At 43.3% G+C, this 223676-nt stretch overlaps 3 protein-coding genes and 1 long non-coding RNA gene across 5 annotated transcripts; all 4 read right to left on the bottom strand.

The window, feature by feature from the left end:
• Nucleotides 1-1345: 1345 nt before the first annotated feature.
• LOC121439851 (cancer/testis antigen 47A-like) lies at nt 1346-3242 on the bottom strand. The gene is made up of 2 exons (XM_041640463.1): nt 2447-3242; nt 1346-1503 (listed from the first exon to the last, which is right to left on the bottom strand). Exons 1-2 carry the CDS (start codon nt 3240-3242, stop codon nt 1346-1348), a joined length of 954 nt encoding a protein of 317 aa, XP_041496397.1.
• Nucleotides 3243-37057: 33815 nt separating this feature from the next.
• On the bottom strand, nt 37058-178800 carry LOC121439850 (LON peptidase N-terminal domain and RING finger protein 3-like). The gene is made up of 12 exons (XM_041640462.1): nt 178306-178800; nt 70010-71012; nt 67248-67366; nt 64106-64228; nt 57533-57779; nt 56746-56836; nt 49440-49554; nt 46114-46235; nt 43792-43950; nt 41274-41436; nt 40241-40390; nt 37058-37213 (listed from the first exon to the last, which is right to left on the bottom strand). Exons 1-12 carry the CDS (start codon nt 178798-178800, stop codon nt 37058-37060), a joined length of 2943 nt encoding a protein of 980 aa, XP_041496396.1.
• Nucleotides 178801-193518: 14718 nt separating this feature from the next.
• Nucleotides 193519-194919, bottom strand: LOC121439849 (zinc finger CCHC domain-containing protein 12-like). Its single transcript, XM_041640461.1, has one exon. It carries the CDS (start codon nt 194917-194919, stop codon nt 193519-193521), a length of 1401 nt encoding a protein of 466 aa, XP_041496395.1.
• Nucleotides 194920-195427: 508 nt separating this feature from the next.
• LOC121439788 lies at nt 195428-196402 on the bottom strand. 2 transcript variants are annotated; one of them, XR_005973294.1, is made up of 4 exons: nt 196334-196402; nt 196178-196249; nt 195763-195823; nt 195428-195565 (listed from the first exon to the last, which is right to left on the bottom strand). It is a non-coding gene; the product is annotated as an uncharacterized LOC121439788 (long non-coding RNA). The 2 variants fall into 2 exon arrangements; XR_005973293.1 differs by having other exon boundaries at nt 195763-195820.
• Nucleotides 196403-223676: the final 27274 nt, after the last annotated feature.

Genomic DNA, 223676 nt, shown 5'->3' with positions numbered 1-223676 from the left:
GCTGCCTCCAAATCATGCCTATGCTTTATTTTATCCCATGACACGGTTTTGTTTGGAACTTGAGTGAACGATGTTAAACTCCTAAGGAGAAATATCACTACAAGATACTGAACCTAGAAAGATGTCAGTAATGAAACCTTGTTGTACATCTAGAAGTGGGAAACCTAAATTTACTCGCGTTTAAGAATGTTTCGTTCTTCATCCTTTTCTTCCTATTCTTCTTAACTACAGATAAAAATGAGAGAGAATGACAAATTATACAAGATTAATCTGCTTCCTATATTTAAGAAAGTGAGCAGCCATTGGTGCATGTCTGACATATTTGTGTTTTATCTCAGCAGTTACAGAAAATCATCATGCTTTTCTCTTATAAATTAAACCCAGAACCATTAGGGTGCTTATGCAACAAATCAAGTGATTACACCAACATTTTGACTACTGGTGTGTGTGTGTGTGTGTGTGTGTGTGTGTGTGTGTGTGTCTGTGTTTGTGTGTGTGTGTGTGCTCCTCTCTGAATTGAACTACTGCCCTGCACATTCCAACCCCATGAGCCACAACCCCAGTCTTGTGTGAGGTGTTTATTCTTCTAGAAAATTTTTGCTGTCATGGAAAGAAAGCTGTCGAGCTAGAAAAGCCAGTGCCATTTGCACAGGTGATGCTTCCTTACCCTCCTGGGCCCTTGGCTTCTGCATGCTTTATGGAGCACTCAGCTGTGAAAGTACAGGGAAAAAAGGAAAGAAAGAAGGACAGAGAAAGGAAAGAGAAGAAAAATGCTAATCACTTAAAGATACTGAAAGAAAAAATTTCTTGAATATTAATTGTAGGTTCGGTGTTGAATTGTCCTATTAGGACTACATTTCTTTGGACTGGTATAAAATATGAAAATCTATAGCTAAATGAATATTTAGTTGTTAACCATTAAACATGATTCTAATTGAAGTACCAGCTGTTTACTATTTGTCTGTAGGAGGTGACTGCATAACTGTGGCCGAGCACTGAGGATGCAGCTAGTGCCCAACCCAGCCACCACCACCGTTATTCTGACAGTTGTTCTCTGTACAGATATTGGTCTGGATTTGATACGGGTGTTAAGTCTAATAGCTTTACTACTTGCTATTAGTCTTACACTGATGGACAAAACATTTCAGAATAACCCAGGAATCGCCACCAAGTACACACTACAATTCAGATTAGCAAGTATATGGCGATTTTGTCTCAGTCCAAAATAGCTAAATTGAATTTTGTTTGGAATCAAAGTAAAGTTTCCTCAATTAATTAATTAGAATTGAAAACAAGATGGCACAACTGACAAGTAACTGCAGGGATGGTGATGGATACTCAAAAATCAGCACAGGAACCTGGATTTTCCGGTGCTGCGGTCTGCTGGATCTGGGCTGACTTCACCATGTTCTTCTTGGTTCTTTTGTTCTTCTTCTTTTTCTTCCTCCTCCTCCCCCTCAAAGATGCCGGATTTGTCATTCCGGGTATCACAATGGGATTCGCCTGTTTATTTAGTAAAGATCATTAAAAACCCGACAGAAAAAAATAGCCTCATTCCCACCCAATAATGCCACCCACCTCTACTCTCGGGATAAAGAGGGGCAAATGAGTAACTACAAAACCAGTAATCACCTCCCTTCTCTCTGTTCATGCTACCCCTTCCCTAATCTTCACACCTCTGCCACCTGCTCATCCCCACGGTGACAATTCTTTCCCTTTTCCAGCAGATATCCCAAACAGTGATGTTCACTTCCTCTCCTTTGAGGAAGACATCAGAAGCATTGGTCCCCATTGCATGCATTACACCTCGGCAGTACCTGGGCAGGGAGATGCATGTTTGCCTCAAGTACGAATTCCATGGTTAATTTTTCTCAAGCCATGAATACTAACACTCCCTTCCCAGCACGGGCTCCAAACTAGTTCACCCATGCAGAGCATCAAGCTCCTAAGAGCCTCGACACCTTTGAAAGCCATAAACAGAATGAGCAACACCATTTGCTCGTTCTTTTATTGTCAGATTTCCGTTCTATTAGCTCCCAAGCTCTCTTTTGGACATCTGGGCTACATACTGAGCTCAAGGCCAATCTAGGCTACATGAGACTGTCTCAAATCAAAAACTAGTAAAAATTGCTATAGGCCTGACCTCCATCACAGAGATCCCCCCGCCTCTGCCTCCAGAGTGCTGGGAGTCAAGGCTTTGCCCACCACTGCCTGGCATGAACCAATTTTTTAACCAGATCCATTTGACCTCAGAGGCATTTCCCGCCCAGCCATGACTTTGCCCACTAGAGGCCAGCACTGAGCAGAGTCATTTGTTGCACCCAGAGAAGCCCTGATCTCATCCTCCCTCTCCCTCTCAGTGACAATCTTTGTCCTTATTCCCTTCCTCCCAACCGATGCCCAGCACTAAACCCCTCATCCAGGTCCCTAGAGCTTGTTTCCTTACCCTCTGAGGTCATGGCGTGCTCGGTGACTTCCTTTTTTGGTTCTTCTTCCGCTGTCGCCTGTACTGCCATCTCTTCTCCTGCTTGTTCCTGGGCTGCTGCCCTAACTGCTGGCTCCCGCGTGTAAAGACGTGGCTCTGGCAGGTAATGATCTGCTGCTTCCTCGAAGTCTAGAGGCTCCTCCAGCTCCGGAAATGTAGAGATAATCTCTGGCAAGCTTCGGGCCAGGCCTAGAGAGTATGAGGCCCGGGCCTCATACTCTGTGGCCCTCACTGTGGATGGAATGGGCCCGGATGGAACTTGGACCTGACTCGAGCGGCCAGAAGCTGAAGGACCAGGTGTTTCCACCATTCTGTGGTTTGCACGGGGGCGCCTAATCGTGGCTTGGTCGTTGTGATAGACACGGTTGAGAAGGGCACGGATCACATCCATAAACATAAATAGGAAGCCAGCCATTGGGAATCGTTGGTCAGCCATCATTTCTTGATCTCTTATGTTTTCCATCTCCTCCCCTGCCCCCTCCTCCTCAGCAGGTTCAATATCTGAGTCTTCCTCAGCACCTGAGCTCTCTCTCCTATCACCCGCTTCTTGCTGGTTTCTCTCAGGCCCAACATTGTCCACCCCCCTAGGATGAAAGGCCAGTATTTCTTCAATGGCAGGTGTGGCAGAGGCCCCATCGAGGCCGGACTCATGGCCCATCTCGCTGCCCCCTGCAGCTTCTTGTACCCACTCTCCCTCAAGGGCTACTGGGTTGTCTGGGGACTCTCTGGTTGGATCTTGATCCCCTGGGGCAGACATGACACTATAGATCCCTCACCAAGGCCTTGAGTGAGTTGTGTTAAGGACGACAATGGCTACTCGGACCGTAATGGCCAGGACGATGTTAGATGACTAAGGACCACGATGACAGGACAAACAGGAAGTTGCTGGCCCCAAAAGACAGTCGACAGGGGCGTTAGAGGAGAGGGGGCTTTGGAAGAGACAGTTGGTGAAAGGACAAAAGTCTATGATGGTACCTGAGGTGGTCCCATGGAATTAGTCGGGACACGAGAGGAGAGGAGGCCAAACAGGGTGGATGGAGGCCATCCCGCGAGGCTCTTCTAACATCCGGGGACTAGACAGGAAGTACTCATGTCACAGCTTGTAGGGGCGGGGCTTAGGAAACTTAATAAATGCCTTTGTCACCACATAGCTTTAAGATGATTTGTTGAAAAGAGAAGATTGCCATGGCCACCAGCCAGTGATGGATTGAAAATCTACCTTTTCTAGAAAACACCCTCCTTTGTTTGTTTGTGTCTTTAGAAAAAACAGGGCTCTCTTTATGTTATAGTCGGTTCTGTCCCTTCTCTCCCCTCTTCTTTGAAAGCTATCTGTGCTTTTGTATGTTAGGTGAGTGCTGGAATCTAATGGGATCAAAAGAGGACATAGCATTCCTGCTACAATAGTGTTAACCTCATTTATGAGCAGGGAAGTCAGTGCTGGGAACAGAACCAGGGACCTCTGGAAGAGAAGCAACTGTTCTTAGCTACTGAGCTATCTCTCTCCTGGCCAAACCCTATCCTCTTGATTCTATGGTTATCAGCTAAAATATCGTTGCCCAATATGAAGGATCCTAAGTCAGGGAAGCTTCTTCTCTAGTCTAGAGAGTATTTTAGGCTTTCAAGTTCCCAGAGAAAGCTAAAATTAGCAGTATGCATTTCCACAAAAGGAAAGAAAACAAATTTCCACAAATACTTTATATTCAAACACAATAAATGCATTTACTTAAAAAGGAATAAGGCCAATGGAAGGCAAGCACTGAAAACTTGGTAGGCCAATATTGCCTAAATGGACTTCAATTTTCAGTGTTCTCTTTCATCAAAATTGATTGTAAATGTTCATCTGTTGATTTGTATATATATGTGTGTGTGTGTTTCTGTGTGTGTGTGTGTGTGTGTGTGTTGTGCATACTGGAGGGAGCTATAGTGGGCTACGTGGAAGCCATTATCACTGCTGGGTAAGGCTTTCAGGTATGGCCAGATGGAGGAGACATGCCTACAACCCTGTATGTAACTCCTCATCCAGGCTCTGTGAGGAAGTTTAATAAACTCATTCGTTCCCTTGAATGAACTTTGGCTGAATTGTGACTCTGTCTTTTTCTTGGGATCCCAGGAGCAGGGGTAGACATTTCTTCATGTCTACCTCAGAGAAGGGCGATTTAGCAACACTTGGCATTGTCCATAAGATACGACATACATAAGTATAAACTGTGAAGTGAAATCACGAGTTACATTGTCTCTCCTGTGGAGAATGAGCCAAGTGCCCAAATGAAGCTGTGTGAGGGATGAACGTTTGCAGAGGGAATTTCGATGCAGTGGTCTGTCCCTAATGGCTCTGTAGGTGCAGTGCTCAGGGCATGGAAAGTGCAGAAGCACTGAGGCACCTTAGTAAGGTGACACCCACTGAGGCAGGAACTGTGGGGGGTGAGCGGTGTGGGGTGGAAAATCAAGGATGCTATCTTCTAGGTATTATGGAATGTCATACTGATTGACAGGTGGCTATGATGATGTTTTGAGAACATGTCCAGGGTCTACCGCAGACATTTAAGTCCGGGTGGGGGGCGCTTTGGATGGAGGTGTCAGCAAGCTGCTGCAAGGGCATCCTGACTGCTAATATGAGTAACGAGGGATCTAGCCTCTATCCAAGGTGGAAGGCATCCTCGAGGGAGACTGCATTGTGAAATCAGAATTGAGTGAGAAAGGGATATGAAGTTGGGGGCTTTAGCATTGGCTTCTTAATTAGTGGGTAAATTGGATCAAAGTGATGGAGAAATGGAGGTATTGGCCTGCCATTTTTTTATGCCTAGTTGTCGAAAATACGAAAGAGGCCCATATTAAGCCAGTAATATAAAGCCCCCTCCCAAACCCCAAACCTATATTCTATGGCGGGGGGCAAGATAGCAAAGAGGGACTTACCTCCAAGCAATAAAAGTTATCCCTCAAGTCTGACCTTTGATACAGAGAAAGGGAAAATCCATGACCCAGGAGGCAGGCAGGGGTCGTAACAATGGTCCTGTGGCAGGAAACATAGTCATCAAAGAACATTCAACACTAATCGCTGGAATTAGAGGAAATCTTTAAACAAACAAGAATCTGTCACAGCCTGCTTATAGAACTATGGGATGTTGAGCAGACTCAATTCGAGTGTGTGTGCCACGAAAGCAGAGAAACTGAGCAATATAACCATACATCCCTCCTTGAGAAACAAGCTGCATAGCCTGATGGTGTAGGAGGTCCTTCTATGTGTTGCTTATATTGGTTAATTAATAAAGAAAACTGCTTTGGGCCCTTGATAGGGCAGAACTTAGGTAGGTAAGTGGAGAAGACAGAACTGAATTCTGGGAGGAAGAAAGTAGAGTTAGGGTGACACCATGGATCCTCTGCCTGAGACAGACACCGGTTAAGAATCGTTTCTGGGAAGCCACTGCCATGTGATGATATACAAATTAATAGAAATGGGTTAAATTAAGATGCAAGAATTAGTTAATAAGAAACTAGAGATAATGGGCCAAGCAGTGTTTTAATGAATACAGTTTCTGTGTGGTTATTTCAGGGCTAAGCTAGCTGGGCGGCCAGGAAGAACAAGCAGGCCCTCTCCCTACAACAGCCTGAGGCAGTACAAAGGGAGCCAGACTCTGATGGACTAGCTCATACAAGCCATCAGAGATGGATTCCAAGAGAACCTAGACAAAGAGCTTTAGCAGCTTTGATGAGCCCTCTGGTGAAGCAGGATCTTTATGAAGTAGGAACAGCTTTAGAGGATATAAATGACTCCCACCAGCAAGCAAAAGGTGTCCTTAACCTGGGAGAGCAGCCTAGAGTAACAAAAATTCAAACTTGAAAAAGAGGTCTGTCTGGGTTACGGAAAGGCAAATGTGGCTAGATTTGTGGTAGGTCCAAATTCCTAAGGAGGGGAAGATGATGGAAAGCCAAATTTGGTGCTAAAGAACTTCTGGAAGGCCTTAAAGCCCAAGAAGCAATTCTCAGAAGGCTTTCGTGATTAAAAAGAAGAAAAAACTTACAATATAAATGCAGACGATGAAGTTTGTATAGGGGTTGGCAATTATCCCTCCAGACTAAGCAGAAGAGCTTAGTCTCCTGCATACTGCTGGAGTGTATTCTAGGAGGGGAGATGGTTTGCCCAGCATGGGCCTCTCCCCGGAGCCAGGTGTGGTGGGTGGAGCGACCGAAGCTGCAGCTACAGCCACAGCATCAGTCTAAAGCCTCTCTGACCTAGGAAGCCAGATGGAGCCACACAGGTAGCAGGGGGAGAATAGGACCCCACTTATCATTAGCCCTGAGCAGGCCTGAGCCACATGAACTAGCCCCACCAAGCTCATCAGGGCTGGGGAAATGCAGGGAGGTCCCATGGAAGGTCTCCAGGGGATGGAAATAGAATGACTCAGAATGACTGATGGTTGTGAAAAGCTCACTCAGTGCCTCCTGTTCCAGCTGCTGGATGCAACACGGATCCGTGGAGGAAACACTTAATACTAATGGCTAGTCTCTTCTCTTGTTGTGTTAGACTGTAGTATCTCCTTAGTTGTGGCATTCTGTGACTATGGCCTCTCAAAGTGCTTCCCCAGGGTTATCTCCACAGCCCTACCATTCGTTATAAGATGGCTCAGGGCTTCGCGTCATTGATCTGTCCGTTCTCTTCATAAAGGCTTTGTTACATATGGATATCATAACCCTAACCCTAAGTTTTCTGCAGATTTAGAGACTCTTTTAAGATATGTGAGAGTGTACGTAAAGACGCAAGCGCAGGGAAATATTTCACAAAGGGTACAAAGGCCAGGGGTTGTCCCGGAATTTTTGTAAGTGTTACGGTTGGGTAAGACTGAAGTGATAACAGACCACAAAATGATTGGGGGAAAGTTTACAATAAGCCTAGGCTCTGTAAATGCTGAATTGTGTCTAAAATGTATGACAAATACTCCTAGTAGCTATAAGGTGGTTAATTGGAAATCCCAGTATTGGAAGTAAGTTACTTCTTTTGCAACTGTTGGCCCCAGAGGCACCAATAACAATAAAGGCTATTGCCACAGTTATTTGTTGGGGTCCAGAACTGAACAGTAAGACCCTATTGCTGAAAAGGCTGCGTGCTTTGGCTGCTGTACACTTGAAGAAATAAAGTTAGAACTGGGCTCCAAGTGTCTTCTTCCTGGGAGCCAGCTCCTGTAGTTCCAGAAGTTGCTACTAAGGATGCTGAGGAGAATTGGGCCTCAAAAACCCACTAACTAATCTTGAATTCACAGAGATTTCCCCTGGTTCTGCTTCCTGGGTGCTGGGATTAAAAGTACACACCACTACACCCAACACACTGCATGATTTGTGATAGCACAGGCAAAAGGCACCAACTAGTGTAAAAATAGTGACTCCAACTGCTGTGTCCTGGAGACAGAGGAATGAATAGAAAGGAATGGAGACGCAGTCCCATTTGGAGCACAAAAAATACAGTTGCACAACACATATAGCCACACGTTCCCTCCATGGCTCAGGGAACCTTGGAAAAGAGGGCAATGTAAGAGCTGGAAGAAGAGGTAGACTGTGCTGTGAGTGGCTGTCCTCTGAGCCAGCAACTGCTTTCCTGGAATATTCAGCTATGCCCCTCTTGCAAAAGATTATCCCTACTAGGCTTGCTGACAGTTTACATCACCCCCGGGGTATTCAACTGCTCTTTGCCAACTGGCAACTCAGGACATGGCCTGGGGGAGGAGCCAGGTTTATACATATATATGCATATATATTTATATTTGTATATTTATTCCTGCAGGGTTAGGCTTTAGAGGTGAAGCTGGATAGAGGAGATATGACCGTGCCCCTGTAAGTAACCCCTTAACTATACTCTGTAAGGAAGCCCAATAAACTCATTAGTTCTCCAGAGTAAACTTTGGTGGAGCCACACCTCAGGTTATGGTCGAGAACTTAGGAGAATGTATAAACCTTGCTTACATCTCCCTTTGGGCAGGAATTTTAGCAACACTATACGATAGAAACTATGCATCTGTCTTTCTGAGGCTGACTTAATTCACTTAATATGACAATCTCCAGTAGCATCCATTTTCCTGCAAATGACGCTACTTATCTTCTTTACGGATGAAAAACATCTCTCTGTGGTGTATACATACCACATTTTCTTTCATATTTCCTCTGTCATGGAGCACCCAGATCGATCCTACATCTTAACTATTGTTAATGGTGCTGAAATAAACATTGGTGTGTATCTCTCTGATATGCTTACTCAGAGTCCTGTGGGTAAACACCCAGGAATGGTATAGTTGGGTCACATAATAGATCTGTATTGCTTTTAGAAACTTTGATATGGATTTCCATAGTTGCTGGACCAATTTACATCCTCAAAACAGTGTACATGGATTCCCTTTCGTCCTCATCCTTACCAACACTTGCTGTTATTTGTTTTCTCAACGACTGCTACTTTGACGGGAGTGGCATGGGACCTCAAAGTAGTTTTAAATTACATTTTCTTGAAGGATAAGAGCATTGATCAGTTTTGTAAAAAAATAATGGTCATGTGTATTTCTTTATCTCATTGTTATTTTACTTTTTATTTTTGAAATTCAGATATTATTATATCATTCTTGCCTTCCCTTTCCTTCCTCCAATCCCTCCATGCATTCCCTAGAGGGCTCTCTTCAATTCACTGCATCTTTTTTTTAATTGCTGTTTTACACACACCAGCACACTCAAGCTGCTCAGTCAACATAAGATTATTCATTTGTATATGACTTCAGAGCTGGCCACTTGGTATTATATTCGCTCTCTGTTTTGATTGAGTCATTGTTTCTTTGTTGATCACTGTTTTTGAGCTCGCTGGGTATTCTAGATGTCAATCCTTTGCCAGATGTATAGATGACGAAGATTTCCGCCCATTCTGCTGGCTGTCTCTTTGCTTGGCGAACAACTTCCTTTGCTTGGGCTGAAGCCTTTAAATTTCCTGAGGCCCCATGTATCAACGGTAGGCTTCATTTCTTCACGTTAGTGTTAGGAGTCCTCTTCCCAAACCCCATGTTGACGCCTTTATCTTGAACAATTTTCTTTTTCCTCTAGCAGTTTCAAAGTTTCAGGTGTTTTATACCAAAGTCTGCGGTGCATTTGAATTTCAGTTTTTTTAAATTATTTACATATTATTTATACAGTGTTGTGTTTGCAGGCCAGAAGAGGGCACCAGATCAAATTACAGATGGTTGTGAGCCACCATATGGTTGCCGGGAATTGAACTCAGGTCCTCTGGAAGAGCAGCCAGTGCTCTTAACCTCTGAGCCATCTCTCCAGCCCCCTGGATTTCCGTTTTTTACAGAGCAAGGGTAATAGATCCAATCTCGCTCTTGTTCCTGTATATCTCCAGATTTCACAGCGCTGCTTGTTTAAAAGGCCTTTTCCCCCTCCCGTATATACTTCTTACACCTTTTCCAAAAAGCAAATGGCTAGAGTTGTATGGGATTACGTCTGCGCCCTCTGCTTTGTCCCATTATCTGATCTTGTCTCAGTATCACGTTGTCTTGTTACTATGGCTCTGTAGTATAACTTGAAATCAAGTATGGTGCTACCTGAAGTGATATTCTTTTTTTGCTTATGATTGATTTGGGGTAATTGTGTTTCCATATAAATTTTGAGGTTTCTTTAATATTTTCACAAAGGATGACATTGACTATTCTTTATTTCTCACAGGAAGCTCCATTAGAACAGGAACCTTGCTCATATTTTGCGACACTGTGTCTCAAGCACCTACTATAATGTAAAGTGATCACTGAGACAAAGAATAGCTCTCCTGAGCAAAGAATGCAATTGTAGGGTGGGTTGGAATTCCTGAATTGTCCAGGGCACTCTGAAGTAGTGACTGGCATCACAAAGGCTCAATGTCATAAGTACAATACAAGATTATCCAGAATTTTTTGTTTTGTTTTATTTTTCATTCTTTTTACTGTTTTAATTGAGCTATATATTTTTCTCTGCTTCCCTCCCTTCCTCCTCAATTTTTTTTTATGTGATAGCACGTCAGGACTTCACTGTCCCTTGAAAATATAACATAATGCTGCTCTCTTTCAAGCTTCCCGTTCAGCAGAGGCTATGGCACACTCTTAGTGCATTTTCCAAAGATTGCCACTAGATGGAGCATTGTGACCAATATCAGAATAGATGCCAGGCTTTGCAGCAACTGTTAAGAAACATAAAAGGTGTGTGTGTGTGTGTGTGTGTGTGTGTGTGTGTGTGTGTGCGCGCGCGCGTGCGCGCCGCAACAGTAAAGATACATGAAAGAAGTGTGTGTGTGTGTGTGTGTTTCTGTGTCTGTGTGTTTCTGTGTCTGTGTGTGTCTGTGTGTCTCTCTGTGTGTTGTTTTTCTTGACTGTTCTGACCAGGTCCTCCCATTTCAAGACAGGGTCCTGGGCAACTCCTTCAGGAAAGTCTTGGTTTGTTTTTCTTATTCCATGTTCATAACAAAAGCACATCTGTTTTAAAGTTTCCCCCATCTCCTAACCTACGACCACCAAGCTCCCCCAGGTCCTCTTCCTTCCCGCTCAGCATTGCTCTGACCTTTTCCCTCTTTTCTTTTACCTCTCTATCCTTTCTTCCTCTGCTTTTTTTTTTCTGGCAACCATACTTTCTCAGTTTTCTCACATGTAAAACGAGGACGAGGGTAGCACCATCGGGAGGGAATGGAAAAAAAATTAAACGGCATATATTATTGATCTGATTTGGTATGGAGTGTCTTCTTATAGTCTCACAACATACTACTCTAAGCCACACTGAGATGGAGGCTGCTTCCTTCGAGCAAACATCGTCACAGGAATACCTATTTTCAGAAACGTGTTATATAAAGGGAACTATGCTCAAATAACGTTGGGAGGGAAGATGGGCGTGCACAGATGCGCTGCCTTATGCTGTGCCTCACGCACAAGCCTCTGAGTGGAGCAGAGGGGAAGGCATAAAAGAAGTAGTACAAAGAACTAGGAGAAGGAGTTTGCCAGGGCCTCCATCAGTTTGCGGTGTTTGTGTACCAACCAGCCTGCTAATTCTTCAGAAACTCTCATTGCACTGGTGCCTCTCAGGTCCACGCAGGACAAAGAACCAGGCAGGGAAAGAAGGGAAAAGAGCAGGGCAGGGCTATAGCTCAGCCATCCCAGCTTGCAGAAATAAGAAAAAAAAATCAGGTCAGATAGGCAGACAGGTAGGCAGACACACACACACACACACACACACACACACACACAGAGAGAGAGAGAGAGATATATATATATATAGAGAGAGAGAGAGAGAGAGAGAGCAATCAGATTTTCCTTCTCTGTCTCCAATGATTAGCAGAAGGGGATGTCTTTATTTTATCTTAATAGTTTATTTTTATTTGAATACTTATTTTCATTTTGAGACAGGATACAGACCAGGATGGCCTTAAACTCACAGAGATCTGCGTGCTTCTGCTTCCTGGGTGCCAGTATGCTAAGCTTGTGCCACCACACCTTAGCTTTTTTAGTGTTTAAAGGCTCATTATCTAACTCAGACTTCCCTCAAACTCACCATCTTTCTGCCTTAGTGTCCCCAATACCAGGAGAGCAGGCATGCATCCCCATGACTGACCAGGAGGGGTTCCTGATTCTCTTGAGTGGATCATTGAAAGAGTCATCGAAGAGACATTGCAAATGACTCGAGCTCAAGTAAATGACCGTGAGGTCTAGCTCAGAACCCTCTATGATAGCAATCAAACAACCCCCTTTGTAGTGCAGCCAACTGGCCCCTGCACTGGGCTAATTCACCTTCAAAAGGTCATTTGGAACTACTTAGCAAAATACTGCCTCATGACACCACTGACCTGCAAACCCTTCTGGGAGTCAAACGAGGGTGCATGTACATCGTTATAAGACAGGCAGCTGAACACGAATTTGGGAGCAAGTTAGTAAGCAGTGTTCCTCCACGGTCTCTGCTTCAGTTCCTGCCCCCGTGTTCCCACCTTCATCTTCCTCTCAAGCTTCCCTCGATGACCGGCTGTGATCTGCAAATGAACCCTTTCCCCAAGTGATTTTGGTCAGGGTGTCTGTCACAGAAACAGGAACATGAACTGGGATAGGGTGTTAGCTCCGAAATATTCCAGAGGCCAGGTAGATGGCGATACATCAGTTTGGTCAGGACAAGAAAATAAAGGGTTGGAGGTTGACATGTCTAGGTGGCGAGAGCAACAAGGAGTCCACTCAGATGGCACACTTGAGAAAGTCCCCTGCAAATGGCCTTCAGGGAAATGCTGATCTGAGAAAGAGAGAAGCATTTTTTTTTCCATTCAGGAGTGGAAGCAGAGCTATCAGCTAGGCCATGGTGTTGCTAGGAGCTGCTCTGGCAATGGCTGCAACACTAAAGTAGGTCTTGGTGTTCTGTTGAACATAATGCCACAGGATGCCAGCCCCAGACAAGGCAGCTCTGTGACTGTGATGGATCCAGACAAAGGCAGGACCACTCTGTAATGTCTGGATTCAGACAGACCGTGAACACGGCCCAAACCACAGCAGTGACCGAAAGAATCCCACTCCCAGCTACCATGAGTTCCTGTTGCTTTTTGTCCACTCTAGTCTCCCCTCCTGCTGGATAGGGCTTTATCAAGATTCTCCATTGCAGAGTGGTTGTGCCTCCTGACATGCCCAACCTAGAGGAAACCACAGCCCCTTCCTCCAAACCACCCAACCAAAGTCCAAATCCCACAACATCCTGGGGCGGAGCTGCTTCATGGTTCGTGTTGTTTGTTCTCCCTCCCTGCAGTAAGCAAGAAACTTATTTTGATGGAATACATGTGTGTGGTGCCAGTGTCAACAAGTGGCTGAGGGCTCCAGAGACAATCCTCTTACACAGGGTCATCTGAACTGTTCCCCGAAGCAACAGCTCCTAAAATGATAGAGGCAATCATAGGATAGTGTAGGAACACAAGAACTTCTTTGCACACGTTTTTTGTTTTTAAACAGTTATTGTCTGTTAGGAACTGGGGATGAAACAAAGACAGACAGGCACAGAGACAGAGTGCCTGCGCTCCTCCCGAGAGGTTGTCTAGCCTGGGAGTTGAGAGCACAGCTTGTAGAGCCAGCTGCTGGGGTTCTTATTCCAGCTCTGCCACTCACCAGCTGCCAACAGCTCACAGTCCCACCATCCACTGTGCATAGTAATTTCCTATTTTCCTGGTCACCCTCCAGTGAGGGGGATGACTCAGCTATCCGACACTGCTGTTCCCACACCAACACTTGGGATGCATCTTTCCGCCTCCCAGCAGACATTCATCCAAGGCTGGGATTTCTCTGTGATGATGGCAAAGAGCCCAGGGAAAAAGGTCCAGATTGGAGTCTAGTTAAATATGGAGCTCAGTGTAATTTACTTACGGTCTTAGCGCCTGCAGGAAAGCCACAGCTGACGTGCGTGGAAGGAACTCCCTTCTGGCTGCTTCGTTATTTCCTTTTTCTTCTTTTCTGCTTAACGCTTATTTATTTGTGTAAATGTATGTGGGCACATGCCACACTGTCTGTGTGGAGGTCAGTGGACAATCTGCACAGTTGGTTCTCTCTTTCCACTGGTTGAGTGCCAGGGATCAAGCTCTGGTCCTCAGTCTTGGCAGCAATCACCCGTGCCCACTTAGCTGTTTTGCCACCCCTTACTTCTGGTCGTTTCTTAAATGCTTAATAAAGACGTGGATTTGATGACATCTTCCCTCAGCTGTATTTTGGAACACGCATTTGAGCGCAGAAAACCTTATTGTCGAGACGTGAATGGCCTGATGGAGAGACAGCAGAACACTGACCAACCCAGAAGAACCCAAACCCAGAAGAACGCACTAAAGTCCAAGGTCCCTCGAAAGGCCACCTGCACTCCTAAACTCAGGGGCTGTTCTCACAGGAAGAGTTCCCCATTCATCAGGCGAGACCAGGAAAGCCTTGTGATTCAGAAAGAAGGGTAGAACTAAATAAAATTTAGGTCCAAGATGTTTCCTCTGTCCTAAGGGCATTTCGGAGTGTAGCTTTTCTTTCCTTAGAAATGGATTAGGAGTGGTAGATAATTTTGAGACCACTAGAGCTCCACAAGGGTGATTTCCCCAGAACAGTGCTTGAAACTGTCACATTTGACTGCAGGCTCAGCGCCCCCGACAAGAACATTGTCAAACAGCCAAATGCAGTGACTTCAGATATGCATTTTCCTCTGCCGAAAAACACATAGACCCAACCACAAGTGTATGAAGAGCTGCTAACTCTCATCTGAAGAGTACGTGGAGCATGATTCCTATGCCTCTCGCATCCTCAAACTCCCATTCTGCCCTGAACTTCTCTGAGACCAGAGGTTTTTAATCTATTACTAATTTAGTCTCCAGTCCCTACGAAACCACTCTTTATTCTGACCTATACACATTCATTACCGCGCCTAAACATAGGGGCAAATATCGATGAGAGCATTCAGAAACTGGAGGAGTCTCCCAGAAATAGATGTGTAAGTGCTAATGCAATTATCTTGTCGGGACAAAAATAAACAAATGTACATCCTGACGTTCTGCTTTGTGCACTCCGCTGTATATAAATACCCCCCTTAGTCTAAACAGTCTTCTTCTTGGATCGAATTAGTTAGATCAGTTAAATCTGGATGAGTTCTGTGGCTCAGTGGACGACCTTGCTTCATTTACTTGACCTCTCCGAGCTTCCATCTCTTTGTGTCTAAGCAGAGAAAATAAAATCTACTCCCACTTTATCCTTGTCTTGTGGATCAGGGGTGGTAATGTGTTTAGTTGCTCAAGTAGAGAGGAAGTGATCACGAAGTATATTAGCTGTCATTATTTAAGATACCCCCCAAACAATTTTGTAAATCCCTTATTGCAGAAAAGTCCACTTTTAAGGCGAGAAAACAAATGTGTTCATGGGATTTCACAATTTCAATAACTTAGGTGACAGAACACGCAGACTTCTTAACTGCAAGGCAGCCCAGTCTGGCCCACACCTGTCATCTGTGATTGGCATGTAGCCCAGCAGAAGTTCTGCAAAAAGCTGGGGGGAAAGGTAGCACAGACCTGAGTATGTCACCAGTGAGCTCCATGAGACGCACTGAAGCCACACCCTATGCTAGATGACGTTTGCCTGCATCCACGTGATCGTCCTTTGACCACTGTGTCGGGAACAATTAAGCCATTTTTCACTAATCTTGCATTTGGCTTCATGCATACAAACCACTACCAACGCTTTGATTCTAGCTGTGGGTGTTTGTGTGTGCGTGCACATGCATGTGTGCGCGTGTGTGCATGCACGCGGAGGCACATGCTCTGGAGCCTGGCAGCCTTCCCATTTCCTACAACTACAATCTGGAAAGGAACGACTATGTGGCACAGTGGCCCTTATCAGCTCCCAGAGATACTGAAAGCACACTCTGTGCTGAACGCAGTTCTCTGAATCTATTGTGGGAAACTTTGGAACACGATATAGAGGCCTACTGCAGACTTTGCATTCTTGGGAAGAAAAAGAAAAAAAATAAACATAAAGCAAAAGAGAAAATCTTGATGGATGTGCTGTTTCTAGAGAAAAAGAAGATAGCAAATTAGTCTTTATTTTGAAAGCTACAGGATCAAGTATGTCAGGCACCAGGGAGACACTCAGTGTCCGAAGGTCAGGTTCTACTGGTAGTGACAAGCAACTTCATCTTTTTACCTTGGTCAAACAAGTCATTCCATCAGCAGTAATAGGGGAATCCCAAGATACTTCCAACCCCTCGAGGAAGGCCAACAGGCTAAAATGTCCATGCATTCGTCATCTAGGGTATACCCACCAGCAGAAGGGATCTTGAGAAACCTATGCTGTCTCGTGCAGAGCCTGTATCATTCATGTGCTTCCACAGGGGCTGAGACCTTGGCCTTTACCTTGGAAAACTCAGAAGGTAGTTCAAGGCCTACCTCTTCCTGTAGGGTGATGAGATACGGGAATAAACCTTCTCATTAACCAAATTCCTGGTAAATGAAATTTTTAAGACCTAAAGTCTAAGTTGGTAATTTATAATGAAGGATAATCTTCCACTGATTCCTATCCAGCAATTATGTCCAGATGTTGAGATTCCACCAAGCAATCAAAGCTCTGGAATACTTTATTAATGATTCATATTCTTTGAGCCTTTACTATATGATAACAAGTAAGATATTCTTTTCTTTGCACTTGTATGTGAACTACATAGGCATGTTCATGTGTGTGGGCACACATGGGTATGTGTAAAAGTGTGTGTGTGTGCCAAAGGTTGATGTTGCAGGTCTTTCTCAATTGTTTTCCACTTTATGTATTGAGATACGGCTTCTCACTTGGCCCCAGAGCCCACTGAATTGGATGGTCTGTCTAGGAATCTTGTCCCAGGGATGCCTAGTCTCTGCCTACCAAACATTTATTTACAGGTGAGACATCACATCAACCTGGCATTGGCACAGGTAATGGAGATCTGAAGTCAGACCCTCAAGCTTACACAAGCAAGTGCTTGCCCACTGAACCATCCTGTGAAAAATTCTCGTATGACTTATTCCATCCAAATGCCCCAGTATTCTTGTGATATGCTATGAAGTACTATTTTATCTCACTTGTAGATGAGGAAATTAAGCCTCAGACAGAAGCAATCTACATATGGTAAGTGGCAAACCCATGACTCTAAATCCATTGAAGGCAATAATAATAGTGATAATGATGATGATAATAATAATAGAAATCTCGTTCCTTCCTCAATCAGCTAGGAAGAATATGGAAAGGAGTCCCCTGAGCAGAAAGCTGCCTCGTCTACTGCTTGTGACTCAGCTGAAGCTGTGACTCACGGAGCACTGAAGGTCACCCAGCAAGCTAGATTACCCTGAACTTTAGTATTAGAGCCTGTGAGTGAACACTGCAGCTTGGTGGCTGTCCCCAACTGACCCCTTTCCTCACTAGTCTCCTAAGGCTGTGCATTCTTCAGTCCTTTGCTCCTACCGCCCTTTCTCACATGTGATCAAAAGGGGCAAATAAGGTCCTTCAGTGTGCTGCTTGGAGAATGTGAAGGAAAGAGATGGGTTCGAAGACACCAAGGAGTTTACAGAATACGTCCTTTCCAGCATTCAAGAATTGAGCATCATCCTAGATGTGTCTCGTAGCATTTGCATCATTTATGAGGGTAGGGACTCTGGTCCCTGTGATAGAGCTGATGTTAAGCAGAAGACAGATGTTCCTCCCATGAGAAGATGAGAAAATAGAACACATCTCTGTCTCTCCTCTACTGTCTGAGCCAGCCTGGAAACCAAGACTCCTAAGTCAGAGCTTGTCTCCGCAGAAGGTACAAAATAAAATAGTTGTTTTATATCATGCTCTGAAATCCCCATAGTGGGGTTAAAGGGGCTGATTAATCTATTTCCATTTGGTTTGCAGAGGTGTTGTTGAAGTAAAGTTGCCAATTCTCTTGTAATGAGAATCTCTCGTTGCTCAGTGGGTTATGGGATGGGAAGAATGAGGACCCGAAGGAATGGAGTCCCTAAACTCTATTCTTCCCTTTCTCATCACTGAAGCAGAATAGCCAAGACAAACTTAAGCTTCGGAGGATTTCTTTTGGACCATAGAGTTTGGGTCCATCAAGGCCAGGAAACAGCTGGGGTGGCTCCATGGAAACAGGATTTGATTTTGTTTCAGCTTTTTTTTGAGGTCTCACTATGTAGCCTTGTCTGGTCTAGAACTCATTCTGAGGCCAGATTGTCCTCAAACTCACAGAGATATGCCTCCCAAGTGCTGGGATTGTTTTTAAGATGTGAGCCACCGCATCTAGCACAACGGGAGCTTTTGACCCATCTTGGTAGACCAAGAATCAGAGAACCCTGTACAGCAGTGGGGTGGGACCAGGCTATAACCGTCAAAGACCTATCTATGGTGATCCAACTCCACCCTCCATAACCTCTGCCTCGGGGGTTCCACAGCCTCCTAAACAGCACTACCAGCTAGAGCCCAGATGGTCAAATACATGAGCCCATCGGGACATTCTACATTGTAACACAAGCATGAGATGTTGGCTCAGGTACCATGCCTCACATGGTTTACCTGCATTTTTTTTAAAACTCATACATCACTTACTCCCAAAGTTTAGTTGGCTTTGAAGGCATAAGAATGGACATCCCCCGTTCCCCAACAAAGGGGCCTATGTCCTCTTGCCAAGGTAGCAGATCAGCAGAGGATCACGAAGTCTGGGTAGATCACAGTTTTCTAGCTTCAATATTCCTTTCTGTGTTCTCTTGTTTGGTCCTTTGACTTCTTGAGGCATCCACTGGCCCTCATCCTGGGAACACTGAGGTGAAGGTCCTCTTGACAGTAGGACACCGTGATGCGGCCGTGGACCTTTGTCAGTCCTACTTCTGTCTTCCTGGAGGGGTGGGCTGTGTATCCTTCTTTTGCCTTGATTATGTAACCATTGGTCAGCCACTTCCCATCATGCTCTTCTCTGTCCTAGTTGTACCTCTCAACTTAATGATTTCATAGGTTACAAGAGGTGTGGCTGCTAGGTTGCTACGGAAACCTTTGCTCTATTGACTCTTTTCTCCCTCTAATGAAAAGTAAAAAAAAAAAAAAACTTAAAGCAGCTATTCAACTAAGACTTGAGTACATTTTAAGTGTAATGTTCTTTTTCACTCTGGGGAGTGTTTGAAAGCCTGTACTTCCAATTCAATTTGTTTTCTTGAGCTTTTTGCTGTGTTTTATGTCTTTATACTTCCACCCAAATATTTTTTTATTGATTTTTGAGCTTTACATTTTTCTCTGCTCCCCTCCCTGCCTCTCCCCTCCCCCCTTCACACATCCCCCAAGGTCCCCATGCTCCCAATTTACTCAGGAGATCTTGTCTTTTTCTACTACCCATGTAGATTAGATCCATGTATGTTTTTCTTAGTGTCCTCATTGTTGTCTAGGTTATCTGGGGTTGTGATTTGTAGACTGGTTTTCTTTGCTTTGTGTCTAAAAGCCACTTATGAGTGAGTACAAATAATGATTGTCTTTCTGTGTCTGGGTTACCTCACTCAAAATGATGTTTTCTAGCTCCATCCATTTGCCTGCAAAATTCAAGAGGTCATTATTTATTTTCTGCTGTGTACTACTCCATTGTGTAAATGTACTACATCTTCTTTGTCTATTCTTCAGTCGAGGGGCATTTAGGGTTTTTTCCAGGTTCTGGCTATGACAAACAATTCTGTTATGAACATAATTGAGCACATGTCCTTGTGGCACAATTGAGCATCAATGCCCAAAAGTGGTATTGCTGAATCTTGAGGTAGGTTGTTTGCTAATTTTCTGAGAAATTGCCAGACTGATATCCAAAGGGGCTGTACCAGTTTGCACTCCTATCAGCAATGCAGGAATGTTCCCTTTTCTCTGCATCCTCTCTAGCCTAAACTGTCATCAGTGTTTTTGATCTTGGCCATTCTTACAGGTATAAGATGAAATCTCAGAGTTGTTTTAATTTGCATTTCTCTGATGACTAAGGATTTGAGCATTTCCATAAGTGTCTTTTAGCCATTTTAGATTCCTCTGTTGGGGGTTCTCTGTTTAGGTCTGTACTCTATTTTTTAATGGATTATTTGTTATTTTGATGGCCAATTTCTTGAGATTTTTGTATATTTTGGAGATCAGACCTCTGTCTGATGTACAGCCAAATGTTTTAATTGAGTTCTCCAAAAGGAAAAATAAAAACTTGGCATTCTCTTGTGTTAGTATGTGGCATTACCAAACAACTTTCTTCATTGTTGTGCCTACATTTTCTAGCCGACAGAAGACACCAGAAACATTTGACAGTGCATGCAGAGGAGAGTTGGAAGTTGACAGGTCTGAAGTCACATGCTAACAAGAATAGCCACTGGAAATGGTGCATGCCTGTAACCTCAGCCCTCTAGAGCTTGAGAGGCCATGCCATCACAAGTCCAATGTCTGCCTGTGCTAAAAGGGAAGACCTTAGCTGAACAAAGACAAAGAAAGAAACAAAACCAAAATGCAAACACACACGCATACGTACATGCATCCAAACAAATCAGCTAAGAGCTAGAGTCCAGGCCCAGGAGAGGAGGAATCAAAAATCCTGCACAATAAGGTTGCTAGGCAATGAAATGTAAGACCCCAAGTAAGTAACAAAGGAACAGCATAAATCTCTTCTGAGATAAGATTGGGCAGCAACCCCAGGTGTGGTAATATTGAGGAGTTGTTTGGGGAATATATAGATATTATTATTTCCCTAAGTCTTTGAACATAATCTGTAAATGAAGATAATAAACTTGTCTTGCCAGGTTTAATGGCACAGAAGTATAATGTCAGCAGTTCTGGAAGTTAAGATAAGATCACGAGTTCAAGGCTTGCCTAAGCTACAAAGTCAGTTCAAAGCTCCTCTGGACTACATAATGAGTCCCTGTCTCAAAGCAACAAAAAGAAGTCAAAAGAGGGCTAGGCACATAATTTGTGGTAGAAATGCTTCTTTAGCATGCTGGAGGCCCTAGGTTCAGTCTCCAGCCCCCGCTGACACATACCACTGTGTGTAGCACAGACTTCTACTTCTGTTCCTTTATTAAATACCATCTAAATAGAAATCGTGTATTCTTTGTGTAAACTCAGCCTCAAGATATTCCCCTGAGCACACCAGTGCCTGTTTCCTCTTCAACACTCTGTTCTTCTCACTGGTAACCATGCGCCCTTTTGCTCCTCTCAACATTCTCCCCATATACTCTAGCGCTTCCACTGTGTCCAGAGCTTTCATTTCAAGTAATAGAGAATCATAGTTTACAAAGAAATAAAGGGGACTTATTATTTTCTTCTAGTCTTTATGGCTAAATGTGAGACTAAGGGGACTAAGATGGGTCAAGAGGGACCCATTTTAAGCAGTTTTCGTTCCCAATAGAGCTCACTCCGAGCACAATCATAGCTCTAAGTTCTAAGGGCCCCATGTAAAGCCAAATATGTCACCTTTGCCTTAGATAAAATGTTAGCCAAGGAGGAGGAAAGAAAGAGAACAAAAGGAATGTGGGAAGTAAACATTTTAAAAAGTATGAGCCTTCTTCGCCGGTCACCATTACCAGCATCTCTGATGTGTGCAGCACTGCTCAAAGTAACCTAAGTCATAGGAACCCTGAGGTCATCACTCATCCTGCTCTAGATGCCTTGACTTATATTTTTAATGTGCTCACTGCTATGATGTGGATGTCGACCTGCAGCAAAGCAGTTGGGGCTGGACCCTAGCACTAAGGGATTTAGGGAGAAAACGAATCCATTGAAAGTTTCTCAGTTGCTCAAGAGTCCCTAGGAGAACTTGAAACCAATATCAAGTTCATGCAAGAAAAAGGACCAACCCACTACAAAAGCTGCCCGTGTTCACTGTTTCCACTGTCAGCTTGTCTCGATTTCGAATCACCTGGGAGGCAGAGGAACCGCTCTGTGTGTTAAGGTTTCCATCAAGGATTAAGTGAGGGGGTTTAGTGCACTGTGAATATTGGTGGTGGCACTATGCTATGGACTGGGGGGGGGGTGGATGGCATAAAGGCCTAAAAGGGGAAAGACATTCCTATTTATTTGCCTTTAGACTCAGCATGATACAAATCGAAATGCTTGGCTATGCCTTCCCCAGTCTGATAGACTGAGAACTCTGAAACCGTGAGACAGAATAAGCCCTTCCTCCAGTAAGGCCTTTTGCTGGAAAGGTGAAATCCTAACTGAATCCTAGTCCATTCGTGACACTACTGCAGTATCCACCACTGGGCACTACCCACGAGAGCCCACCTCGTCATTACTCTCAGGGTTGAACCACAAGCTTCGTCTTGACACATCTGGGCAGCTGCTGCTGCTGCTGCTGCTGCTGCTAGGGAGGCTCTGCCTTCCACAATTATGCATCTGTGGAAACTTCCCCAAATTTTGAAAGAGGCTTCAAATTCAGGGAAGAATATTTTGCTAGCCTTGTCATAACAAAATGCAACAGACTGAGTGGGTTTAAAAACAAAAATTTATGTTCTCACAGTTCTGAAAGAAGTACAAGATCATGACGCCAGAAGATTTGGGTTCTCATTGGGGTCTCTCTCTCTCTCTCTCTCCTTTGCTGTGTACTTACACTGTCCCTTGTCTTCATGGAGGGACATTAGTTGGATTGAATTGAATTAAGACACACCCGAATAGTTTTATTTTAACTTAATATATTCTGAATTTATCTTCAAACTGTCACATTCTAACATACTAGGGGTTAATGACTTCAACATTGAATCTGAGGATGGTGATGCAATTCAACATGGATGACTGTTTAGTTCCTTGAGATTGCTGCCCTGCCTTGGGCACTGCTGGTTTGAAATGGCTTCACTACTTCATTCTCTCCCAGTCTGCAAAAGGCAAACTAAGCTATCCACTCTCCTACATCTTAGCCACCACTAGTCACATTTACCCAGAATATATTGTGCCTGCATTTAACAAGATTAAAACATGTAGAATTCTTAAACATCTAGATATGATAGCTTTTTAGATGATCTTCTGGACTTCAAATTGACCCATCAAATGGTGGTTCTTTCCTGTGTAAGTGTCAACTCAAGACCCAAGGACCAAGTGACTATCTTGCTCCTTAAAACAAGTTTTGGATGCAATGATCCAAAATGTGCTCCCACACTCCACTGCCTTTGAAAAGTTCACTGTGTATATTCATCACTTTTGATCTAGGAAGGCCAAGCTGTATATAGGTGCCATGTTTTAAAGACCAGAAATGCATTTTTCAATATCCTTCTAGGTTACTAAGGAATGTTAACTCAACAGCCCCTATTTTGCAAAATTCTTAATTTTTTTTGGGTTAACTGATATTAATTTTTCCCAATGGATGGGCATTGGTAGAAGTGGCCCTTCTAACAATATATAAAGATGGTTTTGTTTATGTGCCCCCCACACATATGTATATGTATATATTTACATATTCATTCTGTCCTTAGCCAACTAGAATATTCTCCCCTTTAGCCCTGCAGCTAAGAGACTGGAGAGTAGGGAAGAGATGTAGTGCTACCCCTGAAGAAAGGGAGCCACTGGAAGACAGAGGCATCAACTGGATTTGTAACACATGTATTAACGTGAGTTCCTGAGTTGTGGGAGTGTTTTTTAGAGTATCTTATATTTGGAGTGGTTTTACAGAGCAGAAATCTTTGAGGATCATGTCGGTAATGCAAATGTACATTGTGAGATCATAGAAAACTTTCAGATTAGAAGTCAAAGCCCGTTCAAGGGCGATGTGGGGAGCCCCAAGCAACAACAGTCAGAAAGTAAGTGGATGTGTAACATTCAGAAATTGTCTGTGGGAGAAGGGGCAGAGAACAGAGGCAAAGTGTGATGCTGAAGAAGGAGGAGGGACTAAAGAAGTAGTCTATGACTGTGCACCCAAACAGGTGAGTCCAATCATGGAAAGGCAAGGATAGCAAATTCCAGAGAGAGAGAGAGAGAGAGAGAGAGAGAGAGAGAGAGAGAGAGAGAGAGATCACTTTATTCCAGGCTCTAGAGAAGAAGAGAAAGACTTCCCCAAGGGGCACAGATCAGAAGCCAGAGAGCAAATATAGCAGGTTGCTGAGTGAGTGTATGGCAGGGGAAGGAAGAACACTCTGCTGTATCTGCTCATTTATATGGCTTTGTTTCGCAAAGGCAGAACAATCTCTAATCAATGTTTTTATACAAAATGGCCCCAGAAAGATTTAGTGAATATTTTATAATTTGATCATTGCTAAGATTCTATGATGTCACCATATAGCCAGCATGCTTAGTAGACTAATCCAGAAAGGGGGGAGGGTCAGTCTCAAACTTGTCTGACTGGAATAGGTGATCATCTAAAGACAAATCCAGATTTAGCATAAAATCTTGATATGAAAGACCCCCCAAAAGATTTCTGAAATATTATGGCAATCTCAGGTTAATACAAGCTGAACTGACTCAAACAATTATGCCTTAGAGACTTCCTATTATGTGTGCAGAAAGACTTAAATGGAATATATGAATTGGATCATTGATTGAAAGTTCTGTAAACTTCAGGTAAGATATACACAGAGTCGTGTGTGTGTGTGTGTGTGTGTGTGTGTGTGTGTGTGTGTGTGTCTTTTAAGAGAAAAGATACGGGCGGGGAAGAGACAGAAATCTTTAATAAATAAATAAATTAAAAAATAAAAAAAGAGAAAAGATATGGCCAGATAGTGGTGGCAAACACCTTTAATCCCAGCACTCAGGAGGCAGAGGTCTCTGTGAGTTCGAGGCCACCCTGGGCTACGAGAGCTAGTTCCAGGACAGGCTCCAAAGATACAGAGAAATTCTGTCTCAGGGGAAAAAAAAACCAAAAAGAGAAAGAACAGATACATGTGTTCCACAAATATGTGGTGCTATCTGCTTAGATACCAATAGGTCAGGATGATGGAAGAAAGTTTAATCATATACTGAGATGACAAAAAAGCACTTAAGCGGAGACTTCTATCTCCTGGAAGGATTTTGGATTGGTGGGTCTTGTTTGTTATATTTTGTTTCGCTTTGCAGAGTAGAAATGGGACCCAGGATTTTGCACATGCTAGGTGAGTGCTCTACCTCTGAGATTCAACTTTAACTAGCCCAGGTAGTTTCACTCTTAGTCGGCTCCATTTAGACAAGGCTGGGACCATCATGACTTATGCAGCAGAAAAAAGGTCAGGAAAGGTTAATATGAGCTAATATGAAGTTATTGTCCATTGAGTAATGGTGAGTTAGTACATACCCAGGCAAGCTTCTTAGGAGAGACAGATGGCCATGCCTAATTGGCTTAAATAATAGCTATATTGATTTTTGGTTTGGGCTTCAGAAGGTACATTGGTCAAAGGATGCAATTATAATCAGACTAAAAGCTTAAAAATTAGGCAAAGTTTTGAAATTAAGTGAAATTTTTTAGTCCATTTATATCTTCCATAAAAATGTCCTTTTGTAGATGAAATCCCGAGTTGGTTTATTAGGTGCAATTGCATTATTAAGATTTATGGAGGCTAGAGAAGTGCTGTTCACCTCAAAACTCAAAGGTCACATGTGTTTTGCTTTGGCAGGGCTTGCTCAGTGTTTTGATTCTCTTGCTTGTGATATGGCCCAGAAAAAGGAGTGTCATGTCTGCAAGCCATCTCTACAGCAGTGTTAATTCTGTCAGTTGTGTTGAAACACCTAAGAAACACAACTTAGATGCTACAGGGGAGGGACTTTGTCTTCTCAAGCCTCCTTATTTTTTTCTGTTTTCCATTTTCAACTGACTTTTGCAGGTAACACTTTAATAGTGGACTTCATTAATATATCTTTGTATAGATACTGTTGTGCCTTGCTCATGTTGACTCACTACCAGCTCTAGCCTTTCTGCCACATCAACCAGTACCCTTTGCTCCAACCACAGTCTCCTTTTGTGTTAGAGATTGATTCCACATTTCAGGAAAATGTGATACTTATTTCTTCCTTCCTGTCTCAGCGAGACAGTTGCTGTGGGACCCCTGCTGTGATGAGACACCATGACCAAAAGCAACCTGAGGAGAACCGGGTTGCTTTCACTCCCAGTTTCATATGACTGTTCATCATCATATCCCCGAGGGTCGGAGCTCAAGCAGGGCAGGAACCTGGAGGCAGGAACTGATGCAGAGGCCAAGAAGGGCTGCTGTTTACTGACCTGCTTTTTCTTATCTAACCCACAATAGGCTGGAGCCCTCTACATCAATCATTAACTAAGAAAATACCCTACAGGTCTGCCTACAGCCTGCTCTTATGTAGGTGTTTTCTCAACTGAGGCTCCTTCCTCTGATGACTCTAGCTTGTGTCAAGTTGACATGAAACTAACTAGCCAGTACACCTACCATTACACTCTCTTGTTCACTGCCCCTTTTTATACCTCTTCTTCCCTCCTCATAGTTTTCTTATTCTAGTGTCATATAAGTATATCTCTATACATGCATAAATATTAAATATTAAATCTAGATCATTTTCTCTGTCTGTCCTGTCTTGCATGCTTCAACGTGTCCGTAGACATCCCAGTGGCCCAAAAGGACAGTGACCTTGCCTCTTCCTGTGATTATTACTTAGAACTATACTAAACCTCTAGTGATGGAGGAAGGTCATTGGTTAATTATAATAAAGAAACTGCCTTGGCCCATTTCATAGGTTAGAACATAGGTGGGTGGAGTAAACAGAACAGAACGCTGGGAGGAAGAGGAAGTGAGCTCAGACTCCACAGCGCTCCTCTCGGGAGCAGACGCCTGAGAGAGACGCCATGCTCCTGGCTCCTGGGCAGACGCATGCTATGAAGCTCCGACCCAGGATGGACATAGGCTAGAATCTTCCCAGTAAGCGCACCTAGGGGCACAACACAGATGATTAGAAATGGGCTAAATTAATATGTGAGAATTAGCCTAGAAGAGGCTAGATAGAAATGGGCCAAGCAGTGATTAAATGAATACAGTTTGTGTGTTGTTATTTCGGGGCATAAGCTAGCCATGTGGGCAGCCAGGGTGCTGGGGACACAGCCCCGCCGCCCTTATTACTACAGATTGGCGCCCAACGTGATGGACTAAACCCACTTAAAAAACCCGAGAAAGCTTAAAAGTAAGGGAGAGAGAGTTTAACACAGATTTTTGCTGTTTGTTGGTGGCGTGCTGTAGAGAGATTTCCTGATTCGGCAACAGTAGCAGAAAAAACGCTGTGTCATTTTAAAGCGTGACTTCCTGGGGCTGTGCCGCCATTGCGATCTCTGTCTGGCTCCTGCAGGAGACAGAGCTTTTGAATAGAGCATTTGGAGTAAAGTGCTACGATTTGTTTGATGGCAACTAGACTCGCTGTGTTCTCGGGTCTGCTCTGCTTGGTAGAGGCAAGCAAGCGCCTCATCTAAGAGAGGCTTCCTGACTCAGCTTTAGCTGCAAAACCCTGCAGCTCTTAAGAGGTCCTGCCACGAAACACTTAAACAGTGTTGACGAAAAGCTGAACACATGCTTTTCGGTTTTCAGCCGTAGCAGGAAAAAAGCTGTGCCGTTTAAAAATGCCACCTTTCTGGGCTGTCCTGCCAGGGCAAGCTCTGACTTTTACGCAGGCGGTTCGTGCAGTTTGCAAGCACAGGCTGCTGAAGCTCGCTTGCTGCCAGGGACCTTGAAATGCCATAGAGTTGTGGCAGTAAACATGGCTACAGCTAGTACCTCAGCCATGAGGCTGGAAAGCTAAGGAATGGGCTGGATCCAGCCGGCAAAGCCACGGCTTTAATCCTACTGAGATTGCTTGGTAAATTAAAGACTCATGTGGTCAGAAAAACAGAGAGAGATACAGTAAAGAGAGATTCAAAGACAAAGAAAAATTTTAAATGATTTACAGCGTGTTAAAAATATATGCAGACTAAAAGTTGAAGTTCTTAAAGTAAAGAACAAAACAAAACAAAAAAAAGCAAGAGAGTTGTGTGTGGTAGTACACACCTTTAATCCCAACACTTGGAAGGCAGAGGGAGATTGACCTCTGTGACTTCAAGGTGTGGTAGCACACGCCTTTAATCCCAGTGCCTAGAAGGCAGAGACAAACAGTTCTCTGTGAGTTCAAGGTGTCCTAGTGTACACCTTTAATCCCGAATGCCTGGGAGGCAGAGACAGGCAGATCTCTGAGAGTTCAAAGACAGCCTGGTCGATAGAGTTACTTCAGGTTAAAGATACAGAGAACCTGTCTCAAAAAGTAAAGAGTTAAAAGTAAAAATAAACAAAATAGAGGTTAAAACAAAGCTGCACAAAGATGGAAAATACACAGAGAATTTTGATACTGTATGCTATTATGCTCTCTTTAAATTATTTAAATGCCGAGGAAGGAGCAACAGATGCTAAAAGATATTTATTTATAAATGCTGCTGAACTAATCCAACATAGATATTTTGATGCCTTGTCTTTGAAATTTGGATCTAAGGACATGATGCCTTGGAAAGGAGTTTCATATTTTGTTTTCACAGAGGATGAGACACTGTTCATTTCTTCTATTCTGATTTGGTATGATGGACCACGCCCTCCTGAAGGGTTGCAGTGAACATCTTCAGAAAATTGCTTTGCTCAACTGCCAACTGAGATGAAACTAGCACACAGGTTATACCATGAAAGGCCTAATTAACGACGCCCCATTCAGCAGGAAGCAGTTTGGAGAGAAATAACTGCGCCCATATTCCCAAAAAATGTTTATAAACGTTCTTTTACATTTAAAGGGGGATATGATATAGATATGAATTATTTGCATTAGTATAGATTTTGCTTTATTGATAGAGATTTAAGGTCAATTTTGTTATATGTATATGTATTTCTGATATTGATTAAGGTATTGTGATTGTGTAGTTCATTTAAAAATGTAATGTATATAGGTAGTTAATAGATAATCATAATAGTCAAGTTTGTAGTCATGTTAGTTAAGATTTTCTAGTTGTGCATAGACATATTTTAGATAGGCATTCTTCATATTTTTCAAAGATTATAGAATATGGCATTTTAAATGTTTTAATAACTGAGGACTTTTCATGACAATGAGACACTCTGCTCCTGGCAGCACCAATCTACTTCAAGAGGAAGATGGGCATCGAAGAGGCACCTTATGGAGTTTGATAGCCATTTGGGCAAGAAACTGCTCTTGCCTGGACTATTACATACACTGGACACAGAGAACCCACAGAGAGAGGACTACTGAACTTGCCTAAGGTGAGATGATCTTTTGGGGTTCCTGATTCATGAAAGAGTCTGTGAGACATTCTGCAGGACACAACAGATAGTGACTGAACTGACTTTGAATTTTCCTGCTTTATGGAAATGTCTGCTGGATACCATGGGCCTGAAGGCTGAAGATGGATGCCCCAACGGTACAGAGGAACTTTGGGTGACTGTCCAGGCAGCGAGATGTCTCTGTCATTTCTAGAGTTTTAAAAGTTGCTTTTTTCTTGTTTGCTTAGGTAGTATTGTATCTTTCTGGAATCTTTGATGTAGTTAAGAATAGTTAGTTATAGTTATAGTTTTCCTTAGTTATGATAAAGATTATTGTTACTTTTACTTGATAACTGTTTTGTTATATGTAATTTTGCTATGTTAAAGTTAAAGCCTTTTTTTTTTTTTGTTTAAACCGAAAAAGGGGAAATGATGGAGGAAGGTCATTGGTTAATTATAATAAAGAAACTGCCTTGGTTAATTATAATAAAGAAACTGCGCATTTCATAGGTTAGAACATAGGTGGGTGGAGTAAACAGAACAGAACGCTGGGAGGAAGAGGAAGTGAGCTCAGACTCCACAGCGCTCCTCTCGGGAGCAGACGCCTGAGAGAGACGCCATGCTCCTGGCTTCTGGGCAGACGCACGCTATGAAGCTCCGACCCAGGATGGACATAGGCTAAAATCTTCCCAGTAAGCACACCTAGGGGCACAACACAGATGATTAGAAATGGGCTAAATTAATATGTGAGAATTAGCCTAGAAGAGGCTAGATAGAAATGGGCCAAGCAGTGATTAAATGAATACAGTTTGTGTGTTGTTATCTCGGGGCATAAGCTAGCCATGTGGGCAGCCAGGGTGCTGGGGATGCAGCCCCACCACCCTTATTACTACACTCTAGCATCCAAAAGAAGCCAGGTATTTATAGAATCATTGGATTTAGAGCAAATGAGCTATTTTGAGGACTTAATTTTGCTGAACTTTAAGCATTCGGACATTGTTGATACTTACTTCTAAGAAGCAATATTTGCAATGAGGTACAATTTGGGGGGGGGGCACCGCACTTCAATAGATGTAAGAATTTTTTTTCCAGTGCTCTTCAATGCACCAGTGTCATGTGCTAGGACATACATGTGTATACGTGGAAGGGAAACGAAGGTGGTCAATTGGTGTGACTATAGGTCGGAATGGGACAATTGGTAAGCAAAACTCTGGAGAGTGGTAGAAGGAAGTGTGGAGATGGCAAGGCTTCTCAACTACTATACACATCCACTTTGAGATGACCATGGTCAAGTCTCTCCTCCGAGCCTCCCTCAATCTTTCCTGGGTATGAAGAAATCAAAATGTAAGAAGGTGGTGTCATGGATTTGGGGAACCCATGAGTTTAAAAGGCACATTTCTCCATTTCCTAGACCTTCATTTTGTCACTGGGAGAACTTTCTAGGGAACCACACTTGGCCCTGGAAAACTCAAAGGAGCCAGAATGGATCCCAGAGGGGAAGAAGCAGAAACTCACAGCTGTGGGTTTACTCGAGACTCTGGAGCAACTCCAGATAGGGACTAGCTTTCTTTAAAGATAGCCCAGTCCAGTTCTCTAGAGAGCAAGCTATGCAGCCAGGCTGAGGGCAAGAACTGACTTGGAAAGGGAACTTGTGCCTTTGGCTTAAGTGTAGTGTGTTTCCTGTGAATAGAGACTGTCAGATTGGACACAGAATAGCAGCACAGTTCAACACAGACAACCATTCCTTCTGGGCCTTAACTGGCCAAGAATTCTGATTTTTCTCGATTACTCCATGGGTCTTGTTAGAACAAACAAGCTTGGACTGAAGTAGATAGAGTTTTCCCATCATTTTATTTTATCATTTCTGAGAGTGGATCTATGTTGCCCTGGCTAGCCTTGAACCCAAGATCCTCATATTTCAGGCTCCTGAGTAAGTGATATTATAGGTGTGTGCCAACATGCTTGTCTTTTTATTTTATGCCATTTGATGGAGGTGGGTCTTGTATCTTATCTGTTGCTTTCTTTGGTTAACTAATAAAGAAAACTGCTTGGCCTGATAGGACAGAAAATTAGGTAGGCGGAGTAGACAGAACAGATTGCTGGGCGAAAAAAGCCAAGTCAGGCAGTCGCCATGATTCTTCCACTCCAGACTGTAGGGGTAGCCCCAGCCAATCACCTTGCTTGTAGGGCGGTGTGGCCTGAGGATATTTTTTACTAATAAATATTGCTGGTGTGCTCTCCCCCGCCCCTTCTGCTTTCCTGTTCTCTGCTGGAACCTCTGGTTCTGTAAGTCTCTTTTTCAATTAAAGCTGTATATATTATTACAATTTCTGTCTGCCTTCATTTAAGCCGCTACACCAGACAGACGCAGGTCAAGATCTTTCCTGGTAAGCCACCTCTTGTGCTACACAGATTATTAGAAATGAGTTAGATCAATATGTAAGAGCTAACCAATAAGAGGCTGGAACTAATGGGCCAGGCAGTGTTTAAAAGAATACAGTTTCCATGTAATTATTTCCAGGGCTAAGCTAGCCGTGTGGGATCCAGGTAGGAACGTAGCCCGCTGCTCCTTCAACAGTGGTGCCCAACGTTTTAAATCCACTTAAAAACCTGAGAGAGCTTAATTTTAAACACACAAAAAACAGAGTTTAACGCAGCTTTTTGCTGTTTGTGGGTGGTGTGCCACAGAGAAAATTTCCTAACTCAGCATCCACAACATAAAAGGCTGCGGTTTTAAACTGCCACTTCCTGGACTGTGCCGCCATTGCAATCTCTGTCTGGCTCCTGCGGGAGACAGAGTCTTTTTTTATTTTATTTTTTTATTATTTATTTATTAAAGATTTCTGTCTCTTCCCCGCCACCGCCTCCCACATCCCTCCCCCTCCCCCAAACAACTCCCCCTCTCTCATCAGCCCTAAGAGCAGAACCGGTTCCCTGCCCTGTGGGGAGTCCAAGGACCTCCCACCTCCTTCCAGGTCTAGTAAGGTGAACATCCAAACAGCCTAGGCTCCCACAAAGCCAGTACGTGCAGTAGGATCAAAAACCCATTGCCATTGTTCTTGAGTTCTTGACTCTTGAAAGGAGCATTTGGAGTAAAGTGCTATGATTTGTTTGATGGCAACTAGACTCACTGTGTGCCTAAAAGGAAGTAATTGCATGCTGTAGCTCAGAGGCACAAGCAGCTCCACCACGCTACTAGTGTAATGTGCAAGGATCAGAGGCACAAGCAGCTCCGCTATGTTGGACCGGGCGGGGCAAGCAGGCAGTACCTGTTTTTGACCTAGGAATGTCACAACTTAGATTCTTAAGCGCTTAACGATTTAAAAGTGCAAAACAAAGTGCTCCTAGATAGTAAAAAAATTACAGATTCACAATAAAACAGATTTCAGACATAAAAGACCTATAAATGGATCACAATGTTGGATAAATATACATAGGCTTGAGAGAGAGAAGAAAAAAATATATAGAGAGAGAATAAAGTTAATGGTTTAAAAAAAGGTAAAGTCTTTAAAGAGACAGAGTACAGATAGTTATAGATTAAGAGAAATAAAGAAAAATAAGCCACGTAAAAATGAAAAATTCACAGAGAGTCTGGATTCTTTGTATTATTGTGTTTTCTTTAAAATTTTTGACTGTAAAGGAGCTAAGTACAGAGAGATATTTCATTATATGGGCTGCCAAGTGGAACCAGAACAGATATCATGAGGGTATAACTTCAGAATTTGGGTCTAAGGATATGATGCTTTGGAGAGGGTCTTCTTTTGTTTTCACAGAGGATGAGACCCTGTGGATTGCTTCTATCCCAATATGGTATGATAGACCACGCCCTCCTGAAAGGTTGCTGTGAACACCCTCAAAAAATTACTTTGCTCAATTGCCGACTAAAATGAACCTAACAGACAGGGTGTCCCATAAAAGACCCAAATTACAGCGCCCCCATTTAGCAGAAAGCAGTTTGGAGAAAAAAAACTGTGCCCATGCTCCCAAATATTGTTTATAAATGTTCTTTTACATTTAAAGGGGGATATGATATAGATATAAATAATTTGCATTGGTGTGGATTTTAAGGTCAATTTTGTTATATGTATATGTATTTCTGATCTTGATTAAGGTATTGTGATTGTATAGTTCATTTTTATAATGTAACATATAATTAGGAAATAAAGGTTGTTGATGGATAATCATTGATAATAGTCAAGCTTGTAGTCATGTTAGATTTTCTAGATATATAGATATATATTTCAGTTAGATGGGCATTCTTCATATCTTTCAAAGACTACAGAATATGGCATTTAATGTTTTAATAACTTAGGACTTTTCATGACAATGAGACACATCTGCTCCTGGCAGCACCAATGTACTTCAAGAGAAGGATGGACTTCAAAGAGGCTCCTTATGGAGTTTGATAGCCATTTGGGCAAGAAACTGCTCTTTCCTGGACTGTTGCATAAACTGGACACAAAGAACCTGCAGAAAGAGAACTGCTGAACTTGCCTAATGGTGAGATGGTCTTTCGGGGTTCCTGATTCATGAAAGTCTGTGAGACATTCTACAGGACACAGCAGAAGTGACTAAATTGTCTTTAAAATTTCCTGCTTCATAAAAATGTCTTCTGGATACTATGGGCCTGAAGGCCAAAGATGGATGCCCCAACGGTACAGAGGAACTTTGGGTGACTGTCCAGGCAGCGAGATGCCTCTGTCATTTCTAGAGTTTTGGATTTCTTGTTTGCTTAGGTAATATTATATCCTTCTGGAGTCTTTGATGGAGTTGAAAAATAGATAGTTATAGTTTTCCTTAGTTATAATAAAAGATAAAGTATATAAAATATTGCAACTGTAATTCTTACTTGATAACTGTTTTTTATATATAATTTTACTATGTTAAAGTTAAAGCCTTTCTTTTTTTGTTTAAACAGAAAAAGGGAAAATTATGGAGGTGGGTCTTGTATCTTATCTGTTGCTTCCATTGGTTAACTAATAAAGAAAACTGCTTGGCCTGATAGGACAGAAAATTAGGTAGGCAGATTACACAGAACAGAATGCTGGGAGAAAAAAGCCGAGTCAGGCAGTCGCCATGATTCTCCCACTCCAGACAGACGCAGGTTAAAATCTTTCCTGGTAAGCCACCTTGTGGGCTACACAGATTATTAGAAATGGGTTAGATCAATATGTAAGAGCTAGCCAATAAGAGGCTGGAACTAATTGTCCAGGCAGTGTTTAAAAGATTAGTTTCTGTGTAATTATTTTGGGTAAAGCTAGCCGTTCGGGCGGCCGGGTGCCAGGAACGTAGCCTGCAGCTCCTACAACAGCCATTCTCTACTTCATATTTATTGTTTTAAGAGAAGGGTTTTCATACTTTTCAAAGTGGCCTTGAACTCAAAATCATCCTTTTTGGGCCTTTCTAGTGGGCATTACAGGGGTGTGACAGTGAACCTGGATTATTAATAATTTTTTTTCTTTACTGGTAACTGTAATTGAGCCCATGGCCCTGTACATACTAAACAAACAACCTGTCACTAAACTATATCCCAGTCTTTCAGTTCAGTTTTTCAGTCTTTCCTTCCTTCCTTCCTTCCTTCCCTCCCTCCCTCCCTCCCTCCTTTCCTCACACTCTCTCTCTCTCTGTTTATTTGTTTTTAAAGTCTTGAGAATCCCAGGCTTGTCTTGAAATAGTTACGTAAGGGAAATGACCTTAAACTTCTATTCCTCCTGCTACCAGCTCCCAGGCACGCCATGCTGAAGTTACGTAGTTCTTCAGGTTAGGCAAGCACTCTACCAACTGAACCACATCCCTGGCTTCTGTCCGTTTTTAAACTGTTTCATTCTTGTGTCCTTTTTCCAATGGTAAAATAGAAGTTTCATAAATTCTGTTCTTGCACAACACACAAATCAGCACCACAGAGAAGATGGGATGCATTGCTGGAGCTCTCTTGCTGGGGCCAGTTTGGTTAATATCACACAATGGCCCAGAGAGTTTTATCAGTTTTCCTATCATTCAGTTGGTGCTGGGCTGAGGCTGGAGCTCAGTGGCACAGCACTCGTTTGGGGCTTGTGGGGCTCAGGTTCTATCCTCGGTGCTATAAAACTGCTTCATGATTTGGCTTCGCCTTTAAACTATTCTCCCCCTCCCTGAGACAGGATTTCTCTGTGTAACAACCCTGGCTGTCCTGGAACTTGCTCTGTAGACCAGATTGGCCTCAAACTCACAGAGATCTGCCTGACTCTGCCTTGTGAGTGCTGGGATTAAAGGTGGATGCTACTACCGCCAGGTTTAAGCTATTCTTTTTTGCATTGTTTTATTACTTCAAAAAATATCAATCTAAATTCCCACTCCCCTCCTCCCACTCCCTCTACACACCCTCCCATCCTTCCCTAAGCTATTATTTTTTTAAAAAAAATCATTTTTATCCCATGCTTTTTCAGACCCAGGCCAGCTGGCCTTGGTGAGTTCCCGATAGAACATCCCCATTGTCTTAGTGTGTGGGTGCACCCCTTGTGGTCCTGAGTTCCTTGCTCGTGCTCCGTCTCCTTCTGCTCCTGATTTGGACCTTGAGATTTCTGTCCGGTGCTCCAATGTGGATCTCTGTCTCTGTCTCCTTTTATCGCCTGATGAAGGTTAATATTCAGGAGACTGCCTATATGTTTTTCTTTGGGTTCTCCTTCTTATTTAGCTTCTCTAGGATCACTAATTATAGGCTCAATGTCCTTTTAGCTAGTGCATGCATGTGTGCGTGCATGCATGTGTACTTGTGTGAGTGTGTGTGTGTGTTTTCCATGTACATTCCAGGGACTGAACTCAGTTTATCAGACTTGGCAACAAAGTGCCTTTACCCCCTCAGCCATCTCCTCAGCTCCTTTTAAGCTCTTCTTGGTAAACCACTTAATGAAAATTTAAAAAGCTTAAACGTAAAAAAATTTAAAAAGATAAAAAAAAATTCATCAAACATATTAGCCATTGGATGATAAGGTAACAAAAAGTCTTGCCTTCTTCCATGACAGCGCTAGTGATGAAACAGTGGGTAGGTGATCTGCTTGACTCAACCATGATACAGGAATGTTTTATTTACAAGGAAGCTGGACAGATAATTGGAAAATACTTAAACCCTTAGCTGAGGGGCTACTGACTATAGAGGAGAAAGACGCCTTTTTCTTTGGACGTGTGGTCCCTGGTATGTTCTCCATGCCCCAGGGGATGGCCCCACACCTCTATACATCCAGGCAGCACTCAGAATCCTTCTAAAATTCTTTGAAACTTAGTCCACTAGAATAGACAAGAACTATATAAAAATAGTCTAAGAACTACGGTTACTTCAGCAAAATGTAAAGAAAGAACCTCACACATGTTTAGTACTGTTAATCCCCTACATACAGTCAACCACTTCAATAAATAAAGCAATGGACTTCTCAGTAAGGTAAACTTAAATAGTTACAAACGTACATGTAGAAAAAGGATACAGTAGTGCAAAAAATAAATTATTAAAACAGAAAGAAGTATGAACATTATTTTACACAATGCTCTATAAAACCTGAACCATTTGAAATGAGACCTCAAGTCAGTGAAAGAATACAGTGACGCCTGCATCCGCTTCCCATTCTAACCACACAGTCACTCAGCTACGACAAACAAACTTTTAGAAAAACTGACGCTAAACAGCGACTTTTACTGGCCTCTTCCACACCTCTGGCTGTTAGTGTCAAAAAGCATCTGAAGACAGAAAGTCAAACATGTCACATCCTTTCTGTCTTCCTACTCAACTTATGTGTGGTCAAAACGCATAGCAACATCTCTCAAAAATACTCTCTTCTGTTAACGTGTTATTACAACTAGATATCTGATACAAGAACATCACCCCAGGGCAGTGGATAGGGTGGAAATGCCTCCTTCCCAGTCTGCTCCCCCTAATTTTGGTTTCTGGCTATAAAGGCCAGGATTCGCCGAATACCATTCAGTCTATCCTTTAGGGACTTCATTGCTAGGAAGGGGAGCTGAGCTCTGGTTTCCAGGGGAAGAACGGCTAATGTCCACCAGCACCAGGCTGGACCGTTCGGATTAACCTGCAACAGAGAAACACAGTTCATCGATCCTGCTACCGTGCAGTCCACACACACAAGTCCCCACGCATAAAGTAAACACCCCACATGGGCCCACTTAGGTGTGTGGCCGAGACTGCTGAGAGCTTTCATCACTTCATTTGCTCTTCGTTCATTTCAGCTGAGCCCACAGCAACATGGTGGCAGCTGCTACGGGACACTATTGTTTCCTGGTCTCCCTGGTGGCTAGGTGAGGCCATAGACAAAACTGTGGCTAAGGAGAAGTGGTAAGTTCTGGGTCGTGCTCTGGGAAAAGAGCATGCGGCCTCTGACTACCTTTGTCTCCATATTTCTTTCCTTTTCTTTTCATTTTCTTTTTTTAAACTTTTGTTATTTTATGTGTATGGGGTTTTGTCTGCATGTCTGTCTGTGCACCACAGAGGCTGGAAGAAGGCACCTGATTCCCTTGGGCTGGTGGCTGTGAGCCCCTGTGTGGGTACTAGGAATTAAACCTGGGTCATCAAGAAGAACAGCCCGTGCTCTTAACCTCTGAGGCATCTCTACATCCTCTCCCCTTTCTCTAGCAAGACTGAAGACATGGTGATGACCAGTCTTCTTTAGTCAGGAAAAAAGAACTTTCTAGAGATGGCACAGCCCTGTGATAAAAGAGCCTGGGTCCTGGATGCTCTCTTGAAATAGAACTGTCTTAGTCCTCCAGGACTGGGGCCTTCTCCCTCATTGGAGCTGCAGTCTCTTTTAGTACTTGTTAAACCAAGCAAACCAGCATCTTACCACATACTCTGTGCTTCCTAAGCAGCGTGGTTTTACAAGCTCTGGAGTACCAACTATTTTCTCTCTTTCACTCCGAAGACCCTTTGGACTTATCCATTTAAAATTCAGGCCTTTAATCCTAGGGCTCTTTGGGCTTGGCATGATGGTTTCACACCCATTATTTTCTTACTTTGGTGGACGGCTGTAGTCTAAATATACCATGTCCCAAACAGAACCATAGCTACCTTCTCCCCTGAAACCAAGAGCTATGATTTCCAGTTTCAAAGAATAGCAAGCAAACATTTCAATTAGGAAATACATTCCTGTTAACCTTCGGGGTTTTCTCCAATAAAGACATGTCTCATCCCTTACCAATCCTTCACCGACATGTTCTTTGTTATCAGCTTCCTGAGCACACATCTTAGACATTTATTACTAAGCCTCAAATGAGTTTTCTTCCCACAACTTTCAGAACGAGTCAGCTTTCGGCTCGTAGAGAAGCGCTTGCTGGTCTCGCTCCCTCCATATGAAGTTATTTTACTCCAAAATGCTGTGTGGGTTTCTCCCTGAATGTCCCTGAAAGCATTGGGACACCCCCATCTCCTCTGTCTCTGTCTTTGTGTGTGTGTGTGTGTGTGTGTGTACCTCACTGTAGTGTGCAATCTATTTTCTTACAATCACTTTTGGATACCAGATTGCTATTCTGAGCTTTCTTTCCCAGGATCACCAGGCAGAGACTTAAGTTGATGTTAATACCATTGCTGTTTCTAAGAAACCTCCCACCGAGGCGCAAAATTCTTATTCGTGGAATTGCTTGGGGTTGCAGGATTAGATACAGCAAACTGGATGCGTTTTTGCTGTCGCCGCCACCACCAAGGCAACATGATAACAAAACTAATAAGAAAGGAAATGATTCGGACTTGCCATGTCATTATGGCCTTATGAATCACACCGAGGCACCTGTGCTTTCTCCTGTGGAAGATGTGCTTAGCACTGTTATTCTGTATCTTTTGCCTGACTGGCAGAGAATGTTCCTCAGCAGGTGAAGAGGAACATTAAGCTCGAACATGACCTTGTTCCAAGTTACGCTGACTTCTTAAATCACCATAGCCAAGAGCTGGGTCACCAGAAAGCACTTGCTGCCCTTGCTCTCTTTAGAACATGCGAGGGATGCCATTATACGGAGGGAGAAGAGCCACTCTGTGGGCTGCAGGAAGCAAGCCAGTTCAGCCCATTAGGGAGCAGATATGTGTTTTGAGGTCTCAGAATGAAGGAAGAGGAGGAACTTCAGACTCTTAATGATCCCCTCTGATTTTAGAGAAAAGTTGAGAAAGGGGAAAGATATTTACCCAAAGCCACACTGTCAGAAAAGTCAGAGTATGTATGTATATATATATATATATATATATATATATATATATATATATATATATAATCAGATTTTTCTATGGTAATAGAATCAGGGAGCATACGTTAGAAAAGAAATCAGAGAGGTTCCAGCAGTGTGGGGGCAGCCAGCTTAGCATATAGGGAAAGGCAGCATTAAGAGAATAGTACAGCTTAGTCCGTCTCTTCTCCAAACTGGAAGTCCCCACAAACACTGCCTGATTGAAAAACAAGGCAGGCAAATTGTGGGAAAACCGAATTCTCCCCACATTCCTAGTGTACTCTGGATCTGCAGCCTGAGCTTGTAGAGACCCAGGCCTCAAGGAAGAAGAGCAATCCAGTAGAACCTAATGAACTATGTCCTGGGGACCACCTTTCTCAGGACCTGCTCAACCTAGGAACAATGGCAAGAGTCTAGACTCGCAGGGTTACACATTGATGGGCCGGCTATGAAGGATTCTGCAGCTGGACTCTTGTAGCATAGGTGATCCTACCTCCTAGCTCTTGCAGAACTGGAAAAGGGGACATCAAGCCAGCTAGAGGTGCAACCTTAGTTTTCATCTCTCTTACTCCCTGGCTGTTACATTTGTCCCTGTCACCTAATATTACCATGGCTGTGGGTCTGGACTCCCATCGAAGGCTCTCCTGTCGGTAGTGTCGCTGCTCCCTTCCTCTCACCTCACCTATGTCTCAATATTTGTCTTAGTTCCAAGTTCCTACTACTTACCTTTATAAAGCCAATTCTGACTGGGGATCCTTTTGGTCCTACCTGTGATGCTCACTACTTAGCCACACAAGACTATATTGGATGCCAACCCCACACCCATCTAGTTACAAAGCCTGGAATGTCCCACCTGGTGGGGCAACCTGTTCTGAACAGATATACTTTTATACCTGGGGATCTTCATCTTTCTCTGGCATTGGACCAAAGTGATTTAGTATCCGATTCTTGAGCGATGTTTTGAGCGAATGAAACCACGAGGAGGCTTGCTCATACACACAGTTATGCAGCCCCATGAGTTCAGCACGGTCTTCTCCCTCAACCTGCAAATATCAAAATGCAAGTGAAGCAGTCTCTGCCTTCTCCACCCACCTCAGAGTTGTTTTCGGACACCCGACTCTCTTTTGAGATTCTGACCTGCCTTTCCTTTCCCCTTCTGGCTCTCTCCTCGGTCAAATGTGGAACACCCAGCAGCCAGGTGCTGGACTGGGTACGAATATGGCATAGAAAGCAGGAAGACGAAAGGTTTAACCGAGAAAAATGCCCGAAACAACAGGCAGAGAAACAACAGCGGGAAGCTTGAGCTAGCCCAGGTGATGGCATATGAGTAAAGTTCACTGGGCTGCTTTATGCCTCTGCCCCTTCCATCTTTATGTCCTTTTCTTCCCTACTCACTGGGAAGGGAGATACGGCTGTATCTGTGCCTCAGCACATCCTCAAGGCCAAATGAATTTATCCATTCACCATGCATCAATCTACAACCTAATTTATACAAATGAGCATAGGATTACTGACCTCTTCCTCTACCCCTTAGCTCAGGGTATATGACATTTTGCTTTTACTTTTGGGGACGCTGAATGACTCTGAGGTAGGAACACAGTTCTTAGGCAGGTTGGACATTTTAAAAATGAATTTCTATTGCAATCTACAATAATCTCAAAAAATGCACTGGAAAATATAAATCAAGCCGTAGTTAAAATGCTTATGTGTACCCCATTCTACACCGAGCCCCCAGAGGGAGAGAAAGGGGGAGAGAGGGCTTTGGATGCAGGTGGGCAGCTGCCCAGTAGCATTCATCTAGGACCAATTTGGTGAGAAATCCCAAGGCCCCAGTCCAATTCTGAGAAACCTCTTCACAATCATCTTTGTATACCAAGCTACAATAATAATTTGACTTTTAGGTTTCTTGATCCTGGCTGCCCTTACCTTTTGATCTTCAATGTATTCAATATCAGCTGTGTTGTAGCCATCCCGCTGGCCCTGATTGAGCACCTTGAAGCGCCTCTTGCCTATGCTGTCAACCACCGATCGGCCATCAGCAAAGAATTGGACATTTCTGATTTCTAGCATGCAGCCGTATTCTGCAAAGCTGGTTATTGAGAATCAAGTCAAGAGAGTGGATTGTTGATGAGTTCTGCCGTCCTTGGCCTAGATCACCATGCCTAGCACCCTGGGCTGTTTGCTAGAGGACTTCTCTGCGCTGATCTACAACTGTACCTATCCATCAGACAGCACCTGTGAGGAGAAAAGATCTGAACAGAATGGTAAACTGACTCTCATTTGTTGATTGCACACTATGTGCAGTGCTTTGGTTTCAATGTTTGTCCTTCTCAAAAGCTGGTGTTGAAATTGAATTGCCATTTTAACACTGGTCCTGCCTTTAAGAAGTGATCAGGCCTTGAAGGCATTGCCCACATGAGTGGATTAATTACTGCAAAAGTGTGTTCTTTAGCAAGAGGAGGGTTGGGCTTCCCTTCTCTCCCTTCCTCCTTGCCTTTCTACCAAGATGTTATCCACATCCTGGACATGAGAGCATATAATGATAGTCCTAGCCACAAAAGAGGCTGTTGGCAGGTGAACCACAAATTTGAGGTTGGCTTAGGCAACTTAGTCCTACCTGGTCTTAAATGAAATAAAATAGGCTTAGGATATAGTTCAATGGTAGAATAACTTCTGTGGTAGTCTGAACGCAATGATGGCCCTTTTAAGCTCATATGGAATGGCACTATTGGGAAGTGTGGCTTTGTTGGAGTAGGTATGGCCTTGGTGAAGGAAGTGTGGCAATGTGGAGGTGGGCTTTGAGGTCTCCTATGCTGAGGATATTACCCAGTGTCTGAGTCCACTTCCTATTGCCTTCTGACCAAGAGGTCTGCCTGTTTGCTGTCATGTTCTTTCATGACCATAACGGACTGAACCTCTGAACTGTAAGTGAGCCACCCCAGTTAAATGTTTTCCTTTAGAAGGGTTGCCATGGTCATGGTGTCTCTGCACAGCAACAGAAACCCTAACTAAGACACCTACCTAGACTCTGGATTCAGAAAAAGAAAACATTACTGTTATCAGATGCTGGCACATTGGCTGTAGGCATCACAGCCTTGATAACTGTAGGCATAAATGTCTATTGCCTGTGGTGGCTCACACCTGGAATCCTAATGTAGGGGAGGCTGAAGCAGAATTGCCATGAGTTTGAGGCAAGTCTGGGCTATACAGTGAGTTCCAGGTCACCTTAGGTTACAGTATGAAACCCTGGCTCAAAAAAACCCTATTGCTTATAAATTACTTGCTACACAACATTATATTACAGTATCCCCAATGGACTTATTTGGATAGGAACCTTGTGTAATGCTTGGAGCCCATCAGCTCTCCCAATAAGCAAGACCAGCTAGGTAGGCATACCATCATGCCCACTTAACATACAAAGAAACTGGAGACAGAAAGGCTAAATGATTTTCCCAACATCAAAGGTAACTCCAAGGCCAGCACTCAAATATTAAAGTGGGTAACTTAGCTCTAGGGCTAACACTCTTTACAAAACAATTTTGTTTGTGTGTTTCTGGGTTTCACTTGTTTTTGAGACAGGCTCTCATGTATTGTGGGCTGTCCCTGGACTTCGCATGTAGTCATGGGTGACCTTAAACTTTGTTTTATCTTGTCTCCAACTCACTACTATTGGGATTGTGGGTGTGCAGCACTCCAGGTTTATGTACTGCGGAGGATCGATTCCCAGGCTTTGTGACTGACAGGCAAGCTGAGCTACAGCCCTAGCCTACAAGACAAGTTTTGCAATGTATGGAACCTGCTTAATGAAAGATTACCTCTGGGGTTACTTAAAATAGAACTCATACTATAAAGTAGGTATCAGAGGGAACGTGATCCTCACAGATGTTTGGGTGCTCTGAGCTGGCTAACCTCACGAACTTGGTTGATCCCACCACACGAAGCCCTCCGAAGTAAAAGAGAAATCCCCTTATGTTGAAATAAGGGTGGTGGGGCTGTGTCCCCAGCACCCCGGCTGCCTGGCTAGCTTATGCCCAAAATAACAACACACAAACTGTATTCATTTAATCACTGCTTGGCCCATTTCTATCTAGCCTCTTCTAGGCTAATTCTCACATATTAATTTAGCCCATTTCTAATCATCTGTGTAGCGCCCCTAGGTGCGCTTACTGGGAAGATTCTAGCCTATGTCCATCCTGGGTCGGAGCTTCATCGGGTGCGTCTGCCTGGGAGCTGGGAGCATGGCGTCTCTCTGAGGCGTCTGCTCCCGAGAGGAGAGCTCTGGAGTCTGAGCTCACTTCCTCTTCCTCCCAGCGTTCTGTTCTGTTTACTCCTCCCACCTATCTTCTAACCAATGAGGGCCAAGCAGTTTCTATTTATTTAACCAATGACCTTCCTCCATCACCCTTATACCTAACTTCCCTGTTCCCTAGGTCTCCTCACTTACCCTCTGACAGGATCTCCAAGGCACATGCCAAACTGTTTTGTGCCTGTCTCAATACATCTCCGAATCATCAGGCGATAACAAGGCTCAAAGATATGCAGGGGACAAGGGACAGTGGGATAGGCCATGGTGCAAACGAAAATAGGCACATTCTTAGTTAAGCTGTCGGGAAGAGAAGATGAAATGGATCTTAAACCAATGGAGCAGAGAACCGACAGGTTGGTCAATGTCACAGTATGTTTCCTTGGAGTAAGACAAGGAGTCATCAAAGTTTAATGGCGGATAGGGAAACATTGAAGTGCACTTGATTCTGTAAGGCAATTTCCATGATCCAAGTCTGAAAGCCTAAGCTGGCATTGCACACATTCTAAGTTTGTTGATTAGATCTCGATTACCATAATACTGTATTATAATACTAATACAGTAATACAGTATACTAATACATAATATAATACATAATGATGTATTATAATACTAATAGCATAGTACTATGCTGCTCCTACCTTTCTTCCCTCCCTTTCTCCCTCCCTCTCTCTCATTTGGACCACTTCAGGCATTTTGTTTGAGATATGAAGAAGAGCACTGATGTTATAAATGCACCCAGCTTTGCAGATGGGCAGTACCGCAAAGTCCTTACAAGCATCTCAAGTTTGCCACGTCTCTCAGAGACCATTGAGAGCAGACCCAGCTAGGAGGAGTAGCCAGCAAGAGACCGCCAAGACAAATGTAGCCCAGTGATGCTCAAATGCTCATGGACATAAGAATAATTGGGGACCCTTAAGTCTAGATGACTGGACCATTACACCTTCAGAGATACTGATGCATTCCCTCTGGAATTGCGATGCAGGAATCTGCCTTTCAATAAATATCCTTGAAAATTCAGACACATGGCTCTATGGGGAATCCCCAACTGGGACAGCTCTTCATAGATCCTAGTCCCCTGAAGCATCCAGTAAAACTGGTGCAGGGACACTACATCTAAAGGGGCCAAGAAATGTAAGACCATCTGTATAAATCCTAAAAGGGGTCCAGTCTGAGATGCCTTTAAACAGAAAGCCCCTCAGTATGTACCACTATTTATTAGGACAACTTTGCATGATAGTTGAGAAAAGGACTCAGAGAGGTTAAAACAACCATTCTCAACCTGTGGGTCATGACCCCTTTGGGGGTCAAATAGCCCTTTCACAGTGGTTGCATATCAGATACTCTGCATAGCAGGTATTTGCATTATGATTTATAACAGCAGCAAAATTGCAGTTATGAAGTAGCAACGAAAATATTTTTATGGTTGGGACTCCCATGTTATGAGGAACTGTATTAGAAGGTCACAGCGTTAGGAAGGTTGAGAACCACTGGGTTAAAGACTAAGTGAAGGATCAGAAATGAGATAAAACTGTGCAGAGTGGTTTCAATATAAAAAAAAATTTAGTCTCTGAGAAAAACATGTGAAGTGAAGGCACATCCAGACAAATGGGACGCCCAGTTCGAAAGTGATCTCTTCCCAGAGGGCATAAAAACAGCCGTGATTTTTCCCTCAGGAAGCTGTTTTCCAGCAGAACGCTGTCAGAACTCTTAGGGAGGGCCGGGTAGAGGGCAGCAGCCAGAGGTGCAGGACTTAGCTGTTATTTCCTGCTTTTTTGCTAAGTGCATGGCACTCAGAGCCCCGGAAGATCCAATTATGTCTCCATTCCGAGCCTTCCCCTCTCATACTGTGCAGCAGAGAAAATACACAGCGAGTATAGGCACTATTGCCTTAATAAGTGCTTGCTGTGCAGCAACTCATTCGGGTCTTCAGAATAAGCCTACAATACAAGAGCTATCAGCTTCAAGTCACTGGCAAGGGAACTGAATCCCAGAAAGGTTGAATGGCATGTCCACGACCACGAAACACACTCCCTGATAGAACTGGGCCTTAACCCCAGGTGTGGCTTCACACCACTGTTTACCCAGCCATCACCCGCTTAAGGACTTGAAGGCATCTCCTAGCTGTCTCATGAGGTCTGCTGATTAAGCTGCCCGTTAACTCAGTCCAGCCCATAGCACGTACTTCCTAGTGCTGAGACGCATCAGGTGCCTCTGTGCTTTGCCGCTGAGCTTCTTAGGAGACATACTGGTAAATGTTTAACAACTGCTTCTGAGAGGGATGCGGGGGGGGGGAGGACAATTTGTAGCATTTGTTGACTTCCATGATGCAAATATTCTCCTCATGGCCATGTCAAGCTAGTAACGACATGGCATCATTGAACCAGAAGTTGCTAGGAAATGTGTCAGTTTTTGTGAGTGGACACACATGAAACGGAAGCCAGAAACATGCATTAAACATACTTAGAAAGTTCTTCCATTTCCTCTTCATGAAGGCGCTTTCGTTCCCTGAGTTCTTCTGGCAGGAATTTAGCTATTAGTTCTTCCATTATTATGTTCTTGCTGTACTTTCTTGATTGAAAGCCCTAGAAATGGATCAAAGTAATGAGATAATATACAGTCCACACGAAAAAAAAAAAACACAGACAATCAAGTGTAGCCCAGATGTAGTCTGATGGAGACCAGACAGTAGTCAAATCATGCATGTGTTGTAATTTGGATTTGGAAGCTAATCCAGCCACAATATATGTATCTTTTGGATGTTAGAGTTATGATTTTCCTAAAAAAATTCAATTGAACATTTATAATTAAAAAATATTTTAACAAAAAATGTTGCATTAAGCTTTTGAAAAATTTCACAGATGTCATAAAGCTTTGGATTTGAGAGGTTCATGTCTGAACTGTATTTTTGTGTTTACGAACTCTATCTTGGAAGTGCTGAAACACAAAGGGTCCAGAGAATCAGACAGCTGTGTTCATGTACCCTTTGTTGCCTTGCCCACCTCCACTCCAATCGAATCCCTGGCTCCTAGATATTGCCAAGTCTCCATGTCTTAACTTTAGTTAAAATAGAAACCACACAAAAACTAATGGCCAAATACAGGTGGTTGTCTCATTGCCAGTTTATGTCACCATCTTAGGTATCACTGAAACTCAGAATCAGACTTAGGTTAGAATGTCCCTACCATATGCATACCCAGAGATCTAAGTGCAGTATGTATTAATAATATGGCCCAAACATTGAATGGTAAAATATCTTCTAATAGAACAGTAAAACCTTAGAGGAGAACTTATTATTTCAACTTTCCTAAAGCAATACAATCTATTTGTAATTGTATTCTAAATACTTATCCTTCAGGGACGTGCAGCTCTCACCCCTCACCGAAGAAGCTTCTTTTTGTAGCAGACAAAGACTAGTACAGAAAGTCACAACTGGTCAAAATGTAGATAACAATCCACTGTGGGCTGCTCATCCCCAATTGAACAACTACAACACAATCCCTACATGTAAGACTCAGGACATCACAGAAGAGGGGGCAGAAAGGCGGTAAGAGCCAGAGGACCAGGATGTGTGCTTCCTTCTCTATATGCCTGGAAAGTTGTACCCATAAAATCTGAACAAAAATACAATTCTCTAAACAAGGCTTGAACAAATGACATCCCCAGAAAACCTATTATTTGTGTAATGAGGAAATCCCATGAAGCTATTCCTAGATGAGGAGCTCCAGGCCACTAAAGGCTGCTGGGAGGGGAAGGATCCATCTTCCCCAGGGAGAAAGCCGTTAATTGGTCATTTAATATCAGTGATCAGCCCCAAGAGCACATGCGTATGAGCAACACTAACTGGACTCGGAAAGTCGTAGTTATATATTTATATGCACACATATATGAAACACTAGTTAAAGAATATGAGGTCACAAAATTGAGAGGGAGTGGGGGGGTCATAGGCAGGATTGGATGGAAGGAGAGAGGGAAAAAGGAAGTAAATACAGCACTCGTGAAATTCTCAAATAATAATAAATAAAAAATTAATATCTGCAGAGAATTGATTGTGGTGGGACTCAGCAGAGGGAGCTCCTAAGTACCAAATTGCTGGCTTCAGACAATTAATTTTGTTTCTTCCCCAGGAGTCTCTACTCAACAACTAACATGGCTGGAATATGTATCACTCTGTTAAGTGGTGGAAGTATGCCCCTGGATGAATACAGAGCTAGATGAGAATATCTTCGAGCCTCTGAGTCTGAGATCCCACGGCTTCTGCCTTCTGGATGCCTTATCAAGTACGGCCATTGCATGGCAACAGGCAAAAATCCATAATGTCCAGTCCCAGGTTTTAGGGGAAAGCAGTGCCTCAAGAGGTAGGCAGTCTACGTGGGAAAGTGATTCCTCTGCTGATGCTAAAACAAAACTCCAGGAAGCGGACACCCTAAAATGGTAACAGCGCTTTTCTCTAGAGGCTGAGCATATGGTAGAAGTTTCTCCTTCTGTTGGTGTGAACTTTATGGTGTTAACTAACTCAGCATGGATATCTCATTTAAATAGAAGAACCATGAGAATCTTATCTACAATCAGGTTGTGAATCCCACGTCTTTATCTAAGTGAAGCTATTCCATTAGCGGTTTCCCATTCTCCTTCTCAAGGCTACCCTGGACGATGGCTTCGCTCTAGCTCCTTTTTGTCAATGTCAGAGGTAAGAGAGGCTCAGCATGCACTTCTGTGGGCCTATAAGAACCTATAAATAGGGGGGTTTGGAGAAATGGCTCAGTGGTAAAGAGCATTGCCTGCTCTTCCAAAGGTCCTGAGTTCAATTCCCAGCAACCACATGGTGGCTCACAACCATCTGAACTGAGATCTGGTGCCCTCTTCTGGCCTGCAGACATACACACAGACAGACTATTGTATACATAATAAATAAATAAATAAATATTTGTAAAAAAAAGAACTTATAAATAATCACTTTTCTTCATGAGACAAGGTCTATCCTGGGTGACTCAGGTAGACATTGAACTCACAATGCCACTGTCTCAGCTTCCCAAATCCTGGAACTACCAGCCTGCGTTGCCATTCTCTAGAGATAACCCAGCTCCTGCGGCCTCTTTTCAGGGATGATAAGGGGAAAGCAACAGTAATACTGTTTGTAAGCTGAGATCCTCGAGTCTCTGAAGGAAGGAAAGCAACATACATCTCTTTCTTTTGCTATAGGAAAGCCCATAAGGCCCACATGAAGATATACGCTTGCATCGTTAATTTTGATGACTCTCAAGTCCTCAAAGCTTGACAAGTATCTGCTGATAAGAGCGGTGGCTCCCGAGGAGTTGTCGAAAGATCACATTGACATCTGAGATGGTTCTCTGAGCAGGTGGTGGCTGGGGCCTACAGCAGCTGACCTCTTTAAGCATAAGTAAACATCACTGTATGCCGAAGTCAGAGCTATCTAGTTCAAGGATAGTGGAAGCAAAATTCACTCAAGATTATTGTTTATGCAGTGCCACAAAGGTACCAGAACCAAGATTTCTGTTTATCGTCTAGTTCATGCTTTTGCTTCTAACACAAATGAACTTCATTACTGAGAGTTATTGAAAAGCTAGATGTTGCCTCATTTTCCTGAAGGACTTTGTGGAGAGAGAAAGGATGTTTAGGAGACAGCAGAAATAAACAGATGGTAAGCGGGGGGGGGGGGGATGGGGGGAGGTATTTTGGCCAAGCACAGTACAGTGGCTTAGGACCCAGTTGAGCACTGAGTTAGTAAAAAATAAGTTAACACAACCGAGGAAGAAAGAGCGGTTTACCTGGAAAAGAGAATCTTTGCACAGTGGACACTTCGCGTTATGATCTAGGCATCTCTCAAGACACTTCATGCAAAAGGTATGCCCACAAGTTGTTGTGACTGGCTCATAGAATAATCTGAAATTTAGCAAATGAAATAGAAGAAATTTTAATGAGATTTCAAAATAAAAGATAGGGGCATTCATGGTTAAGTGTTCACAGAACTCTTTATCCAAACCTGAGGGAGGGCACTCTGTGTGTCTTATCGCCAGCATTTTCCTTTTCATTCCTGAACTATATGTAGAAAGATGCAGAGCTTCATATTTAGGGCATAACCAAATTATTTTGTAACATTAGCCTTTTCCTGTCTGGTCTAAGAAAAATTCAGATTAGTGCTCAGAGTGTCTGAACAGATTCCATTATTAAGAAAGTATTTGGCCAACCTGTTTACCAGAGTATACTGTAAGCACACAAATACGTACGGAGAGATAGCCACATGCATACACACACATAGACCATGTATACCATATTACAATGGGGGAAAAACTCAATTCGTTTGCTAACCTTTAATTTTTCCTTCATTTAAGTGACATTTGGTGCCTGAAGGTTCTTACATCTGTAACAAACATGCGCCTGCCTCTTGTGTGGATAGATAATTTTCCTAGCAGTAGTAAGTAATATGCTAACGCATTTACTCCTATCAATAGACATGTAAAATATGTGCATATATCTACTTACATTCTTACAAATAAAAGTATGTTTATATGTACCATATTCCTAATAGATCTTATTGCTTTCAGAAGGGAGGATTTTTTGTTTTGTTTTTTGTTTTTTGAGACAGGGTTTCTCTGTAGCTTTGGAGCCTGTCCTGGAACTAACTCTTATAGACCAGACTGGCCTCGAACTCACAGAGATCTGCCTGCCTCTGTTTCCCTAGTGCTGGGATTAAAGGCGTGCACCACCAATACCCGGCAGGAGGATGTTTTTAAATCAATCTGGGGAAACTGGGGACCCTTAATAAAAAAGTATTCTACACATTCAGAGATGCATAGATTTATTTTGTGTAAAGAGAGGTTCATCTGAAGCAGGACCAAGAGTTAGGGGACAGCTGGTGGTGACTATTAACTGGGGCTCAGCCGGATGATGGTGGTACACACCTTTAATCCCTGCACTCAGAAGGCAGAGGAAGGCGGATCTCTGTGAGTTCGAGGCCAGCCTGGTCTATAGAACAAGTTCCAGGACAGAAAGAGCTGTTACACAGAGAAACCCTGTCTCAAAAAAAAATTAAATAAATAAATAAAGAAAGAAATGAAGAAGAAGAAGAGGAGGAGGAGGAGCAAGTGGCTTTTACATTGAGCAAGATGAGACAAATCTTGGCCAGCTTCTTTTGACTTCCCACGAGTGTTCAATTTAGAGCAAGAGGTTGTGAGCCTTGTGGTATATGGTATCACACATATTTAATTAGAGGTCAATAGAAGAGGTCAATGATTTGAGAAGGAGGAAGGAGACACAGGAGGAGTTGGAGGGGGAAAGGGAGAGCTGAAAATAATGTAAACACAGGACTCAGAAATGATAGTCTCAAAAAATCAATTAGAAAAGAACTGTAAACATTTGCTGCACCTCAATACATCCCAATGAGTTATTTTATTTGGTTGATTTGTTTGAGGAAAAACTTGGCAAGCATCTTTCTAAATGCAATAAGGATATGCAAAAGGCTGAGAGCCAAGACACATCTGAAGAACAAGGATGTGGGAGGGCTTGCTTTACCAAGCATCAGAACTTATTATAAAGCTACGATGGTTAAAACAGTATGTACCAGCACAAGGAAAAATAGATCCATGGAACAGAATAGAAAGCTCAGGAATAGAACCAGGCATGGATTCTTGACTTATGACAAATGTGACATTTGCAAACAGGGCCACAGGAGGGTTTGAAAGCACAAACAATCTGTATAAAGGCTAGAGCCCCTATCTGGACAGAGACATGAAAGTGGGCCATCTTTTATACCACACACAAAAATCAATTCCAGGTGATGTGAAAAAAAAATAAATCTGAAAAGAAAAACAACTTCCAGAACGTAAAATCGGAGAACATCTTGATGAAACAGAGATGGAAGTAGAGAAAACTCAAAGAAACACTAACTATAAGTGAGAAGATCACTAATTTCAACTGCACTAAGATTAAGAATTTTTAAGTTCATCTAAAAGCATAATTAAAAGGGCAAGGGGAGAGTGCTTGCCATGCCCAGGTAAGAAAAAGCTTGTATCTAAAATATACCTAGAACTTGTAAGAAAAACACACCCAAAGCAGTAGGGAAAACCAATAACCTAGTAGAAAACCAGGCAAACACTGGCACACGCAAAAGCGGTGGCCATCCATGATATTTCTAAACTAGAGCCAGCCCAGCTAAGTACCCATCTAGAATAGAACGAGGAGACTGTGGTACACTCACACAACGAGACGCCGTGTGCTAATGAAAATGAACAAACCACTTACATGTTGATACGGACTTTAAAAGAAGAAACCAGACTGAAGAAATATACTAAAATTCAATCTAAGTTTTACAATTTAGGACAAATCAGAGTATACCCTTTACAGCTGCAAATACGCATGGCGAACTTATAAGAAGGAACAAACTAGAACTCAAGAGTGTAGCTTGGAGGTTACAGTAGTTACTTTTATATTGCATGCCTTCCCAGTGCTGGGATTAAAGGTGCACACCACCACTACCCATTCTTCATTGTTTGTTTTTTTTTTTTTTTAAGATAAGGTCTTGTTCTATAGCACCATTGGCCTAAGAGCACTGGCAAGCCTCTTGCCTCAGTTTCTTGCTCGCTGGGATTAGAAATATGTGCTGCCTCCCCTCGATTCCTCACCCTTGCTGTTTCTCAGGGGCGGGTTCTCACTCTGTAGCTCAGGCTGGCCTGTGACTCCTAATTCACCTGCTTCAAACTTCTGAGTATTGGTATTATAGGCATACTCATGATATCTGAATACTTTTAGATATTATTGATTATACATATGAGGATAATTGATAAATTCTATCTACTGCTAATATACAAAACTATTTTTTCTTGAGAGCTTGATGATTGAGACTACTGCTCTTTTAAGACCATAAATATATTTATCCTGCTGTATTTATGGTTGTGTGCAACACTATTTTTCATTAAAATTAACTTTATATATCAATAAGTGGCAATTATGATAAACTATTTTACTGCTGAGGAAATTAAAATGCAAGCAGACGAGATAACATGCCCAAGATTACAGAGTTAGCTGGTAGACAGAAAGCTTGGGATGTATAATCACATCTGACTCCACAACTAATCTTCCTCTTTCGGTCTACAAGACAGCTAGGACTACATGTGTCCTTATATTCAACTGCATTCCAGCCACTCAGCCGACATCTGCCCGCCCAAGTGCACTTCCACAAACGCTTTCCTCCTTCCCTTTCTGTCACTCTCCCTCCTCCCTCTGCTCTGCAGAGAGAGACACACAAAGCATCTTACCTACGAAGAGAGAGAGGTATATACTGGGACGTCTGTCTGTCCTTTTTTCACTTAAGATAAGGGTTTTGAAAACACTTCAGAGAGACAGCTTTAAATCAGAGCAGGGCTGGCTTGTCTCACAAGAAAGCATTTCACATTATCAGAGCGATGTGGTAAACAATAGTAAGAAAAAAATCCCTTCCCTTAGATGTCAGTCCAGATAAAACGTCTGGCTTATCTGGAAAGAGCTATCTTTCCCCACCAGTGACAGCCTTGCACTGTGTTCTTTTGCTGTCAGGTTACAGCAAAGAGAGAAAAAGAAGCAGGAGGGAAAGAGAAGGAAAGGAAAGGAAAACTACCTTAATACCCAGTGACTTAGGGAGCTATAACAAGATTATATATAAAACTGACCCTTTTGCTCATCGCCAGATGGCATGGTGGCTGGTCACTATGCCACCAGAGAACTAGTTCAGATAGCAAACAGTCTCATTTCATATCTCAGAATACAGAATTATCGCAAAGGTATTGTTTTACAGAAGCCCAGAGATGAGCCCCAATGGCTACAGTGATGCATGCCAGATAAACCTCAAGGGGAATTTCATGCCCCTAATGATTGCAGGGCAGGATTCTGAGATGTGGGGGTCATTGGGGCAGACTTCCCTTAATGGAGTCCTTCCAATTCAGCAGTGTTGACTTAAAGACAGAAAAGGGTTTCATTATGTACTCTCCAATTACTCTTCCACTTTTTAGAAAAATAGGGCCTCCTGTAGCCCAGCATGGCCTTGAACTCACTATGTAGCCAAAAAATCACCTTGAACTCTTCACCTTCCTACATCGACATCCCAAGTGCTGGGATTGCAGTGTGTGCTGGCTGCTACCCCTGGCTTCCAGTCACACTTTCCACCCTTTCCCTGTGAAACTTACAACCCAATCTATTTCCTCTCTCGAATCAAAATGTATAAATTCATGCTTTGTCTCCCTTTTCTCCACCAGGGCTTAGATTTCAGTCTAGAATCTTGAACAGGTAGTACAAATGTCTAATTCACACCCAAGCATCTTGAAACTACCTGTGATTTTAGACCCGTGATGGTTAATACCAATTGCCAACCTGATGGATCTAGATTCACAAAGAGAGAACCCTCCAGGACACTTGTGAGAGATTGTCTAGGTTAGTCTGAGGTGGAAAGACCCATCTGAACTGTGGGAAGTGCCATGCATGGCCTGGGCTGGGATCTTGACTGAAAAGGAGCCAGTGAGCTAAGCAATGACACTCCTTAGGGCCTGTTTCCTGTATATTGGGAACTCAATGTGAGCTAGAGGCAGGGCTCCTGATCTTACAACCACACTTTGCCCACCTGCTGTTAGGCCTGCCTCACCATGAGAGCACCAACCCGCCAAAGGAAAGCCAGAATAAATACTTCCTCCCTGAAATTGCTCTGGTCAAATATTTAGTCAGAGCAACGAGAAAAGTAGCCAAATACAAAGCCTCTCCTCCAAAGACACACCAGGGCCAAAACAAAACCCACCAACAATCGTGACAAAACTACCAATGGCTACAAGTGGGAAAAGGAACTTTTGAAGCCTAGAAAAACACAGGTGAGGGCATCCACACTAAAGAAATTCCGTCGGCATCTGATGTGGAACTTCCAGACAGAGCCTGTTGGAAGGGAAGCTGCATGTTTCTTCCCAACCGCTGAAGTGTTAAGAGCTTCTAATCAAAAAGTCCTCTAGGCTAGCCAGGTTCCTTACACCATAAGACAGCGAGAGTCTAGCTATAATTTAGTAGCCTACATAACAGCTAGCTACTCTGGGCAAAGACGGAACAAGGGGTCAGAAAGAGGGACACAGTGGCTTTTAAGCTTAGGGGGTGTGAACTAGACGGGGTGCTTATCCTCCGTGTGTTTATTTCTTAAACCAAATTCCTAACTCTTCTACAAAGTCCCTTGTGGTTAGGGACAAAGAAGATGAAAGAGGAAAAGAAAAGGAAGACGAACAAAAGAATTTCAACCTCAGGATTTTTATTCCACAGGGAAAACACAAACAGGATGAGTCTGTATGTTTGATTGTGGGTCGCCCGGGTTTTGGCAGGAGTGTTAAGGAGGGTTAAGCAGAACAAAGACCTGCTCTTTCTGAGGAAGCTAAATTAAATCTACTTCACAGTGCCTATCATGGGCTTTAGAGCCACTGATTCAGTAGGTACCGAGCCCCTTCTCGGCTTGAAAGCAGGTTTTTGCTGTCTCCTACCTTGGTTTAGCATGATGCACTTGCCACTCTGTTGTGAGGGGCGGGATGAAGCGGTGTAAAGGATCCACTTCTACTGTTCAGCACACTCTTGTCTACACCACCTAAGCGGACTCCTGACAGTGTGTTTGCAGCTTAGTTTGATGACTGGCTAAGACCTGTCTATGCTTATGAACAAATCTTGCTACAACAGATTTTTTTTGTGTATTATTATTTTACTATTATTGTTGTGATACTGATTATTAAATCCAGAACCTCATGAATGGTAGCCAAGTCCTCTCCCACTGAGCTACTCCCCTAGACCCAAGTATATTTTCTCTAAGAAAAGTCTGTGTTTTAGGTAATAGTTAATTCTTAATCAGATGATTAAGAAAAGTCATTCAGAATATAAACTCATATGACCAATAGGAGAGGAATAAGCTCGCAAAGGACAGGCAAACATTTGTTCAAGTGTCTCAGTTCTTTCTTAATACTTTTGGAGAAAGTCACCTCATTTGAGAATCTAAAGAATGCTATGTGCTTTCCTCTTAGAAATATGCACAACCACACACACACACACACACACACACACACTTTTGCTTATTACTTCAATGAATTCATGGATCTATTTGAATATACACAAAGAGCTTCCTCGGAGGTCTATGGCTCTAACATGAAAGACCTCTGGGTAAGAAGAAAAAAACTGTTAATTTTTTGAGTACTCCCTGTATTCCAGACACTACTCTAGGCACTGAATAGTTTTTCTTAATCAGTCATCACAGCTCTGGAGTTCACTGCCCTGTTTTCTACTTTACTAAAGAAAAAAGAGTGGCAGAAAATGTCACTTGCTCTAGGACAGAGTCTGTAGGTGGGAAGAGCTAGGATCCCAACAGTGGCTTCAGAGCCCTTTCTCTCAGCTACTACACCACAGCTATGAAATGAAATAAACTATTACATTTCAAGGTGGTGAACAGACCACAATCACAGAATCTTTCTAGTTGTCCTTGAAGTGTGGCATATGGATAATCTGCTCTTTAGAGCCCTGAGGAAGTATAGATAACATACTAGTTGGAAGGAAAATGCTTGACCAAGAATCATATGTACTGTTCTTTAGACAGCATAAAATACACACCAATGTAGGCTTCTCTTTGGTTTCCAAAGAAAATGCTTATGGCATTGATATTAACCCTTAAGTCCTTAATGTAGTAGTTTAGATTCAGGGTCACAAGTTCAAATACCTCGAAGGCTCGAGCAATAATGTGAGACAGGCTGGGATAAGTTCGTGGGATCATGACCAGCTGGCAAGTGTATGCCCACTGTACAGTCATACATAACAACATCAGATCTAATGAGGACCAAATAAACATGCTCCACTTGGGGCCCATCAGTTTTTGACCTTTGTTGCTTTGCCACTCCCCAGATCTTTTGAAATCATGACTTAAGGATGTAAAGATCACCATTTGTAAGCTGGGGACACCAGCGGTCTCGTGACAATGTGATTTCCATCTCATCTGGGCCATGATTTTACATACTAACTAACTCAAGAGTTACTAGAGGGAAAGGCCCAGCCACCAAAGAGAAGGAACTAGCAAGCAGTTAAGTGATGACCCACGTCACATACCTCATACACAGTGAGCATTCAAGGTCAGTCGCATCAAGGGATGTAAGTGGAATACTGAGATCAGGTTTGGCCCCCTCATCAGCAGGGTGATCTGTGATTTAGAACACAGCAAGTCAGAGCTGCATCAACTTGGTTTTACAAACAAGTACTTCTGAGTGAAAAAAAAAAAGAAGTTTTCAAACTTCCCCCAGAGTTTAATTTTGTGGCTGCCTGAGCAATTGCCAGGCATTCCCTAAAGTGGACTTCCAGGGGGTGTTTGAGCAGTCTCCATAGACAGAAGGCCAAGGCTAGAGCTCCTGGCGAGCATTCAAATTCATTAGCAGCAGTGGCAACTCCATGGAGTGAGCCAGGTCTTCAAAGCTCACACTTAATCTTGGAAAGATAGGGAGCCTGCTTCTCAGAACACAACTAAGTGAGACATGACCACACCTTTCCCATCCTACATTCCCAGACCAGGGATGAGGGCAGGAAATGGTTGGCCTGGAAGAAAGTGACATGATGGAAAGCATGGGATGGTGTTACTTGATGCGGTACCTACCCCCGATTGTCTTGACTACGGATGCTAATTATCACTTTTCTGTGTGGCGGCTACCCCGCACACTCACATTCTGTGAGAAACCTCACAGCAACCCCTGGGATTTAACAGCTGGTGAGTGCCAGAGCTAGGTCACAAACTCAGAGCCAGAGGATCCCCGCCCCCCACAAAAAAAAAACCGAGGGAAACTACATATGTCAGTGAGCCCAGTCATCTGCATTAAGCTCCTTTCTCCCTGGGTGGAATTAGTACCTTGTCTGGGGACTTTATTAGGCACGTCCAGGTCTTCTTGGTTTTCATCAACTTGGCAATGGTTCCTTTTCTTTTCCTTGCATTTGCCGGTCCTGATGGAGGCAGTATTGAGCTTCTCTTCTTCCTGATCTTTTCCATTGTCCTCCTGACTCCCCACCTTTACTTGAGCTGAGTTCTTCAGGCTGCTGCTTTCTCCCTGAGCTGCTGCTTCCTCCTGACTTGAACAGTGTGGAAGCTCTGGACTTTCCTAGATGGAGCAAAAGCCAGATATCAGAATCGACTAGAGACCAATATCGTCCTCCAATATTGTCCCCTTAGGGGACAAAAAGGAAACAACATAATCCTGCTCTTCACTCCTGACCTCTCAGTGGATACATAACTCAATGGAGGGCCAGTCATGGGGCTTACTGCTCACACCCAATCTATGTCAAAGGCTTGCCTTGCTTAAATAGAGTTAGGGGACTTCCCTAGGCACGGCCAAAAGGCACATGGGAGGAAAAGCTTCCTGGGCAGGGGAGAAAGGGACTGTAAGGGAAGGCACCACTCTTCCCTCCTATCCACATCACTCCCCGGTGGTCTGTGAGGAAAGCAAAGCATTCTGTGAGGGGTATCCTGTTACCGGATACTTCCTCTCACCCTTGCCATCATTCGTCGCCATTCTTTAAAGGACTTTAGGAAAGGCTTTGGGGCCAGCTCTGTACAGGCCTTCCAAAGCAGCCCATGTTCCAGGGCTGTATGCTAGTTTCATCAAAGGAGCAGGGGACAATCCATTCCTTTCCCTCAATTTTGGGTGAAAAGTCTGAAAAAGAGACATAATAGTTTGGCATAATAGCTGGTCTCTAGCCTTTTAGAGAATTTGGTCCACTAGGAAGGTATTGGGAAGCGGAACTAAAAGTAATTGCAAAGATGTGCTTATGCACAGTGCTCCGGAGAAGCTCTCTTCTGCAATCGAAATCAATATTTGACAGCAAAAGGCTCACTTTCCGTTGTTTCTCCTCTACCCTTGCCAGCAATCCTAGTGGACACAGGCGGGAAGAAACAAAGAAGTGGAGAGGAAAGGAGAGGACGTGGCTTTTCTCATCCTACATCCCAGGGGTTCTCAAGTACTAAATTAAATAACACTACAGTCTTGACTTTCCATGAGCCCAGAGCACTGTCCACATAAGACCCCAAGGCATTGCAAAACAATGTTTGGGTGAAAATACACTTGCTGCTCCCCAGTCTGCTCACATTGAAAAGCCAGAAGCTCTGTTTCCTTCATTTTAGACTGAGTGGCAAATCGAATTCCCCACTGCAGACCCTGGGTCCTCATGTTAGCTGCGTTAGTCATCTACTAATGACCACTAGGGACTCTCTGATTTCAGGAGATATTCCAAGTTCTGCCTTTACCAAGAAAAAACAGCCGCCTTGGGTTTTATTCCTTCTCTAGAGCAGACACAAAAACTAGGAAGACGTGAGCATCCAGGGCTTATATACAAGTAAGGAACTTCAGGCACAAATGGAAACTGCTCCCCAAAGGTGCCCAGCAATTCAATGTTAAATCTTGCTTAAAGTCTGTTTTTTTGAGCCCCAACTTCTGCCCACTTACCCTGTGCTAGAAAGGCCAGCTCCTAATGCCCCATCCCTCGGCATTTGGTTCCCTTGTTTTCAAAGAAAACTACAAACACTTGTCTTCACTCTCAAGTCAACTCTCGCACCTCTACTTTGCTAGAAATGTGCATGAGAAGCCTACTTATGTGGAAGGCATAGTGCAAGAACAAGAAAGTCCCTCCATTTGCTCCCCAAATGGAGTCACCCTTGCACAAAGCTCTCACTGGTGCTCAAAGGCCATCAGCTTGAATGTGCCCCAAAGCTGAAACCAATAAGCACACCCCAATTACGGGGTTCCAAGGGAAGTGGGCCAATCTCTTTATACTTCTATCAAATCTTTCTATTTCCAGATCTGACCAAGACTACAAATAAATTAACCAATAAATCAACTTTTGGAGCATGCCTGAAATTCCCAGTTGTAGCTTTAAGCAAAGGACACAGCCATTATCGACTACATCTTTCTTTTTCACTCAGGAACCAAAGTAGGAGAGGTAGGGCTCACTTCTCGTGTGCCCACAAAAGAGCCAAACGAAGCATCATGAGCGAGCTGGGTGAGTTGAGTTTTACCTGTGACAACTTTGGTAGATTATGGCTGGTGCCTTCAGTAGCCATTGACTCTACGTGTTCCTTTAATCTAGGGTGAGGTGCCAACAGCTTCAGGATATCGGGAGAATGTTCCTGAGACTCCCCCGGGACTGATGGTGAAAAGAAACTAAAGAGAAGCTGTGACATAAAACAGAAGACTTCACTACTCAAGTTTCTACAGGTGCTAGACTAAGGTGAAGGGGGAGGGATGGGGGACGAGAGAGCACAGCTTGCAAGGCAAAACTCCATTGAGGAAGCCTTGGAGCGGTGTCCCTAGACACACTAAGGAGAGGTTGTTGCATCAACACACATCAATATCATCTAGGAGCGGGGGACAGGGATACAGGAAATCACTTAGTCATTAAGAGCACATACTGTTTTTGTATGAAGATCCAAGTCCGATTCCCAACACACATGTAAGGTGGCTCACGATCACCTGTAAGTCCAGCTCCAGCGATGGCGGACACCTCTGACACCCAGAGGTGTCAGTACTCATGTGCAAATACCCACACACAGATTCAAACACATACACATATTAAAAAGTAAAATACATGTATTTTTTATCAAATAAGTCACCTAGGAACTTATGAAAATGTTGGTTCCTGGGTCCAGCTCCAGTCTCCCAAGGTCTGAAATATGACCCAGAGAAGGCAAGACAAATGCCTTTGTTACTTAACCAAGGTTAAGAGCCACCTCTATGGTGCCACCATTTTGCAGAAATACCTGCAATGGAGCTTGAAAATCTGTCTGAACCAAAGGAAACATAGGAGTTAAGTCAGAAGAGATGCCTGTACTGGCTAGTGGGGTTATTTTGTTTTTTGTTTTTCATTTTTCGTTGTTTTTTTTGTTTGTTTGTTTTTGTCAAGTTGATAAAAACTAGGTCGTCCTGGGAAGAGGGTGATTAAATTGAGAAAATGCCTACATCAGATTGGCCTGTAGGCAAGTTTGTGTGGGTATTTCCTTGTTTAATGGTTAATGCAGGAAAATAAGCACACTCTGGGGAGTGCCACTCCTGGGCAGGTGCTCCCAGTATGTCTGAGAAAGGTAGCTAAATGTGACCCTGAGTCACAAGCCAGTAAGCAGATTCCTCCAGGGCTTCTGCAGGAGTTCCTACCTCCGAGTTCCTGCCGTGAGTTCCTGCCCTGACTTTCCTCAGTGACAGACTGCAACCCAGAATGTGTAAAGAAAGAAAACCCTCTCTTTCCTAGGCTCCTTTGGATCATGGAGTTTACCACAGTAATAGCAAAGCAAACAAGGACACCTTAGCTGAAGAATACAGAGTCAAGCCCGCAGCAGCTTCGTGGGCAGAGAGGTCCACAAATCTACACTGGGTTCCTTATTGCTGTTTTTCTCCGTCTGTCTGTTTCGAGTCCCCCATCATCACACCTGGATTTTTTAAATCCCTTCAGAGCTGGGGACCTGAGTGATTAAATGTTAGGAAAGCAGAGCTCAGACTTCCTCTCTCCTTTCAGCCTCTTCCTCTTCCTGGTCATCTCTGTATAAAGTGTCAGGTTCGCCTCCAATCGGATATACCGATGAGGGAGAAGTTAAGTAGAAGGAAAGGGTCTAGGAGACAAAGGAACGCATTTGAGTGCAAGCTGCAGTGTTAGTTGTTCGCATTCTTGCTTCAGTTCCTCCCTGTGCCAATCAGGGGTCAGGGACTGTATGTAAGTATGTATCTATCTATCTACCCGTGCATGTGTGCATGTGTGCGTGTGCGTGAGAGAGAGAGAGAGAGAGAGAGAAAGAGAGAAAGAAAGCAGAAGAGAGGGCATGTCAACGGGCTTCTCGAATGTTCCTCACCTAGTCGACCCTGCCATGTTTGGAGGCTCACTAGAGAATGCCTGACACTGTAGTTCAGTCTACATAATCAGGAGCGTTACTTCATCAAGAGAACTTGAAAAAAACACTAAACACAAAGTTTGGTTTGTTCTCTTGTCTGTTCTTCACAGTTTCTTCGTGACGCTCCTTTCTGCCTCAGCACTTTCTCTGCACAGAAGCCCTCCTCAGCCTTTAAAGTTGAGCTTGAGAGCTGCCTTGCCTCAGTACTCACACCTCTCTGATCGCACCTGCCCTTTCACGTTCTCTGCAGACCACGGGACTGAACCTTAAACTATTTCCTCTCACTCAGCACTGGAAGTCTGTCACGAAGTAAGTCTTTCTTTCCAGCCAGAGATAAATGTCCCTCATCACCCTCATGGAAATGAGGAAGGTGTTTCTACATCCAAGGATGTATTCTAGCACTCAGGTGCCTCAACTCCTCAGAGAGATGCTTCTGCTTCCCTCCACTGTTAAAACCCCTACTTTCGAGGCATAAGCTGACAAAGGTGGAAAGGCCCACAATACCCAGGGTCATAAATGTAATCTCTCAGAGCTAACTCATCCCTAGGAATCAATGTTGGCTCACAGAAACCCTACTCAGGGACCCAAAAGGGTCTATCCACTTCGGAGACAGTCTCCCTGAAGGGGGCCATCTAGGCCCCGGGTACAAAATTGAAAAGACAGAAGGTAGTGTGAGGAAAAGGAGGCCAGGAGTCAGAATCAAAACAAAGAAGGCAGGAATAATACAACCGTGCCCTTCTTAGCATTACTACCTAAGATCTCCGAACAGAGCTTTTCAATGGTTCTGGAAAACACAAGTTAGGGTCAGCTTTCAGTGAGAATAATCGTTCCACATGAATGAAAGTTCATTCTGATATAATTTCAGCCAGAGAAAGACCCAACTGGGTTAAGAATCTGTAGTTTAAAATAAAGCACAGGGCTGTGGGTTCTAAGGAGGCTTATTGATGTCTAGCGCATCTGGACCGTTTGCAAATGTTTAGCCCTATAACTGGAATAATCCAGTGAACGCACAGTTGAAGCTGCTCACTGTATTTACATGGCTGTTATAGCTCCATGACACTCAGCAGAAAATTGCCTCCAAATTCTTACATTAATTTCAGAGTTTTATAACCATTAATTTAAGCACACATTCATTTATATTGCCTGGCAGTCATATTCACCAACAAAATATTACAAGTTCCACGAGGAACTTAGGCCTTCTTGTGTCTCTACAGTTTCCCACAGTGCCTTGTCTTTCATCAGGCAGGTATCGAAATGACAACAGGCCATCCTTGAAAGCAAACTGAAGAGAGAAGTTAGTTCAGCTTATAATATCAGAACCTCTTGGGCCACCCGAGGAATGAACAAAAAAGAAAGCCACTGAGCCTTAGAGTCCGCACCTATTTGTCTCATCTATAACATGGTGAGAAATATAACAGCGAGGCTATGGGGATGATATGGACCCTTATACAGAGAGGACTAACCAAGTGGCTTACATGCTCAGGTCACGTTAGACTATGAACAGACTACACTGAAGTTTTAGGAACAGCCCATAGATTGCTAAATAATTCTACCTGAGCCATGCCCCTTTCAATTAAACCTTATCCACATACACAAACCAGGCCATTTTTTTTTCTAGACAGGGAATGAATTCTATGCCAAAGTCAGAAAATCCAGAGTCTAGCCTCTGCCAACTTTATCAGTTTTGCTAAAATATTCCGTTCTAGAGTCTTCAGAAATCAGTTCTGTCTCTTGCTCACTTTCTTCCCCCCTTTCCCTGTCAAACCATTATAAATGGATAGGAGGGCTTATGGTCTGGTGTTGAATGGTGTATGGGGACAGGAAACCAAATACAACCACTGAATGTCAGCATCTCACTTCCAGACACCAGAAGAATATATTAGGATAAATGACAAAGTCATTTGAGGATCAAATGAGGATGCTTGACCCTTCAGCCAAGTCCTTGGTATTTCTCATCATATTTGTTTTACGGCCACAATCTCCCGGGCCCAAGAATTGGAAGGACTAATCGGATTGTTTCACAATGGACTCTGACTTGAATTTCTGAGACACTGGGTTTAGTTTTCTAGCAGAGGAGGTGAAGTTTTGAGTTCTGTATGTGGCAAGCAATGTGGAGATCATCAGTGTCCTTTCCCGGGAGCTGTCCTCCATGTGTGACTGGTGAGATGTGTGACTGAGGCAAAGCAAAGTCATACAGCTGCAAGCAGTCCCCACCCCCTGGCTCCTGATCTCTCATCGACAAGCAGACTATCCTCAGTGACCCTTTACCCCCAGGTTAGCTTACTTGGTGCAGTGTGGTTTCTATCCCACTGACTCTAAGGCAAAACATTCTTCACTGGCTCCTACAAAACAGTAGGAGCTGCCAATTTGATAGTACATACCAGAGCGGCAGTGCTTCTGGGCAATCAGTTGGCATCTCTCTCATGACCCTTAAACCCAGAGAACCACCCACTCAGGATCACAGATACTGAGGATGGTCACATCTTCATCATTCTCCCTAGGAAGACAAAGTGGTGGGGGTCCACTAGGCAGCTGACACTGGGTTATTCAACTCACCCTCTGAGCTTCAATTCTGGCTTTCTTGTTCTTTCCATCAAGGGATACACAGTAGAGAAATTCTCTGAGTGCTTCCTCCACCTTGCCTAGGGTGGCTAAAGCTTGTGCTTTTCTGAGGTGTGCCTGGAAGAAAACGTTAGCAGTCAATCACATCTTAATAACCATCTTAATGTAGCTACTATCAACAGCGATGGCTGAGTGCTTACCGAGTAGTCCCTATCGGGTGGAGTGTTGTTAAAAGACTTTGATTTTTGTACCAGTAACAATGGCAAACTATCATGAATCCCATTTTAAAGGCAATGAAAGGGGGATCCCAAGAAATAACTTAACCAAAGTACAACAGTCAGAAAGCTGTAAAGTTCAAGTTTAAACCTGAGACTGACTATATACAAAGCCAAGATTCTTAGCTCCTAGGCTTACTACCTCCTCTCACCCCACAACTGAGCATCACAAACATGTCAGAGCCTCCATTTAACCACAGACTCTAATAGCTCAGTTTTCGATGTTCATCCAGAGATGCCGTGCCTCTCTTTGAACTGGTCTGTAAGACAGTGGTGGCTCACGTGAGCCCATCACTTTTACAGAGACCTGAGAGAAAGACCATGGCCTCTCTAGCAGCAATCTCAAACTGAAACTGTGGCCTGAGAACTTCCAGAAGACCAGTCACTGAGCCAATGCTTTTGTTTCTAGAAACGTAGCTGTCTTTTCCTCTGTTGCTGCACACTTTATAGATATAAGGATGTTTCATGGCCTCCGGATTTAAACCCAAGTGCTCCGGACTAATTTCTGTATAAGGACCTAAGCAGCAATCCTGAGCAGGGCAAGAATGAAAGAAAAAAAAAAAACAGAGTAAAGGGGCTGCCTCCTCTTAGTGCCTAGTATGAATATCCCTTGTCAGGCATCCCTCTGCCTTCTAACGTGTGGCTGTATGGTGTCAGGACCTGGCTAGGATTCTTGAGCAGTGGCCACAGCTACAAACCTAGTGGGGACCTCTATCCATGCCCTCAATTCTTTCTGGATCCAAATCTTGGCTGACACACCTCCTTCTTGCTCCTGCCAAAAGTGACCTTTTGGAGAAAGGCTAGCCGGTCATTGCAGAGCAGCTTCAGTGCTGGGAACCTGCAGAGACCTCTGGATGACTAGTAACCAATCCAGTAGCAACTCACACAGCCTACTTTCTCAGGGTGGCCAGCTTATGCTGACGGCTGTACTGCTGGCAAGATGCACGGAATGACACAGAGCCCTGGATGGATGGATGAAATTGGGCTGTCTACTGGCCTTATGGCATTTCACCCAGAAATAGTGGGAAATACAGAAATCAGAGCATTCGACCCTTTCAATCCCCAAGACAACAGAGTTCTCTGAACTTTCCCTTTCCTCTTCCTCCCAGCTGTGGGGAAATGAAACCCCTGTCAAGTACTTATACCAGTTCTTTCTTCACTGTAGAAACCCCTTTTCTCATTATGTCTACAACAGGCTTCTCAGGCCTCTTCCCATCGTGGTATCTGGATTTAGTTTTCCAGTAAAAAAGGCTGCAGGGAAGCCCCCCTTACCCCAAGGCTTTCATGTTAAATAGCCCGTCCCCATGGCAACTTAAGGCACTGGTGACTTGGATTAAGCTGTAAATGTCTTCCTTGGGAAAGAGAACACAATGATCCTTTATCATCCACGAAAAACGCTTTCGTGAAAGACCAGTGAGCTTCACTCTAATATTACAGACTCGCTGTCATACTCCAGGCTGGCCTCAAACTCCGGATCCTGATTGGATTATAAGTGCATGCCACCACACCCAACTTCATCAGGCCTTCTCTGAAGTTCCTAGGTCTGTAAAACTTTCAATGATCCGATGTTTTCATAGGTTCAACAACAAAATTCATTAGGCAGCAATATCTGAACTAAACTGATGTAAACGGTTTTGTGGTATTTACCTGATCAGTGTGATTTTGCACGTAAAGTGCCGCAGAGAAGTATGTTTAATTAGACCCACTGGGAGGCTATCTGGAGACTATTGAAGGTGGTGCCTAATCCAAGGTCAGAGAAACATTCTGCATCCAGAGGATACCTGCTCCTGTGACCGTCAGATAGGCACAGTGGCCCTGGTCTTGGAGACACTGCTTTTCCCACCCTCAGGCTGTAGACAGAGGTTCTTAAACCAATATCCTGTAAAGTTTGTAGCTTGCAGAGTTTGCTCTTCTCACCTTTGATTCTTACACATACCTGCAAAATGATCATGGCCGATAGCACTAGCATCAGATAGCAAATAAGAACACGTGAGTGTTGGAGAGTGCAGTCATTTCCGCACAGTCACACTTTGCAAGCATTGAGCCACAGACCCAGTTCTAATCTTCTAAACAAAATACAGACATGTGGAAGAGGGTGGTCCTGAGGCCAGGCAACGATGCAGAAAGTAGTACTTTGTATTCAGGATCCCCTGTCTTGAAGTCTACCTTGTCTTTCTTCTCACCTTTCCTTTTTGACCGAGATTGTTGGGGGGTATACATGATGACGTATCAAATGACTGTATTAATGATTCCAAATGGCACAGCTATTGTGTTAATTTGACAATCGCTTTAAAGAAAGCTGTTTAAGCTCCCAAGAAGCCTGGTTATCAGTAGACATTCTTAAGGACCAGGGCAGCAATATTTTTCTCAGATTTCTCTACTTATTTTCCCTAGAAAATGGTAAGAGTGATGATGATGGTGGCAGTGATAGCAAACACTCATACAATGTTACATGCATCGTTCTGAGCATCTTCTCTACATGATCTTGTATAATCCCCACGACAACCCCATTTAGTAGTTGCCTTGAATATAAGCATGTTAAAATGAGGACATTAGACACAGAAATTAAGTGATTTTCCTAAGACCATACAGTTAAGAAAAGTTGCGAGCTGAGACACGAAGTCAGGCTGTGTGGCTACTGATTCCATACTTTGAAAAAAAAAAAAACGAAGACAAGCCTATCCTTAAGGTCACCAATTGAAGGTGGACTTACTAAGATTCCTTGCAGACTTATACTTTCCTTTATTAATGGATGCCCTGCACAGCCCAGGCTCTAATATCTCCTGGCCCAGAGGGCCAGCCTTCTTGCCCATCCCTGGCTGCAGACAGCCCCTTTCCCATCCCTCCTGTCCCACACTCACCTTAAAACCCATTGGCCGAAGTTTACATGCTATTTCTGCATCATGCAGTGCATCCTCGTGAGACTCCAAGGTGAAATAAATTTGAGACCGATTGCTATAAAGCAAATGATCATTTGGAGCTGCCGAAATGAAAAAAAAAAAGCCCTCATTAATGGCTCCCAGCACAAGCATATGATAAGTCCTGTGTGAGGATGGATCGTAAGCTCTTTCCACTGGACCCAAAGGCTTAAATGTCATTTCCAGTCCTAATATCGGCCTGACTTTTACACCCTAGCTTCTCCGTGCAAAGGAGTAATGTCGCCCTCCTTCTGCAAGCTGGCGCTAGGTGGTGTAGTGTCCATGATACATTAGAAACTTTTCCCTAAAGAAAACCCTGGTGCTCTTCTGCCAGATGAACGATGCAGGCTGCTAGTGTCCAGCAACCTGGCTTCCGAGGGAGCCAGTATCAAATGAGAACGAAGCCAGGGAAGAGAGGCAGCCAGACCTCTAACAAGACAAGTCCATGTTAGTATTCCAGACGGGGATTACCTGTGGCATTAACCACCATATGGTCAGGGCATATGAAGCTTTCCTGGAGGAAACAGATACGCATTTACCAGGTCCAACCTCCCGTCGATGGCCAAATGAAAAAGCACTTTGACAAGGCTTTTAGGGGTCTCACCCTCACCACCACCGAATCACTAGAGCTCAGGCCTGGACAGGTCTTCAACCCCCCCATTCTTTAGATAGGAAAAACAAGGACAAGGAGATGACGTTGATAGGGTTTGAAGCTACAGGGCTGGTTAATCTTTTAAGGCCTGTGTGAAGGGAAGTTCCTTTTTCTGAGTGTGGGCCCAGCATTTTGAATAATAAGACACTAGCCATTTCCAGGATACATTTCGTACCATCGGTTGAAGAGGTTCCTTTTCCTCTTAGCAGGGTGACAGTGCTATTGCCATTTTTTTTTGCCCTGACTGCTCTGAAGAGATTAACAAAAGTGTAGGAAAGATGCTCCCAGGAAAAGTGGTGGTGGTGATAGAAGAGGACCCTGAGAAAGGGCTTTCCTGGCCAGCCTTTGGGGAATGGATGAAAGAAACAGAGCCACCCTTGGAATTCCATTCAGAAGTGGCCAGAGCCTATTCCATTCACATTGCTGCCTTCTTCCTCAAGTTCTGGGCTCTGACGTCTACCTCTACCCCGACCGTCCCTCAGGAGTACTCTCAGAGATGACCTGGGTGCCACTAATTTGCTTTTCACTTTAGCATGGAGTTTGCAGTCTTCTCTGCCACTTTTCTGAACTGCACATTGGCAGCTCAGAGCCTGTTTTGTACAGGCACACACAGGATGTGTTTTGTGAGTAAGGTCTGTGTCCCTCAGTCATGGGGTCCAGTCAGCCCTGGTTTTGTTCCCGCCAACACTACCTGTTGCTAGTTTGAGCGGGATTCAACATGTGGAGACTCCATCCCATCCCACTTCCACCTATCAGAGATGGTCTAGGGGGGGCCTTAGGATCCCACAGCCCTGTCTGCTTAGCCCCACTGCCTCCTCCCCAGCATGCTTCTCTGGACACCGCGCCCAGCCTGCCTGCAGAGGTGCTGGCACCAGCTTGGGGTTCCAAGGCCACTTCCTAGATCTGAGTAGGAGGAGGCTGGTGGAGCAAACAGGTCCCCGGGAGAACTCCCGTGCTCCATCCACTCCAGGAGAGATGTGGGGCTTCCCGCATTGCCCTTAAAAGTTACAGAGCCCACCCTTCCTCTACTGGAAACTTTTGGAGAAGATTGACAGAGGCATGCCCCCTGTGTAGACAGTCCCTTGTTTCCTTGGGAAGTTGCCTGGTCCTGCCGCCCGTTGGGTTAGAGGGGTCAAAGGGTTCGATGTCAGGGCGAAGGCTGTCTGACTGCAGCGCATAGAGGGGGTGGGGCAAGTGCATCTATTTCAGCCAAGGATCGTGTGATAGGAAGCGGTGACAATGAGTCACAGGGCAGCGGGGAGCGAGCCCCCCCTTCTGCCCCCCCCCCGCACACGCTCGCGGGATGGTTTCCGAGGCGAGCGTGGCCCACTTCGGTTACCTCAGCGTTACACAATCCCCGCCTGCCCGCCTGCCCGTCCGCCCGCCCGCGCGGAGGAGGGGCCGCCGGCCCGGGCAGCTCGAGGTCCTTATGCAACCAGTGCTCTCCTGACCTAATTCCAGGCCGGACCCACCCCACCGGGAGCCGCGGCCCCGGAAGGGACAACTCCCAGAGAAGGGAGCAGCGGACTTGGGCGCCGGCGGGCCACTTCTGGCTGGCAAAAGCCGGGAGGACCGCGCGGGAGTTTGAGAAACAGTGCCAAGTTCCTCTCCTGGCAGGGAAGGTAGCGGCAGGTGTAAGAGGGAGCGCTGAAATGTCCAGGAAAGATAGAGAAATAGGGACGGTGACACCGCGCAAGGCAGAAAATAGTGACAAAGATGAGAAGAAACGCGCAAAAAGAGAGAAACTGGGGCCCGGTGGCATAGAAGCACAAAAGCAAACAGGAGATACGGAAATGAACAACAACTAAAAAAGCAATAGCACCAGAGAGACCAATAACAGCCAAAGAAAGCTAAAGTAGAAACGACAAACTCCTAGAAAGGTCCCTCCTCCTCCTCCTCGTGGGCCACGGGCCATTCCCTCCCTTCCCCCACCTCGCCCGCGCGCGCCCAACTCTGCCCTGTCCATCCCCCACCTCGCAGCTGGGTTCATCCTCCCGCCCCCCTCGTGTCGTGACCAAGCCCTCGTGGCCCGGTGGCGGCGCGGAGGACTTACCCAGCCGAACTGCTTCGTTGTATTTGAGCAGAGCCGCCTCCACCTGGTGCTCGCGGTACAGCCGGTTTCCCTCGTGCCGGAGTTGCGACGCTCGTGCCGGGCCCGGGAACAACTTGCCCAGAACGCCGCTGAGTACCACGTTGACTCGCAGTTGCAGGGGCGCCTGCTGCCCAGCCCACCGCAACCCGAGAGCTCTCCCACCGGCCGAGAGCTTGAGCCCGCAGACCGCGCACCGCCGATCCGCGGCCCGCCCACGTTCCAAGCACAGTTTACAAAAGGTGTGGCCGCACCACAAGGACACGGGATCCGAGAGAAATCCGTGACACTTTTGGCACTTAAAGCCATCCCATACCTCGGGGACCATGGCTGCAGCCTCCGCTGCCTTTTTCAGGGCCGCCACGCAGCAGCTCGAGCTGCCGCTCTGGTATGAGGGAGCCGGCGCCACGAGGTTTTTTTGCTGGACGCTCTTAGCCAGGCAGCGCACAAACTTCTCCAGCTGCTCGGCCACTAGCTGCTGCTTCTCCGAGAGCTGCCTGTATACCTCGAGGGCTTCCCGAAGGCGTCCTCCGGATGCCAAGGTGTCCGCCTGTGTGAGCAGGGCTTTGCACTCTGCCGGCGTCGAGGTCCCCGGTTGCGGTGTTTGCTCCATCTCTTGCTTCGGGGGAGGTTCAGAGCCGTCGGGAGATGCCTCTGGGTGGGCTACGGAGTCTCCTCGGGCCACTGATGCCCCCCGCTCTTCCGGCTCCGCCAGCTCCGCCAGTTCTAAGTTGTTGCTGCCGAGCTCGGCGGGCAAGCTCAACATCTGTGTAGTCTGAAAAGAGTCCAAAAAGAGAGAAACCTGCGGAGGTTGCGGGTGGGTAGGTAGAGGAGAGGCGTCTAGGAACAGGAAACTCGCAGGAAGGAGCGGCGGACGGAAACGAGCTGCGCTGCGGTGAACGCGGGATCGCAGTGCGCCTGGCTCTGCCTCGCCTCCCGGAGATCCATGCCGACTGCCCCGCGCCGCCTAATAACTGTCTTGTCTCAGGAAAGCGTTATATAAAACGTCACCACGTGACTCCACCCCCACGCTGCTCATTGGCCGGCAGCGGGGAAATTGTTACAAAACCAGACAGTTTTGTAACAGTGTTGTGCTTGCTGCTTTTGGCTTCGTGTTTCTTGGCTTCTTTTTTGAGGTTGTTTGTGTTTACTCTTTATTTCCCACTCGCGACCCGAATCTTTTCTGGACCAGGGAGAGGAATGCAACCTCTTCTTTCACGCTTTTCCATCTCACCTCCAAAGTAGCCAGCAAACAGGTCCTCTTTGCCAGCCGCTTGCTAGAGTCCCCTGCCCCGGAGAGGCAGGCTCCCCTCCAGGGGGCAATGGCTGCCGTATGCAAATGCAATGGGTAGCCGAGGGGCACCCAAGAAGCCCTCACCCTTTGTTCCCTGGAACAGCCCTAAGTGCTTCGACTGAAGCTCCTGAATTTCCTGGGGGAATCTCCCCAAAGAGACTTAGAGCAATTTCGGGAGAGCGCTCTCTGTTTCCCACATAGACTGCTAATTCCAAACAACGGATCCAGTGGTTGAAAAAAGTTCGGCAGCCCGTGCTGGGCAGCAATGGGAGCATGAAGACCAGGATTGCTGACTCGGACCCTGGGGAGGTGTCCCTTGGGCCCTCCTCATCTTCTCCCCTAACTCCAGAACCAGTGCAGGAGTGAGCAGTGGGCATCCAGCTGGTGCTTCGCGGACCCCAGGACCCAGACACCAGATAGGCACAAGCTGAGTTTGTTGAGTTTGGGTGGGCTAGGTTGGACATTAGTAGTAGTGCCTGACTTGGGTGGATGGGGGTGGGATCTCGACCAGGCAAACTTTAAAAAAAATGCCAGATTGGTTCCACAACACCCAGAGATTTACTGCCAGCCCCTAAATTTCAGACAAAAGCCGTGCACACAATGAACAGACAGGTTTCCATACAGAGAGGAATATCACACTTCAGGGACAGTTGTGCAGCTCCAAACAGGGAGGCAGAGTCCAGCCTTCCTCTCAAATGGCTTCCCCTCCGCCAGTGCCTAGAGGTCCTTGGATAGTGATCAAAGAGTCCCAGCAGAGTGCCACCAAGTCGGCTCCTGCTGTGACCATTTAGCTGGGGGACTTTGGGTAATATCATCTAAACCAGTTATTTTCACTTCTAAACAAACAACTGTCTGGGATGGTTTTTAGCTGGGATGAAATCTTGTATCAGAACTGCGATGTCAGACCTTCTCCGGGCACTGAGGTCCTTAATCCAGACATAAGCTAACAAATACCAAGGTCCCAGAGAGTAAGTCCAGATACTGGGCAGCACTCTCCAGATCCCCTCTTTCTGGTCCGAGAGGACAGTAGGCTCAGGGCAGAGAAGGAAGGCAGTTTATAGACTAAAAGGAAGCAAGAAATGAAAGTGGGCTCCGCATCCAACAAGGAAGGCAGGATCAGCATAGGAAAACTTGGTCTAGTCTTAGCTTTGTCAACATTGGCTGTCAAGCAGACCCTGTACTACAGTTTTCCCCCATCCCAACCTTGAGTGTTCTTGATCCTAAAACCAAATTTCAAGTGTTAACTACTGAATCCCAAATAACTATTCCATATGCCATGGCAGGGGGCAGAGGGGATGCTTGGAACTGGAGATGATCCAGTGGCAGCAAATGCTGTCATCTATGAGAGTCCAGCCTGAGCTAGATTGCAAAGACAGGAAGCCTAGCAGGAGACTGACCAGGAGATGGAGGAGGTGGAGCCAAGTCAGCAGGGAATAAGCTGCTGTTTCTGGTGGCTTGTTGTCTGAACTGTGGCACTCCTGAACGGAGTGAAACCCCTTAGTTTACTGTCAAATGGAACTCCCAGAACTAGTTTTATGCCTACCGCTTCTGGCATATAACGAAGTTATATGTATAAGTGTCCTCCTATAATGAAGGACAATCTGTAGGGCACAAAGAGATTCATATGAAAGGGCCATGACACCAGTAACAATGAAACCTCTTAATTGAAAGGCATTATCCTTCCGACCTTTCTAAAACATTACCGCAGATTGCTTTCCAAAGATAGAGATGGGGGTGTGCCTTGATTCTCAGACCACTCTGTCAAGTAAGCTCCTTGACTTTGTCTCTCCTTGACCTATTGGTGATGGGGAAAGAAAGATGTCAGCCATGCTGGGCAGAGGGTCACAGTCCTCCAAGTGGAGAAGAATGTGCTCTCCACGAAGGTCTTCCGGACATCTGCATTACACGACGCTGACCATGAATTGCGTTTGGAATATTTCTGAATGTCAGGGCAATGCAGGGTGCCCCCAGGGCAATGCAGGGTACACTGGGGCAAAGGGCAGCTGCACCTAGTTGGTCACTGCCATACCAGACTCCACAGAAGAGCTTTACACTGTAATCCACTGTAGTAGACTATATCCAACAAGCATTCTACTGAACGCTGGAACAACTAGCACAGCAGTTTTCTTTCCTTCTTTTATTTAAGTTAAACAAACACTAGTCTCATATACATTGGTGGATCAAGTTTCCTAGTGAAAGTAGCCTCTTCCATGCTCTTAGTAATAACTGGGGGACCCCTGGAGTGAGGGTGGGAGGAGGGAATTTGCAGTATTTTCTTTTCAGATACCCATGTCCCCACTGAAAAATAATATTCTATATATTTTGTTGAGATGAACTGGGGGAGGGAACAAGAATTGAACCACTTCTCATTTCTACTGGAGGAACCTTCTGGATCCCAGAGGAGAGAGTACACAGAACTGGACCCTAGCTTTCCTCAGTTAAGACAGTAGCATATCTACCTCATTCATTTCGTGAGCTTAAGGTACAATGCCATTAAAGGTGTGTCTTTAAAACAAAAACGTTGGAGAGTTATGGACATTTTCATTCACTTTCAGATCTTTATATTTCATATCACCTATGTAACACACTCCATTCTAGGTACTGGAGATTTCTGTAAGCAACCCTTAGCTCCCATGTGTTTCCTTATGGACTGTAGCACAACTCCCCCACCCCCCCGCCGCCATGTCTGTGTGCCGACTTTCTGAGTAAATGAGATGCTCCAGGAAGGAAAGAAAAAGAAGAAAGTCTGGCGCCTCGCGTTGCTCTTGTCCTCCTCGGAGCACATCACTTGAACAGCTTTATCAAACACAATAACGAATGTTTTAGTCCAGACTAGAAACATCCCGAGGAGTAAGCAGAAATCCAGCTGGAATGCAACAGCTCATTCATAAAAAGAACGGAACAGGCATGTAGATAGTGAATGTTTGACATTCCTGGGACGGAAGAGTCCAGTCAAAGCCAAGGACATGAATGAGAAGTGAGCAACATTCTCCTCTCCACACACACAAGGCATAGACCCTTGACCAAAGCACATGCTTTGCTGTCTGCCCGAGCTTCTCAAGTCAGAACCTGGAACTGGCTCACACTTCTTAAAGACACTCACACCTTCACAGGAGACAAAGACTTCCCATTGCTCTGCAGAATATCCCAAGTCCAGCACTAGGATGAAGCCTATATATCAATCCTGGCTTCATTTATGAGGAAATTCAATGCCAGAGAAAACTAGTGACTTACTACAAGTCACAATGGGAATTTAGGACACAGTCAGGATCGGAAGCCAGGGCTTCTGTCTCCATGAGTATTTTCCCATGTGATCATTTTGCTTCCAAAGGACACAGAGCATCTGTCCAAATAAGTAATAAATTATGTCAGATTTCCCATCTACAAGACTTCCATCAGTTCAATTAATGTGCACTGAACATGCGCTGTTGTGTTAACAAAGCTGACATTTGGGTACAATAATAATAGGCTATGATAAACACACTACCTACTCTCTGGGAGCTCCCTGAGGGTATAAGAAGCAAAGATTTAAAGCAATGACGTGAAGACAACAGGTAGCATGTGAAAAATGCCCAGACAGCAGGACAGTGTGCTTATGGTAACGCTCAAAGTTTACATACAGACAGCGGTACTTCCTATCTCACGAAGAAGGTGCCTGTCAGCTAGGTGACAGCTGCTTTGAACCGCCGCTTCTCAACTCAAGGGGTCTCCCTTGTTATTGGGGCTGTGTTCCATGGGGGGAAGGGGAAAATTCCACTTTGAGCTGGCCAAGCCCCAGGGTATTGTTTTGTGGCACTGAAGATTGAACCCAGGGCCCTACATAGGTTCGACAGATGGTATAGCACCGCGCTGCACTCCTGGCCCAAGCATTTGTGGTTTTAGAAGGTCTCCAGGAGACTATGATGCTCCAAGTGGTCTAATGTTCACCTGTGGAAAAGATGAGTGGTGTGGGATTCCCCTCTGTTTGCTGGGAATATGTTTTATTACCATTGGTTAATAAAGATGCTGCTTTGGCCTATGGCAGGGCAGAATAGAGCTAAACAGGAAAACTAAACTGAATGCAGGAATAAAGAAGGCAGAGTCAGGCAGACACCATGTAGCTGACCAAAGAGAAAGACACTGGAACCTTACCGGTAGGCCACAGCCTCATGGCAATTCACAGATTAACAGAAATGGGTTAATTCAAGATGTAAGAGCTAGCTAGGAATACACCTAAGCCATTGGCCAAACAGTGTTGTAATTAATATAGTTTCTGTGTGATTATTCGGGTCTGGGAGGCCAGGAACAAAAGAGCACTCTCTGTTTACAGATGAGACAGGTCCTTCTTTCCCTACTTCATCCTCAGTATCCCCAAAGGACCTCTGGGATATCGAGAGTTCTTTGCTATATTTGAGTGGAGGGCAAATTGAACATTTAGAGATTTTCAATGATGAGGCCTCCTGCCAAGCAGGAAACAAAGCAAGACCATAAAATAGCAAACTGAGGAAAGCTTGCTTCATTTATCAACAACACAGTTCAGACCTGCTTCCAAAGCCAGTCAATCTGGTGTCCAAAGTACAAAAAAGGAGCAAGGTTGTGGAGTTGGCAGCCATGTAGGAAAGCCAGGGTGATGCTTATTGCTGGGAGCATGCTGTTTTAACTTCACGGTGTGACTCAGGCCAAGCCACTTTCCCCTTCTCTTTATGTCTGTTCTTCACCTATTAATCATCATGTCCAATGTCACTGTCGGGATTATCTCCCAGTGATGGAAAGGGCACACTGTAACTAGTCCTGATACCATTCCTGGGAACAGAAGGGATCCAAGCCATCTGCCCATGCTTGTGAGTAAAATGTGTGTATGCTGCCTTCAGAGAAAGCATCTTCTTCCCAGGAGGAGAAGGAACCAGTCGTGTATGTCTGGGTCCTACCTTAGCACCCAGGGGAGCAGTGTCCAGTGTGAAAGCTCTAGAGGCCCTGACAGGGAGCATTCCAGCCTTAGGACAGAGGAAATAAAATACAAATTAAAAGATTAATCAATCAGGAGTGTATTTTCGGACATCAACAAGACTGAAAACCGGTGAGAATGCGCTAATTATTATTAGGCTTTCCACTTGCCCTCAAATCCACATTTGAAGTTTTATACTTTAACCGTTTGAAGGGCATATTCCAGTGGCATTAAGTGTAGTCACACCGTTGAAAAAACATGACCACTATCAACAGCTAGAGCTTTTTCTTTCCCACTGTGAAAAGGACTGCACAGCCCATTCAATGTGAGCACCCTATCCCCCATCCCCTCACTGCTGGCACCGCCATTCTACTGTCAGTCTGGCTAGTGCACTATGATAGTAGCTCAAATAAGAGGAATCATATGATTTTCTCTTTTTATGGATGAATTATTTCAGTTTAGCACTGTGCTTTTGGTCTTACCTATATTATGGTATATGACAGAATGTCCTAATGTTAAAAGGATGAATGATGTTCCACTGACTATCTACACATTTATCTATTCCTCCATTAATGAACACTGAGACTGCATTGCCCTGGAGCAATTGTATATCGAACATCTGTAAACTGAGGTAAACAAATATCCCTTGGTGATCCTGTGATTACCTCTGTGAACTATGTACCTAGAAGTGGAATTGCTGGCTCACATGGTGGGTACTCCTATTTATGAAGGAATCCCCATACAGTTTTTCACAATACCTAAACCATTTTACATTCCGCGAACGATGCACAAGGTTCTAACTTCCCCACTTCATTGCCAACACATTTTAAAAATAGAAGCTGCCCTAGTAGGTATGAAGTGTTATCTCATTGTAGTTTGAATTAGCATTTTGTGATGATCAATGATGTTCAACTTATTTCCATATGCCTTTTGGGCACCTGTATATCTTCTTTACAGAAACAGCTAGCCAAGTTTCTGTATTTGTTTTTAATATCATGTTGGACTTGTTTCAAATCGCTGAGTACTGGTAGTTCTGCCGCTTGTCAGTAACCCAGCAAACGCACCACCGACGGATAGTTTTCTCATCTTGTGGATTACCGTTTCACTCTGTTGGCAGTTTTCTTATTTGAGAAGTTTGTCAGGATTGGGCTTTTGAACTTGAAATCTCTACTTCCAAAATCTGGCTATGAAGCTAGGCATGCTAGACATTGTGGGATGCATTTGCAATCAGGACCCGGGAGACTGGGTGCAAGGACCAATGCCAGTTCAAAACCAGCCTGGCCTGCAGGGCAGATCTTGTCTCAAAAACAACAATAAAAATCTAGCTATGAGACACTGGGTAAGATTCTCAATGTTTTTGAACCTATATTTGTAGGCTTAGCTTTTTTTGTTTTGTTGTCTTCTTTTCATCTGAAAAATTAAGGTGATATGTATGAGAGAATCAAGTTTATAGGACTGATATGAGGAGTAAATGGCATTGTCACATCAAATCTTACCTCAGTCAAGCCCACTTCAAATGTTCAATAACTGGAAGGCCTTCTTTAGTATCAGCTTGAAGAAAGAACGAGAACGACATCACTGAAATATGGTATTAGTTCCTATCAAAAAGCTTTATCCAACAATATTAAATAACCAAGTTGAACATGGTAGTATTATGCAATACTTAATACTAGTATAGCAGGTTGCAGTGTCAAAAAAACACTTAAATATGTATCATTCATTCAACAGGCCCTGCTGAGAACATAATCACGAGTAAGATACAGTCCCGGAGAGCTGAGTGGGAGAAACAAACCAGGGAAAGGGCAGTTTCAATCAGGCTGATGAGCGCTAAGAAGACAGAAGCACAAAGGGGGAGGAAACAGGGAAGAAAGCAATTCAGATTGGGGGAGGACCTCCTGGGAAGATAATAAGGGCACAGAATTCTTCACAATTCAAGAGCGAAGAGAAAGAAAAGGGCAAGCTGGAAGGACTGAGTGTTCTAGGTACAGCAAAAACTAGCACAAAGGCTAGAGGTGAAAGAGACTGCCTTGGGAAAGAACTTTCAGTTTGCTATGACTGCAGTCTTAGGGAAAGAGTGCTGTGGGAGAACCTGGAAAGTGCAGCACTCGTCAGTCATGATAAGTTTTTTAGACCAGAGAAGGGGGTTGGAATATTTTCTTTTTCTTTCAAACATAACAGTAGCTCAGGCTGACCCTCCAACTCTTGGCAATCCCCCAAGAGCCTACATAAGCTACTGCACTCAACTATAAGGGTTGGAATCTTTATCTTGGAAATAACAGACAGATGGCCAAAGGATTAGAGAATATATATATATATATATATATATGTATATATATATATATATATACACATATCCTCTAGAAAGATCGCTTTGGCCACAGAGGAGAGGCTAGAATATAGCTGAGAAAAGAAAGAAGCACAGTATTTGAGAGCAGAGATGGGGACTGAATGGACAACCTCGGACCTCAGTCAACACTTTGACAGTTAGAGACTTTGGTGTTAGTACAGTTTCCTTCGAGCTAGGCAGTGGGATTTGAGAACAGCTAAGTAGCTGGGCGGTGGTGGTGCACGCCTTTAATCCCAGCACTCGGGAGGCAGAGGCAGGCGGATCTCTGTGAGTTCGAGGCCAGCCTGGTCTACAAGAGCTAGTTCCAGGACAGGAACCAAAAGCTACGGAGAAACCCTGTCTCGAAAAATAAAAAATAATAATAATAAAAAAGAAACAGTTAAGTAGCTTGAGCAAGGTCCTTCTGTCATATGGACTCTGGCATTCCACACTGACATCTCACTCATTCACGAGATAGATGAAGCTGGGAGACAAGTTTCTACATCTGCATGAGTAAATCCCTTTATGGTCCCCAAGCCCTGCTTCCCTAGTGGCTGCTGTGCAATAGTAAGTCATTTCGGAAGTCGTTTATCAGTTCTCAATTGGTCATCAATGCACTATGGCTTTGAATCCTTAACCTTCAGACCTTTCCTCTTCCATCTGCCTGAGTGTTAGGTGAGTAAGAAGCCTACAAGGGAACCTTTCCATCCCAGGGAGGCTCAGATAAAAAAAGCTGGAAAAGGCCAGAAAGAGAAGAATTATGTCATCTTCAGGAAGATGGATGCAACTAGAAATAATTGTAGTGCGTGCAATTGGACGCAGACAAACACATTTTCAGCAATTTGTATATCCTGGATTTTAGCATCACTCATGTATATAGAACCTGCAAACAGAAATGAGAGTGCCTAGGGGAAATGACTAGGAATAATAGGAGGGAGGGAGAAAGGAGAGAGGGAGAGGAGAATATAGTCAAAGTACTTGATGTACGAAAAGGTCTTTATGAAATCCATCATCATGTAGAATAAATAGACGCCGACACAAAAGATCACTTGATTGTAGCCAAAAGGTCAAGACATGATAATGAGAATTTTATATTAAAGAACTCAGTGTCACTTGCATATAGCTGTGAGACATAGCTAGTCACATTTGTCTTATAAATTCCTCTCTGAAAATCAAGGGAGAACAGACCAAAAAATTGCACTCAAATTCAATAACTTTATGAATACCTCTTAAAAATAAATGTACTTTCAACTAAGTAAATATTCACCTATCAGTCGCCCAGCAAATGAGTTTTCTGATGCAATGCCCTTGGAGTTAAGAGGAATTTTCTCCAAAACTCTACTATTTGTTCACTTGGGAATATGTCCCTGTCCTGGAACTGCTGAGCATGGTGTTATCAAACCTAAACTGTCAACCCAAGATACATAGGTATGTTTCTATCTGGGACACTTGTATTAAGAAGATTTTACTTTGGCAAGGATGGAAAATTCACTGAGAGAAGAAAAATGAACAAGGAGGCGAAGTTACAGCTTCCAGAACATCCAGCTAATGTACCTACCCTGAGGCATCAAGATGATGGAGCATCGCCTGAGTGAATGGCAAGGCACTGCCCATACAGAGGGAGATGATGGTAGCATTATTGTTTCCAGCTAGGAAAGGCTGTGAGGGCAAAGGAGATTGGGGTGATACAAGGCACAGGGGGCTACAAGCTGCTGGGGGAGCAGTCCCACTCAACAGAAAGAACAGAGCAGCCAAATGCAACTACATTCCCAGCACTGGAGTTGTATCGGTCACAGAGCCTATGACAGTGAAGGTCCTTGGAGTATGAGAGTCAAGGTTGGGTTTTGTTGTAAGAGGCCAGCATTTCTTAGGCCCTGCTTCCCTTCCAAAGTTTGCATGAGCATCAGGATAGGCTGAGTTTGAGAACCCTGGGCACCTTACTCTCTTTCTATGGAGGAGGTGCCCTGTGTGGGTGTTTCTTTTTGAGGATCACCTACAGTACCCTCTCTCTGCAGCATGGTAACTAGGATGTCAGTGAAAGGCCAAGGGACTTCCTGCCACATGTGCAAAGTGGAGGCAGGGTCACATATCAAGTATAACATCCTCATTTTTTTCAGCATCCCAGGGCAATCATAACTAGCCACAAGGGTGGTGATCTCGTTTGATGCCCCTGAAGGCATCTAAAGAAATGAAAGAAGCGGCATGGGAAGGCCTGTGTGCACAGTTAGACCCAGTGCAGGTGGAAGAGAAACACTGCTAAGGGTGATAAGGTTTCCAAAGCCCCAGATTTATTTGAGGAACATTTTTCCAATACTCATCCCGTGCAGAATCCCATGGCAGGTGCCATAGGTGATAAAACCTTGAGGAAATGTTGGGCATGACCTCTCAAAAGGCTGTGCTTTTCCAGAAAAGCTAAACACTGACCTAAGCATGTCTTTCTGAATTCAACATAGCGTGGAGGACTGAGCACAAGCAGAAAAGAAGTCTCCCAAACATGGTTCATTTTCAGGCAGGATATAAATGGGAGGCTTTAATTGATTTTTCCCCAGGAATACATCCTTTCTTGGCTGTATATGAAAAAATCCTTCAGGTGTTATACTCTGGAGTCTCCCTCTGCCACCCCCCTCCCCATCTGAAGATCTGCATTTGGCCATTTCTGTGAGTGGTAGAGGGAGAGGGATGGGAAAGAATGCCCTTCCCCAAGGAGATCTGGTATCATATCCATTAGTTCACATCATGGAGATTGTAAAGTACGGCAAGCCATAAGTCTTAGGCACCAGTGCGTTCTTGATCCACAGCAAAACTCCAGGCATATAGTAAGTGCTCAAAACATGCTCACTGCACGACTGAATTGCTAGTGTCTGAAACGTCTGCCCCATGGCTTCAAGTGAACAATCAAGCTTTTGCTGACCTGGAAAGAAGCTTGCTTTCTTAGAAAAAGCAAGGTCCCCAGGAGGTTTCAGTTGGGTGGCAGGCTAAGAAGGTTCCCCATTCTTCATTCTTTTTTTTAATCACTACACAACTCCCCCAAATTCTTTGCATTTTATCAAGGACAACACCTCCATCCCTCTCCTACAACCAAAGTCCCTTTGAGGACCTGTGCGTGCCTTACTGTGGGCATGCGGAGATGGTGGCCTGCCTTACTTCCTCCTTCACAGAACACTGCTTTTCTTTCAAAGCCCCACATGCTTCCCCCCTTGAGGAGCCCTTCCTGAGAGAAGCCTACATGCCATCATCCCTTCTGATTCCCTTAGCTGCACTGCTGAGTGACCCATGATCTTGCAGACAAATATGCTTGAGTCATTCCAGTCAGATACGGTCTCATGTGCAGTTTTCTCCCAAACAGACTCCGAGGCTGTTTGGTTGTCATAGATGGTGCCACTTGCTTCTTTACCCTCAGGAATAAGGCCCTGCCACATCGGTGAGCAGATTGAGATGACATGAGAACAGATCAGAACCATTCAGGGACTCTCAAGTCAAAGATATTTACTTAGTGGAATCCAGAATACTAACCTTTCTGAAGTCCGTCTGCTCCAGAAGATGCGAGACAGGTAAGCAATAACGTGTGGTTCAGAGAGATGGCTTAGCCAATGAAGGTACTTGCCACCAAGACTGATGACCTGAGCTTCAGTGCCTAGAACCCCACACAGTGAGAGGAAAGAACTAACTTTTCTGTAAGCTGTCGTCTGTCTTCCACATCTGCACAGTGACATGTAAGTACCCACACATACATATGTGTGCTTGCGCAAGCACACTTGCAAACAAATGTAATAAATTACATCCCTTTTAAAGGAAGGCACTTGTTTCAATTTCAAACTACAAATGGGCAATTTTCCACTACTTTCCTGGGTTTGCCAACAACTTGTGTAAGTTTTCTATAAGCAGTTGACTGCCTTTGATCTCAACTTCTTCAATTTAAAAATTAGAGAAACTTCTACTAAGAAGTAAGTAAGAGAGAGTAAAAGGGGTTTGGTCTACCTTCCTACATGAAAACAATCAAGTAGAGTAAAAAAAAAAAAAGAAAGGAAGAAAAATGATACAAATCAAGAATTCTCCAGACACTAGTGAAGCAGAAGAATTGTGACTCTCAGTCTGGCCTGAGCTATATGATGACATGTCTCAAAATAAGTAAGAAATAAATAGATACAAAATAATCAACTGTTTTCAACTCTAGCCACCATATGTGTTGTGGACTCAAGTAGATTACCTGAGCCCTGTCCTCACTCTCCTTCATTCAGGTTTCCAAAGTCCTTTGGATGCTTGCTAGGAATACTCACATCCTCCTCACCCATCTCTCTTTCTTTGGGACTCATCTGATCCCCACATCACTTGTTGCTGGGGGCCTTGTAGCCACCACTCATAATGAGGACCTAAGTAGGTTACCCACACTCTTCCTCTTGGTTCCCCACCATTTGGGTCACCCAAGTTCCTTAACATCTTGCCAGGGATAGCTTCTCCTTCTCAGCCTGTCTACCCACCTCTAGGACTTCCTGTACTCCACCCCTAGTGTTCACCAGGGACCTTTTGGCCATCACATATTACCAAGACTCACAGAACCGTGCCTCTTCCTTGCTGAGAAATGCCAGTTGCCCTATCCTACAGGGCCTTGAGTACACACCACCTAGGGAAGCTGGCTTCAGGCTCCTTAATCAAATTGCTGAAGGCACTCAACTGTGGCAGAGAAACAGAAGACCTGAATAGAGGCTATATTCCCAAATACTAGACAAACAGAGGAAATTGAGGTCACAATCCTGCTATGATTTTATGAATTAGCCCCATCCTGAACACTGTAAATATCTCTGATAAAGGAAGCAAAACTCACCCAACGAACTAACTCAAGATGGCAAAACCCAGCACAAAGAGAAAAAAGTGAAAAACCAAACTAACATCACCTACCAAAATTACAAGTCTCATATTAATGGCCTGTAAGGAAAATGATCTAAAGAACTTGCAAAGCATTCAAAAGAATGATTGCAACTGTGTTCAAACAGTTCAAAAAAGAAAGTCTCCACAACATATCATAGTTAAAGCACTAAAAACAGAGAATAAGGACGGGTATTGAAAGCTGCATGGTAGAAAGGTCAAGTCACGTATGAAAAAGGGCCTCTTAGAATAATACCTGATTACTCAACTGAAATCTTTAAAGCCAGAAGGGTCCAAAAATATACTCCAAGCCCCCAAAGACTACAACTGTCAAACCAAGCTATTAATCTCAGCAAAATTATTTATTAAAATCAAAGGGTGATTCCGTGCTCCCCTATCCAACCTTCCTTTATCCCAATCCTCCTGTTTCCCCAAGGCCCCCCCTTCTTCCCTTCTAACTTTTCTCTCCCCATCTCCCCTTACCCCCATCCCACCCCAACCCCAAGATCCCAATTTTCTCCCCAGCAATTTTGTCTACTTCCCTTAGACAAGAGGATAACTATATGTTTTTCCTTGGGTTCACCTTCTTATTTAGCTTCTTTATATTCTCCTATTGTAGACTCCGTGACACTTATTTATGGCTAGAAACCAATTATGAGTGAGTAAGGGAGCCACTTTAGGGTTGGCAAGAGACTTGAACCTAGAGTGGCTCCCAGGTGCCCAAGCCGAGGTCCCCAGTTAGTTCCTTGGGCAGATGAGGATAGGGAACCTGAAATGACCCTATCCTATAGCAATACTGACGAATATCTTGCATATCATCATAGAACCTTCATCTGGTGATGGATGGAGATAGAGACAGAGACCCACACTGGAGCACTGGACCGAGCTCCCAAGGTCCCAATGAGGAGCAGAAGGAGGGAGAACATGAGCAAAGAAGTCGGGACCACGAGGGGTGCACCCACCCACTGAGACAGTGGAGCTGATCTATTGGGAGCTCACCAAGGCCAGCTGGACTGTGACTGAAAAAGCATGAGATAAAACTGGACTCTCTGAACATGACGAACAATGAGGGCTGATGAGAAGCCAAGGACAATGGCACGGGGTTTTGATCCTGCCTAATGTGCTGGCTTTGTGGGAGCCTAGCCAGTTTGGATGTTCACCTTCCTAGACCTGGACGGAGGGGGGAGGACCTAAGACTTACCACAGGGCAGAAAACCCTGACTGCTCTTTGGACTGGAGAGGGAGGGGGAGAGGAGTGGGGGGAGGGGGAGAAGGGTGGGAGGAGGGGGAGAAGGGTGGGAGGAGGGGGAGGCTGGGAGGAGGTGGAAACTTGTTTTTTTTTCTCCTTTTCTCAATAAAAAAAAAGATAAAAAAACAAAAAAAAATCAAAGGGTGAATAAAAACTTTCCATGATAAAAACAGATTTAAAAAACGTTTGACTAAAATGTTAGCTCTCTTAAATAGGAACCAAACAATGCAAACACCAATAAATGTGCTATCATGGAAAGGGCAACTCTCACAGGACTTCATGCCTAGACAATGCACTACAGGCAACTAAGGAACACTGAGAGTGGAGGAAAGGAGTCTTCCCCAGGGAAGGGCACACCAATTGGCTGTCCGGTACCAAGTGGTCAAACCTGAAGTCATATACATACAATCAACACAAAACAGATTCATTCTATTGTATTTATATATTTATACATCTATATACATACATCATAATAATAATTGGAGAAAAATAGGCCATGAATTTGAGAGCGGGTGAAGGAGTTCATAGAAGGGGCTAGAGGAAGAAAATACAAGGGGAGAATGCTTCAATTATATTATTAAAAATATATTTTACACTGTGATCCAAGTAGCTTCATCCCAGAGATGCAAGGATGGTTCACCATGTGTAAGTCAATAAACATAATTCACCATGTGAAAAGACTTAAGGACAGAAACCATCATTAGATGCAGAAAAAGTCTTAAAATCCATCACCTCTTCATGATAAAAGTCTTGGAGAGATTAGGGACATATGTGACATACCTCAACATAACAAAGGTGATTTACAGAAAGCCTGTAACCAACATCAAATTAAATGGAAACAAAGCAGTTCCCTAAAATCAGGAACAATACAAGGCTGTCTACTCTTTTCATATCTATTCAATGTAGTACGTGAAGTCTTAGCTAGAGCAGTAAGACAGCTGAAGGAGATACAAATTGGAAAGGAAGAAATCAAAGTATCATGATTTACAGAAGGTGCATAAGTGAAATAGACTGAGAAAAAAATCAGAGGAATAATTCCATTCACAATAGCTTCAAAAATATCTTGGAATAAATCTAACAAAGGAACTAAAAGACTTGTGAAATGAAAACTTTTAGGCACCAAAAAAGGAAATTGAAGAATATGGAAATAGCTCCCTTACTCATAGACTGGAAGGATAAATATTGTGAAAATGGCTATCCAATCAAAAACAATCTCAATATTTATCTCACCAAAAATTCCAACATAATTTTTCACAAAAATTGAAAAATAATCTTAAATTTCATATGGAAACACAGAAGATTTAGGATATTCTAAACCATAAAAAAGCAGTTGAAACCGTTTCAGATCTCAAGTTACACTACAGAGATACAGGGATAAAAACAGAATGTTACTGACACAAAAACTAGATTTGTTGATCAATGGAATCAAAAGGGAATATGCTTGAACTCATCGGTGCAGAAAAGAACTTTCTGAATAGGACCCCAACAGTTCAGGCATTAAGACCAACAATTAATAAATGGAATCCCATGAAACAAAAAGGTTTCTGTATATCAAAGGATACAATAATTTGAATGTAGAGGTCACCTACAGAACGGGGAAAAAGACTTCACCAGCTATACCTCTAACAGAGAGTTACTACTTAAAATAACACTAAATATCAAGAAAAAAATTTAAAAATGGAACCAGAGTTTTCAAGGGACAAAATACAAATGGCTGACAAATGGTTGTTTTGCTTTGTTTTGTTTTTAATGCTCAACATCTCTAGCAATCAGGGAAATACAAATTAAGACTACTCTGAGATTTTATCTTACCCAAGTCAAAACGGCTGATATCCAAAAAACCAGATGACGACAAATGTTGGCACAGATGTGGGGAAAGAGGAACACTTACTCACTGCTGGTGGGAGTGCAAACTGGTGCAGCCACTACGGAAATCAGTGTGGAGGGTCCTCAAAACTCTAGAAATAGATGGACCACATGATCCAGCTCTACCACCCTTGGACACATACCCAAAGAACTCTTTATCCTACTAGAGAGATACTTGCACCCCAATCTACTGTTTGTGGCTTTTTGGTCTCTACAAATTTTCCACCCCTGGAATCTCAAAAAAATAGACCAGTGTAGCAGATGGTCTTCATATTCAGTATAACGTTTTCGAGGTCTATCCATGTTAGGGCATGTATTTACTTTATTCCTTCTTATGGTCAAATAATATTCCACTCTAAGAATAAAGCATAATTTTGTCTATATAGTCATTAGCTGATGGATATTTAGACTGTTTCTACTCTTTGGTTATTTCTGTCAGCAATGGGCTTTGAAACTAAGACCTTGTGCACTCTAGGCAAATAGACCACCACTTAAGTCTATCTCCAAACTCACATCCTTCAAATTTCAGACAAAGTTTTTTTTTTTTGAGTGACCCAGGATGCTTTTCAAATCACTCTGTATCCCAGACTGACTGTGAACTTGGATCGTTCTGCCGCCATCTCTGAAGCAGCTGCAAGTTTGAGCCTGCGTGATTAGCTCAGGCTCATGCTGACTATTTTCACATGTTCACTGTCTATCTTAGGCTTTTATTGCTGTGAAGAGACATCATGAGCAAGGCAACTCTTATAAAGGAAAACATTTAGTTGGGGGCTGGCTTACAGTTCAGAAGTTCAGTCCATTATCATTATGGCAGGAGGCATGGCAGCATGCAGGCAGACATGGTGCTGGAGAAGGAACTCAGTTATACATCTTGATCCTCAGGCAGCAGAGAGTGAACATAGACACACTTCCTCCCAACAATGCCTCACCTACTCTAACCAGGCCACACCCCCTAATAGAGCCACTCCCTATGAACCTATGGGAGCCTATTACTTCAAGTCGCCACACCATCTATTTGTATAACTATCCTGAAGGAATGTCTATTCAGATTCCAGGACCACTTTTATTATTGAATCCTTAGTGACCTTTATATAGTTAGTGAGCACTTTCTTACATTAAGGATAAGTTGGCATTTCTCTCCCATTCTGTGAGCTGTGACTTCACTTTGGTCATGGTGTTATTTCCAGTGGGATCTCAAGGCAGGGGCCTGCTGGCAGAAACTGAAACAGAAACAATAGAGGAACGTGCTTGTAGCTTACTCTCCATAGTTGGTTCTGCTTTCTTTTTTTAATTTTTTTAAAATTTTATTTAATATTCCATCTACAGTTCTCCCCCATCCCTCTTCCTACCCCCTGTCTTCCCGCCCCCTCAGCCCACCTCTTTCCACTCCTCCCAATGGGTAAGGGCTCCCATGGGGTGTTAACAAAGTCTGGCATATTAAGTTGGGGAAGGAGCAAGCCCCTCCCCCTGCATTAAGGCTAAGCATGGCCTCCCACCATAGGGAATGGGCTCCAATAAGCCAGCTCATGCACCAGGGATAGATCCTGGTCCTACTGCCAGGGGCCCCTCAAATAGTCCAGGCTTCACCACTGTCTCCCACATGTGGAGGGCCTAGTTCAGTCCCATGGAGACTCCACAGCTGTCGGTCTAGAGTTCCTGAGTTCCCACAGGCTTGGTTCAGCTGTCTCTGTAGATTTCCCCATCATGATCTTGGCCTCCCTTGCTCATACATTCCCTCCTCCCTCTCTTTGACTGGTTTCCAGAGCTCGGCCTGGTGCTTGGTTGTGGATCTCTGCATCTGGTTCCATCAGTTGCTGGGTGAATCAGCCTGGTTTCTTATGTCACCCAGGAACACCTTCCCAGGGGTGGCAAAACTGGCAGTAGGCTGTGCCATTCCCACATCAATCACTAATAAGATAATGCCATACAGACTTACCTATAGGCCAGTCTTAGGGAGGCAGTTGTTCAAGTATAGCTCCTTCCCAGATAACTCCAGCTTGTGTCAAATTGACAAAACCTAGCTGGCACATTTTTCTATGTGGTGAAAGACACAATCTGACTTGTTCCTTTTAGCATCCAATTTTCTCAGGCTGGTTTGTTTTCTCCCCAGTGAATGGTCTTGACCTCCTTGTCAACAATTCCTAGGAGCTATGTAGATCTCAGTTCTGTTTTGTTGAGTTGTATAGTTCTCCTTAGGCCCTTGCCAACCTCTTTCGATTACTATTGCTTCCTGGTGAAATTTGATAGGAAGAAGTGATACTTCTCTTTTATTTTTTTCTTGAAACAGAGTTTTGTGTCATTAAAATCCAAAAGAAACGTGCACAGGTAAAGAATACAGTACACCCAAAAGAGTGGGTATGGGCTCCCCAAAGAAGAGCTGCACTTCCAGTGGTGATTATATATAGGATTGGGGAAAATATTTCAAATTTCATTGCTGAAGTGATTTTTAATTAATCAAAATTCTTATTATGATGTCAATTATGTTAATTATGGCATTGTCACGAATGGATATAGTATATTTGGTCACATTTACTGTTACCTTCTTTTGCCTCCTTCCCACTAGCACTGAAACCCTTCCTCTTCACAACCAGTCCTCCTTCTTACTTGCATGTCTTTTTACGTATTTTTTCTTGGTGACCCAGTGGATTCAATTAGAGTTGTTTCCACGAGTGCAAGTAATTTATCGGTGGCTACACCGCTAAAGAAAATTCTCTCTCTCTCTTTCTGGCCGGCTGATCCTTAGGGAAGGGTGGGGCCTTGCGATCTCTTCCCTTAATGATGATTTAAGCCTGGAGAGTCCCCATCTTCTGTAGGTCTCGTGCAGATAATCTTCGGTGGTGTAAGTTCCCAAGTGTAGCTAACGATTACATTATGCCCAGATGGCAGGCTTCTCCAACACTCCTTACCTTGCTTTTGCTCGTACAGTCTCTCTGACCCCTCATCCACAACGTTCCTTGAACCTTATGGTTGATGCTAATCCATGCCCTGTTTATGGTGGAGCGTGCACTAGTCACTTATTCTCCTCACTTTGATCAGTTAATGAATCACTGCAGTAACTGACACCCACAGTAGAAAAGAAGCTTCTCTGACCACAGGTGACAACACTCATCTATGCACATCACTTCTTGAGACAGTAGTTCGACAAGCACAGCACAATTAGTGCCACAGCAGTGGCCACTTCCCCATTAGGACTTATGACCTCCTCAGCCACAGGTTTTCTTTGACCAGGTTTACAGTATTAGTAATGAACTCCCTCATGAGGAGCGGGTCTCAAACCCACAGGAAGTGTCAGCCGTGCCACAATTTCATCAATAGGCATATCTTTCTTGTCAGGACAGTGTTATAGCTCAGGATCCACAATTGGTTGAGACTGGAGATGTCTTTTTATCCCCTCGCAGCTATGCAACCAAAGCGTGTAGAGTCTTCAGCAAAAACAGTCTTACCGCCAATTTGTGTTGGGCAGCCAAGAGCAGTGGAAATAGCCTGTGTTGACTTGGGGGCCTCAGGAGCCTCCTTGACTACCAACTCACACGGAGATAGTCAAAGCTCAGCGCTGGGACTTTCACTTACCAACCTATGGCATCTAGGTGCGGCTTTCTTTTTCAGGTAAAGTGCATGTATGTATGTAAGATAGTCCATGATGTGTTTTGTAATTGCTTTACAAAGTAGAAGATTTACTTAAGAGTTTTTCATACATCCTTCGTTTTGGGTGACCCTGCTCTCCACCATTTTCCTGCCCACTCACAGCCACTGAGACCTTTCCATTCCTAGTGTCCCCACTATCGTTGTCACGCCATGTGTTTCTACTGCCCTTTCTAGTGTGTCTTTTCCACCCCTCTCATGGTCCCTTCTGAACTTCCTGTCCTCTGCACATACTAGTAGCTAGCATCCAATGTGGTATTTGTCTCACTCTAAGTTACTGATGCAATATGTTTTCCAGACCCATTCCTGCAAACTTCTCAATTTCTGTTTTTTAAATATCTGAATAAACTTCCATTGTATATATTTATCACATTTTCATTTTCCATTTGCGGGTTGATCTTCATCTAGGCTGATATAATTTCCTATCTAGTGTGAATAGGGCAGTAGTATATGGATATACCAGATTCTTGATGGCAGGGTGCAGAATCTTTCAGATCCATGCCTGAGAGTGGTAAATCTGGCTCATATGGTAGTTCTAGTTTTAGCTTCTTAAGGAACTTGCATACCTATTTCCATAGTGGCCACACACACTCTCCCCAACAGTGAGTAAGAGTTCTCCTTTCCTCAGAACCTTGCCAGCACTCGTCACCATTTGTTTCTTGATAGTGGCCATTGTAACCAAGGTAACACAAAACTTCAAAATTCAAAGTAGCTTTAATTTGAATTTTCTTGATGGCAAACAATGTTGAGCACTTAAAAAAATTTATTGGTCATTTCTATTTCTTCCTTTGAGAAGTTGTTCAGTTTCATAGCTCTTTTCTTTTGCATGTATGCTCATGTACTGCGTGTATGCATGGCGACTGACCATGGAGGAGCACCTGGTACCAGAGCTACAAACATTTGGTAGACACAATGTCGGAACTGGGAATCAAACATGGGTCCTCTGCAAGAACAGCAAGTGCTCTAAACAACCGAGCTATTTCACCGTTCCCTGGGTTTAATTTGTGTACAGTGTGAGTGATAAGATCTAGTCTTATTCTTATACATGCAGACAGCTATCTTTCCCACCATCATTTGGTAAATAAGTATTTTTGGCATCTTTGTGAAAAATTAGGCAGTTGTAGCTTTCCGGATAGTCTGGTCTGGCCACAGGATCTGCGAATCTGTTTTTATGCCATGCTGTTTCTAGTGCTTTAGCTCTGTCATGAAACCTTTGGAATTTATGATGGTTTTTCTGTCCCCAGCTTTCCCCAGGACCACACAAACTTGCATAAACCAGCACTGGTGTAAAGCCACAGACACATGACCTCCGGTCTCAGCTCCCCTTGAGACCTGGACAAACTCAAATCAAGCCTTGGCACCTGTCTGAGATTTAAAGCAACTGTGACCCTAGATCCTGGCCCATCCCCATATTTCTGACAGCTGCCTGTGGTTATAGATAGAGGAGTGACGCCGGGGACCTTCCTGGACTCAGTTCCCACTGTGACCCACATGAACTCTCATTAGCCCTTAAAATCAGTTGCCACACTACCCCATGGGTCTTCCCTTTCTTAGGCTCCAGCTGGGATGAGGTGGTCACATACCCAAAAGCCAAGACACCCGCTGATTTCCAGGCTTCTCTCATAGCAGTCAGGGATTTAGACAACCAAGGCACCTGTTCAAAGTCACCATTGACCTCAGACCGCTGCCTTTCTCCAGGTTCCAGACACACCCTGTATTACATCTCCTGCAAACGAGCCAGAGTCACCTCAGCTTTCCCACCCATGATCAGCAGGAACTTTCCTCACAGCTGAGCTCTAAACATCACCAACAGATCCAAAACCATGTACGCCTTAGGAACACCAAGCATAGATACAACTGTCCCCTCAGTGCAGGGGGGCGAACACTTATACCCAAACAAACAACACTGAAAACTAATCCTACATGTGTGTGTTCCAATGCAAAAGAAACAGCAAAGAAACAAGTCTCCCTACAAAATTGCCAGTTCCTTAGTAATGATTCTTAATGAGAGCCTCTTAGAAGAAATTCCACACAAAGAATTCAAAAGAACTCATAAATATATTCAAGGAAATAATAGAGGACATGCACACACTTCTGAATAAATTTAAACAGGCTAGGAATAAACAACTGAATGAATTTGAAAGAATATAACTAAATGGCTGAATGAAATGGGGGAAATCAATTCGGGATACAAAAATAGAATCCATAAAGAGATAGAAATACTGGAGAACAAAACGAACGGAGCTGAAACTAAAAATGAAAATTTCAATACTGTGTGGAAAGCCTCACCAACAGAACGTATTGTGCAGAGGACAGGTTATCAGTCTATATTAAGGTTTTTACTGCTGCGAAGAGACACCATGACCATGCTAACTCTGGTAAAGCAAAACACTTAATTGGGGCTGGCTTACAGCTCAGAGGTTCAGTCCATTATCATTATGGTAGGACATGTCGGCGTGTAGGCAGACATGGTGCTGGTGAAGGAGCTGAAAGTCCTACATCTTGCAGGCAACAGAAAGTGGTCTTAGTGTCACAGTGAGGGAAGTCTGAGCAAAAGAGACCTCAAAGCCTGCCCCTACAGCGACACACTTCTTCCAACAAGACCATACCATACCTATTCCAACAAAGCCACACCTCCTAATAGCGCCTCTCATTATGAGCTTATATACCAATTACATTCAAACTACCACACAAGTCTTGAAGAAAGATAGAAATTGTATTATTCAGTCAAGGAATATTGTAACTATAAAAATGCATACCACAACATGTGAGATTTTAAGACACTGTGAAAAGACAACAACCTCTGGACCATGGGCACAGATATATATATATATATATATATATATCTCACATATATCTTAGCCAGTTGCATGTCTCTATATTAGGCATTCTAACAGAGGAAAAAAGCAATCATCAATCATACCAAGATGTAGACTCTGCAAGCTACAACAATGACTGGCCTGGCAAGACATGTCCCCTAGTACAAGAGTGGCATGGATGTCATGAGAATAACCAAATGCTTTCTGATTGGATTGGTTTCACTCCATGAGATGAAACCCATACCTGGCACCATTATTAGGCTAAAATAATATGGATAGAAAGGCCATAGGCCCTAGAGGCGAACTTTCATTATTATAATGCTAAAAATGGCTATGATGCTAAACCAACTCCCAATGACATTGTTAGAACCAGAGATCAATATGTCTCTCATCTAAGAAACTTCTAATTGCAGTAGAGATTGGCATACTTGAAAAATTTTTGCAGTAAAATACAATCTGAATTTGAGAACTCATCAAAAGATCATATATCATGATTAAGATAGGTTCATTTAAGAGATGTAGGATGGTTCAATATATGTAAACTAATAACTGTAATTCATCATGTAAGTGGTCTCAAACAGGACTACCACGATAATCTCATAGAAGCAGAGAAAGCTTTTGACAAAATCTAACATCTTTTCATTATAAAAACTTGAGAAACTAGGGATGGAAGGAACTTATATTAATATAAAAAACTCATGTATGACAAACCAATAGTCAATAAGATAGTAAATGGGAAAAAAATTCAAAGTAGTTCTGTTACAAAAAGGAGCAAGATAAAGGTGCCCACATTTTTCATTCTTATTAAGTATTGATCTTGAAATCATAACTAGAACAATAAGACAAGAGAAAGAAATAAATATGAGGTAAATAGGAAAGAAGGAAGTCAAAGTATCCCCATTTGAAAATAGCATAATTTTCTATATAAAACACACTGAAGGCTTCAGCAGAAAATACTTAGAGCGAATAGACACTTTCAGCAAAGTGGAAGGACACAAACTTAACCCACAAAACTCAGTAGCCTTCTTATTATATATCCATGATAAACATACTGAGAAAAGTTAGGAAAACAATCCCATTCAAAACAGCCTTAAATATGAGTGAGTACATCCCATGTTCCTCTTTTTGGGTCTGGCTTACCTCACTCAGGATAGTGTTTTCTATTTCCATCCATTTGTATGCAAAATTCAAGAAGTCCTTGTTTTTTACTGCTGAGTAATACTCTAATATGTGGTTTCTAGCCATAAATAAAGGACATTGAGCTTATAATTCATGATCCTAGAGAAGCTAAATAAGAAGGTGAATCCAAAGACAAACACATAGACATCCTCATGAATATTAACCTTCATCAGGCGATGAAAGGAGACAGAGACAGAGACCCATATGGGAGCACTGGACAGAAATCTCAAGGTCCAAATCAGGAGCAGAAGGAGACGGAGCACGAGCAAGGAACTCAGGACCACGAGGGGTGCACCCACACACTGAGACAATGGGGATGTTCTATCGGGAACTCACCAAGGCCAGCTGGCCTAGGTCTGAAAAAGCCTGGGATAAAACCAGACTCGCTGAACATAGTGGACAATGAGGACTACTGAGAACTCAAGAACAATCGCAGTGGGTTTTTGATCCTACTGCACGTACTGGCTTTGGGGGAGCCTAGGCAGTTTGGATGCTCACCTTACTAGACCTGGATAGAGGTGGGCGGTCCTTGGGCTTCCCACAGGTCAGGGAACCCTGATTGCTCTTCGAGCAGATGAGGGAGGGGGACTTGATCGGGGGAGGGGGAGGGAAATGGGAAGCGGTTACGGAGAGGAGGCAGAAATCCTTAATAAATAAATAAATTAAAAAAAAACAGCCTTAAAATACCTTGGAATAAACTTAATCAAAGATGTGAAAGACCTCTACAATGAAAACTTCAAAATACTGAAAAAAAAAACAATTCAAGGAAGACAATAGAAGATGGAACGATCTGTTGTGCTCACGGAGCAGAAGAATAAATATTGTGAAAATGACCACCTTTCCAAAAGCAATCTACAGATTCAATGAAATCCCAGTACCATTTTTCATACAAATGGAAAAAAATCTTAAAATTAGTATAGAATCACAAAAACAAAACAAAAAAAACCCCACAATACTGGGGATGTGTCAATACCTGATTTCAAGATATATTAAAGATCCAGGATAATAAAAGCCAGGTTCCATTAAAAAAGCAGACATGTAGATCAACAGAATAGACTAGAAGTCTATTCATATAAGTCCACCCAACTTCAGTCAACCAGTTTTGACGAAGATTCCCATACACATTTTCTAGTGAGTCAGCTTGCTGTGGAGGGCCAATCTCTGCCTTCCACACGGTGAAATTATAAGCAGTCACTGAACCACGTACTGAACCAGTTGATCACTATCTCAGTTACTGTTCTCTTGCTGTGATATACATCATGACCATGACAACCCGTTAATGAAAGCATTTCATTTTAGGCCTCATCTTCTCACCCTTCCCAAACAGTTCCAACAGCTGGGGCTGCATATTAAAATAGATGGGCCTATGAGGGCCATTCTCATCCCAGCTACCGCAACCGCTGAAGGGATAAAGAAGGAAGTTAGCATGTTGCTTAAAAGCAAATGAAAACACAATATATCAGGACTGTTGAATCGGTGCCAAGGCAGGTCTAAGAGTTAAACTATGAATGCCTACATACAAATTACTATAGAGACCTCAGATAATAAAATGTTTGTTATAAGTGTAATAACTATTGTTTCATTTGAGAACAGTCATCTTTGCCAAGATATTTACCACTTCTTGGGAAACATTTTTTTTAAGTTATCTGCTCCAGTCCATGCAAATATATCATAAACAGCAATGTTTTTTGAACTATTTTGAGCAATAAATAAATTTTTGTCCTCGGTATAAATGCACTTTTCACAATAGAATGCTATTTGTATTTTATATAATTAAGACTTTAGAGTTTACATTAACATCAATACAACGGTTTTTAATCTTAAAACAATATTGCAATGAGATGCAGTTGTAAGATACCAAGCAAATCTTGAACACCATCAACCTTTTGCCCCATAGAAAGTATAATTACTATTAATAGACTATCTCCCTGCCTTATAGCACAATGGTATAGAATGTCTAACTCTAGTTACCACTAAATGAAAACTCACTAAATGAAACGAAAATACCACCTGGTTTCTAAGGCACTTGATTAGCTGCTGGGATTTATTCGTTGAAGTGCAGCAAGGTTTCAGAACATTTGCTGCAGTTCAGGGAGAAGCAGGCAAGTCTGTAGTCCAGAAGGTGTATCAACTAAAACATGTCAGTCTTCATATCTAAAGTCACCCAGAAACTGCAAATGTAATGTTTCTGCAGAGGTGTTTTAGGCTGGTGTAGGAGAGTTCAGTGCTTCAGAGGGATAGGTGAACTCAATTCCCTTTTTTTTAGCACCGTCTTGCCTCTACTACATGAAATCTGATCTCCAGTCCCATTATCCGATGCCCTGCCTCCCTTTATTGTTACACACAGCAGATAAACATACAGTCTCCAGATAACCCTGCTGAAATGTAACAGCGGGCTTCTGTGATGTTCCAGGAGCTAAGGGATTTTCTCCGACAATTCTCCTGCTGCTAGATTTCATTTTACAAGTACATTTCGCAGAAGGACGGTGGATAAGCTAATAAGTAAGTTCAGGCTGCTCAAGCATTTCCTCCGTGGGCAGCTGCTGCAGCTCAAACTGTAACCAATCTGCGAGGTGAAATAATGCCCAGCAGTCTAGGCTTGGGCGAGGGGGAACCTTCTTCCAATGACAGCTCACAATTTCTGCTCCAGGGTAATTCTGAGGCGGTGCAATAAAACCTAAGCTTCACATTGTGCCAGAGCTGCTATGGCTCCAATTCATCTTCAGCCGCTCTCACATTCTGAAAAAAAAAATGTGAAGGTCAAAGAACCGGTGACAGAAATCTCCTAGGTGACAAAAATCAACACTTTCATCCTTTAACTTTTCTCTTGCCTGGTGGTACTGAAAGCGCTGGATAGCCTCTGTCAACAGAGCTGGATCTGGTGTTTCCTTCAGTGTCCATTGTGATTGCTTTTCCAGTAATCTTTCACATGCTGAATACGATGATGTTTTTTAGTAAGTAGCAAGAGGCATAACAAGCCCGTGTTACCAAGTACTTACCTATGGCTTCTTGGTGGAAATATTTTTAGACCTCAAAAGTTCTCCACTTCGGCAATTCACTAATATTGCGTGAGCGGCATTTTGACAGTCCTTGAGCTGCAACAAGTAATGGATGCATTACATAGGGCCTGATATCATCATTGTCCAGAATGCCGAGCGGGTTATGCAAACGTCCATCTTTAAGTAGCTGAACTCTAACATCTCTCTTCTCTCACCTCACTGCTACAGTGAAATGCCTGTTTTGCTTCCCACCATGCCTGTCTGTGTCCTGCCCTGATGACCACGTATTAACCCTCGAACACTGTAAGCAATCCTGCAATTAAATGCTTCCTTTTATAAGAGTTGTCTTGATAATGGTGTCTCTTCATAGCAATAGAATAGTAACTAAGATACTATGTAATAATTGATTACTTGACCTAGGGGATAATATGGACTTTTATCTATTCTAGAAAAAATTTCTGAAGCCCAACAAAAGGGTATATTGTTAAATACTCATTTTGTTAAAAATTAATTGACTTTTTTTAAAAAAGAACATTACATAGAATCAATCAACAAAAAGATTTTTTTTAAAGATTAACAATACTTGTTACTCCCTAGACAAATAAACTGATAGAATCTAAACAAAAAAATCAAAAGTGGAAAAGTGGATGCTACAACAAATTTGAATGAAATTCAGAAAGCTAGGAGATACTTTGAAAAATTGTATTATAAGAAATTAAAAAATATGGAAGAAATAATAAATTTCTAAACATATATAACTTACTAAAATTAAATGAAAATATATAAACAAACCAGATCTGTAACAAGCAATGAGACTGGGGAAAAAAAAAATCTACCTACAAAGAAGAATCCAAGGATGGATCAATTTATTCCTAAATTCTACCAAATTTTTAAGAAAGAACTAACATTGACACTCTGAAAACTATTCTACAAAATAGGAAGTAAAGGTTCACTAACAGTTTATTCTATGAATCCAGTATTACTCTGATAACAAAACCAGATAACTATACAACAAAAAGTAAACTATAGACCAATTTCCCAGATGAACACACATGCGAGAGAGCTCAATAAACTATTTGCAAGTTCGGTAGTGGTGCACACCTTTAATCCCAGCACTTGGGAGGCAGAGGCAGGTGGCTCTCTGTGAGTCTGAGGCCAGCCTGGTCTACAAGAGCTAGTTCTAGGACAGGCTCCAAAGCTACAGAGAAACCCTGTCTCAAAAAACAAACGAAACAAAACAAAAAAAAAGTATATTTGCAAGTTGAATTCAGGAGACTCAAGGTGATCATACAACTCAACAAAGTTGATTTTATCACCAAGATACAAGCATAGTTCAACATGTTCAAACCTATTAATGTAATGGCACAAAAACAGAGTTAAAGGCAGAAATCACATGATCACTTCAATAGAAACTTACTTAAAAGGACTGACAAAGTTCCACACCCATCCATTACAGAATCCTTGAATTGTATATTGACAATTCCAGGGCAGGTAACATGTTCCCATCTATTATCGAATCCCTGAATTGTTTATCAACCACATTCCAGGGCAGGTAACATGCCCAGGAGCAGTTGGCCAACACAAAATGGATTCTTATGGTTAGGTGTGTGTGTGTGTGTGTGTGTGTGTGTGTGTGTGTGTGTGTGCGTGTTGGTAGCTTTTTTTGTTTCACTGATTTTTTCTTTAGTTTGTCTGTTCTGTTTTCCTCTTCTTGTTGTTGTATAACGTCGGGTAGGTATGAGAGTGAGGAGGATCTGGGGATGGAAGGGTATATGGTCAAAATACATCATATGAAAACAATAATAAAAATAAATAATATAAAAGTCCTGAAGAAATTAAGAACGGAAGGAGCATATAATAAACCTATAGACGACATTCAATTAAATCAAGAAAAAGCTGAACGTGTTTTCTCTACAATAAGGAATGAGTTAAAGGTGTTCACTCTCATTTCTTTTACTCAATATGATGCTTGAAGTCTTTGAAAGAGGAATATGACAAAAAGAAGAAAGAAAAGGAATGTGGGCAGGAAAGGAAGAAGTTACATATCCCTTTTTACAGATGATATGGTCCGACATTTAAAACCATCTAAAGAGTCAGACACATCCCCCACTTTCAGTGTTAGGAATCCACCAAGCTACACAACCATAAGGTATATGCAGAGGACTTAGCTCAGGCCCATGCAGAGTCCTGTTTGTCACTTCTGTGTCTGTGAGCCCTTATGAGCCCTGCTTTACAGAAGGAGCAGCAGAGAGCATTCCTGCCACCAGACTCCTGGTCATCTGGCTAGCTTATGCCCCAAAATAACAACACACAAATTGTATTCTTTTAAACACTGCCTGGCCTGTTAGTTCTAGCCTCTTCTTGACTAACTCTCATATCTTGGTTAACCCATTTCTATTAATGTGTATAGCACCACGAGGTGATGGCTTACCAGGAAAGATTCAGCATGTCTGACCTGGTGGCTGGATCCATGGCATCTGACCCAGAGAGGAGAGGCGCCATTGCCTCACTTCCCTCTTCCTCCCAGCATTCTGTTCTGTCTACTCCACCCACCTAAGGGCTGGCCTATCAAATGGCCAAGGCAGTTTCTTTATTAACCAATGAAATCAACACAGAACAGAAGACCCTCCCACATCACTGCTTAGTTGGTTCTGTGGAGAATGTTCTCCATGGTGTTCTGACTCCTTGGGGTCCTACAATCCTTTCTCTTTCTCTTCTGCAAGGTTCCTCTGGCTCTCCCTAGTGTTTGGCTGTAGATCTCTGAATCTACTCCTATCAGTTGCTAGATGATTTCCTAATGACACTTGGACTAGGCAATGGTCCTCAACCTTCCGAATGTTTGACATTTTAATACAGTTCCTCATATGATGGTGACACCCCCAGCCATAAAATTATTTTTGTTGCTATATCATAACTGTAATTCTGCTACTGTTATGAATCATAATGTTTATTTTTGGAGAAAGAAGTTTGCCAGAGTTTGTGACCCACAGATTGAGGACCACTATCCTCCAGCCCTTACCTCTCTATACCTCTTCTGGGAGAGGTGGAACCTTACAAGTTTCTTCCCTAAACATGATGAAGTGTTGATGAGCCCAGTCTTGTGCGTGCTTGAGCAGCTAATAATGATGTCGTGGGTTCATGGGTGTAATAGCCATCTCATGCACAGAGGACAGCACTGCACAGCCCTTCTCCCCATGCATACATCCAGTTCTTACATTTGCTGTGATGCTCTCTGAGTCTTAGTCACTGTTCTTAGCACACTGACCAGTCATGACTCAGTATTAACTGTCCCCCAGTACAGAACTTGTTTTGGGGTTATTAGTTCCAGGAGCTTTGTGCTAATATATACATGCTCTGCAGATAAAGCCATGTCAATTTCTTTGCAGTTGTCCTTAGTGCCCTGCTCCCTTATTTTGAAAGGACAACGGCCTTCTGGGAAAACCAGAAAAGCCTGTCGTTCTTCCCAACTCCAAATGCATGACATTTTACAATTTCAATAGACAATTTCTAAATGTTCTAAGAGAAAGTTCTATTTTTTTTTCATTAAGAAGCTTGACCTGGAGCATACAAAGAACAAATCAACTCAAATATTTTCCAGCGAGAGAGAGCACAGAGGAAAAAGAGCAGCTGGGGATAGGTACACTTAACTAAAGAGAAGAGACTAGGTTGGGGCATTTAAACAAACAACGTCCCCGAGTGCCCTGAAGTAGCACGGTAAGCTTCAGCACCTGGGTCAAGAAGACCCAAAGGAAAGAACAGAAGGAGGGAATAAGATCATGGGGGTTATGATGTGTTGGGAGCTTATGAAAGACATAATTTAAATTCCCTTTAAAGTCTGTATTTAGATTTTTAGTTTTTGAGCTTGATACCAAACAAATAGTAGGCATTACAGTAGTCATAGTTCTGAGAAATTTTATTTGCATAATCTTTACTATGTTTCAGGTAAGTTTTTTTGGTTTTTGTTTTGTTTTGTTTGGCAAGGTCTCGCTCTATCACAGGTTGTTCTGGAATTCATTTTGTAGCCCAGGCTTGCTTCAAATATCATAGCCTTCAGTCTCTTGAATTCTAGGACTGCAGGCATGAACCAGCATGCATGGCTTCCATGCATTTGGAAAACCTAGTTATCATTGTTCACATCAAGAAAATGTGGTTATTATATACATGATCAGAATGCAGATTTTCCTCATAAAATTGGTATGCTTTATGATTGCTCATGAGCCATGCAGTGGAATAAAATGCATTGCTTTAGGACAAACTGTTAATAGCCTTTGGGGGAAATGAAGGTAGCAACTGTGTACTCGTCCTGTAGAATTCAGAGCAGTATCTTCCACGTTCTCAAAATAGGCATTATAAAGTTGAAGCAGAAAATTCAGTTCTACTAAATAAACTTGGAACAAAAGTGATTATAGCACATAGCCTCTGGTACCACTAACATGGCCTCTTTCCCCTTCTTAAGTAAACACACCGATTGCCCCATTTCAGGCCTCTTCTTAATGCTTGGCATGATAACCTTACCTTTTCTCATGAGGCAGAAAGACTTCAATACATAGTCTACCTCCAACTTGCCTGTTGGGTCCATAAGCACAGGACAGGCTAATTTGGAAGGGTCCAGGATAGTTCTTTGGATAGGCTACTTGGGAAGGGTCTGTGTTAGTTCTTTGCATATTTTCTAGTTCCTCAACTTAATGCCCTGATTCGAAAAGATGAAGATGATGTCGGGACACACAAACATTTCCAGCACAGTTTACATCTTATTTTTGCCTCTTAACTCAAACCCATTTTCTTCACAAAATTAATCCTTTGGAGAATCCATTAAGGACAGCCTTGAACAGTGGAAAGGCTTTTAAAGTTCTTAAAAGTTCACAGAAATAGGATTTACCAAATGTTCAAAAATAATTATGATGAATCACAATCGCGAAGAAACAGTTTTCTGTCGTTATTACAAAGTTATTTTTAAAGTGTTTCTTCATGAATCATACAAAATAACCAATTGCAAATAAACTGTCAGCTTCATAACCACTTCTGAAAGAAGGAAACTGTAGTTAAAAAAGAAAACCAGTATTTTAATTGAAGAATATATTCTACACAATCAAAACATGGTACAATAGTGGAAGAAGCAATATCTTGCAAAATGAAGGGTGGTATCATTAAACAATACGGTCCTTAATCTTTAACTCAATTGTAATTCAAAAAATTTTAAATTATCATCAGAAAAGGGCAAACCATTGCAGGACATTTAATTCCTTCAATATCAGAGCCGAATCTTCGTAGTTATTGAAAGTAGAATCTAAACCTGTGGAAGGCTAGCTACACATGCTTCAAGGGTTGTCCCCACAACCCTTGTCCCTATTGGGGCAGCCCAAATGATAGTCTATTTTTAAAAAATAGAGCATAAAGTTGGGTGGATAGGAAGATGGGATGGGCTTGTGAGAAGTTGGGTGCTGTGATGAAAATAATCAATATACATTGCATGAACTTCTCTAAGGATCAATAAAAATACGATTTGTTTTAATCTGGAGAGATTTTTTTAAAAAGTCAAACCTATCAATAGTGGAGGTTACAACTCCTCTGTCCATAACTGTTTCTATTCAAACGGAAGCAAACAACATTGGATCCTTTCATGCACATTCACACCATCTTCCAAAAGCAAAGCAAAGAACAACAATACCAAAAGCTAAAAGCCAGATGTAGTGGTACATCTCTAAAATCAACATTTTGAGAATTTGGAGTTCAAGGCCCACCTCAGCTACTTGAGACACTTCTACAATACAAACACATGACCACACATTTCCTCTGTTTGAAAACATCAGAAGTATATTTTTAATTAATTTTTATTGAGCTCTACATTGTTTCCCCCTCCCCTTCCACCCTCTCCATGTCCCCATGTTCCCAATTTACTCAGATCTTGTCTTTTTCTACTTCCCATGTAGATTAGATCCATGTATGTCTCTCTTAGGGTCTTTTTTGTAGTCTAGGTACTCTGGGATTGTGATTTGTAGACTGGGTTTCTTTGCTTTATGTTTAAACACCACTTATGAGTGAGTACATATGATAATTGTCTATCTGGGTCTGGGTTACCTCACTCAATATGATGTTTTCTAGTTCTATCCATTTGCCTGCAAATTTCAAGATGTCATTTTTTTCTGCTGTGTAGTACTCTATTATGTAAATGTATCACATTTTCCTCATACATTCTTCAGTCAAGGGACATTTAGGTTGTTTCCAGGTTCTGGCTATGACAAACAATGCTGCTGTGAACATAGTTGAGCACATGTCCTTGTGGCACTATTGAGCATCCTTTGGGTATATACCCAAAAGTGGTATTACTGGGTCTTGGGGAAAGCTGTTTCCTAATCTGAGAAATTACCATACTGATATTCAAAGCAACTGTACCAGCTTACACTCCCACCAGCAATGCAAACCTCTCCAGCATAAGATGCCATCAGGGTTTTTGATCTTGGCGATTTTTACAGGTATAAAATGGAATCTCAGAGTTGATTTGCATTTCTCTGATGACAGAATGTTGAGCATTTCCTTAAGTGTCTTTTAGCCATTTTAGATACCTCTGTTGAGAGTTCTCTGTTTAGGTCTATACTCCATTTTTTTTATTGGATTACTTGTTCTTTTGATAACCAATTTCTTGAGTTCTTTGTATACTTTGGAGATCAGACCTCTGTCTGATGTGGCTTTGGTGAATATCTTTTCCTATTCTGTAGGCTGTCATTTTGTCTTGTTGTCGATGTCCTTTGTTGTACAAAAGATTTTCAGTTTCAGGAGGTCCCATTTATTAATTGTTTCTCTCAGTGTCTGTGCTCCTGGGGTTATATTTAGGAATTGGTCTCCTGTGCCAATGCATTCAAGCGTACTTCCCACTTTCTCCTCTATGAGGTTCAGTGTGGCTAGCTTTATGTTGAGGTCTTTGATCCATTTGGACTTGAGTTTTGTGCATGGTGATAGATATGAATCTATTTTTCTTCTTCTATAGGTTGATAACCAGTTATGCTAGCATCATTTGTTAAATATGATTTCTTTTTTTCCATTTGATATTTTTTGCTTCTTTGTGAAAACAAAAATCAGGTGTTCGAAGATGTGTGGATTGATATCCGTGTCTTCTATTTGGTTCCATTGGTCCTCCTGTCTGTTCTTATGCCAATACCAGGCTGTTTTCAGTACTGTAGCTCTGTACTAGAGTTTGAAGTCAGGGATTGTGATGCCTCCAGAAGTTCTTTTATCGTACAGACTGGTTTTGGCTATCGTGTTTTTTTTTCTTTTTTTGCTTTTCCATATGAAATTGAGTACCATTCTTTCAAGGTCTGTGAAGAATTTTGCTGGGATATTGATGGGCATTGAATTGAATCTGTAGATTGCTTTTTGGTAAGATTTCCATTTTTACTATGTTAATTCTGCCTACCCAAGAGCATGGTAGATCTTTCTACTTTCTGGTATCTTCTTCAATTTCTTTCTTCAAAGATTTAAAGTTCTTGTCATACAAATCTTCCACTTATTTGGTTAGAGTTACTCTGAGATATTTTATACCATTTGTGGCTATTGTGAAGGGTGGTGTTTCCTTGATTTCTTTCTTGGCCCATTTATCATCTTTGTAAAGAAGGGTTACTGATTTTTCTTGAGTTAATCTTGTATCCTGCTACATTACTGAAAGTGTTTATGAGTTGTAGAAGTACATTGCTAGAATTTTTGGGGTCGCTTATGTAAACTATCATATCATCAGCAAATAGTGAGAGTTTGACTTCTTCTTTTCTGATTTGTATCCCCTTGAACTCCTTTTAGTGTCTTATTGCTCTAGCTAGGACCTCAAGAACTATATTGAATAGATATGGAGAGAGGGGACAACCTTGTCTTGTTCCTGATTTCAGTGGGATCACTGGGAGTTTCTCTCTATTTAGTTTGATGTTGGCTATTAGCTTGTTGCATATTGCCATTATTATGTTTAGGTATGTTCCTTGTATCCCTGCTCTCTCCAAGACCTTTTTCATGAAGAAATGTTGTATTTTGTCAAAAGCTTTTTTAGCATCTAATGAGATGATCATGTGGTTTTTATCTTTCAGTATTTATATGGTGGATTACGTGGACAAATTTTCCTATGTTGGACCATCCCTGCATCTCTGGGATGAAGCCAACCTGATCATGGTGGATTATGGTTCTGATGTGTTCTTGGATTCGATTTGCCAGTATTTTATTTAGTATTTTTGTGTTAATGTTCATGAGTGAGAATGGTTTGTAATTCTCTTTCTTCATAATGTCTTTCTGTGGTTTGGGTATCAGAGTAATTGTAGGACTTGATCATGGTGGATTATGGTTCTGATGTGTTCTTGGATTCGATTTACCAGTATTTTACTTAGTATTTTTGCATAAATGTTCACGAGCGAGAATGGTTTGTAATTCTCTTTCTTCATAATGTCTTTCTGTGGTTTGGGTATCAGGGTAATTGTAGCCTCCTCAAAAGAGTTTAGCATTGTTCCTTGTTTCCATTGTGTGGAAAAAATTTGAGGAGTATTGGTATTAGTTCTTTGAAAATCTTGTAGAATTCTGAGCTGAAACTATCTGGTCCTGGGCTTTTTTTAGTTGGGAGACTTTTGATGACTGTTTCTATTTCTTCAGCAGTTATAGGCCTGTTTAATTTGCTTATCTGGTCTTGATTTAATTTTGGTAAGTGATATTTATCTAGAAACTTGTCCATTTCCTTTAAGTCTTCCAATTTTGTGGAGCACAGGTTTTTTAAATATGACCTGATGATCCTCTGCATTTCCTCCAAGTCTGTTGTTACATCCCCCTTTTCATTTCTGATTTTAATTTAGATATTCTCTCTCTGCCTTTTGATTAGTTTGGGTAAAGGTTTGTCCAATTTTGTTGATTTTCTCAAAGAACCAACTCTTTGTCTCATTGATTCTCTGTATTGTTTTCTTTGTTTCCATTTTGTTGATTTCAGCTCTCAATTTGAATTTTAGGAAGTCTTTAATTTTAGGAAGTCTTTAATTTTGATTATTTCCTGCCGTCTAGTTCTCTTGGGTGAGTTTGCTTCTTTTTGTTCTAAAGTTTTCAAATATTTTGTTAATTCACTAGTGTGGGATTTTTCAGCTTCCTCATGTAGCCATTTAGTGTTATGAACTTTCCTCTTAACACTGCTTTCATTGTGTCCCATAAATTTGGGTATGTGTTTAATTTCCATGTGTTTGTGGGCTTACATCAGAAGTATCTTAGTGAAATTGTAAAGTCTGCAACCCTGGTTGCTTTCCTTCACACTACAGGAAACACTATGCATCTGGTTCTTCAAACATTTATAGTCTTGGAACATAACGGTAATTGAATGAAGGATACTTGATACTTTACAAGTGTACAGAGATGCTACTAGTCAGCCTAATATTGTAAGTTTCTCCATCAATGACAGCTGACATTTCAGGGCACCCATCAAATATACAATAATACAAATTATATGTATATATTTTCCATTAGACTATGAACTTGCTGAGAGGAGGAGTCCTTCTTTATACAAGACATTGAGCATAGTAATAATGATAAAAATGGTGATAATAAAAATTACCTCACTGGGTACTTACTATTTACTAGGCTCGACATCCTAAGACTTTGACATGATTAGCTCAATTCTCATAATGATCCTATGAAAGGTCTACTGTTTATATACATGTACAAACGAGGAAAATGAGCACTTATAGGCTGAGTAACATCCAAGATAAAATCCAGCTAAGTGAGTTGGAGGCAGCCAATGCACTCCAGCTCTTAAGGTGGATTCTTACCCTCTAAAGGGATGCTTTGCTACCTACAGTACATGCATGATAATTCAATCGGTTTCAAGGAAAATGTTTGTTCAATACCTTGCTCTTTCAAAAAGCTAGTCTTCTCCTCTAGCAAAGGCTTGTGCTTTCCTCAAGGTAGCAATCTGAAGGACAGTAATTTGGACCCGTGACGAGCAAGAGATACTGTGACCGAAGAAAAGATTGTCTTATGCTTCCGTGGCTTACAGTCCATAAAGGCAAAGAACTCTGAGATTACACAAAGCTGTCTCTGGAGAGAAAACACGGTCTCTAGAAGTGGGTAAGTACTATCTGGCTTGGGTGGAGTGAAACGCATGAGTATGATGAAAATTGTTGAAAGCTTGGAAATGATATACCCAGGTAAGAGCTCGTTAGTTCATTTCTGTAACTCTTACCCTTTGGGTATCAACCCTAACTCTGTCGAAGTTTTCTTTTAAGAGACAGAGTCTCTCTGTGTAGCCCTGGATCTACTGGAAGTGGCTCTGTAGACCTGGCTGGTCTTGAACTCGGAAATCTGCTTGCCTCTGCCTTCCAGGTGCTGGGCTTAAAATCACTCACCATCACTACCTGGTAGTAGGAATTTTTATAGAGGTCAAGGAGGTCACATGACAAGATGGCATAGATTGGAAGGTATCTCAAGTGTGAGGTTCTAGTTGGGAAGGACGTACATTTGGGGGGATTAAAGATTTATGGCCTTGGGTAGGATGACAAAATTGGACATTTCAAAGAAAGGAAAAAAGTTATAAGCAAATGACAGCAGAGACAAATGATCTGTTCCACAAGTCAGTTTAGAAGTGAATCAAATGAACTCAGAACAGGGGCCCAGAGAGCTTACAAGGAAAGCCATTTTCTGCTTGACTCCCTTCCAGTTATTTGCCTATTTAGCACATGAACTATTTTTATAACTATGATACAAAGTTAAAGAAACTACAGAAAAGAAGCTAATATCATTTCTACCCTACCGCACTTTGTAACCAGGAGGGAATCTGTTGTGTAAAAGTTATGTTTCTGTGTCTTAGGATTTCTATTGTTGTGAAGAGACCCCCATGACCACAACTCATATAAGGAAAAATTAAATTGTCGTAGCTCACTTAGAGTTCAGAGGTTCAGTACATTATCCTAATGGTGGGGAGCATTGTGGTGTACAGGTAGACATGGTGTTTGCTATGTCTTGATCAGAAGCCAACAGGAAGTCAACTGTGATGCTGAGGAAAGCTTAAGTAGAAGAGACCCCAATGCCTGCCGCCACAGTGACACATTTTCTTCAACAAGGCCACATATTCCCTCAAGGCTTTGCCTTTTAGTAGTGTCACTCCCTATAAGCTTATGGGGGCCATTCCACCCAAAGTATCACACTCTGTGATAAGTCCCAGAACAGGGAAAGAGATGGCATCATGTACTGGCCTTGCCCTACCACATCCTCTCCCCAAACTGTCATCAGTCACCCATAGAGATGGCAGGGAGATCAGTCTTCTTTAGAAAGTCCCCTTTCAAAGCTAAGACTCTTCACTTAATATTTTTTATTGTCATCATGTACATGTATGTGATGTTTCTGCATGGGTGTGCAGGACACAGCACATGTGAGATCAGAGGACCACTCTGTAGCGCTGGTTCTTCACTCTACCTTCATGTTGGCTCTGAGGGTCCAACTCAAGTTGCCAGACTCATATGGAAAGTGCTTTCATCTAAGTAACGGTCTCACCGGTCCCTAGAACTCTACTTTTGAGAGGCCATGAAATCAATTTTCAAGCTCCAGTGTGGGAATTCTCCCACTCTAAAATCAATTCCAAGAATGAGAGCATAGTTTTCAGTGCTGGGCAGCAAATCTAGGACCCCGTGCATGCTAGGAAAGCTTTCTGCCAATCAGCTACACCTTCAGCCTCTCTCAAACATAGGTATCATTGGGCAAGGAAAGACTATTCATACTTCTTATTATCCCAAACAGAAGTTCAAGATAAAGATGTTACTAAAGACACAGGAATATTCTCTCAAAATATTTCACAGATCATAGAGACTGCAAAAACTCCAAGACCCGCCCTATTCCTTTCTGTTCAACTTTTCTACCCATATTCCTGGCTTCTATGGCTAATTGCAGTCAGCTAGTTGCTGGCTTCGGCCCACACACACACAATTTAAGATTAACTTTACTAACACAGTCTTACGGTGTCACAACATTGCAGGATGCTTGCTCTCTATGCTATGGTTGGCTCAGTCTACTTGTTATACTATCTGGGACCACTCACCAAGGTGTGGTGCCTCCCCCAGCGAACTGAGCCTTCCCAAATCAAACATCAATCCAAAAAATGCACCACAGGCTTGCCCATAGGCCAGTCTGGTGGGGTCCTTTTCTCAATTAAGATTCCTTCTCCCCAGATATGTCTAGATTTGTGTCAAGTTGACATAAGCCTACCTACACAACTGGAAAGCATATTCCAATAAAAGACATATATTTGGAATATGTGAAAAACTAATAAGCTTTATTAGTACACTTCTGTAACTAAATATAATGTACTTCGATAAATCAGAGAAAAAGATGCATAAAACTTAAATGTGGAATACTAAGTCATTTGCTAAGAGAACCTGAAGAAAATCTATATGAAGAGACCCATAGCTCATTCATGGTCAGAACACTCAGTATTGTTCAAATGACAATTCTTCTTAAATTGACTCGTGAGTTCAATAAAATGTCTTTCAAATTTCCAGTAGGAACTTTTGTAGAATTTGACAAATTGATTGTAAAACACAAAAACAAATTTAAATGGCCTAGAAAATGCAATACAAGGTTCATTAAAAATTATGTTATAATTGAGATAATGTAGGATTTATATCAAAACAGAGATATATTAATGGAACAAAAGACTAGAAATACACATAGAAAAATATAGATAATAGCTATTTGTTTTTGTAAAAGTACAAGGGCAACCGACTTGAAAAAGAACAATCTTTTCAATAAATGCTATAGCAACTACTATATATAAATAGGCAAAAACTTGGATTTATATTTGTAACATATATAAGATTAACTCAAAATGGACAGTAGGCCTAAATATAAAATGTATAATTGTAAAAGTCACTAGAAAACATTTAAAAGAAAAACGTCTACGATCATAGTTAGGGCAATAATTTCCCAGACATTATGCTCCTCCCAAATCTATTACAGATCAATTGATGAAAACTTATTTTTTTGAGACAGCCCTGGCTCTCCTGAAACTAGTTCTGTAGTCCAGGCTGACCTTGAACTCACAATGATCAACCTGCCTCTGCCTCTCTAGTGCTGGAATTAAAGCTGTGCACCACTACCAGCCAACTTTCATGAAAAGTTTTGATGTTATGAGAATATCAAAGAATTTTCAATTTAAATTAAATGCATTTTAAATAAAGAAGACAGAATAGTGAAAAGACAATTCATGGCATAGAAGAACATTTTTTGCAAAGCATGTATCAGGCAAGAGTTATATTAATAATCTATAACATAATCTAAAATTAACGAATGGAAAGTATAGCCATCAATAAAAATTTGATGAAATATTTTAATAGGCACTTTAGCCAAAGATATACATATGTCACAGAAGCACATGAAAAGATATTGACATCATTAGTCATTAGGTGAAAGTACAAATTAAGAGCATGGTGAGTTGTAACTATGCACTAACTGAAATGACTTAAATTTTAAAGAATGGTGAACAAATGCTAATGAGTTTTGGACAGTTAGGAGGTATATAAATGGTTGAAGACGGTATTCTAAATTTAACTTCTTCCGGTTTAAACATATACCTGTAAAGTAATTCATCCATTGTTCATTATTTACACAAATGGAATGTGTATATATATATATGTGTGTGTGTGTGTGTGTGTGTGTGTATGTATGTATATGTGTGTATATATATATATATATATATATATATATATATATATATATATGGGGTGGTATGTAGCTCAGTAGAAGAACACTCGCCTAGTACCAGAAGATCTTCCATTCTACCCGAGCACTGCAGAAAGAAAGAGAGAGATAGACAGAAAGAAAACAAACAGAAAGAAGATATAAAGGAAGAAAGAAGGAAGGAAGGAAATTGAAGGAGAGAATGAAGGAAAGAGAGAAATAGAGGGAGGGAAGGAGGAAGAAAAATCATTTGTATTATCAATGTCTATTATATTTAGCATTATTTTAGTTAAAATCTGAAAGCACCTGCAATGCTTGCTCAGCATAAGATAAATGAATAAACAAATAATGCTGCAGGTCCGAAACCCAGTATTCTAAATTTTAAAATGCACCAAAATTGAAACTTTTGAACAGTGAATGATATTACAAATGGAAAAGCCCACACGCACCCTCGTGTGAGGGTGGAGGTCAAAATGTAGGTACACTAAGGCTAGTGTATAAAGTTACCTTCGATCTTACATGTCTAAAACATACAGGAATTTTACGATGAGGTTCTGGTTCTGTCTCCAATATCACATTATATGTATGCCAGTATCCTAAAATTCCAAACCCTCAAAATAAAAACACTTTTCTTTCCTAGTATTTAGGACAAGGAATACTCAACTATACATGCACATGGTGAAATATACTCAGGCAAAAGAATAATGGGCTAAATACTTGTGTTACGTGGGTGAATATGCAAATTATTCTGTTCAATCAAAGAAGATAGAAGATATTTAACTTGAGATATGATTCAACATATAAATATAAGAATATGTAAATTTATATTTTGGAATATAGTTTACTTTCTAATATATTTTGAAAATGCTGTAAAATATATATATTTCAAAGTGTATATTTTTTAAATGATGTATTTATTTTTCTTTGATGTGCGTTGGTGTTTTGCCTGGATGCCTGTCTGTGTGAGCATGGTGGATCCCTTGGAACTTGAGTTACAGACAGCTGTGAGTCACCATGGAGATGCTAGGAATTGAACTCAGGTCCTCCTGAGGAAAAGGCAGTGCTTTTAACCACTGATCCATTTCTCCAGCCCCTAAAATTGTAAATTCTAAAAACTGAAAATTCATGCAAAGTGACAAAAGCTGTCACTGGCTGGAGTGCTTGCCTGTGGACTGATAGGGGAAGGGGAAAGAAGGGATTGCCTAGTAAATTTAGGAACTTCGGGGAAACATTACCTTAAGTGAAATGATGGTTTCTATCCAAACTGCAAAAAGAATTTGGGAGTGCCGGGCGGTGGTGGCGCACGCCTTTAATCCCAGCACTCGGGAGGCAGAAGCAGGCGGATCTCTGTGAGTTCGAGGCCAGCCTGGTCTACAAGAGCTAGTTCCAGGACAGGAACCAAAAGCTACGGAGAAACCCTGTCTCGAAAAAAAAAAAAAAAAAGAATTTGGGAGGATGTGAGGAAAAGACCCAGAGAGATTTGGCAACAAGATACAAGAGCCCTTCTAAGGTTAGGACAGCTTGTCACTAACAAAGGGAATGAATGACCAAAAGTATTGAGTCTTTGTGATCCTTGTGGCATCAAAACAAAAGGGGCCTCCCACTCTCTTGTGTGCTGACAGGAACACAAGTTGTTCTGCCAACATTCAGATAAGCTACAGGTCACATCTGCCTGGGTGCTGCAAGCTCCCAGCTTTCCAAGCCAGAGTTGTCCTTCTGTATCTCCTATGCCATTCCATAAGGGGACGTCTGTACCTACCCTTGCTCTGCATCCTCTGCTGGCCTTAGACCCTTCCAGAAACATGGTGCAGATGCACAATGCAAAAAAGGGGGAAATCAACAAGAATGGAACGTTCATGTAACTTCTGTTCTCTGAAAGATAATGTGAATAGGATTAAAAATAGCCCACAGGCAGAACAGATTTACAAACCACCAGCGTGTGTGTTTTAAAATCCTTTAAACTAGCAGACTGACCACCCAATTTTTAAATTGATTTTTATTGAGCTCTACATTTTTCTTTGCTCCTCTCCCTGCTTCTCCCTTCTCCTTCAACCCTCACCCAAGGTCCCCATGCTCGCAATTTACTCAGGAGATCTTGGCTTTTTCTACTTTCCATGTAGATTAGATCCATGTATGTCTCTCCTTGTGTCCTCATTGTTGTCCAGGTTCTCTGGGATTGTGCTTTGTAGGCTGGTTTTCTTTGCTTGGTGTTTAAAAACCACCTATGAGTGAGTACAGGTGACAACTGTCTTTCTGTGTCTGGGTTACCTCACTCAAAATGATGTTTTCTAGCTCCACCCATTTTCTTGCAAAATTCAAGATGTCGTTAAAAAATGATCACCCGATTTTTTAAGTGGGCAAAAGCCTTGAACAAACACACCACCAGTGATGATACACATGGCATATTCACAAAAGACACTGAAAATCACTAGTCAAGAGAGAAATTCAGATTAAAATACCAGCGAGCTGCTACTATGCACCTGTCCAGATAGCTAGCACAGAAAATGAATCAAATGCTAATGATGGCAGCAAATGGGACCTCATGCACACTGAGAGTAGAGATGCAAAATAATATAGCCACTCTAGCAATAATTCTGGTAATTTCTCAAAACATCAACCATTAGGTTACCATGTGGCTAGTAATAACACTCCTAGGCATTTATTCCAGAGAAAAATATCTCTAATGTTCACGTAAGAACTTGTACACACACTAGGTGCTTAATATTGTGCCAAAACAATAAAAATCTTACTTGAATGTTCACAGCCATTTTTAACACCCCCAAATTGAAAGCAAATTAAATATTCATCTTTATGAATGGTTAAATGCATTCTTCTTCTACGTTATACTGTGGAGTACTGCTTAACAACGGAAAGAAACCAGCCCTTTGACACATCCAAATGACTCTTTAAGGACACTGTGCTCAGTAAATAGCCAATTCCACACGCCATATGCTTCTATCTATACAACATTCTCTAAATCAAAAGCTAGAGAGATGGAGCACATCAGAGTAGCTGTCAAGAAAGAGGTGGTGCTCTTGGGAATGTACCCAAGAGATGCCTTATCATACAACAAAAGTATATGCTCAACTATGTTCATAGCAGCATTGTTTGTAATAGCCAGAACCTGGAAACAACTTAGATGCCCTTCAATGGAAGAATGGATGAAGAAAGTATGGAATATGTACATATTAGAGTACTACTCAGCAGTAAAAAACAATGACTTCTTGAATTTTGCATGCAAATGGACGGAAATAGAAAACACTATCCTGAGTGAGGTAAGCCAGACCCAAAAAGAGGAACATGGGATGTACTCACTCATATTTGGTTTCTAGCCATAAATAAAGGACATTGAGCCTATAATTAGTGATCCTAGAGAAGCTTAATAAGAAGGAGAACCCAAAGAAAAACACATAGTCATCCTCCTGGATATTAACCTTCATCAGGCAATGAAAGGAGACAGAGACAGAGACCCACATTGGAGCACTGGACTGAAATCTCAAGGTCCAAATCAGGAGCAGAAGGAGAGAGAGCACGAGCATGGAACTCAGGACCGCGAGGGGTGCACCCACACACTGAGACAATGGGGATGTTCTATCAGGAACTCACCAAGGCCAGCTGGCCTGGGTCTGAAAAAGCATGAGATAAAACCGGACTCACTGAACATTGCAGACAATGAGGACTGCTGAGAAGTCAAGAACAATGGCAATGGGTTTTTGATCCTACTGCACGTACTGGCTTTGGGGGAGCCTAGGCAGTTTGGATGCTCACCTTACTAGACCTGGATAGAGGTGGGTGGTCCTTGGACTTCCCACAGGGCAGGGAACCCTGATTGCTCTTTGGGCTGATGAGGGAGGAGGACTTGATCGGGGTAGGGGGAGGGAAGTGGGAGACGGTTACGGGGAGGAGGCAGAAATCTTTAATAAATAAATTAATTAATTATTTAAAAAAAGAAAGAGGTGGTGGGAAGAGCGAAAGTGAAAATAAACAGACATGGAGAAACTTCCTCGTGGCTGTGTTGGCACTGGTGGTTACAGAAATCAGTACCTTCTGGAAAATGCCATACAATCATAAGGATAGTCAAAAATGGTATGTGTGTACTGAAACTGATAAAACCTGCAGAAACCATGTAGCCTAGTTAGTATCTTATGTCAGCTGATTTTCCCTGTCCTGGAGGAAAGAACCTGTGGCCCTAGGATAGAGAGGTCTGAGGAGGGGCACAGACCTCGGATCACAGTGTTGGGAGGTGGCGTGAGATGAGGCTAGTTCTTCCAAGTGAACTGAAAAGCTCCAAAGTGGATCGGCTGGTGCTCTTGGGAAGATTTGCCGTTTCCCAAGTGAAGAAGCAAGCCTGAAGTGATGCTCACAGGAAGCCTGAGCAGACAGGAAAGCCGCAGTCAGCAAACAGGAAGGAACAAGTCCTTCAGTTGCTCGGTCTCCTCTCTACTGATCCCCCGTGGGAGAACCTAAAACAGAGTCAGTGGAGAAGGCAACACATCACTTGGCCGTGTGCTTTTGCTAGTGTCACGAGGCAGGATAGAGACAAGTAGGTTTAGGACTGAGATAGCAACTTAGTAGTCGGCAAAACCTAGCTGGAGCAAAGGCACTTGGCTCTCCCCCAAATCTCCTAACCACTCTTCTATCATCTTCAACATTATTCGTCAGTCCCTCTTGTCTATCTTGTGACCTTATGACAAGTCCTTACCAGCAGAGGAGTAGCGGAATGTGGAAGTAACAGAGCTACCCATACCTCAACGGATATGTAAATCTCCACAGACTGTTTTGACACCTCCCCCCACACACACAGACACATGAAAGGGGACAGACACAATGTTGATAGTTGCCATGAAATGGCCAGAGAAGATTTTAAATGCTCCAGCAAAGAGCTCACAAGTGATTATCACGACTGTATTCTAAAGCCAGACATAATAGTGCATAACTGTAAGCCAGTCCTTGGCATAAGAGAGGAGGAGGATCAGGGCTTTGGGATAGTCATTGGCTTTTAGCAACATTTAGGTCAACCTGGGATACATGAAACTCGGTCTTAAAAAATATCTTAAGGGTGCATCTCACCCCAGTCAACATGACTATCTCAAAGAAACAAGGAGAACAGATACTATTCTCCATGAAACTCTGTCTCCAAACACCCAAAAATGAGAAGAAAGAGAGGAAGAAAAGAGGGGAGGGAAAGGGGGAAAAGGAGAAGAGAAGAAAGGAGAGACCTCTACTCTGAGTCAAGTTTTTGGCCCAGGCCCGTGTTCCCAGATACTCAGGAGGTTGAGACAGGAAGGTCCATGAGTTCAAGACTTCATAGGCCTACAGAGTGAATTCAGAGCCAGCCTGTGTGAGAAAGTGATACTCTTATCTAAAAATAAAAAGGAAAAGCTGGGGGAGACTACATGTAGCTCAGTGGGAGATATGTTCTGCTTTCAACTGCCAGTGCCCCCCCCACAAACAGTAATAATAATAATAATAAATTTCTACTTTTCATATAAGAAGAAATGTTCCTTTTACCTTTTGAACTTCCAGATCATTTAGCTGAGGATAATAGATGTTCTTAAGTGTTTTAGAGAATTTATTCATGTATTCTAAATTGGAGAGTACTTAGCACTGATAATTCTTCTGGTTTAATGTTGCAGCTATATTATAATAGCACACCATTAGAGTTATTAAGAAAATCTGTCTCATTTTATGTAAAATACACTGGGTGTGGAGTAGATGATTTGATGAACTTTAAATCTTCTCCCTTCACCTCAATGATACATCTTCAGACACTTATTAAAATTATATGATAACACGCCAATTTGAAATTCAACAGTTGAATCCAGTTCCTTTATTTGACAAAGGTATAAAAGGTGAGAGTTTGCTAAGTAAATGGCCTTAAGCAACAGTTTTTCAGGAAACGGTATTCAACATTCTCCCAAATGTGGGAAATAGTCAAGAACATGCAGAGAGAAAGATTTTTCCAGTTTAGTCAAAAAGAAAACATCATCTAAATTATCCAGTCCTGGGCCAAGGTGATGGCTTAGCAGATGAAAACCCTTGCCAGACAAGCCTCCCATGCCTGCAAATCTATGTATGTTTGGATTCTCAGGGCCCACATAAAAAGGTGGAATGCAGTAGCAAGCATCCGTAAAAACAGCATTCCTGCAGGAATGTGGGAGGCAGAGACAGCTTGTAGATCACTGGCCAGCTAGCCTGGAGTACTCAGTGCAGCAGAAACAAGAGACTCTGCCTTGAAAACAAGATGGAAGGAGAGACCGACACCACACAGGTGCCGTGGCAAGCACACACACTTGCATTAACATATACACATTTACATGTGCACGTACACACACAAAAATAAATGCAAAATGATAAAATCTCCTGTCCTTTTGAAGGAGGAAGTCTGGAATCTCTGCAGCAAAGTCGCATGATTTACGTAAATTACCTTTTAGGCTGGGAGTGGTGGCACATGGCTGTGCATTATTCCAGAACTCAGGAGATGGAAGAAAGGACGTAGCGACACAGTGCAAGGTCATCTTCAGCTACACAGCAAGTTCCTGGCTATGTCAGGGTGCATGAGACTCTGTCACAAATCCACACAAGACAATGTAAGAAAAAAAAGAGCTAAACTCATGTTTGGAATACTTAAATCCAAATTTGCTTAACTTTTAATATTTGAAAACTAGTGACAAAACTGGTCAAATATATTTTTAGAAAAGGGTACCAAAAAGCTCTTTCAAAGGTGTTAGCTAATGAGGCCAAGGACAAAGGAGTGAAGAATAGCAGCAACAAGTTGGTGGAATGGCCAGAAGGCATTTCGCAAAATCAAATGTGCCTTCCCAGGGGCCGGATGTCTCTAAGACCAGTAAAGATACCTTAGAGAAGAATATGAAAACTTCCTTCTTTTCCTTTTGGTCAAGTTTCTCCAAGAGCTGAAGACAGTGGTTACTAACAAAGTCTAAGAAGAGGACTAGAATACTAGAATGGCTTTGATGACTAGATATCAATACAAACATCAGTGGATTTCCAATCTAGTTAGAGGGTATCAGGAGCAGCAGGTTCAAACATGAGTGCTCACTCAATTTGTCCCTCTTCATCCCCCTTTCTTACTTTTTTTTTTTACCTCTCCATCCTCATCCCCAGCCCCAGGCACCTCCTCTACAAATCTAAACTCAGAACATTGGTCTTACCAATTGTAATTCTTTGCAACAGCTCTCTCTATTCTCCCTCTCAAAGCTCTCTCTATTCTCCCTCTCCCTATCCCCCCCCTCTCTCTCCTCTCTTCTGAGCGTCTGTAATATCACTACACAAAGAGTTGCTACCTATTTTTCTGACATAATCTCCCTATCAGGGTACCAATTCTAACTCTCTCTTCCAGGACACCATCCAAAGAATGACATATAACTCACATAGCACAGAACCAAAGTTTACAAGATTTTGCAAAAGTACATAAAATAGAATTGTTTTTATTAGAATTCTCTATCAATAGAAGTAGACACATTTTCAGCAAAATGAAAAGATTTACCTACTAGAAGTTTGTGATGCTATAAAGTCAGTCAGAAGTCAATGTGGGTTAAGACACACACAGACTAAACTACTAGGATCAGAAACCATCTGCCAGCCTCTAAAATCCTCCCACCAGCAGCTTTCTTCTAACCTTGGAACTCTCACCAATAGCCACTCACATTTTCCAAAAGAATAGAAATAGGTTTCCAAGGTCTTTGTGCAAAAGAATAAAGTAATTCCCATTGAGCTTTGGCACCACCGAGGACTGCTTAAAGACCTCTGAGCTGTGGCTTCTTCATTTAAATACAAACCTTTCTTAATCTGGGTTGTAAATCAGGAGAAGAGTACTTGTCTAGCACCTGCTTGGCCCTGGCTCCCACCCCTATGGCCACAGAAAACACCCTTTCTCTTCTCTGTACCTAACACAAGTCTCTTGGGGTCTGTGAGCAGCTAACATTCATTATCACATAGGGGCTCAGTAGGCTGTCTTTCTTCCTGGGGCATCTACATTTTAGTAATAGTGACTCAGTAGCACATCTAGTGCACATTTGCAAGCTTTTCACCAAACTGTCCCATCAGCCACCCAGTTATTCTAATATATATATATTGAGAGAGACCTGGTCACCATTATCGAATCTGTCAGTCATAAAACCTGGCTCAGTAAATACATTTTACTTTCAGCCAGTGATCTTTTCTAGGGATGAACATTTTTTTTCTAAATGCACCATCATTTGTTTCTACAATTTAGAGAAAAAGACAGATGTCAATCCCAGCCTTAACCTGAGTGGAAAATAAAAGCCATTACTTAGCTCTCTATGGCCAAGCTTCCACGGAGCCACACTCCCCCAACGGCGGTCCACACTGCCAACTCTTCATCACTCAGCTGCCATACCTTCTCCAGGGCTTTCCTACCCAACTTCACACCACAGCCTTGCTTACAATTAAACTCCCTCCACTCCTAAGAAGTCCGAGCCTTTCCCTAGACTTATTTTTGGTTATAGCAATAAAGTCTTATGCACTAGCTTATGTGGAAAAAAGAAACGACAACATAAACCATGAGAGGTTTAAGAAAATTGTCAGATTTTTGATGAGGACAGAGATTGCTCAATGTTTGATTCAATTACTTCTACTAAAAAAAAATGATTTGGCAAAAAGATGGAAAATGTACTTTCCAGATTTACCTCAGTCACTTCGGAGAATGTTACAATAAGAAAATATCCTAGGTATAGATTATGGAAAAGGAAGCTGGGAGAATTTAAGAACTAATGTTTACGGAGGAGTGCCCCCAAAGTGCTGTCTTCTAGACATAATGTAGACAGTGAACTCAGAATGGCTGTGGTTACCTGCGCAAGATTTGCACAAGATCAAGCCAGTGAGAAGTATGGAATAGCTGGAGGAGGTGCTTTCCAGGCTCCAGCCATTCCCAAGTGATGTAGGCAGTCCTTCTATATTTATGTTGCTTTCATTGGTTAATCAATAAAGAAACTGCTTGGCCTGATAGGGCAGAACTTAGATAGGCAGAGAAGACAAAACTATATTCTGGGAGGAAGAAAGCAGCAGATAGAACAGAGCAGCCATGAAGCTGCCAGGTCAGACATGCTGAATCTTTCCCGGAAAGCCACGACCTCGTGATGACATACAGATTATTAGAAATGGGTTGAATCAAGGTATGAGAGTTAGCCAATAAGAGGCTAGAGATTATAGGCCAAGGAATAATTTAATTAATACGGTTTCTATATGATTATTTCGGGGGTTAAGCTAGCCAGGTGGCGGGACGCAGCCCGCCCCTTCTACTACACCAAGGAGTTAGTGGCAGTTCATAGCTGCTAAGAGAGGAAGAATCGTTCTCTTTGGAGCATATTCCCAGTGGTAGGTCTCTCATGCTCAAGTGGATGTCCCCACATTCATACACTTAAATGGGCAGTACTAATTAGACTTGGCAAACAAACAAGGAAACATAAAGTAAGGAAGGAGAAATTTGGGGGGAAGCTGCAGGGGAGGTGAAGAAAAATGAGGAGATAGTCATCATATTTCATAGAATTTCATTTTGTGAAAGCACAAGAATAAAGAAAGTTGTTAAGAATAAGGAAAATGTCCCAGGTATAAGTAAAATGTCCATCTTTTTATACCCAAGATCAAGAGAAAAATTTGAAAATAATATATTTGTCATATCTGAGAACAATACAACTCCTTAGGATATGAGGGGAATGGACACCCCTAAGTCAGAATTTGGGTGTGAATATGGAGCAGAAAAACCTCAGCTGAAACGTCTGTTGGCACTCTCTGAATCTGCTGACCTTCACAGCTACCCCTGGTTACAAGAAGACCCTGATATGAACTTTGGTCAATTTGCAAGATTATGGAAGGAAGATAAATAAAGGCAAGAGGACAACTTAGGAGAGGTTGGCATCTTCACATTCTTTACTTATATTTCTAAAATTCTCATGCCCCCTACCTTGGTAAGAGATGATTTTGTCGACAGTTGCAGGACTTGCTTTAATCACTAAATTATAAAAAAAAAAAACCCTAAAGTTGGTAAGTGAAGAACACATGCAAATGTTTGAGATTTAGCTTAGTGGTACAACATTGCCCAAGCATTGTGCTGGGTTCACTTCTCAGTAATAGCAACAGCAACAACAACAACAAAACACACACACACACACACACACACACACAAATTATCAAAATGCCAATAGTAGATCCTTATTTACCTATAATTAAGTATAAAAGTCCCAAAACAAAGGTTTGGAAGTATTTGAATGAATTAAAATTACAATATGCATAAAGAATGAAAACTAAACCAAACATGAAGTAATGCTGTGTATACAAGACTCACTTTAAATGCAAGAACGTGCACATTGCATGTCAGTAACTCAGCACTCAGAAGGACAAGACAGAAGGAACATGCAGAATTCAAGGTCAGTGTGGGATACACAGCAAGATCATGTCTTAAACAAACAAACAAACAGAAACAGATGCACGAGCTCAAAGGGAATCAATAGAAAAATATATTTCATTCAAATATCAAGTGAGAGTTCATTGATAGCTATACTATTTGAGAAAAAATAGACTTTAAGTCAGACCATAAGGCTCAGTGGTTAGAATGCTTTTCACACAACTGTGAGGACCAGTGTTCGAATTTCCAGAGTCCACATAAATATCAGATGGGGTGTGGCAACCTGCCTGTAATTCTCATGCTCAGAAACAGAGACAGGGGAGCCTTGGAACAAGCTGCCTAATCACACTAACTGTGTCAATGCGCTCTGGGTTCAGTTGAGAACTCCTGCTTAAAGAGCATAGTGGAAGAGTTATGGAAGAAGACTCTTGATGTCCACCTCAGGCCTCCATATTGCCTGACATACAAGTCAGAAGCTGCAAGTAGAGTCAAACATCCATATGTAATTATCAAAGGAATTAGTATTCAACAGGAAATACAGTACTTAGAAGAGTGTGTTTGTGTGTGCAACATCTGAGACGGAAACAGGCAACAATAAAAGTAATAGACTTCAATACGTCTCTTTCAACGAATAATAGAGCATCCATACAGGAAATTAATGAGGAAACAGTTAAATACGAGTTTAAATAAAAGAAGCTTAACAGACACATGCTGAACTTTCCACATCCAGTGGCGGCAGAATGTGCATCTCTTCTCAAGAATCCATGGAAAATTCTTCAGTACAGATTGCATACCAGGTCATAAAATAAGACTTAACAAATATAAGAAGACTGAAGTCATAAAAGGGCCTTGATACGGAATACTTTTTTGTATGCTGTGAATATGTTTTATTGCCATTGGTTAATAAAGAACCTCATTTGGGCCGGGCGGTGGTGGCGCACGCCTTTAATCCCAGCACTCGGGAGGCAGAGGCAGGCGGATCTCTGTGAGTTCGAGACCTGCCTGGTCTACAGAGCTAGTTCCAGGACAGGCTCCAAAGCCACAGAGAAACCCTGTCTCGAAAAACCAAAAAAAAAAAAAAAAAAAAAAAAAAAAAAAAAAAAAAAAAAAGAACCTCATTTGGCCAATCGTCAGGCAGAATAGAGTCAGGTGAGAAATGCAAGCGAAGATACAGGGAAAAAGAAAAGAAGGCAGAGTCTGGGAGACGCCAGTGCCACTGGGGAAACAAGATGTTAGGTAACAAGCCAAGAGCCTTGTGATAAAATATAAAATAATAGAAATGGGCTAATTTAAGTTGTAAGAGCTAGTTAATAATAACTATGAGCTAATAGGCCAAACCGTTTGTAATTAATATAAGCCCTGAATATAAGACCTTATCTTTTGAGATAGGGTCTCTCATTTCCCTCACCACTCATCAATCAGCTGCACTGGCTGGCAGGTGAGCTCTTTGGACGCACTTGTCTCCATTCCCTGGATATAAGGGTTACCAGTGCACACACCCATGTCTGGCTTTTATGTGGGTTCTGGGGATCTGAATTTAAATTCTCACGCTTGTGAAGAAGGAACTTTATCAGTTGAATCATCTTTATGATCCCTCAAGATATTCCCCAGCACAAAGGCAGGCAGAGCTCCAAATTTTTTTTTTAAAAAAAAAAAGACTGGGTTATTTCTATATCTTGAAAAATCTGTCTCTTTTTCTGTTGTTGGCATTTAGTTTCTATTGTGGTCTAAGAAGGCACTGTAACTGGATGTTTCATTCTCACTTGCCACCTCATGGACGTGCTCCTGCATCCATGCACAAATACACGAATATATATGTACTTCATGCAAAACTCATGTGATATATCAATAGTAATACCGAGAGAGCAGCTTAGAATGATAAGCAGCTACATCAATAAAAGAAGAACGATCTCAACTAAACAAGCTAACACCACAAATTACAAAACTAAAAAAATAAAATACAAATAAAGTAAATCAAACTTTACAAAGGAAGGGAATACCAAAGAGTAGTGCCAAATTAAATGAAGTTGAATACATTGTATGCAGAATAGAGAATAGAAAAATGATAGGATGCCTGGTGGTGGAGGCGCACACCTTTAATCCCAGCACTCAGTGAGGCAGAGGTAGGTGGATCTTTGTAAGTTCAAGGCCAGCCTGGTCTACAGAGTTCCAGGACAGCCAAAGCCACAGAGAAACCCTGTCCCAAAAAATAAAAAAAGAAAGAAAAATGATAAGAAAAAGCTGATGGGTTTCCCTTGCAAGTAGAAAAATCAACAAACCCTTGCAAAACTAAGGGGAAAAAAAACTTCAAAAATCAGAAATAATATTGAAGACATTATATTAGATGGCAAAATAAAGAAGACTATAATAATTATTATGCACAACTGCCCACTGACATTTTGAATAACCTTGAAGACATAGAAAAACTGGTGAATACACAATCAACTAAGCCTGAACAAAAACTAGCAGACCTTCAAGAGAGCGGTAAGAAACCAAGTGAGTCACGAACTAAAATGCTTCCAACAATGAAGAGCCCAGGTGCAGATGGCTTCACAGGTGTGGGCTGCAAAACATTCAAACAACTAATACCAATTTGTCTTCAATATTTTCAAAAAACAGAGAAGGGAACACTCTCAAAGACTATTTACAGGGCCAGAAGCAGAGTGGTTTCAAGGCCAGAAACCACACAAGAAAGCTGCAGGGCAATAATCTGATTGAACTAAAAGGTGTTTTTTTTCCCCCAAAAAACTCTCAATAAAGAGCTAGCAAACTAAATTCACAAGCACACTGAGAAGATCAAATAGCTCAGCCAAGTGGGGTTTATCCCTGAGCTGCAAGGATGCTTCAACATAGGAAAATAAATCAATATGACATAGTGCATTGATAAGAATGGAGGACCGTAACCATGCATATATCTCAATAGGTGCAGAAGAGGAACTGGGAAAAGTTAATATCCTTTATGAAAGAGAAGGCCTCATCAAAATAGGCACAGAAGGAGCTTCACAGGACAAGAGACTACAAAGCAGCCAAAGCAATCTTAAGACTAGGAAGCAAGCCAGGTAGTGGTAGCTCATACCTTTAATCCCAGCACTCCAGAGGCAGAGGCAGGTGGATCTCTGTGATTTTGAGGCGAGCCTGGTCTACAAAGCAAGTTCTAGGATATCCAGGACTGTTACACAGAGAAACCCTGTCTCAAAAAAAAAGAAAAAGAAAAAGAAAAAAAACAGAAAAAGAACTGAAAAAATGTTGGAGGCATTGCTAGATGTTTTTCTGTCAAGATACTGGTTGATGAAGTGATCGAGAGGATTCCCCGGTTTCTAAAAGATTTTCTTTTTCATTTAAATGACACAGGGATTTTGTTCAAGTTACAAACATGGAAGACAGTGTAACAGGAGTGCAGAGAACACTGTAAAGGGGGGACAGGTGCCAAAGTTGGCACTAAGCGGGGAACACGGCATGAATTCTCATGACAGGCAGAAAAGCATCACAACAGCAATGGAAACTTTTCAATTCATCATCATTCTTTTATTCTCTAGATAAGCCAGCTGGGAACACGAGCTGCTCTTAAGAGGAGATAGGGATGGTGAACACAGAACCCAGGAAATTGCCAACACTTCCCAGCAAGGTATAATGCAGTCCAGATCTGAGCATGTGGGATGAACGTTTAGTCTGGGTGGAGCTCTCTCTAGCATTTACATGGCTCTGGATCCATTCCCCCTTAACACCACACTGGCTGTGTGCCCCAGAATGCTGATGACCCCTACAGGTCACAATTAGAAAAGAGAACATGCTGTGACAAGGTCATTTACTACGTTCGGGAGTGGGGGAGGAATGAGAGGAATGGGAACTGTAATGTGAGCATCCTTCTGTCTTCGTGGCTCTGTCTGACTCTGGGAGAAAATGAAGGAGCTGATCTCTGGGGTTTCTATAGCTTCTTCCATAGCAACAGCCTGGTTCTTTGATTTATGGATCCTCTAGGCTTTTCTATGTCAGTTGCTCTCCTTGGTACAAATAAGTTAAAGATGATCATATTCTTTTTATAAGCTCATAGAAACAGAAAATAATCCTAAGATTCAAGAAAATTAGAAAATGCAAGTAAGTATAAGGGAATGAAAGTCAACGGGGAAACTGTGACTTGTCTCTAGGACCTCAGGCCAGGGTTTAGCTGTACAATAGTGATACCATGGCCTGAGAGCAAACCAATAGCTCAAATGGGGAACTCTCAGACTGTCTTATTTTCCTAGCCCCTAACCTTTCTATCTTTAGAGGAGATGATTAAATTCTCCTTCTAACTTTCTCCACAGTTGACATGAAGAATTGTACACACACACACACACACACACACACACACACACATAGTAGGTGTATAGAGGCCAGAAGAAGGCACCAGGTGCCCACCCCGTCACTTTCCCTCTTGTTCCTTTTAGACAAAGGGTCTCCAGAACCTAGAACTATCTTTTCTTCCTGTTAGACTGGCAGCCAGTAGCTGCTGGAAATCCCCCTATTTCTGTCACTCTCAGTGCTGTCATGTATGGGGACCATGCCCAGCTTTTCTGTGGGTGCAAGGAACTGAACTCTGGTCCTCATGCTTGTACAACAAATGCTCTGAACTTCCAAATCATCTCTCTAGCCCCAAGGCGATTTTCCTATATATAAAATAACGTGTGTTCAGCTACTGCCTCAGCACGCCCACTCTTCTTACCAAGCTTTCAGAGTTTCGCTGGGGATATTAGGCTGCCCACTTTCCTGCCATGCTGTTAGCTAGCAATTCAACAGCGACGCTCTAACATCGTTCTAAAGGTTAAAAATAATTCAAGAAGGGGACTGTGACCAAAAGAACATTGCCCTTTTGATAAAAAGCTGGTACATCTGATCTATGAGTAACCCTTGTTCTTTCCCAGGGGCGAAGAGAAGATTATTTAGAAACAACTCCATAATCTCTTCTTGTGAACAAAGACGGAAAGTAATTGCTCTAAACGCAGTGGGCCAAGAAAGTCTCTGCTTCCTTCACATCAGATTTGGGACCACGGACCTCACATGCCTGGCACTGTCAGTACCCACTTTGACCAAACTGACTGTGGCATCTAGTCTACCACCTAGTCAGTATGCACACATGAGCCGAGTTTCACAATCAGTACAGAGGAGCACATCCAGAAGCTTCACCCTGGATAACTGGTGATGGTTGAGGTTTCTGTTTCAGATTGAGAAGCCGATTCTATCCCTTGAGCAAGGCATGCGGGATGCCACATTGCCTTCTGGTCTTTGTGCCAAGGCAGGCAGGCCACAATTCTGGAATCTGGAGATTGCTTGGGTGCCAGGTTTTTCAGCGGATGGTCTCACCACCGTGAGGCATTTAGTGTGTAGCCTCTCAGGAGGCTGGGTAAGAAGACACCAGCAAAAAAATGGAAAACGAGGTCAACAAAAATGGAGGGGAAGTTGCTGTTCCACTTACAAGTGTGTGCCCCAACAAGAAAGGGCGGCGGATGTACTAGCTCTAAATATACACTTCTTTCCCACCCTAGTTTGAGTCTCAAAAATGCTTTACTAGTTTCCTACATGTATCTTACTTCTTCTAGTCTTTAGCAGATATTACTTCCTTTATGGCTATTAATTTTGAAGATGCTTAGAACTCGAGTTTCTCAGTTCCCCCACTTCTGGGCCATACCTAAGCACATCTGCCGGATACACAAGTGTCATGGCCCAGACTCTTTGGGAATGAGACTGCTTGCTTCAGCAGCGCGCCTGTTCATCTGTTGCTGCTCTTATTTAACCATGGACTGCTGGCATTATGTAGCTTGGGGTGATAACCAAGGTAAGAAACTGGGCTTTTGATTATTCTTTTGATGTTTTAATTGCCCTTCTGATGCTCCGAGAGTCAGTTACATATGAAGAAAAACAAGCAGCCATCTGTTTCCTGAACCATTCGATTGAAGAAGCCTCAACCGATGTCCAGCCTAGCAATTGCTGGGTCCTGGCTAATTGGCAGAAAGGCAGCTACCCTGGCTGGATACCACATATGGCACAAGTTGCATGTGCTTATTTGGGGGAAAGTTGGAAAATGATACCAGTGCAAAGGGCTAAGACGCTGGTTGTCCCTAGTCAAGAGGGGTACTCCCTTCCTGCACACAGCATGAAAAGATTCCCTAGCACACTTGGTTTCGGGTTAAATCCTGTCACAGACTCTGAATCCCTGCTCTTCAAAATTTTTAAGTGTGTGTGTGTGTCCACAGTGCCTATGTGGAGGTCAAAAGACAACTTACAGGTCAGCTCTCTCCTTCCACCATATGGATTCTGGGTATTAAATGCAGGTCACCGACTTGGTGGCAAATGCTTCCCTTATATAAAATGGCAGTCTTCAATGCATAGCAGTCAAGTTCCTTTTACAAGTAGTACTTCAAGGATAGCTTGCTACCAGGGAAAGAAGAAAAAGACTTTTAACAGAAAGGAGAGGAAGCTAAATAAAGAAAAGCTCTCTTGCAACGGAAGAGGACACTTATCCCTAGTTTTAGCTAAGTGCAGTGAATTCATAAACAGTCTTTTTTATTGAAGTAAATTTCAAGGCTTTTACTTAGTCTGAACTTGATAGAAATATGAGTGCATCACAGTTGCTTCCCATTTCTGTGATTTAAAGAAAAAACCTCTCAAGAGAAACTTAGGGAGGGTTTGTTTTGGCACAAAGTTTAAGATTATAGTCATCATTTTGGAAAAATCACAGGATCAGGAGCTTGGTTCAGTTGCATCCACCATCAAGAAACAAAGGGCATGCTGGGCAGTGGTGGCACATGCCTTTAATACCAGCACTCGGGAGGCAGAGGCAGGCGGATCTCTGTGAGTTCGAGGCCAGCCTGGTCTACAAGAGCTAGTTCCATGACAGGAACTAAAAGCTACGGAGAAACCCTGTCTCGAAAAATCAAAAAAGAAAGAAAGAAAGAAAGAAAGAAAGAAAGAAAGAAAGAAAGAAGAAACAAAGGGCAAGGAATGCTTGAGACCACCTTCTTCTTTCTATATAGTTCAAGATTGATGGAGGAAGGTCATTGGTTAAAAAAATAAAGAAACTGCTTGGCTGGCCCTCATAGGTTAGAACACAGGTGGGTGGAGAAAACAGAACAGAATGCTGGGAGGAAGAGGAAGTGAGCTCAGACTCGACAGCTCTCCTCTCGGGGGCAGATGCCTCAGAGAGTGACGCCATGCCCCGCTCCCGGGCAGACACACGTGATGAAGCTCCGACCCAGGATGGACGTAGGCTAGAATCTTCCCGGTAAGCGCACCTTGGGGTGCTACACACAGATGATTAGAAATGGGCTAAATTAATATGTGATAATTATCCTAGAAGAGGCTAGATAGAAATGGGCCAAGCAGTGTTTAAGTGAATACAGTTTGTGTGTTGTTATTTCGGGAATAAGCTAGCAGGCGGCCGGGGTTCTGGGGACGCAGCCCCGCAGCTCCTAACACAACAGAACGGCACCCAACGCTCTTATTACAACACAAGATCCTAGCCAAATCAAGATAATCCCCCATGGGCACACCCAGAGGCCCATCTCTAGGGGATTTCAGATCTCAAGTTGAAAGTTGAGGTTAACTATAAAAACAATACAAGAGCAAATATGACAGGCAGCCATCCAATTTCATATCCAAGCCTTCCATGATATAACCTAGGCATACTTATGAAACAGATACAATTTGTTCTGAACATGCTTAAATACTGTCATTTTTTTCCTGACTGTATCCCACCTTTGTAGGTCCCAGTAACTCCAGCTCACACCTGCTGAAGCCTGTTCCGCAAATCAACCTTTAATACTTGACTTGTGGTTCCCATTCCTTAGTCCTGAACACCATGCCAAGATTTTTCTTACAACTCAAATCAAAATGTGTCTTTCTAATCTCCCAAGTCCCAGCTTCTTAGTGGGATCCTTCATAAATAGTATACCTGCATCAATCAAAAGAGATCTGGAATTTCTTAGCCCAAATGGGTGAGAATGCCGGGGAGTTCTGACTTGTTGAGCCTAAGCAAGAGACCTATGTGTTCTCAGAAGGGCAGTTTAAGAACATCTTAAAGCCTTACTTTCTGCATCAACTGTACCTGTACCTCTAGGTAGAAGTGTCTCTCGAATGCCATCGGTGATTCCTTTGGCAGGAACCCCAGTACAGAAGGCCTCTGACTGAGGCTGCCCTGCTAGGTTCCCTAGTGAGTCAGAGATGTGTTGAGGTAGGCAGAGATCCTGCTATTTGATTTTATAATGCAATAACAATGAGTTTTAGAAACGTCTCATTTTTTAGTAGAAGATGAAATTCAGATATAGATTTTTAAATGTAAGCAAAAGTCATGTGACCAAATGTGAGTTCCTCACACATAAATACTATGGTTGTTACACCATCAAAAGCCCCGCTTACAGAATTCATCACAGGAAACACTGGGGAGCAGTTTTTGAGTAGTTACTGTGCTTCGGCAAACCTTAACAGATGAGATGGCTCAGTGGTCCTCACAGATGCCAGGCCGAATGAAAAGAGCGTGTGTCAGTAAGGTGGTGGTGGTGCACACAGAGGCAGACACAAGTTCAAGTACAGCCTGGACTACAGATTGAGTTCCGGGACATCTAGGCCCTACCCAAAGAAACCCTGTCTCAAACAAAAAACAAAAGAAGAAGAAAGAGAAGGAGGGGGAAGATGAGGAAGAGAAAGAAGGAAAGAGAAAGAGAGGAAGGAAGGGAGGGAGGGAGAGAGGGAGGAAGGAAGGGTGTCTTAAAGCCACGTGCTATTTGAAGTTGTTTACGTGGCCTCCTCAGAAGACTATGATGAGTATAACAAATATATAATCAGTAATAGGGCATCAGTGGCTGTCAAACTTTGGAGGTGGAGGGAGGAAGTTTTGGAGATAAGGGAGTTGGTCTGTAACCTTACCGTGGCGGTAACAGCATGCATCTCTGTGCTAAAAAAAAAAAACTCATAGAAATGTATGCCAACAGTCATTTTTTTCTTTTCTTTTCTTTCTTTCTTTCTTTCTTTCTTTTTTTTTTTTTTTTGATTTTTCGAGACAGGGTTTCTCTGTAGCTTTGGAGCCTGTCCTGGAACTAGCTCTTGTAGACCAGGCTGGTCTCGAACTCACAGAGATCCTCCTGCCTCTGCCTCCCAAATGCTGGAATGAAAGGCATGCACCACAACCATCTGGCCTCAATTTTTTTCTTTATACTTTGAATCAAGTTAGGGAGATGCACTTTCCCAATCATTTAGTGATATAAAAAAAATCAAACTTTACCTTCTAAAAATAGGGACAAGATGCATCCTCTCTAAAGAATAGCCATGAAAAGGGCTTTGAAGGAAATCTTACAACAACTCCCTAAGCTCCTGGGAAGTAAAGAGACAGCTGGAAAAGGTAGAACACGTGTTCTAAGGCCTTGGCTCAGCAATGGCACGTGGACTCTGTGGCTAATCACCACAGAATCTGCTCCCCTCCCATTTTCTCTAGAGGTAAAAGCCTGCTGACGGAGTACCCAGAGTTTGGGTGGCATATTTTCACTATTTAGAGTCAACAAACGCATGAAGGCTTATTATCTTAACTTCATGACCAATGAACTAACAAAGAAGGGATAGGGAAAAGAAGGACTACGATATCCTATCTTTACCTCCACTTCTACCCTTAAGTATGGAAATTTATATAGCAAATTTTTGGTGTTTACACCAAAGCAAATTTATGTCAACTTTGTCAAGACTTTCCAGAATGTGAACAATGCATTTCTGTATTACCAGAGCTCAATTAAGGTATTGCATACCCAGGACTGGGTAGTCACTGGTTTCTGTAACTAATCTGATAGACGGATGGCCGATTTAATTTTGTACATGTAATTTTGTACATAAGCTAGATCCATTAGCTCAGTGTCTACCAAGACATTAAAAACTCAAATTTTGCCTTTTCTTTCTTTCAAGATAATTTTTTTAGAATTTTGAAATAACTTCAGATCATAAACAACATTGCAGTGTCATTCCTATGTGCCCCTTTCTCAGTTTCCCCAGTGAAAACAGCTTATAACATTCTACTATAGTGAGCTAACTAGGACACTGCTACAACCCATTCATGCTTTTACTTCTTTTCATCATTTCCATATATGTATCTATATCTAGCTCTGTGTAATGATGTTGCCTATGTGTAGTTTCCTATTCACTAAAACAATGAGAACTGAGCCATCACATGCATCCACATCCTTCTTGCTGTCCTTTCTAGTTCTACCCAACTTCCTATCTACACCATTTACTGGTTAACACCAGCTAACCTTCCCCTCACCCCACCGCCTCTAAAACATTCACAAGAATTTTTATCTATATACACAATATGTACTCTTTTCAGATTGGCTTTTTCACACAGTAAAATCCCTAAGAGATTCATGAAAGTCATTAAGAGAACCTGTACCTCATTCCCTTTTAGTGCTGAGTAGCATTCCACGGCATGAATATATTAGTCTGTTTAATCATTAATTTGTTGAAGCAAACTAACAATACATGATTTATGCAGTTGCTTTATATCCTTGCCAACACTTGGTATTGCCACTATTTTATTTTACTTTTTAATATTTTCTGTTTTCTTTTGTTGAGATAAGGTCTTACTCTTTATCTACATAGCCCAGGTTTCTCTCAAACTTACATTAATCCTCCTGCCTTAGCCTCCTGAGGCTGGAATTAAAGGCATGAGCCACCACACCCAGCACATTTTAGTCATTTTTATAGGCATGTAATAATGTCCCTTTGGTTTTGCTTTGTATTTTCTTTGATGGTTAACGATACTATCTTTTCATGTGCTGTTTTCTGGTTTTACATCTTCTTTGAAGAAATAGCTGTTCATACTCGTTATCTGTTCCTAATTGGATAGAATTTTGATAGTTCTTAAGTCCTTTGCTGGAGGTGTGGTTTGAAAATATTTTTGCCTGTCTGCAGTTTGTCTCTTTATGCTTTAAAAATTGCATTTAATGTTGTATCAGTATACAAACGACCAGATTTTCTTGTGATATTTTCATAGCTATGTAGTTTTAGCTGATGCTCCCATTCATCCCCCTCCACACACACACACACACATCTCTTTGCCCTTACTCTTTGCTTGAACCCTTCTGATCTCAACATTCCCTTTCCACTTTTATATGGCAAATGGTCTGTTACCTTCCCTGCCCCTTTCCTTAAAGTTCCCTCTTCCCTCTTCTGGTCCCCTTTCTAGTTTCCTAACCTCTACCCTACTCACTCACATGACACGGTTTTGATGTGGTGAAACTTTTTAAAATTTTGATGGAGTCCAGTTTTTTTTTTCCACTTGTGGAGCATGATGTTAATATTAAACCTAAAAACTCTTTTCTAAGTCCTAAAATATGTAGTTTTCACCTATGGCTTTTAATAAACGATGTATAGTTTAATGTTCTACACTGTGGAATCTACAGTCACGTTTGCCATCTATTCTGAGTTAAGTCTGAGGAAGTTGAATGTTCCAAGTCGACTTGTTTTGCATCTGGGTGGCAGCTGCTCCTGTGCTATTTGTTGTAAAGGCTATTCTTTCTCTCTCAAGCACTTGGTTGAAGGTTCTAGCAGGGAGCTCATCTGCTTGTATACCCTTAACCAAAGACCAGACCTCTCCAGTTCAGGGAAGGGTGTCCGTTTTAACTAAGCACACAGCTTCAGAAAGGATGTAGACGGAGGGCTAAGGGAAGACGTGGCCTGCCTAATCATCCTGATAACCCAAACCACAAACAGCGATTAATGGGGTGACAAATATCACAGCCACTTCAGTCTCAAGCACCCCTTTTCTCTGTTGAATGCCTTTACACCTATGTCAAAAAAAATCAGTTGAGCAAATTTGCATGGATCAAATTCACCACGGTCAAGTTCCAGGGATGGTTCAACATACATAAATCAGAAAATGTAACACATCATATAAATAGACTTAAAGAGTAAAATCACATGATAATTTCAATAGATGCTGAACGAAAGATTTTTTTTCAAAATCCAACATAAGGAGTATGACTGGAGGGAACATATCTCAACATAATAAAGGGTATATATAAAACCTCACAGCCAACATCACACCCTAAATGCAGAAAAACTTGAGCAATCCCAATATAAGTCAGGAAGCAGACAGGGTTGTCCACTAACCCTACTCTTTTTCCATATTGTATGTTGTAGAATATTATTTTAACTATATAAAGATGTGTTACAATTGTTTATGCTGTGGAATATTACTTTAACTATGTAAAGGTGTGCTAGTTTTATTTATGCTGTATTTGTTTAATTATGTAAAGATGTGTTGCTGTCTCACCTTGCCTGCCTAAGACACCTGATTGGTCTTATGAAGAGCTGAACAGCCAATAGCTAGGCTTGAGAAATGACAGGCAGTGCTGGTGGGCAAAGAAAATAAAGAGAAGAGAATAAACAGAAAGAGGGGGATGCACCGGGGCAAGAAATCAGGTAGCCAACAGCTAGTCAACCAGACATGAGGAGCAGTGAAAGACAGATATACAAAAGGAAAAAAAGTAGATAAAGAGAAACAGGTTAATTTAAAAGAGCTAGCCAGAAACAAGCGTAAGCTAGGCCAAGCATTCATAGCTAACAATAAGTCTCCATGTCATGATTTGGGAGCTGGTTGGGGGCCCAAAATAAAAAAAAAAACAACCCAGTACAATTGTACTCAAAGTACTAGCTGAAGCAATAGACCAAGAAAAGAAAAGGGATACAAATAGGGAAAGAAGCCGAACTATGCTTGCTTGCAGATGGCTTAATCCTATAGTGATCCCAAAAGTTCTACTGGAAAGCTTCTAGAAACAATAAACCCGCAATGTGACAGGATATCAAATTAACTTATAAAACTTAGTAGTCTTCTGACAGAGCCATAAACAACAAGCATACTGATCAAAAGATCAGGGAAACATTCAAATTCACAGTGGTATCAAAAAATATCCAGGAATAGGCCTAACCAAGGAAGTGAAAGGCTTTCACAATTAAAACTGTTCCATCTCTGAAGAGATTAAAGATGATCCTGGAAGATGAAAAGATACTCCATGCTTGTGCACTGGTTAGAATTACCATTGTGGAAACAGACTGCCAAAAGTTATTTACAGATTCAATGCAGTACCAATCAAAATCCCAAATTTTGGGACATTCTTCATAGAAATAGGAAAAAAAATCTTAAAATTCATATGGAAGTACAAAAGACCCAGGACAGCCAAAGCAATTTGATTTAAAAAAAATGCTGGAGAAGTTCATATACCTGTTTTAAGCTTTATTACAAATAAATAGTAATTAAAACAGCATGGTACTAGCGCACAAAAAAACAGACATGTATGTCAATGGAATAAATAGAAGACTCCAACATGAGTGCATTTAATTATATCCATCTAATATTTAACAAAGATTCCAAAAGCATACATTGGAGAAAAGGCAGCATCTTCAACAAGTGGTGCAGGGAAAACTACATGTCCACATAAACAAAATTCAAAATCAGATGACCTAAAATCACCTGTAACTCCAGCTTGGAGGATCTGACACCCTCTTCTAACTTCCAAGGGTACATACACATAAATACACTTACACACATGGAGACATAAAAAATGGTTAAAAATCTTTAAAAGAAATATGGCTACTAGACATTACCTCCAATTTCCTTCTCTATGTCCCTAAATGTTTACTTTTATAACTTATTTTTCTGTGCTAAGATTTTCTATTTGTTTCAATAGACATTAAAATTCTACCTCATAAAGTAGCTCTGTGATTGCTACTTTAAAGCCTTTGTCCTCATAATTCTACCATGCAATTTATCCTGGTTTGGTATTAGTTGATTACCTTCAGTGGTTTTATTAACTTCTGAATATGCTGGCTATTCAGAGATTCTGATTTCTAATTAAGCTTCAGCTTAGCAAGCAGGTACTTTGCCTAGGTTTATTGCACAGGTCCAGGCTTGCTTTTATCCACAGTGATTCAGTGACAATTTTCTTTCCAGAAGCTCTGTCATGCTATTTCTGGTCTGCTCCATTAACGCACTGCTGGGTCAAGTTGTCCCTGCTGGTGCTGTCCGAGAAGGTCAGCTGTTCCAGGCCTCTATGTGCATGGGGGTGGGGGCCCTAGGGGGTTGTAGGTTCTGTGGTCTCTGCTTGTATCGCTGAGATTCTCCATGCCTATGCTGCCTGGGCTTCTGTAGGTGCAAGGGGAAGATTGGCCCTTCAAGAGCATGGTGGCTACAGGAATTTCTGGGCCAGGCTACTTAGGGTGCTGCTTCTTCTTGATGGTTTACTCGTTTGTAACGTATCTTTAAAACGGGTAGGAGGAATCTCCTCCGGTGTGTGTGTGGCAGGGGGGAAGAACCAGTTCTCTTGGCTGATTGTCAGTGGAGATCCCTGCTAGACCCCTTGGTTGGAGCTGCCATGTTCTCCTGATGTTGCAGCCAGGAATCCCATACAATCCAGAAGAAGAAAGGATCTATCTAATCCATCTTCTGTTGCTAGGTTGGAAACTAGGAAATGTTGGCTTGTGCCCTTCATCTTTAGGTTAGGGAATGATAATGCTTTGTGCTACAATGGGGATCATTTGATCTTGCAGATCCTAACCACTCCGACTTACCCTTTGCAGTTTTCAAAATTCCCCTTTCATCATCTTTTGCATTACTTCCTTTGTTTATGTTTGTGCTCAGCTGGAAGGAGCAGAGGAAAATGAGTCTGCACCATTTTATTTAGACTGGAGATGGAAGGTTAATTTTGTATTGGTTTCTGCTGCTGAGTCTCCAACGAATGACTCATACTTTCAAGTGTCACCATTTCTTAGGCACGAATAAGCTCAGGACGCTTTGCTTTGTCTAATATAGCAATCTTCCAGGAGTAGGTGGCTGTGCATGTGTTTCTGTCTATATACACTTTTGAGAAGAAATCCTAGAAGAGCCTGGCCTTGAAATAACTGTTTTAAAATGCAGACAAGACACTGAATTAGCCGCTAATTTGCCTATGAGATACTTTAATCACTATGTTCACAGAATCACCATATTTTAAGGAGCTGGAACAACTATCTCTTGATAGTTCCAGACAGGCTTGAAGCAGATAATAAGATTTTAAGACATTCTCTTACCTTTATATAGAATCTAGGAATATCAGTACATGGCATACTCTGTGAAGCCCTGGTCCTCAAGAACAATGAGATGTCATTAAAGAGTGCTTTAGCAGGCTGAGCTATGATCTCCAAAAACTGGTCATCCCTAATTGATGCAATCATATTGCTTTTCACGAACAAAGAATCTTCATAGTATCTTTAAATTAAAGGAGCCTAATCTAATTACAGATTCCCTATCAAGGACAGGCAGGAGGATCAAAGTGCTATAAAAATGATTTGACTTGGGAATCTGAGAGTCCAAAAGGGAGATGTGAAGATGTTGTACTTCTGGCTTTGAAGATGCAGTAAGGATCCATGCGACAAAAAAAATGCAAGTAATATCTAGGAGCAAGAAAATAGCTGACTTAGGATTCCTGACCCTTATATTTCTATGAAAATATATTTCTGCTGTTTTCATAGTCATTTGTAACATGAAGGGGCCTGCTTGTTGGGGTTTATGTTCTGCCCAGTTCCCCATAGCCGGCAAGCCCCAAAGAAAATCACACAGAGATCTCCATAGTTATAAAACTGATTGGCCCATTATCTCAGACTACTTATTAGCTCTTGTAGCTTATATTAATTATTCTCATCTATGTTAGCCACATGGTTCAGTACCTTTCTCATTGGTACAGATCACATCCTGCTTCTTTGCGCAGGAGTGCGGAAAGAGCTTCCTTCTTCCCAGAATACTCCTGTTCTCATCGCCCTGCCTCTACCTCCTCTCTGGTTGACCCATCTATACTTCCTGCCTGGCCAATCAGCGTTTATTTAAAACATGATTGACAGAATACAGACAATTCTCCCACACCAGTCATTTGTTACAGCAGCAATGGGAAACCAATATACTCACAGGCAGCAGGCACATGATGGAGGAAGTTGGAGGTCAGAGGGTATTAAAGTTTAGAAGGACATTCATGTGTGCTCTACAAAGAAGCAGTAAAATATGAGACTAATCTGGAAACATGAAGTCTAAGAGTGGCTCTGTATCTGCCAGGCATATCCAACTTGAGACCTGTGGAGTGTGTGCACCAGAAGGAAAGCGACAAATGGAACCCAACAGAGAAGCTTCCTTCTGGAATAGATGGGAGAAAATATAGAGACCCACAACTACACAATGTACAGAGAGTGAGAGACTACAGAATATTCATTACTAAATAGGTTTTCTCCATTAAATCCCTCCCTGCAGAACTCAGGGAACTCTACAGAAAAGGAAGTGGAAAGATTCTAAGAGCCAGAGGGGATGGAGGACACCAGGCAACAAGGCCTTCTAAACACAATAGTGCTGATGCACCTATGAACTCCCAGAGACTGTGGAAGCATGCACAGGGCATGCAGGGGTCTGAACCAGATGAAGTCCCAGCACTAAGAGGGAAAGTGGACACATGCTCCATCCCTAACCCAGAAGCTATCTCCATTTGATAACTTAAGTAAGAAAGCTTAGATTTCTCCATTGGAATCCAATATGGAGTATACAAACCTACTTCGGTGCAAGCCCCATAATCATCATTATATGGCCAACACAAAACAAATCCAATGATATTTATGAAGGTTGTTTTGTTTTCTCATTACAAGTCTTTTGCTTATATATTGTGGCTTCTGATTTTGTGCTTTTATAGGATCTCCCCGCCTCTGTGTGTGTGTTTCTGTGTCTGTGTCCATGTGTTTCCTGTCCTTTTCCTTGCCTCTTCTTTGCTGTTTGTTTATATTATGCTATTGTGGTTTGTTTGTTCTTATATAATCTTATTTCATTTTATCATCATTATTTCATTTTAGATGCCTGTATATCTCCTAATGAGAGAAAAAAAGAAAGGGTGTGGATTTTGCGGGTGGATCTGGGAGGATTTGGGAAAGGGAAAACCATAATGAGAATATATTGTAAGAAAAACAATCCATTTTCATTTAAAATTTTCTAGAAGTTACTTAAAAATTATGAGGGATTTTTAACCAAATTTTTGGTAGCTTGATTACATGGCTCTGAAGCATAAATACTGTTAAATGACAATGTTCTGCCACAGTGTCTAATGTTGGACAAGCCTGCCTAGATCACTGCTGTCCAGCAGAACTTTCTGTAGTGAGAATGAAAATGTTCTACATTTGTAGTCTCCAATATGGGAGTCACTAGCCTTGTGTGATTACTAAATCTTTGAATGTGGCTATAATAAATAAGGAAGTGAATTTTTCATTTTATTTATTCTTAATTTACATCTAAAAATCTTAACATACATGTAACCTGTAGTTAATAAAATAACTGTTAAGGAAATGCTCAAGAAATAAAAAAGCACATAGCCTTTTCTTTTTAATTTTCTTTGACAAAGGGTTTCTCTGTATATATCTGGCTTTCATAGATCTCATTCTGTAGACCAGGTTATCCTTGAATCAGATCTGCCTGCCTCTGCCACCCAGTATTGGATATGAAGCCATGTGTCCCCACAACCAACTACTCTATTCCTTTTTACTTAGGACTTTATCATTTTTTTAAATAGAGTTTAAAATAAAACCACAAATAAAGATGAAAAATACACAGAGAAAAAAAAGCACATAGCTCACAAAAGTTTAACTCATAACAACAATACAATTTCATAATATTTCAAATGTAAAAATTACCACCAACTGGAGCCAAACATGGTTATATGGTGTAGGGGGGCAGAAGAGAGAAAGAGAAGAGAGAGAGAGAGACTATATTATTCAGCAATAAAAACAATAAAGTTCTGGTTCATAGTATAGCATGAACTTTGAAAGTGTGGTACAAAGTGAAATCAGAGTCAGAAACTAACACACAACGGCACACTATAATTCTGGCACTTAAGGAGATTGAGGAAGGAGGATCGTGAGTTTCAAACCAGTCTGGGCTACATAGCAAGTTTTGGACTACACTGGACTTCACAGTAATACCTGTGTTTTTAAAAAACAAAGTATAAAAATACAGAATAAGAATATCAATAAATACAGGAAGTAGATTAGTGTTAGGGTTAGGCTGGGAAGAAGTCTTTAGGGATGATAGCTAAAGTGTACAAGTTTCTTTTTGAGTTCATGAAAATGTTCTTACCATGGCTATATTTGCACACACTCACTAATACATTAAAACAATTGAACTATAACCTTTAAATGTGTGAATTAATCCTCAATAAAGCTATTTTTGAAAGTAAGTACAAGAATAATGCATGTAGCAGGAGCTCATTTTTATAAAAACCATAAGTACATATGCATGTAATATAAACATTTGTCAGTGTATGCAAATATATAGAACATGATTTGGAAAGAAAGCCACCCATCTGTTAGCACTGGTTACTTCTGGAGAGGGAAGTGGGACTGCCTTCTGCAGCATCCTTCTTTCTTTTCCTCCTACTCTGCTTGTTCTCCCAAGTCTTCTGTAGGCATTTCTGCCTCCATTCACCCCTTTAGAGGCCACATTTGATTCTCCTGGCCCTCCACACATATCATCGACTTTCTTACTCATTATTCATTCAACAGATATCCATTAAAAACCATACTAGGTACTATGCTAGAAATCAGATACGAAACAGGAGCAAAGCAAATAAAGCCAGCAGTCTTTTGGAGTGTACAAGCTAGCGGTGGCCAGGAGATATAATAAAGAACACCTTGATCAATGCTACAAAATTGCATATGATATTAAATGATAGGGATATAATAAAATAGGGGATGAGACACTGACCAAAATAGGGTTACCTCACTGGGACTATCAGAGAAAGCCTCTTTGAGAAGCCAACACTAAAGCTGAGACACTGGCAATGAGGAAGAAGGTTAGAGGAAACCATTTTAGGCGGAGTGCCAAAGACCCCAGCGAAAACAAGTCATAGCTGGGAACATAGTTATCAAGGAATGTCATATGGGATACGATTATTCAGGAAGGATTGTATCTTATTGGGTCCAAGTAAAGAGCGTGAGTGCCACTTAACGTATAACTGGAAGCTCTTAGAGGCTTCTGCTACAGGGAGGAAAGTAAGGGCAGATTTACATATGTCAAAGGCATCTCTGGATGGTGTGTGCAGACTGGAAGTAAAGAGGCCAGGGAAAAGACTCCTGCAGTGAAGAGATGAGATGATGGTGGTGACGAAGGGGATGAACTGAAGTAGAGAAGGATGAAATATGCTCACTGGAGATAGGGTAGAATTTGCTGATGGATTGGATGTAGAGGATGAAGGAGAGAAAGAATCAAGAATGGTCCCCAGGAAACTGGATGAGGTAGCATATGCCTACAATCCCAGCACCCAGGAAGCTGGAACAAGAGGAAAGGGAGTCTGAGACCACTGTGGGCTACATAGCAAAACTCAGTTTCGCTTGAAGATGACTTCCAGGAACTTTTAATTGTATGGCTAGATGGAAGATGTCATTCCCTACGACTAAAAGGGGTTTCAAGAGGTAAATCTGAGCCCGAGAATACAGCTTGATGTTATAGTGCCTGTCAGGCAGGTGTGTGAGGCTCTGGATCAATCCCCCGAAGAGAGGATGTACAAGAAGTCGGGAGAGACTAGACTTAGGACCTATTAAGTTCAAGATATGTATTAGTTATTCAAATGGAGATCCTAAGTAGATGGTTGGCTATAGGAATCTAAACTTCGGGGGGGGGGGGGAGGTTAGGGCTAGACATGGAAGTTTACAAACAGGACATTTCTAAAACCCTGAAAATGGATGTCCTGTGATGAAAATGGAGACTGGAGAGAGAGCCCTGGCGTAGAATTCTGAAGTCTCTCTGAGTTTTAGCTTTCAGTCATATCCTACTACCCATATGAGTTCTAGAAACACATGCTAAACTGCCTTGTATAGGCCTGCCATGCCCCAAAGTAACTATATTTCTCCCCCAAACTCCTCTTTTTTCTTCATTTCCTATTACCTATTTATCAATCAACTGAGCAATATTTTCAGGCCTATTTTATATTGTTCCAGCTCTATGAAAGTTTGTTCATTACCTCATCGTTTCATGGCGATAGTCTCTTAGCTACAGCTATTATCAGCTTGTCTCTAGATGAATACAATGGCTTCCTAGCTGATCTTCTTACCTCCAGCCTTGCCCTAGACTGTCCTCAGAGCCATCCTTGGAAAACGCCTAGGTCATAGTACTGCCAGACTTAAAACCCTTCAGTGAGTTAGGCACAGGGAGTGACAGAGAATCTGTAATCCCAGGATGTGGGACGTTAAGGCAGGAGGATAAAGAGTTCAAAGCAATCCTTAGCTCTCCAGCACATGTGAAGTAGCCTGGTCTGCATGAGACCGTGTTCCAAAGGAAGAGCCACAACAGCAGCAAATTCCTCAACTGAACTCATAAGATCTTTGAAGTACTGCTTCCTGCTCACTCGGCCAGCCTCAACCTCCCCCTGCCTCCTCCGCCTTGCACAGTAGACCTTCTTCATATTCGCAAACAAATACCCACAATGCAGCTCCACCACACCTTGGTTCCCTCCACCCCTGCAGGAAATGCCCAGATGGGCCGCCCCAATGAACTTGATCCTTTTTAATGCCCCTTCGATGTCCTCACATACTTCCAGCTTGATTATCTGTAACACTTCAGTGTATTAGGTTAATGAGGGCAAGGGGAGCACTTGTAGTTTTCCGGCACCTAATATAGCACACAGTCTTCAAATGTCTGCATGTGGCAACTGTGTACCAGTTCCAAGTCCTTCTCCAAGTGCTTTCCAAGTAGTTATCCACTTCATCTTTACAATAGCTCCATGAATTGTAGGCTTTTGTTATGCCCAATTGATGAATGAAGAAAAAAGATGCTATGTATTGTGCTCAAGGTCACACAGCTAGTAAATAGGGTTACGAGCACACGAGTAATTCAGGAGTCCATGCATATAACCATAACCAGTCTCTCAATAAAGAGCCAGTAAATGAAACCAGGCTCGGTATTGCTGGCCCGTGCTCTTAGCACTCAATAGGTATATGCAGGATAAACAGGAGTTCAAGGACATTCTTGGCTAGTAAATTTTTAACTAGCTTACAATACATAAGACCTTGTCTCAAAAACACAGTCTGTTCGATAAACAGGAAATGGGGAAGGTGAAGCATGCAATTTTTTTCCTTGGAATATTCTGACTTTGAAATTTCATCTTTTCTTTAATTTCAAAATCTCATTTGTTTCAGAGTTCAGAACACAATAAGAGTGCAAAATTTTTTTAAAAATCCTTTGTTATGGAAACTCAGTGAGGGCCATTGTCACTGTCTTCATACCCACGGCATAAACAGGACGGGCTGATTTACTGATGCTCACTGACTATAGAAGTACAGAAAACAAGATGGAATTAAAAATTCTAACATCAAAAATTCATAACAGTAACCATCGACAGAGAGCTGCATTGATGCAGGGCACTTTGTTAAGAGTTTTATGTGTATTGCGGATTTAATCTTTCCAGCAGTCTTGTGATATAGGCAATACTATCATCTCCACAACATCTTTTTGCAGGGAAAAATGTTCTTGAAGCTATTGGGTGCCTTGTTCAAGGTTTCAGAGTTAGGAAGAGTCAAACGAGGATTTCTGCTGGGGACTTCTTAACTGCAGGTGTTTGTTCTCTGTAGCACTGTGGCAGATTGGTTGCCACCAATACCAGCACCTGAGACTCTAGGGCTATACTACCTCAAGGATAGCATCTAGCCACATGTGGCTTGGTACATTTAAATAATAAAGCTAGAAAAACATATTAATGCCTCGCTTGCACTAGCTACGTGTCAAGTGCTCATAATGAATTCTCAGATAGGTGTGCTCCATTTAGAATATCTATAGAGGTCAGGAAATTAGTAAGGGGTTAGTGAAGGGATTTCTTTTTAAATTTTCTTTTCACACACAAAATATTTTTATCATGCTTTCTCCTCCTCCAGCTTCTTCCAGATCCTATCCACCCAATATCATGTTCTTTCTCCTTCTCCCTCACCCATCTCAAAACCAAAACCAACAAAAACCCAACAAGACAAAAAGTGCCCAAATTAAACAAACAATGAAAAACACCCCCAAAGAATTCATTTTCTGGTCTAGCCAACTACTCTTAGCACAGGCCCAGTCCTGGAATGTGGTTGATACACCTTGTGGCACTCTTTTGGAGAAGACTGATTTTCCCATTGCCAGCAGCTATTAACTGAAAGCAGCTTCCTGGAAGGGAGTATAAGCTTGTGTCTATTCCTCCTTCTCAGTGCTATGACTTCTGGTTTGAACCTGTAGAAGTCTTATACAGGCTACCACACTCTCCGTGAGTCTGTATGTGTGTCATCCCTGATGTCTATGAAAGGCATTGTTTCCTTGAAGTCATTGGCCACCTCTGACTCAAGAACCTACTACTATTATTCTTTCAAAGAAGCATGGCAATCAAGTGACTCTTAATGACAAACATGTTACAATACCCATAGGTCAACCCTCGTCAGAGAAGCAGCTTCTTGCAGTAGGTGGTAATTGACAGAGAGACTCACAACTGAACAATGTACAGAGAGTGAGAGACTTTAGAACACTCAGTCCTACATGGGTTGTCTTCATCCAACCCATGGTGGCACTTCAAGGGAGGGGAGACAGAATATGGTGGTATGAAAAATAAAGACGATTTATGGAACAGGAATAGTTAAATGGGGCCAGGTCATGGAGTGAGAGTGGTCCCCAAAGGCTCATATGCTTGAATGTTGGTCCTCAGTTAATGGAACTGTTGGGAAGGTTAAGGAGGTGTGGCCTTGCTGAACGAGGTATGCCATTTGGAGTAGGGTTTGAGGTTTCAAAAACCCTCACCAGGCCCAATGTCTCTCTCTCAGCCTGCTGCCTGACGATCAGGATGTAAAACTCTTAGCTCCTGCTCCAGCACCATGTCTGTCTGTCCTCTGCCATAGTGGTCATGTATTAACCATATAAAACTGTAAGCAAGCCCCCAGATGAATGGCTTATTATATAAGAGTTGCCTTGGTCATGGTGTTTCTTCACAGCAATAGAACAGTGACTAACAGTGAGGGATGGAAGAACGGGATAAAAGGGACAGTGATGGATAAGTAACACACTAAAGATAATTTTAAAAAGCATATAGGCACCTTCTACCATAGAAACTTCCAAAAATACACACACACACACACACACACACACACACACACACACACACATAAAAAGAGATTAAATGGAGTTACCATCTAAAGGAGCAACAATGTCCCTACTAGAAGCCACAGGCAAATAAAGAAAAATATTCATTCCAGGAATGGCTATCTATTTTGGAGTTGTTGGTCAATGAGCTCTGTTAGGTCCCAAAACATTTCAGCGTATCGCCTATGTTATTGTTTATCCTCCAGAACTTGACAGTAAGCTCTCATTTCTGAAGAAGCCACATATGTCAGTCACAGAACACAAAAAAAGCAAGCTGGTACTCATCTGGAAGCCTTATCCTTAATGGCAAGTTTTCAGAATGCTGGGAGAGGCTACACACGTGAGCAAAGTCATCATCATTCTTATCCAGCTGTGAACCCTGCAAGCTACAATAACAATCAGCTTGGCAAGACATGCCCACTGCTATAATAGTGGTATGAATCTCATGGGTGTAACCAACCATTTTCTAAATAGATTTCAGGCCCACTCGGGACCAAGAAGCTGTGGCTAGACAGGTCATAGTCCCTAAGAGCAAAACTGCTTCTATTGCTTTGTTAAATAGGCAAACTTTTACATTTAATCCTAATGACTTATTGTTAGACACATAGATTAGCACATTTTTCAAACATCATCAAAGAAACTTTGAAAGAAGTAATATAGATGGGGACTAACACAGAGATCCACAACTTGTCAAAGTAGAGAGAATGAGTAACTGCAGGACACACGGTCCCAAACCGGACATCTATATCACACATTTATATCTTCCCTCCCAAGGGCCAGAGATCATTTTGGAAGAAGGAGCAGGGATATTGTAAGAATCGGAGGTGGAGGATGATTACAAAGAAACTCATCCAGACACAGCAGGGAAATCGCACATTAGAACTCATAGCAGTTTACGACAGCACGCATAAGACTGGCATAGGCTCAAGCCACACAGAATCCCAGGACAGAAAGGAGAGATGAACAGAAAGTCTGGCCCTTGGCTAGGGAGCTATTGGTAACTGGTAGCTGCTAGGAGAGGATGAGCCAGTCTTCTTAAAGGTATGGACCCCGTAGGTCGTCCATGCTCCAGTGGAAAATCATACTCCCAAGAGTACATAGGCCGTGAAAACTACTTAATAGGTTTTTTCTTTAAATAAAGAGGATACAAAGTTGATTGGGTAGGGAAGGGGAGGATCTGAGAGGAGCTGGTAGAGGGTGAATCGGATCAAAACACACTGTGCAAAATTCTGAATGAACTAACTAAAAACTGAGGGGGGAAAGCAACAGGTGCTGGTGGTTCCCGCACTACTACTCTGGAGTGCAGAGAGAAAGTCTTTACATCTGCAGCAGATGGCTTATAGGGCAATAGGACACTAGAGTGCACACTCTAGGACGTGGTAGAATGTTAGCTCCCTCAAGGTGCTAAAGCCTCCTTTCCGCCCTGCTAGTCTGCCGCTTCTCACTTTGGAGTGTCAGGGAAATTTTGAGGTAGTCATAAATATAAGGAATTTAACCTCTGCTCCTTCTCAATTCCTCAATGATAGCACCCTGGCTCCCTCACTTCTGCTGCAGTTGCAATTCATCTGCCACACCCTCTCCCCAGTTCTACGAATTCAGAGGTGGGGTACTACTCATTTGCATGTTTCCGCCAACCCAGAGAACACTTGACAGCCTCAAGTACAAACGGACTCCTAGAATTAGAACTCCCTGGTTGCTGCCTGCTGCCACACCCTGCTTTACCACCTGGTGCTTGTTTGGCTCTCCAGAGGGCACATCCGCTCTTCCCCTGGCTCACCTGGCTGAAAACAAAGAGGTGATGGGGCGCAGCAGCTTGTAAAGACTCCGTCATCAACGGGAAGCCAGAGCTAGGAAGACAACGGCGTGGAAGGTTTTCTGTATCCCATAGGAGCATCTCCAGCGGTGATGAAATTGCTTAGGACCCTAGAAGGCGACACATAATTGTCTCAACACACAGGGACAAGTAGGACACAGGCACCCAGAGACAGGAGATAAAATACACATTTATTCCCGGTCATGAAGAGATGTAGTAGATTATTAAGCCACCAGATCATCAAAAAGGCTCTTCAGAACATAAGACCCTCCCATATCTGACTTCTGAATCCGGGCAGATTTCTTTCTCTAATGATCTTTTTTTTTTCAGACTAACATTAAATGGACATATATTTTCCAAGCTGAATCCAGATATATCCAAAGGAAACGAGCAAGAGTGTGCAGACTGGGAAGGGTAATGACAAGCTAAAATGATTACTCAGCCACTGAGCCTCTCAAGCCCAGGCATCTGAGAGTTGTCTGTACAGGCTGTCCAAAGAATTCTACCTGTTAGGGGCACCTAAGAGTTGACCTGCCTAAAACTCTTCTTGGAGAAGCACATCAGAGAAGTAGATGATGTCAACTCAAGAGTTTTCAAGCTGGCTGTCTCTCAGTCCCAAATGCTGTCAGCCCCCTCGTACCACATGGCCCAGATCAAAAACACTGTCTTGATTCCCAAACAGGCTCCTTCAGTAGCAAGTTAAGTGCATAGCACCACTTTGCCTTGAGATATAGCGAGCAAGGGGAAGCTGGAAAGGACGCTGCCATATCTCTGTGATGTAGGAGCCATGTCAGCTCCCCAGACACAGCATTGTGATGGAGCAGTAAAGAGCAGCATTCTGGCTTGGTCACGCTTGAAGGGGTTCAGAGCACTGTGATAACAGAGTAACAGAGCACTTAAGGACCAGAAGATGGGAGTCAATGCTTCTGAAATGAACAGTACTTGGGAGCTGGAAAAATAGATCGGTGATTGAGCAAGCTTACTATGAATGCAATCAAACCTGCGTTTAAATTCCCAGCACCCACATAAAAGATGAGCATGGCTGCCGATGTTTGTAACCATAACACTGGAGAGCAGCAGAGAGAGGCAAACCTCAGACATTTGCTGGTCAGCCAGTCATCCAAACTGAAAGGCCAGGCACGTTCAGTGGAAGATCCTGTCCAAAAACTAATATGGAGACTGGTAGGGTAAGACACCTAGTGTTCTCTTCTGGCCTGCACATGCACATTATCCTGCATATACACCACACCACACACACACACACACACACACACACACACACACACACACCATACACCTACACAAACACCTACACACACACCTACATATACACCTAGATATACACCTTCACAGACACTTACACACACACCTACGTATACACCTACACACACACTTACATCTACACACACCTACATACACACACACACATTATTGTACTTGCTGAAAATGTTATTGGTTTCTGCTTTTTCTCTAAAGTGAGAAAAGTAGGTCAACTTGCTGAAAGAACTGCGACCAGGAATTTGAGTCAGAGAGGGAGTCGTTCGCTGAACCCTGCCAAGGTGGAGTTAGAAGAATTATGCCTCTCATTTCTGGGCCCTTGACTGAAGTTATGAAGTCTTGGGAAAATGTAGGCCTGATCCCCAGTGTACATCTTCTGCAGGTCCTATAAAGTGGGTACAAGGGGAGGTTCAGCATTTCAAACTCGGTATCTGAATGGTTAGCTGGTATGAGCCAGCAAGAACAGAACTGTTTCTGAGCAAACTACCTTTGCAATTTGGCTTTCAGATGAAGTGGAATGGGCTCGGGGCAGCTTAGAAGGGATAGAAAATGGGATGGCTAGGTTGCTTTCCTGACCTCTTCTCTGAGTCTCTGAGTTCTCCCTCTAGAAAGCTTTCTGGATGTCTTTACTTCATACACTAACTTACTTTTAGAAAGGCAAGAATATTGAGGCCATTTCTCCAAGTCTATTGATGGTTGGCATAGACTGTGATCCATTTCCTTGTCTCGTCTTTCTTCAAATTGTCCGTGTTTGACCAGTAACACAGACACTGAGAGCAACAATAAATAAATGGGACCTCCTGAAACTGAGAAGCTTCTGTAAAGCAAAGGACATGGTCAACAAGACAAAATGGCAGCCTACAGAATGGGAAATGATCTTCACTGACCTCACACTAGACAGAGGACTAATCTCCAAAATATATAAAAACTCAAAAAACTAGAAATCAAAATATCAAATTATCCAATTTAAAAATTGGGTACACATCTAAATAGAGAATTCTCAACAGAAGAATCTCAAATGGTTGAAAGACACTTAAGGAAATGTTCAACATCCTTAGTCATCAGAGAAATGAAAATCAAAACAACTCTGAGATACCATCTTACACTTGTCAGAATGACTAAGATCAAAAATACTGATGACAACTTATGCTGGAGAGGATGTGGGGTAAAGGGAATACTCATCCATTGCTGGTGGGAGTGCAAACTTGTACAGCCACTTTGGAAATTAGTATGGTGGTTTCTCAGAAAATTGGGAATCAATCTACCTCAAGATCCAGCAATGCCAATCTTGGGTATATACCCAAAGGCTGTTCAATCACACTACAAGGACATGCACTCAACTATATTCATAGCAGCATTATTCATAATAACCAAAACCTGGAAATAACCTAGATACTCCTCAACCAAAGAATGGATAAAGAAATTGTGATACATTTACAAAACGAAGTACTAGTCAGTGGTTTAAAAAAAATTGACATCTCGAAATCTGCAGGCAAATGGATGGATCAATAAAAAAATCACCCTAAGTAAGCTAACCCAGACCCAGAAAGACAAACATGGTATGGTATGTTCTCACTCATACCAGACATAAAGCAAAGAATAATCAGCCTATAGTCCATGACCCCAGAGAATCTAGGTAACCAGGAGAACCCTAAGAGAGACATACATGGATCTCCCTGGAGAGGGGAAACAGACAAGATCTCCTAAGAAAATTGGGAGTGTGTGGGTGATGGGGAAGGGAGGGCAGCAGGGAAGGGGGAGGGGAGAAGGAGAAGGGGAGGACACATGAGGGAATGGGATGGCCAAGATGAGGGAAGAACAGAGAGGGCGAGCAAGGAAAGAGATGCCTTGATTGAAGGAGCCATTATGGGGCTAGCAAGAAACCTGGCACTAGGGAAATTCCCAGGAATTCAAAAGGATGACCCCAGCTAAGATCATAAGCAGTAGTAGAGAGAGTTGCCTGAACTGGCCTTCCCTTGTCATCAGATTGATGACTACCTTAACCTTCATTCAGTAACTGATGAAAACAGATGCAGAGACCACAGCTAAGCACTGGACCGAGCTCCCAGAGTCCAGGCTATCCCCATCATGGTCTTGACCCCTTTGCTCATATTATCACAGAAACACCTGACCTAAGTTAGTGGGAGCTCAATGACTGACAGCAGGGGAACCTGAATAGGACCAAACTAGGCCTTCTGAATGTGGGTGACAGTTGTGTGGCTTGGGCAGTCTGTGAGGCCACTAGCAATGGGACTAGGACTTATCTCTAATGCTTGAACTGACTTTTTGAAGCCCATTCTTTTTGGAGGTATACCTTGCTCAGCCTATATATGGGGGGGGGGGAGGCTTGGGCCTACCTCAAAGTGATGTGACCGATTTTGTTGACTCCCTATGGCAAACTGTACCCTTTCTGAAGGTGGATGGGGGGCTGGGTAGGGGAAGGTCAGAGGAGTGGGAGGAACTGGGATTGGTATGCAAAATAAGAAAAGATTGTTTTAAAATAAAAAATTAAACAACAAATACGTTTATTTAAAAAAAAAAACATTCAAGTGCGGGAAAAGCCTGGCTATAATCTGGTAGAGGGTAGAGGTTGGAGTAGCGAACTCTTCCAAACCAGGACAAAACTGTGAAGATCCACTGGGAGCCAGGAACCCTCCTGGATTAGTCAGGGCGGCTGCCCAGCCAAAGCAAAGAGGAAGCTACCTGACCCCTAGTGTCCAGACAGAGGTGGCAGAGAGGTCACGGACAGGTCATAAATCAGAACTCGTGGTACGCAAGACATGGTTATGTGGCAGGCAGTGTGGGTATAGAAACGGAAGCAGGTACTTGTAGTAGGGAATTCTTGCCTCTAGTTCACATACCATTCCCCACCTCCGGGCCCTTATTTTCTGAGAAGTGAACATCAAAAAGAAAGTAGTCACTTTCAGCAGGAGCCCGTACTCTTAGGACAAAAACGAACTGTTCTCTGTGTAGGGAAGGCCAAGCCCTAGGAAACAATTTTACTTTTCTTGTTTCAAGATCTTTGATCCTGTTCTCATCCCTGAACCTTTTCCCACAAGTCAGCATATCTTGCTATGGGCAGCTCTCAGGTATCGGGAAAGGAAGAATCAGTTTTCTCTAAGAAATAGGCCCTGAAAAATCAAGCCTGTTCTGGTAGAAGAATACTTGCACAGCACACATTTGCCCTGATGGAGAAAACAGGATGCAAAGTTGGGTGGGAAGGGAAGGGGTAGATTTGGAGGAACTGTAGGATGGAAAGGGAGTAATGACCAAATCACACCATAGAAAACTCTCGAAGAACAACATATATTTTTAAAAACTAAGGCAATATAAAAACATAGTATTTGCCTTAAGGTATTCAACACTGGTGGCTGGTGCGATGTCTCAGTAGGTAGGAGCACTTGCTCCTCTCGCAACAGGACTTGAGTTCGAATCCAAAACACCCACCTAAAAGGCCAGTGATTGCTGCCTACAAACCTATAAACCCAGTGCTGGGGAAGAGGCTGAAGACAGGAGAACCACTGGGTCACTCTGACTGCCAATGCAACTCCAGGTTTAGTGTCTCAAAGGGATAAGGTGGGAAGTGATAGAACAGACACCGGGCACCCTTTTCTGGGCTCTACATTTTGCACGGGTACTTGCCTGATGGAGGAGGGTCATCTGTCTATTTGATGCTTTCATTGGTTAATTAATAAAGAAACTGCTTGGCCTGATAGGGCAGAAATTAGGTAGGTGGAGTAAACAGAACAGAATGCTGGGAGAAAGAAGCCGAGTCAGGCAGTCACCATGATTCTCCCACCTGACACAGATGGAGGTTAAGATCTTCCCTGGTAAGTCACCTCGTGGGGCTATACACAGGTTATTAAAAATGGGTTAATGGAGATGTGAGAATTAGCCAATAAGAGGCTGGAACTAATGGGCCAGGCAGTGTTTAAAAGAATACAGTTTCCATGTAATTATTTCGGGTAAAGCTAGCCATGCAGAGCTGGGTGGGAATGCAGCCCACCGCAGCTCCTACTACACTTGCCCATACATGTGTGCATACACCATATACATATATGTGCACACACACACAAAGGAATAAGAATTTGTGGGAAGACTTTGAGGCACCGGGAGATGGTAATGAAAACATTTAGCCTTCAACACAATGTCATTACTATGTGCATATTCTCAAAATATCCACATGGATGGCTGCATAACATGTTATTTTCTACTATTTCCCTGGTGTTAAATATATACACTCTTTCCAAGATTTTACTGTTATAAAACTCCTGCTTAGAGCAGCCTTATACATAGATGTTCTTGTATACCATTAATTATTTCCTTAACATAAATGTCCTACAGCTGAGTTTGCTGGGTAAAATAATATGAATGTGTTAGGTTCATTTTCTGTATAACAAAATGGCTTTCCGGGGGCTAAAGAGGTAACTCAGGGGTAGAGTATTTGTTCAGCATACGGAAGACACAGGGTTCAAACTTCAGCACTGTTAAAATATATATATATATATATATATATATATAAAATCAAAATGGCTTTCAGAAAGCTTGTATTTAGGGCTACGGGGACATCTCAGTAGAGTGCAAACATAAGGACCTGTGTTCAATTCCCAAAATATGCTCTCTCTCTCTCTCTCTCTCTCTCTCTCTCTCTCTCTCTCTCTCACACACACACACACACACACACACACTAGATGACTCCTGAGAAATGACATCTAATGTTGATCTTGGACCTCCATATGCATGTGCATACATTTGAACCCTTACACATATGAGCACCCATGCAAATGGAGACTGCACTTAGGTTTCCAGGTTCCCAGACCCAAATAATCACACAGAAAATATATTAATTGCAACATTGTTTGGCCAATAGCTTAGGCATATTCCTAGCTAGCTCTTACATCTTAATTTAGCTCATTTCTATTAATCTATGTATGACTACAAGGCTGTGGTCTACTGGTAAGATTCCAGCATCTTTCTCCTTTGGCAGCTACATGGCGTCTGCCTGACTCCTGTCTTCTTTCTCCATCCATTCAGTTTAGTTTTCCCACCTAGGTTTGTCTTTCCCTGCCATAGGTGAAAGTAGCTTTTTTATTAACCAATGGTAATAAAACGTATTAAATAAAGCAAACAGAGGAGAATCCCACATCACATCCACAAATATACAAACATACACACATACAAAAAGCTTGTACTCCCTTAAGTTTCTTCTTATAGGGTGTTAAATATCAGTTCCTCCAGACTTTCACAGAAAGTGAATAATAGTACTTTTAAAAATGTTTCCGCAAGGGTCTGGTGACATGGCTCAAAGGGTAAAGGCAACTGCTGCAAGCCTGACGACCTGAGTTCAATCCCCAGGACCCACATGGTGGAGAGAAAACTGACCTCTGCAAGTTTTCCTCTGACCCCCATAAACCCACTGTGGCATGAGTACAAGCCCATGCCCACAGACCTCACACAAGAATAAAATTGTACTAAAGTCATAATGGAATAAAGAATGTCTGTCGAGGTGAAAGACAAAAATGGTGTCTGGATCTCCTTTGGATGATCCTTTCTGCAGTAGATGCTGCCCATCCACAGACAGCTGTCTGCTGAACTTCTCAGGAAGTCCATGCTCACACAGGTTCATAAGGAAGCCTTCAAGCATTCTAAGTTAACCAGACAGGACACATTTCCATAAGACAAATTCTTATCTGAATAGCTAATATAGCTATTTTTGCCATTTTTGACTATAGAACATAGCCTATAAAATTTATGTAACTTAGCTGAGAATTATAAATGTCTTTCTGGTTATCATCTTAGTCAAGAAATAATGTGTGAAGAGATATAATCATGAGAGAGGAAGAATTGTTGTTGGTGTTTTGGTTTTGAGTTTTGTGGGGAGAGGGGATTGGTTTTTGGTTTTTGTTTGTTTCTTTGTTTACCTGCTTTTATTTTCAATTTTTAGACAGGGTCTCACTCACTGTGTAGTCCTGGCTGGCCTCAAACTCACTAGGTCATCCCGGCTGGCCTTGAACTCAGAGATATCTAGTTGCCTTTGCCTCCTGGGTGTTGGAATTAAATTCACACACTGCAATAACACAAAACCAAATAAAGAAATGCCTTTGAATGCTCATTTTTCAATATGAACCTTTATAGATTCCCAGAACCATACATTCACATAATGTTTCCCACACATGTGACGATATTACTATACCTACAACTTGTCAAGTTGCTTTGGCTTGTTAGATGTGTTAGCTCCATGTTTTAAGCATGTTTCCAACCAGGCATGTTGGCACTTGCCTGGAATTCCAGCGCTTGGAAGGCTGAACTAAGAGCACTACAAGTTCAAGGCTCGACTGGATTATGTAGCAAAATCAAGGCCAGCTAAAGTACATCGAAAACTTCTGTTGCAAGAAAATGCAACAAAACAATTCACCAAAAATAATGGGGAACAGTGCCTCCCAGCTCAGGATGATAAAACTTGACATTCAAGCTTCAATGTCAGGTCCAGAGCCAAACGAATGGGCACTTCTGAATTATGGATTTCAACCTTCTTTACTGCCTATTGAATAGGTCAAAGGTTTTGGTTGCAAACCACAGAATCAATTCTGTTTTTTTTTAAGTAGAAAAATACTCGAGGGACAATATTAGACACGCCAAGACCTATAGATCTCTGTCATAGCTTGCTTTCTAATGCTGAGGAAAACACCATGACATAAACAACCTGCTGGAGGGAGGAAAGGATTTATTTCAGCTTATTGCGTGCAGTCCAGCATCTATGAAGCCAGGGCATAAAGTCAAGGCAGGAATCTGGAGCAGAGCATGAAAGAACGCTACTTGCTTGCTAAGTTTGGTTTGTTATCTACCCCAAGGCCACTTTCCCAGGGGTGGCGCCATCACGAGTGGACTGGTGCCTCCCATTTCGATCATTAATTAGAAAAATACTCCCACAAACTTGCTCATAGGTAAATCTAATGGAGGCAGTTCTTCAGCTGAGGATCCCTCTTTGCAGAGCACTCCAACTTGAGTCAGCTTGACACGGAGAGAACAAAAGAAAGGGGGAAAAAAAACAAGAGCAAAATCCCCTTAAACCTGCAGGTTCCAGAGAGACCAGAAAAGGCCCAAAATTCTGCATGTAATGCCTGGAGCCTGTCAGTCCTCCGGAGAAGACAGCAGCCGTCCTTAATTCTTGCCTTCCAATTGGAATTTCTAAGTCGCTAGGATGTCCCTTCTCAGAGTCCCCCTCATATCAACCCTGGCAAATGTTGCCGCAGTGAAAGTTGGCCATCTAAATTCTTCCTGCTCTAGGTGGCCCTTCTGCTTCCTGGTGCTTGCTGTTGTCTAGTATACTGACATGCTCTAAGCTGGCTTCTGGGAAAAAAGATTTTTTTCTCGTCATTTATTTGTTTGTTTATTATTTATTTATTTTGGTCTTCAGCAACTTCTTCAGCAAAGAGTTTAAATAAACCTTTAGGGACAGAGAGCAGCCTGCTATTTTTAAGTAGCTAAAAGAATTATTAACTATCTGCTGGAGGAAATAAAACTTAAGAGCAGGGGGAGAATCTAAGCACTTTAGGAGTTCCCTGAAGAACACCCCTGGAAGAAGAAATACCACACAAGAAGAAGAACGGATTCGCTAGGTCTGGAGGTACAACATAAACAGGAGAGTAAATGCTTCCATTTTATTCTAAGCGTGCTCCAGAAGCCATACAAGGTGAGGAACACCTAGAGACGACACACTCTCACAAGCATTGTGAAAGGTCCTTCCAGACGACGAGTGGGGAAGACAAACAGAACACTCAGGAGGCAAGGAGGGCAGAGGAAAGATGGCGGAGGTGGGAGAGTGTGGGAAGATCACATTGGATACAGGCCTCTGTGCCATGCCTTTTGACTGCGTGAGGTAAGGAAAAAGAGAAAGATGAATAACACCTGCCAGATCTCAGCCTGAGCAACAGAATAAATGCTGCTGGCCATGACTGAGGCAGAGGAGAGCCAGGTAAATGTGGAGAAGGACAATACATGCTTAGATTAGAACAATGCAAGGGGTCAAGATGTTTACGAAGACCGGACATGGGAAGCAAACTACAAGTGAGTCTTGAGCATTGGCGCACAGGCCAAGGTCTTGCATTATCCCATGCTAAGGACTCTGGGAAGCGGGAAGCATTTTCAGAGTTTTGTTGAAAGGGTTAATCCATGAAGCCTGGTTGACCAGTCCTTCATGAACTAGAGTTACAGATTTATGAGTGTTCCAAGTTAATCCTTGGGAATCCAGCCCACTGCACGATCTTCATGCCATTAATTAATTGTTGCCGTCCTGATGTTTGATCTAGAGCAAGAAAGCATGCTCCGCTAGCTTATCAGGACTTCCTGGGGCTGTTTAGCAAGATTCAGAAGTACCCACCCGGCTTTCATGTTGGGGTCCTGAGGTTCATTCTGGAAAGGGCTCCTAAACTGGCATAGGACCAGACTTTCCTGAGAACGTGTCCTAATAACTTAGTTGCTCTTGGGTGGCCCCAGATAAGACTTGGAGTCTTGTCCCTATCCAGCACATACATTTTCCTGCTGCCCTTTCTCTGAAGCCTGTACTGTTCTAAACTTTACAGACTGGGAGCAGAGCCTGTTCTTGAGACGACTGGTGGTGATCGGAGAGTCCAGAAAACAGTTGCTCACTCCTCAGAGCTTCACTGTAGCTGAGGCAAAGAAAGGATCAAGATGGAGTCACGGAGCCAATACAGTACGGCCAGCCAGAGGGTAGACACTGAACATGCAGTACTTTTTGTATACCTAAAAGAGAGCTGAATAACTGAGTGGTTCTCCAAAACTAAAAAAAAAAAGAGGAAGAGGAGAAGGAAGAGGAGATGGTGCTGTTTTGCTAGATTGCGGAACTTAGCAGAAGACGCAGAGCCAGTCAGAGTGGGAGGATTCTGAATCAGAGGAGAAAGAAGGCTTGCCAACCAGAGCAAACAAGTCCGTATAGGCTGGAAGGCAGGAATAGACAGCGTTTCTTCAGAGAACACTGTCCTCCGAGTCTCTCTGCTCCACAACGGCTGACTCCCTTTGCCACACAGTGGACATTTACTGGTCTGCCACTACCCGGGAGCTTTGTCCAAGTCCACTGGCACGTCCTTTTCGATCTGTCCCCTGCTTTTTCTGGACAGGGCTAAGGGAGGAAGAGCACATTCCCTGCTCCCAGCCAGGACACTTGCTGGAGAGCGAATGGAAAGGTCTTCTCGCCAATCTCTCTGCACTAGTGACGGTAAACTTGGATGGTCTCCCTGTGACGTGCTGTTTAAAATTCCAGATGGAACTGCAGTAACTTTATTATTCCATATGTCAACTCCAAAATAAAACCCCGCAGATACCAAATTCCAAAATATTTTATATTTTTCCAGAAGTAAGAAAACTCTTAGGATTCCAAATCTTCCCATATTCCCAGAGTAGCTTCCAAACAAACAAAGTAACTATTTCTGGAACAGAGAGGTTCAGTTGCAAAGAGGCACAGAAAGAGAGAGAAAAGGAGTACATTCTAGAAAACAGGTGATCAAAATGGAAGGCTTACTGCTTAGACCTCAGAGCACACTCATCTCTGCCAATCCCACGGGCAGATGAATAAGAGATTTGTCCAGAATCACACAGCACTGCTCAGCTGATGCAGGGGCAGAGCCCAGATTTCTTGATCACCAGTTAGCTCTCTACACTACCTTCGTCCTGCACATAGTTGCTCTGCATCTTTAAGAAGCCTCCTTGAAGAATGTTGGATACAGAGAATTTTCTAATCAGAAACCATCTCTCAGTGGCGAGCGGTCAGGACTAGACAAGGGAAGCATAGCAGAAGGCTGAGCAAAGGAATTAAAATGGCACGGGCTGAGTGAGACATGTTTCTGGCTGCCTTAGGGGCTCTGCAGCCTCAATGCTTCTTTGCCTTGAGCCAAGTCAGTCATACTCTTTGTCACGAGGTAGAGGTAGGAGGCCAGTGAGCACAGTGAAGAAAGCGGACCTTGCTGGCAGTAGTAACGTGGCCAGACTGTTAATGGCCAGCAAGTGAAGTAAGGTAATTGCGAATGCATGTGACAGCAGCCCAAAGTTCTGGCCGAAGCAGCATTTGTCTCGCACCCAGGGCCAGCCAGCTCACAGAAGCTGGCAACAGAGCTCATGGCCGTGTGAATAGGAGAGGAAATAAGAGTCGACTGAGCAGCAGTGTGTGTCCCTTGCTTAGGCTTCTGACTCAGAGGCACTGACAAACAGGATAGATCAGGCCATCAGTACCGTAAACACCACGACGACCTGGCAGGGACATGCGCGAGGATTGGTCATGTCCTGTTAGGGGCCTCCAGCTCCACAGCTCAGGCTTCCACAGAGGTAGCTCCTGGGGCCAAAGCTGGGGATGAGGAAAAGCCTAGGAGTGATTGACGGGGTCCATGACAAAATCCAAAATATAGCCCCTCTATGGATGACAGATCAGAGAGTGCATGACTCTTGTGTGCAGATCCGATCTGAATCACTCTCACCAATCTCAGGCTTCACAGTCTTCCAACGGAAAGCACCATACTCCCATTACAGTAAACTCTAGAATTGAAGCCCAGATGAGCTAGAGCAAATTTAGAAATGCTTGCGTTTGGGTTAAGTGAAAACATTTTGAACACTATTTTGGGGGCCACATTGGCAGTCAAACCCATGTCTTCACGCATGCTAGGGGAGTATGCTACCACTGAGTCACAATCCCAGCCAAACACTAAAAGTATGAGAATGTTAGCAATATTTTAATAGTATACAAAATGTGCGTGTTTATATTGCCTGCCTTTCATGTTTCTTTTCTCTCTAATTTTTTTGGTCGGTTTGTTTGAGTTTTTTGAGTCAGGGTCTTGCAATGTATCAAGGCTGTCCTCAAACTCAGAATTCCTCTGCCTCTACCTTTCAAGTAGTAAGGTCACAAAGCAGAGACTTCCATGTTTGTTGGATCCCACATTTTTTCCCCTTTTGAACTCCTACCCAAAGAGCTCGGGGAACCACAACCACACCCTCTTTTATGTTATAGTATGCTGTTTTCCTAGCCCCCCCCCATGTTATCAGGCTTTCAATGGAAACAGCCCCCATTAGTTGCTCTGAGTCCTGTCCCTCCTTCCCCTGCCTGCAGTATCTCTTCCTGTTGCTTCTAATCCACACTGCTGGAAAACTAGATTACAGACTTCTGCAAAGCTGTTACAAATAAGTCATTAAGAAAAGGTCTGGAAAAGAAAGTTTGCAGCAGCTTCAGTGTTGTGTGTGTGGGGGGGGGTGCAAGTCTTTTTTCTTTCCAAGTTGGGATCAATTTTTCAGAGCAAGAGTATGCCAGAAGCCTGGCCTAAGGCTCAGTGCTTTCTTTGCTACTGAATGTCTGCCTGACATCGGGCTGTGCCTTCGGCCCTTTTCCACCGGGCTGCCTGGCTCAGATCTCTGAATGACAGAAAGCTGGAAGGAACAATTAAGAATAAAGCTGAGGCCGGGCCAAATTCTTCTTTGAGCAAATGCTTAAGAGCTGACACAGTCAGGCCAATAGACCACAGAGGATCTTTTAGGTTGCTCCCAGGGGAACTACGCACACTGAAGGGACTAGGAAGGCAGTTTCAGTTTAGACAGGCCCTGAGGGAAGCCCAGTGACATAAAAAAAAAACCACACTAATCAGAAGTAAGCAAAATGAAGTAAATTTTCAACAACTATATTACAACTGTTAAAAGGTCCCTGGGGGTGGAGAAGGTAGGAATCCTCAAGGGGGAAGGCAACACATGCAATTTGCCGTGTCTGTGCAGCACCCATGACATGTTCCATGCTTTTGCAAGCTAGAAGTACTTTCATAACGACTTGACTCACCTGGGCATCTCTTCAGAGAGCCACTCTTCCCCTTATCCCTACATAAGGAGCAACACTTGGAAACTTCTGTATTTCTATTGTCTGTAACATCTTGTCGGCTAAAGGGCCACCAGGTCCACATCCTCTGCAGGATTCTGCGGGGAGAGCTGGGCCAGACCTCAAACCTAGCTATCATGGGATATAAAAGGAAGTTGCCTAGATACTAGAAATCCTTGCCCTTGGGAGACCTCTAACGGGGTTCTGCCTCTGGGAGGTCTTTTGCCTGTACACAGTGCATAACAAGCTGCCCATCAGCCTGGCTCCCGTGGTTCCTTAGTCAGGAAGGATGCTGTAATGCGGAAGTCACAGGCCATCAAAGGCTGCAGATGGAAAAGTGATTCATCACTGCTGCACCTTGATTTGTCCCCTTGTTTGAAATCTTTTTTCTTTTTAAAGAAGATTTATTTTGTTTTCATGGATATGTGCGTCCGTGTATGTGCGTGTGTCCACAAGTACAGTGTCTGCAGAGGCTAGAAGAGAGCATCAGAGTCCCCAGGCTGTATTAGAGGATACTGGGAGTGGCTTATTCGGGGTGCTGGGACCTGAACTTGGGTCCTCTAGAAGACTAGTAACCACTCTAGCACTAAGTCAGCTCTCCAGGTCCAAATTTTATTTTGTTGGACAGAAAAGAATGTATGTACAAATGATGCCTAACTTGCTGCTTTAAAGTATTGGACACATTGTGTCTCTTAAATTATGAAAAACCAACTAGGGGTGGTGGCACATGCTAGAAGCTGTCGCGCTGGAGAATCTGAGGCCAGGCCAGATTTAATAAGGATTCCTTGTCATTCCTAAATGACCACATCTCAACGGGCAAAACTGCCCTCTACTTTGTTCTTGTTTTCAGGTATTTGGGAAGAATGAGTGATGTACAATAGAGTATTCTCATGGTCGAGGTGAATTCTACTTTTAATTCCTTGTAAGTATCACATAAGTCTGAGGCATTCCAAATGGCTCATTGAAAAATATCTTCACAGATTTAAAAGTGTACTAAAAATCAAAGGTACAAAAAAGATGGAAAAACTTAAGATTTGGTGATGAAGAAAGTAAGGACATTTAGCGAGGTGAGTGACAATCTCGAGCAGGGCTATGAAGGAGGAGAGGGCAGACATGAACATGGAAAAATGGAGGAATTGAAATGTGGCTACTGGGAAAGAAGAAAAAACATATAAATGGCAATAGTCAAGTGATATTTTCCCAACTTGATAAGTAAATCTTAAAATGATTCAATCTGGGAAAAATGAGAAACAATAAGAACAGCATTACCTATGACATGACATATACATGAAAGAAATTATAATTGGAAACTACAACCAAAGTGAATAATGCATCTGATCATAAAATTCTTTTTACCAGGGGCTGTGGGTCAGTCAGTAGAGTTTGCCACACAAATATGAGGACCCAAGTTCGAATCCCAGAGCCCACAGTACAAGTCAGGTGTTGTAGGGTGCATAAACCCAGCACTGGGGAGGCAGAGACAGGTAGATCTCTGGGGCTCAATGACCATCCAGCTCACCTAATAGGGAGCCAATGAAAAGCAAGGCGAACGGCTCCTGAAAAATCATACCCAAGGTTTGTAACATGAGGGTCGGCTTGTTTGGGGTTTCTGTCCTGCCTAGTTCCCATAGCCGGTAGCCCCAAAGAAAATCACACAGAGGTCTCCATAAGTTATAAACTGATTGGCCCATTAGCTCAGGTTTCATATTAGCATTTATGACTTATATTAACCCATTTTTCTAGTATATGTTAGCCACATGGCTCAGTACCTTTTTTAGCAATGCAGATCACATTCTGCTTCTTTGGTGGTCTGGGAAGTACTGGGGAAAGAGCTTCCTTCTTCCCAGAATACTCCTGTTCTTGTTGCCCCACCTCTACTTCCTGTCTGGCTACCAGTCAATCAGCATTTATTTAAAATATAATTGACAGAATATAGAACTGTCCTGCATCAAAGGTTAACCTCTAGACGCTCATGAATACACACCACACCACACACACACACACACACACACACACACACACACACACACACAAGTGAGTGCATTCATGAGAGGCTAGAGGTCAAAGTGTGTGTGTGTGTGTGTGTGTGTGTGTGTGTGTAATAATAAGATTGGCATTGATTCTCTAAGGATATGATTTATATTCAGGATCTGACTAATTGAATTTGTCTCATATAGACTTGAATATCAAGCACCACATAGAACATAGTATGGAGACTCAAAGAAGGGAAATGCAAGTTTATCAATGGGGCCCTAATTTAGACACAGCTGTTACTTTCACCTCCTTACAATTCTGTCACTCTGTCCCTGCTCCAAACTACCCAGCTAATCAGCCAGCCTATTATCCACAGAACAAGCAACTTAGGTGCACTTTGTTTAAGAGACTGCCCTTGAGAAAATTATATGCCAGGAGCATAAGTAGCCGAGCTGCAATTCTGGCAGATCAGTTTTTTGGGGTTTGATCTATGCTGGCAGCAGCCATCCTATTTTTATGAAAGGCACTAAAGGCATCAGGGAAAAAAAAACTTTATTTAGCTCATCTCAGGCAGTGAAATCAAAAAGAAAAGAGAACTGTTGCAACCAAAGTCAACAAGTACCTCAGGATGGTCTGCATGTTTGCATGTGTGTGCATATATATATATACTAATGTTCGTTCATACATATATACTAGTATGAATACATATATATATACTAGTGTGCATATACATACTATACATATGGATGTGCATTTGTATATACATATGTGTGCATGCATATATACATATTGTGCGTACATGTATACACATACATACTGATGTGTACACTTATACACATACTATACTAATGTGTATAGATATATACGTGCATACTGGTGTGTGTACATATATACATACTAGTATGTGCATATATACATAGTAGTGTGTTTATATATACATACTAGTATATATGTACATATACACCTACTAATGTGTGTATATGCATACTAATGTGTGATATATGTACATACTAGCATGTGTATGTTTGCACATATGTGCATACTACCATTTGTCAATTATGCATACTAATGTGTGATATATGTACATACTAGCATGTGTATGTTTGCACATAAGTACATGCTACCATTTGTCAATCTCTTGAATTCCTTTTAGGATGTGATCTTTACTTCTAGTGAGAACTTTGGAAAACTGTCTACTGGATGGTCTTCTCCTACGAGAACTCATTAACTTTCCCTCTCTCTGTGCACTTAAAGCCAAGGAGGAATCCTGCTCAGCTAACTTTGTCAGAAGGACAAACTAACTGTTGATGAAAGAAGCCTGGGTGCTGGGGCCTCTAGAGAGATGGGGTATGGCCTGTGCTAACCTTGTGACAGTGACTTCAGAAAGAACCACTGTCTCATCAAAGGCTCCTCCACTGTAGTCAGGCCTGGGTCTTCACACTAGTTCAGTGTAAGTGTCTGACGGGGGCGAGTCTCACATTGCTAGTGTGATGATTGCCAGAGAAGCAGAGAGGAAACGTATCTGTGATGATGACCATGAGGTGGAGAGGGCAGTGGACTGCGACAAATAGCTGGGGGAGGCCTCTTCTGTCCCCTCTCCTTAAGGGAAGCAAGCACTGTCTGTGGGACTGAAGAGGTGGCTTGGTGGGCACAGTCCAGTCTCTTTCCTGGACGAGAAAGTCAGCCTCCCTCGCTCACTCCCCAAAAGCAGGGTGTGACATCAATGAAGAGTCGGTCCCCAGGGATTGCAGCAAACTGCCAATAGCCAGCAAATCTAATAGGTATACCTCTTCGGAGCTCACAACCCTTGCAGTTAGACTGGCAGGAAGGAACTAGTTCCTGTCAATAAAGAAGTCGCAAGTGTCACCTGTAAGCAATTAAAGCATGCACACTTGCACCTGTCTTTTCCTTTCCAGTGGTGTTCTCGGAGGTCCTGTGTGTGAAAGAAAGAGGACAATTGGTTTGCATCCAAATTTATGCCCAGAGCACATAAACCTGTGCTGCTCGTGGCTGCATCCGAATCTAACATCTCTTGGCTAATGTAGGAGTCAATCCAGCATGTGAGACACTTCGGTCTAAAAATTAAGCTAGGCACATGCTCAAGATACAGTTTCTTTTGGAGAAGTAAATTCTACCAGGATGGTTGCCTCTGACATCTCCAAGACTCTCTTCAATAAGATGCTGCCTCTGAGGGGAGAAGGAAGGTTCTACCCGAAATGGAAATGACTGAATTTAGAGTTAGTGCTCCAAGAGGAAGGCCATCTCTCTCTCTCAAAGATACACAGCTGCCTATTGCCAGATAGCATCCAAAATTCATTTGACTAACTCACAGAATCTCCTCCTAGGCCTGTCGCCTCCAATGGCACCTTCCCATGTCACAGAGAGTAATGATAATTTTTCAGCCTCTATATACAGGACTGCCTCCAAAATTTAGGTTCATGAAAAAAAACAGACAAAAGAAAAAGAAAAGAGAGAGGACGGGAGAGAGAGAGAGAGAGAGAGAGAGACAGAGAGAGAGAGAGAGAGAGCGCTAACTTTCCCACTATTGACACTATTGAAATCATTTCAACTGCTTGCGGGTCGAGGCCCAACCCATTTTTAAAGTTTAGCATGGTGGTGGGGACTTCCTTCCACTAAAATGTCTAATGTTAGCTCTGGCTCTCTCGCTAAGTTACGGAGTCAAGCCTTAGAAAGGAGGCACAATGCTTTACAGCACCAAACAAAAAGCCCAGTGACAGCTCTGGCTTTGTACCCTCCACAGACAGAAGACTCCTTGCCTATTTTTCACCCTACCCAGTTTGAAAGCTCCTGCTCACAGAGATGCAAAAGGCCCCATAATGGCTGCTTATTGCAAATGACCAAACTCTGTATATATATTTAAAAAAAAACTCTTTCCAAAGCAGAGACATGGAGACATGCTACCAGTTACCAGTGATGGTCTGCAAACTCATATACACGGAGAAATGTTTTTCTTGGGATAGGGACTAGAGGCCAATGTTGATGTTTTCGACGTCTAAGGAAACCAGTGGAGAAACTGTCTGGTGGACAGAGGCTAGCTGAGAGACCCGGCCTGGTTCCCTTACTCTGTGGCTGCACGCCAGTTCTGCTGGGAGGAGACAGGAGTCGGAGCCCTTACGTTGCTGACCCAGAAGGCCTCTTCTGAGCATTGCCCAATGCTCCTGTTATACAACATGAAAAATAAATAATCAACCTTAAAAGTCAGGCAGCCAGAGCTCTCTTCAAATAATAAGCCCTTTTACAAGCTGCTTATCATCTGCCAAAGTCAGCTCCAGAGAACACCGGGAACTCTTGATTCTATTGTTCATTTTAACTACTTGGGGGAAGCAGACAAGCTTCAATGGCTTCATTGGTTTTCTGAGAGACAGAGGAATAAAGGGTTTTTCTTTAGCCACACCCTGTTCTTGATCTCAATAAGTTAAATACACACTGAACACTCCCATCTCTAGGAAACCCCTACTTAAAGTGTGAGCTAGGAAAAAGGCCCAGCCTTGCTTGTTGGTTTTGTTGTTGTTGTTTTGTGTGTGTGTGTGTGTGTGTGTGTGTGTGTGCGCGCGTGCGTGCGCGCGCGCGCGCATGCGCATGCTCAAGCGTGTAGCGTGTAGTAGTAGTAGTAGTAGACTTTGAATCAAGGATCTTGAACCCACTAGGCAATCTTGAACATGCTAGGTAAGCATCCTATTACTGCACTAAGTCCCCAGCCCTGGATGTTTCTGAAAAAAAAAGCCACTCTCTACTTCCCATCTGATGACCAGGAATGATGGAAACGCTAGGCTTCTCTGAAAATGTGTATTTGGAGGGAGGGAGAAGACAGAGCAGATATGTGTGACCCTGTGGTCCCCTGCCTTTGGGAGTCCTAAGAAAAAATATTCAAAATCATCTTTACTGGCTTGTGGTGGCCTGAGTGTGAAATGTTAACCAGGTACTACCCTGGCTTTCAAAATACAGAATGGGGGGCTCTGTAGTTAACTGGTCTTGTTAAGGAAATCTGATGAGAGAAATTTGGTCTAAAGCCCATTTCTGATGAACCTAAGGGGGCTTTGGATATTTGCTCTTCGTCAATATCCTAGAACTGTCAGTGCACAAATGCGCAGCTCAAGTTTCCCAGTTCCTGGAAACCCTTACTTCCCTGCCTCTTCTCCATTTTCCCGCCCGCAGTTGCATCCTTCGCTCTGGCAGGCTCTGCCTATAAATACTCGCGGTTATCTAAGTGACCAGCTTATGGGTTTTCTGAGAGCAGAGAGCAGGCTTCACTCTTCCTCACATGTCCACAGTCTAGAATAGTCTCTAGAATACCGGAGGTGTGCATTAAACCATTTAACTAGTGACAAGATCAGCGCTTATGGAGAACACTGAAGTACGCAGTAATTCAACGTTTAACTTGCTGTATCTCTTCACATTTCCCAAGTGATGGAATTGAGGCTCTGAGATATCATGCCCAGTTGCATATTAGTAAGAGGAATGACTGTTACGTCAATTAGGATATCAAAGTCTAGAACCCTCATCTGTCTGTGGGTGTGCTGGGACAACACGTACATGGAAGGTGGGTAGTTCGCATGCCTGTGAACATGCAAGCAGGACCTAGAGAAGGGTGTCCGATAGTCTTCCACTCTGGAATCCCGCCTTGTTTTAGGAGACGTGGTCTCTCACTGCCCCAGAAGCTGGCCATTTCAGCTGGGCCGGCTGGCCCACAAGTTCCTAGGGTCTGGTCTGCCTGTCTTTATCATCCAATGCTTGGGATACAGTTCTGGGTAACTAGGCAAAACTTTCCCACGGGCGCTGGGAATTGGAACTCAGGTCTCCATGCTTACCCACCCAGGATTCTTACCCACTGAGCCATTTCCTACTCTAGAACCTTGATTCTTAACCACCACGCCAAGTGCTAGGAAGGAATAAATCACCTCAGTAAAAAAAAATACATGCAATATATATACATAAATATGTATATACATACACACACATATATCACAAATGTAAACTTAAACTGGTTTGGTTGGGAAACCTGGTTTCTTTTCCTAGGTGACTAATTAAACGTCTAGTAAGTATTCATCTAGTAAGCCTTTAAGTGTGGTGATAAAAATACTGTTTCATTCCAGAAAGAGAAAAGAGACACATAGCCGAAGTTTATTTACTGTGTGTCAGGCATGGTTTTCAGTGTTTCACGTGTATTACTTATCACCACACAGTTTCATTGCAAACCCCCAGCGAGGGCTGCTATTACTAACTTGAGACAGGTGGAGAACGAAGACGTGGGGAGGTCGAGACACTTGCCCTCAACATCACTGAGATGCAGTGTGTTAACCCATTTTCACCGTGACAATACTGGAGACAATCTATTTCAAGAAAGACGAGACTCAGGGCTTCTGAGGATCCAGGTTCCATTCCTAGTCCCTATGTGGCTGCTCACAAAGCTTTTGTAGTTTCATTCCCAGGGAATCGGATGCCCTCTTCTGGCCTCCACCGGCACTGCATGCATCTGGTGCACAGATGTACATGCAAGCAAAACAGCCATACACATACAAATAATAAACAGACAAATGAATATAAGTGTTCAGGAAACAAAAAAAAGAAGAAAATATTTAATAACTGGTTTCAGGGAGTTCAGCTCATGACCACGGGAACCTTTTGACCTCACCCTATGCTGGGATGACAGAGAGAGCTGCCAGTTTCTGGTCGAAGAACAAAACGAAAAAAAAGGCTGAGATAGCATATGCCCTTCAGGGAACAACCCACCCTGCCTAAAAGTCCAAGTTGTTACAATGACCTACAAGCCCGCATATAGCATTTTCTTTGTCCTGTTTATCTTTGTCTAGTAGAGTAAGTGCTTTGTTTGTTCACCTTACTTGTTCCACGAGATCAAAGACTTGACCTGGTGAAGCCTCGGCTTCTACTATAACACAAGACATTACATACTCACTAAAATATATTTGCAGATGAAATGAAGGCGATATGGAAAGGAGTAATCTTGACACGGAGCCAGAATCACACCAAAATACGGTTTAACAGCACTGTGGCTGGCTAGTGCTGGTCCGAGTCAAGTCCTAGAGCACCCTCTGGTGGACATAGCTCAAAAGTTTTCACAGAAGCAACTACGACATTTCACGGGAAAAGTACTCATAAGAACAAGGGAAAGTCAAGAGTGAACACAACATCAATTGAGAGATCTACCAATTGATATTACGGTTAAATTTCGTTGACATGGTATTAAAATGGGAAATAGAACTGGTTTAAGGTTAGTAACGTATAGTTAAAGAAATCAAAATCTAGCCGATTTTACATGCAAGTACAGTTCAATGAGCATGACTGAACGTGTGAACCTGAGACAGATAAGAGGAATAAAGAACTCTTACTTGCCCAGGAAAGGAAAGAATTACCTTAGGCTGAGTAAATTTGACACAGAATGCTTCTCCAGCTGAGCCTTTAAACCAGGAAAATTTGAAAGGAAGCGTATTCTATGGAAAGACTTAAATGTGGGAAAGGGCATGTCATGTGGAGAACCACCAGACCAACAGGGTTTTATAAAGGTCACAGTTTGAGTGCCTACACAATGTGGGTGAAAAGAACGCAGCGGGATTATCTAGAGAAAGGTCCTTGGCAGAGGCAAACACAGGAGGAAATGAAAGAAAGATTCTTGCCTTGTTTTCTCTTATATCAGAGGAATATGTGCAAAAAACTATGGGAAGAAGATAGATGAAATTAAAAATATCCAAATAAGCAGTCCAAGTTACATTAATAGACAGAAGATTATGAACCCACAATGAAGAACTGGTCAGGCATATAGAGCATATGGGATCTACTGTGTCCTACATTTTATCAAAATTGAATATCCAGAAAGCAATCTTTTTTCTTTCTTTCTTTTTTTTTTTTTTTTTTTTGGTTTTTCGAGACAGGGTTTCTCTGTAGCTTTGGAGCTTGTCCAGGAGCTAGCTCTTGTAGACCAGGCTGGCCTCGAACTCACAAAGATGCTCCTGCCCCAGAAAGCAATCTTTTCAAATAAGACTTTGTAAGAGGAGGCTGCTTGTTGGTTCCCAGCCACTTAGCCGGGAAATAATCACACAGAAACTGTATTAATTAAATCGCTGCTTGGCCCATGAGCTCTAGTTTTTTATTGGCTAACTCTTACACCTTAATTTAACCCATTTCTATTCATCTGTGTATCGCCATGTGGCTGTGGCTTATCGGGTAAAATTCGGGCGTCCATCTCTGGCAGGGCTACATGACTTCTCTCTGACTCTGCCTCCTTTCTCCCAGCATGCCATTTAGTTTTCTCCACCTACATAAGTTCTGCCCTATCAACAGGCCAAGGCAGTTTCTTTATTCGTTAATGGTAATCACAGCATACAGAGGGAAATCGAAATCCCACATCAAGACTTTTTCTTCCTTTCTCTCCTGTCCAAAGGAGAGGTCAAAACACCTCTTGAATCCATCCACTCTTCCCCATCTCTATTATCATTGTGTCTCTTGGGAAAGCCACCAACCTCAGTCCCCTGGGGCAGTGCCTACACATTCTAGGCACCCATTCTCAGCCCCCACTGCACACACCAAACAAATCACCCAAGGTTGTTTGTGTGAAAAGTAAGTTTCAAGTTTTCATTTAGAAACAGTTAAGTTCAAATTGTTGAAAAGACATTGTAAAAATCAGCACAAAAGGTTTTGCCACCATCCATGGATTCTCTGAATGTTGGCATCCCACAAAAATAATGAGAGAGCTGCTGGTTCCCACCAAGGTATGCATGCCGCTATGGTATCTTTAGGCATATCATACCATGATGATCATTGCTGTGGTTCATAGGTGTCATGGTCCAGTAGGAATGTTGGTTGCTTCCCTCCTTTGGAAGCTTGCACGGTGCCTTCTGGGGCCATGAAAGTTAGCTCTCAGGGAGGAGGCATTTGGGTCAGCTCCAACTCAGGAGCCACATACATATATGCATATATAACAACAACTAAGAAAAAAAGAGGCTATGGTTTTTCAAAAAAAAGCAAGGAAGGATATATGGGAAGGTTTGGAGGGAGGAAAGGGAAGGGAGGAATGATAAGGAAGGATGATATGATCTCAAAAATGATTTAAGCCACAGCACAGTTTTAATAAGTAAGAAACTAACATTCAAGAGGGATGAACTGGCACTTGCCCATAATCGCAGCAGTCGGGAGGCAGAAACAAGAAGACCAGATAGTCCAGGCAGGTCATCCTCAGCTATGTAGTGTGCTCAAAGTCAGGCTGATTACTACATGCAACTCCATCTCAAAAGACAAAAGAGAAAGAAATGAACATTCTAACAATATTATAATACAGCCTATAGATGACACAACCTTCCTCAATTGTCACACCAATAGATCATTTCTATCATGAAGATGATTTGTAAATGACTGGCCATTGTGGAGTTTGGGTTTATCTGATAGCCTGTGTTGATGAACTTCAAGTCTTGTGCTCTGCAAAAGGACTACAGACGCGTGAGCTGTATCCTTCTTGGCCATCATATCACGAGGCACGTGATGGCCATTTGCTTCAACATAGGCAGCGTCTACTTTCATCAGTCAGACTAGGCGATGCCTTCTAGGTTGCTGTTGACCGAACTCAAGCCTCTACCTCTTGCAAGTAAAAAGTAGTTGATGGGGACATGCTCAGAGATTATACATGTTTTCAGTTGCTCGTTAATACTTTGTCATAAAAATTTGCCTCCACTTTTACTTGGGACAATCATCATTGTACTGGAGAAGAAATGAGATGTGCATATGTAAAAAAAATGCATTGATACTGGTCCTCCTGATTATCACAAGGTACATTCTAAAGTTACTGCTACTTTTAACCCCTTCCACCGACAGTAAAATCCAGCTTTTGTCGTTCACAGTATAGTACTTCTTTACACAGGTTTGGGATTTTTGAAACCACAGTCCTTTGGAAAACAATACTAAACATCGTCGGTAATTCATCTTTAATTCTAAGGTGTGGTCCCAGCAACGTTAGCATCACTTGGGAACTTGTTAGAAATGCAAATTCTTAGACCCCAGCCCAGACCTAGTAAATTAGACAGTCGAGGATTACAGGTTAGCATCGGAATTCTAGCAGGTTCTCTAAATGAGTCTGATGCACACTCAAGTTTGAGAACCACTATCTTACACTACAGTCCAAGCAGTACTTTCCAAAGTAACTTAGAATTTTGGTTCATTAGGAGTGTCGAGATACAATAATGCTACAGGGCTGAAGAGGTGGCCCAGCAGTTAAGAGCGTCAGCACTCTTCCAGAGACCCCCAGGTTCAGATCCTAGAATGACATGACATCCGTTTCAGAGGATCTGGGGCCCTCTCCTGGCCTCTATGGGTTCCAGAGTGCTTGTGGAGCACAGATGCACAAGTAGGCAAAGACCCATCCATACACACAAAATAAGGTAAAATAAAATGTTTCGCTAACAACAACAATAATAATAATATACTGCCACCAATTGTGGCTTACACAACAGAAATTTATTACACATAGTTCTGAAAGCTGAAAAACAATGAGCAAATTGTCAATAGCATTGGTCTCTGTCACCTGAATATGATGTTGGCATTTTTTTTGAGGGGGGGGGAGAGTGTGTTTCTCTGTGCAGTCCTGGATGTCCTAGAAATCTCTTTGGAGACAGGCTATCCTCAAAATCATAATCCACCTGCCTCGGCCTCCAGACTGCTGGGATTAAAGGCATGTGCCACCACCTAGCAGGAGGTGACCTTTTCTGTACCTATATAATCCTAATATTTCTTCCTACTATAAGGCTCCACACTTATGAGCTCACTTAATCCTAATTAACCCTTCAAATACAGCTTCACTGGTGATTAGGACGTCAAGATATGAACTTTTGAAGGTGCACAGTTCAGTCCATAGGACCAGTATTTTGTCCTTCTACCCTTTCCTTGTGGCTGTAACCAGAAATGCAGTAATACATAAATAAGCATAGGAAAGTTCCTTTGTGCCTGTCTGTATTCCATTTGAGATTTCTTTGTCCGTATTAATCTGGCCTGGTGAAACGTGTGTATTCTTTCATGTGGTTATCCTTCTGATAACATGCCCCCAGGGGAGCTACTTAAAGAAGAAGGCTTGTCTTGGCTCATGGTTGTAGAGTTCTCAGTCTGCGGTGGTCGAAACTCGTCCCATGGCTATGAGATTAAATGGCAGAAGTTCCTTCACTATGGTAGACCATGAAACAGACGACGGCTAGAACTGAAGAACACAACAAGGAGTGGATGGGAACTTCAAAGACCAACTGACCTACCACCAACAGCTGGGACGTTTTCCTAGAGGCTGTGCAGCTTTTGTGCTGGCTAGCTTTATGTCATCGGAGAGAAGAAAACCTCAATTGAGACAAAGCCTCCAGAAGATTGGGTCGTAGGCAAGTCTGTAGGGCATTTTCTTAATTAGTTCTTGATAGGGGGGACAGGTCATTGTGTATTGTGTCATCCCTTGGCTGGTGGTCCTGGGTTCTATAAGAAAGCTGGCCAAGCAAGCCATGGGGAGGAAGTCAGAAAACAGCACCCCTCCATGGCCTCCGCATCAGCTCCTGCCTCCAGGATCCTGCCCTGTTTGAGTTCCTGTCCTGACCCCCTTCAATAATGAACAGTGAGTGATATGGAAGCGTAAGCCAAAGAAGCCCTTTCCTCCCCAACTTGCTTTTGGTCATGGTATTGTGGTGATATGTATACTCAAAAATGAATACTCAAAATATATACTCAGAAACGCTGTAGTTGGGAAGCTGAAGAGATGACTCAGTAGTTGAGAGGATGGGGTGTGCTTGCAGAGCACCCAAGTTTCACTCCTGGAACCCTTGCCAGGCACCTCACAACCGCCTGTAACTCCAGCTCCAGAAGATCCGACACCCCTGGCCTCCAAGAACACCTGCACACACACACACACACACACACACACACACACACACACACACACAATTAAAACTAAGAAGATCTTCCCCCATTCAGTAGGAGTCCTTTTTGTCTTAATGACTATGTTTTTTGCTTATAGAAGCTTCTTAGTTTTAGGAGGTCCCATTTATTCAATGATGCCCTTAATGTCTGTGCTGCTGGGGTTATACGTAGGAAGTGGTCTCCTGTGCCCATGTGTTGCAGACTACTTCCCACTTTCTCCTCTATCAGGTTCAGTGTGTTCGGACTGATATTGAGATATTTAATCCATTTGGACTTGAGGTTTGTGCATGGTGATAGATATGGGTCTATTTTCATTCTTCTACAGGTTATGCCAGTACCATTTGATAAAGATGCTTTCTTTCTTCCATTTTATAATTTTAGCTTCTTTGTAAAAAACTCAGGTGTTCATGGGCTTGTGGGTTAATATCCAGGTTTTTTATTTGATTCCATTGGTCAATGTCTCTGTTTTTATGCCAATACCAAGCTGTTTTCATTACTGTAGCTCTGTAATAGAGTTTGAAATTAGGAATGGTAATGCCTCCGGAAGTTCCTTTATTGTATAGGATTGTTTTGGCTATGCTGAGTTTTTTGTTTTTCTATATAAAGTTGATTATTGTTCTCTCAAGGTCTGTGAAGAATTTTATTGGGATTTTGATGGGGGATTGCATTGAATTTATAGATTGCTTTTGGTAGAATTGCCATTTTTAGTATGTTGATCCTACCAATCCAAGAGCAAGGGAAAACCTTCCATTTTCTGGTATCCTCTCCAATTTCTTTCTTCAAAGCCTTAAAGTTCTTGTCAAATAAATCTTTCACTTCCTTGGTTAGTGTTACCCCAAGATACTTTATGCTATTTGTGGCTATCATGAAAGGTGATGTTTCTCTGATTTCCCTCTCTGCTTCTTTGTTCCTTGTGTATAGGAGACATTTTGGAGTTATCAAGAGGCTTGGCTCTAGAGGGATTCCCAGGTGTCCACTGGGATGTCCCCAGCTAGGACCCTGGGCAGTGGAAGAGAGGGTGCCTGAACTGGCCTTGTCCCTTAGTCAGACTGATGACTATCTTGAATATCACCATAGAACCTCTATCTGGTGATGGATGGAGATAGAGACAGAGACCCACATTGGAGAACTGGACTGAGCTCCCAAGGTCCATATGAAGAGCAGAAGGAGGGAGAACATGAGCAAAGAAGTCAGGACTGCGAGGGGTTGGCCCACCCACTGAGACGGTGTGACTGAGTTAATGGGAGCTCACCAAGGCCAGCTGGACTGGGACTGAATGAGCATGTGATCAAACCAGACTCTCTGAATGTGGCTGCCAATTGGGGCAGACTGAGAAGCCAATGATAATGGCACAGGGATTTGTCTGTACTGCATGTACTGGCTTTTTGGGATCCTAGTCTATTTAGATGCACACCTTCCTAGGCCTGGAAGGAGGGGGGAGGGCCTTGGACTTCCCACAGGGCAGGGTACCCTGCCCTCTCTTAGGACTGGAAAGGGGTGAGGGGGAGGGGGGAAGCTGGAGGGAAATTGGAGGAGAGGAGGAAGTGGAAATTTTGAATGGTATTATTTATAAAGCAATAAAAATAAAAAAAATTAACAGGAAAAAAAGAAAAACGCTAAGAAGACTATTGTTCTTAACTGCCGCTGGAGGGTGCTAGAGAGCTAGCCCAGCAGTTAAACGCGCATTCTGTTCTTGCAGAGAACACTGTTTTGCTTCCCAGTAACCACAGCTCCAGCTCCAGGGGATTCAATGCACCTGGCTTCCATGATCCTGTTAATACACACACACACACACACACACACACACACACACACACACTAAAAGTAAATGTTTTGAATTGTTTTCTATCCCTTCTCTTCCACTTCTACCCTGTCCTTCGCCACTCCACTCTTCAATTCGCCCTTCGAGTTGCTAATCACAGCAGGTTTGAGTTTCTCTTTCCACATTGAGCTTCTGTAACAAATCGCCCCAAGGTTAGAGACTCAAAAAAGGAAAGACTATTATATTCGAGCCCAGAGGGTCAGCCATCTGAATGGATGTCACTATACTAGCATCAAGATGTCAGTCGGGCTGTATGCCTTATGAGGGCTGCACTGGAGAATGACGTCAAGATGTCAGCAGGGCTGAAGCCTTTGCCATTGTCGGAAGGTTAAGTACATGCCCCAGCTTATAATGCCTTCATCCATCTCCAAATTTGTCACGAGTATTCACCCTTGTTTCCGTCATCCCATTGCTTTCTCTGACCCTGGACTCTTCCATCTTCCTCTTACAACTATGCCCACCAGAACAATCCAGATTCTTCCCAGCTCATGGTCCTTAATCCACAAAGGCCTTTAAGTTTTGAAAGGTAATGTATTTATGCCTTCTGGGAGATCAGGACATGGGCATCTTTTATGGTCCTTGGCATGTCTGCCACTTACTACATAGATCAGGTTGGCCTTAAGCTCACAGTACTCAGGCCCCTGCCTTTGTAGTACTATGATCATAGCTGGATAGTTCTATTGTTATGAACACTATAGCCAGACATAGTGACACCCGCACATGACCTAGGAGCCGAGACAGCAGGATCACAGCAACTTTGGAGATAGTCCGGTTTACATGAGCTAGTTCCAGGCCAGCCATGGCTACATAGTGAAGCCATGGCTCAAAATAACTAAACAACAATACCAAAATGTTCACAGTCATGCCCCTAACACAATCCCACTCAAAAGCCATAAATGGATTCCCCCACTGCATCTAGAATAAATCCAGTTGCTGTAGTCTTTGAGCTTCCCTTACCTTCTTCCTTCATCCATTGAGCGTGTCAAGTCCTACCTGACTCCAAGGCTTCTACATTTCATCATTCTGTCTAAAATATCCCTTTTGCAGCTCCTTGAATAGCTAGCTCATTCTTTGAACAACATCCCAAAATGTCACCTTTTCAAGGGGCTGTGTCAAAGGGGGTGGTCTCTGCCCTAAATAAGGAGCATTGGTAGGACTCAGTAAGTAAATACACTCGCTGCCAACTTGAAGGACAGAGATTGATCCCCATAGCTCATGTGGCAGAAAGACAAAACGAACGCTCACAAGCTGCCCTATGACGACCACACACCACACACACACACATACACACATACACACACACTACACACACACGCACACACACACACACTACACACTACACACACACTCCGACACATGTACATTCATTAAGATGCATTCTTGCATACACATACACAACACATATATAATGTTTTAAAGGCATAAGTAGATTTTGGCTAGGTGAAAGGAACATCAAACTGTCAATTACTGATTAGGCTCATGAGGTAGCACACACCTTGATGGGTTTCCTAACCCTTGGCATAGGCTGGCCTTTTCCTAAGCCTTGCAGGACAATAAATGCAAATTGCAAGGAGAATACAGAACAGGAAAGAAGGAAGCTTAGAAATCAGAGCATCAGTTTGCTCAGAGAAACAAAGGCGGGCAGTCATTCCCTTTGGGAGTGGCAATTGGGGTCTGAGAACTTTTTCTTTAGAGTCGCATAGTAAATGCTTTGTACTTTTTCAGTTTTATCCGATCTGCATCATAGAGATTAAACTCTAAATCAGTGGCAGACAATATGCAAACTAGTAAGTGTAGCTGTGTCCCAACCAACCAACTTACAAAGACTGATGCTGAGCCAGATGTGGTCCATACTGTGGTTTATTAATCTGTAGCCTAGAATAAGAATGAGAAAAGTAAGTTGGGTGGTGATGGCGCACACCCTTAATCCCAGCACCTGAGAGACAGAGGCAGGCAGATCTCTGTGAGTTCGAGGCCAGCCTGGTTTACAGAGTGAATTGCAGGACAGCCACAGCTACACAGAGAAACGCTGTCTCAAAACAGTTTTTGAAAAAGAATGAGAAGAGTAGAAACTCAGAAAATGGCTCAGGCAGTTCCTGCTATGCGAGCATGAGAACCTGACATGGATCCTTAGATCCAACCTAAAAGGTCAGGCATGGCGCTGCATACCTACAAGGCCAGCACTGGGAGGCAGAGACAAGTCCATCTCCAGAGCTCCCCAGCCAGCCAGCCTACTAACCCCACTGGGCTTCAGATTCAGTGAGAGACCTTACCTCAAAAATAAAGGTGGAGAGCAACCAAACAGTCTGGCCTACACACACGCATGCACGCACACAGGCACTAATGCTTGTGCAAATTGATACCTCCATACCTACACCCACAGCAAGTACACACAGCACACTGACACACAACATAACACACACAACAGGCATGTGAACCGGCATGCAGACATGTCCACTGCAATACTCAAAAGCACACACTCACAACACAGAAGAGAGAATGAGAGGAGTGCTCACATGATTCACGTGGTTAACTGCATCAGGTGTTGGAAGCCTGATATGTCCTCAAAACCACACAGAAATACATAGTGCCGGCACCAGAGCTGGGATCCTTTCCTCAGCACTGTTTGAGATGGGCACTATTGATTCCGTCCTCTGAGGTCCTACTCTGTGGCTTCTGGCCCCCATCAAAAACACAACCAAGTTAAAGTTCTGCTTCCCACCACCAATAGCAGCACCACCACCACTACAACTAGCACCAGGAACACCACCACCATCATTACCACCTGCACCAGAACCAGCAGCATCAGCACCAGCACCAACATCACCTTTACCACCACCAGCAGCAGCAGAGCACCACCAGCACCACCAGCAGCAGCACCACTAGCAGCAGCACCACCAGAACGACCAGCAGCAGCACCACCATCACCAGCACCACCAGCACCAGCACCACCACCACCAGCACCAACACCACCAGCACCACCAGCAGCAGCACCACCAGTACCACAAGCACCAGCACCACCAGCACCACCAGCAGCAGCACCACCAGAAACACCAGCACCACCAGAAACACCAGCAGCAGCACCAGCACCAGCACCACCAGCAATCAGAACCACCAGTACCACTACCACCAGCAGCAGCACCACCAGTACCAGCACCACCAGCAATCAGAACCACCAGCACCAACAGCGCCAGCACCACCAGCACCAGCACCACCAGCACCAGCACCACCAGCACCAGCACCACCAGAACAAGTACCACCATCACCAGCAGCAGCACCACAGCAGCAGCACCACGAGCACCACCAGCAGCAGCACCACCACCACCAGCACCAGCAGCAGCACCAGTAGCAGCACCAGTAGCAGCACCACCAGCAGCACCAGCACCAGCAGCACCAGCAGCACCAGCACCACCAGCAGCACCAGCAGCAGCACAACTAGCATCACCAGCACCACCATCACCTGCAGCAGCACCACCAGCACCACCAGCAGAACCAGCACCACCAGCACCACCATCACCCCCAGCACCACCAGCACCAGCAGCAGCACCACCAGCAGCAGGACCACCAGAAGCACCATCACCAACAGCACCACCAGCAGCACCAGCACCAGTACCACCACCAGCAGCAGCACCAGCAGCAGCACCACCACCACCATCACCAGCAGCACCAGCACCAGCACCACCACCACCAGCACCAGCACCAGCAGCAGCACCACCAGTACCACCAGCAGCAGCAAGACCAGCACCAGCAGCAGCACCACCAGTACCACCAGCACCACCAGCACCTGCAGCAGCACCACCAGCACTAGCACCTGCATCACCAGCAGCAGCACCACCAGTACCACCAGCACCACCAGTACCACCATCACCAGCAGCAGCACCACCAGCAGCACCACCAGCAGCAGCACCACCAGCAGCACCACCAGCAGCAGCACCACCAGCAGCAGCACCACCAGCAGCAGCACCACTAGGAGGAGCTCCAGCACAACTAGTACCATCAGTAGCACCACCAGCACCACCAGTACCAGCAGCACCACCATCACCTGCAGCAGCACCACCAGCACCAGCACCACCAGCACCACCAGCAGCAGCACCACCACCACCAGCACCAGCACCACCAGCACCACCAGCACCACCAGCACCAGCACCACCAGCAGCACCAGCAGCAGCACCACCAGCAGCAGCACCACCAGCACCACCAGCACCAGCACCACCACCTGTACCAGCACCAGTAGCACCACAAGCACCTCCAACAGCACCAGTACCACAAGCACCAGCAGAACCACCTTCACCAGCACCACCAGCACAACGATCAGCAGCAGAGCCACCAGCAGCAGCAACAGTACTTCTAACAGCATCAACATCAGCATTACAAGCTGCAGTAGACCCAGCATCTCCACTAGGCGAAGCAGCACCACCACAAACAACAGCACCTGCAGCAACATCAGTAGCACCAGCTCCAGCACCAGCAACACCAGCAGCAGCACCACTAGGAGGAGCACCAGCACCACCACTCCCACCAGCACAGTCAGAACCACACACAACAGCAGAACCAGCACCACCAGCACCACCACTATCAGCACCACCAACAACAACACGATCACCAGCAACAGCACCACTACCACCAGCATCAGCAGCACCACAAGCACCAGTACCAGTAGCACCACTACCAACACCAGCACCACCAGCACCCATACCACAAGCACCAGCAGCAGCATCTGCACAGGCACCACCAGCACCAGAAGCACAGGCACCACCAGCACCAAAAGCACAGGCACCACCAGCACCAGAAGCACAGGCACCACCAGCACCAGAAGCACAGGCACCACCAGCAACAGAAGCACAGGCACCACCAGCAACAGAAGCACAGGCACCACCAGCACCAGAAGCACAGGCACCACCAGGACCAGAAGCACAGGTACCACCAGCACCAGAAGCACAGGCACCACCAGCACCAGAAGCACAGGTACCACCAGCACCAGAGCGCAGATACCACCAGCACCAGAAGCACAGGCACCACCAGCACCAGAAGCACAGGCACCACCAGCACCAGAAGCACAGGCACCAACAGCACCAGAAGCACAGGTACCACCAGCACCAGAAGCACAGGCACCACCAGCACCAGAAGCACAGGTACCACCAGAACCAGAAGCACAGGTACCACCAGCACCAGAAGCACAGGTACCACCAGCACCAGAAGCACAGGCACCACCAGCATCAGAAGCACAGGCACCACCAGCACCAGAAGCACAGGCACCACCAGCACCAGAAGCACAGGCACCACCAGCACCAGAAGCACAGGCACCACCAGCACCAGAAGCAGCAGAGCCACCAGCACAAGAAGCACAGGCACCACCAGCACCAGAAGCACAGGTACCACCAGCACCAGAAGCATAGGCAGAACCAGCACCAGAAGCACAGGTACCACCAGCACCAGAAGCACAGGTACCACCAGCACCAGAAGCACAGGCACCACCAGCACCAGAAGCACAGGTACCACCAGCACCACAAGCACAGGCACCACCAGCACCAGAAGCACAGGCACCACCAGCACCAGAAGCACAGGTACCACCAGCAACAGAAGCACAGGCACCACCAGCACCAGAAGCACAGGCACCACCAGCGCCAGAAGCACAGGCACCACCAGCATCAGAAGTACAGGCACCACCAGCACCAGAAGCACAGGCACCACCAGCACCAGAAGCACAGGCACCACCAGCACCAGAAGCACAGGCACCACCAGCACCAGAAGCACAGGTACCACCAGCACCAGAAGCACAGGTACCACCAGCACCAGAAGCACAGGCACCACCAGCACCAGAAGCACAGGCACCACCAGCACCAGAAGCACAGGTACCACCAGCACCAGAAGCACAAGCACCACCAGCACCAGAAGCACAGGCACCACCAGCACCAGAAGCACAGGCACCACCAGCACCAGAAGCACAGGCACCACCAGCACCAGAAGCACAGGCACCACCAGCACCAGAAGCACAGGCACCACCAGCACCAGAAGCACAGGTACCACCAGCACCAGAAGCACAGGTACCACCAGCACCAGTAGCACAGGTACCACCAGCACCAGAAACACAGGTACCACCAGCACCAGAAGCACAGGCACCACCAGCACCAGAAGCACAGGCACCACCAGCACCAGAAGCACAGGCACCACCAGCACGAGAAGCAGCAGAGCCACCAGCACCAGAAGCACAGGTACCACCAGCACCAGAAGCACAGGCACCACCAGCACCAGAAGCACAGGTACCACCAGAACCAGAAGCACAGGTACCACCAGCACCAGAAGCACAGGTACCACCAGCACCAGAAGCACAGGCACCACCAGCATCAGAAGCACAGGCACCACCAGCACCAGAAGCACAGGCACCACCAGCACCAGAAGCACAGGCACCACCAGCACCAGAAGCACAGGCACCACCAGCACCAGAAGCAGCAGAGCCACCAGCACAAGAAGCACAGGCACCACCAGCACCAGAAGCACAGGTACCACCAGCACCAGAAGCATAGGCAGAACCAGCACCAGAAGCACAGGTACCACCAGCACCAGAAGCACAGGTACCACCAGCACCAGAAGCACAGGCACCACCAGCACCAGAAGCACAGGTACCACCAGCACCACAAGCACAGGCACCACCAGCACCAGAAGCACAGGCACCACCAGCACCAGAAGCACAGGCACCACCAGCAACAGAAGCACAGGCACCACCAGCACCAGAAGCACAGGCACCACCAGCGCCAGAAGCACAGGCACCACCAGCACCAGAAGCACAGGCACCACCAGCACCAGAAGCACAGGCACCACCAGCACCAGAAGCACAGGCACCACCAGCACCAGAAGCACAGGCACCACCAGCACCAGAAGCACAGGTACCACCAGCACCAGAAGCACAGGTACCACCAGCACCAGAAGCACAGGCACCACCAGCACCAGAAGCACAGGCACCACCAGCACCAGAAGCACAGGTACCACCAGCACCAGAAGCACAAGCACCACCAGCACCAGAAGCACAGGCACCACCAGCACCAGAAGCACAGGCACCACCAGCACCAGAAGCACAGGCACCACCAGCACCAGAAGCACAGGCACCACCAGCACCAGAAGCACAGGCACCACCAGCACCAGAAGCACAGGTACCACCAGCACCAGAAGCACAGGTACCACCAGCACCAGTAGCACAGGTACCACCAGCACCAGAAACACAGGTACCACCAGCACCAGAAGCACAGGCACCACCAGCACCAGAAGCACAGGCACCACCAGCACCAGAAGCACAGGCACCACCAGCACGAGAAGCAGCAGAGCCACCAGCACCAGAAGCACAGGCACCAGCAGCACCAGAAGCACAGGCACCACCAGCACCAGAAGCACAGGTACCACCAGCACCAGAAGCACAGGCACCACCATCACCAGCAGCAGGACCACCAGCAGCAGCACCACCAGTACAACCAGCAACACCAGCAACACCAGCAACAGCAGCAGCAGCACCAGTACCACCAGCACCCCCAGCACCACCAGCACCAGCAGCAGCACCACCAGTACCACCAGCACCAGCACCACCAGCAGCACCAGCACCAGTACCACCACCAGTAGCAGCACCACCAGCACCAGCACCACCAGCAGCAGTACCACCAGCACCACCAGAACCATCACCAGCACCACCATCACCAGCACCACCATCACCAGCAGCAGGACCACCAGTACCACCAGCAGCAGCACCACCAGTACAACCAGCACCACCAGCACCACCAGCACCACAAGCAACACCAGCACCAGCACCACGAGCACCAGCAGCAGCACCACCAGCACCACCAACAGCAGCACCGCCAGCAGCACCAGCACCAGTACCACCACCAGCAGCAGCACCACCACCACCATCACCATCCGCACCAGCACTAGTACCACAAGCAGCAGCACCACCAGTACCACCAGCACCAGCACCACAGCAGCAACACCACCAGCACCACCAGCAGCAGCAGCTGACCTGAGCTAGTGGGAGCTCCCTGACTCTGGACTGACGGCTGGGAACCTGCATAGACCAAACTAGGCCCTCAGAATGTGGGTGACAGTCGTGAGGCTTGGGCAGTCTGTGGGGCCCCTGGCAGTGGGGCCAGTACTTATCTCTAGAGCCCATTCCCTAAGAAGGGATGGATTCCTTGCTCAGCCTAGTATGGGGCGGGGGGGGCGCTTGGTCCTGCCTCAAGTGATGTGACTTTGTTGACTCCCCATGGGAGGCCTCACCCTCTCTGAGGAGTGGATGGGGCACTGTGGGTGGATGGCGGGAGAAGCAGAAGGAGGGGAGGAAGGGAAGAAGGAGGAACTGGGACTGGCATGTAAAATAAAAAGATTGTTTTTAAAAAATAAAAATAGAATAAAAAGCAAACACAATGGTGGATGACAGAAAGCCCATCACAAAAGACTACATATTTTATCAGTTTGCTCTACTGAGGCATGCCCCTGGAAATGTTGAGACTTACGCACTGCCAGATCAGCCAAGAGACAGAAGTCCACACGGGAACACCTATTCCTCGAGAGAGGGAAGTCCTGCACTCTGAGGGCAATGGGGAGGAGCCCAAAGATGCAAGTGCAGCTCTCTGACCTAGGAGAAAGGCAGAGTGAGACTTCTTTGTCTTATGGGAAGCATAAAAGGCACCACAACCTCCAGGGTTGGTGTCTCCTTCATGGTGCCCAGAAACTGGCGCAGTCACTCCCGGGATTGTCGTTGCTTTCCCCTCCTGCCATTACAGAGCTACAGAGACTTACAGTGGGGGACAAAAAAAAAAAGCTGCCTGTGTCAGCGGGACAGTGCCTGGCCATTCTCTCTCAAAACAGCTCTCGATGATCTCAAATCTTATTCCATGATCCTCAGCGAGCTGGGAGCAGCTGAACTGAGCACACCGATCCTAACCTAGTCTAGCCCAGTATGGACAAGTCCAACCTAGTACAGCAGAGCCTTTCTGGCCTCAGGCGAACCTATCTGAGCCCTGTTAAAGGCAGCCGAGGCAACCCAGTGAAAGGCCAGCAAAACCAAAGCCAGCCAAGTCCCTTTTGAGACCAGCCAAGTCACAGTCCTGACCTGCCCAGACGAACCAAGTGGAGCTTTGTCGAGGGTAACTGAATTTAACTGAGCCTCAGCCAAGTCTAAGCTAGCACAACCGAGTCTAGTTGAACTGAGCTAAATTCCAGCCCAGCCAAGCCAAAGCCAACTGAATCCAAAGTAGGCTAGCTGCACTTTGCTGAGAATAGCCTTATCGCCAAGTCCCAGATAAGCTGAGTCAAGGCCAGACTAGGCTAGCCGAGTTTTGCCAAGCCGAGCCGAGCCAGGCCGAATCTGGTCAAACACAGCTAGAGCTTTCCTTCAAAACAAGCTGAGACATGAAGGAGCCCAGTCAAATCCTACTAAGGAAAGTGTTCCGTAACCTAACCGAGTCCAGCCTGGGCTTAGCAGAACTAGGTGAGCAGCTGAACAGAGTCCAGCCAAGCACAGCAGAGCCATTTTGATCCTGGGTCCCAGCTCCTTGCAGGAGAGAAAAAGTGTTTTGTTGGATCTTTCTGAAAACGTGTGCGCTCTGAGCCTCTGTCTTCTCTCAGGCCTCTTGGCCTTCCTGCTTGAGGTTCTCTGCCACAGAGACAATATGCGTGCTTCACTGTGATTTGAGCTCAGATTTCTCTCTTGCAGTTCCCAGTTGCTAAGGACAGTAGCAACTATGTGATGGCCCCACATATGAAAATCAGACTTCCTAGTTTCCAGACCTCTACACTCCGCTGTCCCACGGGCTTACCTGCTCCAGGGCTCTTACGTAGTTGGCTACTGGACACAATGGTAACCTTAATGTGGTGCTGGAGAATTGTCCGTATTCTGTCAATCATGTTTCAAATAAACGCTGATTGGCCAGGCAGGAAGTATAGGCGGGAAAACCAGACAGGAAATAGAAATGATATAATGAGAACAGGAGAATTCTGGGAAGGAGGAAGTTGATTCCTCCCACTCCTGCCCAGACCACGGAAGCAGCAGGATGTGATCTGCTCCACTGAACAAAGGTACTGAGCCACATGGCTAACATAGATCAAAAAAATGGGTTAATCAAGATGTGAGAGTTAGCAAGTGAGAGGCTAGAGCTAATGGGCCAGTCAGCTTATAATAATGGAGACCTATGTGTGATTTTCTTTGGGGCTAAACAGTTGTGGGGTACTGGGAGGGACAGAAACCCAAACAAGCAGGCCTGGCCCTTCATGTTACACTAATGGGGGAAGGGATCTCTGAAATGTCCTTGTGAGGTGGCTAGCGCCCTGGAGATTCTAGAGAGATGTCATCCCCACTGTTCTGGCTAGCACAACCACAGCTTCCAATGAAGACGGTTTTTTGTTCTATTCACGCAAACATCCATGTACATTTCAGACGGTCTTTTAAATTTTTATTTCCCTAAGTCATTCAGATTTCGTCTTAATGCCTTATTGTTGTATTTTAGATATATTTCCATCAGTTCTCTTGCTTTTTTTCTAGAAAACCAAAAAATATATTTTATGACCAGCGAGTGCCTATAAATAAGTTTATTTCTTGTAGTTTTTGTTGATATGCTTCTATACTTCCTCGAGTTGTTTTTGTTTTTTTGTTTTTGTTTTTTTTTTTTTTTTGGTTTTTCGAGACAGGGTTTCTCTGTGGTTTTGGAGCCTGTCCTGGAACTAGCTCTTATAGACCAGGCTGGTCTCAAACTCACAGAGATCCACCTGCCTCTGCCTCCCGAGTGCTGGGATTAAAGGCATGCGCCACCACCGCCCGGCACTTCCTCGAGTTTTTAACCTTATACCTCCTTTTGCCAAATTATCTTTTCATTTTGTTCTAGAAATTATTACACTTATTAGGAAAAGAATAAAAACATTTTTTCACATGTAAAAAAAGTGTATAGGGAGTACAATCTCAGCAAAGCAAGTTATACATGTATCTGCACTCATAAAGTTAGAAATACATGTTAAAAGAAATGTGTTAAAGTATATAACATTTACCTACAGCTTGTTTTTTCTATTTCTGCATACTTTTCTGACTATTTAAATATTATTATATAATATTTTCTAGCTTTGCGACCTTTCAAACTACTGCTTATGTAATAACTAATCTTATTTAATAAATAATTATATTTACTAAATAGAGGTTAACTTTATTTACTAAATAGAGGTTTCACAAAATACCCTAGCAGAGAAGAAAAAATTTATTCATCACTTTTGAAAAAAGTATTTCTGTATATGTGTGTTCCTTCTTATCTGTAACGTGTCCCATGTGTCTGCAGGTGCTCAGAGAGGACAAAGAGGTTCTCTGGAACTAGATGCCTGATGTATGTGCTGGGACCCAAACCTAGGTCCTCTGAAAGAGCAGCAACTGCTCTCAACTATTGAGCCATCTCTCCATCTCCTTACGTTTTCCCCACAATATCTTGTGTATACCAGATTGGCCTCAAACTTGCTAGGTAGCTGAGAATGACCTGGGCTTCTGATCCTGCTGCCTCCTGAGCACTGAGATTACAGGTGTGTGCCACTGTGCCCAGTTTATATGATGCTGAGAACAGTGGATCCAGGGCTGTATGCATTTTAGCCAAGTGCTCCATCAACTGAGCTATATCTCCAGCCCTAGGCATCATTTATTTAGTTTCAAAATGAATTATGCTAAGCAGTCTACTGTTTATTATATTTTCTTGGATTTAGATCATTCCATTGAGAAAATACCCATGGAATTTTAAGTCAATTCCAGCTTTTCATTGCTACCAGTAAAAAAGCAAGGCTGGTAGCTGGGAACATAACTTAGTTGTTAAAGTACTTGTCATGCATGCATGAACCTCTGAGTTTGGGTTCTCAGAACCTATGTAAAAGCTGACTGAAGTACATCATCCTTGTAATTCTAGTGTTGAAGAGGTAAGACAGACAGATTCCTAGGACTCACTAGACAGCCAAAGTCACCTACTGATGCACTCCACTCAAGTAATAGATTCTGTCCCCAAAACAAGACGGATGTTACTTGAGGAAAAGGGCCAAGGTTATATTTGGTTGACATGCATACAAACTCATCAACACAAACACACTTTCACAGATACACACTTGAGACATAAACACATACACACATAAAATTGTGGGTAGATGTCTGTTTTCATAAATTGTTTATATTGCTCAAGTAGTTTATCTGCACCAATTTTAGAAACTTAAGTTGCTGGATCTAGAGGTTTTTCTATTTTAACCATTGTTGCATTCCTTAATTGGTCGGTCAGCAAGAATATGCCAGTGCCCATCAAGTCTAACCAATGGAGGGAGGGAGGGAGGGAGAGAGAGACAGAAAGAGAAAGAGAGAGAGAGAGAGATAGAGAGAGAGAGAGAGAGTATCTATTCCCAGAAATCACATTTAGGAATGAATATGAGATAAAGATGTTTTCAGATTCCAATAAGGGACTTTCTTAAACAGATCACTTGTTTTCTGTCTTGTTTAATGACAGAAATGAGACTGGGAACATGCTACTGACTGACTGGATATGTAAAAAATAGCACAGTGATAATATGACCAAATAATATTACAGTTTTGAGCTCATTGACCTAGAAGAAACATCCACGATGATTCTTTTGAAAATATGTATGGACATCTTGCCTGTAAGTACATCTGTTAACTTTATATGTACCTGGAAACCTTGGGGATGAGAAGAGGCCATCAGATCCCCTAAATTTGGAGTCATAGGTGTCTGTGAGCCGTCATGTAGGTGCTGGGAATCAATCTGGGTTCCCTGGAAGAGCATCCACTGCTCTTAATCACAGAACCATCTCTCCAACCCTGTGATGACTTTGGACTCCAGAGAGGCGGATCTGAAGCTCAGTTTCAGCTATAGCCTATACTGGTTGTGTGACCTTCCATACCTTGATGTCCTTGACTATAAAGTAGAGCTCCAAACAGAGTAGCTACCTAAGGGCGCAGTTGTGGGAGTCATAGTGGTGGGAGCCATAGTTGACAGCCAAGAAACTGTCAGCCCTGGTCAGAGATGAACTGCTGCAGGAGGCAATCCATATATCCTTTCAGGATGAGGCCCAAGACATAGACCTGCATCCTCTGTCACACCCAGCCCCCTTTCAAATTTTCTTTTTATTTCTTCTTTGTGTCTTTCACATCATGTATCTTGTATTCACTTCCCCCTTCGTTTGCATCTGCCCTCTGCCCTCGCAACCTCCAAAAATAAAATAAAATTTAAGAGGGAAAAAAAGGAAAAATCTCATCATGGAAGCTGCAGTGTGACACAGTGAGTCAGGCAGAAAACCCTTTTGTCCATATATTTCTTTTTACCTGTAAGTGTTCATGGCAAAGAGTCATTGGCCTGGTTCGAGGCCTCTGGTTTCTGCTACACTATTGATGCTGGGGCCCTCACTGGGCCTGCTCTGTGATATCCTGCTGTCAGCCCCTTCCTGTGCTCCAGCAGATGATAGTTGGGGTGGGCCAACTGGTAATCCTGGTTCTGGGCCTGGGTAGTTGCAGGGTTAGTCAGCCTACTAGCGCTTCCCCATTCTCACCACCAGGGGGAGCTCTCCAGCATTGCCTGGCTAGTTCACTCCTTACAGCTAGCTCTGAGCAAGGGCTGAGTCCTGCCCCTTTTGATGGCACGCAAGGTAAAATTAATTTGTTCTACTGAAGTTTTCAACAAAACAGGAAAGAAGAACAATAACCAGGCAGTAGTGGTGCACACCTTTAATCCCAGCACTCAGGAAGCAAAGGTGGTGTGGGAAGTTCTCCTGTATATGTGTTGCTTTTATTGGATAATGAATAAAGAATCTGCTTTCGGTCAATGACTTAACAGAATATAGCCAGGCTGGAAAAGTTATATATACAGATAGTAGGCAGAGTCAGGGAAAAGCCATGTAGCCACCAGAGGGGAAAGACACGAGATGCCAGCCGGAACCTTGCCTGTATGCCACGAACCTAGTGGTAAAATATAAAGTAATAGATATGGGTTAATTTAAGATATAAGAGCTAGCTGGCAATAAGCTTAAGTGATTGGCCAAGCAGTGATTTGAATAATATAGCTTCGGTGTTATTGTTTCAAGTCAGGGCGATCAGGAAATGAACTAGTAGCCTCCTGCAACACAGAGGCAGGTGGATCTCTATGAGTTCAAGGCCAGTCTGGTCTACAGAGCAAGTTACAAAACAGGCTCCAAAAGTTACACAGGAAAACCCTGCCTTGAAAAATCAAAAAGAAAAAGAAAAATCAAAAAGAGGAGGGGGACAATGGCATACTATAAACACCTAGTATAAAATGTAACCTACGAGGACACCACCATTCCCAGGTGGATGTTTATAAATTAAAACAACTCTCACAGTGTGCCGACGACTGCTTTACTACTCTCTTCTACTCCTTGATTTTTCCTTGGTTAAGGCCTACAAGAGAAGGAGTCTTTGCACTTCATCAGGCCGTGTATACCTTCAAAATCTTTTAGCCCTAGCTAGCTAGGATTCTGCACTGTCTTAGCCTGTCCCTGGGATCCCTGGTTGTGGCAACACATACTTAGCTGGTTAGTAAGGACCCATCAGACCCCAGCCATGCCTCCTTCCTGCCATGTACTGGGGAAGTTCTGGGTCACTCTAATATCAGTTCTCCCACCCCTGCCCCCATCACACACTGCTGAGGGTAACGGCTTCAATGGCTTTGAGCAGTCTAAAAAGACGCGGGAAGCCTTTAACATGCAAGAACAGGAGAATTCACCCACGGAAGCACAAAACACACCTCCTGTCATGCATGGAGTGGGGGCAGTGTTGGTTTGGCCCAGGAATCCACTGTGGCAGTCAATCAATACCATCTTATTCTCCTACCATGCTCAGCAAACCCCAGGCATTCCTGAGCAGACTATCAGGACTGTTAGGAGCCAGGCTCAGTGGAGCTTGAGGAGCCGGACAATTACACCTTCAAATGAACAGTAAGCAAGCACAGAGTGGTTAACAGGGGCAGCTTTTCATTTCTTATGTCCTTCTTTCCATAGCAGATTAAGTAATGTATTCAAACCCAGCAGGTGTCTTTTTTCTAGAGCCTGCCATGGGTTAACCCTGTGTTAATCTCATGGTCAAAGCACATGTGCCAACAGCAAGCCTTACAGACGTACGTTTCCTTGTATGTAAAAAGACACACCACATGCCAGCATGCTGCGGGCCCACGAGTCAGGGAAAGGGTCCAGGCTTTGGAGTCAGCCACCCTAGAGCCGAGGTTCTCAACCTTCCTGAAGCTGTGAAGTGCAGTCCCTCATGCTGAGGTGACCCCAACCCTAAAACTATTTCCATTGCGACTTCATAACTGTAAATTTCGCTACTGTTAGGAACTATAATGTAAATACCTGTGTTTTCCAGTGGCCTAGAAAGGCTCATTCGACTCCCAAGTTTCCCAACTTGCAAGCCTCACAGTTCCAGGTGAGTTTCTATGATGTTCCTTCTGTTTTGTCATTAAAGAAATGAGATCATAGGCTTGATTATTTTATAAAATTGGTATGAGATTGGCACTGAGTGGGTGTAGTTAAAGGACTTGAAATTGTTTTGCCATGGCAAACAACTCTTAAAATTTCCAGTGGTCATGGTGATTCAATTTTTACTGCAATTATGTAAAGGTCAAGAAGAGAAAAAAAAGCAAAAGGAACAGAGAAGAGAGCACCCAGAAAGCCAGAGGGGAGGGAGCCATGAAAGAAGGGTGCCATGGAAACCAAGGGAAAAGATTCCGGGAAGGAGCGAGACCATATAAAAGGCCACTTAGAGGCCCGGTGCTTCTGACAAGAAAAAAAACGATTTTCAGCCTGTACTGACTGGTAAGGGTAGAGGCAGAAGAGAAAGAAGAAGCCCATAGCTTGAAAGGAAGGGAATTATAGTTCAAACGCCCTCCCTAGTCACCTTTGTTTAGTGATCTCGGTGGTCTTATTTGAGTATTCGATTATCCAAGCCAAGAAAAGTGGATTTTTCTTACATAAAGGAAAGGATGGTGTATCATAAAATGAAAAGAGAAAGACAGAGAGAGAGGAAGGAAGGAGGGAGGAAGGAAGGAAGAAGGAAGGAGTTTCAGGTTAGCAAAATGAAAAAATTAAGCAATGTGCACAACAGAGCCTGGGGAGTGCATGAGAAAGGACAAAGAATCGCAGAACAGATTTCTTTTTTTTCAGTTTTTCAAGGCAGGGTTTCTCTTTGTAGCTTTGGTGCCTGTCCTGGGCTGTGCTCTGTAGACCAGGCTGGCCTCGAACTCACAGAGACCTGCCTGCTCCTGCGTTTGCCATCACCACTCAGCCCAGAGTGGATTTTTTTTTAAAGCACTGCTCTAGCTGCAGTGAGGAGGGTCATGAATATCCAGGGCTTGTTTCTTTTCCTTTTCTGTGTTTTTACCCTTCCTGGGGCCCAAAAACAATGCTAGCAGCATAAGCTATGCCTTTGGACCAATCATTCAACAAGTATTTCAAGAGCGGAGTTGAACAAAGTTGATCTGCAACATAGAACTATTTGGGTAACTGTGCTAGACATTGGGGACAGGTAGGTATTCAGCAAGGGACTATGTCATGCTTAGTCTCCATTGTCAACCTGACTGGATTTAGAATCACCATGGAAACACACATCTAGTTATGCCTCTGATTGGGTTTCCAGAAAAGTTCAGCTGCAGAGGGAAGACCCATCCTGCTGGTGGGCAGCACCATCCATCCCATGGGCTAAAGTCCCAAATTAAAAAAATCAGAGGAGCAACAGTCATCACCTCTCTCTCTCTCTCTCTGCTTCCTGACTGCAGGTGCAGCGGACCGAGTGCCTGGGGCTCCTGCTGCCATGCCTTCTCCACTGCGGTGGACTGCACTGCCACACTGTGAGCCAAGATAAAGTATTCCGCAAGTTCCTTTGATCGAGTGTCTTGGCACATCATTGAGGGAAGTAATACAGCAAGTGTCCAGAGGGGCAGGTAAAAAATGAGTTCAAACTTATGCAAACTGGAGGCCATTGGAAGCTCCAGTGGCTTAAGGGGCAACTTCCTCCTAGGAGCACAGGAAGTCACCTCTCTGGCTCTGAAGAGTATAGTGGCTTCCAGGATTTCATGTGTGCTTTGGAGGGAGGCAAAGGCTGGCCCTCTTGGATCTTTGTTCAAAACTGACTTCTAAACCAAAGGATCAGAAGCAGTAGCGAGCCAGAGTGTCTGAGGCTCAAGGATTTTGTTTGTTTGTTTGTTTGTTTGTTTGTTTTTTGAAATGAATGCTGGGGAACATGGCTGCAGGCTACAGGACAGTAGTGATTGTAAGGACAGATCGTGGGGTCATGAAATGGAGCAAGGGTGAGAAACTAGGAGGTGGTGAGGTGGCCATTCTAGAAAAAGTCAGATTCTGAACAAAACCTCTTGTAGGCAGCTCTTGATGCCTGTTGCATCCTCCAGGTCTCAGCCCAGGACCTCTTGCCACTTCTAAGTGGACCATCAAATGCTAGCAAAATGGCATGCCTGATTCCTGCCTCAAAGACAAATCTGGGCCAATCTTGGTTCAGCGAGGACCAGATTTTTAAATGAACCCCCATGTCTGCTATTCCTACCAAGATTTCTGTCCCTACCAATCTCCATGTGAGTCTTCCTAACCCTCCTTTCCTGTCCCCTGGCTCATAAAGCACTGTGCATACTCTTATTCTCTCAGTTCTGTGGGACCCGTATTTCCTACATGAGAAACTCTCAGGGACTCAAATGCATGAATCCATTTCACTCTCTCCATACTGCCTTGCCCTGACAAGGAGATTGCTGACCTTTGACCTTTGCCTCTGTATGAATGAACAGGATTGAAAGTGATCTTACGCTGAATTGGGGTTTGGGGTTCTTGAGCTCCTATGTCCTATAGTTCACAGGATAAGGATTGGACCACTGACAAAGGCAGACCCTGCTGATGCTAAGCTAAGATCAAATGCTCTCTTTCCCCCCTACCCCCCCCAATCAGGGAGGAAGCAGGGGGTAGTACCAGCCCGCAGAAGAGAGCAGGATGCCAGCAATAGAAATTCAAAGATGCCACCCACAGGGAGAAATGCCCTTCCGGACCTCAGCAGGATCTGAATCACTGCAACTCCCACGTTAGCATCCTCCCTCAGCACTGGACTTCTCCTCCTGCATCCATCTCTGGAGTATTCGAGAAGAAAGCAGTGGAGACTTGTCAGTCAGTATAGGCCGTCCTTTGGCTCCACAGGCCAGGGAACTTGGTCAGCTGTGGCAAAGGGATCCTTTGCTTTAAAAGATTTATTTAGCCTATTTCTTTTTCTTTCTTTGTGTGAGTGCACACACACACACACACACACACGCGCGCGCGCGCGCGCGCGCGCGCGCGCGCGCTGGTATTGAGCCTAGAGCTGTATGCTTGTTAAACAAGTGCTCTGCATTTATTTGATGGTTTGTTTGTTTATCTTTGTGTGTCTATGTATGTGTCTGTGTGTGGTGGGAATTAAACCTAGAGCTTTATGCATGCTAAACAGTGTTCTGTATTTCTTTTTCTTTCTTCGTGTGCGTGCGTGCGTTCGTGTGTGTGTGTGTGTGTGTGTGTGTGGTGGGTATTGAGCCTGGAGCTTTATGCTTGCTAAACAGTCCAGTCCTCTGTATTTAGTTTTCTTTCTTCGTGTATGTGTGTGTGCACGTGTGTGTGTGTGTGTGTGTGTGTGTGTGTGTGTGTGTGTGTGTGTTGGGGATTAAGCCTGTATCTTTATGATGTCTCACCAAGTGCTCTGTCATTGAGTTACAGCCCCAATTCTTTTCTTTTAATTTTAAGACAGCTCTAAGTGACTTTACCAGTCTGACTTTGAGCTCACTCTATTGCTCAAGGAGACCTTGAACTCAGGATCGGCCTGCCTCCGGCTCCCAGATAGCTGCCACTACAGAGCTAGGCCACCAGGCCTGGCTTTTTTTCTCATCTGCAAGTTAAAAGCTTATTAAAAACAGAACACTTCAGACTATAATTCTGCCCCTATATACCTTCTCACTATATTTCCCTCTTTTCCTTGACTTCCTAAAATAATTCCGCAGAGACATTAAAGTAGATGCTGACACATTGTGTATATTTATTGACACAGAAGGCCACAACATACATTTTGGTGAAAAAATACAGCATATAGAACAACACTTCTATTCGATCACTTTTGTCTATACACATTCCTATCTAGGAACATAGGTACAGAGAAGTATTTAGCAGGATAGTCACCAAAGGGCTGATAATTGGTACACAGTGTAGAGAGTTCTGGATAATTTTTACTTTGTTAAATAGCTTTTTTTCTTACTTGAAGATTGAACAGAGAACAATAGCACTTTCACAAAGAGAATAAGTTCACCAAGGGGATGGGTGCACACAGAAAGTAGATTCAGGCAGTGGGGAAAGGGAACAGGGCCACAGATGGATCAGGCCATTTCTCTCTACTGTCCTGGTGTTGAAGACCCTTTCTCTACCCGCAAAAGATCAGACCATTTCTCTCTACTGTCCTGGTGTTGAAGACCCTTTCTCTACCCGCAAAAGAAAGCCACTTTGTGGATTTCTTCATGCATTTACAAGTCTGTCCCCCCAACTTCTCCGTCATTGAACTCTGAATACAGGTAAGGGTTAATTCGAGGCTGGAGGAGAGCATCTTACTGTGGCTCACAGAAGAAAAAGGGTCCAAAAATAGCCTCTCTTGCCCTCGGTTCCTCAGGTTGGGGCACGTCCTGCACGGCGACAAACTCATAAGACGGGGGGGGGGGGGGGGGGGGGGGGGGGCCCTTGCGGCCTCACAGGCTTCTTCAGAGTGGCCCTCCTCGCCACAAACGGGGCAGTGAACTGCGTGTCTCCGCTTCCTGGTTCTACGCACCTCCCCCAAACTATTGTTCGGACGCCCAGAACCACTGCTGGTGGAAGGAGACTGAATCTCAGAAATGGGGGGGGACTCAATGACCACCACTTGGTCCTCGGGAACAGCCCTGCCTGCAACGGGGGCGGCACTTGCGTATGGCAGTGGTGGGTCCTCAGGCTCCACCAAGATCACATCGTCATCTGAATCATCCGGAGAGTCATCTATCTCTATCACATCGCCGTCAGTATTGTTGATCATTATTGGTGGGGGGGGCTGAAATGTCACTGGACTGGGTGCCCTCTCCAACACTGGCTCAGCTCTTCTGGGCCGCTTCTGTTTAATATAAGTGTCCTCCCAATCCTCCTCCTCCCTTATCATCCTGATCACCTCCAGGAAATCAGGAAGGCTCTCTGGATCATGTGCATACATCCTGAGAAGCCCCTTAAGCCTGTGTCGAAGGTCTCTACTGAGATCAGCCCCTACCAGGAGCTGGTGCAGGCGTGCCTTGTTTGCCTCCTCCTCAGCAAAGACCCCTGCCTGGATAGCATTCTGCAACTGCGACTCCAAATGGATCATATACAGGGATGTTTTCTCTTCACCTGATTGAACCATATTAAAAAATTTACCATGGGCTATCACACTGCTCTCAGACTCTCCAAAGACCAGTTTCATTACCCGCAAAAATTCTGCCACATTCAGGCCGGGATTGGAAGCATGGAGCAAACGCATGACCTCCCGGGCAGGGCCCCTAAGGGTTTTCATTAGGCGCCTGACCTTTTCCTGCTCAGACATATGCCAATCAGGCAGGACCCCAGTGACTTGGCTCAGCCAGTTTTCAAAGGTTTCTTCCCCCTGAGTTAGCTCTACCCTCCCAGAGAACATCCTCATGTTTCTCTCTGCCATGCTGGCCATTAGGGGACCGAGACTCCTGCCCAGGGACCTCATCATGGTATGAGCCCAGGGGGGCAGGGGTGGGTTCTGCCCCCGGCTGTTAGCCAAACGTGAAAGGAGGCTAGTCATGGCTGACAAAGGCTTTAGGATATCTTAATATGTGATGCACAGGAAGTTTTAGAAAAATCGCTTTTTCTTCAGTCACGCGGCAGTCTCGAATCTCAGTAGGGGCTGCAAGAAATAAAGCGAGAGGGGGATTAATAAAGGAACAGGCTAGAGTTGTAATTATCGCACCTCAATAGCCCATATATCTCTCCACTGTCCTTAAAATACTGGGGAGGAGACCAATTGGAGCCCCCTGGAGCCCCCTGGAGCTAGCTGATCTTTCTGTACTAACGGAGTGCTTTTTACAGTCACGACATCCATACCCTCCTGCCAGTCCTGGGAGAGGGAGGGCAACTGTTGCTTCGACTGTAGATTTAACACTGTGTGGAACTGAGGTCGGGCTCTCAAAATAAAGCAAATTCACAGGGGTTAAAAGGAGATCTCAGGATCTCTGATCTTAACCACACTGCCCCCCTCAAAGCTCCCAGACCATTACCCCCACCCTCCACCCCGTGATTTCTCAGATGCTTACATACTAGCTAGGACGCTGGAGTGAGCCTGTATTTCCAGCCTCTGCAACCTGTGTCCTTCCAGGAGAAAGCTGGCCTCCAGGGTAGGGTAGATCTCGGTCCACAGGGCCTCACAGATCCTGGAGCTCAGGACTTCAAGACTGCGCCACATCAGAGAAGGGAAGTGTCAGAAACGGACTCCATCGTCATCGTCATCTTGATGCACCCTCCCCCTCCCTCTTCTCCCGCCCCCTTCTGCTGTCACCAGGCAGAAAATTCCCTCTCGAACCTTCTAAATACAATCTAAAACGATAACCCCCCCAGACACGCATTGCACCGCAAGACACCATTAGCCTACCCAGCTCTAACAATCAGCTGCACCGAATTCAAGTTCAGATTTCCGCTTTGATGAGCTGCTACTGAGAAAGGGAACATGAATTGGACACACCCACCCCCACAGTGCCCAGGGAAATTAGAGGAGATGCATAGGGGGTTCGAGGCAAACATAATTCCTTCTCCCTCATCTTCCAGGTGGCCTCTTCCCTCAACCCCTTCCCCAGTCAGGCAAATCCTACCAAGTGTCATCTTCCAGGTGTCTTCCAAAGCACTCAGGCCATGCAAATGCTCCTTCCTCCGCTTCGCAATTGCTGATTCTCCAAGGCAGGAGCCACCTAGGACCCGCGGGCTTCCCCTCCCCCCTTTCTCCCAACCCCCTACCAAGGACTCGCGTCCCTCCCCCCACCCCGTTTTTGTTTTTTTGTTTTTTGTTTTACCTGCGATCTGCCTCTGGCCAGCAGCTGTTGCAACGCCTTCAGCTACGGAATCCGCCTTTCAGTCGGGTTACCCTGCAGGAGAAAAAGGGCTGGTGCTTCCAGAGCCGCTAAGCGACCCGAAGCTACCAGAAAGAGCTGCTTCACCCAGCCACCTACCCAGAGGTAACCGAATTCAAGCTGCGCAGTTCCCAGGTCCACTGCAGCGCTTTTATCAGCTGCCTACCAACACACAAAAGAGTGTGACGAGCGGGCCAAGAGAGCCAATCAGTGGAATGTGGGGGCGGTCCCTAGCCCAAGGGTCGGGCTGGGGGGGGAGGCTAGAGGGGGGGTAGCGGGGGAGAAGAAGGGGGAAAAGACGCAACAGGCCTCTGCAGCCAGCGCTGCCGGGCTAGTTTAGAGAGCCAATTTGCTTTGTACCCAGAGTTTGTGACTCCCTCCACCCTTGCCTTCTGCCTCTTCCTTTCTCCCTTGGCTCAGTATTGTGTCTTGAGGCCAGATGTGTATGTACGACAAGGTAGAACCCAAATCAGGTAAAAACATTAAAAGAGGGTTGGTATGAGGCTCCTTAGCTGGCTGCCTCAGAATTGCTTGGTAGGGTGACGTACATCTGCAGTCCAGCTCTCTACGTAGGGAGGGGCAAGTGAGTCAGAAATTCGAGGCCAGTCTGAGCTACATAAGACCCTGTTGAAAGCTGTTTTGAAGCTACCTGTGGTGGTTAATGCTTGCTACAGCCGCACTTGGGGGGGGGGGGGGGCGGCTAGTCGGATCAGGAATTAAGGACCTGCTTTAGCTACATAGGTAGTTCAAGATCAACCTGCGACGTACATGAGACCCTGGTTCAATGTATATGGGAAACAAAACAAAACATTTTTTTGGATATTGATAGGAACACAGGCAGATTCTTGGATCCGGTCTCTGGGGATTCTGGTTTACTTTGGAGCGTAGAGCATGCTTTTGTGTTTTATAATTTTAACGGATGATGTAGCTGATTCTAAGGTTTAAATTATCAGAAGGGCCCAGCTCTCCCTAAGGGCACGTGGTTAGGGTTAGTTATTGTTTTATTTTATTTTGTTTGTTTGCTTTGTCGTTATTGTTGTTTTGAGACAGGGTCTCCCTCATACTATATCCCAGGCTGGTCTGGAACTTCCATCATAGCCCAGGCTGATCTGAAGCTAGGGACAATCCTCCTATCTCAGCCTCCCAGTTATCGCTATTACAGGCATGGACCACTATGTCCAGGTTAAACATTGTTGGATATTACTACAGAAATGTTCATTTCTTTCATCTGTATCATAAGCATCTTTTAAAGTTTGCTTGGTGTAAGCTATCAGTTCCCTGGGATGACAATTGTCAGATCCTTCCCTTCTACCTGTCTGCCTTAATGAGGGAGCTCTCAGCCAATTGGTCCCTTTGACAACAGCCAGACAACACGCAAGGCTGTTCTACTTTGAACAGCCATGGCTCTCCGTGGAAACCCCACTCCAGTTGCAAGGACGCTGCAGCCATAGGTACTTGGAGGAAAGTCACTACACCTGCTCTGTAAGCACGGCTTCTCCAGACACAGCTTGCAGGGATTCGGACGCTTGTATTCCTTCTACTTCACCCCGCAGTTGTTTAACTCAGGGGTGGGGGGTGGAAATACCCTGTGATTGTTATACTACAAAGTTTTTAATAGTTTCCCAAACAGATCCTGTGGTCGTTGCCTATGTAAAGTTCATGAATGGTAGAACTGAGAGCTTTGAATATGCAAGACTGTGGTTGGTAGAATTATACTTCAGGGAGGAGTGTGTCATGTGCCTTTTTCTGTTTTGTCAGCTTAACCCCAGAGGTTTCTCTGGGGTATTTTTCCTGGATTGACAGCATCCAGCCTAATAAATGCTTCCCTGGGTGGTCGTGTATTGCCGACTTGTGGTCTTTGTCACAGATAACAGCAGACTGAGCTGGTAACACCAAGGGCTGATAAAACCTGAGCTTCTGGGCCCGGACATCCAGCTGCTGTTGCATCTACAGCAGCTGGAAGCGATTCCTGATACTGTAAGCCCCCAGAATCCTGGAGTTATGAGCCCTTGTCCCACTAAGGAACCACGCCGTGGCTTAAGAGCTCTAGAGACTGACCAGGAGCCAGAAAAGCAGACAATGAAGGACTGTAGAAATATGACTATAGGCTGCATATTTTTCTAAGGCATACTTTTTTTTTAACTGGTCTGGGTCACTAGTGCTTATAAACTTTCCTGTACTCTTGTGCTGTGTTTTCCTGCATTCTCTTCCTCCTTCATGTTTGTGTTTGTGACATAAAACCCAGTTTAGGCCGGATATGACGAGACATGCCTGTAATCCCACTTGAGAGGTATAGTCAAGACTATCAGAAGTTCAAGATCGTCTTTGTCGTCACAGTCAGTTCAATGACAGTCCGAGCTGTATGGGAGTCTGTCTTAAAAATGAAACAGGGCACGATTTGACAATGACGGCACTGCCACTCAGAGAACTCACCTGCTTCAGTTCAGTTGTTGTGCTCTTCTTCTCTGGCCTCTCGGGTGACTTTTCTTCTGGATTCGTCTTCCCTGGACCCAGAGAAGGAGCAGCTCAGTGCTGGAGGCAGATGGAAGATGGCTGTATGGTGGTGTGAACGAGAATGGCTCCCATAGGCTCATATATTTGAATGCTTGGTCCCTGTTAGAACAGTTTTAGGATGGATTAGGAGTGATGGCCTTGTGGGAGGAGTTTGTCACTGGGAGCCAGGCTTCGAGGTTTCAAAAGCTCCCTCCATGCTCAGTCTTGCTTTCCCTGGATGGGATCTAAGCTCTCAGCTACTGCCCTAGTGCCATGTCTGTCTGCCTGTCGCCTTGCTCCCCTCCATGCTGGTCATGGTTGCGCCCACTGAAACTGTAAGCAAGCTCCCAATTAAACGTTTTCTTTTACAAGTTGTATCAGCCATTGTGGTGATTTGGGTAAGAATGGCCCCAGAGATTCATATATTTGAATACTTGGTCATCAGAGAGTGTCCCTACTTGAGAAGGAGTAGGAAGTGTGGCCTTGTTAGGGGAAGTGTGTCACTTGGAGTGGCTTTGAGGTTTCAAAAACCCATGCCAAGCCTAGTGTCTCTCTCTCTCTCTCTCTCTCTCTCTCTCTCTCTCTCTCCCTGTACATAATAACACTGCTCTCAACTAAATAGCTGTCTTAGTCTACCTGCATATTGCTACGCTCCTCACTATGGTGATAACAGGATACACCTCTGAAATTATAAGGCACCCCAATTAAATGTTTTCTTTTATAAGTTGCCTTGGTCGGGTGTCTCTTCACAGCAAGAGCACAGTGATGAAGACAGTCATGGGGTGCTTTCCCAGCAGTAGAACAGTAACTGAGACAAGTTACTCACCTCACGCAGTTGGGGCAAGGCCGGCAGCAGCTTGCGAGTTCTTGTCAAGCATATGTTTCTGTGCCCCAATACCACCACCCCCGAATCTGGCCTCTAAGAAGAATCTTCTTCTGCCTTTGAATTCGCTTCCTCTTTAGATCTGGTGGTCTACAGTGGGTCCTTCATGGTGCCATCGGAATAGGTGAAGGCTAGATATCAGACATTGACTCAAAATTGTAGATCATACAAAGATTCTCAGGTTAGATCCCAGAAGAACACTAGGGATGCTTCATGTGAGGCTCAGAGGAAGAACTGCTAAGATGGCTTAAACTTTATAGGAAGTATAGCTTATCCCTGGGCCCAGGCTGCAAACAAGGGGCTAGAACTGAAAGTGCTGTATTTAGTTTCCAGCTGTAGAAATTAAACCATTGCTGGGCGCTGGTGGCGCACGCCTTTGATCCCAGCACCTAGTGGGGAGCAGAGCAAAGGGAAGTGGATCTCTGTGAGTTCGAGGCCAGCCTGGTCTAGAGAGCAAGTTCCAGGACAGACAAAGCTATTACACAGACACACCCTGTCTCGAAAAGCCAAACAAAAAAAAAAACAAATAAACAAACAAAAACCTTTCTAAAACTTAAGAAAGGAAGTGTTCATTAGACATAATAATTACCTTTGGCTGCCTTTGCACTCTGAGGAAAGGTTTTTTTCCATCTGCTGTCTTTTCTACTGAGATGGGCACCAAAGCGTGCTGATGGATGCTTGTCATCTGAAGTTACAACCAGCAGAGGGATGTTTACAGAAACCCTGTGCTTGGTAATCTGATGCCCTTACGGCAATCAATGTCCATCACAATAGTATTCAGAAAAATCAGTATATTTGTAGAACATAGAAACAGAGAGGTTTTCACCAGTATGTCACATCGGTGGCAATTCTGAAGGTGTGCAATGTGATGAAAAGGAAGGAAAGCGACAGTGTAGGCCCACATAGCAAGCACCAGTAAAAGGAAATGCAACATCTAAGAACACAGATAAACCCTCATTCATTTTGAGATGTTAAAAACATGATGTGCATGTGTGTAGCAGTGTGTGAGTACATGCACATGATTGCGGGTGTCCTCAAAAGACAAAGGTGTTGGAGACCCGAGAGCTGGAGTTAGAGGCAGTTGTGGTTGCTGGAAATCAGACTCAGGTCCCCTGGAACAGCAGGAAGCATTCTCGAACCACTGAGTTTTGGCTCTCACCCCTCTAATCTGCTTTTTTTTTAAAGTAAGCTATCATAAAATGAGGATGTCATCAGGAAGGGCAGAGAGAGAATTGAAGTTTTCTAAGAACCTTGTGTCAGAAATGTCTTCGGCATTTATAGGCTTCACAGTCTCTTAAGGCAACACTGAGTCACTCAGAATATGACTATTAACATGTAATTATGTTAATAGCAAAAGGATTGAGATTTTCAAACAGGCAGAGAGGGGAAATTTTTGGAAAATTAACAACAAATCCTGCCAATTGGGCTGGAGAGATGGCCCAGTAGTTAAGAGCACTGCCTGCTTCTCCAACAGTCCTAAGTTCAATTCCCAGCAACCACATGGTGGCTCACAACCATCTGTAATGGGGTCTGGTGCCCTCTTCTGTCCTGCAGGCATACTTGCAGACAGAATATTGAGAATACTGTATACATAATAAATAAATCTTTAAAAAAATCCAGCCAATCCTTAGGCCATTTGTTGATTGTTTTAGTGCTGGTGATTGAAGCCAGGGCATCACTGCACAAGCTAAGCATGCAAGCAACTGCCCAACTACAGCCACAGGTCAGTTCCTTCTGTGGTTGGGTTAGGAAAAGTGAAAAAAATATGGATAGGATTATGGAAGCAGAAGGAAACTTTGAACTGCATGACTCATAGCTAAAGCTAATAGCTAATGTACCAAACACTGTAACCAAGTAGTACAGGACACACATATAGAACATTCACAAAACATGACCTTTATGAGGCCAAAAAGGAAGGCTCACAAACTTGGGATAATTGAGTTGTGATCAGAAATGTAAATAAATTTCAAATTAAATTAATAACAGAAAGCTAACAGGAAAATCTTGGTATATAGGTGGAAATTAAGACACACACTCCTAAATAACTGGTGAGTCAAAGAATAATCGTAGAATTGCAAATATTTTTTAACAGAACAGCATTCAAAGCTTGGGAAAAGCTGTTAAACTGGGGCTTAGGTGGAGGAAGTCTTTAATGGTGCAACCAGGTCAAAAGTTAGTGTCAAATATCCATCTCAGATGCAACGAGAGGAACAGGAAAGAAGGAAAAGAAAAAGGGAAACCTAAGCTTATTTAAGAAGGATAGAAAGTAATAAAATACAAAGGAATGAAAAGAACAAGAATGTCCTCCTTTGGGCCCGTGAGCTGGGTTAGTGGGTGGGAGCACTCGCCACCCACCAGGCCTGGTGACCTGCATTCCATCAAGCTGTCCTCTGACCTCCGCTTGCCCACCATGGCCCATAGGAGCTCCCCAACCCCAACAAAATAAATACATTTTTAAAAAAGCCATAAAACACAGTTGAAAGGAATGAAAGATCTAATATAAATAAAGAAAAGGACATTTTGTGTTTTGAGGTTTGATGACTTAATATTAACAAAATGGAAGTCGATGGAGTGATCCACAGAGCTAGAGAAATTCCTAACAGAATCTCAGTTTGGCTTCTTTGTAAAAAGCAAACATGATTGTAGAATCCTTACAGAATCCAAGGGACTCAGAACAGCCAAAACAATTTTGAAACAGAAAGACAAAGCTGGGAGAACCACACTTCCCAATGTCAAAGCTTACTACCAGGCTATGGCAGTCAAGACAATAGGACCAGGCATAAGGATAGATCAGTGAGGTAGAGTATAGAGCCTGGAACTAAAGCCCTACATTTATGTACAATTGATTGTTAACATAGGCAGCAAGAGCATTCAGTAAGGAAAAAATAGTCTACGCACATACACCTGAATACTCACTTGCAAAATCATAAGGATAATGATGGTAATTTGGACCACGACTTCCCATGTTGAAAAACCAACTGAAAATGGGTAATATATCCAAGTTATCTAAGGACAAGAGCGACAGTTATAACACTTCTAGAGGAAACCAGAGAAGTAAATCTGTATGTCCTTGACTTAGGCAAAGCATGCAGAGATATAACACCAAAGTATAAATAACAAACAAAAATCTTTTGTATATTTCAGGACACTGTCCGGAAAAGTAAAAGGCAGCCCACAGCTAAAAGAAAATATGTGCTAAAATAAGAGATTTTTATCTCAATGTATAAGTATATTACAGCTCAATAATAAAAAGACAGATAATCCAGTTTAAGATTTGACAAAACATTGACAAGATATGGAGAAATGAATGCTGATAGGAGTGGAAAATGGCATACTCACTTTGGAAGATAGTCTGGAATTTCCTCAGAGTTAAGCATAGGATTACTGAATGGTGCAGCAATCTAACTCCTAGGTGAACACCGACACACAACTTGTATAATAATTCTCATAGCGACATATTAATATTAACCCCCAAGTGAAACTCAAATCAAACGATCATCTACCAATTAAGACACCAGGAAAGAAGTATACTGATTCATGCTCTAATGAAGGCAGACATCCTGGCAATCACTAAGTCAAGAGAGAGGAGCATAACTCCAAGATCATTACCCCCAATGGCCTAACTTCTGTCCACTAGGCCTTGTCTACTAAATGTTTCACCACCTCTCAATAATGCTCTAAGTCAAGGACCAGCTTTTAAATCGTGGGCTTTGGAGAATATGCAAACTCAGACTATAACATTTGTGACTTAATGTGAAGGAATCCATCCGAAAACCCAAGCACTTTGTATACAGGTAGATTTGCATAGTGAGAATGTGTCCTTGAAGAGGGAACCCAAATCTCTTGTGTCCCTGGAAGTTACCACAATTGGAATCAGATGCCCTCTTCTGGTCGACATGGGCACTGCACTAAGGCGCTCAAACCTACACAGAAATGAACCACTTTAAAAAAAAATCTTTTTTTTAAAATTTACAAAATAATTTCCAGGTCTAGAAAATAATTTCCACGTCAGAGGAAGTGTATGCCTCACAGGAGAACACGGGAAACCATACCTCATTAGGAAGCTGCTCTTCACAACTTCCATACCCAGCTCCATACCCTAGAGCTTTGAACACAGGAGTGTGGTAAAGGGTAGAAGGGGTGGGGAGAGGAATGGAGGGGAACAGAGAAAAATATATAGCTCAATAAAAACCATTTTAAAAAAATCAAATGGGGGGCTGGAGAGATGGCTCAGAGGTTAAGAGCATTGCCTGCTCTTCCAAAGGTCCTGAGTTCAATTCCCAGCAACCACATGGTGGCTCACAACCATCTGTAATGGGGTCTGGTGCCCTCTTCTGGCCTGCAGGCATACATGGAAGTAATGTTGTATACATAATAAATAAATAAACATTTTGGGAGGCGGTGGCAGGGAGGAGGCAGAAATCTTTGATAGATAGATAGATAGATAGATAGATAGATCAAATGGGAACAAAACTTAAAGTTCCTAAGAAAATCCCAGCACTAAGGAGACAAAAGTAGAGATTTCTGGGCAACCAGCTAACTAAACTAGCAGAAACGGCAAAATCTGCGTGCAGCAAGAGACACTGCCTAAAATAAAATAGAGTGTAGATGTAAGAAGACACACGATGGCAACTTTGGCTTCCATGGGTACATGCACACATGTTCACACAAGCTCTCAAATGTGAAAGCACACATATATGAACATACATCACCTATACACACAAAAACCTCTCCACCCATAGATCTAGATAGACCAGTTCCCTCATCAATAAAACAGAGTCATTAACAACAGATATTTCATTGGATTAATATAAGGGTCAGATGAGATAATAAAGATGAAAACACTATGACGTCTCATAGTAATCAGAACTATGATCCTATTAATGAGTAAATAAAATGCACGTACTACATTTTAGTATTGACTATTTAAAATACTAGGTGATCAAATTATCAGACCTCTGAAATAGGCAAAAAAAAAAACCCACCCAGTACTTATACCCTTCCATTTTGATCCCTGTACCTGCCCATGAAAATGCCCGGAAGAAAATTATCCAATGTCCTCATGTATGCTACATGTTTTCCTTACCCAGTCCACTTGTATATGATGATAAGAACAATAGGCAATATGTTGAAGGCTTATTGCATTTTAGGTACTAGGATTCATAATTTCATCCTTAACTTGACCTTAAAGTCCATCTTCATGATAAATGGCTGTTTTGAGGGGGATGCATGTTAGTTGCTCGGCTCCTCAGCTTTTCCAATCTAGATTGTAAGGCAAATCCTACTGTAGAAACTGGCATGATTCTTTTTGGAGTTTCTGTGCTCAGGACTGAAACCCTGCAGCAAGGGGTTGCCATGGCTATGTATATCAGTGCATTTAGCTAGGGAAGATAAAAGGTAAGTGCTGTAGCACGACAGGAACTGGGGCCCAGGGTTGGAGGCATTGGCTGGACTTCTGATAATTGAGTCCAGCCTCCCCCAAGGCACCAAATTACTCTTTCTTCCTTCACGGTAATATCTCTGGGACACAGCAGCTGTCATTCAAACCCAGGCAATCTCTTTCTAGAGCGCTGTGACATTTAAGAGAGCAGACAGAACAACTTGTCAAATGCTTGTGCAGGCTTCCGTGCCCTTCCTCTCCACTGACAGGCTTTTCATAAAGGAGCGTTCGTCTCTTTGGCTCGCTGCCCTTTGTATTATTGTAACTGTAGATTGCGCAGCCATTTGCCAGGTCCAGAAATGTCAGCTAAGCACCGTCAAGCCACCTCCCCTCACACCCATTCTTCCTCCACAGGGGTCTCATTTATTAGCATGAAAATTTTTTGAATAATTGGATTGTCACAGATACCTGTGGTGATATTTTATTTATAATCTAACAAATAAAGCTTGCCTGAAGATCAGTGTGCAGAGCTAAGCCACTAGTTAGCCATAGAGGCCAGGCAGTGGGGGCACACACCTTCAATCCTGGCACTCAGGAGGTAGAGGTAGACGGATCTCTGTGCGTTCAAGGCCACCCTGGGCTACACAAGACTGAACCAGTCTAAAAGAGAAACAGAGGCAGGCGGTGGTGGCTTACACCTTTAATCCCAGTACTTGGGAGTCACACACCTTTAATCCCCACACTAGGGAGATGGAGACAGGAAGGGATATGGCTGGGTGGAGAGAGGAATACAAGGTAGGAGGAGACAGGAGCTCACCACATTCAATCTGAGGACTCATAGAGACAGGATTTTGCCTATTGAGCATTGGTAGAGGGAAGAACTAGTGGCTGGTTGTTCTGTTTCTCTAATCTTCCCGTTTTCAACCCCTAATATGTGACTCAGGGTTTTTATTATTAAGATCAATTAGAAATTCATGATACAGGTAGTTTCCGGAGACACAAGCATAGGCAGACGAGCTTCTTCTGGGCCATATTCACAGTGCTCAGCTCTGGCCCTGGCATGGAGCACTCTCAGCCAATATGGGTTAAGAAGTGAAAGACAAGGAAAAAGTGAGTCTGTGAGAGAAACAGAACAGAGTAAATGTGACCAAGTAGTCTCAACTCATAGACAGGCAGAGTCTTTATAACACTGGACTTAGGAATTAATTTCAAAATTACTGATGAGCTTCAAGATGAGAACAAGGAATCTCCACGTGTCTGTCCAAACCTCATCAATTTTGAGCAAGCTGACAGATTTATTGCTCCGTCTCCCCATTTTCATATCAAGGTTCTACTCAAAGCAGTGCGTAGGCAAGTTTCATATATCATGCCGCTTCAGTTCTTGGAGTCTGTATATCTCCTAGGTAAAGGGATATGTTTGTAGGTGACTTCAGGACGGTGATCAAATCCAGGAAATTTAGCAGCCGTGAGATATTGCAATCTCCAGTCCTTCCTCCGATTTCGGCTGTCACGGGCAGGGGGTGTTCCGTTTGCTTCTCCAGGGCGGAAGAAAGATTAATGGGCAAGCATATGAGAAATATGATAGATTGATCAAGAAAATTAAAGCTGTCTACTGCTGCATACATTAGCTTTTACTTAAAAACAGGGAACGCCATTTTAGTCAGGCAGGGATTAGATAATTTCCTGTGTGTGGTGTGCACACCTGAAGTCCCAGCACTGAGAAGGCTTGGGTAAAAGGATCGGGAATTTGAGGTCAGCCTGGGCTAGACAGCAAGACCTTAGAGAGATGGGGGCGGGGAATCTTTTACATGTATGAGCTACAGAAACAGTTTCTTTGTGTGTGTGTGTGTGTGTGTGTGTGTGTGTGTGTGTGTGTGTGTATTCTACAAGCCAGGCAATTTGTAGGGCATCTATGGAGCACAATTCTGCATTGAAAACCTCAGGGTTCTATCAGTCTGAAGCCAATTTCCCTAGCTCCTTCCATAAGCGGGTAAGAAGAGTACTATATATTATGTGCTTTCTGTGCACCAGACTCTAATTGAAGTGCTTTTCAAGTGGTAATGCAAAAATGTTCTCTCTGGATGGAGCTATTATTTTTTTTCTGCCGTTGCTAGGGATGGAATCCAGGGTCCTGTACATTCGAGAGAAGCACTCTAGCAGTGAGCTACATCCCCAGTCTCTGAGCCTAATCTTCTCATCTGTTTCACTAGTGAAGAATCTGAAAGGCAGATTTTGGTATTCTGATTTTTATCCAGAACTAAGATGTTAGAAGATTTAAGGCACGGTGTTCAAGCTGTTCAAATCAATGTGCAGGACAACAGTCAACTGGTCCACTTCAAAACAAACATGGTTAGGCAGGCTTGTAATCCCAGCACTTAGAAAGCTGAGACAAGGGGATCGATCATAAATTTGAGGTCAGCCTAGGATATAAGGTAAAATTTCTTTCTGGAAAGTAAAAAACAAAAAGTAAAAAATGGCTTTATTTTTTAACATAATCAATGAATTGAAGCATAGTGTTTTGAGTACATCATCTTTGTTTATTTGTATTTATCCCGTTCTGAATGGGAAGTATAATTTCCAGATATAAGATGTCCTTTTAGGATATGGGGATATATAGGTCTCTTATTTCTAGGTTTCCTAGTTTCCTAATTTCTGTGGTTGTTCTAATTGTTATCTTTATTTTATTTATTTTGTATCTTTCTTTTAGAGATGTGCTTTTCATTTTAGTTTACAGGTCGTTGCAGAAGTGAAGACCTTCGGAGGAACTCCCTATGTGAAAGGCTTAGTCTCTCCAATGCCTTGTATCTTAGAGGGCAGAAGACTCCGAAAGATGGGTTCTTCTTTACCTGGACTTGTGCTCTTTGTATTTTTCAGAACAGCTAGCTTCTGGCTAATTCCCACCAAACCTTCACATTTTGGTTTAAGAACTACATCTCCGAAAACTTTTTGCCCTCCTCCGTAACCAGTGAGACTCCCCGTGACCTGCTCTTGCTGGATCATCCAACTTCCCCTAATGGCAGCTTCTGCACTGAAATGATCAGAGGTTGGATGTGCTCAGTGGTAGAGCATTCGCCTGGCAGGTGCAAGACCCTTAGTTCAAGCCCTCCCTCCTACACACACCTCTACAGTTACACTGAAATCCAGTTTGCTTGAGGGATGCATGTGGCTTTGCTCATTAAAGTATCCCTGGTACTCAGCACACACTATAGCTACTAAACCAAAGTCTCTTGAATGAATACATGAATGAAATGAACAAATGAACAAAGGCCTACCTAGTTCCACTTCATGACAGGATGTTAGTGAAAGGAAACATAACTGAGACATAAAATCATTCTAGTATTTGAGTACTATAAAAGGCTCTTGAGAAGAGGGGTCATGTCCTCTTGATTATGTCCTTTCAAAATGGGTTTTCATAAAGCTGCCATCACAGCTTATAGGCACAGCCCCCAGGTGGCAGTAATGTGCTACTCTTGAGCAGCAAGTGCCTGCTAAGCTCTGCACTGTCCCACGTCCCTCCCCAGGCTGTGCAGCAAGCTTTCCTTTGGGGTTTCTTGAACCTGAGCTAGAAGACAAGCTAAGGGAATTCTCATAGTTACCTCCTTGGTATTTCTCTGGGGAGCAGCTCCCAGGAGCCTCTCTTTTCTCAATGGTATGCGTTGCAGATTATAATAAAATAGGCCCACACTAGCTCAGGATGGAGTAGAATAAAGGTTTCTTTATTTAAGGGTAGACTCACAGAGCAGAAGTCCTCTGTGTGAGCGGGAACTGGAACCGAATCCAGCAGCCCAGGGGCCGTGCATGCTTTTACATCTGCATAAATAGTACATGTGACCACGCCCAAAGTGGTCAATAGCTTAAAGGCTCTTGGCGGAAGGAGCTCCCACAGCAGTTATATTTATTCGTTTGTTTGTTTATCCTGGGAAGGGGTACATGGGTGCCATGGGGTGCCTGTGGATGTCAGAGGACAACTTGTGAGAGTTGATCCTCTCATTAGATCAAGTGGATACTGGAGATGGAACTCAAGTTGTCCATCTTGGCAGCAAGTACTCAACAGCCCCCCCCCTGCCCGTGTGTGTGTGTGTGTGTGTGTGTGTGTGTGTGTATCTGTATGTAAAGCAATAGAGTACATTGTGACATTTCATATATGTATATATTAAATCATATAAGATAATTATACTTTGCTCTCATACTTCTCTCTGCCCCTTGCTGTTTCTCCTCCTCCCCTCAAATAGTCTCCTCTTCTGCTTTCATAGCACATAGATTCCAGCACTCTCTCTTGCTCTCCCCTTCTCCCTGCCTTTAGGCTTCTTCACCTCTCTTGTTTTGTTCCACCCTCCACACAGTCACACTTAAATCTGGATTCCACACACCAGAGAAGACATGGGCTGCTTGCCCTTGGCTTTTGAAGTTGCTCTGCTCACAACCATCCTTGAGTGCCTGAACAGCGCTGGGAATCATGGCCTAATGATCTTCTCTAAGGCCCTACAACCCACATGTCTGAAATAGAATTCAGGGTTTGCATCCACTTCCCAACTCAAGCCTGTGGGTTTTATAGTTTTATATCTGCACTTGTTTAGATGGCGCCTCAGTATGTAGCCCAGATTCTAACATGCGGCCCTCCTGCCTCATCCTCCAGAGAGCTGGGATCCCAGGTGTGTGCCTCCAGATTCCGCTCCATTATTTGGAGCCCCTACCTCCTGTGCATTAAGTCCTGAAGAAACCATCTGTGCTGGCTCATTTTTATGGCAACTTGACACAAGTTGAGAGTCATTTCAGAAGAAGGAACCTCAGCTGAGGAAACGGCCCCATGAGATTGGCCTGTGGGCAAGCCTGTGGTACGTCTTCTCAATGATTGATTGGTGTAGGAGTGCCCAGTCTATTGTGGGTAGTGCCATCCCTGGGCTGGTCATCCTGGGTTCTGTGAAAAAGCATGATGAGAGTGAGGTGCAAACCAGTAACAGCACACACCCATATGGTCTCTGTATGAGTTCCTGCATCCAGATTCCTGCTCTGACTCCATGATTGACTGCGCTGGGAATATGTAAGCTAAAATAAACCCTTTCTTTCCCAAGTTGCTTTGGTTTAGAGTGGCTTTATCCCAGCACTAGAAGTCAAAGACACCATCTCTGAACTATCTCAGATCTGTGCCTCCTCCTCCACAATACAGGCCCACCCAAGGCAGATTGTTTGTGAGGAATTCCTGGAGTTAAACAAGTTGGATGGGCAAAAGGGAGTGACTTTGTGGTGGGAGGGTGACCTCTTTTCAAATCTCCTACTTTATCTGTGCATCTTCATTATCTTTCCTTCACAGTCTATACTGCCAACAGGGTCCAGGCCCTTGCACAAACTCCTCCTTTTAAAAAACCAGCAATTACTTCCTTTCATATATCTGTTCAAACGATTCTAGTGCATCATGGCGCATTTTAACCAGCTCCTCCCTGAAGACCACTTTCTCGGTCTTTTGTCTGGTCCCAACAGCCACATTTGTAAACAGCACTTACCTGGGCCCTCTTTTCATAGTTGTAGTTTTAATTCATGATATTATCTCTGTAGTTTTTCACCTATATAATGTAATATGTGTGTTATATATAGATTGCATCTCTTTTGATTCACAGGTTTTGATTCATATTTCTCAGCTGCATCTGAGGCAGCAACTTACTGCAAACTTCATTATCAAGTGTAAATGCAGCAGATTGAAGTTGTGCACACGTAAACTATATGTCATGCCTGACAACCTAAATCTCTTTTTCCACTTGGTTTCAAGTTTTCTGCACACTTCAAAAATATAGTTTAACTGGTATCAACTCTATTGTTTCTTGACTTTCAACTCTATCCATGCTCTTCACGCTCACATTTATTAATTTCTACATCTTTTTTCAATAATTTTGTGTTTCTTTTCTAGGTTCCTCCTTAAGGCTTATGTATCATCTTGACTTCCAGAAAGTGTGTCTTATATCATAATAATTGTTGATGGGCCTTGACATCTCATCTGTTAGCATTAACAATCTGTGGTTGTCCTTGGAGAATGGAATTGATGACCCCCTCAGATCTCAGGAGTCCTATAGCTCTACTGCACTGCAGCCATAGATGTTACAACAGGGTCTCTTGGCTTAAAAGCTTCTAGAAATTAAGGCTCTAAACTCCTACTACTGTTTGAGCTCCACCAGTTTGTGTAAGGACCTTTTATATCTTCATGCCTTAGGGTGGTCAAGAACATTCACATTTGTGCGTGGAGTACTTTAAACACTAGTGCCTAACCTTCCATGATGTTACTCTTCTAAAAACCTTCCTATGTCCAGGGTACCACTGAACATATAGAGGGAGCTTGCCATCCCCTTTCAATATCCGAACTTTTTTGGATGTTTTCTTTTTCTTATCCAGAGTATTTTTATTTTTGCCATTTTTCTAATTAAAATATGATTACATCATTTCCTTTCTCCCTTTCTTATTTCAATGCCCCCATATCTCCTATATGCTCTCTCTCAAATTCATGGCATCTTTTAATTTATTACTGTTACATACATATGCACATAAATATATAAATACAACCTTCTGAGTCCAAAAAAAAAATATTTGTCAAAAGGCTGAAAGTCTTTGGCTTTAATTAATTCATGCATAAGTGTGCTGTCTTTCACTATCACAATGTCCAACATACTTCTGCTGATCCTTACCCTATGGGGTGATTATAAGAAACAGATGTCTTCTCTGCTTCATTTGCCAAAGCACTCCCTGGACATAGCAAAGTTGGCATTAGTGTGTATGGGTGGACATTCGTGTGCATGAGTCATTTTGTCTTGGTTTTAGTCTTGATGCCGGGGGTCTCTCACACACACTAAACCCATGCTCCAGAAATAAACCCACATCCCAGATTGGTTGGTTTTGTCTTTTGAGACTATGTCTTTAGTGTGTACAACTTTTTAAATTTCAAAACCAAGCTTCAGTTTTTCACTTCTTTCCTACTTTCACAGATGGCTTACTGTGTTTGTGAAGAATTCCTGAAATGAAACAATCTGGAAGGGCAAAAGGGAGTGACTTTGTGCTAAGAGGGTCATATTCATTACTAGATGCTGACATAGTATGACTTTTAAAGCCAAATAATTATTTTCATCAAATTCTTGCCTTTTTAATCATAAAGTATTAGTATTTTTTAAAGCCAGCATGAGCTTCATTAGATCTTGATTTAAGAAAATTGTAGGAAAAACATTCCTGAAACAACTGAGGAAATGTGAACACTAACATGATATTTGTCAATGTTCCTTATTTTTGTTATTGTAAGCAGTGTTATAATGGTACTGAGGGTATACATACACATTTTTATTTGACTATTGACTTTAGCATTTGCAAAAAGTCTATGTTGCCCAGGCTGATCCCAAACTCCTGGGCTCAACCAATCCTCCCGCTTCAGTCTGCCAAGTATCTGAGACTATGTGTGAAATAAACTTTTTTAAAGTTGTGTGTTTTTCTTTAATAAAAATGTTACTTTGTAGAGATATGCATTGAAGTATTGGCAGATGACAGTGTATGATGGCTGGGATTTGTCTCAAACTAGTCCATTCTGTGGGAAATAGACAATAGATGAAGGCAAACAGGATACAAGATAAAACAAATTGATAATTATTGACACTGGGTGATGAGTACATGGTCATATATTCTAATAAAAATCTCTAGGTTTTTTTTTAGCGTATTTCCAATTTTTCCCCAAAGAAAAGATGTTTAAATATCCTCCATGAAAATGGTAACAGGGTTTGGGGAGGATGCTTATAAGGGAAATCTTATCTAAGAATGGTAACCCACAATTTTCTTTTGTCTTTTTTGATTCAAGAATTAACTGAGGTTATACATTATGAGGAGGCAGATGCTGAAAGAGCAGGAAAAGAGGCAATAAGGGAAGTGTGGAACATAAACTCTAGCAAGACTTACCAATCCACTGTTAGCAAATCAGCTAGAGGCTTTTGAGTGGCAGCAGCTGGAGAGAGGATGCTAAAAGAAAGTAGTGCGCACTGAAGGGGGTCAGTATCTGTATATAGACACTGGAGTGTGCTTTGACTGTGTCCCTTATTTCACCATGTCAGTCTGTATACTTCTGAGTGACAGGAAACATGGGAGCTGCACATGCTTGTGGGGTTCAAAGAACAGCCTTGAATGTCAATTCTTAGGCAGTTGTGTACCTTGTCATTAAGACAGAGCCTCTCACTGGCCTAGTGCACTCCAAGCAAGGCTGGATGGCCAGTGAGCTCCAGGGATTCACTCGGCTCTGCTTCCCTGGCACTCAGATTACAAGTGTGCACCTTCACCAGGCTTTTTATGTGGATTCTTGTGATCAAACTCCTATTCTCACGAATTTTGAAATCAAACTCAGGCCCTCAATGCGTTCATGGCAAGCACCTTACCAATCAACCAAGCCATGACTCCAGGCTTAACCTCAGCTTCGGATTAGAGCAATTCTGTCCCATCTCTAGTGCTTCCGGCAGCATTATGGGGGAAATCATGGAGAATTCATTCTTATCTCAGTTTTTATGTCAAACAATAACACATGGAATTGGTTTTGTTTTTTTTTTCCTCCACATTTTAAAACCTGTGAGTCTTGGGTCATCTGCAATTTTTCCATTAGCTGCTTCCATTACTTTCCTAAAAATAATCAAAACTCATCATTTGGTTTACTGTGACTACTGGACCTGTAGGGGTTCCTGTTTCCCACTCTGCTTATCACAGAGGAGAAAATTGAATCTCAGAGGAAATGAAACAATGCCAAACGTCATGCAGTGCCGAGCAGAGATTTGACACACAATAGGCAAGAAATAGCTGCTCTGAGTGATGCTGGGGGTTGAACCTAGGAATGTATACACATGAGGCAGGAGCTTCATCACTAGGCTACATTCACATCCCAATAAAAAGCTGCTATACCCAAGACTGAAACATGCATACCAAGGAACTGGAACTGGAATCCAGTCTGATTGGTTGGTGCCCACGTCATTTGAATGAATGAATGAATGAATGAATGAAGTGGCAAGACTGAATTTTGCATGTTCTTCTTCTCTGATTTTAATTCTGGTCTCATGGGCCCCTAAACACAGGCAGGACCACATTTCTACCAAACCTAGGTCTTCTCTGAGTCGTGAGGTTAATGAGCTGCTTCTTAGCTTCTTTGGTACCCCAGGTACTGGCTATATGACAGAATATATGGCAACTTTCATATATTAAAGGTTTAAACTGTCATCCTGAAAAATTAGTGCATTTGCACCCCCAAACTAATTTTTTTTCAATCAAGAACAGCTACTCAAGCTGGGTGGTGGTGGCGCACGCCTTTAATCCCAGCACTCGGGAAGCAGAGGCAGGTGGATCTCTGGGAGTTCGAGGACAGCCTGGTCTACAGAGCTAGTTCCAGGACAGGAACCAAAACTACAGAGAAACCCTGTCTCGAAAAACAAAAAAACAAAACAAAAACAAACAAACAAACAAAACAAAAAAAAAAAAAAAGAACAGCCACTCAGCATCTGTTTTCCAGTTCACATCTATTTCTCAGGGGTGGGGGGAGGTGGAAAGAAAGAAAATAATAAAAAAAAAAACCTTTTGATTTCAAGAGTTTTTAGAAACAGAGTTAAGCATAAATCAAATTACCAAAAGCAGTGCAATTGAAAACTGTCATTCTAAATTCGGTACCACAAAGGAAGAAAATACTAGAGTATGTGCTGTGAGAGCCAGATGTGGGCTCCACTCAGATGGGCATGTTCATGTAACGAGGGACAGGAACTGGCTCCTAACTACTGCTCATGGCAGGTCACTATGCTGAGCACTCTCTACGTGTCATTCAAACCCTCGCTACAATCCTAGGCTGTAGGACCTATTATAAAATTCTACCAAGAAGAACTGAAGTTCAAACCGCATGAAGGTAATTTCTCAGAAACTAAAATCAAAGGCCAAAAATAAGTGAACAACGTGAAAAAAATATAGAAGTTAGGAGATCAGTCCGGTACAACCAATAGCTAAGTAATAGGTGTTCTAGAGACACAGCCAATAGAAGAGGAGATTGTTGTAATTAAAAAAAAAAAGCGGCATGCGAGAGAAAGACGCCATGCAACAGAATTCACATGGAGGGGTTTTGATTAGAGGAAATGGAACATAAAAAGACGGAAGGAGAGGGAGGAGACCAGCCTCTGGGGACAGGAGCAACAGAAGAGAAGAGGAGAGAGAGAGAGAGACAGAGAGAGAGACAGAGAGACAGAGAAGGAGAGAGAGAGGCAGAGAAGGAGAGAGACAGAGAGAGACAGAGAGAGACAGAGAGAGACAGAGGAGAGAGAGAGGCAGAGAAGGAGAGAGACAGAGACAGAGAGAGAGAGAGAGAGGCAGAGAAGGAGAGAGAGAAGCAGAGAAGGAGAGAGAGAGACAAAGAGAGACAGAGAAGGAGAGAGAGAGACAGAGAGAGACAGAGAAGGAGAGAGAGAGACAGAGAGAGACAGAGAAGGAGAGAGAGGCAGAGATGGAGAGAGACAGAGAGACAGAGAGAGAGAGAGAAGGAGAGAGAGAGGCAGAGAAGGAGAGACAGAGAGAGACAGAGAAGGAGAAAGAGAGGCAGAGATGGAGAGACAGAGAGAGAGACAGAGGAGAGAGAGAGGCAGAGAAGGAGAGAGAGAGGAGAGAGAGACAGAGAGAGAGACAGAGAAGGAGAGAGAGAGGCAGAGAAGGAGAGAGACAGAGAGAGAGACAGAGAAGGAGAGAGAGACAGAGAAGGAGAGAGAGACAGAGAAGGAGAGAGAGAGGCCGAGAAGGAGAGAGAGAGGAGAGAGAGAGACAGAGAGAGAGACAGAGAAGGAGAGAGAGACAGAGAAGGAGAGAGAGAGGCCGAGAAGGAGAGAGAGAGGCAGAGAAGGAGAGAGAGAGAGACAGAGAAGGAGAGAGAGAGGCAGAGATGGAGAGAGAGAGACAGAGAGACAGAGAGAGAGACAGAGAAGGAGAGAGAGAGGCAGAGAAGGAGAGAGAGAGGAGAGAGAGAGGAACAGACAGAAGAAGAGAAGGAGATGGGAGAGGGCAGGGCCCTTTTAAAAGGGAATGTAGCTAATATTTACAGAAGGTGCTCTTAGTGGCTGCATCTGAGAATATAGCCCGTCAAAACCCCAAGGGCAGGCCGGTCCAGATGCCTGAATACTAACAGAGATACAGGTGAGAAATAACTCGATATGCAACAAATGAAGAGCTAGTTCTTCCACTGAAGAGTGCACACCAAATCCCAGCTTACTAATGAAAGCTCTGCACTGAGGCATATCATTAGATTATAAGACACTATGGACCAACAGACAGTCTTGGAGAGCAAAACAATTACACGCAGGAAGATGGAAATCATGGAGGGCTGATTCTATTTTGGAAGCAAGAACAAATTGGAAGAATATGCTCAATTTGAAGAATGCATTCCACATCCCGAGAGGAGATTGTTTCCAATGAAGACTTATTCACCTAGCAGAAACGTAACCATGTGTGAGGATATAATCAGACACAGAAAGGTTTTTATTAAAATCACCTCTGGAAGGGCACACCGTGAGAAAAATAATCAAATAAAAATCACCTCTGATGACGACATCTTTCTAAGGAAGTTAGCAAAGGGTGTGGTCCAGCAAGGCTAGAGGGTAAATTAAAAGAACCTCGGGTCTACAGAATAGATGCTAATGCAGGAGAGGAATTCCCAGGATGACAGTTTGGTGGTAAGCCTAGAAAACAACCGTTCCAGAATGAATCAGAAGGGAAAAAACTCCAAGACCGAATTCTCCAAGAAAAATAAATGGAACGCATGAATTACTTAGTGTTTGATAATACTATGCAGAATTTTATGGCTTTGTCTGAAAAATTGACGGTACAGAGAAAAATAGATTTTAAAAAATATGTTTTTTAGAATAAAATAGAAATATAATGAGTTGCACGCGGCATGCATCAACTGTGAGCAATACTTACATGATATAATATAGCTAGTGCATATTGTCATTAAAACTTTTATACTTGTAGAAGTGTGTGCATGTGTGTGAGAAACAGAGAAAGACAGAAAAGAATGTGTGTGTGTGTATGAGAGAGAGAGAGAGAGACAGCGAGAGAGAGAGAGAGAATGTGTGTGTATGAAAGAGAGAGAGAGAATGTGTGTGTGTGTGTGAGAGAGAGAGAGAGAGAGAGAGAGACAGCGAGAGAGAGAGAGAGAGAGAGAGAGAGAGAGAGAATGTGTGTGTGTATGAGAGAGAGAGAATGTGTGTGTATGAGAGAGAGAGAGAATGTGTGTGTGTGTGTGTGTATGAGAAAGAGAGAGAATGTGTGTGTGTGTGTATGAGAGAGAGAGACAGCGAGAGAGAGAGAGACAGCGAGAGAGAGAGACAGCGAGAGAGACAGCGAGAGAGAGAGACAGCGAGAGAGAGACAGCGAGAGAGAGAGACAGCGAGAGAGACAGCGAGAGAGAGAGACAGCGCGCGAGAGAGAGACAGCGAGAGAGACAGCGAGAGAGAGAGACACAGCGAGAGAGAGAGACAGCGAGAGAGAGAGAGAGACAGACAGAGAGAGAGAGAGAGAGAGAGAGAGAAGTAGCATTTAGTCATGGGTTCAATCTCTAGTATCCAAGAAAAAAATGGGAATTTCTTATCTTACATAACAGAAATGTATAATAAATCTCTAAATTTAAAAATAAGAAGTAACATTAGCTATTCCACCGTAAGTATACTCTATAACAAAAGAAGGAATTAAAAATGTTTTTATAGCTATTTAAAACAAGATAAATTTATGAGCTCACACTTCTGTTGGTCAGAAGTCCAACACTGTATGGCTGAATTTTCTCTCCTGAGTCCTCTAAGACCCAAATCATGGTATCTGCCAGGTTTTACTCTTCTATGTGGGCTCTTGGGGAGAAGCTGCTTCCAGGCTTGCTCAATTTATTGGCAGTAATTAGTTCCATCCCACCCTTTCAACGTGGACCCTTAAATCCTCAAGCTGGCAACAGTACTTTGAGCCTTTTTTACTTTGACTTGCTCTTGCTCTTCTGCTTTCTCACTTCTGAGAGCTGCAGCTTACACAGTATTTTCTTGTACTGGGGACTGAACCCAGAACTCATGCACACTAGAGAAGCACTCTTCTCACGTGGCCAAAGTCAATAATTTAACCCAGGAAAATCCTCCCTATTCTAAAGCCTGTGGCCTTATCACATCCACAAATGTCTTTCGTGTAAAGTGACACATTCCTAGGTTCTGAGAACTGGGGTATAGACTTCTGTTCTGAAAGTAGAAACTGGGGGTTAAGGGGTAAGGCAGAGGAATAGATGGTTCTACATTATGAGCCATGTGTTAGTCGGCTTTCTGTTATTATAACAAATGCCTAAGATAACTTATGAACAGAAAAGGCTTATTTTGGTTCATAGAAATTTCAGTTCACGAATAGCTGCCCTTATTACTTTGGGTTTATGGTGGCACATCATGGTAGAAGCACCTCGCTGGGAAGAGAACAGGAGGATTGGGCTGGGCTCTCATTTATTGCCTCCTTTGACATACCCTGAAGTAACCCTCAATAACCCAGAGGCTTCCAAAAAGTCCCCAGCTCTTAAAACGCTTCCATCAAATCCCGATGACAGTGTGACAGGAATGAATCCTTTGAGGAACACAAATAATACAGACCACAGCAACCTCTATAATATGCCGTGAGTTTAGACGTTTTGTGCATGCATGCATTATTTTGTGCAAATAAAAAAATAAGCTGGCTGGAGATGCAGTCTAGTGGTAGAAGAACACTCGCTTTGCATGGGTGAAGCCACGGGTTTAATCCCCAGCACTATCCAAAGAAATCAAAAACTTAAGCTCATCTCCCAAATTTTCTATAATCAAATTGAAATGGTCCCTATTTTAGATACTATGTCAAATCACGTTATTATGGAAGCAATGTGTATTATACAGAGTCTGTTCTGTGCTTCGAAGAAATATGCTCTAAAATCATCTGACGGCTTTAAGAAACATTCGCTAGTCACAACCTTGGCTGGGCCCCAGCCAAAAGGCTTGACTTGGATGAACAACAGAGCTCCTCCAAGGTATCAATTCCTTTGGTCTTCACATTCCATTAAAAGGCCTGCTCCTCTGGTTGCTTTTGGCATTTCCCACTTATAGCAAGCTGGAGTAAATGATGATAAACATGTTTTCTTGATTTATAAGGCTACAATTGTATTAGTCCCTATTGCGTGTCAGAAGCAATATAGTAAATGTAGTGCAAGCTCTTAACTTCACAGACGAAAACACCGACTCCTCAGAAAGGAAGCAGATCCAGCCAGGGAGCGCTATCTGCCCAGCATCCTTGGGAACTCCAAAACATTAATTCAGCTTATTTTTTTCTCACAGAAAGTAGCCTGTCCTTGACTAATCAGCTATGGACTACAGAGCCAAACATTATTCACTTCCAAATTCCTTTTCTTCAGCACACCCTACCTGGCACACTCTTCAGTGATTGCACAATGAACCTTGAGATCTTGCAAATGCTCACTTTATAACGGAATGATCTGGATTCTCAAAGTCTTACAGCTAAAGAGCAATTAGGCAGTAACGTGAAATAAGGTGTCTTTTCTTTTGGTAGCTGCTGCTTAGGGACAAATCAGAGCGCCACTGGTTGCACCATACAGCCTTACAAGTCGGGTGGACTTGTTTCCTTCTTCTGCCTCACTATCCCACAACTGTATGGGTTTCCAGAGCTCAATCAGCCTCAACTGTCTGCGTTGGGAAAGGGCAGGTCACGCAGCCAATCTCAGGAGACCGGTATGGGGAATCAGGGAAACAGCACTTGCGTTTATAACTTGAAACAAAGTAGAGACTACTGATTTTCTCTTTTCATTTACTAGTCTACCGAACAAATGTTGAGAACCAGCAGTGAGATAGTTTCCTGCTGCTGAAGATGCAACCACTGGGAAAGATGGTTAGAGGCCAGAGAAGTCAAGGGAAAAAAAATCATCTTAAGGATTGATGTAAAAAACAAATAGTGTATCAATATCAATGAAATTTCTCCCTTAGTGAAACCAAAAGCATTCCAAGATTCTTTAGTTGATATATATATATATATATATATATATATATATATATATCTTTACACACACAGATATGTTAAGATTTTTTTGCCTAACCATAAGTGTGGAAGAAAAACATTTCTGAAATAAAAGGGTTTTTAAATTTTTATTATTCTTGCTGGGCAGTGGTGGTCCACGCCTTTAATTCCAGCACTCAGGAGGCAGAGGTAGGTAGATGAATTACTGTGAGTACAATGCCAGCCTGGTCTATGAGAGCTAGTTCCAGGACAGACACCAAAACTGCACAGAGAACCCCTGTCTCGAAAAAAACAAAAGAAAACAAAATATCATTGGGTGGGGTGAGTGTGCATGCACACGGGCACATGTGTAGAATGTGGATATAGACATGCACACTACAAGATGTGTGGCAGTCAGAGAACAATGTTATGGAGCCAGTTTTCTCCTCCCACCTTTGACTGGGCTCTGGAAAGAGAACTCAGGTCTTCAAGTCTACAGGCACCTTTATTTTACATGCCGAGTTGTCTTTCCAGGCAAAATAAAAGTGATTGTTTCCGTGTTTTCCTCTCAAGGTGCTAATACTTTCTAGTGAGTCTGACATGGTAGTGCATGTCCGTAATTCCAGCGATGTGGAGGCTGAGGTAGGAGGATTGTGAGCTCTAGACAAGGCTGGGCTATGTAATAAGCTCAAGCCACCCTGGGTAATATAACGAGATCTAATCTCATAAAAAAAAAACACCACCCCCAATAAAAGAAAAAAAATAAAATCACCAAACAAAGCAAAACGAAACCAAAAGCCTAGTAACACAATTCACAATTCACGTAAGCACGACCGTGCACTGTTCAAAGAGCAGTTCATGGTTGCGATGAGATGGCAAACAAGTTGAAAAGCAAACATGCATAGGTCATTCTGGCTTCTCTCTCTCCGAGATGAGGTGAGCATGCTTGTGGCTACAGGAATTTATGATTTCCATGGATCTCATATAGATTTACAATCTCAACTCCAAATCGCCAGCCGTCATGTTAGAAAGCTAGGACAGGTGGTGCCCCATGCCTTCAAACCCCAGCAATGTGAAGGCAGAGACAGGAGGATCTCTGCAGCCCATTGACTAGTTAGTCTTGCCCAGTCGGTGAGTTCTAGATTCAATGAGACCTAACAACAAAGGAGGAGGGCAGTAGAGAAAGACTCCCAGCACTTGACTTCTGGTCTCCAGATACATGTACACACACGTACACCCCTGCCCTAAGCATGCAGACATACATAAGCATGTACACACACACACACACACACACACACACACACACACACACACACGTACATCACAATACAAATAAAAGTTTAAAAAAGAAATTATGAAGCTTCTAACTAAGCGGCTAGATAAATCTTTAGAGGTCAGCTACTGAAAAACAGTTTTCTTGGTCTCATATATAAGCAAATATTCATAACATAACTAGAGGTCTTCTATGACAAAGGCAATGATAGCTGTGTATAATATCGTGTGCACATTACATCTAGGATGACAATAAGTCCACTGTGTTCTGTTTCCTGCTTGATGTTGCAAAAGACCAGATCGGTTTCCATTAATTTTTTTAGATAGCTTTTTCTTTGTGTATGAGTGCACACATACAGCTGTACGTGTAGGCACTGTATGTGTGGAGGTAATAGAATAACTTGAGGGAGTAGGCTCTCTCCTTCTACCATGTGGGGCTCGGGGAATCACACTCAGGTCATTAGGCTTGGCAGCAAGCATCTTTACCTGGTGAGCCATCTTGCTGGACCACTATTCATCTTTGCCGTCACAATTTATCAAATACTTCCGTCTTTTAAGCTGACGCCTGGAAAGGCTGCCCTAACATAAAACTAATTTTACATGTGTGTCCTCTTCAGAAAACTGACGCAACCAGACAACAGAGAAACTTGTAACAAATGTTTGTTAAGACGAAATAGCTGCCTTGGAATTAATGGTATAATGTTTATTATTTCAAATGTCATTTTCTCTACCATCCACTCCCAACAACACGCTCCCAAAAACAAGGTCAAAAGAAAGCATTTAGGTGACATACAAAAAAAAAAAACAATATTTATTTTACTTTCTTATAAGAAGTTAAACAGAAAGACTCCTAGTTGAAGACATTACCAAAAACATTAACATTATTTCATGTATCCCTTCAGTGCCCAGATTCAGAAAAAGGTTATCTGAATGGAAGAAAAGAAATGGTACTCCTTACACTGGGTTTACTTATATATGTAGGTGAAAACAATCCATATACCTTAGTCAAAATAATATATGAACCTACAAGTTTCCAATAAGCAATGTACTCATGAAGAGTTCCCAAGTCCTGGAGATTGCTCTTGTTCATTAAAACAAAGGTATTCCTATCATTTACTATCGCCTTTCCCCTCTGCTACTGAACTGCTGAAAGAGGAGGTTGGAAGCAAAATAAGATGTCCTTGTTCCCAGGCTGCATGACTATCAGAATGGGTGCTCTCGGGGCATTTCATCACCGTCTTCATCACCATCCACATAGGCCAGCAGGAAAAGTGGCACTGTGCAAGGCATTTAGGTGCTTTCCTTCCCAGAACTATGAAATCCTGGGGAAGGAGTGGTTTCACTCTTCTACAGGAAGCTAGGTCTTCATTCTAGTGGACAGTAGGAGAAACTCGGAGACCTCCGATGCCTGTAGCCCAGCAGCAATCTGACACCCAAAATAAAAGCACCGGGAGATGACACCCATGAGTCACATCACTCACCCTCATTTCCTAAAATGTGAGGGCACAGTGCTCCTCCACTGCCACTACTCCTACAGAAGCAAGACTCCCCTTTGTCCCAGCCTGTGGAGATCAGGGGTCTCTTATCTTCCCTGCTTAAGGACAAGAGATGCAAGAAGCATCATTTTATTGATATGAACTGGTAAATGCCTGAAGAATTTGTGATATGAAGTTCTTCAGTCCTTGCTAGTGATCTGTAGGTATGAGAAAGAGAAGTGGGGTACCTCTCACTGTTTTGAATTTACGGGAAGCAGGCAGAATAGGGGATACACATATGCATATATCGTGGGAATGGGGCAGAATGGAAACCCAACATATGCAAAAATCTAGTACACAGTTGGAGCCCCACTTGGCTCCCTCTCAATAAAACACAGAACATTTGAATGGACAGAACCATTTGCAGCATGGAAAATAGCCATCCTAAGGCCTATCTTACAAACAAAGAAAAACAGGCACTAATCTTTTTTCCCCCTCAAGCAAATAGAGCCTAAATTCTAAGCGAAGAAAAGACATCATCTCTATTAGAAAATGCACAAAGAAACACCAATTGCTCGAAACCCTCAACTAATTGCAGGCTCACAGGGAAGTAACAAAACCTGTATGAATTAGTCGTTGTTGTTCAGAATACTCATCTTTTACCTGAGATGCAAATTATTCCCTGCTCCACTAGATAGTCTAAGCAAATCTGTACCCTCAATTTCACTAAAAGTCGAAAGGCTATACGAAAGAGAATGCGGGAGAGGCATAGCAGGGAATAAGCATAGACGATGAGAAGTTCAAAAGTCTGGGAAATGGCAGGCTATCTGAAGATAAAGAAAGTACTAAGAAATAAGGAGTCCCAAAATTATATAAACCCAGGAGTGGGGTCCCATCCCTCACACTAGATACAAGTACAAGCTA

The sequence above is a fragment of the Microtus oregoni genome, unplaced genomic scaffold (assembly GCF_018167655.1).
Source record: "Microtus oregoni isolate MIOR12 unplaced genomic scaffold, Mior012 000063F_ref0000156, whole genome shotgun sequence".
In the NCBI taxonomy this organism is placed as follows: Eukaryota; Metazoa; Chordata; class Mammalia; order Rodentia; family Cricetidae; genus Microtus; species Microtus oregoni.
The sequence above is the reverse complement of the archived record's forward strand: the minus strand, read 5'-3'. Positions and strand labels throughout refer to the sequence as shown.

Bases quoted from the DNA above. Each gene is read 5' to 3' on its own strand.
- LOC121439851 (XM_041640463.1), bottom strand. From the start codon at position 3,242: ATGTCTGCCCCAGGGGATCAAGATCCAACCAGAGAGTCCCCAGACAAC. The intron at 1,504-2,446 runs GTAAGGAAACAA...CTAAATAAACAG, and splicing joins GCACGCCATGACCTCAGAGG to GCGAATCCCATTGTGATACC.
- LOC121439850 (XM_041640462.1), bottom strand. From the start codon at position 178,800: ATGCTGCTGCTGGTGCTTGTGGTATGGGTGCTGGTGGTGCTGGTGTTG. The intron at 67,367-70,009 runs GTAAGTCCTCCG...TCATTTCGGCAG, and splicing joins CAACGAAGCAGTTCGGCTGG to CTCCAAATGATCATTTGCTT. The intron at 43,951-46,113 runs GTATGTTTAATG...TCTTCCCGACAG, and splicing joins GAAATGGAAGAACTTTCTAA to CTTAACTAAGAATGTGCCTA.
- LOC121439849 (XM_041640461.1), bottom strand. From the start codon at position 194,919: ATGACTAGCCTCCTTTCACGTTTGGCTAACAGCCGGGGGCAGAACCCA.